Source organism: Aptenodytes patagonicus, chromosome 3, assembly GCF_965638725.1.
Source record: "Aptenodytes patagonicus chromosome 3, bAptPat1.pri.cur, whole genome shotgun sequence".
Lineage (NCBI taxonomy): Eukaryota > Metazoa > Chordata > Aves > Sphenisciformes > Spheniscidae > Aptenodytes > Aptenodytes patagonicus.
This window is the reverse complement of record NC_134951.1, coordinates 96,554,020-96,840,547: the sequence shown is the minus strand read 5'-3', so window position 1 is coordinate 96,840,547 and position 286,528 is coordinate 96,554,020. Positions and strand designations below refer to the sequence as shown.

Genomic DNA, 286,528 nt, shown 5'->3' with positions numbered 1-286,528 from the left:
TTTGTTTCTGCTTTTGAAAAGTCTAAAACTCCGCAGGTTTGATCAATGGTGAGGGACAGAGAGGAAATGAGCAGGAGACGAAAGGGCCGAGTTTCCCTAGAAGCTGTCATGGTAATTTATGGTCCTGGCTGATTAAAACTTTTAACTAGTCAAATATGAGCTAGGAAATAGCAAAAGCAAAGCGAGCCCTGGAGGAATGATCCCAATCAAAGAAGTCTTCTGGGAAGCACAACCTGGCATGAGCGGCTTCTTGCCTGGAAGCTCGGGAAGAGTCACTCTTGACTCCTGCTTATCCCTTGGCTTGCTGTGGACAGATCTTGCTCTGGAAGAGCCAAGTGCTGTGATATTTTTTTGGTCAGGTCTGCTTCAGCTGGCGACAGCGATCTCTCTGCTCAGGATATGTCGGCCAAGGTGGCTGGAGGGAGATGTGACCAGCCTCAGCAAGAGGAAGTTACGGGAAGAAGACAAGCACATGGCATCATTCAGGACTCTGCTTCTGGCCTGTCCTACAAAGTAAGCAGCAGCAATCTGTGTCAGTACCCCACTATGGAAAACTTAGCTGCTGCGGGAAATGGCACTGGTATTTTGGTGTGTCTGTGTTTGTGGGGAACAGCCACTCTCTGCCCTTTGAATCCGTGCTCAACAAAAGAGTCAGCAAGACCTGGAGGAACTGTACAGCTAGCGATATCTTTAATCCCTGACAAATGCCACAGCTTTTCTCTCTAGGACAAATGGTACTAGTGTCCTGGACCAATTCTAACCCACTCACCTCATTTAGCTGTTTTCACATTTTCTGGCTGGAAAATGTGCAGTGCTCCACTAGCTTCTGAACTATGTCTGACCCCTCTCTTTGATGAAAAATGTGTGACCGTAAGGAGCAATGGATGTTTGCAGAATGAGAAGACCACCAGTTGGACACCAGAAAGCTGTTTTCTGTGGGGGGAGCCTGAAGCCAACTGTCAATTTATTTTAGAGCAGAAATCCATGAGAGGAGAGAGTCAGTGGGGTCTCCTGGTCTGTTACCCACACCATTGACATTCACATGGTCCTGCCTTTCACCCCAAATGCTGTGTCACTCAGTGACAGTAACCCTGTGGTGAGAGGACATTATTGCAAAGCATTGGCCAGTGTGTTTGCACTTTGCACATCTCTCTAATATACCAGAGACCTCAGACAAAGCCTCTTTTTTGGCTGGAGGCTGCCTCCTATAAACTTCATGTCCTTTCACCCTTGCTGGGTTGGGAAACTCCCTTCTTCCCTCCTTCCTCTTTCAGCATCCCAGAAACCCTTCCCTGACTTTTTCCACGATGCTCTAAGGGAGAGGCAATCAGGTGAAAGCTGATTCCCCTTTGCCCACCTACGGGTTTTCCCAGCAGTTTCAGAGTCCCACCCGGAATTAGATGGGCAGGAGGTACCATAGTCAGAGCAAAGGCACAAGGGTCAGAGAGGTTGTCCCTCCTCCAGTCCTCAAAGCACCTCGGGGGGGAGCCTTGGGACATGCCAGCATTCAGCCACTGGCCTGGTGCAGGTCGCAGGGTTTCACTCAGCGCAATTTCTTCAAGCCAGAAAGTTTCTCTGGAGCTTAGTGTGGGTCCAAGGGACGGGGCACTGCTGTCCTCCTCTCACCGTACCAATTTATTTGGAGGATAAATGCATAGAGCAACTTGGGAGCCTTTGTGGATCTTGGTCATAAAACCAAAATGCCTCCTAGCTGTGCTGGTCCATCCGTGAGCAGTGAGAGGAGAGGCTGAATAGACACCCTGAAAGAAAAAGATGTTTTTTGTGGAGGCTGATAGTTGTTAGGGAAACCTGTTGCTGAGCAGTTGCTGTTCTCTGACTCTTGGCAGCTGCGCTACCTCCTCCTCCAAGCCCAGGAGTCGCAACTATCACTTTGCACCCATAGGCATAGCGGAGGAGGTCAGAGGGGAGCACTGCTCATGGCGGTGGCTATCTCCATGTAAGCTGGGTATACACTGAAACTACAGTCATCTTCCCAGTTTTAATAGGGGAGGTGCCTTGCTGCTGGCGGCATTTGTCAGGGGTTAAAAAAGTAAAACTATACCATTGCTTGCAGTCCTGTTCATATTCCAGCAGATTCTCTTTTCAGTTGGAAAAACAGTGGCCTCCCTCCCCAAATTATCCAACATTTGAGCCGACATTTGATCCAACGCAGTTAATACATAAATCCTAGCATGACTGGCAGCTACAGATGGGTGAACCAAGAAATTGCTTGACATATTTGCTTACACCAAGTATGAAACTGGTTATCTTGTACAGGAAGGATAACTCTAAATTATCAATAATCCATTGGATCTTGGCGGTACTTGAAACAAACCTGAAAAGATTTGCCAAAACACAGGGATAGCCATGTATATATACTTACAGATTTATACACATATGTATACAGTGTCACTGAAGGTGTTACCTGCGTGTTGCCTATTTTTCTCACAAGCCTAGACCCACATTAATTCACCCACGTGTGACCTCTTCGAGCATTCGCATCCCTGAGAGCTGTCCACAGCCACAAGCTGGTAGAGGGTTATTTCTCAAACGTACCTGTCAAGGTCACATTTCCCTCCCTGCCTTCCTACTTCCCTCCCTCCTCGACTGTGGGATTTCTCCTTCTCTCCCCCTTCCCAAGTACCTTGCTCATAGCCTTGGAGGGGCCAGCGCTGTTCTGTGCTGTAGAGGAACATTTTGGACCTGATTCTCATTTACACTACAACAGATTTTACAGCACTTTGGCAGTGGGAAGAAACCATGAGATGAATATAGATCACTCCAATTTAAAGCTCCTTTATATTATATAAGGGAACACCATGAAAATGGAAATTGGGTCCCCTATTTTTAAAGCCTGTCAGCAGGTGTCTATAAAACTAGGAAAGATACTTTTATTGCCTGGGCAATGGGAAATTACGTCCTTCCCCGGGGGAGGTGACAGTGTTCCTCTTGGTTCTGCTGTGGGCCGGGTAAGGAGCAAAGTGCCCCAAAAGAGACCTGAGTGGCAAATTGCAGGGCAAGACTGGATGCTACCTACCTGTCAGAGAATGGGGTCTGTGGGTAAGGCTATGTGACTGGGCTCAGTCCCGATGAGAATGGCAGGGGCAGTAGCTGTGATTTGCACTCAGTGTCCTCCGGCCGTTTCACATGGGCAAGGACAGGACAGGACAGAGGAACTTATCACATCTTGGCTTTTCTGATCGCCCCCATCGCCATTTCCTATCCCTGCTTACTGCCATGCAGCATGCGGTGCCAGCGGCCGCGGCTGCCCAGAAGTGAAGCATCTTCACCAAGCATCTCCCTCGCTGGCAGCGATCCGCAGGGGCTAGCGCACTGATGCTCTGCAGTGTGGTGGTGGTGCGCTGTGGAGTTGGCTCTGCTCAGCAGGACGGTCCCCCTCCACTTTGCCTTGCTGTCCTCTCCCTCTGAAACAGGATTTCTGCTGTCCCTGCTTGTTAAGTGGCCTTTGCTGACTGTCCTCTGTATCTTATCAACTCAAGCACTGAAGCAACCCCCCCCGGCTCCAGCTGCAGGAAAGCTGCACAGCAGCAGCAGTGAAGGCTATCCAACTGCCTCGTTGCTCCCTGCAGGAGCCTGAATGTCACCCACGAGTACTGATCCCCTCTTGGGGGAACGGAGATTTATTTTGTTCTTCGTGTCTCTGGTAGTGGGAACGCTGGGCTTGGAGACTGGTTTCCTGCAGCTCCTCAGTTTTAGGGCAAACTGCAGGGGAAGAGGTCTCCATCCATCTCCATCCAGCACTGCTCCCAGCAGCTGGTGTGGGTCCGTGTACATGGGGCTAACTCAGAGACTGGAGGGCAATTCCTGCAGCCCCATAAACAGAGAGAACTGAAAGAGGATGTGACAAGTGGACAGAGGTGCAGAGGATGGGAAACTGCTAACCTGAACAAAGCCAATAATCTGTTTCCTAAAGATGCGTGTGCCATCATGGGTGAGGAGCAGGGAGAGATAATTTAAACCATTCAATGACATTGCTGTGTCTTCACTTAAAGGAAGGAAAAAAGTGAGCTTTCTGGTACAGAGAGCTCCGTGAAACCCCTCCAGCATGCAGGAAGGTGGTGAAGCAAAGCAAAGAACAGCTGGAAATGTGATAGGAGATCAGCTATGTGGCAATGCTATGATATTGCTAGATGGCTTGCTTTTACCTGTAATACTGTACTCAGCCCTGGAGATCTGTTCAGAAAAGGTGTAGGAGAAGTAAAAGGAACTGGTAACCAGACAGAAAAGACTTGGAAAAGGAGTGGAAAATACTGGATCTCTTTATCAAACAGAAGAGATAAATAGCAAGGGACATGGTAGACAAGAGTAAAACAATAGATGGGTTAGAGAAGGTATACTGGATGCTCCAAATTACTTTCTTTCATGGAGGTGAGTCATTAAATTGAAAAACTGCATGTAAAAAGCTTGGAAATTGTTTTTGTCTAATACGTAGTTCCAGGTCTGTGGAACTCCTTGCTGTCAGAAATTAATGTGTCCAAAAACCAGAATGGGGCCAAAATAAAAAATTAGGCATGAATATGGATAATGGAATACCCTTAATTTTATTAGATGGACAATAAATCCCCATGCTTCATGGCAGAAGCCAGTTTCCTTGAGATGGGTGGTGGAGAAAGTTTCCCCAAAGGACACACACTTTTATAAATTTATGGTGCAGAGGTTTTTTCATTGTCCTCTGGAAGCCTCAGTAAGGACATGACCACAGCACCAGTTCAAGGTCCTGCTCATCCCCATGTTTCAAGTCAGAGATCCAAGTGTGAGAGTCTTCAGACCCCACTTGTTAACCCCACACTGTCCATTTGCCCCGTGGTGATGGATCAGGAGAATGGTGGCTTTTCCTTCCTTCCTTCCTCTGGATTTCCTCCTTCCCAGCTGGACGGGGGACTCTGCACACACCGGCTGTGCAAGCAGAAGAAGGTGTCTCCCAGTCATGATGATGAATAGCCATAGGTGCAATCACTTTGGCAACTCCAAGCTCATCCCTCTACCATTAACAAGGTAGTTACACGTCACCTAGGACATGACCGGTGGGCAGTGCAAAGCAGGATTTGGCCTGGGTAATGTAACATCTATTCCACAGGCTTTGAGCTTGTGTAGTCCTTGTGGGGGCTACTGTAGGGGAGTGTGGTGCCCTTTCTGTTATGCTGAGGCTGTCAAGAATCCACTCAAGCGATGTAGCCAAGTTTATTGGAAAATCAGTGCAGGAAATCAGCTCGCAGGTCGTCTTTAAAGGTGGATAAGCCTCATTCTCCTTCTCCCTCTTCCACTGTTGGAAATGGAAACTGGCAGCACTGGCGGCCAAGGAAAGGGTCCATTTCCCAGTCCTGCCGCTGACTCGCGAGCAAGCCTGTCCTCATGTCCTCCCCTCGGGCTCCCCGTCTGTGGAGCAGAGATATTTACTTACTGGTGAGTGCAGTTCCCCGAGCGAAAAAAGCTGTCAAGCCACGGTGCTCATGCCCCCGATTCTGGGCAAGCAGGCAGGTGGCAGCTGGCCAGCGAACTTGCAGAGACTGTTTGAAATGGCCCAGCCCAGTAGCCTGACTGGCTGCAGGCTGAAGTCCTCACAGGTCTTGGCTGGAGATTAGAGGAGCCAAACTGCTACGAAAGTCAGGACCAGTGTTTAGCGCAGTGCCTCCAAAACCTCCAGGACTTGTTCTGGGAATAGCTGCATGGGCAGACCTGCCGGGTGCCCTGCAAAGCCACAGATGGTGCAGCAGTTTGGGTTGGGGTCCACATCCATGGCCAGGGTCCGGCATCCCAGCCTTGAGCTGGGGAGGGACCTCCCCAGTCAAAGGCAGCAGCCACGGCTCTCCCCTCCTCCTGCAGAAGTGCAGCATTGCCATTCAGATGGAGTCACTCCTGAGGTCCCCCCCCAGCACTGAGGGAGCGAGTGGGGCTACCGGGGGGCTTACCTCATCTCAGGGGCCAAGGCGAGCAGCAAGTGGGCATGTAGTGCGCCGTGCCTGGCCTGACCAGGGTTATTGCAGAGCGGTGTGCGGTTATTATTCCATCACCTGTGCAGCTCCAGCTCGGTGGCTCATTAGCAGGTAGGATATATTAGTAACTGTCAAACAATTGGAGAGCTACCTTGTTGGGTGAATGGATGAAAACACATTAACTCCCACAAAAGGGGGAGAGGCGGTGATTAGCTGGTGAGATGACAATATGAAATGTCAGAGCCACAGACAGTAAGCACAACTGTTCATTATTATATTAACAGCTTTAATTTTCTGCCTTTAAACACCAGTTTCCTGTCAGTTCAATCAGATTGTGTGTGTGTGTTTAATTTAGATCAATATACTGCTGCGTCTGGAGTTTTCCTCACACATCCTCTGTGAGGCAAGAAGCAGACGAGCCAGCGGGAGCATCTTTTCTTATTGTCCTTGAGGTGAAAGGCAGTTTGTGAAGATGGTATTTAGGTGATGCATATCCTCAAGTTAGATGAGCGTAACCTGCAGTGATTTGTGAAATTCCTGCAGAGTGGGGTGGGGAAGAGGTGAAGGCACAGGAAGGTCTTGAAGAGGCAGCCAGAATAAACAGCACATTGCAATATTTTTAGTGAATTATCTTACAGACCGCAGAAAATAAGGGGAGGAAGAGAGGGAGGGAGAGAGAGTCTCATGCCAGGAATGGCTGAAGGCCTGATTCTGATTGTGGTGACACCACTCTAAGTCTGAAGTTGCTCAGACGGTGTTAATGCTGCCTTGATGCCTGTAAGTGAGATCAGGATTTGGGCTGGATGCTCAGTGCCAGAGAACAGCGCATCTAGGAATGGGATTTCCCTGGTTTCTCCTGCACAAGCAAGTAACAGCATATTGACCTGATAGGCAAGAGGAAGGGCAGCCCAAGAGAGCATGGGGCTTCCTGCACTGGATTTGCCCAATGTCAGTGGACTTTCACCTTGCCTGGAGCCAAGTGCCAGCATCTCTCTCATGTTCATCCTTCCCGCTCTGCAGACAAAAGGGTGCCCTTTCTGCTTACCGGGGCAGGAGGATATGCAGCTTTCACTGGTATTTGGACCTTGTTGAGTGCTCATGACAGGGTGACACTAAAACAGAGATTCCTGAGCACCTTTCCCCCTCTTTCAGCTTTGGCCCAGCATTTCTGTACCTAGTTGCTCTATACATGACTTAGAGTATTTTTCTCCTGCTGAAGTCAATGGGCTAATACAGTATGACTCAAGAAGCTTTATTTTTAGTAGGTAGTCATGGTTTTTTTGCTTTATTGTCCTTTATAGCTCTGATCACCGCAAGATCTTCCCTCATCCTGCTGATACTCCTGGATCATCAAGTTTTCTCTGTGAGCTCAAATATTTTACATTGGCTTCTCATCTCCATTGGTCCTGGCCCCTGGAAGCTCTGCTGCTCCATCCTCATCTCCTAGAGAGGGAGGAAGCTCTCTGCTGTGGGGTGACTCTGACCTCCAAGCCCTCCATTTCTGACGCAGTCTGCTGTCCTCGCCCTGGAGAGAGGGATGAACCTCTGATGAGGGGCTCCTTTCCCCTCCGTCCTGATCCTATTAGAATAGGCTTCGGGGCATAAGAAGAGATGGTGTCCTGCCAGCCACGTATCTCCAGGAAGACCAGTGTGAGAATAACCAAACAAGGGATCCCAGACCAGTGGAGGTGGAAGGGGGTGACCCACTAACCTTGCCAGGAAACATAAGCAACGCTGCTGCAGCACCATCCCTGGCACATAGCAAGTACCAAGGGGATGCCATTAAGTCTTTGCCTGCCATGGAGGTGTGCAGAAATGGCAGTGCTGGGGCTGGCACTCGCCCAGCAACTCCAGGCAAATGTGGCAAGGAGTGCAAACAGGAGCCCCAGCACTTGAGGCTGGGCGCCAGAACCTGGATGTTGGGTTTAAGATGAAAGCCTGGGGTCCCTAGAAATGTAATAGCCATCATGCATTATGGAGCACAGGAACTGTCATGTTAGATTAAACAAATGGTTCATCTACCTCAGAGCTAGACTCCCTGGCAGTGGTCAGCAGCACAAATTCAGCCTGCAGAAATGGCCAAAACAAAGTGCTGGGCCAGGATCCAGAGCCGGGCAGTGATCTGATTTTCAGTTGCTGGATATTTGGTTGATATTCTGATGTCATATGTCATCTAAAAAGCCCTTCCTTATTCACATCTCTAGGACCTACCGCTCCTCCTCCTCCATTTCCCTGAGATATCAGCAGTTATAAGGCAGTATCAGCACCTGAAGGCTGCATCAGAAAGAAGAGCCAAGTGGCTGGTAGCACTCTCTGCCCAGGGAGTAGTGTTTGGTGCCAGCTTTTGAGAACCTGACTCATGGTGGAGCTGAGTTTCCTTACTATCCAAGTTAGGGAAATTTAGATGCAGGGTTTAATCTCCCATCTCTTCTTCCTATAACACACACAATTGTAGGTAAAAAATCTCCCTGGATATCTAGGCATCCCTCCAGCCCTGCCTTGAAGCTCTGACTGGACAGTAATTCCTACAGCGAGCTGCCTTCCGCATTTCTTCGATTGTGGGTTCCTCCCTTCCCTTTTAAAGTTAACAAAGTACCTGAGCCTGCACATGTGTTAACTTCCCATCCGGAGCATAACCCTTTCCGCTTTCCAGGCTGGAACATAAACATTACAAACGAAATGTCCAATGGGTAAAGAATGAACAATCACTTTCTTAATTTTTTTTTAAAGGCACTTTAGGGCTTTTATCAGCAAAGCATCGTGTCCATTAAGAAACAAATTAAGTCATTCTGCAGGCAAGCTAAGTGCTGTTCCCATGCCAGAATTAATACTGCCTCCTTCCACCGGGGATGTTTAAGGGTCCCTCCCCCATGCCCTGGGATTACAGCTACTTTTAGTTCATAGAGGGAGGATTAATCAGTGGAGCTCCTTTGCAGAGCTCCTGAAATAGAAATCACAAATCAGGGAGACTGGAAGGAGCCTGGGAAGTGACAAATGTGAAACTATGTTGCACTTTGTTTGTCGTCTGTGCAAGGAGGATGACTGCGGTGACTTAGAGGTGCTCGCCTGACGCGGGGTGCAGCTAGCTCCTTCGGAAGGAGACCTGGAGTTTGGGGGGGTGGAAAGGCAGGGCAGGGAGGGCAGAGGGACAGCTGCGAGCTTCAGCACCTAAACAAGGAGTCGTGAGACTTGATAGGGCTGCGTGTAGGAGGAGATAGAGGCAATAGGTGAAACCACCACATTCTTCTCTGCCGTCAGGAGTGGAGATCCTAATGCTGGTGTGAGACCAGAAGCTGTAACTTCCACTTTCTTTTGGGGTTTTCTTGACACGGTGCCTCAAATCAAACTTTTCTAGATCCCTTTTCCTCACACCCATAGATGCTGATTGTCAGTCTGTCCCACTAAGCCTAAGACCAGAGTGTAAGGTGGTCTGCCTTGTTAGTATTACCTGCCTACACTTGGACCCATTTAACTTTGTCAGAAGGGTTTTGATATTTCATCCCCAGCCCACCCCCTGGTGATGTCGCAGCTGTCCAGATGTAATACAGGTGTGCAGAGAAGGAAGAATTAATGCAGTTAATTTTCATGTAAGCGGTACCATTGTAAGTCCCTTTATACCAGTTAAAGTGTGACTGTGGAGGAGGAGGGAATACTACTTTAATTACATTGGCTTTGAAGCTAATATAGTTAAGTCAGTATGAAAAATTATGCACAGACTATCCCTAAGGGTCTAAATTGAAACAATTCCTATTGAAAAAAAGTCTAATAGAGAAAACCATTGACAAAATGGTGTAAAAAAGGATAAATCTTCTCCCAGCTTCCCACTCAGTACATTTTGCCCAGCTAAAGCTGTTGTATGTGGCTATGCTGTGGGGCTGAAGGTCTCTGATAGCCTAGCTGAAGGGAAGACAGCTTGACAAAGCCTATCTTGGAACTTTATTTTGGTTCCCCTGAGGTATTACTTAGAGCAGGATGAGGTGATAGCCTGACCCCTAAAAGAAAAGGTGCACCACCGCTTCACAAAGATGCCTGAGATTGTTTACTGGGACTCGTGACACTGTCAAGAATGTCAAACAACTGCTGCTCATGATCTTTACCTGACCACGTCTGGGGCCCCAGCATTTGCCCCATCAGAGCACCGGAGGAATTTTGCATTAGCTGTTGGGTTTCCCCACAAACTTATGAACTTCTCTCAGAAAATCAGATGCAAAAAATATCCCAAAATTATTCTTAGTCCTTGTTTTTTTCAATGCAAAATAGAAAAAAAAAATGGTGGGAATTGCCCTCAGTTTCTAACAGTCTCAACTGCTTATATCACCAGATGCATTAATTTAACACCCTTGTCCAGGGCAAGAAGGTGTGTTCGAAACGCTTCCCTTCCCCCAGGGATGGTTTATGCACAGAACCAAAACACCCTCAGGTTCCTGTCGAAGGCCAGGCACAATTCCACCCTCGGTCTAAGTGTAGGAGAGAGCAGATGCTTTTCCTAGCTTTGGCTGTCAGGGGACTGCATATATCCTGATGTGCTCTGCCAGCTGCATGACCCGCACCCGTCCAGCTGAATGGGTCAGCATGGAAAGCTGCAGCAGTCCCTGCCTGGACTCCCATTGCCAGCGTCTCCCCAGCACCTCCCATTGCCTGGAAATTACAGTGGAGTCTAGCTAGCAAAATCTTCAGTTGTGCATGGGGAAAGATGGCCTCTTTCTCCTCCCCTGTACCTCAGCTATTTACAGCAGGTACTAAGTCACGGGCACATGTGATCCCAGATATAGAATCTCCTGTGCAAAACTCATGGCACAAAAACAGAAGCTTCATTATTTTCTTTGCCCTGTCTCTCTTTTAGGCAGCTGAGTTTTTTTAAACTGTGCACATTCAGGCTGGTACCTTCTGCACATCGCTCCAGGGAGACCCGAGTGTACCATGCCTCAGAGCCACCCTGCTTTTGTCCATATTTTCCTTGCTGCGAGGGATGTTCTTCTGCCAGAGGAGCTTCAGAAAATGCTTCCCCCAGTCTCCAAGGCAGTCAAATATGGGGACAGGAGGAGAGGGCTTTCTTTCCAGCCTGCACGTGAAGATATTAATCAGGGGGCTGGTCCCCTGCTGCTAGGGCCACATGACCGTCCTCTTACACTTCTTTTCAATCTGTTAGACAGCTGTCATCCAACTCAGACCCCAAATATCCATCTTACTTCTGAGGTATCATCCTTGAAACAGCCTGTCATGCTGCCTTGGGCACTAGGAAAAATGACCGCCCCCACATCGCAAGTCAGACACCAAACTCTCCCACCCTGGAAAGCCAGCATCAGTGTTTGACCTTTGAAGATTTGCTGCCTTTCTGCTTTGCAGCTGGGGACTTGGAGAACGGGGTGAGAAGGGAAAGGGGGGCAGAGGAGTGGTGCTGGAGCTCAGCTCAGCTGGCCGCTCTGTGGAGCTGCTTTTATTTAGGAGCCCCGAAGTATGGTTTCCGCTACGTCCTGCCCTCACTGGCAGAGGAACGTCCACCTGCCTTTGTAAATAGCTGGAGGAACAGTAAATATTTTTTTTTCTACTGTCTGAGAACAGGAAAAAATCTTGATTTGATGTTCACTTCTTAAAAGGGTGGTATTGGGGGAGGGCCCTCGTGGGAGTCAAACATGAAAAATACAAATTTCCATATGGGAATCTGAGCTCAAACATCAGATTGTACAGACAGGAGGAAAGACTGGTGGCTTATATGGCAAGGAAGAGAGTTAGAGGGGGGAAAGGAGGTGAATGCGGTGTCACAGCATGTCGTATAGTTAATGATTATGAGCAGACAGATCACCAAGATCCCTATGATCTCCACTTGATCATCTTAGGACGCCATGTGCAAAGAAGGAAATGACCACGCAGAGAGGAGAAAGCAGCACCTCTGAAACACACAGCCCCATCCAAGAGCACGGGCAGTGTATGTCCCAGTGGCTGGCACTGCCCGGAGATGAATAGCCATAGAGCATATTGCCGTCATACTGCAGAAGGACCGAGCTGGGGACTGTCCAGCTCTTTTCAGAGCACCCTCCAAACCTTATCACAGAACTACAGCATCTAAACCAGCCTGATCATTTTGAATATTGCATTGCAGGTGAGGCCTTCTGCATTGCATTGCATTTCTGGCTCTGCTTCCTGACGAGTTTATGTCACCTCCTCTTCCTCCTCCACTCCTTCCCTACGTACCCCTTTGCAGCGCTGTGGGGCGCTGCTGTGGGTGGAGAGCTTTTGGAAGCTCCTGGGCGTTGCAATTCCTACCTACCGGAGAAGAGAGGAAAATCCCAGCAGAGAAAGTTTTCTGAGGCCAAGGGAAACAGCGTCTCCTCGTCGGGTCCCCACACTCAGCAGTGATGCATACCTGGGAGTACAGGGTATGTTTATTACCCATTATTTGCACAATCTAGGAGATTTTTTTGTGCCACAGCAAAAAGTAGGGTCAGGCCCAAGAGCATGGGAGCTGTGATCTATGGATGCATGCCCCGCTGCTGGGATTAGAGGTGCCTTGTCCTCGGCAACTTTAAGCAGAGAGTTCAAAAGCAGAGTTCAAAAGCAGAGACATGTGAGACACTAAAGCAGCTACTCTCCAGAGCAACTGGCTTCAATTTGGCTGTCCCTGCAGGGAGTATAAGGAGTGTCCTATGCAAATGTGCCAGGACAAAGGACCTGGGTTGGCTTGACCCTTGATTAGAGTGGACTGGTGGTAATAAAAAGAGTATTTTAATTTTTATAATGCTATAAATATACATGATGCTATGCTATTTAAAAATGCATTGTAAGTTTTACAGAGTTTGAAGCAAAGGTTTCCAGGAAAAGACCCCTGTTGGTACCAGTGCTGACCCTCACGGTCCAGAGCGAGTGCAGCGTGGGTTGTGCTTGACAGCTTCCCGGGAGGGAAGGTTGTGCTTCGTAAGTAATATCAGTGGGTTTTAAGGGAGCATTTGTTTGAAGACCAGCTGCACTTTGAATTAAAGTTGGAAAGATGCAACACAGCAGCGGCAGGCTTGTGAAAGCAGTGTAGGCAAATACAGCTTTAAATGAGGTTCATAGCCCTGAGTCCTGACCTGCTGGTGGTGGTGGCCCCACTGGCGGTTTGAGTAGCCCGGGCACCCGGATCAGCCCCCCCAGTCTTACACAGCATTGGCTAAATAAAGGGACCTGATGGGCTCATTTTGATGCTATACTGCATGTTCCCATTTCAAGATAACCGATGACTATGTTAAATAATATGATCCCCTGGTACTAAACCTTATTGTACCTCACTAATGGTGTTTTACCATAATGAAAATTGGCCATTTATTCCTCTTCATTTTCTTTTGCTTTCTAGCCTCGCTCTAGTTTATGATGTTGCTTTGCCTCTGGCTGCTTAGTTTATGCAATTCTGTCTTAAGAAAGACTTTGTCAAAAATTCTGGAGGAATCCAATAGCCTGTAGCAACAAATTCTCCATTGCCTTTTTATCCAAAGAAGTCCAATAGACCAATGAAACATGATTTTCTGTGTTGCAAATTTGCTTGTTAGACCTTAACGCATCTCAATCCGTGGCGCTGTAATTATGTTTTAAATTTTCATTACAAAACTTGTTTATCAGAGTAAGATGTATTGATTTGTATTTCCTGGGATGAGTAACCCTAGTGTTTCTGAAAATGGTAGACTCGATGTTTGCTATCTTGCAGCTGTCTAATTTTATTGAGAGATTATGTATTTTCCTTCAAAATTTCTTTCTTAGGTGCCTTCAGAATTTTTTAACCTGGGCTATCAGAGACTGGTGATTTACAACTCTTTCATGTAACGTATTTATTCTAGCATCTTTTCTTCTGAGACATCAATTCCTAACAGTGTCTCATCTTTATGTGCAGGTTGTTAGCCTCACATATAATTAAGATTGTCCAGCATTTCCCATCATAAGATCTTATTTCTAGTTATGTAAGACCTTTTCTGGGCAGAGATTTTTCATGGTTACTCAGTCTTCCTTTTGGGGGTACATGATTTGTGACTGTTTCATCCAAGATGATGTAGCAGTTTTCAAGAATGAGGCCAGAAAAAAAATATGCCTTTGTCCATGTTAAAAAATAAAGGTGACCTTTTTCTTTACATGTTCAGTATCCTGCATGTTGTGGAAACAGGACTTGAAATTGAGCACTTACTTAGGTAGTCTCTGAGTTGGGAATGCACCATGTGCCTCTTCATGAACCTGCCCCAAATCTGGCCTCCAAAAACTGCAGTTTGCACATGCCTCTTGGAAATGACTTGGATTGTAGAAGCAATGTTCTCCCAAAAGTCCGTCTGTCCTGGGCATGTTTGACGCCCCAGGCTGTGCAGAATTTGCTGTACAAGGGCTGTAGCCATGTGGAACCAGCTTTCAGCAAATGCTCGGGGAGCAGATTTGCACAGGAGCCTGGTGAGAGTTGGAGCTTCACCTGGGAGCTGGTGAGAGCAAGAGAGGGAGGGAAACTGGGCTGGGATCTGGAGAAAGGTGAAATACTGAGACACTATGAGCAAAGAGACTGGGCCTGGAAAATAGTCTGGGTGAGGGAAGTGGGGTCAGGGAGTCAGGCTGAGACTGAGACTGTGGAGAGGGAGACTGTGTCTAGGTGATGGTGTGATCTCCCCCTCCTGGCCACCAGTGCGGCATTCATCTTGCATAGCTTCATGTGCCCTATTTCTATTTACAGTCGGTGGCACTCATAGGGGACAATTCATCTGACCTGTATTAAGTGTCTGTTTAGGATGAATCGTGCCCCAGGACTGCTGTCTTTTCTCTGCCTTGACTACAAAAGGCTCATCAGATGGTTAGCTCAGACAGACACCTCTGCATTTGATCAGATGGGGCCCGGGCTGACAGCCTGCAGGAGAGACGTCAGCTGCCGAATCCCCTGGGTGTTTTAAGTCTTCGGAGACTGATGAGAACTGGGGGTCTGCCTGTGTAGCAGAGCCCTGGGCCCAGGCTGGCATGCAAACCCTCTGCAGGGCATCTCTCCATGTCACACTCCAACCCCTGCAGCCCCTGGATACAGTGCTGACTCCTTTGTCCTTCCGCCCATCTCTTCCCCTGGGGTCGACTGGGGCTGGCTAGATGAGGGTCTTGTGGAAGGCCCTCAGTGGCTAAGGTAGGGTGGGTGGGGAGATAGTGGTGGGACCTTGCAGGGACCCCGGCAACCCTTGGGTGTGGGTCGAGGAAGATGTTGGGGAGCTGAGACGAATGGGACAAGGTGTCTTGGAGGCACTGGTGGGAAGGGGCAGCAAGACTCGGTGTTGAGTCTGAGGAGAGGATCTAGCATGCGACACCAGCAAGGGCAGGGAGCACGGCTGGGAGCACAGGGACCAAGGAAGGGGAGGGGGCCACAGGACATGAGGAACCCAACCGTGCAGGCAGCAGAGCAAAAGCCAAGGAGAAAGGAAATACTGAAGTGCTATTTATTAAGTTAGTGCTGCCTACCTTGTGCAGTGAATAAAACAGGGCCCTGCAGGGAAAACACTGTGTAGCCACGTAGTTAACGCATAAGGGAGCAAACTAATGGTTGCCTGAAGATTCCTGCCTTTTCCTAATTTTTCAGTGCTTGACTTTGTACTGTCATTTTAATAAGTTTTGTTATGTGTCAGATGTACATACTCTGCTATAATGTTTCTGCAATGAGTGATGTGCATCCTCATTTTCACCCTGTTGCATCTCACAATGTTTCTGTGTTTAATGCTTGGTCCAAAAAGCAACTTATCCCTCCAGCCCTTTGCTGCTGTTCTACCAGCAGGTATGAGCTTGAAGGAAAATCCAAACCTCCGACCTTCCTGCCTAGAGGAAGGAACATTGCCCATTGAATTGCACTGTCACTTAATGCCTTATCCCGGATGCAAATGCTCATGTGGTTTACAGAGCACACGCTAGAGCAATAAAACACAGGCAAGGAAATCAAAGGCATATTTCTGCTCTGTTTTTGTATTACCAGTTGTGTTTAATGCAGTGCACTTAAAATGCCTCTAGAATACATTAGAGTGTTTTTGATGGTAAATTTAACTGCCAAACTATTGCCTGCCTCACTGGGATCCCTTCTCATCTTCGTATCCATATACTCCTTGTCTCACTTCACCACTAATGGGAGAAGGGCGAAATGTGCCGCCAGCCTAGCGAGAGCAAAGCCTGAGGAGTTTGGAGTCATTCCTGGGTTGTTCAATATCACCCAGGAGACAAGGCTCTCGCCTGTGCAATGAACATCGCCAGGTTAACGCAGAAGGACTGACACTGACCTACTATTTTCTTCTTTTGGCAGGCCTTTCTGAATCACACGGCACAAAAGTCTGGGTTCGTCTGGTGATTTGAGAACTAGCTGCCCTGATACCAAGCAAGGCTGGCCAGAAATAGAGATAAGAAACTGTCAATATCTGCTCTTCCCTTCATGCACACAGGAAGCCTGTGATGAATGTTTTAGATTCATATAACTATGGCCCAGGGGCCACTATTTTAAGGGAAGCACCAAGGCTAGGGCTTAACCCCCAGTACAGCTTTTGCAGGAAATAAGCCTGCCCAAAAAATACCACAGACCAATAAAAATATTGCACAGCAATTCATTTAAAAAATCCCATGAAGGAAACATTGTTAAAAACAAGGAAAAATCCCCTTTGGGGGCTTGCAACACAAATGTTACTCTGTTAGCGCACAAAATTGAGAGAGTAAACCTGACTAAAAACTGAAGTGAAAGCCAGGTGTCTGTTTTCATTGTCCGTCAGAGAGAAATGCCAAGGAACAAGCAAACAGCAGAAAGTGAAAAGCAAATTGGATTCTGAAAAGCCTTGCAAGGATAAGCGTTTGAGGTATCCTCTATAAATCAGAGTACGCAATGTTTAGCATGCCAGCATCCAGTCAGGTTAATTAGACTGAAGTCCTGTGCCATCAGCTGTGTGAATAACCGAAAATTGCAACAGATGAACAAGTGGTACCCACAATGTCACAGGAGAAAAATACAAATGTGGATGCAATGGGACTGGTAGGATTTGCACCTTCACAGATGATAAAGATGACACCTGCATGCACCAGACAGTTGATTGCGGAGAACGAGTTTCTCACCTGCATAGCCCTCCCAGGAGACCCAGAAACCAACCTCTCCTGCCTAAACAAGCTTTCAGGCTGTGCTGGGCACTGTGCTATGTATCATTGGCAGGGGCATTAGGAATTGCAAAGAAAAACTGTTCTACCTGGTTTAAAACAGATCTGTGAGCAGCAGAGAGGGTCTGTCTGCGGTAATGCAGAGAGGCCGGCGTAATTCAGTGCCTCTCTAGGCACCAGAGAGAGCTGAGCTGTGGCAGGGCTGGATACCAGGTCTCAAGCATGGTGACTGTGCCGGGCTGTCTGGAGATCTGAGGTGGCAGGCTGGGTCTACCACAAGAGAAGGGCATGTTACATGAAAGTCACTTAACCTAAGGATCTTCAGGAGCAATTCTGTAATAGCTAGCGATGAGGAAAGAAATAAAATTTAAAGAAGAAAGTGTCTTCTTGCAGTAAACAGAGTTTTAATTATCAGGGAAGCGAGGCAGACAAAAGGACTGGATAGCTCAAGGAAATGGTCTGAACTGAGTCAAGCTCAGCAGTGATTAAAAGCTGCTACCACTTCATGGCAGTTCAGGGGATATTTGAGATAAGCCGATAGCTCTCAGACCACAGGCATCAACATCTTTGTAGCATCAACATCTTTGTAGCGCTACCTAATTGGCTCCCATGTTGGCAGTCTCAGCAGTGATGCCATGGTTTAAAGGGGTTGCGGGGAGTAAATCCACTGCTCTGGGTGGGGAACAACCTGGGGTGCTCTGGCAGAGCAGGGGATGGAAGCATAGGCAAGCTTGTCATGCCAGTGGTTTTATTTTTCTTGCTCTGAGGAGAAATAAAATCTCCCAGCAATTCCAGCCGTCAGCCCAGTCCTGCTCGGAGAACTGAGATCTTTCCAATAAAGAAAGCCAACAGCAAGGCAAGAATTTGTAGCCCTGCTCCTCTAATTGCAAGGCTCTTCCCCAGCCCCATTAATTTCCTGTGAAACTGAGAAGTTTAGTCAGCATTAAATCTGGGAGTGTTGCCTTCCGTTGGGGCTCTCTGTTATGTAGCAGACAGGCTTACATTTTTGCTGTGACAAATATTTTATTGACATTGATACAATATATACATTGCAAAAGAGCATTCAGGATAAAGTATTTCTCTATTTCAGTGGGGAGACATGTTTGCTATACAGGTAGCTGGAGTAAATCTGGCCTCACAATTAAAATCTGTTTAGAGTTTGTAGCAAAGTGACTGATGGATTAGGCTCAGTGTTCCATCAATCGCCCCTCCCCATGCCTCTCTGTAGAACAACATTGATGGCAGGTCATAAATAGCCATTTGTACAAAGTGCAGGAACTCTTTAAGTATCATTTTATAGCTAGTGTATGTATTCCAAGTGGCTGGCAAAATGCTAAGTGCTTGGGGTTTTTAAGTAGCAAGGGCAATAGACCGCGGGTGGCAAGCAATACCTTTCTATTTGTACCAAGGGTGTGCTGTCATATAGGGATGGGGCTATTCTTAATGTTCTGGTAAGTCCCCTATTTGCTGCACACAGAAAATTCAGGTCCTTTCCTAAATAGAGTGGGGCACTAAACAGGGTTTCCTGGCCACATTCCTGCCTGGTTAACTACAGTCCCGCTCTTTGAATCTCCCTAACACTTCTGATTAGCGCAGGTTTTCACTTTGCTTTTTGCCCTATACTCTTGCGTAATTTTAGTGGACACCACTAAACGGCCGCTTTGTTCTTCTCCACGTTATTCATCTCAAGGCCAGGGGAAAATTATGTGTTACATAAAGACAGGCGGGCTCTACCAATTGTGAATTATTTCAGTGGTGCTTACCACCGCTCTGGAAGGGGCCCATTGCTCATCAAACAATGTTAAAACTAAAAGCAGAATAGAAATGTAAAATATTAAGGTAAAAGCACTGCAGTAACAGTAGCCACATGCTATGGGCAGGAAGGGCTGGCAGAGGCATGGAGCAGAGTCCGGATGCAGCCCCTCATCTCACCAAGAAAAGGAGCGTCCCGAGCAGCCCTGAGCAGGGAGAGATGGCCTGGGTACCTCCCTTGCTGCAGCAGGACTGTTGTGTGTCCCCATGCCCTCCCCCCCCCAAAGTAGCCTGTTCCTAAAAGCAATCTTAGCCAAGAAGGTGCCTTTGCAGTGCCTCTATAGCGTAGTGAGCTCAAGCACACGACTACAGACTACTGCCCAGCCAGAGGTGGGTGCTAGCAGTGCATGTGTCTCCGTTGGTGGGACACAAGCTAGGCTCCCGAGCTGCGTATCTTCTGCCGTGAGGTACAGAGACTGTGGAGACTCTCCTCAGCTGCCAGAGAGAAGCCTGCAACAGAGGAGGTTGAGCCCCAAGGAAACCTCTCCTTTCAGGGCTCACCATGTAGAAGCAATGCTCACATTGCTAGGAAACGTCCCCGGTCTTCAGATTGATTCTCACCTAAGATGTAAAGGCAAGAGTAAACTTCCTGGTGATCAGAAACTGAATCACAAACTAAAGAGCTTTTTGAAAGCACCTATGAATGAAGAAGGCATATTGGGCTGCAGCTACCAGAAGCTCCTGTTGCCTCCTACTGTGGTGGTAAAGGAAGAAGGGCTTCAGAAGGAGACTGTGGTTCAGATCCCATGGCTTTACTGAGGCAATGATGCTCTGTTGAACAGTAACTCCCAGGTGCCTCCACGTGGCAACGTATGTGTTCAGCTCACAAGCTCAGTGCTTCCAGGCATGTTGTCCCTGGATTTGCCCCTAAAGCCAAGCGTGACCTCCACAACTTCCCCATGGGGGGAACCTCTGTGGTGTCCGAGGTGGGAAAAAACTCCAGGAAAGGTCAGCATCTTATCTTTTCTGTGATTTCTGGCTTAAAGTTTTCCACTGTTTTAAAAAGTAGCAGTGATAGTCCAACCACTTTAAGTTAAGGGACAGAGATTACTAAACACTAGTGTAAATTACAAAGAGGAGGACAAGTCCTTTTCCCACTCTGGAGTCCTGCCATTTATTAATTTTCTGTAATAGGGAGTAATATTTTCTTTGAGGCACAGAGAGCAGTTCTCCTCCCTGACCTGTTATGGCCTGACAACAGCAGCAAAGCTTAACTGAGGAATAAACAAGGAATTATTTATTTGTTCTTGGCTCAATTAATTCCTGGCTTGGAAACTCAGTGCAGAAATCAGGGTATTTTCACATGTGCATTGTAGTAAAATGGTGTTAGGCTGAGCCATGCCTGGCAGCGCCTCATGCCTGAGAATTAGGAGGGAATCATTATATTTGGAAATAGATAGAATCCCGTTATGGCACTGGAAAATACATTCCCCTCACAACAGGATGCAGTAGCCTCCAACAGCCAAAAGCCCAGGAAACCCGATGCCAGGAAAACCCATCTGCTTTCCTAGGATGCCAGTCCAAGGCATAATCATGGTTGCTGTTAAAAACATATCTGCAGAAAAACATGGAAACTGATTTTTAGGCCCTGTCACTTAATACTAGCCAAGCTCAACTTCTCAGGAGCACCCTGGAATCTGCCTCTGACAAATGCATCTCTTGAAGTATTAATATACCGGATCTTTTTTTTTTTTTTTAAAAAGGATTACTCTTTCTGTTGTTAGATGAACAATTCAAACACAGGCCTGGCTGAACACCTCCTCACACACTTCTTAACAGAGAAGGCTGTAGAGAGGACACACACGTGCATGCAAATGTCTGCTGGCAAATACCTGTCTTGCACGGAGGAGGGTGGGGAGCAGAGGGCTCCAGGGCTCCAGTGATGGGTTTCAGTGACAGGCACTCTTGCACCAACTATCTGCATTTACTGCTATTACTTGATGTGAGAAGGAAAATAATCAGCTTGCTGTGCAGACATATAATGTAGCTGGTTTCTCATCCTACCAGAGGCAGCTACATTCTAATAAAAGGAAGAAGTAAGAAAAAAGGAGGCAGGGCACGAAGGGACCGAGTATGTGGAAGGACATGTACAAGGCCAGATTGAGAGGTCTTCCAAGCAAAAACTCACATGTATAGGATGCTGCGCATTCATCTACTGCTTTGGTTAACAGACAGAAAGCAGTTAGTCAGATGCTAGTCACCTTTAATGCTGCTCCAAAACCATACAGCGAAGAAAAGGCTATGCGACACTGACCTGTGGGCTCCCAGCTATCATAGAGAGCTGAGTTAATGGGACCTGGTAGCCAAATGGTCTCAAACACAACAAAAGGCTTTGAAAGTTCCCTCGCTATGCATAACACACAAATATCCTAAAGAGCCACTTAGGTCCAGCTTTGCTAAACAACACATTAACAATGCTGGCAACTGTCTGCATAAGCCTTCTCACTTTCCATTGCTACTACTGAGGGAGCCAGAGCAGTCTTAGTAACAGTGGGAAATTTGGGCCAAAAAGGCCTTGGACTCTATTTGACATCAGGTATGTTGGTTCATTTTTTTCAGTTGATTGACACTAAAGGGACTGGAGCGAGGCTCATAATGGCATGTTGCTGCTGCTGCTGTTCATTTTGGGCTATTAGCATGAACAGAAACAGCCATGCCATGCTGATGCCACAAGATTTTGAGCCATCTGTAACATTTAAGCCTTTCTCTGTCCACTATGAAAAATAGCTCAGGGAAGACAGGTAGGGGAACAAATCCTTTGGCTCCTCTTAGCAGCTAGGAGAAGGTGATAAGGCTTGGAAGGAGGGATTGCAGATGTTCTTCTCTTCTGTAATGCTTCACTTCAACAAACACAGTGGGGCAGAAATCCAACTGAAAACCCCTATTACATCCGTAGTTGCTAGTAAAAAGGTAATCTTCCCAGCTTGCCAGTGCCCAAGAGCCAGAGCTCCAAGGGAGGAAGGACTCTTCATTCCATCTACTCAGGTGGAGGAGGAAATGACTCTGACTATTTCCATTTGTATGGATTCCCTACCCATAGTGCTCTGTGTGACAAGGCAATAAAACACTGTAACCTTGGATTTCAGATTTGTAAGATTAAAAATAATTTCTTTTGAACTGCAGAAGACATTCGTGTTTGGGGGCAACCGTTAATTAACTGCCCACTCACCGTGTCTCCCTGGATGCAGGTAAAGGGACAGCACTGCTTCTAACTTGGAGCATATTGTGTTTACTCATGATTTCATTGATCTGGGTCCTTGCTTTGCTAAGCACTTTTAGCTTTCATCCTGTAAGGATTTGCTGCAGAAGATATAAATCAAGCAATTCAGAGAGCCAACGTAGACTGAAAGCTTAACAATGACAGCTGTCACAGAAGACTTTGAGGCAAAAGATGGTGGTCAGGGCAGTATTAGAGCAATTTCTGCTGGTAAATCCTCCCTATATGGATGTTAATTGAGGTGAATAATTAGCTGGATTAAGAGAGTGAAGGCAGGTGATTTTGCGGGGATTAGAGGAAGACCTGCAAAGGAATACCTGAATTGATATGCCTAGCCATGAGTGGAGTTTGGTAGATGGGCGTCCAGAAGCTGTTCTCCATAGGACATCCTCATCAGTAAGTGAGAAAGGAATTTGATGGGTTGATTCTGTCATCAGGGATCTGGGGAAATTGGGGATCTAACTCTTTGCTGGCACTAGTATTCTGTATTTTCCTCAATATATGCATGTGTTCTTCCTCCAAGTAAGTTTTCTGTCCTTGCACAGCTAATGGCAAGGGCCAATACATTTAGCTTTATGATCACCAGGACTGCAGTGAGAACTGGCTTCTTTTGGAGGTGCAGATTCACCACGAGCAGCAGGAGGAGGGTCTGGTGCCAGGCAAGCGCTGGCCGACAGCAATGGTTCCCTCCTTTTAGTGAAAGGTCCCAGAAGGCGTGACATGAGGAGGTTTTGTCTGGCCTCCAGGGCTGAAATTCTGGCCAGTCTCTCAACACCTGATATTTCAGGTAGTCAGAAAACATTATTGAAAATGTAGGAAATCTTGCTTTTTATTACCCTGCTGTTTTCAGTAATGACTGTGCAGTAGCCCTGGACAGAGACATATGGTTTACAGTAGAACATCCATCTCCATAGATTTCTTTTCCATGGTTATTTATCATATTTGTCCTTCTTTAGCAGCACAACCATCCGTTATACACAATGTAAAGGAGAAGGTAATAAAGCACCAAGTGCTGTGCTCTTGTCTTGCCAGCATCAGGACTGCCAATGGGACCATCTGGCTCCAGGGCCCTGTTTATTGCAATGGACACAAAGGGACACCTCAGGGTGAAGGGTAAAATCCCTCATAATGGACAATTGTGGAACAGCAGGCCGAAGGCAGGATGGTGGCATTTCTGCCCCAAGCACTCCTGGCTCACACATATGATATTACTGAAGATGTTACAGATCTGTTTTCCCCTTCTGCCTCTCAAAGATTTCATCACAGCATCTCTTAAGGCTGATATCAATAACATTGCTGATAATTTATCATTCAGAGACTGCACATTGCCCTTAGAAATCTCAAGGCAAGGTGTCACAAAACCAGCACAGTTTTTCCATCTTCTACTACTCATCGAGCAGTTCTTCCACACCACTTGTTAAAAGGCCACACAGCCCTTCTGGTTCTCATCCAACAGTGTCCAATTCTTGCTTCACTGAGGAGCTCTCTACCATGCTTCCCATACTGGGCTGGTCAGCAGACAAGCTTCACCGCTCCCCAGCCCTGGCTCCATGGCTCCTCAAGGTTACAGGCAAACATCCCTGCTGCTCTCATAACTCTCTGTCTTCTCCAGGAAACTAACATTTCTGGGAACCTCCTTTTTATGGGGTAAGATGAGAGGAGAAGAAGGAGAGAAGGAGTATCTCAGTCTCTGCGTGGCAGAGAAAGGCCCATGGTATTTCTGCCTCTGCAGTGACACTTTTCAGGGCTAGAACACCAGAGCTGATCAAAACAAAAAAATTGTATCCCTTGTTTTAGTTTGTCCTTTATTTTTCCAGTGTTTTTCTGGGTTTCTTGAGAAACTACCTGTAGATATGCTGTGATCCTGGTGACCTCCTCATTTTGGTGCCATCAACATCTGTTGTTCTTATAGCTCTTCTGCTGTTCCTTCTTGTGTGTGTATACCTAGATCTTCCTATTCATCCTCCACGCATACCAGTCTTACTGCTTCTGTCACAGTTCTCTACACTGCAACCACTATACAGTTGTCCCTTCAACTCCACCAGGTGCCTGTCCTGTTAGTCATGTCCTGAGGCAGCTTCAGTCAGTGTTACACCACCTTCTTCTACTCCAGTCTGTGACCTCCAGGCTTTCTGCAGATACATCCCTGCTACTGACTGTCCCATTGCTCTGCTCTGCTCTGTTCAGCCCTGAATCTTTCCAAAGCAGAGACTGCCATCATGATGGTATTCTGGTGTCCAGTAGTAGTGGTCAAGAGGAGAGCTGGCTTTAGCCAGGATCCATATATACAGAAGTGAAAGGCATTAACCTCTCCTGGCCAGGTGCTGGCTCTCATTTCAGGCTTGATTGCTGCTCCATCACTGGGTGGACCCTCAGATTGCTTCCCAGAGAGAAACAGCCAACAGGCTTTCCCCTCCACTCCTAGCTGCAATCTGCTGTTTATTTGGAAGGACAGAAGGAACCAATAAACTGACGGTATGAGAAGAGGCAAAACCCTAAAACACTGTACAGCCTGTCTGAAACTAAAATTCCAGGTGGTTAAACTGGACTCTGGGAGAAACACTGGGGCGCAAGATGAAAAAAGCAAAATCTACTTCCAAGGAAGGCAGAAGACTACAGGAGACATTTAGATAATAGAGGAAAAAAAAACCAACCCTGGAAGCTGGAGAGAAAGGGAGAGAGACCACAACCTCTTTGATTCTGAAGATAACTTCTGAAGATAAGGCTTGCTTTTGCTGTGCACATAAGGCCACTTCCCAGCTTTCTTTCTAAGCATTCAGTTTTGTCCATTGGTGTTCCTCTGTGGACCATCAGTTGCAAGACCAAGGGGAACATCTGAGCATAGTCCTGGTCTTGGTAACGCAAGCATAAAAGGCGGAGTATCTCCACCAAATCTGGGAGAATTGCTCTGGCTTTATATCCATACAAGTAAGAGCAAAATCTTGCAGATGGAGTATAACAAATGATTCCAGATTAAATTGTAAGCCAGATGCTAAGCAGGAGGCAGGTGTGACATACATCTGAGCCGTGGCAGACAGCCAGTCTTTAGGGGGAGAGGGTTTATCTACCAACAAAACTAAGAGCCCAAGGGAAGAGAGAAGACCAGAGTTCATTTTAGAGAGCTAAGAGATTTCTGGGAACAGGGATGGGATGGGGTAAGCCCCAAAACAGAGTCTGAGAAAGAGGAGGAAGAGAAAAAAGTCCACCCAGGAAATCTGGGTGAGAGCATAGGGAGGGAAACTTTGAGGCTAGAAAATAATAGTTTTATGATATTTTATTTACCCCCAATCCACACCCCTCAAATCTATTGGAAAGCACTTTGTTGTGACATCTCTCTCGCAGTATCACAAGAATGCTCTTGCTCTTTGCCTTCCAAACTGGTCTGAGTCATACCCAGGTCTAGACTTGCACCAAGCTGAAGGACATGCAGCTGATAGAGTTTGATTTAGCTTGAGATGGAGATAAGGGAGGGAGAGATTCACCAGTGTACCTATTGCCCTGGTGATGGAGTGAGAGAAGTCCCGGAGACTTGGCTGCTAACAGACCTGTGCCCTTTTTTGTGTAGAGAAAACCTTGTTAGACAGCATTGGTGGGAGGAAACCACTCTTGATTAGAAAGTGGCTTTCCTTCAGGGTAGTAACATGAGTTGTTAGCTAGCTGGAATTTCTGTTTTCCTCTGCCTGAGAACCTCCTCTCCTCCATCCAATGCTGGTATGGGAGGAAGCTGTTTTGTCATTTAAAAGAAAGAAACAGATGGAATATGTGGCAGTGTTAAAAAGCTCCAGCTTGTTGCCACGGTAACTGAGGGGGATATATTTTTTAATTATTATTTTAAATTCTTCATTGTCTTCATTAAAGGTAACAATGATAGCAGAGAATAAACAAAGTGATGCCCTGCTGTGCAAATCAGTCCCTCAATAAATAAAATTAAAGGAGTGCTCTGCATTGCAAATGCTGATACAGTCACCAGAAGGGTGGAAGGACTGCAGGTTATCTGAGGATGATGAATTATGCATGCTGGCAAGTTAAGGACATGGCAGGGTCATTTGGTACCTCTGCCCTGTGTGGGTTAGGACGAGTCTGCTGGAGCACTGGACAAAGACCCAGCCCGCTTGCATCAGGGAATTGTCCACTCAGCCTTAGGGGTCAGGAGGGAATCCTCCCAAATGCTCATCATAAGGAGCATTGGCCAAGCAAGCAGCTGCAGTAGCTGTTTGCTCCTTGTGAGCCATTAAGCACTGGCACTCTGGGATGGAGGATGTCTGACATCCTGAACTGATTGCCTGAGGAGTTATGCCTAGTTAAAAGATGAGTGAGTGTCTTCCACCCAAGATGTCGAACACCCAAGATACCCAACAAACTTCACCAACTTACTACACCTCATGCATACTGGTATTACTCTGCCCAGCACTGAAATTCAGTTAGCCCTGCTGTGAACGATAGCAGTTGCTTTTCAGTTCATAGCTACACATCAGTTAAGAATATGAAGAGAAGAGGTACTCTTGGCCACCTGAAACTCTAGGATAAATCCAGGGTGGACTGTAACTCTTCTGGCTTGGAATTTGGCTCGGGCACAGAAGTAACAAGAGCACTGACACTAAACAGACTCAGCTGTGGTTTTTATGGGACATCTCATGTTAAAGAAAACATCTCAAGCTGCTTTGACCTTACTTGTTGACTCAGCCAGAATTAGGCAGGTGTAGTTAGGCATTGACAGAGTAAAGAGGTAGTTACAAGGGGAAAGTGCTTAGGTGGCTGAGTGAAGAACAGGCCACCTTTGGAAGGAAATGTTTTTCTCTTGATGAGCCCAAGGTCAATGAAGAGAATGTCTGAACACAGCTCTAATTTGATCGAGAGATTACATTTTATGATAACAAGTTCATACACAGCAAAATCCCTATTATTACTTCTTCTGTGTTTGTTATTGCTGATGGAACAGATTAAAAATACATCCAAGCCTGGGGAGATTCTCCCTGGGGATGAGAGTGGGTAGAGGTCCTCCAGCTTTCCTGCCTCTGCCCCCAGCCCTGGTCCTTTCCCAGAATTTCCGCATGCCTGAGCATCCAAGCGTGAGGGAGAGACAGCTCAGATGTGGGATCCAGGGCATAGGCAGCTGCTCCCTCTTCCCTCAGACAGCAGAAAAGAATGTGGTCTAAATTTAACACCACTTCTGCTTCCTGCATTTTCAGTGAAGTCTGAGTCTCCAGGGGCTGTGGAGTTGCCATCAGCAGGGACAGGACAGCAGCCCTAACTGTCCCCAGTCTGGGAGCCCTGGGTTTGCTGGGCAGCTCCAGGCACAAATTCCCTTAGTTAAATAAATGGACAAGGGAGTCCATGACCCTCTGTCTTTGGTGCATCCCCACTGGGAGGAGAGTGAGTAAACATCAGTAAATGATCATCTTTTCCCCTCTGCAGATATCTCTATATTGGCAGGACCAGGTCAATTATTAAGGCAGAAACAGTCTTTGGAAGATGAGAGCTATTTCTGAAATCATATAAGCAAGAATGAATCTCACAGTTTTTACTGGCTTTACCAGTAAGCGACCTGGCTCTTCCAAGACCAGGAATGAGACAGAGTTGTCCAAGGGTGCTCTCCAGTCCCTGTCTGGGTCCTACTTTATTTGCCCTTATAGGTGGCCAGTGCATGCTAAGCAGCCAGAAAGCAGCTCTAAGCAGCTCTCTTTTCTCCAGAGACAGAAATGAGGAGGTATCTGCCCGCTTGGTTTCTCATGACTCAAAATGCACCGGCCAGCCAGACCGTATCACTCTGGAAGTCTTCCTGACGCAAGGGGAATAGTATTACCCATTTTGATAGCTGTTCACATGTCATTTAATCCTGACTCTTTTAGTAGGTCTAAGTACAGTATTAAGCATAAGAGAAAGTAGGAAATATTATACAATAATCATTAGAGATAGAATTCGATAGGAGTATAGGTAGTAGTTTCGCACATATGAGTACCCATTACCAAGACAGCTTTTGTCAGCTCAGCATTAGGTAGGCTAAGTGGAAGTTAAATGTCCAGGAAATATTGGAGGTGTGAGACAAATGACTTGAGGCTTTCCATGGGCAGAAGGTCAGAAGAAATGGCCTCATTGCCAAGAAGCCAGTAGATATAATTTTTTACTTAAGTTATAACATAACTGAGGACATAGTTTAGATAAAGATAAGATGGTTTGATCGTAACTGTATTGCATTGTTCCTGATTTATTTGTGGTATCACATTGTAAGATTGCTAAATATATTTCTTTGTACATATTACAGGATATCCCAGTCTCATAGAGGAGGTTCCTTCAACCCTTTCCTGCTAATGTCTGTGGGGTCACACAGTGTAGCTCTTCTGAATGATGCAGTGTCAGTCCTCACACACAAATCTGCTGCTTCTGTCTTCTCCTTTAATCTAAAGGTCCCTTTGACTTCCACCTGATGCACACCAGTGCTGTGATTTTCTGAGAACTGGCTCAAGGAGGGGATTCAACTTGCATCTGGGAAAGGATGCTTGGGTACGTCTCTATTTTATCCTATCCAGCTCATCCCTATGGCAATAGCCCTGGTTACAGAGGAGGCATTTTCTCCACCTGCTGTACACATCTCACTCTTTTCTTCTAGCAAAAATGGTGGCAGGTCATGATCTGTTTACCTAGCCACTGGTAACAGACACAGCAAGGATCACTAGTCTCCCACGGCTGTTGTTGATAACTTACAGTGCCTGACAAAAAAACAATAGCGTTCTGTCAAATAAGCAGAAATGTACCTTGGGAAAATACCCTCTGTCTTCTTGATCTGGGTTTTGTGACCTGATGATCAAGTCACAGCTGCTGATGGGCCCATCACACAACTACTGATGTGCCCATTGCACGTGTTGTAATTTCTGCAAGGCGGCCCAGGTAGAGCTGTCAGGAGATGGTATCCCATCCTCCCAGCATTTTCAGGATTTCAGAAATATCCCCGCTTCACGGCGGGAAAAAACCCGAAAATGTTCAGTCTTTCACGTTTTTTGGTGAGAGACGACAGACTGGGAGCAGACCCTCAGAATAGCTCATGTGCAGGAGACTACAGCACTGATCAGGGATGAGTAAAACTGGGGTTCAGGTTTCCAAACTCAATTGGGGAGGACATGGTTTTGAAAGTTGGGCCCATCCCATTGAGCTCTGCCTCTTGTTGAGCATTCTGAGCATTGCATATATTCACTTGTACTGTCTCTCTCACATTTATCTTAGAAATCCCACCCAGGAACCAAAAAGACCGTTCCTGAGACTGGGATGTTCTTTTGGAGAGTTTCAGTTTCTCAGAATTAATAATTTGTTACAAAAAATTTTTGGAGGTGAAAAATTCCCACCCAGGCCTGTTTATAGCAATCACTAGTGAGTGCTATTCATCCCTCCAAAGCAAGGCTGACTTTGAACTTCAACACCACTTTAGGAATTTGACTTACTCCTGCAGGGAGGAGGAGATCACATCCTTTTCTTTCTATGAAGTTAGTTTTAATGTTTTTCTTGTGCATGCATGTTTTATATATATAAACCATGCATTATATCTATAAAAATATATATTTTTAATATATACTATATATATGTATAAACACACGGAGTCCACACCGAGCTTACCCTTCCCTGAGATCAGCATGTGGTGCCTCTGTTTCAGAATTCCCTTGGAGCAATGAAAAAAGCTCTAGGGACAGAGATAGATTAGTCTTTGTATGAATCTTTTTCCTGGTCCTCATTCCCAGGAAGGCCCATCCTGTGCCTCCATCTGCCCTGTGAGCTTGAAATTTTCCATGTGGACTCATTCCCCAGATCCTTCCAGCATGATACTTACAGGGAAGTGCAAATAAGTGAGCTGGGAGAAGAGAATGCATTTTTGATCTCTTTTTTCCCCTGACCAACTTCAATGAAGGAGCAGTTTTCGGAGGGTGGAGCATCTGACCTGTCTAATTTTATCTGTAAGGATGCAGATCTTTCTTTTCAAAGCCGTTTTCAAAGTGACTCTGATAACAGGACTGCCTACAGATAGGGCTGCAATGATTATTCAAAGCATTAATCAGGGAAAAAATTATGCCAGTTACTGATTAAGTAATTACTGCAATCAAATATTCACTCCTCTCTTTGGAACGATGGGCACGGCACTGGGAAAAGGCCAAAACAACAACAACAAAAACCCTCAAAACAAAAAATAGCTGCTTTAATCTTTTGTGAGCTGGGGGAGGGGTCCAACTGCAGGAGGCTGAAGGGGCTGAGGGAGGGCAGAGGGCTCCAGCTGGGGCCCCTCTCTCCCTGTTTTCACTCCGGTGCATCTTTGCTTGCTCCAGCTTGCGCTTTAATGAAATGCCAGGAAGGAACAGCCAGCGCTTCATTAAGGGAGAAGCGTTTGAAAGTGACCCCTGCTAATGCCAGTGAATTCGAGATTCAGTAATGCCACTCAGCTCCCTGCTTCTGCCCTCTGAAAACCGCAATGGATGGTGTGTCCCTGCAGCAGCGGAGGAAAATCCTGCACTTGCAGAGAGGAAACTTTCCAGGAAACTTCCTCCATCCAGATCCCCCGCTGTGCCTGGCAGAGGGCAATGCAGAGTCAAGCGGGAATACAGGAAGAGGGACAACTGGAGCCTTAGCGTCATGCTCAGAGGGTATTGCACATACCCCAGCATGTTTCAGAGGAGGTTTGAAAAGGGTAGGTGGAGACAATATGTAAAACAGGTGCAGGGAGATAAAATAACAGCAAACTGCATTATTCAGTCTAAAGGCAAATCTTGACTGAGCATCTATCTGGCTGTGGCAGATTTGTGTCTCCCAAGAACGGGGTGGAAGATCCTTTGTGGTTATCTTAAAACAGCCAGCACACGGTCTCAGTCTATTTGCACCACTTGCTTAGTAAGGTTAATATGTTTCAGGATCGAGTGGCCTGTAGTACTGCTGCTTCTTCAGAAGTGAAACTCGTATCAGTCCTCTGGCAATAGCACTTTCTATTAAACACCGGTTAATACTGAAATATTTTGTCTGTTCAGAAGCTTTCATAGCTGGCTGAATACCAGTCCAACTGCTGCTCTGCAGACAGTGTATCTATTCCGTATACATCACTGCAATGGTTTTCAGTCTGAGCTGAAAATTCCTGGGGGTCCACAGACTGCTCCTACAGGACTTGCAGATGATAACAAAGAAACATGAATGTGGTCAGTTGTCTTACATTTGTTCTACAGGAAATAAATAACACTTACACTGGAATTTTTTTAAGGAGCTCAAAAACTGAAAAAATGGTATCAGTCATTGGTGTGGACGTTTCATCTCATCTTCAAGGCTTTTTTCTAACTGTAGATGTTAGGCATCCTGACTGGAGACATCAGAGGAAGAAGATGGGTCAGAAAGGGTCCTCCATTGAAAGAAAATGTTACCATCCGAGAATTAGGTTTGTTTTCTTTGGTAACTACATTTTCATTGGCTTTCAGTGTTATGCCTCCTACAGCATCAACACAACCCTGGAAGGGTGACCTGAAGCTCCAGCTCTCCATGCTTCATCTCCACACTGCATTTTCGCAAGTTCCAGTGGTGGTGGGGGCATCCCGCATCTGCTGCTCCAGGCACAATTTGGAGACTTAGCGTCTGCACTTGTATCACTGGCAATGAATTGCACAAAGTGGAGTTGCTCAGATGCCACTGACAGTAGAACATGGTCTGCAAAACATTGTTACGGGTCTTATTGTACAAGCAAGGGAAAAAAAGTCTAAACTTGGCAGTAGGCACTAGAACAAGAAGATGAAATACAAACCAACTGCAAAGTCAGTACGAGATTTGCAGGTGTTTTGCACTGCAATAAATGACAACCCATGAGTGGTCAGTGCATGTCAGTCCGGGAAGATACAGCAAAATCTCAAAGTTGGACAACACACTTTGGATTTTTTTTTTTGCCATTAGTGGTGATGTAGGGGTCTTGACATTCTCTTTGGAGGTATTTGAATTTTAGAATGGCTTAAGTTTGTCTGTTAGCCAGGAGTTTAAAAAAAAAAAAGGAAAAAAAAAGAAATAGAAAAGCCTTAGATGTTAATCGCTATTTATTCAAAATGTAATAACTGCAGAGCCTGAAATTCATACCAGATTCAGAAATGAGATCACGCTTCATAATAATTGCTATTTCATACTGTTAGCTCCTTAATGTTTTTTATTTTAAAAATCACCAAGAATTCCTTTCTAGGGCCACTGACACCCACTCAGCCACCTACTCACTTACATCCCTCACACACAATTTGCTCTTAAATGTTACCGAACATTTAAAATCTCTTCCCTCTTGGTAATTTTCAAACATTAATTATTTCAAATGTTTTCATTTTTTTAGTATAAAAAGAAATTTTGCCTGACACTCACCAGTAAACTCTCCCTTTTCTGACATGTATGCAATGCATAGCACAGAACTGCAGAGGACACATCCAGGACATGGGTTTATTAGGGGCAGATCTGTAAAGCTGAGCTGAACATCAAACGGAGAGAAGTGATTATTCCCCTCTATTTGGCACTCATGAGGACATATCTGGTGCCCAGTGTCCAGTCTGGGATTTCTCAGTAAAAGAAAGAACTTGGCAAAGTGGAGGGAGTCCAGTGCAGGGCCACCAGGATGGCTGGGAGCTGCAGCACACGGTGCAGAGAGGCTGAGGGAACTCGGTTTGTTTAGTCTTCAGTAGGGAAGGCAAAGGGGAGATCTAATTGCTGTTTTCTGCTACCTAAAAGGGTTGACAGTGAAGATGCTCTTCCCAGAGGTGAAAAGGCATGAGGCAGTCATCACAAGTTGCAGCATGGGAAATTCCAGTTGGACATAAGGAAGAAATTTTTCACCATGATGGTGGTGGTCATGAGAGAGGTGCCCAGAGAGGTTGTGGGATCTCCATCCTTGAAGATATTCAAAACTCAGTGGCACAAGACCTTGAGTAACCCAACTCAGCTTTGAAGTTAGCCATCCTATGAGCAGGAAATGGAAGGTCACTTCCAACCTGGATTGTTCAGCAATTCTTTATTTTGCTCCTTTCTCCTCCCAAGATTGCCACCATGCAGTGTTGTACTCATGGTCACATAGAAACTGCTGAAGCAAAATGCCTTTCTGAAATGCCAGCCTGTCTTCCTCTTGGAATGCAGGACCTGAAACTGAGTTGTGGAAAAACACCTTAAGAACACCTTACAAAGCAGGTGCTTTCTCAATATGCGTGTTTGATTTTGCAGAAAATTGTAAAGGGTTATATAATCCAGAGAGCTTGTGAAGGCAATGTGGTAGAACAGCTCCTTTGTCCAAGCCTCTGGAAGCTAACACCATCCCTGATAAACATTTCAGGTCCCAGAGTGAGATTTTATCTGGATCCATCCTTTGCCATTGGGACTTCGTTTCACCCAAATACACTCGTGTAATCTCGGATACAGGGATGCAGCCTGTTGGTAACAGTTCTCCCCTCTCCCTCCGGTTGCTTGCAGTTAGCCCTAGATTACTAAGAAGAAAACTAGACCAAGCTTGCACTTAGAGAGGGAAGAGGGCTGTAGACACCCTGCAGGTGGCCCATTCCCTACTGTATATATGTCTCCTTTTGTGCACAGATATTACCTGCCCAGCATGAGCATGGCTTGTTATTTTTGGCTTATAACTGGAACTGATAATCAAACAAGGGGGAAAAAGGCTTAAAAACCAGAATGTTGAAATCCTCCCCTTTCTCCACACACACAGACCAAATACTCCCACCTGCATATATCCCAGGCTCTGGCTCCTGCATCCTCCAACATGCACACACAGCCTCTCTGCCTGTCCTTCTCTCTCTGGCCAGTCCAAGCCACTGGCAATCTGTCTGTCCCTTCCCACTGTCCTCAGTGCCCCTTTGACCCAGCCTGGTCACCAGTATTCATCATACTGGCACTGGTCTATGCTGGGAATTCCTGAGTGGAGCCTGGTACCTGAAAGTGCCTGGGGAAGAGGAGGGCAGAGAAATTGTCTGAGGGATGCAGAGTTTTTGCAGGAGAGCTATGCTCAGTGCACCCTCTCTCCACATAAAGAATACTTTCTTCTGCCCCTCACAATACTTGCTGATCCCCCAGAGAGAGGGGAAAATGGAGTGAGTTGCAAAAAGTGTGAATTGGTTTTATTTAATTTTAAACAGGGTATTACTGTATTACAAATCCATAATCTCTGCATGATCCTGCCCATGGAGTCAAGGGGAGTAAGAATAGGAACTATAGCCATAGCTACTGCTTAAGCAGAATATATCCTTCCAACAGGGCTCCACGGGGTTACGGATATGGCTGCCCACTGAAAGGACTCCCTCCTGTCTCGGGTGTAGCTGCACACTCGCCATCCCACTGGGGGAAGGGGGGAGATCTTTGCTTGTTGGAGCTACATTTTGCATCTGCCCTTTATGCACTGCTCCCTTCTGAAAGACACTGTAGAAACATTAGGGATTATTACAGAGGATGAAGCTGCATGACCGAGTATTAAATATTTATTCCCTTGTATTCTTCATTTGGATTATTTGAAAATCCTTTCCTTAATTGTCTTGTTCTGCTCCCAAAGTAGGGCTGTGCTGCTGGCTGCAGCTCCCACTCTTCATTGTTATTCTTTCTTACTTCTCCTGCAGAGCAAGGCCCTGGTCAGAACTGGGACAGATTGCACAGGGGACCCTGTAGATACAAATAAGAAGATGTGGTCCTTTTGCTGCTGCAAATTCACAGACTATAAAAACAAACAGATGGAGCATGGCAAAAGGGGTCACAATGTACAATCAAAGCGATCAGGGCTGTTGCTGGCAGCCACAGGGGCAGTATAATTATAGGCTCTTTTGCTTTTTTTTTCTAAAGATGCATTTCACTTGCCCACCATTTGGAGGGTTCATCTGTATTGCTCAGAGATGGAGAAAGACATGCAGGGGCACTTGGAGGGGCAACAGCGGAGAGAGGAGGTGGCAGGAGGAGGGAGCAATGGTCAGGATCAGGTAACCAACAACCTAAACAGAGCCAAGAGGGAGAAATAAGGCCATGTTCAAACTGCTGAGATTAGTAAGAAAGCCGAGGGGGTGGTGTTGCTGGCCCTGCAAAAGGCTGAGGCCTTCCTGCCAGGGTCAGTCCCTCTCATTCTGATGGACTGCAAGGTCCCAGAGCCTCCGTTTTGTGGTTCGAAGCACCTGTTGGCCAGAAGTGAGCACCAATGTGCAAGCTTTCTGTAGGGCAACTACCTGCATACACCTTTCTCCTTGACTCCTGACTCAAGACTACCATATGCAGTGAGGACAGACCCCAAGATGATGGGCTGCCTCTAACTGCCTTTGCATGTGCAGGAGCACCAGGGTCTACAAGCATGGTCCTGTGCATGGGCCAGCGTGGCCCCAGGGGGATGAAACAGAAGGGAGCATGAAAGCAGAGTGCTGGAGGAATAAACTGGAGATTAACTTGTGTGAAAGGGAATGCCTGAAGGGAGGAGGTGAAAGGATATGGGGATATATCACACTGGGGTAAATGGGAAGGCCCTGCTCCCTCACCCCAGCTGGGAAAGGCTGGGAAGGGCTGGTGGCAGGGGAAATGGAGGGGGCAGTGAGTGGGGAGCGTGGAAAGAGCTGAAGAGGCAGAGGCTTACTGTGGTAATAAAGAGGAAAATGACAGATGAAAAATAAAGCCCTAGAGAGGGATGAAACAAGTTCTTTAACTAATCAGCTTGTCCAGCTGAGCAGGAGGGTTAATCCAGCTATGACAGAGTGAAAAGACTAAACACATGGTGCAGGGCCAGCCTGGCTGGAGAAGCATCATCTAGTCCCTCTCCAGGGGTGGAGATGGTGGGGAAGGCAGGGCCGGGGCAGGGCTGTGAATGGCTCAAAGACTCAGAAGCTGGGGGTCTTCCCCAGCTCTGAGGAGTATGTGGCTGCACGGTCCCTATGTGGCTGTCACCCTCCCTGCCTGAGCAGCAGGCAATGCAGACCTTTCCTTCACAGCTGGGACAGGGCAGTCCTCTTCGGGGCTTGCTTGCAGCTAGCTTTCTGGCTTTGTTCTTGGGCAAAACAGAAGTGAAACCTCGTAAAATGTGCCTCAGGTATTACAGGGTAAATGCTGAATTTGCCCAAGGTATCTGGGCAGGGCAGCTGGCAGAGATCTTGACTCTCTGTAGTAGCTGAATGTAGTCCCAAGGGGGCTGCCTGTGTGCTAGTCTATCCCCCCAGCTGCTCCTACAGACATGGCATGTGCTCAGGTAACTCCAGCTGATCTCAGTTTGGGGTGGCTGCCCCTTTCAAGCTGCATTTCTGCCCCTAGGACATGTAACCAGGCAGACTGTGGAAAGGAGGGGTAGGTTAGAGCAGTTCACAGTGGATTTAATTATTATTGTTCTCACAAATGATAATGGGTTTGGTTATTACCTTTTACAGAGTTCTCCTTCAGTTGCCCAGAATGCCTTCAAGCCAAGTGGGTCCCATTCCCCCACCCAGTGGTGATACCACTACAGATAGACTGGGCCACACAGGGAACTGGCTACTTCTGCCAAGCAGGGCAAAAACCGCTGGTGAGGACACGGGAAGGAGCAATCTCCCAAGCCAGAAAGGAAAAGAGAAAGGGTGCTGCCTTCAGAGGGCCAGTTGCCAAAGAAGAAATATGACAGTCAGTCAGTCTACTATTTCTCTTGCTCTGCAAAAACTAGAAGGGAAAAAAGCCTCCAGCAGGGAATTGGGGCAGAAATGGTTATGGTTTTGTTGTGTTGTGGTTTTTTTTTTTCCTAAAACCTATTATCAGCTGTGCTAAGAAGGCAAAATTTACAACCCTAACTTAGGATATGGGACTACATCCAGGTCCCTAATTGTGCCTAACGCTGAAGGGTAAGATGTAGGAGACGTAATTACTTGTATTACAGTATTTTTTTGCGTTTGCTGCAGGAGATGTGTCTGAGACCGAGAAGGCCGAATTCTGCTTTCACCCACCCTGGAATATACCCATCAATCCCCAGCAAGACTACTGCCCATTTGCACCAGCACAACTATGAGCAGAAGTAGCCCTCCGGTACGCGGCACTATGGCTAGAGAGTGGTGGGCAGCATGATGCAGTGATGGAGAGGAAACGTGGTCTACAGCATCTTGAAGCAAAGTGCCGGATCTTAGTAACTAAAGGCTGCACCAACCTGTGTGCACAGGGGACAGGGCCCCGTGGGTGATGCAAGTCACTCACCAGTGGATTATGCACAATTTTCTAATAATGGAGCCAGCAGCTGTGCACTAGAAATGTTTTTGAGCACAATGGCATGCTTCTGTAGTTGCAGCCTGGGAGGCATGAAGCAGTGAATTAGGATGAGAGCCTCAGCAAGAAATTCACCCTCTGGGAGGAAGGCTGCAAGAGAGACAGCTCCTCTTATTGCTGTTATTACTGCTTCTCTGAAAGGTTATCAGACCTTCTCCATCGTGTTGTCCTGCCAGAGGGGATGGGTACCTGACTGCTGAGGAGTTCCTCGTACTCAGCTGGCACAGGTCTCATGGATTAGGTCATCCTCCCCAGTCCATTCCTGGCACTGTGCATGTAAAGGATGTGGGGAGGAAAAGTGGGGAATCACTGTGCTTTCACTATCCCCTGCAGGGGGATAATCCCTCGAGGACTACCTAAGCTTGCCATTTGGTGATCCCCAGGATTTCTATTCTCCACCTCAGGACCACAAACAGTGAAAAACTGGTCAGAGAATTACTCTGTTTTAGCCACTTCCTTCGCTGTCTGAGTTGTCAGAGCACATCTGCAAATCTGGGTCAATGCATTATCTGTCCTTCCTCCAAAAGTTCCACAGAGATATATAAGCAATGTCATCCTTTCCTTACAAAGGGAAGAACAAAGGGCACAGACTGTGTTTTTGTCTGATGTCAGTAAGTTGATGACAGGGCTAGGAAACAAATTTTGCAGTCCAAATACAACTTCACCATCCTCGTGATGTGGTCCTTGCACTTTAATTAGAGGTGGCAGACAGTGGGTAGGAGGAATGAGAGACACAGGGATTTAAAAGAAAAAGCTCCATGTCTTTGTGTTCGGTCTTCAAGATTTTTGTGGCAGTGAAGAACAATACTAAGGAAAAAATGCCTGGACGGCACCAGTGGGGCTGTGCAGTAGGTGGATCTCCGTCAGCTTCATAGGCTTGAAGCTCTGCACTTTTGGTTGAAAGTCCAGTTACTTTATATAAAAAGTTCCAGAAAGAGCTTGGGCAAACCTGTAGCCCTGTAATTAGATATTGCCATTGCTAGTAACAGGTCACAGGCTTTGTAATGAGTCTGCGAGACCTCGGGGCTGAGGTTTGTCAGGCCTGCTCTGCCTGAGCTTTTCTTGACCTGCCTTCAGATTTGTTTTACTTGGTTTAGCTGTAACAACAGCTTTGCTAACTGACCAGGTAGCTACAGCTAGTTTGTTTTGCCTTTGTTTATCTTTCTTTCCATGGTATAACCGTGTTTCTGACTCTAACATCATGACGTAGCACAGAGAAATTTAAGTCTGGTTTGACAACAGGCCTTGGGAAGCAGGGGCATGGGATGTGGTTTAGGGGAGTACAGGTATGGAATGACAAGAGATGGGGCACAGGCTGGCACTGGAAGCCGCATGGCTATAAAACAACTCAGCAACAGTCAGTTAAAGAAATGCAGCTGGACAGATGTCCAGGAGCTGGACAAAAACAGTTATTCTGGGCAACAAAGAGAACAAAGAACAAGCATCTAGCATATGTAAAATGCACCATACCTAATAAATTTGGATGTAACGTGGAGTTGCAGACTGATGAAGAAAGAGCAAAGTGTAAAAGCAGACATAGAAAGAAGACCCCAACAGGATCTTAGAGTGAGGAAGAAGAAACCATCAACATCAACATCATATTCTTCCCCCTGAAGGACTCCAGATGCTGATGACACACTGTGACAACCCCCATCCCCTCCCATCAGAGAGAAACCACCCACCATCAAAACCCAGAAAAGCAGTGGAAGGGTGAGCATAACAACAAGAAAAGGAGTGGCAACTGAGAAGTGTGTGCATAACCATTTCAAATGCAGTATTACTATTATTGAGGGGTTTTTTCTGTACAGAAGTACTCTTCCTTTTTCTGTTATAGTCAGATCTGGAGTGTTATTCTTGGATTACACTGTTAAGATTTCGATTATACTAACAACAAATTCTTGGCTTTATACATACATATATATATATATATATATATATGCGTGTTTCCTCTGTGCCCATAAACAAGAACTTGGGTATAATATTTGATTCCAACTTCCTGCAGATGGAAGATTATTCTGGAATTTAAATGTAGTCCTTTTGCTACAGACTAACTAATGCATTCAGCCCACAGGAAAATCCAAAGAGGTGTTACATCACTAAGAGAAGAAAACTGGAAACTGGAAAGCTTTTAAAAGGTAAACTTTATCTGCTCTTTTTTTTTTTTCTGAAGAGAATTGAATAGAAAGACTGTTTCAGAAAGTGACCCCTGCACTTTCTCTGAAAAGACATGGTTATATCTAGGTGAACAGGAGCAAAAGTCATCTGCATAAGAGCTTAAATGGAATAGTCCTCAGCCTCATGCAAATTGAAACATATGTCATTTAGCCGAGATAAATTCCCTAATACTCCTTAGTTATTTTGACACTTAAATCCTCTATCACATGCTACTGAGAGTCCTTCTGTCTGGTGCTGGGAGGAGTCCAAGTACATTTGAGCAAGATATGCCAGGCTCTGCAGGGGGGTTTCCAGGAAAGGCGTGACCTATAAAAAATTTACCCTGTTGCACTTCAGTGAGTGAGCGAGGGGGTATTTTTGAACAAACAAGGCATAACTACAAACACATCCAACCACCAGTGGTTCACTTAAGATTGTTCTTCCAAATTACCTAAGCAGCGGGACATCCTTACTGTCTTGTAGGAGGCCACTCCATAGCCCTAACAGCTTTCATGGCAAACCTGTGTGGTTTGTGAAGTCTGGTGGGATTTCAGCCCTGTGTAAGCTGGCTGCAGTGAAGGCAGGGACTTGGAGCTGGTGCATTTTTTTTTGCCAAACACCCTCTCTCCTCCTTGAGCTGACTGCCGAGGAGGCGGGGGGCTGGAGAGGTCGCTAGATCTGTTTGCTGTCCATCCTCTGCTCTGGTCCTCCTTGCTCTTTCCCTGGTACTGCCAGTGATGCCGGGATGCCACACAGGGGAGGCTGCAGCACTGCCTCTGCATGAGTGGGTGCCTGGGGATTGCTGTATGTGCTGGGCGCTTGCTCTGCTGCTCCCTGCTCCCTCCCAAAAGCAGTGAGCCAGATGGCTGAGCCTCTCCCGCCTTGTGCGCAGCCACCGGAGCATTCAAACCGTGCACCCTGTCACTGTAGCTGTGTATGGAAGCGGGGGAAAGGCAGGAAACATAAGGTTTGAGCTTATCAGAGAGACTCCTTGGGATAGCAGTTGAAACGGGCAACATTTGTGCACAGAATGAGCACGCACATGCTACACCGTATGCATTAACCATGAGGTGGGGAGCAGGGGGATCCCAGTTGCTACTAAATCTCAGCTCACTCAGCTGGAGAACTGTTCTGGCTTGTCCTTTTGAAGTGTGTGATGGAAAGCTGCGGTGCCTGGTGCCCAGCACAGACGGGCAGCAGTCAAGAGATCTGGGCTCTGCCCTTAGCCCTGCTGCTGACTTTCTGAGTGATTTTGCATATACCCGGACAAGAGCATCCATTAATCATCTGGCTGCTTCATTTTTTGGGGGCTGGCTATGTGGGACCCCGATGCTCACTGGGTATCCTTCCTTTGGTACTGGACAGCCTCCGGAGCAGAACCTGTACTTTTTAAAAGTAGCTTTTCTTCTTCTGCCACAACGTACCACTTGTCAGCCAACATGAGAAGGGAGCAACCACTTGTGAGCATGCAGTGCCTTCCTGGCAGCCCAAGTGTGTGTGTGTACGTGTGCCTGGGAAGTGCTGTCAGGAGGTAGCTTACACTTTTCAAAAAAGAAGTCAGTCGTGTGCTACCTCAGAAAGGTCTCCTTAAATCTCTAGGTAAATAGAGACTCTAATGTCTGTTATCTGACTTCACAGCCTTTCAGTTTCATTAAGTTAATAGCCTCCATCAAGGGGCCAGCCCGGATGCTTACAGTTGATTTAAAACCTGTGAATTCATCAATCTTAAATTGCACTTCGAGCAAAGTCAGCGTACCGCACCCTGGGGACACATGGAAACCCTAATGTTCAGTGCAATACTTCGATGCCAGCACAACAGGAACCAGATAACCAGGGTCCTTTGTGCAATCCTTATCTGGGCTTGTTCAGCTGAGAACTCCACCTCGCTGGTGGCCCATGTTTCCCTGGTGCACAGTGCGATGATTTGTCTTTGCAGGCAACATGTTAAGCAGACAGTCATGGGGGGCTGTTCTTGCAGACAGCTACTTAGGAATGCATGAGCAGAGGTGGACAGGTCTGGAAGATGGGTCATGGGGCAGCTAAGCATTTTCTGTGTCGACTTCTTAGTTTAGGCCTGTCCAAATTAGCTTTCACTCTTGCAAAGACAACGCTAGCTTCTCTTCTGTCACCACATAAATAAGGCAAAGGTATCTTTGCCTAGAGGATTCTGAGAGACAGTTCTTCTGCAGATAGCAGTGTGGCTCTTTGTCACTGGACTTCTGTGGAGGTGCAGTCGCTGGGCCCAGGGACAAGGGGCAAACAGGATCCTGGAGAAACCTTGGAAAGAGTATTATTCCTAATCTTGCTAGATATACCAACAACATAAAATGTGTGCCCTTTGGATAGGCTTAGGCACAGGTACTTTTAGATCTGGGCCAGCAGGTGAGGCCTCAGCCGGCTTGTGGTGACCCACAGACATGGACGTTGCGTTGCTAGTCCGGGCACTATGAAAAGGATTGGCAGTGGCAGTCCCTTTCTTAGTGCATGGGAGGACTGTTAGAAGAGAAGCAAAGCTTACATATGGATACATAGGGACAAACAACATTAATTCTACTTCATACCTTTAGTTATTTCAGTCCAAATCAAGAGGATATGCTTCTGCTGACAAGCTCTGTCCTAGTTTGACTGAGACTTACCATTTTTCACCCCTTCACTTCTGCGTATGTGCAAGTCCTTCTGACTAACTGGATCATTGAGACAGAGCTCACCTCTTGCCACTTAGCAAAGGCCCCTCCTGTTGACTCTGAGGCATTTCAGTACTCGTACAGGAAGCTTCTACTGCCACTATCTATACCAGTGGTATAAAGGTAGTCATCATCATGTCCAAATCTTTTAACATTTTGTGGAAATTCTCTACCTTCAGTCTAGACTCTCTGCGTGGATTCAGAGGTGCAGTCTTGGTTTCTGGGCGCACTGCAGAAACAGAGTCAAACTGAAGACAGAGCAGAAACTCTGGAGTAACTTCAGTCTTCGGTCCCTTGGGCTGTTGGTATTGCATCTTTCAACAGGAATAAAGAAACTAAAACTAAATCAGAAGAAGAGAGAGAGGGAGGGACGGAGAGAGAGGCAGCCAACTCCACATCTATCCACAGGCAAAGCTCCTTATGCGAGCTCCAGACAGTTTCTGAAAGTGTCCAGACAGAGGAGGAAGGAAGAATGATATGTGCCTGTGTTTTTATCCCAGCTCTTTCTAATTTGTAGTTTGTAATGATATCTTATTTTTTATTCTTGGATGCTTTTCCTCCTTGCTAAGTCCTTGCTGCTGCCTGCATCTCATACATAGCAAGGTCCTCATCACATCAAGAATTCATAATCATCCAAAAATATTCAATAGGAATATAAAATATTTACATGTGAAAGACTGTCAGACAGAATGAACCACTTGTGTTACTCTGTTGGAAATTGTTCACTTAGCGAGGGCATGAATTGTGCCAGGGCACAAGATTGTGTGATTCTGGATGAGCGCTGTGGGTATGGTGTGGACGAGACCCCAGGGTGGTCCTCGCAGCTCCTGTCCTTGGCTGCTCTGTGGTGCGTGAGGGTGGCTGGGAGCCAGGTGTCTCTCTTCCAGGACGGGGCAGGCTCCAGGTGTCTTTGCACAGCCGGCCAGCCCTTGTTCTGCTGAGCGCAAGGTAACGATATCAGACAGAAGGAGGCCAGGTGGCCAGGCTTGGTTCAGACATCTGACACAACCAGTATTTACATCCCAGAATCTCACCTTCTTTTAAGTGCCTTGCTGACTCTTTTTCAGCACAGGTGCACTTCCACTGTCCTCTGTTTCTTTGCTGAATCTGGCCCATGCCAGATGTACCACGTACCTTTCTCCTGCACAGTGAAATCCCCAGAGAGGCTCTCTCCAGTCTCAGACTCCTTTCTAAGCTCTGCTCATGCTCTGACTTTCTTGAACCAGCCTTTCTCCTGTTCAGGCTCCTAGAGACTGTCAGTTGCATTGTCTTGTAATGGTCGTCTTTTTCAATAAACGCAGCTGGATGCTGCATAGTTGCTACGGCGTGAGCTGGGACAAACTCAATGACTTTGGCAAGTGACCCGAGGGCACGTCCACACGGCACAGTGCACTGCTGTGCTGGAGCGCTGAGAGAGCCCAACAGCAGGGTGCTGCGTGGAAACATTGGCTTGGGTCATGGAAGTGGCATAGCAATGCCAGCAGACTGCTTCCAGCAGGACCAACTCCCTGGAGCCAGCAACACACTGTGCAGCTCCTGTGCCTTTGAAACCACAGCTAAGGTGTGACGTGCAAGCCTGGAAATTTCTGCATGAGCTGCACTGTGTGATGGAGATATGCTCTCTAGCGTAAGTGAGAGCAGAAGATGCCCTGTGTTTTTGAGCACACGGTCTGGGATCCATCCATGTGCACTATCACAGCAATGAAAAAGTCAGTTGTAATTCACTGGCTACTAAGCACACCTGGTTACTGTTTGACACTAGCCAGCTAAGGTTCTTTTATAAACCCAATGTATAGAACTAAATGGCAGGAACCCAAGTGCTAATCAAACTGGATCATGTCTGGGACAGTAGTCTTGGCCATTTTATATACTGATACAATGCTCCTTTGAAGCTGAAGAGTTTCAGGGTGCCTCTCTGGAGGAAGCTGTCTAGCCCAGGTCTGTTCTAGCACAAGAACTGGTAGCAAGAAGGGAGTCTGATAAGAAAGGGTGTCTGGTAATTGCTGCTGGCTGTTGAAATGATTTGTAAATACAGGATTTCAGAACAGAGATAAAATGCATCTCTGTAAACTGGTCATCCCTAGTAGTTTCTGCTCCCATTCCCATTCATGTACTAAATAGCAACAGCTGTCAGAGCTCTTCTCACGAGGCTAAGCAGGCTCCAGTTTTCATCTGTTTATTGATTTAACTTTGACACAAGGGAAGGACCTATCCTGGAAGAAATAGAATCATAGAATCATTTAGGTTGGAAAAGACCTCTGAGATCATCAAGTCCAACCGTCAACCCAACACCACCATGCCCACTAAACCATGTCCCTAAGCACCTCATCTACACGTCTTTTAAATACCTCCAGGGATGGGGACTCCACCACTTCCCTGGGCAGCCTGTTCCAATGTTTCACCACTCTTTCAGTAAAGAAATTTTTCCTTACATCCAATCTAAACCTCCCCTGCCTCAACTTGAGGCCATTTCCTCTCGTCCTATCGCTTGTTACTTGGGAGAAGAGACCGACACCCTCCTTGCTACAACCTCCTTTCAGGTAGTTGTAGAGCACGATAAGGTCTCCTCTGAGCCTCCTTTTCTCCAGGCTAAACAACCCCAGTTCCCTCAGCCGCTCCTCAGAAGACTTGTTCAGACCCTTCACCAGCTTCGTTGCCCTTCTCTGGACATGTTCCAACACCTCAATGTCCTTCTTGTAGTGAGGGGCCCAAAACTGAACACAGTATTCGAGGTGCGGCCTCACCAGGGCCGAGTACAGGGGCACGATCACTTCCCTACTCCTGCTGGCCACACTATTTCTGATACAGGCCAGGATGCCATTGGCCTTCTTGGCCGCCTGGGCACACTGCCGGCTCATGTTCAGCTGGCTGTTGACCAGCACCCCCAGGTCCTTTTCCGCCAGGCAGCTTTCCAGCCACTCTTCCCCAAGCCTGTAGCGCTGCATGGGGTTGTTGTGGCCGAAGTGCAGGACCCGGCACTTGGCCTTGTTGAATCTCATACGGTTGGCCTGGGCCCATCGATCCAGCCTGTCCAGGTCCCTCTGCAGAGCCTTCCTACCCTCGAGCAGATCAACGCTCCCGCCCAACTTGGTGTCGTCTGCAAACTTACTGAGGGTGCACTCGATCCCCTCATCCAGATCATTGATAAAGATATTGAAGAAGACCGGCCCCAAAACTGAGCCCTGGGGAACACCGCTCGTGACCGGCCGCCAACTGGATGGAACTCCATTCACCACAACTCTCTGGGCCCGGCCGTCCAGCCAGTTTTTGACCCAGCGCAGAGTCCACCTGTCTAAGCCGTGAGCCACCAGCTTCTCTAGGAGAATGCTGTGGGAGACGGTGTCAAAGGCCTTGCTGAAGTCCAGGTAGACCACATCCACAGCCTTTCCCTCATCCACTAGGCGGGTCACCTGGTCATAGAAGGAGATCAGGTTGGTCAAGCAGGACCTGCCTCTCACGAATCCGTGCTGGCTAGGCCTGATCCCCTGGTTGTCCCGCTCATGCCTTGTGAGCGCCCTCAAGATGAACTGCTCCATAATCTTCCCCAGCACCGAGGTCAGGCTGACAGGCCTGTAATTCCCCGGATCCTCCTTCCGGCCCTTCTTATAGATGGGCATCACACTGGCAAGCCTCCAGTCATCCGGGACCTCCCCCGTTAACCAGGACTGCTGATAAATGATGGAGAATGGCTTGGCGAGCTCCTCCGCCAGCTCCCTCAGCACCCTCGGGTGGATCCCATCCGGCCCCATAGACTTGTGAGCATCCAGGTGGCGTAGCAGGTCGTTGACTGCTTCCTCTTGGATTATGGGGGGTTTATCCTGCTCGCCATCCCTGTCTTCCAGCTCAGGGGGCTGAGTACCCTGAGGATAACTGGTCTGAAGACCATCACGTTACAATACTGGGGCAATAAATCCAGCACTCTGGCAATATGCAAGGCGAGAAGGGGCTAAGAGGAGATTGGAATGCCTGGAAATCTATGCAATGCATGATTTGATTAGGACTTCATGTTCCTTGTATGAAGTCTTTGAGCCCAGGGCTCCTCTGGTCTTACTGCATTGGTATGGGACCACCACCCTGTTATGCAGACAAAGATTCACTGGTAGTTGAGTTTTACTGAACCAGTCCCCAAAGAGGCTTTAAGGGATTGGGCTAGAAGGTAGAGAGGAATCTAGACTCATTTCACCCACTGGGAGCTTGGACAAGTCACTTAATCCCTCTGTGCATCACTTCTCTTCCTTTAAACAAAGGCAACGTTGCCATGATGAGTTCTCAGGGTGCTCTGCTGGTAAAAAGGTCGTGGTCATCCAAACAATACCAGTAGTGTATTAGCATTAGGGCAAGGAAAATAACTTTGACTGATCTGAAGTCTCCTTTCAGGAGGCATCTATGAGGAAAAACATTGGCCCACAGAAATTGCTATCTGACATTTTCTCAGTATCTTCCCTGCTGGTTCCAAACTGTCTTGTTGCCCCTTCCCTGATGAACTCTTGGAGCCTGGAAGATGCACATGCATATCTTCACGCACAGAGGGTTTTTTCTACAATGTCAGTATGGAAGAGACTGTAAGGATCAGAGCCGTGCAGCAAAATGGAAGAGACCTAGAGATTTGTATTTAAGAGCAGGATGGGGGGGAAATGCGGGAAAAAGATCACTCAGTAATATATTATAGAGAACAATCCTGTGTTGGCAGAGGGATGAACTAGGTGACCTAATAAAAACTGTTGTTACAGATTTTTTCACTTCTGTCACATAATAGAGGACTTAGTCTCCAGAGCTGTCAATCCAACACCTTTCACTGGCAGAAGTATTCACTCAAAAATAATCTTGCTGAAAGGAGGGAACCTCAGTTAACTGCTTGCCTGGGGCAGATAGAAGGCAGCCAGGAGGCTTGTTTGGCAAGTAATTATAAATGCACTTTTGCTGCCCAGGTGCAGGAAGCACAGCTTAAGCTTTTATTCATTAACATCATTAAAATTTCCATTTCAGCTGTCGCTCTGGCATTGACAGTGCTTGCAAAATTGTGACCAGGTCAAGTCAAAATTGGCAGTGAGCCTGACGCTGGGCACCATGAGTTCAATTGCTTAAAAGAGCCAAAAAAACACTGATAGAAATGTTAAATGATTCAGCTGTACCTCCATGCACTTTAGATGACAGGAAGGGTGGCCTTGAGGATAGAAAGAAACAGAGGAGAAGAAGGTTCAAGAACACAGGAAATGCCACGTCTGGTCTGGCCAATTATCCATTTGTTTGGTATTTTGTCTTTGATACTGGTGAGTACCAGAAGCTACAAAGGAAGGCTCACAGGGTCTCACGCTGGACAGTTAAGGATAACCATTGCTTGGGGAAATATCTTCCTTGGCACCCTCATTAGTGGTTGGCTTACATGCTATAGTGTGAAGCTTTTATATTCATCATTTGTATCTTAACTTCTCCTATTGTAAATCTGGAAAATTTCAATATCCACAGGTATCTACTTCTTATCTGAATCCTTCCACACACACCTTGCACCTCAGAGATGTCTTGTAGCAGAGATTTCCACAGGTGAATGAAGATGCCTGAGGAAAAGTATTCCCTTTGATGGAATACTTTCCCTATCGCTCAGTTTAATGAGATGTGCCTTTGGTGCTGAAGTGTGAAAGACAAGGTAAATAGGAACATTGAATTTGCTTTTCTACATAATTTATTCTAGCTATTTTGAATGCCTATTTTATTCATATGATTTCTAAAATAAATACACCTGCCATTTAATTTGCTTCCTACATGGAAGTCATGCTATGCCTTGAAACAACTGTGTTGACTATTTCTGGACCCCTTTGATTTCCGCTATAATTTTCTTTGAATACAGAACTGAACACAATGTTCTGGACATAATGCACTTACTTACTGATCTCATACCGGTTTTAGTAAGAAACTCCACCCTATTCCATATGCATGTCCCAACAAATGGAGAGCACTGTTTGACCGCAGAGGAGCACGGTGCTACGAGGATGTAGATTGCAGCCTAGGAGGACATAAAATCTTTCTCATTTTGAACCTGGGAACACATATGGATACTTCAAATGAAACCTTCCAAGGTGCATTTGTTTCCAGGAAACTTTACACTGTTCCATAGTTGATTCCTCACATCTTTCTCTAGGCTTGACAAAGAATATTTACCATTTGCAAATATTGCCAACTTACTGACTATTCGCCTTTACCACATTGTCCATTAATCTACAAACCAACACAGATCTTTCTAGGAGCTAGATGCACGCTGCTACTAATATTTTGCCGTGTTGGAAATGGCAAACTTGATGCTAAATTACGTATTTATTTTTTCAGACACTTAGCCAGCTTGTCTGCTTGCCGCGGCATGATGTTCTCATTAATAGAGTACCTGATTGCCTACCCTCTTGTTTGGGTCCTGTCGAGAATGTTTTCAAAATCCAAGTGAAAACAGGCAGACAATTTTCATTTGTCCCATATTTGCTGACACGCTCAAAGAGTGCTAATAGATTGAAGTGGTTTTGCAAATGCCCTTCCAGAGTCCCTGTTATATCTGCAACTTTCAGATATTTTGTCATTCCAGTCTTGTTTCCGTCGCAGGTAACCAACACTCCCTGCTCTGCTTTCCCAAACACCAATTTCAGAGGGCTGCTGCAACATCTGCCACCCCCTGATTCTCCTTAGAGCTGATATCAGCCAGGCTGTGTACTTTCTGTAGCAACTTTGCAACTTCGTTCTTAAATTCATTCAGACCGTCAGATGCACTGTGCGATTTCTGTCAAATCAGTTAACTATTCTGTGTTGCTGTTTCCCCTGCTCCCCTTTGTATAATAAGGTAAGAGTAGTCATCTCCCTCACAGTGGGTTGGAGAAACTTCATTCATTCATTTTTGTAAAATCCTTTGAGTCCTTCAGAAGAAAGTTGCTACCAAAGTGCAAAGTACTATTATTCAAGGACTTAAGCAGTGTTCCTAAATATATACTTTAGAAAATTTCAGTCCACCTTTAAAAATGTGACTGAATGCTTCTGTGATCAGCCCTGTTCTAATGTATTCATGTGATACTACACATAGGAAAGAATTGCCTCTGTTTGGATGGATGCTCTAGATTAATTGTTTTATCCTCTTTTTCCTGCAAACATCCCTTACATATTAATATGTAATAATGAGAGGATTATGACACCAGGCCAACTACAATCTCTGGTTTCAATTTTTTTTCATGTAATCTCCTTTTTTTTTTTTCTCACAATTCCACTTTTAATGCCTTTCCTTTCCTCTTTTGTTCTTTTCTGCTTGCTGAGTAGATTATGTTGTTTCCTCCCCCCAGCCCCGAATTTCCAATGAAGCTGAAACTAGGATATGATTTTTGCCTTTGCTTATGCCTACATTGTCACAGCAGCGTCCATGACAGTGTCCCAGCTCAGGGAACAGGGCTTACCCTGCCACTGCACACACTGGTTCTTGGAAGTTACTCTAGACCCAAACAACCTCCCTCACCCAGCATCTTCTCCTCACATTTTCCTTCTGTTCCTCTGCTCCTAACTGCACATTCCAATAATCCCTCCTTTGTATTTGCATTGCCAAACAGCTACCTTTTGACCCCAGAAGTAATTTCTTTTCTGTTGTCATCTCTACCTCTCTGATAATTGCTGTGGCAATTTTTTCTGAGACACCTTCTTGCTATGTGGTAGAGATACTGATGACCATCATGTCAGATCCCTGAAACCATATTGCTCATTAACCAGATGAATGGGTCTGTTGCCATTCTCTGAGCCTCAGACAGATGCCCAGTCAGGACAGATGATTTTCCATCCAGCTGCACCCATCTCTGGGGCTTCTCCCAGGAGCCATTTCTCAGCTGATGGCTCTTAAAACTGGAAAATCACAGGCTCGTTTGCCCTGAAGTCCACCCACTCTATCGGGGCTATTCCCCTAGCAAGACATCCGGCTATCAGTGCAATTTAAATATGTGTTTAACTGTGATTAACAAACTGTATCAGTACTGCTTCATCATACAGAGTTGCCCAAGAACAGACTGGATTGTGAGAAGCTTGTTCCACCCTCAGTGCTTACCCTGGCCCTTGCTCCACAATAGCTCAGCAAGTTCACCTTCCTCCAGTGCTCTGCAGCAGCTTCCCAGACCATGTGTTATTTCATGTTGCTTCCCCTTGCTTGAGAGGGGTGGATATATCCTCTACAGTTCTTACCTCAAGGGTTTATTGATGTCCTCAGATGCTCTGGGTAGGCAGGCTGGGGACATGGCTGCAGGGGGACCCTCTGCTCCCGAGGTGCCGCTGCCACGTGCTCTCCTGCTCGCACCCAGCCAAGCCACACAATCCTCAGGGACTGGCCAGCATTAGCTCAGCAGTTGCCTTTTATAGCTTTTTGTGGTAGCTCAGTAATTGATGTCATCATACAAGCTCCTTGAAGAGACATTTTCTGATCCCATTTATCCCACTTGCAAGTGGGATAGATGGGAGCAGGAAAAGCCAGGTGTCTGCGGCACCAAGAGGCAATTTGTAAACTGTGGGTATTTCGTCTGTTTACTTGAAAGCACAAAATTTGTCACTCGTGTGAGTAATTTACTGCTAATTATGAGCTTACAATCTGCAGATAGGAAAATCAGAGTCAATGTGCATTTTCAGAGGAAAAGGAAAATTACTCCAAGTACTATATAATTACGCACTTAGCTGGGACTTGCTCCTGAGCCTTTCTAGAACATTGCTTTTCAATTTGAGCAAGTTTACATACAATTGCATTACGTGGGAAGGGAGGGTAGCATATGCCAGAGAGAGCAAAAACCCAGAAGACTAATGGCAGAAAGAACAGGACGATAAAGCCCAAGGTGCTAAACAGTTAAAATTTCCTTCTCAAAATCCAAAAGAGCCATAACTCTTGGCCAAGACTGTGCAGCACTTACACATCACTGCTGTACATCCTGCAACCCTTTCACCTTTCACTGTTCTACCTTTTGCTATTCCAGCCCTGAACCCCTCACACACAGCTCTTCCCCTCTGGCCCATGCCATAGCCTGCTTCTTCCCGTCCTAAGCTCACGAATGCGCTCCGCTAAACTCAGCCCCATATGTCGTACCCAGTAAGCAAACACAAACAATGAAAAGAAAAACCTCACTTTCATTCCTGACTTAATGCAATGTTGGACTGGGGTCACCAGAGCTGCCAGGCCAGCGTGCTAAGTTCTTGCAGCGTACTATTGTGCGCCCAGCAGCTGTGAGCTGGGCTTTGCTAATGCAGTACACTACAGCCTCACTTTGTCTCTCCTTTGCAAGAAAGTGAAAACCCAAAATTCAGTGGATTAAATCACACAGTTACTGAGTTAATAGTCTAAGGGCAAAGAAATGGGAGCCGGAGAGGGAAGAGATGTTGTCAGCTGAGATTTGAAATGGGATGAAGAGTCAGTGAGGCAGGGAGCTACAGGAAGGAAAATGTTAAATACTTAATTGAATTTGCATAAGTGATTCCTTAATGATAAACTAGGGATAGGTGAAGCAGAGAAATTAGAGATGGAAAAGACTTACTAGGTCATCTAGCCCATAAAGCAGTTCAGATAAAATAACAGTGTTTCCTGCTCACCCATACCCCCGCTCTCATTCATTCTTGCTCCTTCTCCCTTTTGCATACACATATGAACTCCCTGGATTTCACTTGCCTCTCAAACCTACAGCAAATATTTTCAGAAGTTTTTATTATTTCTAATTTTTCTTTAAATGAAGAGAATATGGTGCAGAATTAATTGGCATCCTTGGAGACGGGTGTTCTTTGCTTGTTTCTACTACAGACAGAGCAGAGGCAACGTGTATTTGTGTTTCCTTTGCTGTCTGTCCCTTTTGCTGCAAAACAGTCTTCTCTAGATGTGGAGCGGAGACTGAACCGAGCCCTGAGGCTGCCTGCTGAGATCCCTAGCTTGGCAGGCACCTCAGTGCCAAACAGGACTTCTGTTTTTGCTACGCAGACATTTATCTACCTGGAAATGGGCTGGCACCCCAGACAAAAATCATTAGGCACAGGCCTCTAAGAGCTGTAAAATTACCAGGATTAAGGCTTCCTGCTGAGTCAGTCACAGGGATGGTTTCTGGGCGCCAGAGCTCTGCTATTACACAGGGATCAGCATCCCAAGACCTGCGCTCAGCTCTCGCCGGCAGCTCCAGCCGCTCGGAGAAATCTGGGTAACTTTTGCAGCTGGTTTTATCTGGGAGCCCGTGGGAAGGGCTATACCAGTTCTCCTGGGCATCTTTCATGAGCTGGAGTGTGTCTGGGAGGCTCTGGGGCTGTGGAGAACAGCACATATGTTTGGGCGCTTAGCAGAATATACAGGGATTTTTTTGTTTTGCCCATGACAATAATCAGCCCCTGGATAAAGAGTCATCTGTCAGGTTTCACCACAGAAATATGAATGACAGGCAGTTCTCCTTCCCACTCATCAGAAGGGTAGTTTGGATCAATGCCAGCTTCACTGGGGACAAGCTAACACAATAAACTAATTTTTCATGAATAATGGTCTGAAATTTTTAATGAATCTGCTTCATTCATGTTCGCTCCAGTTTTGCCCTCTACTTTGTACCCATGCAGGATGAGCGGGGTGAGCTGGCAGGTCTACCTGAGGAAGCAGAAATTTTAAACAATTATTGCAGGAGAATGAGGAGACGTTAAATGTAGATTCACAGCAAAAAGGAGGAGCCAGTCCGAGATCAGAAACCCACCTGGAGATGACCTCCCCATCCAAACCTGTTTCCGTTTTGTGCAGTGACTCCTAGCAAGAAACTGGCCACTCAAGGGGAACCATGGACCAGATTTATTCCAGTAACTTCAAACTATAAGTGCATTTGCGAAAAGAACAATCTGCCCATTAATGGCCTGAAAGAAAGGACAAATGAATCAAATGAATGACTGAATATGAATTATTCTCCCAGTCCTTCAAATCTCCAAATGCAGTGCAAGTCCTTTCTAACCCAATCTCCTCATCGAATCTTCTCCCCTTTAAAAAGCTGTTGTATTAGTTGCCTAAATTATTCATGTGCTGAAATAAACGTGTTGGTTATGGAGTTGTCCCATCTCCCTTTCCTTCTGTTGAAAATATTATTTAACTTAAAGGTGGCAGTTATATAATTTAATCCTTGCCTTCCATTATTAATGAATTTTAGCATGAAATATGTAGGCATTTTCCCTATTCTGCCTTATGGAGCACTGGCCATAATTATGTCAGATGGAATATTTTTCTCCTTTTTTTGAAGAAGTATTTATTAGAAGCTGTCCTCTGTGGTGCTGACAGAGGAAGTTTAAATGGAAGAGTAATTTCTGCCTCCTTATTTTTAGCCTTCTTGTAGGCCATTTTCAAAAATGGACCTTTCCAGTGCCTTACGGCCTATTGGCTTGAGTCCTACGGCGCTTTCTGGGGTGATGGATCTCTGCCCCTGCAAGCAATTCTGATAAAATCAACAGATACAATAGTGAAAGTGAGTTTGGCTAGACCCTTTCCTGAGTTTTCTCATGAATTGTCTCGCTTGGGAGACAGCTATAGTTCCTGTTTTATATATCTGGAAATGGAGTGTGGGGAAATCATATGCCCATTCACAACATGATTGCTGGCAACAGCACCTAGAATTTCTTATTACCAGCCCCATCTCTTCTCACGAGACCACCCTCCTTTTCACAGCTGCCAGCTCCCCCAGGACCCGGAGCTGCCCCCACTGGTTGTCCCTCCCACCCCTAGTTCCTGTGTGCCAGGAGCCCCGGAGCTGTCACCGTCTCTTCTCCTGCTTTCTGGTGTGATTATTCTCACTCCTGTTTGCACACACAGATGGAGCTCAAAGGATCCCTAATAGCATCCTTTACGTAATTAACATGCAATTAGCTTAATGAATATTTTAACCTCATTATGTAGTTACTCATCTTTATCTGTTGTGGGTAAGTCTAGTGCCCAGCTCTGGCCTGTTATAAAGACAAGCCAAATTAGTCTGGTTCTTCAATTATGTTCGAGGGGCCTGTTTATACGGCTCTTTCTCCTTCCCTTTATTCACCATGTCTATGATGGAAGGGCTGGGGTTTATGGAGGCAGAACACGTTTTTTTCTTCATCTTCCCCTGAAGAAAGGGAGATTTCCTTAGAGATGAGACAGAGGCAGGGGGTGGTGGTATTAAATTCTGCTCACTTGGTCGGGATGAACCCTGTTGCTCTATCCATGGGACAGGCTTTCAACAGAATCTTGGCAGCAACATCTCCCAGCTGTGGGTCTTTCCCATTTTCAGCCTGCTATATGGTGTGCTACACACTTCATAGTGTGGCAAATGCCCTTCTCCATCATGTTCTTCACGGTCAGGATTTGTACCTCAGCAGAAGCAATATCTATTCCGTGCAGGCATGGGATAGTTGTCCCACAAGCCACTGACCAGCATGTGGAAAACCCTCCTGAGAAAAGTGTCTGAGGCTGGCAAGCAAACCACAGTCCTTTGGGCCCAGATGAGGGAGGAGATGGACTCTTGCCCCACAGTACTGTAGCAGGAGGGGAATAAGGAAGGGTGTCTGCTTTCCCTCAAGCGATCTTGTTGGCAGATTTTACCCTCTTCAGCCAGGCAGGTATCTCAGGAAAGCTTGGCAGGAGCCTGCTTTGATGTGAAGTTCCCATCACTTCCTTCTCCAGGCAATTAGTTTGTAAATGCAGCTAGGGGTGGGGAGAAGCAAGCGTGGGAGGGGGAAGAAAGTTTGCTTGAGTCAAGAGTGACTTCTTGAGCTGACTGCAAAGCAATATGAAAGAGAGACTTGTTCGGTCTTACTAGACGGACAGAGTGGTGACCTAATAGATCACAACTTGGCTCTCTAATTGGGACAAGCATGTGAGGGAAGATCTCACTCCCACCATCCTCTGGGAAGAAAACAAAACACATCTCTGTGTTGATGTGTTTACTGCTGGCATCTCAGCAGCCCCCTTCACTGACTCTTCCTTCTTGTTATGAGCTGGGGAAGGCAGTCATGCTTCCTACCCCATGCCTGGGGAAGAAGGCTGGTAAGAGCCATTCAGTCTCAATGGAAATCCTCACAGAAAGAGAGGAATGGGCTTCAGAGATCTTAACAAAAAGAAAATATCTCTGGTAAAATGCCATTGGAAAGTTAAGAAAGCAGTGAGCACTATTTCCTTCAGGCTATGCTTTTTGTTGTTTTGAGTCAGCAAGGTTAACCAGAGAAATAGAGCAGAAAGTTGAGATTATTGGGAATGGCTACAGTTGGGTTTTCAAAGCCTTCCCACATACTTCAAAGGAAAACAACAAACTTTATTTACACAATGCATACTCCTGCCTTCTTAACCCAGAACTGGCTGTGCAGAGAAGGAGATGAGTTAAATACTAAGGGGGTGTTAGCAAAGAACAAGTGCAGAAATAATGAGGGTTGTCTTAATAATAGGAAAGCTATGCTGCCACATGTCCTTCTTGAGGCTGCATTTTTCTGACAGGGTCCACCTCCCTGCCAGGCCAGGCCCAGAGCTCTCAGTCAGCTATTTCCAGCTCTGACTTAGCATGTCGTGTTCAAATTCTGCTGAGGTATCACCCGGCTCCTACCCTTACAGAGGAGCAGCCATGTTCAATGAGGTAATGAGCTGAGAAGATTTGTGGGTGTGCATATTGCAGCAGGGTCAGCCCATACAGTCCATGTAAAGAGCACTAAGTCTGCATTATTTGTCTTAATCTGGCACTTTTACAGAAGCAGCTGTAACTGGGGCTGAATACTTTATCGACAGGACAAACACAGCTAGAACAGCCATCCATCCCAAAGTCAAGTGGACAGACTCATATCGGTCAGTGCTGTGACTGCTGAAGCCTAAGGATCAGAATTAACATTCATTTGTCCTCATCCTTTGGTTTGACTGAAGCAGCCTTGTGCTGCAGGGTAGGTTGGTAGTTCAGTCCCCATGTCATCCTGTAGCTACCATGAATAGCTCCCGCTGCTTCCCCAGCGCTAGGGAGGGCCCTGTCCCCCCACTCAAGACGAAAGAAAAGTATCTTTCCAGATACAGAGGAGGTAACTGAGAAGATCCACGTGTTGCAGAAGTAAAAGACCATCTCTGGTTATCATTGATTTCTACACGGGGCTTCCTAAAAATTTTCTGCTAATGTGGTGTAACTGAGCCAAATTCTCAGCCAGGGTAAACTGAAGTCAAGCCATTGACACCAGTGGACTTGAACCACTTTAACCCCAGGCAAATGTTTTTGCCTTGCGACACAAGGCAAGACACCCTACTACAGTCAGGAAAAGGACTCAGCACGTTGCTGCTGCTGGAGACAGGGCTATATCCAGCTGGCAATATTTGTGCATGTGCCAGAGAGAGCAAAAGCCTCCTCTCCTCTAGGTCAAGAGGGTAAAGGCTTTCACTTTGGATGTGAAGATCCCACCGTGTAAACTTTCTCACGATCCTTGGGTGTGACTTCAGAGCCAGCTAGGTACTGGAACCCTTTGTGTGTGTAGCACAAATGTGAATCCAACCCAACAAACTAGCTGTTCCTTTTTAAAGGATTTTGAGTTGTCTCTGTAGAAAGTTCACGGGGATTCCACATTCACAGCCCCGCTTCGCATCAGCTGGCAGGCTCAGAAGAGCCCAAGGGCTGGTGTCCTCACTGTTGGCCCTGGCTGGGGAATACTGGCCGAGACTCGTGTGGGAAGCTGTTCTTCTCCTACCCCCTTGTTAGAGAGATAACTTTATTCACCAGGGCTGTCAATCCAACATCTTTCAGCAGCAGGAATTCTGTTTACAATAAAACAATAGACCCAAAGTTGATAATCAGATGCAAATTATGTACCAGTATGCAGAAGACAAAGATAAGATTTGCATAAAATGTTTGTATGACAGCAGTTAAGTATCCCTAATTTTTTCCCAGAAGATATTAAAGCACAGAGAGCAATAATTCCTCACGCAGCTCATCTCCCCTCCTCTAGCACAGCCCTCAGCCTGCAGTCCTGTATTTGAGGGCAGACCAGTTCACCAGAGAGGTGCCCCTTCCCCTCCCACGTGCCAGGGGGAGCAGCCTGCTGCAGGGACGGTCAGGTCAGGCTTGGTGGCAGAGTGAGCATTGGTTGTTTCTTTCCTCAGGAATCTCTTTTCCAGGAGGGGAAGCCATTAGCTAAAACGGTAAAACAGATTTGCTGCTGCTCTTCTGTATTATCATAGAATCATAGAATCATAGAATAGTTTGGGTTGGAAGGGACCTTTAAAGGTCATCTAGTCCAACCCCCCTGCCATGGGCAGGGACATCTTCAACTAAATCAAGTTGCTCAGAGCCCCATCCAGCCTGACCTTGAATGTTTCCAGGGATGGGGCATCCACCACCTCTCTGGGCAACCTGTGCCAGTGTTTCACCACCCTCAGCGTAAAAAATTTCTTCCTTATATCTAGTCTAAATCTACCCCCTTTAGGTTAAAGCCATTCCCCCTTGTCCTGTCACAACAGGCCCTGCTAAAACGTTTGCTGCCATCTTTTTTATAAGCCCCCTTTAAGTACCGATAGGCTGCAATAAGGTCTCCCTGAAGCCTTCTCTTCTCTAGGCTGAATGATCCCAACTCTCTCAGCCTTTCTTCATAGGAGAGGTGTTCCACCCCCCTGATCATTTTCATGGCCCTCTTCTGGACCCGCTCCAACAGGTCCGTGCCTTTCTGATGCTGAGGGCTCCAGAGCTGGATGCAGTACTCCAGGTGGGGTCTCACCAGAGCGGAGTAGAGGGGTGGAATCACCTCCCTCCACCTGCTGGCCACGCTTCTTTTGATACAGCCCAGGATACGATTGGCCTTCTGGGCTGTGAGCGCACATTGCTGGCTTATGTCCAGCTTTTCATCCACCAGTACCCCCAAGTCCTTCTCGGCAGGGCTGGTCTCAATCCCTTCATCCCCCAGCCTGTATTGATACCGGGGGTAGCCCCGACCCAGGTGCAGGACCTTGCCCTTGGCCTTGTTGAACCTCATGAGGTTCACACGGGTCCACTTCTCAAGCTTGTCCAAGTCCCTCTGGATGGCATCCCATCCCTCTGGCGTGTCCACCGCACCACTCAGCTTGGTGTCGTCTGCAAACTGGCTGAGGGTGCACTCAATCCCACTGCCTATGTCACTGATGAAGATATTAAACAGTACCGGTCCCAATACGGACCCCTGCGGGACACCATTTGTCACTGATCTCCATCTGGACATTGAGCCATTGACCACTACCCTCTGGATGCGACCATCTAACCAATTCCTCACCCACCGGACAGTCCACCCATCAAATCCCTACCTCTCCAGTTTAGAGAGAAGGATGTCGTGGGGGAGTGTGTCAAAGGCCTTACAGAGGTCCAGATAGATGACATCTGTAGCCTTTCCCATGTCCACTGATGTAGTCACTCCATCATCGAAGGCCACTAGGTTAGTCAGGCAGGACTTGCCCTTGGTGAAGCCATGCTGGCTGTGTCGAATCACCTCCCTGTCCTCCATGTGCCTTAGCATAGCTTCCAGGAGGATCTGTTCCATGATCTTCCCAGGCACAGAGGTGAGACTGACCGGCCTGTAGTTCCCCGGCTCTTCCTTTTTTCCCTTTTGAAAAATGGGGGTTATGTTTCCCCTTTTCCAGTCAGTGGGAACTTCACCGGACTGCCACGACTTCTCAACTACGATGGATAGTGGCTTAGCAACTTCATCTGCCCGTTCCTTCAGGACCCGCAGATGGATCTCCTCAGGTCCCATGGACTTGTGCACCTTCAGGTGCCTTAGATGGTCTCGAACCTGATGTTCTCCCACAGTGGGCAGCTCTTCATTCTCCCAGTCCCTGCCTTTGCCTTCTGTGGCTTGGGCAGTGAGGCTCGAGCACTTGCCTGTGAAGACCGAGGCAAAAAAGTCATTGAGTACCTCCGCCTTCTCTGTATCCCGGGTAACCAGGTCTTCCGTTTCCTTCCAGAGAGGGCCCACATTTTCCCTTGTCTTCCTTTTATCCCCAACATGCCTATAGAATCTTTTCTTGTTGCCCTTGATGTCCCTGGCCAGATTTAATTCTAGCAGGGCTTTAGCTTTTCTAACCTGATCCCTGGCTGCTCGGAGAACTTCTCTGTATTCCTCCCAGGCTACCTGTCCTTGCTTCCGCCCTCTGTAGGCTTCCTTTTTGTGTTTGAGTTTGTCCAGGAGCTCCTTGTTCATCCATGCAGGCCTCCTGGCATTTTTGCCTGACTTCCTCTTTGTTGGGATGCATCGCTCCTGAGCTTGAAGGAGGTGATCCTTGAATATTACCCAGCTGTCTTGGGCCCCTCTTCCCTCCAGGGCTTTGTCCCATGGCACTGTACCAAGCAGATCCCTGAAGAGGCCAAAGTCTGCTCTCCTGAAGTCCAGGGTAGTGAGCTTGCTGTGCGCCCTCCTTGGTGCCTTAAGGATCTTGAACTCCACCATTTCATGGTCACTGCAGCCCAGGCTGCCCTTGAGCTTCACATTCCCCACCAGCCCCTCCTTGTTGATGAGAACAAGGTCCAGCATAGCACCTCTCCTCGTTGGCTCCTCTACCACTTAGAGGAGGAAGTTATCATCGATGCACTCCAGGAACCTCCTGGATTGCTTATGCCCTGCCGTGTTGTCCCTCCAACAGATGTCGGGGTGGTTGAAGTCCCTCATGAGGACCAGGGCTTGTGAGCATGAGGCTGCTCCTGTCTGTCTGTAGAGGGCCTCATCTGCTCGGTCTTCCTGGTCAGGTGGTCTGTAGCAGACCCCCACCGTAATGTCACCTGTCCCTGCCTTCCCTTTAATACTGACCCACAAGCTCTCGGTTGGTTCCTCATCCATCCCCAGGCAGAGCTCCATGCACTCCAGCTGGTCATTGACATAGAGGGCGACACCCCTCCTCATCTCCCCTGCCTGTCCTTCCTAAAGAGCCTGTATCCCTCCATCCCAACACTCCAATCATAGGAGCCATCCCACCACGTCTCCGTGATGCCAATAAGGTCGTATGTAGCCCTGCAGGCGTGCGCACGTCTCTAACTCCTCTTGTTTATTCCCCATGCTATGTGCGTTTGCATAGAGGCATTGAAGTTGGGCCCCCGATGAAGCTGTCTTACTGGCTGGAGTCCCTTTGTGCAGCTCTTCAGGCGCTCTCCTGCTGACCTGTGATCCTTCTCCAGGCTCTGGGCATCTATTGCTGGCCCTGGCATCAAACTGGTAGGAGTGGGATGGATTGAGGTTCCCCTCCCCCCGTATCTCTAGTTTAAAGCCCTCTTCACCAGCTTGGCAAGCCTATGACTGAAGATGCTCTTCCCCTCCTCTGACAGATGGACCCCGTCAGCCCCCAGTAGACCAGGTTTCTCAAAGCGAGTCCCATGGTCTAAGTAGCTGAACCCCTGGCTGTTGCACCAGTCCTGTAACCATTTGTTGACTCACCAGATTCGACTGGCCCTTTCAAACCCCTTCCCTTTGACCGGCAGGATTGATGAGAAAACTACCTGTGCTCTCGAGTCCCTTACCGCCGCTCCCAGGGCTCTGTAGTCCTTCTTGATAGTCCTCAGACTGCTCCTGGCTGTGTCACTGGTGCCCACGTGAAACAGCAGCAGCGGATAATAGTCAGTCGCCTACTGCTATCACCCATCGCCTTTTCTTAGTGGCGCTGGTTGTTATACGGGGGGCAGATCGGGCTGCATTACTCAGCTCCAGCGCTTCTCCTGGTGTGACAGGACTTTCCTCTTCGGCCTGCAGAGCGGTGAAGCGGTTCTGAAAGGGCACCTCAGACTTTGGGGGAAGTCTCCTCCTCCTGCGGGTCCTTGCCTTTGCAACCGTCCATTCTTCTGCATTATTGGCCCCCCGGCTCCCTTCTGCATATGCCGGTGGGCGAGTTATTGGTTGTTTGGCCGTGGGCTGCGGGTCCGCTGCAGACTGCGCTAAGAACCAGCTATCTAGCTCCTTCTCTGCCTCCCTGATGTTATGCAGCCTTCTCACCGCCTCCTGCAGCTCAGCCACCTGCTGCAGGAGGTCCTCCACCTGGGCACACCTTTTGCAGGCAGGTCTGCCGCCTGTCCCTGCCCCAGGAGAGAGGTCTGGGCACTTTCTGCAGCCTGAGGTCTGCACTGCAGCCTCTCCCTTCAGCGAGAGCAGAGCTTGTTCAACAACTGCTCTCTGTGGAGCTTAAAATAGTCTTCTGAGGGTAGGAAACTGCTCACCAGCTTCAAACCAACAGCTAAGTCTTGTGTAAAAAGAGCAATCCAGGGTGCCATTGCTGGCATAGTTTCTCTTTTGCAAGCAGCCGGCAGTTTGTTGTGCGGTGGGATACACTGGATATGTGTTTTGGCCAGTCTCCAGTTCAAAATGCGGTCCTTCTCCTTCCACTGTCTGTTGGGGTTGGGGCCAGTGTTGGTCAGAGGCTGAGATGTCTCCCAGAGCCGGTGGGGACTATTCACCAGTGCTAATGGGTAACCTAGAGGTTTAAGTGGGTTTGCCGAATCTTGACACTTTGCAACATGGCTGCTGCACATCCTTGGGTTTGCAGGTGGAGCCTGCAGGTCTTCCTAAGGAGTGCAAGCAACGTGGCTTCAATGTGAGTGGCCTCGATGGCTGCTTCTCCTCAGCTTGGCGTTAGCTCAGGACTTTTTGTGCAACACTCAGAGGATGCTAAAGGCACCCTTGCTTGGAGACTGTAGGGAACCCTCCTGCATGATGCTGTCCAGCCACGCTGTGCTCATTGGGGCTGGCCGCAGCTCAGACACTGGGAAAGATACAGTGAGAAGGGAAAGGGTGCTCGTAGGCTGTAGGGGCTGCGTAACTCATTTCAAACCCTGAAGCAGTGTGACACAAATGAAAGGGAAAAACTGGGGTTCTCCAGAGACGCCTGTACAACACACACGAGTCTGACTCATCTCTGGCTGCCCAGAGGCCCTGCTGTCAGATGGAAAAGAGCTGAGCTGTGGCAGTTACAGCAGCGGCTGCAACAGCAGCAGTGCCCTGTTCTCGTAATTCACTGCCATCTGCTTCTCCCAGCCAGAATCTATAGCTATTTTTCCCCCGCAGATGGTTAAAAACGTGCCCTGATTTTTGTCGTCCATGCAGTATTTTATTTTTGATAGTTCTGGACCGATCTCGGCTGCAGTTCACCAAGAGAATTGCAGAGTAGTCCCACCTTTCTCCAACTCCAGCTCCATGTATTAGCTATTTTCTTCCAACAGTCACTGATATGTGTGGATGTGGCCCCTCTCTGCCCCTGTCCCCCCTTTTTCTTTATCTCTCTCTCTCTTCCCCCCACTGGATGTGTGTATTTATGTGAACCAGGGCAAGAAACAAAAAAGCTGATGCTTGGAACGGATTAGTTTGCATTACACAGCCGACAGACTTTCTTGGAGAAGGCTAGATACTCGGAATTCAGCACTTCCCCTTCATCAGTGACTGATTGTCTCTGTGTCTTGGGGCGATTAGAATTCTGCATTTTGAGTCACTCCTGTCAAGTCCAAAAGTAACAAAAATGCACCTGTGACATGAAATCAAGCCTAAGAAAACTTATCCTTTCCTTCCTTGGCTTCATAAATGTGCCTTTTTCATCTGCATGGCTGGCTACTTTATTTAAGACATACAGGGACTGTGGCCTTTTTCATCTCAAAGCACTTGATAAAGTACTTTAAAAAAGGTAAATACAGTGTTTGCCCAGGCTGGACAAATGAACACATTAAATCCTGCACTCATGTGCCCAAGACTACAAACCTCCAATTAACTGCTACTGTCTTCCAACAACTCTGCTGACAATGTTTTTGTGTTCTTTCTGCCATACAAAATATTTTTAGATTGGTATTAACCTCTCTGTGCTTATGTGGGTGGATGCATGTGTGTGTGTATTATTACCCTTAGTATTAACAGTTGCAAAATGTACCTGCTTGATTCACTTTATAAACAGCAGAAATTACTGAACACCAATGAGCTCCGTGCTGAACACAGGACAGGCTGTGTACCTACGAAGAATGAGGAATCCCAGCTACGAGGAATTTGTAATCTTGCATTCATGTTATTGCTTTTAAAATGTAAGAATAAGGTTACAATCTATTTTTCTTTCAAAGGCCCATTTCGGTTCCTCTACAATTTTGTCTTGTAAAATGTGTTTGGCTTGAAAAAGACCAGGGTGACTCTGAAAGCAAGGGAGAGTATTTGTGAAATGTCTGAGGGAGAGCTTATCAAATGATATTGGAGCAGTAGTTTATTAAAGATTTAACCCCTTTGACATTTTCCTTTTTGTTTACTGTTTGTTCACATCCCTCTAGCTCACAAATATACTGTTTATTGTCCTTCAGATTTTCCGTATCATTAATTCTGGCTGGAGGCTCCAGCAACAGCTGTATTTGAAGAAACTAGATTATTATTGAGAGAAATTATTAATGATTTTGCTGATGCCCTCTACCTTTCTTATTGATTTCACTGGAAATCATCAGCTTGATCATATACCCATGGAGCTCAAATGGGGAGGGGGCATATGTGTGAATGTCACGATCCGCTGAAGTTAAGTGTGTGCACTAAGGGCACAGGAGAAGTCCTCTCCTGCTTGGGGTGAGTAAGCCACCCCCGTTCTCAACACCCCCTTTCCAGCCTGGCACAGTGAGAATGCACCATGTGTACTGTCTACAGTTTACAGGGCAGAAGATTTTGTTTTATACAAGATAACCCAATTATCTGCATCCTTTAATTTAAGTGGGAGGCTACATTTGCAGCTATAAGATAATGATTCCAGACTCAGCTTTGCAGATGCGAGTTTCTCTGCCTCATTACAGGCAGGGCTGGTTTCAAGCACGGGCAAAGCTGTCGGCTGCCAAAGGTGGGAGCCTGCCAGGGGCAACCAGCAGCCCGGTTTGCCTGGGCTGGAAGAGATGGGGATGGCCGTAGCTGCAGCAGGCACAAGCCGACTGTCCAGCCTTTCTCCCTGAGCTGTGCGGTATCAAGGGGGCAGAAAAGGAGAAACACATCCTGGGAGGGACCCACTCTGCTGCTGCCACGCAGCTGAATTTTGCCTGCCCAAGGGTGAAGAGAAAATCCTTGGGCGGCAAAATTAAATTTTGCCTACCCTGCTGATAAGCCTTGAGCAAAGTCTGATTATGGAGGTATCTTCACCTCCTTCCATTTTGACTACAAAGAGAGACTTATTGAAAGGTTGATTTTGATCCCTGTTAAGAAAAAATAAAGAAGGAGAAAGACAATAAAGTTCCTCTTGCTTCAAGATTTTAGATTTAAATCTCACTGACAATACAATATTTTCTGAAAGTGTTAAGTTACTTGAGGAGGAATATTTTGAATCTAAAATAATTTACATTACCTCCATTTCAATATGTTTGCAGCATCTGCCACTTTTTTTGTGACCCTCTCTGAGTCCAACATAAACACATTATCCTGCAAAGTCTTAAATAAAGGTAGGTTAGACACTGCTTCTGCAAGAGGCAATTTACTAAATCAGGGATGATAAATGTAGAACTGTGGTCTGAAAATGAAATGTGATTCTCCACCAAGACAAGCAAGGGGAAAAAAAAAGTGCTAATATGAGAAATTTCTATTGGTAATTTCTTGATCGGCCAATGCTCATTTTCCAGAGGGACAGGCATCTCTTGGTTCCTGTAAAATATTCTTTCTCAGGCATCTTCCATCAAAATGTTTGCTGTTTTCAGGGGCTCAGAGGTACTTTTTCCAGACATGGTGAATGAAGAAGAGTATTTAACACAAGGCACCTCACATGGGATGTTTGGAGCAGGGATGAGCTCACCCCCTGTCAGCTGAGGTGGTCAAACTCCATGTTATCCCCAAGACCAGGTATGCCCAGGGCAGCTGGACCGGCTCCTCAAGCAGAGGGAGGCGCATTTCACCCTCTTCCTCCCCCACCTTCCTCTCAGCCCCTCCAACCACTCCGGCTCCCTGCAAGGGCAGGACCGTAAGGGAAGTCCGGCATCTGGTGGGGTGTGAAGCAAGTGAGGGGGTGCCAAAAGGTGGGATGGAGCAAGATAAGGGCTGACTGGGCAGAAAGAAGGGTCAGAGCTGCCGGGGCCCTGGGGACCCTGCCTAGCTTCCCTGTGCTGGGGCCTCCCCCTGCACTGCCCATGGCCCAGGACCCCATTTCAGCCCAGCCCGCGGCCATCAGTCCCTGCCCCAGCGACGCTGCAGCAGTGCCGGCTTACATCCTGGCTTTCGCCAAGTTTCAGTTGTCCACTTGCCCCCACCATCTGTCCAGCAGTCCTTGCTTCTCTTCCCGTGCTTCAAACTGCCCCAGTGTCCCTCTTTCATCCCTCCCCCAGGCCATTTCCCACCCCCTCCTTTCTCTGCCCGCCCCCATTAATTCCTGACTCAGTCCTGCCCTGGCTTCCCACCGGCTTCTCCCTCTCTCCTGGATCTTGCTGGTTCCCCCAGTCCTTCCTGAAGCTAGGTGGAGATGTGGCTCCTGTCTCCCTCAGTCCTGATGCCAGAGACTGGGAAAAATCAGAGGGGGAAAATCAGAGGCATTTATTCCTCAGTGCCAGCATCATATGCCATGAAACCTTCCAGCAAGACAGATATTGTGGTTTACCTGCAAATCTGAGGGCTACTGAACAGCTGTAAATCTGATCCCAAATGAGTATTGTTCCTTAAGAATACCGGCTTGTGCATCCTGATGGAAAATGTCACTGCTCTGTGTGAAATATAAATGAATGGTTTATTACTTGCTTCTCAGAAATCAGGACTGGAGGTTGTTCCTCACAATGCGCTCTGATTAGAACAGGTCAGACCAGCAGCGTTTCCTTCTGTCTCCGTAATCTATGATTGATTTGGTCCATATAAAAATTACGCTATTTTCCACTAATTTTCCTGCTTGACTTTGCTAATAGGGAAGTCTGCTGCTGTTACTTAAAATCCTCATCTGGTTATCCTGGGGAAGTTTGGATGCAGGGGTTGGCTTAGCAAGGAGAATCACTTCACCGTTCACCAGAGCGCAGCCACCTGGGAAGCTGCACGGAGAAACTTCTTTGAAAACCAACAGGGTGAGTGTGCAATGCTCGAGACATGAGGGGATGTGCATGAAAATACTGCAGCACCTGGTGAGCCCCTAGAGGGAGGTTGCAATAGAGGGCATTTTGTTTTCAAGCTTTAAAAAAGTGCCATCTATACAATAGGTAAACTAAGCCCTATCTTGACTCCAGTGGCCCTGTATTTGGCTTTACCTCAGGTTGACACTCTATGTTACACTCCTCCCCCTCTGTGAGGTACTGAGCAATGGTGTGTGGTAGAGCTGGTTGCTCCCAACATCTTCACGGCTCAGTGTGAGGGCACCCGTCAGGCACACGTGCCCAGCACGTCACTCTGGAAGCGGTAATAGCCACGGCCATCAGAGGCTCTGGCTCTAGTATCAGGCTAGCATGATTAGCCCTTTCTCTCTTTCTTCTGAGGACTAGATGTAACTGAGAAATCAAACTTCAACCTCTGCCAGCCTATAAAGGGTGGAGGAGGTGGAGGTTCCCAGCAGGTTGTTTGATCTGTCGTTTCTTTTCTGGTCTTAAAGAGAGGGAGAGGAGAAACGTCTTTGCTCCACATTCCTGCTAACTTTCTTGGCATGATGAGCTAGCCAGCTAATAAGCAAGTAATTATACATCGAAATACACAGTTCAGTTGCAATGCTGTCTGTCTGCAGCCGCACTGAGAAATGAGGGAAGAAAATACTCTGTTCCAGCTCTGCTCATGTCTCTGCCTCACTGTCTGAATTTGGGTGAGTCACACCTCGACTTTGTGTTTCATGCCCCCCGCCTCACACAGGGGAGCACTCCTTCATACTCACTTTTGATCAGGGGTGCAATTCATGACTGAGACGGCTATGCCAGCAAAACCCATCTGTGTGAGTGCGGATTCATTTGTTGCTTTGCTTGGGAGCAGTGGGGAGATGGGTGATCCTGGCAGGAACAGCTCTGCTGGTAAACCGTGCCTCTCCACCAGCAGTGCTTCAGAGCTGCACAGCACTCGCACACCTGTATCATGTCCCCAGATAGCCGCAGCCCCAGCTTTTCTAAAGTGATTAGAGCAGCTCACATGAAAAACAAGTTAGTAAATGTGGTTGGTGTTTCTATAATTTCCTCCCAATAGGGTTTTTCTGTTAATTTCTTGTATGTACCATCTCATGTTACTTGGTTTTACAGTAATGGCTCTTCTAACTCTGGTTTGCCAGAGAATTGTGTTATAAATAGTCATGGTAAATTGAAACGCAGTCTTTCACCATAGGTTTTCTAAAATGGGTCAAGTTATAGAGGAAAGACAAGGATATCACTGTGCCTTAAGGATGTGAGGATATTTAAGCACAGAGGCAACACGGAATTGTGGTTCAGACCCACCCCAAAGGTAAGGAGGGAGCAGCAACCCTTGCGGGGGGGGGTGTTGTGTTTTAAAGCATCCTTTCAGCAGGCACAGTTCCAAACGTTTTCTCTTCTTTGCACATTTCTTTTGCAACTTCTGGATTTGTGCAAAGAATTGCTTAAGATATTTTGACTTGAACTGGTGGATTGTTAAAAATGTAGCTGTACTGTGTCACTGGACAGGAGGGGAAAGGATATGTGTGTGTGTGTACATACAGGTTCATGCAAAGACAAAAATCACTGGATTCTTGAGTCAAGAGTGCTCCAGCAGTGGTCAACACCACCTGAAAATGACGAGGCAACAGTAACTTGTAAGGGTACCTCATAGACTGTATGTGGCATCCAACAAGGAAACTATTTCTGCACAAGTTAACCGTAGAGGCTTCATTCTCAGATTCACTTAGAGGAGCTGAGCCTTATGGGCTAGTTTTGCAGCATGGGCTAAATTTAGGTCACGAGAAGACAGTGGCTTTTGGATTAAGTCAGAGGGGCCAACTACCCTTGTTTTTTTGCATTCCACATTTCTCTTGACACTTGGACTTCAGGCATCCAAGTTTCCTTAAAGTCATACAGGGTCAAAACACTGAGCTGAAATAGTGTATGTACAAGCAGTATCTGTGCAGAGACTGCTGGAGAATGTAAACGAGGGCTGAGAGACCCAGACTCTCTGAGCTCAGAGAGTCCTCCCTCACGGGGGTAAGACTTGCAGCACTCTATCCCTTCAGCCCTCACCATCTTACAGATCCAAAGCAGGGAAATTCAGTGGCACTGAGACATGCGTTGCCGAGTGAGGCAGCTCCTCGCCTTCTCTCCTTAAGCCTGGAAACCCTCTGATGTATTCACCTGCCACCCTGGGCTATAGGTACAAGCAGAGCAAGGTGTGACAGTGAAACAGGCCATAAAAGTTATTTTGAATTAAAACCTGAGTGTCCGCGTCCAGCCTTGAGTACCTCTGGAGGAGATAGGTGCACTGGGGCCACTACATTTCCAACAAGAGCTCTGGCCCCAGGATTTCCCAAACCCAGGGAGAAGCTGTGCTTATTTATAATTCTCCTGGAAGGAATCTGGGCAGAGGGAAGATGGGTCAGGCCAGGAGAGTGAATTTGTGGTAGTGAAGGGAAATAGCGATCAGTTGGAGAGCTGCCAAAAAGAGAGCAGGAGGAAGCCTCCACTGGGAACAGGGCTGACTCAGATATGTCCAGCCAAAACAGCAGGCGATGCCCAGGTGAGCTGGGGCCTGCATGCCTATTCTCCTGCGTTGAATGAAGCCCATACCAGTAAAGGTCTGACTGCCCAAGCTGTTTGGACGGTGGCAGTGCACATAAGCTACTGACAGCTTTGGATTTCAATTTTTTTTTGTTGTCATGTTGCAGTGAGAGGCTGGTGGAGAGCTGCACCACTGACGGACAACGTATGGTTCCCCAGAAAGCAATGGGGCTGCTTCAGGCATTGAATTGCATGCTCTTGTCTGCAGTCTGTCTGGCACTGTTGAATCTTTCTGTAACCATCTCTCCCAGTTCTTGTGGTCCGGGATCAGTAGTGAGGGGAGATTCTCGTGGAAAAATAGTTTTCTCTGCAGCCTCCTTTTTACATCCAAAACACAGATGCTTACCTTCCTGAAGTGAGGGTGGCTCTGTCTGGGGACAAACAGGGACTGAGGAACTTCTTGTGTGTAATTTTAAGTCAATGTATTGATGATAGATCAGCTTCCCCAAAAAGAGTGTGGCCACTGGGCAACTGAAGTGAGGAGGTACCAGCTGGGGTGTTTTCTCACCAACTAGTGGTCTCAGGGCATGTGAGTCCACAGTCTTACCTGAGCACTCCCACAAAAGTGACTCTGCAGGATGGCCTCCTCATCGTGTCAGACTATGGGAGACATAATGTGCTGTCTGTGGCCAAAGGCTGTCTCCACCAAGGTCTAAACAGCAAGGTCCCATCTGAGAGTTGTCCTATGTAGATTTTACTTTGACTCATATCAATCAATCATCCCCATGCTGTGAGTTGTGTTTAAAACCTCTGAAGGGAAATTCAGGTAGCACAGTCTCCTGGGAGTGCTGACAACTGGTTCAAACACAACCCTCTGGTTGAAGGCATCTGCTTCAAGAGTAGCTCCTTTACCCTCCTTACCCTCCCCAGCACCACCACCTCCACCGCAGGGCAGAGATCATACATTTCAGGTCATCTGCCTGGCCCTGACAAGATCCGCAATCGATGCACCCTTTGCTGGCAGTGGCAGAGAGCATAAACAGGGGAGGATCATGCCCAAACCCTTTGTATCTGCTCTTTGTGAAAAAGCATCCCTCTCCACTGCACTCTGGGAGACGTGTGCTAGGAGAGGGGGGGCTGAGGCAATGAAAGGAAGTGGAAAAAAGGGAGAACAAGTTCCTTTGACCAGCACCAGCTTGACATTTTTTCAACTCACTTTTCACACATGAAAGGGAGAGTAGAAACAAGAAGAAAGCATGAATGCAGGAGAAGGAGACAGAGAGGAAAAAAAGATCAAAGAAAGGGTGAAACAGGAAAAAGGTGCTCCCAGTGATGCTGAGATACTTGTCTGCACCCCTATACCAGCCCCAATCTGTCCTAAAGCACAAGAGCAAAAAACCAGCAGGATCTCTGGCAAGCTAGAGATATAGGCTAAAAAGCATAGGGATTGGTAGAAAATGTCGAGTTAAAAGCCTGTGAGTTTAGTGCACAAGAAGTGGTATGGGGGGGGTGTGTGTGTGTGTCAGCATTTGAGCTGAGGAAAGAAGAGTGGCCACACATTGAGATCACAGGGGCAAGGGATTACAATGGCTTTCACATAAGCCTTAACCAGGAAACAGAAGTTTGTCAAAGTATAATTGGGTAAAGGCAGGAATAGCAAAATCCAATACAATAGCAACCAGCTGCCAGAAATCCCAGCAAGGCCCTGGGACTGGCTGCATCAGGGAAGTGCAGGGAGGAAGGGTGGTAAAGCTCAGGCAGGATGAATACCTTGGGTGAGGAATAGAGATGGACTCCCTCTTCATCACTCCTTTCAGTACCAAACACTTTCTGTGATGAGGAGAGCTAATCAAAAAAGCAGAGAATACACAAGAGGCTCAGAGGTACTACTAGGGCTGTAAAATGCATCTGGGAAGAAAGCGAACACAGCATTGGTGTATTCCCTGGAGTGGAGATGAGGAGAACTGAGGACAGCGAAGCAGAGCCCTTGGGATTTATAGCCCTATCTTGGCATTCTTCATACTGGAAGCCGGAGATACCCAGGAGGATCTGGGGCAGGACCAGCACCAGCCTAGTGTTAAGGATGGTGGGAAGCACTGTTCCAGGCTAGGGGGATTTTTTTCCCCAAAGAGATGCTGATTCCAGCACCTCAGAATGACAAACTAGCATTTTTTAATATTTTCTTTTTACAGTTTTCCTATGAAGACCAATTAAACAGAAAGAAAACAGACAGTGGACAGTTTGACTGCATCCTGTCATTGTAGCTTAGCCCTGCTTTCCCATCTTCCAGTAGTTCGTGCTTTGCAGAGTACTTGGTGCTGTTGCCCATAGTTTGTTTATAGCAGTCCGATGGGGCTCCCCCTCCCCACACACACTGGCTTTCCCCTGCCTTTCCCAGTTCCCCCTCTTTGGCTCTCTTGCTGCCCTATCTTGCTGCCTCAGGTCGGACCCTTGCCCCTGTGCTGCGCTGTTGCAGAGCCTGCCCCAGCTCAGCCTGGCACAGCAGCATCACAGGAGCAACCCTGTGTGCTCAGCTCCTCGATGCAGACCTGTGCTGCAGTTAGAATTCCCTTGTTTTCCCATCTCCCTGCTAACATCTCTGCTGCAGCACTAGAGAGTCCTCTGGCTTTCCCCTTCTCAACTCTCACCTCTCTTGCAGCATTTGGAGTCACCCTGGCTTTGCCCATTGCCTTTAAGGTGCCCTGTTGTGTTCCTTTTCCCTTCTTACTTTCTATTTCTGCTCCCTTTTAGTAAGCCGTAGCAAGGGAAATGCTGCAGCAAAGCTTCCAGCTGGGCTGTACTCACTTCCATATGTGTGTAGGGAGGGAGTGGAGAAAGAGATCAAACTTCAGGGATCCTGGAGACATTCTTGGACGTGGTGCTGAGAAGAAAATAAGCAGGAAAGAGGTGACAGAAATGTCAGGTCACAAGCTCAAGAGATCACTGGGGCCCACAGATAGCTGCATCATCCCAGAAAAGAAATAGATGACAGACTGCACGAGACTATAGCATGAAAACATTGACACAAAGAGAATGAATGTTCTTGCAGCTGGACCTTGGCCTCACACAGTTCTTCAATCGTTTCTTGCCTGGTGACATTGTGCTATATACAATTTGCTCTCTTTGAACACCACATCTGTCCCAGAGACTGTCTTCCTCTTAAGGTAGCTGTGAAATATAGGTGATGTAGAATGTATAAATATTTCAAAGAGATGGGACTCATTTGACAAGTAGGGTCTTGAGAAGGGACCGGAGACGCTGACTCCCAGCCAGAAAGACGGGACAAATATGTTCTGCGGAAATAGCCTGGGGGGAGGAAAGACATCCCTCATCTTTGCTTTTTGACAAGTAGAATCACTACAGGGTATGGTTTCCTTATGACAAGTAGATTGCTTAGCAAGTGTGTGTGGGAGTGCTGGCTTGCTGTTGCCCATTGGGAACACCATAGTTATGAATGTTATGATTTATTAGGCCTCAACCAATAATTATTAATTATCTTATTTAGCAAATGCGGTTATGTACTTGGGTTTTGGCAATATTTTTTTCCCCTCAGAATATCCATGGACAGATGATAGCTCTTTCTAATTATTTATTATCCAATTATTTTTCCCTTTAATTCAATGGACTGCTCACAAACAGTCTCACTTTATGGTTTTTTACTGTTCCCTAACTGGATGAGGTTTAACCACGACAATGAGTTCAAAGGTACTTTTGGCACAAATACTTTTATTTGCTAAGAGAAAGGTGGGTTATTTCACATACTTTGGCCATTTACTTTGAAATCCATTTTCCATGAGCATTTGTGCCAGTGAAACTTGAGTATGTGCATTGAATGTTAACACAAAAAGGGGTGTGAAGCACGCATTTTTGGGATTTTTTTTTTATACTCATTATCCAAATATGTAACTCATACTTGTTCAAACTCTGAGGCACTATTCCACAATCTAATGAGAATCTCTAAAGAAAAAAAAAATAATGGAAAGGCTACAAAATGCCCCATAAATATCCTTCTCTCAAAATTATGAGTAGAAAAAACCAAGACTCGTGTCTCCATGGTTTTTTTATCACCATGAAGTTTCCTGGATGCGCAAACATCTCTTCGTCTCGTTTCCTTGTGTTGCTTTCAGCCTGCTTCATGCAGATGCGGACAATTTTACTTTGTCTCATCATCGTCAGCTCCTGCTTCTCCCCATGCCCTGGCAAAGGGGCTGCTCCGCCTGTCCTCCTAGTGCTGGCTGCCTCCTTCTACCTATATGCCCTTTATTAATGTTGCCACCACCCACTGCAGGAAGGATTAAATCCTTCTCAGAGAAGGGTTTATTGTATTAAAAAATAAACTTGCTCACATCAGGTGCTTTCATAAGTGCCCCACTCCATGCCGTCCTCTTTGGAAAGGACATCTCAGAGTGCAAAGCCCGCAGTTTCTTGGCAAATGTTCCCTTAGCTCGGTTGGGGGGGGGGGGGGGGGGGGAGAAAAAAAGAAAGAAAAAGAAAAAAATACAAAGGGAAAAAAACCCGGAAACCAAACAAAGCAGTTTTATACTGGCGACATCCTGACAAGTGAGGGAATAGGGTCCAGCGGGAAATCTGCCTGCCTCGCCTCCTGCACGCAGGGATGCCGGTCACCGGGGTGAAGCTGCCCTGTCCTTACGCCGCTCTCCTCCTGGTGCACGCTATTGCTTTTCTCTCCCGCTGAGCACCATTTACAATAGGAATAACTGCTTACTAATTAGCGGCTGTATCTATTAATTGCTTGTTTGTTAGAACATGACTGAGCAGCCAGCCGCTCTCTAGGCCACATCTCTCAATAATTTTCTGCTTTTTTTTTTTTTAAATTACATTTTTATCCAGGGAGTGACTTATTCGCACGGCGACTCGTTGCCTGCTGGGGTACGTCTTTCAATCCGCTTTCCCTTCGGGTATAGCACCTCTCGCTAGCTACCGTGGCGAGCGGACATGGACGCAGAGCCGCGGGGCAGGGCCGGGAGCTCTCGGGGGCAGTGCGCAGCAGAGGACCACCACGAGCGGCGTGGGGCCGCCAAGCCCACGCGTGGCCGAGGCGGGAGGTGCACGCAGGGACCAGCCCCGGGGAAGAGGCGGAGGGGACGCGGTGTCGCTAAGGGACGGGGCGCATCAGCCCGCCACCGGGGCCAGCGCCGGGAGAGCGGCGTGCCGGAGCCCGCCTGCTCCCGGGGAGCAGTACGCCCCGCTAAGAGGGGTTTCCACGGCGCTGGCTCCGCTTTACGATCTGGGCTCATTGCCACGATCCCGGGCCAGGCACGCGTGGGCTCGTCGGCTCCGGAGCCCCGCTGGGCGAGCGGGTCTGGGCTCCCCCGAAGCAGCGTTTTATCCCCCTAGCAAAGCAGCTGGAGATAGGGATGGCAAAGCAAGGCTCCGCACCGGCGTTCCCGGGGCGCTGGCGCAGCCCCCCGGTGCCGGTGATGATGCCCCGGGGCGGTCGCGCAGCATCTCCTTCCTCCTCCCGGCCGGAGGTCTCGCCCCGGGCTCTGCGCGGGGGGAACCGCACAGCTTCCCCCGCTCCGGCTTTTATGTATCCGCATCAGCACAGCCCAGGGCCAGCAGTCCCACGGGTACCGCCGACCCCCGCAGCCACGCACCGGGCTGGGGGCCCGCACAGCACCCCCGCCCCACCGGGGCCCCCCGCCCCGCCGCTCCCGAGCAGCATGCACACGGCAGCCCCGCCAACCCGCAACCTACCGGGCGGGCCCCAAAAAACTTTGCTGGCACCAGCCAGCACCGGCACAGGAGACACCCCCCCCTCGGCAACCTGCGCTGCCCCTCACCGCGGCTCCCTGCCCACGCAAGCCAGGAGGCGGCCCCCCACCCCCCAGCCCCCGCCGTCTCTGGGCTTTTCGCATCTCAGGTCCCAGCCGGGAGAAGCCGACCTTGCCGCGAGTGTCCTGAGGATGGAGGGACCCCGGGCTGACGGCTGATCTCTCCGCCCGAAGCAAGCCCCTTTTTTCTCCCCAGCCCTGTGGTGTTGTCTCTAATGGGGCCGGGGCGAGGGGAGGCTCGCAGAATTGGGCAGGGGCAGGGCTCTTCCGAGCACGGCCGCTTTAATTGGCTCCTCTTTTTTTTTTTTTTTTTTAACCGAAGGGGAATGAAATGGTGAAGAGGGGAGGGGAAAAACCTGGAAAGCCAAAGAGGAAGAAAATACGGCGCGCCCGGCAGAACCGCCAGGCAGGGAGGGGTGAGGCGGCACCGGGCCAGCCCGGCCGGCGGGGCGCGGTGCGGTGCCCCCGGACGCCCCGTCGGGGGTCGGCGGAGCGGAGCACCCCGGGGCCGGCTGGGGAGCGGTGACGCTCCCGGCAACTTTTGCAAGAGATTCTGGCGCTTCAGAAAAAAAGCGGTGGGGCAGGGAGCTGCCAAGCGGTTTCCAGCCGGCGTTTGGCAAGAGTAACCCAACTTTCTCCAGCTTCTTGTCCCTCCTCATCGGCTCCCTTCCAGCTGCAGCCCCTGTTAGTTCCCACCAGGAGCTCCGGCAGCCGTCGAGGGAGAGCGACACAGACCTCTCTACAGCTGCGTATCATCTGCGAGGCGGGCGGAGCAGGCAAGCAGCGGAGGCGAAGCACCCGCCCGAGCCCGGCACACAACATCAGGGAAAGTTTTTGAAGGGAGAAGGACCTGGCAGGCTGGGGAGGAGGCGAGGAGAGCCGGGCTGAGCCGCAGGCGGAGTGAGGGTGCGTGGTCTGTCTGCTCCTCGGTTGCTTCTCCCTTCAGGCTGGCTGGGGCGATGCAGTGCAGCTGGGGGAGCTCTTAGGAGCCGCTTTAAAAAAAAAAAAAAAAAAATCCTTCCTGGATTTGATTAATTACAACAATCCCCTCCCCAGAAGATCTGGAAAAGAGAAGAGAGCATCACCTATCCCTCCCTCCGCCTTTCAGCAGCTGGCTCCCACCCTACCCCCCCCTTTTTCTCCACCTCCTTCTCCTTCCCCCCGTTCGCTCCCGGGGCTGCGGCCAGAGTCTCGTCGGGAGGAGGGAGGGCGAGGACTCTCCCAAGTTGGCCCCAGTTGGCAGCACTTCGGGTAGCGCTCGGCGGCTCCCGCCGAACAAAGAAACCCCCTTTCCCGCAGGGGCTGGGGGCAGCGCTGGTCTGGCCCGAGCCCTGCCCCTGCCCGGCGCCGGCCCGGTGCCCCCGGGCTGGCCTTTCCCCGTACCCCGAGCGCGGGCGCGGCTGCCCCTTTTCCTGGAGATCCTCGAGCAACCTGGCGAGGGGAAGCGGGAAGCGGCGCTCCGCTTTCCTGCCCTCCCTGCCTCCTTCCCTCGCTCTCTCCCTCCTTCCCCCCCCCCTTTTTTTTTCTTTTTCTTTTTAAATTTTATCCCCAGGCGGCCCCGGTGTGTGGGGGGGTCTCTTCCTCCGCCCCAGGGGCGCCGGTGCCCGGCGCGGAGCGGGGCGTATGGGGCGGCGTTTCGGGAGGCTTTCGCCTGCTCCTCGCTCCCCCGCCGGATGCTGCCTGGGCTGTTTTGGCTGCTTTTCTTCGCCGGCGATGAAGGCTCTGCCTTGAAGATGGAGATGATCTGGTTTTTATTCCTGTCTCTGGTGCCGGTGTACAGCAGGGGACAAGGGGTTTACGGTAAGAGACGTTGTCGCGGTCGCTGTTTCGGGGGGAGGGGGGGGGGAGGCGAGGGCGCAGACGGCGGCGATGGGATCAAAGTTAAAAAGCACCTGCAGGAGAAAGTAAATGATGCCGGCGAAGCTCGTCGCAGCCTGAGCGGAGAGATTTATGCAGCAATAGGGCTTCCGAGCGCCTGTAGCTACTTCATAATTCCTCGCCGTAACCCCTGGCCGCCTCCGATTTACGAGTCCGCCGAGACGGCACGCAGGGACCGCTGGCGAGGCTGCCGCCGTGCTGGCCGCGCTTGGAGCCGGGAGGAGCGAGAGCTGCCGCGGGGAGCGACCCCCGGCCCCGGCCCTGCCCCCCCGCTCCCCCACCCGCCTCGCGTGGGGACGCCGCGCTGATGCCGGCGTGCGAACCGCGGCGGCGCGGCTCTGGGAGCACCTCCGAGTTGCAGTTTCTTTGGGGCAGGGGGAGGACGGAGGATCCCCCTCCCCGCGCTGCCCTTGCGGGTCTGCTGCCTTGCAGGAGCACCGGCACGGGGAGGCAAAGAGGAGGGCGGCGGCCGCCGCTGCCTCGCCGGGGCTCCGTGCCGCGGTGCCTCCCTCGCTGCCGGGGGCAGCCCGCTCCCCGCCGCCGGCGTGCGGGGCGGTGCTGCCCGGGCTCTGCCCGGCGCGGCGGGGCCGGCTCCCCGCCCTGCCGCGGCTCCCCCCGCACAACCCACGGCGAGCCCCGCCGGGCTCCCTCCCCTCCCGGGGCGGCGAGGGGGTGAGGTGCTTTTGCACCCTAATGGACTTTGCTGCCGATTTTCTTCTTAAGACCGAGGGGATGGGTGGGGGGTGGTCTGTGGCAGAGCTGGTGTCGAGCTGCTTGATTTTTTTTCTCTTCCATTATTATTATTTTTTGTTATTATTTTTGCAGTTACGGTGCTTACTTCCCCTCCTTGTTTGCAGGCAAGGCGGCAAATGGCAAGCTCGGGTGTCCTCCTGAGAGTTCTGGCTCCCGCTGCCCTTCAGCTTCCGAGGGCAGAGAGGAGGGCAGGGGGCAAGAGGCTCGGGATGGCACCCAGCGCCCCCGCTGAGCACAAGCCCTGGGTTGAGAGAACAGCCGGGATTTACTTTAGCTAGCTGCGCAGCCCCCCTTTCCCTCTCCCAGCCCTCTCTTAATTCTTGCTTTACAAGATCTGCATTTCCAATATACTGGGAAAAAATAAATAAAAGCAACCCACAAGACTTGCCTCTCATAACAAGCCAGCTTTATCTTGGCTTACGACTCAGTTGTGCGTTGCTGTAAAGTCCTTCTGGAAGGCATGCCTCTGCCTCTAACAAGCCAAACTCTCTGAGCTCTGAAGAGAGACCCCAGTGAGAGAATCCAGCCCCCCCGCTCCCCCTTTTTTTAACAGCACGCAGCCAGTCTCTTGTGTGAGCTCTGGCAAAGATCAGTTCAGTCTCGCTGACTATGGGTAAGTCTTTGTAGGTCACTTTTTAATGATCTGTTTCTTTAATGGAAACAATTCCGCCTTTCTCCTTGAGGGCTGGGATGTTAATTTGAGTTTGGGTCCGTTTTGTAAAATAGCCATTTTAAATAGAGGGTGTTTAGCTTCCTTTCTTTTTTCTTTCTTCTTCCCAGTATATGTGTTTTCTCCCACTCTGCATGTCCAGAGGAAAACTGCAGGACCCTCTGAAGGCTAGAAAGATGAGGAGTAGGATGAGTTTGTGGTGCAGAAACCTGGTCAGGGCAGGTTATTTAATCCTTTCAAACAAGTAATCTGCTTCTAGCTGAACTTTATTTATTTTGTTTTAGTGTGCTTGCTGCTGAGTAGCTGTCACTTGCCGTAGAATGGCCTTTCTGCTCAGGATCGTAGCAAGAGGGACAGAGCTTAAAACTGGTTTTGTTTAAATGTGCCTTAGAAGCTTGCCTGTTGTATTTTTTCATCCACTTCAGTGAAATTGCATTTGATAGAGTTGCTGCTAAATTAGATCTTCAGAATAACTTACTGGTGTTTTTGTCTTTTTCTCTCAGAGAGAGATTGGAGAAGCTGTGTACAAAAGAAAGCACAGATATAGACATGCAGTAAGATGAAGGCATCCTTTTAAGCCAAAATGGTACACTACTTCTATCTATTCTCTTACTTAACTACACAAAGGAGAAATCCAGTCTCTTCCCTCCTCTCCCCTCCCCTGCCTCTTCAAACTATCTGTTGAGACCGTCAGGAGCCTTAATACGCAGCTGTCTCTGAGTGCAGCCCAGAGCAGTGTCTCGTGGAATCAGCACGCTGCAAACTTCTACGGTGACTAATAGTTTTCATATTGTCTTTCTCAATCCTGCCTTCAGTCCACTACCCTGCGCTGATTTCATGCCTTGTGCAGCCAGCACTGTTTGTTTGGATGCGAGATTGTTGTTATTGATGGCTCAAGCAGAGCTGGATTGACACTGGTATATTTGCAAGGATAGATAAAGCAGGATTAGAAACTAGTCCTACTGCCCCCCTCCACTTCGGCTTGTCCTAAATGTTAGTCTCTCGCCTTAGCTTTAATCTGTACTTGAGCGTTCTGTGTTGTGAATGTCGGTCTCGTGTGGCACTTAATGTAGAAATTATGGGAACTCAAGTGTCATGTTTCAGATCTGTTTTTCTGTTTTTAATATTTATTTATGGAGTTGGGGAGAGGCATCCTTATGGGTCTATAAATATATTTTACTTTAGTAAATCTGCTGAGATTAAATCAGATTAAATGAGATAAAGTATCCATGTGATGTACCCTTTAAATAATACACCCACATGGATGCGAACAAAAGACCTCTGTCTAGGAGAGCGGAGTTGTTGGAGAGGTTTATTGAGATGAATGGTATAAATAAAATGTGTGTAAGGGGGTTTCTGGGAAAGCAGCATTTGCAATGGAGGTACAATCTAATTAGGAGTCAAGGTGCTTTTAGCCTGCTACCTGAAGAGGCTTGTTATATAAATTGGCATTTGTTGTAATGACTGAAGTGTGTCTGAAACCCTCTTCTCATTAGTTGATCCCATCCTTTCAGCCTTGTTTGTTGCAATAAGACAAGGCTGGCCTGATATGGAAGGCAGTTCAGCAGACTGCCAAGAGGCAACTTTTATTAGCCTTTTGTGGTACCCCATTTCCCAAACTGCATGTGCCTTTCAGTCCTGGTGCATTAATGCTGCTGGTCAAGATGGGGAGCAAGCTGTAATAGATCTCTAGTAAATGTCAGAATTTGGGGGAGGGAGGAAGAGATAAGGAGAAAGGGGACTTGCCCTTCCAGGCTTGGAGTTACAAACACTTAAAGACTGTAAATTAGACTGATAGGGGAGAACAGGGAGTGTTTCCAAAGGGAGGAGTATGCTTCTTGCTTCCTAGTCAGCCTTGCAGACTTTGGGACTTGCGTAGCTCTGGTTCAGAGCGTGCACAGGGCTGCTGCTCCGCTTACTCCATGTGCAGTATATAATTAACACTTCTTCCGAGTTGTCTTGCAACTAGCACAGTCCAGCTGATCATCAGCAGCAGCCTTTCAGGCTGAATAAAATAGTGGTATGTTTTGTCCCCCGCCTCTCATAATTCATCTGCAGAAAAGGCGTTTCAGGAATGGTCATCGCAGTGTGTGATGAGGGGCTACAGCAAGGTGATGGAAAGGGAATAAAAGGAAGGGTTAGGCTGGGCAGCAGGGAAAGCTGCCTGGCACCGTGATCAGAGGGGCTGGATGGGCTGCAGTACTTCAGGCGCTTGAAACTGGTGGGGGGTGAAGCACTTGCGGTAGAAGTAGTCCTGCCCTAGCCTTTGAGGTGGGGAAGAAATGACCCAGCAAAGCTCTTTCTTTAAAGAGACACCATCACACTGAATCACCCATGAGATGCCACTATGGGCAGCCAAAAAGTCTAGTGGAAGAATGTTTTCTTGCATCTGTGATGGAGGAGTATCATGGTAAAACACATCCTGGGCTTAGTCCATAAACATCTGTGCTTTTTTATTTAATGTACACATGACATGATTTGTTTCCTGTTCCTTTTACCTGTAAAGTAAAAGCCTCTTTTCCTAGAGTTTTCAGTGCAGGATGCCTCACACCCTCTTGCAGCCTGTTGTGCGCGCCTGTCTTTTGCTGCCAGTTTCTGGGGGCACAGACACACTCTAATATTAACCTTGAGCCTGGTGACCTGCGTCGGTCCCTCTCCCCTGCCTCTGCCTATAGCTGTTTTGCCAGCAGGAACAGGAGTCCAGACGAGGAGCTCTTCAGCTATCTTGCTGTTATCCCAGTGCACCCTGTGCCCTTCAGAAATGGGTGAGCAGATCGCTGGCTAAAGTGGCAGTGGAGCTGGCTCCTGTGAGCCATTTCTTGGCTGATTCTGTTTGGAAAATGCAAGGTATGAGCACCATGGTCCTCCAAACTACATATATATATTTTTATATGTGTGTGTGTGTATATACACACATGTACACAGATCCTTTGTGCTCAGCCATTTCTCCTCGTTGTCCAGCTCTTAAATCTATGGTGGCTTGGGCTGTAGCCTTTTGGTTCCAGGAATGAGTTTTGTAACTGGAGGGCTATAGAAATAGTCTCACCTAAGGACCGGGTTGGTCCAAGATTTGCATAGTTCTTTAGCAGCTCTTTAAGGTCAAGGCATTAAATCTGTCCAGCCCTGTGCTTCAGTGTGCCGTGCTGTTCTCCAGCTGTAGTGTGTCAGATTCACCCTCCTGTGACACCAGAGCCTCTGTTTTTAGGTCAGGTCAGTAGCTTCACACACCAGATAAGCCCTCAATTGGCTTTAATATGCAGAACTAGAAAACTGACATTATCCTCTTGACAGGTTGTTTGCAACTTGCTGGTACAAGTCAAAATATTTCACTATAGGTGTCATCAGAAACCACCATCCTATGCTAATTTTTGTGGGAACATGAAGACAGATGTTGAATAATTTGACATGAGCAGCATAGCTTTTAAAATTATCACCGTGTCAGGTTTGCACTGGATTTTTTTGAAATATATATATGTATTTCAGATGAGCTTAAGAGATAGGGGAGGGAGATATAGTAAGTGGCTCTCAATAAGTGGAAGATGCAGCAGAAGATGGCCTTGGAGGTTCAGTAGTCAAGACAGCAATTCAGCAGTGGCAGTAAGGGATGCTGTGCTGCTGAGGCTGCTGTTCTTATTTTTAAGTAACAAGACAAAGTGACTTCCATGCTGGAAACTCAGAGATCTTGTGACACTTCCTATCAACCAGAAGCCCTACTGTTTTGCCTGTGTTTTGACTAGAGTTGCTGCTATTCTGCTTTCTTGAACAGTGCAGTTTCAGGCTTCCAATCCCTCCCTCCACACATACTGTGCTCTCTTGGTTCATTAAGCATAGTCTACGCTTAAGAGCCTTGCCTGTGTGGCTACGGCTTCTCATGAGGAGGGCAGAGTTGAGGGGTGGGGAAAAATTGCATTCTGCCCAAGGCCAGTGGGCTGGCAAAAGCAATAGAGATACGAATTTCTATTAGTGAAAGACTGCTTGGGGTGGAGGGTGTTTCTTAACTCCGTTTGTGGAAATGTCCTGATCCCCACCTGCAAAAGGTTTCTTTAGCCAGCATAAGGTAGGTCCACAGTCAACTGGTTTGCCTGTGTAGCTCTGGAGAGACGGTTCACTGGTGAAGTTCTCATCAGGGTAGGTGAGATGTTGGTATTTTATGTGCAGAGGGGTTGCTGTGTTGTGTCCTCAGAGGGGGCTGCATTTTGCTGTGGGGAAGATGAGCGTTCAGCTTGTGATGGGCTCCTTCCAGGCAAGAGACAGTGGAAAATGTTGGTTTGTGCTCAGAGATGCTGGAGGTACCTGCATCTGGTAGTACAGTGCGGGTTTCTTTAGGCTATACCTGGTAGCCAGGTAGACTGAAACTATTAAGAAAACTTTGAGACCATTTCTGCTCTCAAGCAGTCAAGGTGAACGCATCAAGTGCCCATGTCCCAGCCACCTTTTGCCAGTCATCAGCTGCTGGTGTTGCACAGGTTTAAATTCAGAAGGGGAAAACGTGCCAATGTCCCCCCCCAGGCTTGTGGAGGAAGGGGGAGGGTTATAGCACTGGCACTGCACAGCCGAATGCAGAACTGGCAGGGCCTCCAGGATCCACCAGAGTGATGTGCTGTGAAAAAGTGGGAGAGGAGAGTGCATGTGTTTTATGTCTCTGTGCCCATGTTTAACTGGTGAGATCTCTACTCTGTTAGGATCCAAAGTACTTGCTTTGAAAAGAAAAAAGCTTTCATCTGCCCTTTATTTGGGGGAAGGGATTGAAGGAACAACAGAGGTTTGCTTTTTATAGCCAAGCACTTGCTCAGTTTTTAAAAGAAGAAATTAAATGTGTGATAACCCATGGAGCTGATGATCAAAAGCACTGCATCAAAGAGCCAGGAAAGGGAGATCCCGGGCATCAGCTGATCTTGGCTCAACAAAAGTTAAGTCAGAGAAGGGCTGTTACCAACAGGTTAGCTGGGACAGGACTTGTTGGGAGGCAGAGCGTTTTCAAGCCCTGTGTCAGGTGTTTCTTGGACAGAAGGCTTTGACTCCCTGCTTGTTTTCCTGACTTCTGCCCAGGTGCAACAGGCCGGCTGCAGGCGACTCCTGCTTTCCCTCCCGCCCAAGGGAAATGGGAACGAAGCTGGCCCTCCTTCACCGTCCTGCCTGCGGGCTCCTCTCCAGCTGTGGCTGGGGAGCACATCTGGGCGGGGGGGGGGGGGCACATCTGGGCGGGGGGGCCGTGCCGCTCCGCCGCTGCCCGGCAGAGGGAGGCGTTGCACCGCCCCTTCCCCCGGGGGGGTGCCCGGGGGTGCGCCCCTTTCCCCGGCGGCGGGGGGCGCGGTGTGTGTCTGCCGGGACTCGCTCAGGGCAAACCCCGTGGAAACCGAAACGCCGCTTTGGGCGGCGCTTTTCCGCCCGTCTCCCGGCGGAACGGGGGCGCGGCGCTGCCGGACACGCGTGGGGCGGGTCGGCGGCGCGTCCCCGGGGTGGCGGGCTGGCCGGCCTCGGCTCGGCAGCGTCGGCTGAGCGCCGAGTAACGCCCGGAGGCAGCTCCTCCTCTCCGTTGCCGCCTTGGTGGACTTGGAGGAACCCCCGCCTGTCCATCTTCCCCGCGTCTTCCCGAGGGTGGGAGCGAGGCCGAAGTCGGCGGGAGTGGGCGCCCGGGATTGAGCTGCTGCTGCTGCCAGGTTTTTGGTGCTGGCTGCATGCTGCTTTGCATCTCTCTCTGGTTTGTTTTAGGCTCCGAAGCTCTGTCACATTGTACCCAAGCAGTTCGTGATCCTTTTTTTTAATTCACCCCACCCCCGCCTTGGTAATACTCTCGTGGAATGGGAAAGTGCTATTTATTCTTTCCTTCCAGGAGCATCTTGTTATCCGTTTCCCATAAAAGATCATACAATAAAGTGAGTGCAGGCCTCTTAAATCCTTAATTAGCTTTTCAACCATAGTCTCCATTTCTTTCTCCTTCACATATCTGTGTGGTTGTGGTTTTTTGGGATTATTGTTTTTGTTCGTTTGGGGGTTTGTTTGTTTGGTTTTGGTTCTCAGAAAGAGAAGGTAGGATTAAAGGAGTTAAAGGAATCTGAACAGATATGAGGGAAAAGGGATCCTCATGCATGGCCTTGCTCTGGCAGGAGGTGAAAAGAAGACAGCAAGGTGGCGGCTGGCTATCAGGGCCTCTAAAGTGTTCGGGTGAGGGCATTAGTGCTGCGATATATCTCCTTGGCTCCGTGAGGCAGCAGAGCTGAGGGTGCCACAGCAGAGGTACTTTGATTGATGGTAGTGCTTTGGAAAACATGACTTCGGGGCCCTAGCTTAGTGCAACATTGTCTTCTGAGCGTTGTGGCTGCCTACAGGGAGCTCTTTGCACCAGTGCATTGGCCGTGCTGAATCCCAGGTCAGCTTCTGACCTGGGCTATATAAAGGTATTAGTAATACCTTTAGTTTTAATGCCCAAATACTCTGGTCCATGGTTGGCGAAGGGAGATGCCTGAAGTTAACCAGGGAACTAGAGAGAGAGACAGCTGAATATAAATGCTTAGTTCTTTTAAATTTTCTACTTGTTCTTCTAGACTAGGCAATATGGTTACTCCAGTGTGTGCTTGTGTGACTGTATTCTCAAAATCTACAGAGAGCTTTATGGTCTAGTAACGTTTAAACTCTTCTGAGAAGGATGCTCCCTTTGTATGCTTCTGTGAAGCACTCTGTGTTCTTAGTATCGTGCTGGTAATGAACAGCAGCGTAGACGCAGCTATGTATTTCAGTGGTTGCAAATAAGGCAGGACAGCCCGTTGGGGACAGCCGTGGTGCTGGAGTGGCCTGGTGATTTGGAGTCACCAGCACTGCTCTGTGAGCCGGTAACAGCTCTGTGCTGGGCTGCAGACGTCCAGGGAGAGGGTGCAGCAAGGCGGCGAGCAAGAATCTCAAGCAGCTTTTGTCAATCTGGCCAGCCTCTTGCTTTCTTGTTGCTCCTTTCACTCGTGCTGCAAATCGCTCGTGGACGTGGTGTTGGCTGTTGTCCCTTTGCTTTAGCTTTCGTAGGGGAGATATCACTGATGTAACTAAAAATCCATCCGGCTGTGACGTGCTGGCTTGTGGTTTCTCTCCGCTGTGAGCTGTAGTGTACGACAAATGGTGTGCAGATACTTTTGCTGGGTTCGTGTAGATGTAAATGATGGCAGGGTGAGGATAGCAATTGACAAAGGTGCCGTAAGAACAGCAGTTTCTAAAGACAAATTAGCAAATGTCACCTAAAGAAGAACTGACATAATGTTGAAAGCTAAAGTCAAGCTGTGAGAAAGGCTTTAGGATGTCTGCAGGTGGACGTTTAATACAAGAGTAGCTGCTTGCTGTTGCTGCTCCTGTTTCAGAAGGAAATGGTCCTTCACTAATTGGCATAAAGTGTTTTAAAATAAATGTGGATGGGAATCTTGTGCATCTCTTGTTTTTCCTTTTTATTTCATCACAAAGGCACACAAAGATGGGATTTAGACAGATGTTTGAGAAATGTGGCAAAATGGCTTTTGCTCACAAATGCCATTTCACCTTCTGGTGCTTGTTGCATGCCTTGCACGGTGGAAAAAGGCATTTGTAGAATTAGAGTGAAGAATGACTGTCTCTCGCTAAGTTAAATAAATGGATTATTCTGACTCAGATCATCCCTCAAAATAGTGAAAGTGTGAGAAATTGAGGCTGGCAAAAGTAACCTGAGCAGCAAGAGCCAGCTGGAGATGGGAGACTAAACTTGCCTGCCAGTCAAGTGAATCCAGCTGGGGTGTTAAGAAAACTTAACTGGTGTGGGGTTTTTCTACTGTAGTTGTTAGACCCTGAAAATCCCTCTCAGAGTGCACAAGTAGGATTTCTTGTGGGTTTATGTGTTTCCCATGACTGTAACACCTATGAACTTCCACCTTTACAATGCTTCTGTTGCCTACAGTCATTCCGTTCTGCATGTGGGGAAATGAGATGGAGATTAAGTGATTTGCCCATGGCAGAATGGAGAATCGAACATCAGCAAAGTTTTAACCATACTTTTCTCTCTGGTAAAGTGCAGCTGGTATTAAGTGCAATCCCTGTGGCTGGTAGATCCAAGGTAAATACATCCTCGATAAGAAGGAATAAGCCATTGAAAACAGGTTCTGATCCAGTTTTCTCAGAATCAAGGATTCTGGATGCCAGAGCAGAGCACAGCTTTTGAAGAAGCAAAAGGAAAGTCTGAATATTCCAACATGTTTGTTATTCTAAGTATGTGCTAAGCCATATTCTTATTTTTCTTACAACTATGAAGATAGGAAGAAGAAATCTCTAGTGTTTGTTTCCCAAATGCTAACGAAGGCCGAAAGGAATTAATGTCAGTGATTTTTGGTTGGTTGATTTTTTTTTTTTTTTGGAAAGAGATTTTTAAAGCAATTAAAATTCACAAGTATGTGTTTGAGAAGGAGTTTGTCTTGATCAGTCATCATATAATTGCTGAATAAGAAGACCCCCTTATCTCTGGAAATTGGAACTCAGAAGTGGGCAGTGGTGTTAGCTGCGTGTTGGGCAGATCCCCATTTTAAGGTGTAGTGAAAGATGGCACCTTGCTATTCCCTGTACCTCTACAAATAAGGAATACTTGGGAACTGGATAAGAATACAGGAGCTTTCCAGTGCTATGAGACAGTTGGATTAGGGGAATGTTTTTGCAAACAAATTGACTTAAAGTGCACGTACACTATGCCTATGCAAAAGTAGAACTGTAACTTGTGGGTGCGCTCTTGAGCTAGCTTTAAATTAGCTGTTTTGGTTATTGATCACAGTACAGCTGTAACAGCGTGGAACTCAGCCTGGCCTGTGCTCCAACCATTTATGCAACGTCCTGAGTGGGCTTTGCGGTGTGTGCTGAGTCCCCTGCACCTGGGATCACCTGGCAGTGACATACTGCACTTGGCTCCGTGATAAGTAAGTTGTGGGGCACCTACACCAGGTTCATGTTTCCTTTTGGATTGCAGTGCAAACAAGTATACTCAACTCCTGGCTGTGCAACCAGGTAGTGATCCTACAAACCCAACTACCTGGTTTATTGTGGGGTGCAGTTTGAAGCTTGACAGCTGCAGCAGCTTAGCTACCGCAATCCAGTAGCTGCTAACTCCAGCAGTACAAATGCTGGGGTTGTTCTTGCTCTGTGGTATCTTGCAAGCAATGCAGGAATGCAAGCTGGCTTAACGCAGCTTGCTGATGTGAGAGAGAGCCTCTAGACAACAGGTCTAGAATTAATCTTTAATTTTGAAAAGCTATTCCTGAATAACTCCTTGCATAGTCAAGCCCTGCATTTAGCTGTGATTAAGTTTCTAAATTGTTTTTCAAAATGGGATAGTCAAGCTCCTGAACCACGTAGCTGCATCTGAAGATGTTACCCATAGAAACTAAGCTTCAGCTTTGGTTAAAATAGCACAGTATTAGTTTGTTTTCTGGCTGGTCAAATGATAAGCAGCTCAAGACTTTCATCCTTATTCCAGCAGAAAAATGCAATCGACAGTAGAGAATGACTGTTTACTATGATGTGCATGATTAATACCATAAATCTTTCATGTTGGGATGTTGGGTGAAAGGCATGAATATCACCACAGCAAATTGAAAGGAGCAGTTTGTTACATATTCATGGTTGGTAATCAGGCTTGAAACTCTATGTAAAAGGAGAAATTAGGCAAAGTGAACGGTAGTTGTCGAAACTAGAAATGACTGGCATTTGCTAAGCCTTGGCAAAGATGCCATGCTGATTTTTGCAGATCACAATGAGCATATGTACCTACTTGTGGCTGATGGTTATTCCAAGTGGCCAGCAGTAGTGTGTGTGCTATTTGACAAACAGTTCTGCTTCTCAGATTATTATGGAGACATTTCAAAGTATGTTTGCAGCATATGGCTTGCTTAAGGAGATTGGTTTAGATAAGAGACATTCGGTAGAACACAGTAGATCAGCTGCTTATCACTCAGCTTCAGATGGGTCAGCAGGGCATTTTGTACAGACACTTAAAAGAGCAGTAAATAAAATTGAGGAGTGAACGCTGCATCACGGCGTCGCAAACTTTCTTTCCTTGAGTCGTGGTCAGCATGCTGGAAAGCTCCACCAGAATTAATTCTTAATAAACAGTTTTTAATTTAAGAATTGCATTTGATTGTCTCAAAGCAAGACTAGAGGAAGTAGTAAGCGAGGACGGTGGGGGAAGGAAACCACCGTATGAGCTTTTTGCTTGCTAGGCCTAAGTAAAAGCTTCGCAGAAGGAGGAAGCAGGGGAAGGTGCTAAAAAGTACTAGGATCTGTGATATGCTTGGTGAGGTAGACAGGGAAATGAGAAAATGTGTCTAGCTATTGCTAGATTTAAAAAAAGAAGAGAGAGAAAAGAAATGGATGCTGTTGATGGTGTGTAAATTCTAGGAGTGAGAATATTTCTCCCTTTCATTGGCCTCATGATAATACCCGTGACATTGTTGCTGTTGAAAATGAGGGATTGGAAGAGCAAGTGAGAACTGCTGTCCCTGCCAGGCGGAACCCTTGCCTGAACAGGGTTATACGTCTCCCAGAGGGCCATAGCTGTAATTCCGGGGTCACGTAAAAGGGGGCTAGTCTTAGCACCCCCGTTGCAAGAAACAGGAGGATTTAATGTAGCTTTTGCATATGTACTCCTATACACTTTTTTTAAGGTCCTGGATGCTCTGTGAGCGTTGCCGTTGCCTGTGGGGAAACGGCTGTGGGTAACACTGGGGCTGGAGCCCAAACCCTAGGGTGGCGTAGGGTGGGTGATAGCTTGTAATTAAGTGGCTCATTTGCTGAACTGACTCTTCTGATTTTTCCTGTATTTTATTTCTCCCTTTTTGTCGTATCCAGTTAAAGTCATTGCAATTATTTTTCGAGGCATATTTGGCTGATTGGAATTTTGTTGATATAAGGGCTTACTTCTTGCATGTGCTTTGTTACACCTGCTCCCCTTGCTGACGCAGGCGACTTCTTACTCATTAGCCCAGAAGGAAGCGATGCAGCTACGAGGGCGTGAGTAGGCAGTCATGCCTGTGATCCACCAGCAAAAGCTGGTGGCCGGACTCTGACTCCAGCCTCTGCTACTGTCTGGGCTGGAAGGAATGGTTGTGTTTCTTCAGATCCTCTGCAAAAACAGAAGTTAGAAGCAGGGTGGGGGGAAATCTTAGAGGATTCGCTTTCCTGGCTACAACTTTTGGCTCGGCTTGTGCTACTCATGTAGATAGCATTTGAATTCTAAGGCAAGGGAGTTAAATCCAGATGAGCTGTTGCTCTGGTGAAAATGTTGGCCTGAAATGCTGCATGTAATGGCTTGGATCCTGTTGCTGTCAGTCTTTCTTTATGACTTTTTTTTTTTAAAGACTTCAGTGTAAGCCAAATACATTTTTAAAAAAAAAAAAAAAAGCCCTAAAACAAACCATGAAAACAAGGCCAGGTCTGTTAGTTTCTCCTGGACTACTTCTTGTGAGTGGAAGGTGGTGCCATTTGTCAGCCTTGGACAGGTGTTTTGAAGATGAAGCTCGTGATTTCAGGGAGGCGTTTCCGTCTGGATGTGAAGGGAGGGCATAGATAGGCAACTTCCCTTTTTGTGGTATCCTGTCTTAGTAGTTTACAGGTTTTCATGGACATCTGTTGTTTGTTTGTTTTTCCCCCCCATCACCATTAAATTTTGACTCGAGACTTCTTTAGTTTTGTGGCCGTTTCCATGTCGATGCATTGGTGAGCATCTTTTCATTGATGGCTGGTTGCTGTGGTCACTGAGCTGCTGCCACTCTCTCAGGCAGCCCCTGAGCTGCCTTCGGCAAGCTGCTGTTGGAGAACCCGACGGCAGATCTGTCATCAAAGCACAGAAAATCCTCGAGTGTGAACCTGCTTCATAAAGCAATAGGATGCTTGCTTTGTACAACCGGAGTGTAGTGCCTCTGGACTCGGGCTAGCTAGGTAACATGCTACCACAGAGGCCAAGCTCTGTAGTCAGGGCTTTCTGGATCTATTCCCTGAGATGGTGGCTTCTGCAGGGGGATTCCTCATTTCTCTGGGCTTAAAAAGTGTCTGGGTGCTTTGGTTTTAAACCCCACTACTCTGGAGGACTTAGATTATGATTCTGACTATTTCAGAATGGGATAATTCTTATACTTGAACTATATCTCAACTCTCATCAAGTCATGCCTCTGCTTTTATGGGTCAGTCTGGAATAATGGGAAGACCAACCTTCCCTACCCCAAAAGTTTTTGACTGTTTTTTCTGGTATGTGATACTAGTTGAGTATCCACTCCTAGCGATGGCAGGCCTGTTGCTCTCGTGACTTGCTGTCTCAAAGTGAATTGGAGGTAGCTGGCAAGAGTTGTTCGGTGTTTTCTTTTCCCATCCTTTGCTTTCCTGCAGGATTGTTGTATTGGGATAAGAGGAATTTTTCTTTTCTGCTCCTTAATTGCATTACACTGGTTGAAATCTTTTCTCCATGCCTTTGTCACCTACATTTGTTCCCTAACTTTTCTGGTGGCCTTAAAAAGTACAGCTAGAAGGAAGGGTCATAAATAGATCAGGATCTCACTTGGCTTTAGAGATAAGGGCCTGGTGGTGGGGAGTCTTTGTTCCATTGTCCCCACTGTCTTCCCCTCTGCCTTCTCTTTTTCCTCGGTTCCTGTTGTTTCACCTTCAGAATCCTTACTGAATTCACTTTGCTTAAAATAATATTTGTTTGAACAATAAAAGCTGTATTAAAGGGACACATTATCACTTAGTTTAAATACACATATTGGCTTTCCGAGAGAGGGCTTTGCAAAGAAAGTCTAACTGTATGCTTTTGCACATAAAATGAGTATGCAAACAAAATCATGCAAGAGGTCTGCAACTGAAGAAAGCCCTTTTCCCCTGCTTCCCCGCATGCAAATATCCAAATACAACGGCAGTTCCTACCACTGAAGCGGCAGCAAGGGAAAACCAAATGGCATTGAAATGCTGCCAGTGATACCTTTATAATGAGTTATAGCACCGAAGGCAAACAGCAGCTGGAAGCTTGGTTTGATCTTTTTGTATGAATAAGATTAAGTAGCAGGCATGGTGCTGGTGAGGGGTATTTTCCTGACCCTCTTCCACAAAGCTTTTGAACACTTCTGGAGAAGAGTGGTGTATCTTCAGCACCTGCTGAAGGAATGGTGACCGGAGAGCTCGGCACAGCAGACTGCTTTACCTGTGTCCCTTTCCCTTACTGGGGTATCGGTCTACCTTGTGATGTTCGTGTGTGTGGCTTGATCAGCTGTGCTTGTAACTGGTCTCCATTTGGGAGGGTTGATATTTGCAGCTTGACTCTTTATTTTAATCTGAATGATTGACTTTTAATGAGTTAGATACAGGCTGGTAGCACATGGCAGCTGAGTGAGGGGAGGGGAGCTGCCCTTGCAACCAAGGGACGTTCCCTGAGGTAGCACCTTGCATGACAACTCTGTCCTTCTCCACCTCCTGGGTTTATGGCTAGTTTGTGGTGGCTCATGTACTCCAGGGCTGGTTCTCTGTGTGGGAGGCATAAGGGTCTGAGAAGCGCTGTAGGTTCTCACCCTGCCTCTGCTGCTTCAGCCTTTATTTTCCAAATGCCTTGTACGCTGTGGAAGCTGTGTGCGTGCATAGAGGCCTCCAAAGTTGCTGTGAATCTAGGCTCTTTCTGTCAAATGTAGCCAGATTATATTTGTTACTCCTGGAGAAATATCTGAGAAGGACCCAGGCATAATGCGTTTCGATTGCCCTGCTAACTGCTCCAGAGCAGATGGACTCTTCCACTGTGTCCATCTCTCTCCTTTCCTTCCTGTTAATATTTCTGTAATTATTCATACACATTTGACATTAAATGTGTCATCTCACTGGGGTGAGAACCTAGCCTGGTGGTCATCAGGGAGCTGGGAGTTTGGGTTCAAGGGTCAGCTCCTGGGTGTCTTGGGGACTCTGGGTGAGACCAGATGTAAACTGAGGCAGGGCTGCAGTCTTCCAGGGCTGCTTCTGTAGTCCCACTAACAAACTCTGCTCTTGCATTTACTCTGCTGGTGTGAACTGTCATCACTGCTTCCATTTTAGAGCAAGAACAAGAGAGCAAACTTACTTTCAGCTGTTTTGCTTTTCCTGTCAGGTAGCTTTTCAGATTTGGGAATTTTCTCCCTCGCTCTGCTTTCCTTCCTATTTAGAGACATCTTGCCAGCCTCACCCTCTTTTTTGGCCAACTAAGTGTGTAGATTTACACTCATTAATTCAGTCCATGATATTCTTAACACAGGCATTATTGATGTTTTTGCCTTTGTATTTATTAGCTCTTTCTTGGGCAGATACATTCCCAGATTACTTGTCCATCTTCTCATCACCCTCCAGGAAGAAGTGCTGGCTCTAGGTTTGTCAGTGCTTGAGTGCCTCTGGGGTTGGTGTGTCTCCTGGAGCACTGCCCTTCCTGGTGGGGGGTCAGCTGGGCCAGGGTACCTGTCAGCCCAGTGCTGACACTGAAATGAAGCCAAAACTCAACTTGTCCGTGTTCCAGGACAGAACAACCTCTGGACACTAAACTTCCCAGGGTGGAGAGAGGAAGCTGTCTCCTCGTGATACTTACGTGCTCATCATGTGCATTGCCGCTGGATCAGTGTTTTGTTGTTTCTCAGGTAACTCATGAGTAATAAGTGTAAAACTGCAGTACTTCTGCAGCTTCTGGGGATGGCTAGGTTGAACAGAGTTAAGTGCAGTCCTTTTTTACTGAAGAAAAGAATTTCATGAAGCCTTCATCTACTTAAATTGTAGTGACTTTTCTTTCCTTCCTTCTGGTTTCTCAGGAGTGTGACTCTTCCCCTTTTGTAGCTGCTCTATTCATCCTCTCCAGTATTTGGTGGCTGTCCCCCAGGAGCATGCATGCCCACAGACGGCAGCAGCGAGGTGCCTTAGGTGAGCAGTACGGTTGTAAGCACTACAGCAAAGGCATCATTCATCCATTTGGGGAAAACTGCTTTTGTCTCTCTGATAATCTGCTAGATTCCCCTGGAATCCCTGCCTGGGGAAAGCTGTGACATTTTGCATTGTTTTGGGAGTTCTGTGGCCACCTTCCCAGAAGCTCTTTCTGGGTTTTATGGCCCTCAAGGGGAGAAACAGTACAGTAACTTCATAATGGTGAAAATCAACACTGTAAACGGAGGGGAGAGGGAAATCCATGTTTGTATTTAAAGGCAAAAGAAACCCTACGGTTCTGTTTCCTTGGGACTGAGCTTGCATCTAATCTGTGGCATCTTTCCATTCCTCGTACCTGTTTCTGGGAGACAGTAAGGCCCACAGATTTAAACCTGCACCAAAGTAATTGTAATTGAGGATTTAATCTGAATCTCAGTAAAATTCCTACTGCCTGGACTGCAGTCTGGTTTAGAGGCCCTAAACCATAAAAACCCTCGTTCATCTCTGTCAACATCTGCAATAATGGAACAAATCTTAAAAAAAAAAAAACAAAAAAAACAAAAAAAAAAAAAAAACAAAGGAAAAAACCAACCCAAAACAAATAAAACCCCAAACAAACAAAAGAAAAATACATTATTAATAAGTCTAATGTCTATGACAGTCCTCCTTGGTGGTTTTGGTATTTTACCTTGCTTCTACATCTCCAAATTGAGATCTGTTAGCTTAAGTCAAGGGGGATGGTTGTGGTGTGTATTTTTAAGGTGGTATGGCGTCTCTTCCCCACTGGAGGAGGCAAGGGCACAAAGCAAACCCTCTTGTCTGGGTGGTGCTAATCTAGCATGTTCTTGCCTTAGTTACTTCATGGAATAATTGAGGTTGGAAGGGACCTCTGGAAGTCATCTGGTCCAGGCCTCTGCTCAAAGCAGGGCTAGCTTGATGTTAGAGCCAACTTTGAAGTTAAGGCAGGTTGTTAAGGACCTCATCCAGTTGAATTTTGAGCATCTCCAAGGATGGAAGGTCCACAAGCTCTCTGGACCCCTCTACTGGTGTTTGACTACCTTCACGGTGAAATAATTTTTGTCTGTGTGGCCAATGGGAATTTCCTGTGTTGCATCTGGTAGCTTTTGCCCTTCTTTTCACCATGCACCACCGAGGAGAGTCTGACTCTGTGTCCATCTTCCCTCTCCCCTGCTCCCTCCTAATTAGGTAATAGCAATAAGTTCTCCCTTGTCTCTTTTTTTTCTTTAAGGCTTGGGGGAAAACAAACAACCAAAACAATAAACAAAACCACCTAAACTTTTCTCAGCCTTTCTTCATGCACAGTATGTTCCAGCTGCCTGACCCTTTTGGTGGTCCCCCACAGGACTTGATTCAGTATGTAAATGTTGCTTTCTGAAGAAAATGTCTTTCTTGGTTTCTTCCAATGAGATGGTCCTTGCTACAAGGTGTTTATGGAAAGGATTGCTTTATGGTCTATCCTTCTCTTCAAAGTTCTTTGATTAAACACTGCTGTAAATAGCACACTCCTGGCATAGCCTGCCACAGACAAGCAGGGAAACTGAAGATGCACTGGTAGACATTTGTACATTTTTTTCCATTATGTGTGGCATAATCTCTGGTAACAATTACACTTAATATTCTTTTGTGAGCATAACATAAAGATTAAACGAACGTGGGTTAGAGATAGTGGAAAAGGGTAATAAACCCATTGACCACATGCCACAGGGAGTAAAATCTGTGTGTGATACGTATATGTATACACATGTGTATGTGTGTGCATATGTAATACATATGTATTACATGCATACGAATGCATTTTGCAGGATCTCTCTTGGGATACCCGGTCAGTTTGCTTGATTAGAAAGCAGGGAGATGCCCTGTGCTGTGCACCGTGTCAAGAGAAGATGGTCGTGTTCCTGGTGTGTAGTAGTAAATGACTGGGTAGGAAGAAAGATGTGCAGGTTGTCAGGGAAGCTTTGTAAAGGGGATGTCAGGTCCCACTCATCCTGTTTAGTTCGAAGCTACTTGCGGTGTGCTAATGTGACAGGGGGACCGCATCTCACGTTGAATGCCCTGGGGTTTCTTTATACTTGGAGTTCTCCATAGGTGCCCGGTTGATGGCTTTGCTTCACAGTGTGACGTGCTGGAGCAGGAAGCTGAAGATTGAGTTTTGCTTTCTCTTTTCATTTGACACAATTGTAGGTGGCATGGAGAGTGGGATGCTGGGGTAGGAAGTAGAAGGAATTATTTTACTCCCTCTGAATTATATCTGGGCAACGTGCCCTATCTGAACAGTTGGTTTGGTAGCTTTTTCTTTTAATGGGCTTAGTAGCTGTGTTCTTTTTTTCTCTCTCCCCCTTTTGTAGGGCCATTTCTAGATTAAAATGAAATAGGCTTTAAACTAGCAAGAAGGGATTGGGAAGTTGGGAAGGTCCATGTGTTCAGCTGCCAGAAACACAGCACTGAATTGCTGTGAAAGGCATCAACTTTGCTCGTTCCCTTGCTGGTGAAGTCTTTCAAAGAACGGGGATGACTTCTAGTGTCTGTCTCACCCTCTGTGCATCTGAAATCTAGCCCAGTTGTAGTTTCACATCTCCATTGCTACCAGTATCAAATGAAAGGACTGAGCTGCCTTTTTTTTAATTCCCAATGTTGAAACCTCGCTGCTGACCTCTTGGGTTTTCTGAGAGGGAGCGTGCAGCCAGTCTGCACTCCTGCTTTGCAGATTTTTTTGTATTGTTTGCATATGGCTTTTTTTGAGGGGGGGTGTATGTGAAAATCTCGCTGTTGCTTCCAAGCCATCTCCTCTGAGGGAGTGGCAGTGCTGCAGTTTCACTAGGAAATGCATGTAAACATTTTTCAAAAGGCATTACATCTTCCTGCACGTACTTTATTATATTCCCACAAATCTGACTAGATTTAATAGATAGGTAACCAGGGAGCAAGGATGGGGGAAGCGTGCTAGAGTGGGAAGGAGGGAAAACGGAGTGAAATAAACACAAACCTGCTGTAATTCAAAACAAGGCAAAATCAGATTGTGTGCTTTGGCTAATTTTCTTATTCAGGTATTGATCCAATGGCTGCTCCAGAGTCTATTAGCAGTCAGCCAGTGAAAATATTTCCCATCGGGGGCTCTGACCTGAGACGGGGGTGAATCTATAGCAATTTGTTCAAACAGAGGAAAGCTTTTTCCCCTGATTTGTATTCCAATTTGCACAGTGTACAGAGGGGGGGCCCCATCGTGGGGGTTTGCGGAGGGTGGTGCTTCTCAAGTGGGAATCAAGCTTGAGCCAGGTAACTGGCTGAAAAAAAAGCCTGATTAAACTCTGAGCTGGGCACCCTTCATCTGTCTCTCTGGGTTATCTGGGCACTGCAGCAGGCTCGTGTATCCAAGGGGAGCGAGGCAGCCCTTTGCATCCCCTTGGCAGGGAGGAGGCACAGACCTGCCATGTCAAAGCTGCCCTAGGGAGGAGAGGAGGTCCCTTTCCTAGGAGGACTTGTGCCATTAGGGCATATGCATTTGCACATGTATACTCCCCTATATCCTATTGAATTTTCATGCTGAGGTATAAGGTACCACCCTGGCAGCAGTCCTGGAGTCTGATGTCCTCTTTACTGCAGTTGAGTCCACTTATATCTGCCTGCCCTGAGGGGCAAGGCTTGCAGGAGAGGGTTGAACCACTTCCCTCCCCGCAGCCTTTTAAAAAGCTGGGGAGAGAGGGCAAAGGTGGTCTCTGTCTCCTGCCTACACCTTCCCTCCATGTGCTGCCAGTACTGGCTGAGGAACAGGTTTCCTTTGAGAATGGCTGGCTGGCGCTCTCCACCGGTGGGCTTCAGCGTGGACCAACTGGGCTCGCAACTGATTTGGCCCTGATTGTTCCTGCTGGAAGGGGCCAGTGTGGGTGCTGTTTCTTGAATTAAGAGCCTGCTACAGGAGATGCTGGATCCCAGTGCTTTCTTGGGGTCTGCCAGAAGTCGCCTGGTAACAACAAGCTTCCACCCAAAGCTGTGCTGAGGCTGCTGTAAGGATGTGGAGCTCCCCTTCTCACTCCTCCCAGTTGGCTGCCTGTTAAATTATTGCTTCAGGAGTAATCCAGATGAGGAAACAGTCTCAGCATCCCTTAAATCCAGTTCCTACAGCTATCAAGAACCACCAGAAGTCTGAATAATAGTGAAAAAACTGACAAGGTTAGCAAGGCTCATGGTTTCCAGTGTCTGTTGGGTCACCAGCAGGTCTGATGCCAACTGCTTCCTGCTGGTCCCCATGCCAGCCTTGAGACCTCCAGGTTTGGGGTTTAGCCTGTCTATCTTGGTAATGAGGCAGTTGTAAAGTCATGGTTGGAGAGATGGGGGGGTGATTTGGAAAGCCTTTGTTTATGCATACGAGCATGCACTCTGCCTCTGAGAAGACCAGAAAAGTCAGCGTTGTGTCTTGAAATAAATCATCTTGAAATACGTAAAAACTGGAGAAGACCTCTAAACTTCAGCTGACCAAGCTCCTGACCCTTAAGTCTGTATTGGGCTTCCACATTAACCAGTGACACCATGCTGCCTGTTTTCCATTACTTGCCCAAATATGGGAGTCTAAGGTGGAAAAACCCTTTTAGTAAAGAGGGGAGGAGAGGAAAACCTTCCATTGTATAAAAGCAAAGGGTAAGTGTAGGGGGGAATAATAGGATGGGTTTATTCTCCTTATGCTGTTTTTAGCTTTTAAAATTGGCTGGAATTCTCCTCAGGCTTGTTACACTTGCTTTAATTTAGTGATGGTCACAGAAACATTTATAGGGATGGAGGGGGTAGGAAGGCAGAAATAAATAAGCATCTTAAATCTTAAATCTGTGCAATTTTTAAACCACAAGTTTATTTTTGACTTGGCCATAACTTTCAGGGAACTAGCCTTGGTCCCGGGGAGAGCAGTAACTCCAGCTTTGAGAAAGAGTGGGGAAAGTCTGAGACTTTTAAAGCAGTCAAGCAGAGGTCCCTGCAGACGATGGCATGAGGGGAGCGTGTATGAGGATGATGACAGCAGCGTTTTGTAATATTTAGGAGAGTATTTAGCAGTATCGGGGCTGTGGGGTGTGCTGTTGCTGCTTTTATAGTGAGCAGAGGGCTTGTTAGGGTGCTGGAGGGAGGGCTGGCGGAGGGCAGGCTCCTCTGCCCAGCTGGCAAGGGTGCCAGCTGCTGCAAGAGGGCTGCCAGCCACATTCCCAAGAGAAGGAGAGCCCTGTTCCTCCAGCTTATAGCATGGCTTCTGGACAACAGGCAGAGCAAGTGCTGTTCCAGGCTTCCTGGCAAAGCAGGCTAGCAGGGGACAATTAAAATCCAAGGTGCCACTTGCTTGACATGCACCAGTGATTGGCTCCATCAGGTGCAGGATTTTAAGCCTTTCAGGCCAGCTGATTGGTCCAATCCCTGCCCTAAGTGTGACAAGTTCCCAGGGCTTTAGCAGAAAGAAGAATGAATCATGAAACAGAGTTGTCAAGCTGCGGGTCCTTGGCGTTGCTTTGGATATGTTGCCCTTTCATTTCACTGTCTCCCTCTTCCTGAGCTGTGGCACAGGCCGTAGGAGGGAGCTGAACTGTTTCTGTTGTCTTTAACGTTTTGCCTGTCCTCTGCAGTGTTGGTTCCTGCAGCAAAGGAAGCCAGCTACTGTGCTGGGGAGATGGAGCTAAGCTGGTATTGAGTTGTGTGCTTGCTCCCGTGGGGGATGCTGTGCACAGCACCAAGCAGCAACCTGGGGTAAGACCACACAGGAAGGTTGTCAGGGGCTGCTTTGCCTTGGTTGTAGGGAGGAAATGCTGTGAGTGACTCTTCCCCCGCTCAGGGAAGCAGGGATAGGGAGGGATGTGTAGTATTCACAAGTTATCGTAAGGACTGAGGCAAGCTGTTTCCTCCAATTGACGTTTAAAGTTTTGTAGCATATATTGTGGAGTATGGCTTGGAAATGGCTACTGGGGAAAGTATATGAGGTATTTATAGAAACCTAGTGTGTCCCTGGGATGCACAGCAGAGTCTGTGACAGGACCCCAGAATAACAGCCTCTTGGTGTCCCTGCTGTTGTGCAAGACTGATTCATCATGTTTCTCCTAGAAAGCATTATCAGGCTCTGTCTGGTTCAGGTCTATGGAAAACAGCACCTGCTTCCATCCCTCATCTCTGTAACATGTATTCTTGTGTTCTTTGTAATGTCTTGTACAGTGTATTTTATTTTACGAGGTAATACCACTGGCAGGGTTGGTTCCCCTGAAATGCTAGAGGAAGCCTTCCTTGCAGGCTTCACTCGCATCTGCCTATTTATGTGCTTCCCTGCCGATGTTGCTGGGGGCTTGGTGTGAGGGGGGCACTGTTTGACTCAGTCTCTTCCAGCTCTGAATCTCATGCTGCACAAGCCTCTCTGCACAGGTGGGCTCCAGGGGCTGCATCTTCCCCTCATCTGGGGTTGATGCCACGACACCAGAGGGATCAGCTCCCTCCACTGGCCCTCGCTGCTGACCCTGGCAGCTCTCCTTGGCATGAGCAGCGGTTTACATTTCAGGCTTTGGACCACAGCTTCCCATCAAATGTAGTGGTAAATTGGAGTCAGTGCAGGGATGGTCTGTATTGTGGTCATCTGCGCAGTGGACTGTGCCTGAAACATGGGCTTCCCACAAGCCAGGAAAGGGCAGTGATGGGAACTTTTCCATTCTCTCCCTGTGAGTTAAGGGCAAGTTTGTGTGAGAAGCAGAGGGGACCGAGGGGAGAGATGTGCTTTAGCCCGGACGGCCACAGTGGATTCAATGCTGTCTCTCTGGCCACTGCATGTTGCAAAGAACTGAAGCTTTTGGGCTCCCAGCTCAGGTGCTTCCTGCTTCTTCACCAGCCTTGTATCTGCAGAAGAGGCATGATTCAATTCTGGAAGAGATCGGCTGGGTGGGAGGAAGAAAAAGTTTGAGAAATGCAATCCAAGAAAACCCAAGACAATTCTCATGCTACAAGATGAAACTTGCTCCTTATACCACATCCATTCCTGTTTTAAAACTCACTTCTGTTCTCTGTATCTAACTGCTCTTTGGTCTTTGAACAAAATACCATCCCCCAAGTGAGCAGAGACTTGCTTTTCCCCAGGCAGGTCTCATGCTGCTCCCTGATGTTTTCTCTCTGAGAGTAATCTTAATTCTCTCCAAATAACTGGAGCAGGTTATTCCTTTTTTTCTACCCTTCTTGAGAACAAATCCCCTTATTTTCCTGCCTCATTTGGGTTTGGCAGCCAGCAGTATTAGGCAGAAGGTGTTGGAGGAAGGAAAGCAGCATGTGTGTCTCCAGCCAGATGAACCTGGAGTTTCTTCTTGTCATGGTGCCCTGGGAAAGCCATTTACAGACCTGGCTGGTTCTGGTGGCCTCCCGAGGCAAGTCCTTCCCAGAGCACTCCCACACCCGTGAGAGTGCTAACAGCTTAGGATGGGGCTGCATCTGGGCTGAAAGTCCCCGCTGCTTCCCACCCTCCTCATCCCCTAACACACCAGCTGTCCCTTACAGCTACTGAAAAGCTGCCTTCCCTGGGTCTCTAACTCATGCCTTTTACGTGGAAACCGGTGTAGCAGTGTCTGTCCAGCAGCACTATTGCCACTGGTGCATGTGCAAGTGCACTCTGAGCCCTTTACCATTAGCTGTTGGCTTTGGGTTTTTTTTTTACCCTGTCTTTCCTCAGCGGCATGAAGTAGAGCTGTGAGCATCCTATGGAGTGCTGCAGGGCAAGAGCACAGGATACTGCAGGAAATCCCTGGTTTGGGAACGGGTGGGAGCATCTCCCAGCGCTTTGGTAGCGTCAATGGGAGGTGAATGGTGAAATGCTGTATTGCTCACTGTGCTGGTGTGAATATCCAGCGTTGCACTAGTCTTTTGGCTTGCCTGGTTACCTAGAGATTTAAAACAAACAAACAAAAAACAAAAACAAACAAAAAACCCACCATGGGTTTATGTTCTGTTCTGGGCTTTTTTTTTTTTTTTTAATGACTGCAGAAGGATTTTAATGTCTGATGTGAGATCATATTTAATGTTCCTTCTTCTCCTGCCCTACTCAAGTGGTGTTTGGTACTGCAACACACCATTAAACTGCTGCTGGGCTCTGCCCCCACATGGATGCGTTTCTGTGGTGAGTGGACTGATTTGGGTGATACAGACCATGAAACAGCCTACATGTGTTTGGTTTTATGAGGAAGGAGGGGAACGCAAAGGGAGAAGTGGTAAATGCTAATGTGCAAGGATTGACCTCCACTTTGAGGAATCTGGCTCAAGTGATGAATAGGAGACTATTGCCAGTCGTGTTTAGTAGCCTGAAACCTGTTGAAGTTACGTGGGAGACCTTGTGCCTTCCCTGTTGAAGGATCCAGCCTACTGTAACGTGCATTATTGGGATAATGGGAGGGCAGTGCTGGCAGTTGCTGTGGGGCATGGCCTCCCCAGCTGGTTTTCATGGCTGGTCTGGCCACATGTCTAGCTGACGAGGTTTGCGCTGCTGCTGCAGCAGCAGTGTCCTGCATCTCCAGCTGCCCCTTCCCCAGTTTCCTTCTTCCCTGCACCTGGGTGTTTCAGACCGTGCAAAACTGCAGCCCTTCCTGGCAGGCAGCACAGTCTGCAGAGCTGTGGGGGTGTGAGACAGGGTTCCAGGAGGCTGAGGGCCTCCATGTGTTGGGGCAGTTGGGAATTGAAAGACCTGCAGCTGAGGAGGCAACTGGCAAGGGTGCGCTCGCAGCTTCCTGTGGGGACAAGGCTTTTGCACTCTCTGCATCTCAAAGGGGTGCTGATGTTACTCCAGGAGCGCTGGCTTCTGCCTCAAGGCACTACTTTACAGCATAAATGCCACCGCTGCCAAGGAGGTGACTAGCAGAAACTATTTTAATAAACACAAAGGCTTCCTGTCTCCATCTCCTACTGCCTGCCCACCACTTCTCTCCCTTGTGTAATTCCTTAGGGGCTGTATCTCTCCAGCAGCAAATCAGGTTGTTCATGAGTGGAGTAAAACCTTCCATCTCGTAGCACCTCTTTTTCTAGGCTCTCGGGGTGTTGTGTGGCATTAGCTGTCGTAGTGAGCGGTTACCATAGGGTGGGGATGCACCAGGCAGCCTGTGCTAACATGTGCTGGATACCACACAGAAAACAGGCCCTGAGGGTCGTGGTGTTTTCTGTACTGTGATTCCCTTTGTGGGAGGCTGGTAGACGTGACTGGGCTGTTGGACTGGAAATTGCAAGGATGAGCACCAAAGAGGCTGTTCCTCACCATATGGTGCTGAAGATTGCTACAGCTATGGGAGCAAATGAGTACAGTGAGCTCCTGGACTGAACTGCTGACTCCCTGAGCATCCTGGTCATGGTCCTTAATCTCTCTGTGCCTGGTTCCCTTACCCGTGCAGCTGCTGACCAGCCTGCCGGGAGGGCATGAGCATCTGTCCCTTTGCAAATGAGAGGCCTGTGTAAGGCTGGGAGGAAGAACCTCCCTTCAGTCTAACCACTTGCCCTCCACAGAGGAGGGATAATGTGTCTGTTTCCCTCTTCTCCCACCTCCCTTTCTTCAGGTATGGTGCAGGCTCCAGCAGGGTGACACAGCACCTCTTTCTGCTGTCTGTCTTTGGAGAGATGAGCAGCAGGCCATCGGCAGGGCCCGCTCCCAGAAGTTGCCTCTGCTCCTCATCCTATGGCCACCATCACTATGGTGAAGAGCCAACAAAATGACGCAGTTTGTGGCCAGCGTGCCTGCTAAACAATGTAATTTCTGTGCAGCAGGAACAATGCATCACCCAGGTCCGCAGGGTCCACTGGTATTGAGTTACTGTTAATGGAGAAGGGATGCTGAATTGGATGCAGTAACATTCCCTGAGTGCTCCTGAGGGAGGAGGAGAGCAGAGGCTGTGTCCTGTGAGGGGAACAGGGATTGCATGCCAAAATCTTGCTTGAACACTCTTAATTCATCTTTAGGACTCTGGGGCAGCCTTTAGGTCTGGAGCAGGCATTGCTGTGGGATGGCACTGCAAGGTGAGCCCTGCTGAGCTCCCAGACTGTTGCTCAGCGTGGCTCCAGTTTCTCCTCCCCACTGCTATTGGGGGGAAGGTGGTGCCTCACGTGCTCTTCCAGTGAGGTGAGGCTTCCCGTGCCACAGAAAACATTAAATGTTTTGGGAGAAAAGGTGTAGATGCTTGTCCTCACATGTCAGGTCTTTGTCCTTCCCTCTCCATCAAACTCCCCCAGCTGCCAGGCACCTGCTGGGTCCGGCAGCAGCCTCTTGCCCTCGACTTCTGCTCAGAGGCTCAGCGAGGAGAGCACAAAGGGAAGCAAAGCTGAGGAGTCTTCCCATTTCCCAGGGGTGCTTAGATCAAGGTTCCAAGACCCAGTAGTGAAATATATGTGTCCGTGACCTTTCTTTGCTCCTGTCAGGCACTTCACAGTCCTTAACATGACACCGACTAAGTTGCAAAGCCGTGTCTCAGCAGGTGACAGCTGCTCCTGCTGTCTCTCTCACTCTTTCTGTCTGGTAACAGGATCTCCTTAAACACATCATTGCATTTGCACTGTGACAGGCAAAGCTTGCAGAGTAAAGTCAAACAGCTTGATACGAAGGTTAGGCTCAACTCTTAGATGGGAATTGTAGCTCTGTGTACACATCATCCCCTTTGCATTTTGCCCAGGAGCAATGGAGTAGCAATAAAAATATCCCTTAGGTAGAAATTCTCATGACATTAGTCCCTAGCCTGGCTGCAAATCATAGAATTATAGAATTGTTTGGGTTGGAAGTGACCTCTAAAGGTCATCTAGTCCAACCCCCCCTACTGTGGGCAGGGGCCTCTTCAACTAAATCAGGTTGCTCAGAGCCCCGTCCAGCCTGACCTTGAATGTTTCCAGGGATAGGGCATCCACCACCTCTCTGGGCAACCTGTGCCAGTGTTTCACCACCCTCAGCGTAAAAAATTTCTTCCTTATATCTAGTCTAAATCTACCCCCTTTAGGTTAAAGCCATTCCCCCTTGTCCTGTCACAACAGGCCCTGCTAAAACGTTTGCCGCCATCTTTTTTATAAGCCTCCTTTAAGTACCGATAGGCTGCAATAAGGTCTCCCTGAAGCCTTCTCTTCTCTAGGCTGAATGATCCCAACTCTCTCAGCCTTTCTTCATAGGAGAGGTGTTCCACCCCCCTGATCATTTTCATGGCCCTCTTCTGGACCCGCTCCAACAGGTCTGTGCCTTTCTGATGCTGAAGGCTCCAGAGCTGGACGCAGTACTCCAGGTGGGGTCTCACCAGAGCGGAGTAGAGGGGTGGAATCACCTCCCTCGACCTGCTGGCCACGCTTCTTTTGATACAGCCCAGGATACGACTGGCCTTCTGGGCTGCGAGCGCACATTGCTGGCTCATGTCCAGCTTTTCATCCACCAGTACCCCCAAGTCCTTCTCGGCAGGGCTGCTCTCAATCTCTTCATCCTCCAGCCTGTATTGATACCGGGGGTAGCCCCGACCCAGGTGCAGGACCTTGCCCTTGGCCTTGTTGAACCTCATGAGGTTCACACGGGTCCACTTCTCAAGCTTGTCCAAGTCCCTCTGGATGGCATCCCATCCCTCTGGCGTGTCCACCGCACCACTCAGCTTGGTGTCGTCTGCAAACTTGCTGAGGGTGCACTCGATCCCACTATGTCATTGATGAAGATATTAAACAGTACTGGTCCCAGTACAAACCCCTGCGGGACACCATTTGTCATTGATCTCCATCTGGACATTGAGCCGTTGACCACTACCCTCTGGATGCGACCATGCAACCAATTCCTCACCCACCGGACAGTCCACCCATCAAATCCGTATCTCTCCAATGTAGAGAGAAGGGTGTTGTGGGGGACCATATCAAAGGCCTTACAGAAGTCCAGATAGACAACATCCGTAGCTCTTGTCCTGATCTGCGATGTTTCTGGCCCAAGGTAATTTAGCAGAAGCTTGTGATTGCATTGAGCTCCAGCCACCTCTGAGCTTTGTTCAGTGAGGCAGTGTTTGTGGAATCTCAAAGACTTCATTATCTTGTGGTTTGCTGGATTTTTATCTAAAGTTATGTAGGTTGGAAATCTTGCAGGCCCAGACACCTGAGATCACAAAATCAATTCTGCCGTTTATTAAATAGGTGTAATTCCCATCGACTGCAGTGAAAGTTACAATTTTGCAGCAGAATGTGGAATTGGATCCATATGTATTAGAGACAGAAACCCATCATTGGCTTCCTCCAGACCTTTTTCCAAGGTCAGTGCAAGACAGTTTCCAAGGGTTTGTGACCAGCACTTCACTCAGTCTACAGCGGACTGGAGATGCCAATGTCTCCCATTAAGAACTGAAGTGTGACAGAGGGTGGAGAGCAAAGCCTACTGCCAATGGTTTCCTTTTTGTTTTGGTACATGGTTTTTAAGTGTTTTAGCTTGTGACTTTTTTCTTTCTGTGAAGGCTACCTGTCAAAGCTCTCAAAGTTAGGGCTGGTGATGACTGCCATGGGGCAAGCCCCATCCCCAGGGGAAAAGGAGAAGCGGGCTTTGCTCTTCAAGGTCTTCTGTGCGCTTGAGCCTGCTCCTGCCACATCTACAACAGGAATAGTCAAGGCTCAGACCTTGTCAGAGCTGAGTTTTGCCTCTGTTTCTGGGTAGGCTGGAGCAGAAGAGCACCAACCTTGTCTTTACTTGTTTGCAGGTGCTTGTGAGGTTGGAGGTAGAAAAGGGCCAGTCTGGCATTGCTGGCAGCTTTTTACGAGCGGTGTTTTACTCATGACCTGTCCCACATATGGACTTCATGTGAGCTGCGGGCAGCTGTGTAGTCTTTCAGACCTGAGTGAGAGTCTGGCTGTCCTTTAAAACAGAGCAGATTTGGCTTTGCTGCTTCTCACAGCTTGTAAAATACCAGGGAATCTTCAAAGTAACAGCATGCCAGAGCTAATGAGATCGAAGGCTTTACAGCTTTGATAATGAAGGCTTTTCTGGTCTCTTCTCACTGTGACACTGGGTCTGCTAAGAGCAGTACCGGCATGTGCTTTGGGGATGCAGGGTTTGACCAAGCCCTTTGCAACCAAGATCTTCTGCCGAGGTAGAAGCCCAGGACAGTGCCGCTGTCCTGCTGCATGGACCCAGAGCTGTGCAGCCAACAGCTGGCCAGAGAAAACCCACTGTTCTTCCATGGGTGCTTTGTGAAAAGTCTTGAGGCGAAAGATATGGAATATTCTGAAAAGTGGTTGGCTGCAGTTGGTTGTTAGTCTATACTTACTTTATTGAAGATTTGCTGGGGGATTTTAAAAATTGTGAAGTTCAAGGACTGAAAATCTGGATATTCCCAAATTTGAGGTCACCTGAGTGATGTGAGACAGTCTGGTCTCTCTGGCATGGTGCTGCAATGTAATTGACAGCTGTGTGGGTGTAAATCCAGCGCATCTTTCTTTACCTCAAAGCTGCTTCTTGAAGAGCAATGTTAGCGTGAAATGAGATCAAATGCATGCCTGTACCACTCTGGAAAGGAATGGAAAAACTAAGTTGCTGATTGTTTGTGGTCATTAAAGACCAGAATCGCTTTTTTCCCCCCATGAGTTCTGGCCAAATTCCAACTTAGGTAATTATATTCTGCTTCCCTAATTCCCTGTGAAGCTTCAAATCAGTTTAGATTGCTTTTCCCTTTCTAGCCTGAGCAATTAGATAATGTTCCTGAGCCCTGTTAACCAGCTATGTCCCACCTCAGAGGAAGCTGTGTTTTATTGCTCGTAGAAGCAGCCCCCTTCCCCCACCTGTGTACTTATAAAGTCTTTTTGATATGACAGATGATAGTGAAATGTGAGGTAATGTGAATTCTCACAGCTGGGGTGTCTGGCATCTCCACTCTGCTAAGGGCAAGCTGCAGAAGGTGCTGAATTCTCTACTCGTTCTGCAGCATGTGCCAGCTGCCCCAGATGGTTTTGATGAAAGTAACATGCTCTACAGCAGTGCAGATGAGAAGGGGTGTCACTTGTGTTTCAGCGGTGGAAATGGCACTTGGAGTAACAGGCTGCAGAGGAGGCGAGATAAAGGCTGTGTTGAAGGGGAGTGCAGCGGGCATGACATGGGGAATTATGAACTGCAATGTGGGGAGGGGGAGGTGTTTGAGGCAGTTCTTTCTAATGGCTCCACACTGCATAGAAACTCCAGTTTTCCACGTTGCACTTCCTAGCAGAGCAGCTGGTGATGCTAATCCCTTGCCCTTATGGGTCATGTATAGCAAGGGTTAGCAGAGCGTTCTCCAATGAAGCACACCCCCTCCAACTTCTCCCCTGTAAAACTGAAGATGGTGACGGGACGTTTGGCTTGATCCTTTGCACCAGGCAGAGAGAGGAGAAGGGATGTTACACTGCTGCATAGTGCCATACACGTTTTGGATTCCTTTTGAGTCTCAAGTGAGTCAGTGTAGAGGGGAAGTGGTTTCTCAGGATTTGAAAGTGAGTATTGAGTGGAGCCTCTTATGTGAAGAAGGGTGTTTGTTCTCATGCTCCCACCCCATCCCATGGACTCCTCGAGTGGCTGTTGTCTTTCTTGTGGTGGTGTAGTCTGCTTCCCATCATCACTTGAAGCCCTCTAAAGAGAGAAGATGCGTGTCTTCCTTGCTGTGGTGGTGCATCAGGCCCAACCAAGATTGTTGATAATCACACCTATTACTGTAATATGTGATGTGATCGCAGATCCCCTTGCTGTGTGCCTTCAAGTGATAAACAAAAAGATGACAAGTCTGCTACAAGACAGGTGCTTTGGTTGCTGTTTTTCCACCCTGTCTTAAACTCTCTGTCTGTGGGGACAACTTGGGCTGAATGCCCGAACAAGTTCCTTGATGCAAACATGAAAGCAGCTATGGAGATGCTTCTCTGGGGACATTTTAAAGCTTGATCAGGCTCATCGCTGTGGAGCAGGCTGTAGGGAAGGCTTGCAGATGACCTGGTGAGTACCATGGGACTCTTCTGTCTCTAATATGTGTGCTTCCTTGAGCTCTTTCCGTAGCTCCTCTGTTTCTGGGTAGGCTGGAGCAGAAGAGTACCAACCTTGTCTTTACTTGTTTGTAGGTGCTTGCGAGGTTGGAGGTGGAAAAGGGCCACTCTGGCATTGCTCGCAGCTTTTTACGAGCGGTGTTTTGCTGTTGGTCTGCTTGCCTGTGGAAAGTGTTGGCATATCTGTATGCACATATGCAGGGAAAAAACAGTATCACTTCTATCGCTTTGGTGTTAACCAAAGAGAATTGGTACCAGAAGAAACCATGTGGGCAAATGCAGTAAATAAGAGTGAAGCCTAATTAACGGTTGCACGAAAAATCTGCATGGCTTGGACATCCTGTTGATTTTGGAGTCTGCCAGGGAGCTGCTGTTGCAACCTGTGTGTGTAAAAGCAGGATAGCCCATGCCTCTACCACCTGGTACAAGGGTATGTGTGGTGGGAACTCAGTCACATGAAGCACCTGGAGGGTTGTTCTGTTTAATGCATGTACGGGGGTATTGGAAGGGGGCTACTCTGTCTGCATCTGCTGTCCTGGGAAGAAAGCTGGTACTCAAGCAGCTAAAGCGATTGCCGGAAATTTTCCTTCGCTGGTGGTAAATGTTCTCCAAGAAACTCTCCAAAGGCTTCTCCATTTCTGTTGCACATGGAAGTTGCTGCACTGCAAAACACTTCAGCAACCACATTTCTCATACTGAAGAAATATAAAACTGTTGGTATGTATTTTTACAGAGCCACTGAGCTAGTGGCTCTTGATGTGTAGGACTGGTAGCTGCCTGTGCTCTGGGGGACTTGAATCCTGCACGGCCAAAGGAGTGGTATTTCTCTACTCCTCCAGGCTACTGACTGGAGACCAGGGACCTGGGGTGTATGGGAGTGGGGCCCTGTGGGTGGGTTTCCAGCTTTTTTTCGGCTCCCTTCTAGGTGCCTGTGGGGTCTCTGAGCATACCTGCATCTGTTTGCTCTCTGCCCATCCAATTCCCCAGGCAGCAGTTGCTGTGTAAAGGCTTGTGGGGCTCAGAGCTGTGCTGCTTCAGCCATGTTTGGTATTCCTGACTGCAGTGCGAGTCTCTCTGGTGTGCTCAAGAGTTCTGGTTACCCAAAATCAGCTTTAGGTTTAATGCGTGATTATCACCAGGAGCAAGAAAATGCTTGGCACTGTCTTGGAGGCTGATGGTATTGGGCTTAATTAATGGAGAGCAGGCTGTTCCCACGTGCATCCGGCCCTGCCTCCTCATCCTTCCTATCAGTATTAGCTTAGGTTTGTTTTTAATTATTTTTTATTAAGTGTTGCACAGAACAGTAAAACCCACATCAGATTACTGAGGATATTAATCTTTTGCACTTCTCTAGCACATTTCATCCGATGACAGAGATTTGTTTTACAAACATTAATTATGAAGCTTCATAACCCCCCTGTGAGGAAGGTGATAACCACAATAATACTTAGCACTTATATGGTGTTTTGCATCTTCAAAAAGCTGTATAAACAATAAGGTTTAAAGTACCCTGCATGACACGGTAGTGCAATTATTCAAATGACACATGGGGAGAAAAAGGGGAGAATGTGCTTGTCCAAGGTCACACATCAAGTCAATTACTGACTAGTGCTCATTGGAGATTATTCTCAGGTTCTGGGTTTCTCTCCCACTCTCTGTCTTCCTTGGTGTCATAGTTGAGCAGTAATATATGAGAGCGGTAAAGGGTGAAGGCCATGAACTGAAGACCATTAGGTCCATGTAACTGAGCAAAAATGCAGGATGCCATATCTCCTGGGTGGAGTTGGGGTAGTTTAGCTGAAAAACTTTGTGGTTAACAGGGTCATGAAGAGCTATTTGCCGCCAGTGCTCGATGGTGGCTGGTGGTTTGGAACGTTGCTGCTGCATGTGAAATCCTTTGGTGTTTAATGAGTAGCTCCCCAGCTACTTCAGTTGGCTCCCTGCCCCCCTCCTTGGCAGGCAGCAACAGGGAAAGTACATGGCTGATAACCAAACTTTTTATTCCCCGCCTGTTTTAGGACATAATCAAACAGGAAGAGAAGTTTGAAGGTGTGGTGACTGTAATATGTGACAGAGTGGCTCATTTTGGGGTGTTCAGCAGTACACGTGCTTGTTGGCCTGTGGAAGGAGGAGCAGCCCTAGTTGCACCCATTGCTGGAGCAAGGCATGGCTTCTTTTTACCCCAGCCAATTTCATAAGCTTGTCCAGGTCAACTGTGTCCCTCCAGATGAGGATTAGCAGAAGTGATATGCAAGACTCAAATGGTTCTTGGTTGCTTCCCCAATGTAATTTATAACAGAAGCATTCTTTTGTCACATAGGGCTTTGAAATGCCCCAAGATAGACATGCTGCCCATCTCAGTGAAACAAACTGGTGGTGCCTCCGTAATTGACGTTTTGTGGGACAAACACTGGGAAATAGTTCCACTGTCCCTGTCAGCCATCAGCCTGGTGGGCTACTGGGGACCTATGCACCTCTGTGGCATAACCAGACCTGGAGTCTTTCCCCTTCGTGGAAAATTGGAGCAGGCTGAAACTGGGGGCAAAACTAACTTTTAGAAGGTAAACCAATTCCTTGCCTGATGGGCAGCGCAAGTGACTTCCTCATCTAGGGGATGGGATGGCAGTTCAAGTTTGCACACTATGGAGGTTCAAGTAAGCGCTTGTTTTCAGAAACTCTGCCTCTTTCCCTCTTCAAACACTTTCTTCTTTTAAATGGGAAGCCCACTGTCTAGTTTTGTGTTAATTTGTCCCAGGGTGTTCTGCAGCAGACTGGGTTGGTTGAGGTCTTTAAGAAAGGACGCTGGTTTGAGACTTTGCTCTCCTTGGGAGCTTGCTTTCCTCCTGTCCCCTTCAGAGACCAAGGGACTGTTTTGTTCTCCGTGGAATGGGCTGCTCTGTGTCATTCCACAAACAGCCGAAGGCCCAGGAATGTTTTAAATAAAATGAAATTTCTTACTAATATCAAGAGAACATCAAATGGAGCTGAGGATAAGTGATTTTAAAATATGCTGAGGTCTTAGCCTGCCCTTGGCCTTGCCTAAGTAGGCCAAAGCCTTTTCTCTTGCAGAAGAGAGTTTGAGAACAAAAGTCTTTTAAAGAGCTTTCCTTTTCAGACATGCTTCGGCTTTGAGGCTGGTGCCTGTCAGCATTTCAGTCTCTCAGAGCTTTATTTCCTTAGTGTCAGAGATCATCTTGCTTCCTTTGCAAGGCTGTCAGCTAGACCCTGGCTGCTTTGATACGGCTGCGTTAGTCCCCAAATCCCCTGTTGAACAAGCTGCTCAACAATGTTTGCACAAATGCATGATCTCGGGTAGAGAATTAATCTCTGTCCCTACCCCCTGTGCAGTCAGCCAGCTGAGAAATTATTTTAAACACCGTCCCACGTGCATTAGCACTTCCCCAATTTCCTCTGCAAGTCTCTGGTGTTTCAGATGATCTTTTGACTCCGCACAGATGTGGAATAATAAATTCATAACCTTGCTTTGTGGAACTTTTGCTCCCAAGTTCATTGCCATCAGTCTCTCACCAGGGAGCGGCCAAGCCAGCATCAGCCTGCCTTGCTTCTCCTTGCCTGTGTTTTCAGTTGTAATCGGGTATTTTTGAAAAACTCTTTACTAGTCCATTTTCCTTTTTTCCCTCTTCTTTTTTTCCCTTCCCCCAAACAGATTAATTGTTTGAGATGCTGCAGCTGTTTGTCAGAATGAACTCCATCAACGTAGCCAAGATGTGGCAATGTCAGAGCTCAGTCTCGTTTTGCAGGGGTTGGGGGATGCTCCTGAGACCAACACCTGGCACTTGTGGTTGAAGAGAGCTCTTTGTAGTAGTGGCCCAAGGCCCATCCCGTTTGCAGGAACAGCCGTGCAGTACTGTGTTAGCTAATCACTCATACATCCCAAGAGTGGCCCTATCTTACTGAGAATAGCTGCAGGTGGAAGGGATACCACAGAAGGCCAAAGCTGGTAACTCAACTCGGTGCTGAAGAGGCTGGAAACAGGCTTGTGTTTTATTGCCTCTGAAAACTCTTGGAGATGCAACTTGTCCACTGGGCATTTACTCCCCCATCACCTCCTAAGTCTCCTGAGCAACAATAAGCAGAATACTGGGCTGAGGAGTACCTGCCCAGGAGAGGCAATGTGGCCAGATGTGTTGCACAGCTGGTGAGGAGTAAATGGATAATCTATTGAAGGGAAACAATGCAAACTGTTTGTTATTGGTGTCAATAATATTTCACTGCATGAGCAGCATGTGGCAGATGCGAGTGACAGAAAATGCTCCCTGTGTGCAGAGCCTTATAGAGGGAAGGAGGGGTTCCCCATGTTCTGCCAAAGCAACTGACAGGGGGTACCCCGAGTCTAAGAGGGTTGTGAAAGACCCTCTTCTAGCATTTGCGTGCAAGGGGAGATAAAGTAGCAGTTCCTGCCTCCGAATTTCCCAACCTTAAAATCAGTCATAAAAGTATAATAGGTTGACTCTGGTATGTGCACCACTGCCCTCTCCTGTGTGCATGGGGGGATGCTGGTTGTGAACAAGGCTGTGTTGCACACCTCCGTCACTTCTGGGCAGAAGGACCAGTGCTCTGCCGTCTCCCATGATCCTGAAGTCCTTGGGTGCCATTGCACATGGGGAAACTCTTTGCCATGATACTCTGCCTGGCAGGTTCAGAGCGGTGACTTCAGTGTTTTGTGGAAATGCAACTAGCTGCTCTGCTGTTAAGGATGTACTCAACTTTGCACATAAACTGGGAATTTGATCTCTGTAATGTGTGAAAAACTCTCTACAGATTTACAGTACTTGGGTCCTCACTGGAAGAATGAATTTGCAGAGAAATTGCAAGTCAATCTATTAATTGGCTTGAATTAAGATTAATTTTTTTTTTAAGTGTCCTCAGTAAGGAATTTAATGTTTGTCAGTCTCTGTCTTTGTCTGGAATTAACTTAATAATGCAATAGCACAGGCTCTTCAAATGTGGCATGTAATTAAAATTCATTGAAATCTTATGTCTAGGCTAAATTTGAAGAAAATAGGTTGTAATTAAACTAAGTTATTAACAATTACTATATCTAATTATTGTGACTACATGGTTCTGCTCTGGGTCAGGTGGGAGATCATTATCCCAAACTCAAACCAATCCAGGATTTAAAATGAGAGCTAATTAAGAGACAAAGTATGCACAGTTAAAACAGCCCAAATAATACCAACTATTTGCAGTTGTGATGCCATACACCAGCAACATTATGACTAAGATGCATTACTGCCATTGTCTCCAGCTGAGATGAGACTGACGTTTAAAGATAACGTGTTTTTTCCCCTCTTATTCTCAACCCTTGGTATAATGAGCAGAAGAGAAATAAATGTGTGTTCCCTTACCCTGCTACATCTGGAATTTTTTTTTTCAGTATGATCTCAAATTAATTTCCTGGATTAGTTATTCTTGCCCCAGGGAATAACTACATGATTTCTGTGCTGTTTGTAACTCTTCAGTTAGCTATGTGTACTTTCTCCTTTTGGCTCTGTTTTCACCTGGTTGCAGGTCTTGCAATGACGTATCAAAAGGCTTTTGCATCCGCATCTGCGCTGTGTTACGTGGGTGCTGGTCACCAGTGGCGGCACCTCTTACAGGAAAGGGTTTTTCTTCTACCCTCTGCCCCTCCTTCCCTTCCCCTCTGTCTTTATTAGGAGAAGAGCAGAAGGGAGAGAAAACAAAGAGCTGACAGAGATGAATATGCTCTATGAATCAAAGCCTCTGGAAACGCTTCTATGGGTTAGTTACCTTCCTAGCGAGAGTAGGAGACTTGTACAAAATTTCCCTTGAACTGTTCTTTCCCGTCCCTAGAAAAATGCCAGAGAACTTGGACGAGAGCATTTTAAATGGCATCTATCTAGCACTCCTTTGTTGCCTATTTTGCTACAGCTAATTAAAAGAGAAAAGCCTTTTAATATTTAAGCACCATTAACTCGGCTGAATTATTAAATGTCAATTTGAATTATGTGCATAAAAGGATCAATAAACAAAGAGAATAAAACAATGGAGGTGGCTGGGGTTAGAGAGATGTCAGCTCCTCTTACCGGAACCAGAGGGAATTGCTCGCTTGTTTGCCAGGTTGTGGTTATTAATTATTGGTACTCGAGAGGGAAGGAACTGGGGACTTTCTAGGACTCTGCACACCAAAGGCACTGCAGGGATGTAAAGGATGCTGTCAAGATAAAACATTACTTGGCTTGATTTCCAGGGGTGTCACGTAGCCCCTATTGCCTCAGCTTTGCTGACAATTTGCTGGCATTTCCTTTCGGTGCGCGCTCTCTTCCTTTGGGGTGGAGTAGAGCTGTCATATTTGCTTTTCCCTCTCTAGGTCGTTTTGCTTGCTGGCAGTAGTTTTCAGGCTCGAGTTCCTTGTGCTGGCAAAAAGCGATAGGGGAGAAAATCCAGAGGAAAACAGTTTTTCTTGAGTAAACCCTTCTGTGTTGCACAAGAAGTTTTCTTCCTCCGCTCCCTGTGAATGTGAATTTCTAGTGCTGTATTAGGCAGCGTTGGAGGCTAAAGTTTGGCCTTTGCATTATAAGGTGCTAGACTGGAATTAGGTACAGATTGATCCCTGGCTGTGCTTCAGGCTTCCCGCCTGACAATGGACAAACCATTTCATGTCTTTCTCTTCCCCAGCTGGCAGCATGCAATAGCAGCATTTCCCCACCTAACAACACTGCTTGGGGGATAAAAGCATCAGTGTTTTGTGAGGGCCTGTATGGGAACCCATTTGAGGACAAAGGCTTCTTTCCACCGAGGGGCTGTATCACCAGCAGCATCCCTGTATCATCATCAGCACTCCTCTCTCTAATCCTGCTCTTGCTGGGGGCAGATAAGCACCTAGCAGAGGGGTGCCAAGTCTCTGCTTGGGTCCTCTCTCTCCCCTGGGTCCTTGGCATTTCTGCCAGGGTTGCCAGTGAGTGGTTGTGCTGGGGTTTGTGCCGTGGTTGTCTGTCCCCCACCAAGTGGCTTGGGGCTGAGTGCTGATCTCTTGCAGCCACCGTGCTATCATCCCCTGGGAAGTGACTTTGCTGCAGGGGACCTGGGGTGCCTGTGGGATGGGTAGTGCTGTGCATAGAGCTTCAGACAGAGACGAGTCCCTGCTGCCTGCTGCTTTTCAGTAGCAAAATTGGATTTTTAGATACTTGAATTAAGGGTAGCATTTGTATTTCCAGCTTTTTCTAACTATGGCAAGAATAAAACAGGCTTTCAGTGAAATTTTATTTCAGTCTCTTTCTTGTGGCTCTTATCACCCTCTGGCCTCTGCAGTGATTTCCCTCCCACCCACCCACTCCCGTATCACAACTGAAATAGCCTTTTGCTTTCTGTGGAGGCTGGGTATAGCAGCAGGTAAACATGGCCGTTTGTTGAATCTTTCCTCTCCTGCGTGGAGGGAATGTTTGCACTGCCATCATGGCGTGATTGCCCTCGCATCCCCAGCTCCCTCTGAGACAGTTAGATGGGGCCCTGGAAGCAGCGGAGCTGTGACAGGTGAGAATTTAGCATAGATTCAGTGCCTGAGTGTTTACCCAGCTTCTCAGATAGGCTTTGTGGTCTGCACTGAGCTCTGTGCCTCTGCAGGAGCTTGTCTGACAATGGTGGAGCTGCTTCGGTCACATGGACAGGGATGTCTGAAGGAGAGCTGGGGCACTGGCTAGTCAAAGCCCCAAGTGCCTTGCTTTGCTAACCCCACAGCTGTGCACCCACCCTCTGGGGTTAGCAGCCCTGAGTGTACAATGTCCCCTTTGGCTCTCCATGTAGAGAGAAGTCCTCTCCTCCAACAGTTCTTCTCTGCCAACCCTCCTCCTGCGTACCAGACCCCGGTTTCCACCTCGGCATTGAAGAATTTGGGCCTCAAGGTTTAGCATTTTGAACAGCACCAGCTGGAGTTTCATGGAAATACTCCTATTCTTACCCAGCTTCTGTTAGTGTACTCTGATTGCTTGCTCGTTTGGTTTTTGTTATTTTTCTTGTCTATTGTTTTTAGCATACTTGGAGCTTGAATCTGTCTCTCTTCCTGTGTTTTCAGGGGTGGGTTTTAGTACATATGTGTGACCTTGGTGGAGTCCTCACCAGCAAAGTCTGGAGCATCCTGCCAGCCAGGGAACCCAGTTTGAAACCACTCCCTTTGCCTTTCCTTATTTGTCACGATTCAGGAGCCACAGCTGTTGCCTGATGTTTTTTTCCCCTTTTTGATATGAAAAGGAGCCTGTAGTTATTCATTGATTATAGTTCATGCACCTTTGCTGCTAATCTAGTCAACAGATGATTAGCAAATTGACATTTTTTTCTCCCTTTTGAAGGGATGAAGTGTCTGTGTTGTGCTCTCCTTTCATCTCCTGTGTTAAATGGTCCAGCAATGAAACAAGAGCTGAGTTTCAAAGTACGCTGGTTTATAGATCTGTGCGCATGGTCCTCTTTGTTGAAGAGTCACTGTTGTACCAAAGTGCCTTAAAGTATAAAAAGGGAAAAGAAGTGGAACAAGCAGTACCAACAGTGACTTTGGGAATGAGCTGAACTTGAATTCAGGGAAAAGAGGAGAGGGGCAAAACCCTTGGGACCATTTGAGCAAAGCCCATTTGCTTGCAAAGGCTATTAGCAGCAGATCCTGGGGACGTTGCCTGTTGGGCTTTGCTACCTGTGCTGACAAGCTGCAGCATGCCTGTGAAAGGCAGTTTTCCTGGCTGAGTGGGGACGTGCAGCTTCAGTGGCTGCTGCATGCTGTGACGGAGGAGCGAGAAGGGAGAGCAGAAGCACGAAATGCATGAAGAGCAGCTGACTCTCCTCTGTCCGAGGCAAGCTTGGCTCTCCTGCAAACCCGCTGCTCGGAGGCTCCTGGTGATGGGCACGCTGGAAGCTGAGAGCACGAGGGCTTACAAAGGCCAGAGGGTCAGCAGGTTTTATGGATGCCTGTAACTGTTCTTTCTCCTTCAGAGGGTGGTGGGTGCATGGAGCAGCTGGAGGTTGACTCAGGGGACTGGAGACCTGGTGGGGGAGGCAAGGAATCAAACCTGCCAAGGAGCCCAGTGCTGGCCTGTCCTCTGGGGACTGTTCCTGCAGCACATGGGCAGGATAAGCGAGTGTCTGTTCTGCCCTTGTCCAGTTGAGTTCCTCTCTTTGCAGCACTCTTTTTCTCTGACTGGACCGTTTCGGTTTTGGGTGTTTTACCAGCTGACAAACAAGTCAGTCTGTCAGTGGTCTCCAGAATAGAGGATGCCTGATTTCTCCCCCAAGCTGCTTGCCTCAGTTGTGTTTTCCCCTAAAACGGTTAGAAGCTTTAAGTAGCAACCAGGCAAGAAATGGGTTTTTAAGTGCAATGCTTTGAGCACTCAGCTTGGCAGGATCACCTCACCTGAGTGTGGCTTTTGTGGCTCATTGGGTTTTGCAGCAAGATTTAGAGATGGGGCTCAGGCTGTGAAGCTGGCACACGGGGAAGTGGGTTGGGAAAGATGATAAAGCCTCTTTTGTGGCCATTACGAGACAAACATACTTTTTTCACATCCTAACCAAAGCTGGAAGCTTCCAGGACAGTATCACTGAGGTGCTGGCTCTGACTGCCACCATATCTGGAGCCCGTAAAGATTTGAAGACAACCTACTTTGTATTGCTGGCATTGAGTCATCTATACAAATTCCACTCAGGCATATGAGTTTATGCCACTGTAATGTTGTGTGTGTAACATCTGTCACTTGATTCCTATCGAACAAAGTTGCTGATCAATTTTGCTCTGCTGCTTGATACTCTGCAGTTAGGAGGACCTATGTAAGAAAATTTTGGGAACACCTAGGAAAACTAGTGAGCCGCTGCAGGCAGTGGAGTTGAGGATTGGGGGTGATCTGGTGACTCTGATACTTTAGTAAAGCACACAATACCTCTTTAGTTTTAAATTGAATGAAGGTCTCGGGAGCAGATGTTGCAGTCACTGGGGGGGTGTACCTGCTATTCATGACATCTCACATGATTTTGTTGCTGGCATTTTTCTAAAAGAAACAAAACTATAGAGGTGCTTCAAGGAAGTGACATTGATTAAGCAAAAAATTATTTTAAGACTGTGCAAATCATCTGGCTGAGCTTTGCAAAAGGAAACTCTGTTTCTGGAGATGCAATCAGCCAGAGATGTAAAGACATAGTCTTGGTCTCTTCCAAGTCAAAAAAAATCCCATGCTATTTTAAGTAGCCAAGTTTCATGCTCTGTGATTACTTTCCACAACTTTGTCATTTCTCTGTGCACTTCCCATTGAAAATTATATTCTTCTCTTCTTGCTCAGGAGTGCTATGGAGTATTGTGTAGGGTTAGAGATGGTTGCTTTGCATGTCTTGGAAGTGGCTGTGGTTTTTTTGTGGGTGGATTGATGTTTGTGTTTTAATCATGATCAGTGTATAAATACCAAAGGAGTCAGAGACATTTTGCTGCTGAAATATGACATGTTTCCTGCTGCAAATTTAGGCCAGGAGCACAGTAAGCAAAATTTTTTTTTTTTTGAGTGTACGTGGTTTGGGCTGCAGTGAGAACACTGATGCATGGGAGCCAAAGAGCCTCAGTGGAGATCTGTCTTGCTTGGGGTTGTAACCCTTAGCGTCAGCATGCAGGGAGTTCTTCCTGGTGTCTTTTGCTTTAAGACAGGCTGGTGGTAGCACAGAGCTGCCCAAGCAGCACACGGTGTTGGAAGAGTCAACAGGAGGAGCCTGAGCAAGAGAGAAGTCCAAGAAGTGGGAGGAGACCAGGGACCATAAATGCACTTTGCTCCTCAGCTATCCCTGGGGGCTTCTGCATCGCCTCCCTCTCTGCTATGGGACTAGTCTGGCCTTGTGTTAAAAGCTGGAGCCTAATCAGGCTACGCTGTCCTGGGCACGTTCAGCTGGGGAAGTTCCCTGCAGGGGCTGTGCACCCTTTTGCCGTTGTGCGTTGTGCTGGGCAAAGAGGCTGGGAGGGGCTGAGGTGTGGAGGAGGAGGCTCCCAAGCAAGCAGCCGGGGAGCGTGTTCAGAAAGTGGCGGTGACAGGGGTTCCCCTGGGTAGGCTGCACAAAGACATCCAGTGCCTGGGCTCAATTACACCCACCCACTGCCATCTCCTCTCCCTCTGCTATTGTGCTGGTCTTAACTGCTGATAAGTACGGGCGGTCTTTCTTCAGCCATTAATATGCTATTGATCCACAGCCCTGCTGACAGTGTTAATGGACACTGATCGTGTATTATTATTTCCATAATCGTCCTCAAGCTGGAGTGAATTTTCCTTTTCAAATGGCCCATCGATATCATGCCCTGCATTGAGGGCTGGAGCTGGCCTGGTTAATTTGTTTTGCCGAAAGTTTCAACAAAGCCTGTGTCTTCATCCACAGTGGAGCAATCAATGAGACCAGCTGAATAGTGATGGAACACACAGCAAGGCAGCTGCCATCCCCTCCCAGAGCAGGCATGAGCGAGGTGTTTTGTTTGACCATCAGGATGCTGCCCCTGCAGACCCTTCCCATACTACTAGACCTTCCTCGCTCCTGCTGAGCGTTGCTAGCACGCCTCTTCCCTTTACTTGTGTGCTGGCTTCTCTTTGTGCTCTGCTAAGGGGATATGACCCCTTCCTCAAAGGTCTTCATGTCTGTATGCCCCTGTTCTTCAAGCAGAGTTGTGCATTGCATGAACAAACGGGATAAAATGCTAACTAAAGCAGTGACTTCAAGGCCTGAGATGCTCCCTGGGTGCTTTGCCGTGCAGGGTCTGTAACTAACGGTGCCTCAGGGCAATTCCACCCATGGACAGGCAGTTACTGAGAGTGGCTGTGCAGCAAGGAATGCCACATGTAGATTTCCTTAATGAAATGCTTATTCAACCCCACGTGCTCCATAAACACCATGTATTTTTCCCCTTTCTGGGAACTCCATGATGCATCCCTTACGTGCCACTTGCTCAGGACAGGAAGGGTGAGGGAAGGAGACAGGCAGGTTCTTGAGGGGTTTAAGCAGCAGATTAGCAGCTGATGCCCCCCTCCCTCTTGCTCCCATGTAACCGAGCAAGGTGAGTCCAAGGAGCCTGTGAACAGGGATGGGGAAGGACCCTGGCTTCTTTGCCTAGCTTATGTGCAGAAGAGGCTGAATTATCATTACACCAGATGTACGGGAGGGCATCACTTGCCTTGCAAAGCAGGGTGGTAGATTAAGCCTGAGGAAGAGGGAAAGCTCCAGGTGCAGTTTCCCTCTCTCCCCACTCTGCAGGAGGGTGGTAGCGGAGGTGGGTGGATTCAGTGTCCCTGCGTGTGTAGCTGCAGGTATTGGGCCAGCAGCTTTGGATATGAATGTTCTTCATCCTTGAGGCTGTCTGCAGGACATGTGCAGGTGGCAAAGGTGGTGGGGGGGCAGAGTCTAACAGTGATGGCTGGTGTTAGCCTGCTGAGAAGGCAGCAGTAAAGTGCAGTTGATGCTGTGCTGCAAAAGGGGTGAGCAGCCTGTCCTTTGCGGTTGCTGACTGTGACTGAGGGAGTGCCAATGCAGTATCTGTCACTCACCACCCTCTCTGTGAAGGAGCTCTCATCGTTGCCATTGTAGCAATGGGATCTCGGGCTCAAAAAGATGAATGGCTAGACCTGTGAACCAAATACAGATTACTCAGCCCTCTCCAAAAGAGCATTTCTCTCTCCTTTTCTGCATTTTAATGATGTAGCAACCTCTAAGCACCAAGAGTCTCATAAACTTTCCAGATAATGGTAAAAATAACATTGTACAGTATGCTGCACTGGGAATAAAGTTATTTTATCCACTCTAATTTCCTTTTGTTTTAATGTGTAAATATATCAAGTGAAGGCGTAGTAGGAAATCTCGGTGCAGAGGCCAAATGCACTGCAAGCCAGCCCTTTCCTAAGGAAGGGCCTAATTGCTGCAGGTTCGGAGCCTGAATTTTTCCTTTGTAAAGCATCTGGCACTCAATATTTGGCTGGCCCAGTTTCTCTGTATTGGGAGCCTTCCCTAAGTTGATCTGTCACCTGGAGCGGAAGGGAAGTGATGATGCATCTGTCCCTCAAAATGCTGGGAAAAAGGGTAGGGAGCAACCTGTCCCCTCTTCCCCCGCAGAGGTCATCAGAGGTCTTCCTTGGACCTCTGCTTTGGGGTTTGCCAGCCTGAGGAGAGGGATTCTGCTCCAGCAGGAGTTAGCGTGGCAGGTTGTATCTGTGCAAGGGTTGTTCTTCGTGGAGCACTGCTGAGAACTGCTGAGATTACTGCTTCATCTCCAGCACCTGGCCTCATGCTCTGGCTTTTCTTTTCCCTCCTAAGGGCCTTCTGTGAAACTGTTTACTCTGACAGGCATGGTCCTGCCATCCTATTGTGCTAGCAACGCGCAAACTGTCTGCATGCTGAAATCCTCCTGGAGACCTGGGATGATGTCAAACAATAATGTATTCTTTCTGTTCAAGCACATTAAAAGTGCAATTAATCCTCACAGTGTCTCTGCCCATCTGTAATATGGCATGAGGTGACTTTCCCGGCCTTTGTGTGCTGTGGCAGGCTGAGCCTGGAACTGAGAGCTTCCCGAGTCTCACCCTGTGATTTAATGTAATCCCTGTGATTTAATGTAATCCGGTAAGAGCTGGGTTGGTTCGTTGCTCAGCCCCCACCACGTCACTAATGTCAAGTTGTAACCAAAGGCAGAGTTATGGCATAGATTCCTATGCCATCTATCCACATGTTTTCTCTCCAAGATAACCCCAGGCTTTCTGAGCTCCCTTTTGAGAGATCTGTGTTCATATGGGGTTTAAGACAGGCAAAAATGGTTGTTGTTCTGCCAGGGACCTGGTGCTGTGATTGCAAGAGATGTTACAGCTTAAACAGTGGGGATTCACTTAAAGGGATGTCCCTTTCCGATGAATATAGCTGAAAGGTATTAGTGATGGTAACACAAGCAAGTTAAGACACCTGTGAGCAAAGCTGGATGTGCACACCCTTGCTTGTAAGCTTTATTACAGCCCAGTGGACCCAGGGAGAATTTGAGAGAAGAGGAGAAAATTACGACACAGGACTTATCCCTAGGGCTGTTGTTTTGCTGTAGACTAATGCCATATAATGCTTTGTAGTGCCAAATAAGAATTAGTTTAAATTATATTTCTGTCAAACTCTGAGAGACACCAACAAATTACCACAAGGTATTTTGGCACCAGAATAGTTGCACAAAACCCCTCTAATCCTGTATCACTGTATCTAATGATTTTGCTGTGGAAATTCCCCATGTAGAAATGCCTTTAGGCAGGTGGCAGGAAAGGGTTACAGAAGACAGGTTAAATTATGGAAGTGGGATGGCCAAAGTGAAAAGAGTGTAGGTTGAAAGGCTTACATTGTATACCATGTGGGGTACAGCAGAGCAACTTAAGGAAACATTTAACTGGGAGCTAGAGCTGCCGATAAGTATTCTGATTCTCCATGGGGTGGCTGGAAGTTAGTTTTTGCAGCAAGGTCATGTTTGCAAAGGGGGAACAGAGCCACTAGCCAGCAAAAGCAGCCTAGAGACTGTGAATAGAGGTTACGAGAGCTTTGCTGCTGCAGGGTGCCAGGACCCCACTGAAATGCAGGCAGCACAGGTCGGGGATGGGGAGGAGTATGCTACAGGATGGGAAGGGACAGGGTCTCTTTTTTAATCATAGAGCAGGGATTTTTCAGCATCACAGCCTGGGTCTCGGCACTGTGAGCTATGCTCTGCAGTGCACGTGGGGTAAAAGGCTTGATGGCAGGTCTGCAGAGGACTGATCCGAGGGCTGAAACAGCACAAGAGACTGTCATTTGGATTAAGGTGTATTGGCAAAGGTTATATAGGCTTCTGAATTACTCCTCTGCCACTGTTCGCTTGACAGACGTTCATGATGTCTTTTCCTGATAAGTCACTATTTTACTTAATGTATTTACATATCTGTATGTATACCCATACATGTATGTGTATAGAAACACACAGAGGTATGTAAGCACATATATAGGTTTCTGCTTTCTCCTGGGTTGAACAAGACTCTTCTGCCATCCAGGCAGGGGAAGGTCACTCATCTGCTCAGTCATATCAGTGAAGCTTTCACAGTCGGTTTCAGCATCCCGTGATGCTCGAGCGATGGCAGGCACGTTCCTGGGAACCCTGCAGAGGGGGAAGACAGGAGAGGCTGAGGGATTCATCCGTGTTTGTGCCATCATATTATTCAAATACACATGTTGCTTCTGTTAGTCAACAGTTTGGACAGTAATAATGATTTTAACAAAGTGTCACCACACTGGAAAGAGATGCAAAAAGGAGGAGTAGCTTGCTGCATGTGCAGTGCTGCTGCCTGGGTGCTGGGTGGCCGTGGCAGGCTGTGGAGCCCCAGCAGCAAGAGCAGCCTGCTGCCCACTTGCCCTGCATCCACTCTTGTGTCACTGCTGCTTGGTCAGTGCATTGTGGTGACACCAGTTTGTATAGGCTGACCTCAAAGGCAGATCTCCTCCACTGCCCGAGCCCAGCCTGCCCTAGGTCTGTGCTGCTGGTGGATTAAACCAGCATAAATCTGAGCACTTCCCTCGCCCAGGTGATTGGGTTTAGAGCATTTTGGTTATGCTGAAAGAATGGGGGAAAAAAAAAATTAGTCTTTGAAGCTCAACTAACCTTGAGGAAAAAGTGGGTGCTCAGTTCAGCTTTAACAGGTTGTGCAAAATCTGTGCTTGTTTCAGAAGGCTCACTAAGGCTCGTTGCTTTAAACCCTTTGATCATCTCCTCAGTGGTTTGTTCGTTTGCATTGTATTTCACGAATAGGAGCTAGAGCTGTGACTCCAGAGTCACCTGGAAGCATTGTAGCAAGACGGGGAAGTATCCCAGGGGGACGCTCACTCAGGCACCGATTCTTAGACACGTTTGTGGGTTTCTCTGTTCCTTGAAGTGCGACTGGAGTTTTCCCCTCAAACGAGCACAGGTGTCCCGTTGGGCTGCGCAGTCACCTTCAATACATCTCAGCCACTTCAGTGATCACACAAACGCTTTTGGAGTAGGAACCCAAGGTCTGTTTGCACAAGACTCTGGAGCTGAGGCTTTTCTCTTTAAAAAAAAAAAACAAACCTGTTCTCCTAGAGCTTGTCTCTCCCTGCTGTTATTCAGGGCTACAGTGGGACATAGTTGCCATTTGGGGGACGTGAAGCTTTTAAACTTTGTTCTGGGAACTTCCTTTCCACCTATTTTTCCACAGCGCTGGTCTTCACTTGTTTTCCTGGCCAGACTGGCAGTAACTGGGCTCCACTTGGAGCCCTAGCTGGAGAGATCCTAGAGGTTATGGGTCTCCTGATCCTGCAGAGGCTGTTCTGTCTGGCTCAGGGCAGAGATAGGTTACTGCGTAATTTGGGAAAGACTTGTTTCTCCTGCAGCACGTGCTATGCCTGTTCTAGGGACGTGTGCTAAGAGCTGTACAGAGCTTCAAGGCCCTTTCTAACTCTGCTCGGTAGTTATCCCATTCCCCTGCAAGGTAAATCATAATAATCAGGCCTGTTTTAGACAAGCATAGAGCAGATGTGATTTGACCAGGTCCCTGCTTTAACCACTTGCATGTGCTCCCCTTGGAGAGATGAGAGCAGGGAATTCTTCATCCTCAGCCCATGCAGGAGGGTCCCCTCAAAAAGCTCCGTATTCTGCTTTTCAGTGCCTAGAGCTGCTCATCCCAACAGGACCAAAGGTTTTAAAATGGCAGTTGATACCAGCTGCCCAGGAGAATGGGGAAAATCACTCAATTTTATATCTCCTGAGACCTTTGTGTTTCATACCCAGCACTGTCTGGCTCTTTCCCTCTGTGGCTTAAGAGGTGGCTCTTCCACCCTGCCATGGGAGCAGCCACCCTGGGCAGTGGGCATAAAGGGCTGGGGTGCTGCTTGTTTCCCTCTTTACCTCTTCTTTCCTCTCCGCAGCTCCTGCTCAGGCCCAAATCATCCATGCTGGGCAGGCGTGCGTGGTGAAGGAAGACAACATCAGTGAACGCGTTTACACAATTCGGGAAGGGGACACGCTGGTCCTGCAGTGTCTGGTCACAGGACACCCCCGGCCACAGGTAAGCTTTCAGTCTTGCCTGTCACCCATGTTCCCCATGGCACTTCTTTGTAGTCTCCACGTAAAGGAGAATTGTGGGCAGCGGGGTGCCCAGCTTTCTCCTACATGTTGGAGTCAGGTAGGGATGCCCCATAGCACAAGCACTAGCTTGTTAAGCTATGAAGTATCTAGCCTTCCTTTCATGGAAAACAGTCCACAAAGCTTTGCAGGAGCCTAGACAGACCTTCTAGTGGTCTTCAGTATGTGAAGTCCCCGAAAAAACGGAAAGCCCAAACTGAGTCCATTATACAAACCACAGTCAAGTCTTTAACCCTCTTACTACAAAGCAGGAACAGCCTGAACAGGCTAGAGAAGGCTTCCCACATGTGCTGGCCATAGGAGTTGGTCCATCATGGTCCCTCAGTCTCTCAGCTTCTCTGGATGTACAAACAAGGGGAACCTGCTTGGGGGAGTTTGGGAAGTTGTTTGTAGCGCACTTCACTGAGCCCCGCGCAGAGCACGCTGGTCATTGCTTTATGGCCACCGACCAGAGGCAGATTCAGACTTGCAGAGCTGGATATATCCATGCTGTGGTCAAAGTCACGGTTCAGTGGAGAGATACAGAGCTGAGCTTGGCTAACTGCTGCAGTCCTTCCCCAGGGTCCCTAGAGGGTTGTATAGCCTCAAGCCCCATGCAGCCACCTCCCCACCCTTCAGATACTCAAGCAGGCTGGTTCAATGTTAGCGTGGATATGTCTATAGAGATACTGGACCAGAGCATGGGTCTGCCCGCTCTGGGACAGTGTGGTAGGAGTGGCAGCTGGTGTGTGCTAGGAGGCTGGATGTGCCAGAATACACTCAAGGGAGCCAAGTACGATACTTGTGCCTTCTTGGCCCCCTTCCCCAATCCTGCCAAAGATGTTAGTGCTGAGAAGCCATACGTCTGCATACACCAATCAACGCCTCTGTGCACTTGCTTGTGAGGAGCTACTTGGCTAAGAGACGATGGCAAAGGAGAGGGAGAGAGACTCAGCCAGAAGGATTTGAAACGGTTTATCCATCAAAGCATATCCTAGAAACAATAAAAAGGAAATGATCTGAACCAGACCAGCAAAAATGACCAGCCTAGGCTTGTGACAGTGATGGGCAGATGACAGCTGTGTAGGTCAGAAATGAGGAAGGTGGTAGGGCTGGCCCTGCCTAAGGATGTTGAATGTGTGGGAAAGTGCTGGCAGGTTGTGGGGATTTGAGCCTGAATAGCCAGAGAGATTGTTGGAGCAGAGCCTGATGCAGACAGCATGCTAGTGGGCAACATCGTGGCTTGTCATTGCCTGGACATGCACAGGGGACACCAGAGTGTGGAACCAGGCATGACCAGGGAGGCTGGGACCCGCGCACATAAAACGTGGCATGTGTCCTATCTCTGCCCTCCCTCCTCATGGATAGATTTCTTCCCCAGCTAAGCTCTTATCCTAACCTTCATTTAATCTTTTCTTTTCCCTTCTATCAGCCAGTCATTAAAGCATGAATATGTGGCCAAAATGAGATTGAAATTGAAAAGATTAAAGAGCTGCCTGAAGTGTCCTTGCAAACAGGAGACTCTGAGAGTCTTGGGGCCCTCAGACGATTTCATAATAAGCCTACAAAGGCTAAATAAATCCATGGTCATTAGCTCCAAAAATCTGCTCAGCCTAGTGCTCTGGGAGTGGGATGTAGACACCCCTGCATCTTTCTAGAGCATCAGTGTCGATCAGGTGGTGGCGGTGAGCTTTAAGCAAAGTCTGGGGGAGGAGTCAAGGTATCTGGTCCATCTCGTCTGTGGCCAATGTTGAATGAAAGTCTGTCTCCTTTCTGTTGGTTGATCTTGCTAGATCTCAGTCCCAGAGTCTAGATGGGCACGAGTGTAGGAGACCACCAGTCAGCAACCTTTAGAACGGAGGTTGCAGATATAGGAAACCAATGGGCTGAGAAAAGCCATCTCTGTCTCTCATTTTATGGACTGCAGAAAACAAGGGGGAAGCTTGTACCACCACTGCTAGGGCTGTACCTCATTCTAGACATAAGAATACCATTCAGTCTTTAGGAGTGCTGTCCTCTTGCCACCATTCACCATGAAATATGAAGCTCCGTTGCCCCACAAGCCAGGATCTTAAGACATGTAACGTAAGGACAAAAAATGCAAGATAGCTTGAAATCTGAAGGGATTTTTTCTTTTCCTTTTCTGTATCTTTAAAATCAAAGTAAAAGCTTGTGTACTGCCAAAGGATGACTTATAAAAATAACATATACAGGGGTTCCCTGTGGGAAAGGGGCAAGAGCTAGATAGCAACTGCATTTTCTCACTCTTACTTGGAAAAGCAAACAGCAGAAATAGCCTTGCTGTCCGGAGAAAGATGAAAGAGTGTTGACTGCAGTAAAAGCTCTGTAGCTGTGAGCTGATGTCTGCTGTAGCTTTGTGGCCTACCAGCCACATGGGGTCCCAAGGCTTAATGCTGAAAGTCCTGTGCTATGCAGGTAGTGGTATAAAACTAACCAAGTTCCTGGGTTTGCAGAATCGGAGCAGGAGTGGTAAATATGCACTGTCTGTCTGGGTGAACTGAGGGGTGAACTTTGGTAAGGTCTGGTGTGCTGGGCCCATTTTTGAAAATGGCTAGGGAGGAGGGGGAAGAGGAGCAAAGGCAGTGCTGCTGTCCCCTCGGATCTCTAGTTTGTGTCACTGATTGCTTGTATTTCTCTTGTTCTTCTTGTGCAGGTGAGATGGACCAAAACTGCTGGCAGCGCGTCGGACAAATTCCAAGAGACGTCAGTGCTTAACGAGACCCTTCGGATTGAGAAGATACAAAGGCTGCAGGGGGGCCGCTATTACTGTAAAGCAGAAAATGGGGTTGGGGTCCCTGCCATCAAGTCCATTCGAGTAGATGTGCAGTGTAAGTCGTTTAGCGGCAACCCAGACCTTCCCACAGTTCTACTGCATGTCTCTGCCTTGCTGCGGGGCCGGCAGGGAGCTGCATTGCCCTAGCACCACACACACCTGATTCAGGAGCAAAGGGACTGGTGTGCTGTCCCCAGGGTCCCTTTCCCCTAGGAGATTAGGTCCATCCACAAAAAAGATAGCTCTGCCTGCCCATGTGAGTCATTCTTGTCTAGGTGCCGTGATGTCTGTCACTTCCAGAGGTCCCTACCACTTGTCTGGGATGTAGCATTGTAGATGGCTTCTGCTTTCTTTGACTTCATTTTGAAGCTGGCAATGCTTGAAGCAAACCAATGCTTCTTGAAATTGGTAGTGCCTCAGATGCTTGGGGCATTCCTGAAACCAGTGCCCTGCTCCCAGCATTGCTACTTCTGCAGCATGGTGGAAACAGAGCAAAAGACTCTGGGATGCACCTGAGGAGGCTGAGCTGTGAAGGGGTGAACACGAAGGAATCTGTGAGGACCCCTTGGTTTCAGTGACTCAGCGTTTCTCTGGCTGGTTGCAATGTCCATCCTTCTTGTGTCCTGGAGATGCTGTTAGCGGTTCTCCGCCTTGGGCCCCAAATTTTGAAGGTTTCTCATGCTGGCTTAATGTTGTTTATTCTTGGGCTGCTGTGGCCGAAAGGGAGGGAAAATAAACTTATCCCATAACCCCCATATGGGAGGAATCGAAGATTTAAGGTCTAGGCAACTTTTGCAGAGATTTGTTCTCTTGGGGAAGATTACCATTCTGCTTATTGTCCTTGGCTATCCACTATTCCAGTTTTCTCCAACCCGACTAACACCCTCTCCTCACTTATATCTTCTGAGAAGGCCTAGCCAGCTAGAGGTTGATGCTAAAAAGATGTAAAGTGTGATAAAGCAGCTGGAACTCTCCCCAAACTTGTCACCATCTGTTCCCACGCTCCTAGCAAGACAGTCTTCTGTGCTGAGGTGCACTGTGGTTATCTGTCAGTGGAGCAACCTCCAGGCTTCGAAACCCCAGTACCTGCCTAGAGTCTGGGCAGAGCTCTCTTGACAGCAACTGCTGCCTGACTGCTTCCTCTTAGTCCTGCTGTCCAGCCCTACAATGATGTGACCCTCACAAAGTATGCCATAGACTTGAACATCCTTAGGCTTTGGTAGGTTCATGATCCGCAGTTGTATTATGGCTTGGGGCAGCTCCCGTCTCTGTTCCTTCCTTGCCCTACCCTGTACTGGAGTAGTGTAGTGTGAGCACCATCCTACAGGCTGGGAAAATAGATTGCTTCAGCAGCAGCCACTTTGGATAGGCTGAGCGTTTCTTCATGGGCATTACATAGCTTTGTTTGGAGGAGTTCTGACGCCCACCTAGATCTGCTTGGCTTCTCTGCTCATTTCTTCTCCTACATGTGGTGGAGGCATATGATAACTCTCCATTGCAAAGGGGACTTGCTTGTCTCAAGCCTCAGTATGATACCTTGCCAGGGCCTGTGTCTCTAAGAACAGGACTGTGGCGTGAATCTCTTTATGCCCTGAGGGCGCTCCCTTTACTTCTGGGGTGCAGGCTGGAGCTAGAGTGATGTAGTGTCCCGTGGTCCCTCGTGCAGCTCTGACCTGTAGAACTGTGGGGCTAATGGGGTGGCCAAGGGCTTTCTCATACTAACATCTACTCTGCAGATGGACTTGGTAATGCACCTCTGTTCTGCTCACTTGTTTTTTGGGGAGGAGAGACTATTTTCTGCTAGTATTTGCAGTAGGTACAAGGGAACACATAGGAAAAGCCACAGTTTTTGTTGAACGCTTACCCAGGCAACCTGCAGCTGAATGAACCAGAATTTGAAAACAAACCCCTTCTTTCCCTGCATCCCAATTTGTAGTTGGAGGTAAGTAATCACCCTCATGTGAACCTTGGTGTCCTTGACAGCTAGTGCTAGTCCTCACTCATACTTTTAGTATTAGACAGCAAGGTTGTGCAGAGAGCATCACTGGTGCCAAGAGGATATTAAACTGGAAACACTAACCTGTGTAGCGAGTTATTCCTTTGCCCCAAGTGGGCATCAAGTGAGGCTTTAAAGTATTGGTTAGATACTGGCAGAGGGGCAGCTGCTGTTTGGAGTATTTCCATGTGGGAGAAAGGGAAAGTAAAGAAAAAGAAAGAATGGATGTTTACAAGCTTATATTGCACATGAAACATCCCATGTGATCATCTCCATGGGCAGCCTTGGGCCAAATTTATTATTTGTGCAGCTCACTGACATCAGTGGCGTTACTCATACATCAAGGACATAGGTATCGTCGTAGGTCTTATTTTAGCTTTTCTCAGGAGAGCTAGACTTAGAGCTGACTGCTACGAAAGAAGGCTGAAAGATTTGAGGGAGGAAAGGTTTAGCAACCAAAAGGAAGATGATGTTTTCTGTGTGGGGAGTAGCTGGGAACCAGGAGACCTGAATGGTGAGTATCTTCTTTGATCAGTAAGGGAAGTGTTTTGCCTGCATCCTGCTGAGAAATGTAGCCTCAGAAGGATCGTAGCTACAGAGTTACTCATGTAAAGTGTGAACAAATAAAGGAGGGTTAAGGACAAAGAAGGGGGAAAGAGGAGAGGCTGTGCCAAAGGTCCTAGTCCAAGAGAATTTGGTGTAAAATTCGGTCATCCTATGGCTATGTGGAGACAGCACTGTATGAAGAGGAGCCTTTTTCTCTCCACCTTTGTATGTTTTTCTTCAGCCTTGGGTTTTGTGGTTTTTTTCTGTGCCTTGTCATTGTTCTGCTAATGGCTGTACTCATATCTCTGAGCTGTGGTGTGGTCAAGCTGACAAATCTCAGGTCCCATTACAATTGCTGTCTACCAAGCATACAGCTCATTAAAATATGCAAATCCACAAGTTGACACTTGTGATTCAGCAGAGAATATGCGTTATTTGGATGACACGTTAGCAGAAGCTCATCCCTGCTTCCCCCTTCCTTTCTGGGAGTCAGATTTCCAAACTTACAAATCTCTAAAATAAAATATCGTGAAAATTAGGTGGCATAGGAGAGCAGGAGGTGATGAGCTCGTGTCCTCTTCCTCTCTGCTAAAGTGCACACAGAAGACAGTGCTGGTAGTACAAGGGGATACTGGGTGCACGTGCCTCAGTTTCCTCGCAGTTGAAGGTGGGGTCATAAGGCTGCTGAAAAGGTAGAATTGCTTCAGCTGAGCTCAACAGATGCCTTATAAGACATGCTTAAGGGCATGGGGACAGATTTCAGTTTTAGAGGGTCAATTGGTCCCATCTTGTCAAATGGGATCTTTACATTTAATCCCAATCAGTCTCAAAGTGGTTCTGGGAGGAGAACACCTCTGTGGTTTTCCCCATGCTTCCTTGATGTTCAAACATTGGTGTCTGGTGCAAAAGTCCAAGAAAATGATCCCTTTTTTAGCAGGAGGGCAGCCCCTGGGGAGCAGCGTGCCCTGGGTGGATAGAGAAAGTATGCTCCCTGCAGGGCTATTGCTGGCGTCCTTGCAAGTAAAGTAACTGATAACCATGGCTCCAATCGTGACAGCTGCGTGTCTGGTGCAGGTATGGTGAGGGAATTGGAAGGACCATATTCTGTAAAGGGAGAAAACAGAAAAGAATCTGATTAGTTTAGGGGTGAGTGATAGGGTGTGGTGGGTTGACCCTGGCTGGACGTCAGGTGCCCACCAAAGCCCCTCCTCAGCTGGACAGGGGAGAGAAAATATAGCGAAAGGCTCGTGGGTCGAGATAAGGACAGGGAGATTGCTCAGCAATTACTGTCATGGGCAAAACAAACTCAGCTTGAGGAAATTAGTTTAATTTATTACCAATCAAATCAGAGTAGGGTAATGAGAAAAAACCTAAATCTTAAAACACCTTCCCCCCACCCCTTCCTTCTTCCCAGGCTCAACTTTACTCCTGAATTCTCTACCTCTTCCCCTCAGCAGTGCAGGGGGATGGGGAATGGGGGTTGCGGTCAGTTCATCACATGTTGTCTCTGCCGCTCCTTCCTCCTCAGCAGGGACATCTCACACTCTTCCCCTGCTCCAGTGTGGGGTCCCTCCCATGGGAGACAGTCCTCCATGAACTTCTCCAACGTGAGTCCTTCCCACGGGCTACAGTACTCCACAAGCTGCTCCAGCAGGGGTCCTTTCCACAGGGTGCAGTTCTTCAGGAACAGACTGCTCCAGAGCGGGTCACAAGTCCTGCCAGCAAACCTGCTCCAGTGTGGGCTCCCTCTCTCCACAAGTCCACAGGTCCTGCCAGGAGCCTGCTCCAGTGCAGGCTTCCCATGGGGTCACAGCCTCCTTCGGGCATCCACCTGCTCTGGTGTGGGGTCCTCCACGGGCTTCAGGTGAATATCTGCTCCACTGTTAACCTCCATGGGCTGCAGAGGCACAGCCTGCCTCACCATGGTCTTCACCACGGGCTGCAGTGCCTGGAGCACCTCCTCCCCCTCCTTCTTCACTGACCTTGGTGTCTGCAGAGTTGTTTCTCTCACATCTCGCTCCTCTCTCCGCTGCTGTTTGCTGTTGCGCAGTAATGTTTTCCCCTTCTTAAATATGTTATCACAGAGCTGCTACCACCATCACTAATTGGCTCAGTCTTGGAGCCAGCTGGCATTGGCTCTATTGAACATAGGGGAAGCTTCTAGCAGTTTCTCACAGAAGTCCCTCCTGTAGCCCCCCTGCTACCAAAACCTTGCCACGCAAACCCAATACATAGGGATGCAGTGAGTAGAAGTTGCTGAAGAGGGAGAGTCAGTACAGACCTTGAACAGAAGAAAATACACACAGGATATTTTAATAGGAAGAGAGAGAAATTGTACATACCTTTCACAGTGTTTTCCATCTTGTGTTCCCATGGCACCCCATGAGACTTGCTCCTGTCTAGGAGATGACTCTCCATCTCAGCTCCTTGATCTTGTCCTGACTTCTACTCTCGCCCCTTGACTTGAAGGTTTGTCATGTCCTTTGTGTGGGCATCTCACAGCCGTGGGCTTAGCCCCATGATTTCAGGAGGGATTTGGGAAGTGGAAAGTGGTAGCAGAAGAAATGATGATGGAGCAGAGTTTCCTGGGATCCTTCTGACCTCTCACTGAAGTAGAGAGCAGTGATTTGGGGTGTGGGGTGTCACTGGGGAAGGTGAAGCAGCCCACTGGTCTGAGGTGTGTGGCAGGCAGGCAGTTTGCTCGAGGACCACATGGGATCTGCAAACCAGAGGGTGCTTTCTATTCTCTGAAGGTTGTGTGGTGAGCGGGAGAATTTTGGCTTCTCCTGTCTGTTCCCTTTTAGATATTGCTTGTGTTACCTGCCCTCAGATCAGCTCTTATTTCAGCAGTTGTCATCAGCCAAATGTGTGGGAGCTTCCCCTCACCTCTATGGTGCCTGGAGCATCATCTGCTCTGCAGGCTGTACGTGCAAACCAAGCTTCACTAACAACTGCTGCGGCCCTCCTTACTTTCCTTCCAGATCTAGATGAACCTGTTCTCACCGTTCACCAGACCATCAGCGATGTACGTGGCAGCTTCTACCAGGAGAAGACTGTCTTCCTCCGCTGCACTGTCAACTCCAACCCACCAGCTCGCTTCATCTGGAAACGGGGAGCTGAGACACTTTCCCACAGTCAGGACAATGGCGTGGACATCTATGAACCCCTCTACACACAGGTGAAAAAACCCAAACCTCCACCAGCTTGTGTTGAGCATCTTGCTGATGCAGGGCACTCTGTAGTGGATGGCATTTCTTTCCCTGTGTGGATTACGATGCTGGGGAGAGGGTGGTGGCCACTGCAAGGAGCACTGTCTCCAAAAGGGCTGGTAGAGCCTACTTCTGTATGCAGGTTCCCAGGGGATAAGAGCAGCAGAGCAGCAGGAGGGAGCATGACAGCCTAGAAGTCCCTTCCCCTTTTTGGCACTGTCCCTGAGGGCAGGTCACAGCTCCCCCAATGAGGTTATGTGGCTGTTGGATGGCTGAGACTAATATCCAAGCAAACAATCCCAAGATTTGGTCTCCTCTATCTCCCATTACTAATTTTTTTTTTTCTTAATTGAGTGCCCAAGCTCTATAAATCAGGGGAATTGCTTCCTGTTTAGCAGTGTGAGTGAATGGCAGGAATTGCTGTGGGATCCACGAGGCAAATGATGAAGAGCTTTTCCCAATGGCCATAAGTAACAGAGGCAGCCCAACTGCCTGGGCACTTTCTGACTGTCGTGCTGTGACAGGATATCCACATCCTTTCTGTTTCTCCTGCTTGACTATGCTGGACTTGCCCCTCTGAACGTCACTTTCTTCACAGTAATTAGCCCGCCAATGCAGTGGGAGACGGAGGGGAATTTTTCTTTTCCCAAGGCACTTTGGGCATGTTATCCTAAGCTGAGCTCTGGCTCTGAATGTCCTTCAGATATTAACCAGGCCACTCAGCAGCACAAGGCAGTGATGGGTGGGAAGGGAGGGCTGAAAGGGCCACTCCCCAGAGCACCCATTTCATCCCACGCACCTCCTCGCATTCCCAAAGCTGGGCCCTGAGCACATTCTGGCCGATTTCTGAGCGATGCTCCAGGCAACCTTTCAGTTAATGTAGTCGTGTTCATATTTTATTGAAACACACCATCTCTGCAGGTCATGGAAATGGGCAGCCAAATGGAAACATTCAGGATGAGGAGAGAGAAGAGAGCTGCAGGTTAGCGGCAGATATGCAGAAACGCTGTAGGTCAGCGCTGCTGTTGGGCCCTGAAGAAAGCTTTGTCTAGTCCAGTGCTATGTGGCATCCAACCAGGATATCCCTGGCCTTAGAGGAAGCCACCATGGGCTCTTCCAGCTTCCACTAAGCTCAGTGTAATTAACAGGAGACATTGCTTAATGAGAGGATGCCTTAGGACTTGAAATATTTTCATCAGCTAAATCAGGCATCTGGCAGAATTTCACTGTGTTGCAGCATTAATGTGTCAGTGACTCAGCATTCTGCAGCTCCTGTCAAGCAGTGTTCCCACCATGAAGGGTCATTCCCAGCTCTCAGAGGGGGTGTTAGGACTGCTGTGCTCACACAGGCATGCCCTTACGGTCCTCTCCTTAGCACCAGCATAAACCTGTGAGTTTGGGTTGGTAAGAGTCAAAGTTAACAAAAACACACCTCTGCAACACTATTGGGAGGGGAAAATGTTGCTGGAGCTCAAATACACTATGTTTAACAAAGCACCCTTCGCAGGGGTTTGTAATACTGTCTTAGACATGAACTGGTATCGGTGTCGGGTTTGGGTAGGCGTTTACATCAAAAAGAAGGTGAAGACTTTACTGTTTAAGCTTTTTAAAACTTATTTACGCTGAAGGTTTATACACATTTACCCAACATTTACTAATCAATAAACAGGATACATATGACACTGTAAGTAAGTAGTTGACATGCACATTGGTAAATGCCATCATTTGTGTGGCATAGCAACAAATCTCAGGGGACAGGACTTTCATAGGGTTATTGGTCTCCAAGGTATTTATATTTCTAATTTGCTCAGTTCAGATCCTTGTTCTCTGCATATTAGCATGCCTGAGCTCATCGTCCAGTCCCTTGAGGTTGTCCTCAAGAGGACTTGTCGTGCTGTCACCTTTCTCACATTTGCAGGCAATTATGGAATGGTTTCTCCAAAAGAGATTTAGACAAACACAAGGACAACAGCAGCGACAAGCTGTCATGGGAAGACATATGAGTTGCAGGGTGTATAAACCACAGGATGCATCTCGGAGCTTTCCACATTCCATAAATAAAAATCTACAGAATGCATCTATTGTTAATTTAACAACTTGTTTCTGTTTCTATAACAAGCCAGTAACTAATGGAGTGCCAGGGAGTGATTTTGCTTGTTACCATAGTATGAGAAAAGGCTATCAAAGTCCGTGCAGTCACTCTGGATTTACACCAGCATAAATGAGATTAGAATCTGGAGAAGAAAGATCAGAAAGTTTTGGGAGGTTCTTTGAGTATTGCTCTAAATTATCTTTTTTCCCCTGTACTGCAAATTTTTACAGCGTAACTGTTGAACTTGTCATATTTAGGCCAGAGTTAGTGCCTGAATCTGCTTTGCTTTACTTTGGGTTTGCAATGTTGAGACCCCAGTGACATCCCTTGGGTTCCTATCAACATCTTGGTGTGAGATCTCAGGGTCTGTTCTGGGACGTTTAAGGTTTTTCAAGTTCCGCAAGATGATTCTGATGGCAGTTGATGAGAAATTATGCCTAGACCTGTTCGGCAGTGCTTTCAGGTTAAATGTCAGTCGGTTGCTGGGTGTTTTGAGAAATCCTGGAGGTGGAGTTACCACTGCAAACATTTTGTGTCTCCTTTATATATAGCTAGGGGGGCTTGGAGTCTGCACAGTTCCCTGAGGTTTTGATGGGAGCTGCTGGTAATCTGTAAACTTCGGGACAGGTTATGGACTTGCAATGATGAGCTGTGCCTTGTACACCTGTGTCTTTCCCCGCCTTTTTTCCCAACTCCCAGGGTGAAACCAAAGTCCTGAAGCTGAAGAACCTGCGGCCCCAGGATTATGCCAGCTACACGTGCCAGGTGTCCGTCCGCAATGTCTGCAGCATCCCTGACAAATCCATCACCTTCCAGCTCACAAACACCACAGGTAAGAGGGGACGCAGAGGGTCCCTGTGGCCCTCTGACCCCTCACTGCTCCACAGCCATTACCCCTCCAGGAGGGTAATACAGCACCCTGTCCAGGGCCAGCAGCACCTCACGTTCATGCACATGTCTGCTAGGATTACAAATCCTTCACGCAGAAGTTTTGTGGCTAGGGACGCTCTAATTTCTTGTAGCTCTGTGTATAGCCGGTGCCTTGGCCAGGCCTGCCGTGAGATCATTAAAAAAGACTACGTGTAGGTGTTGAGGCATTATGTATTTTTTAATCCAGACACTGTTTTATTTATTTATAATTCTAAGTGACTTTAAAAATAGATTCGATACTGTCTAGAGCAGGGCAGATGCTGCAGGAGTTATTACAAATAATTCATTCGTGTGTGACTCTGGCCTGGTTTGCCAGGCTGCGCTTTCAGCACCTCCCAGCTAACAGGCTCTGCTGGTGCTGATGGTTGTGGAAAGCAAGTATCTCCGGTGCCTTCCCAATAAATAAATTTTACGCTGATATTCATACTGGCAGTGCTTGAGTGCGCCTCCGGTTGGAAACAGAATCAGTTTGGTGCCTCTTGCTTGACCTGCAATAACTGACTGATAACTGAGTATCATGTACCAAATACTTGCAAGGACCTGATTGCAACTTGTCCATTAAAAAACCCCTAAAAACCACACCCACAAAAAACCCCACCCACAAAGCCCCGACATGTGATGAATAGTTTCAAATAATAAGTAGATGTCAGGAATTCCAGCCCTGGCATATTCCATGATCAGAAAGAAGGGCATTGTAGTTGTTTGAATTATTCACCTCTCTAATGTAACACAAAGCAGTTTGCATCCCTTGTGTCATCTTTGTGCAGTGGTAACAGAACTCTTTTGATGTTGTCAACTGTTGATGGGATATTGTTGATACTGTATAAATTATGTTTATTGATCTGACTTGAGCCCAAGGTGCTGAACAATAGTTGCATCATTTTATGTAGAAAGAAGAAAAATAACGAACTTAAGAGAGTGAACTGTAGCTAATGTCAGAAAAAAATATTCTGTATGTAGTAAGATCTTGGAACATGTCTCGAGCAACTCACACTACTGCCTGAATTTCTCAGGATGAGACTGTAGCAAATGCTGGAATATTCCCTTTAAAAACTTATCTTGTGCTCATGATGAAGAAAGGGATCTCATACAGCTCTTCTTCCCTGTTGTGTCTTTACCTTTGAAGAGTTAGAAAATCAAATTTCTCTTCATGTCCACTCCCCCCTGCCAGCCCAAGCGCAGGGAAACCATCCTTCATTTCAGTCCAGCCCCTTTACTGAGTGAATGGGGAAGATGTATTTTCAGATTGTAGCTGGATCAGAAGCCAGTGAGATGGCTGAATTTACACCAGCTTCTTAGGTACTTACCTAAGCTCTGAACCTGGACCACATAGCACATACATCTAGTTCTTTTTTCCTGTTGTTTAGTTATAGTTGCATATTTATAAATAGTTACAGTGGAGCCTGACACTACAAGATCAAAGTGGCCATGGAAAATGTGTTCCTAGCAAATGGTATTAAAAACTGGCGGTGAAAATGAAGCTGGCATTGTGGTGTGAGCAGGGTTTGTGTTAACACAAGTATATTTAACATGAAATATTATCTGGTTTACTTGCCCTATAGGTAGTATTGTGCATAGATGAGAAAATATTTAAAGAAAAATCTTTAATTCTCTCCTTTTTTGCATAGGTCTTTTCTTTCACTCTTGTGCTCATGCTTTAGCAGCCTCCGCAGCCTTGTCTGGGCCCAGAATCCTGAGCAGCTTTGCTCAGGATGCCTTTGCCTTTGCAACTAAGGAGGGCCCAAAGGGCGCCGAGATGCATGGAAATAGATCTCTTAAATATTTATAGACTTAAGTACTACAGACGTAGAGGGGAATTGGTGGGTCAGGGCATGTCAGGCCAAGGGAATCTTCTCTTCCCAGTTCATTTGTTGTTCCTCAGCTGGCTCACTTTGGCTCCTCTGGCAGTGGCCTTTGGGCAGATCATAGTCTCCGGCAAGGAGATGTCCTTCTGCTGAGCTCTGTGTCAGCAGCTTAGCTCTTGCAGCAGGGGATGGGTTCTTGGTCTGCAACCTTAATGGGAAGGAGGTTTCCCCTGCTCCTCCTCTGTCCTGCTGCTGTTGTGTGGCTCTAGAGCAGTAGGTTGGGTCCGCAGAGCCACAGGACCAGCTCAGCACCATGCTGTTGTCACCTGCTCCATTAGGGTCAGGCCGATGTTTTCCCCTTCCTTGATTTCTGCAAAATTAAGCAGCCCAGCTGGTTAATTCTCCTGCAGTTTTACTGCAGCAAATTGGACTTCAAAGGGAATTGAAAGCGACTCTTTGTTTTTAATGGTCCCCTTGCTGCTCCGCAGACTCCGCCAGCAGGTTTTCTGAGCCAAGAACAAAAGGAATTGCCATAGGTTACAAATAAATGAGATTCATCTCCTGCATAACAATGTCTGTAGACTGTTAACCTCTGCTGACAGGAGTGGGACTGGGAGCCCGCACAGGTTGCCACAGCCAGGGCTCTGCTTTGGGGCACATCATGGAAGCTTGCTGCCTGGAGCTGTGTGGGTGGCAGCTTTGCAGTTTCCCTGCCTCCCTCTTGCATGCACATACAGCCTACCCTGAGGCAGTGCTTGCACCGGCATATCCCTTATTTTTTCCATGTTGCCTTGCCCAGAACATGTCACTGCTGGGCAAGATGAGTGTTGTTCAGATATGTGCACATCAAACACCACAAGATCCCTAACTCTTAACCAGAGCCTGCAGGACTTCTGGTTTGTGCTCCCCAACTCTGACATCTTCCCTCTGAACATAGGCTGGTCTCAGCCTTTCTCTGGCTCTGACAGGGATGGGTAGAGATTCCCAGGCAAGATGCTGCATCTGTCAGCTTGTCTGTGTCCTGTGAACCTGAGACCAGTTCAACGTCAGAGGGCAGGAACAGCTATTTGGCATCAGCTACGCTTATCTGACAGCCTATTAGTGACAAGAATGTGTCCTGCCAGACCATGGTGAGCTGAGCTATTGTGTTCCTGGGCTTCACTGAGTCTCATGACACCACCTGGAGCTTGGAAAGGATGTACAAGTCCTTCCTTTGCCGATTAGTGCGCATTAACCCTTGCACACTATTTCCAGGACTCCAGCAAAGAGACCTGTCAAAGGCTCTGAGTGCAGGCTGTGGCCTCCCAAAATTCAAGGACTCCAGCCACTGGCCTCAAAAAGACCAGTGCAGGTGGCAGAGGAACCACCTTCTTCCTTAGGCACAGCTGGCCACCTCTGGCATGCGCTGTGGCCAAGAGGAGGACATTTGATTCAGTGCACCAAAGCAATATCCCAGCATGGCAGTGGTTGCGCTGCTAAATTATGGCGCCGGTGCTGAGGAGAGAGCAGTCCTTCTCGCCTTGTTTGTATGGGCTGTAATTCAGAGATCCGACACAAATCCAGCACAGCTCATTAACACAGGGTCCAGGGAGAGAAGAGACGGAAATAATGATGCTGTTAAATCAGGCTTCATGAATATGGAACAATGTCTTATTTTGCATTATTATAGCTGTTACTTAAAACATACTCCCTGCCTTTGTGCTGGGGACTGCTACTTTCTCAGCTCTGTCTGGATGGAGCCAGTGATGGTGCTGACAAGGGCTTTTAAAAGGCTTTTCATGGGATGAAATAGAGAATACGAAGGGAAGTGTTTTGGATCAGTTCCTGGAGGGGGATGTAGTGAGAAGGGTGCAGAAATAAAATAAACCAAAACAGGTACTAGGGTATTCAAAGGAGAGGTTGTCTAGACATTTTGAATCAGTCCCAGTTCAGTTGTGTATGAAGGACAATCCCTGTGACCTGGTCTGTAGCCCCCAGGTCTATAGAGAAGTGTATTTGACACCTGTGGAGGTGAAGGAGGTTAAGAGCGGGTGTAGAGCTGCTGTTCGTGGTCTGTTATGGTGCAGACAGGTCCTGGTCCTCTGTGTCAGGCTCTGAGCTGCAAGGGCCAGCTGCCTGGCAAAAGCTTTGACTCTCAAAGACATCTAGTTGGGTGCGAGAGATGGAGAGGCATATCATGGGATAACTGAGGTCCTTTTTTAACGGTAGACCTTCCCTAAAACTCCTTCTTGGGATGGCAACTCTGTATGGGAGGAGTGGTTTAATCCCAACTGTCCTCAAACACAAACAGCTGTTGGGTTCAAGCAGGCTCCTCTAAGCCTGTCCTTTCTCCTTCGCCTCTCCATCAGGGTGGAGCTCTGGTGGTCAGGCAGAAGGAGCAGACTGTGACTGGTCACGCAGCTGGTGCTCTGCCTGACCTTCCCTTGAGATTGTGAGAACCGTCCAGCAAACACTGACATCCCAGTGAGCTTCCCAGAACGCTTTGGATCGGGTCCTGAGCTGCTAAGCTCAATCCATGGTTGCAACTTCCCATGCCATATGACAATGCATCTCTTGTTTTCCTGCCTTTTTTCTGTCTTTCTGTCTGTCTTTCTGTCTGTCTTTCTCAGGGCTCAGTCCAGTGTGGTGTTTCTGTTCAAGGCATAAGCAGACTAACTGTGATTCATACAATAGTATTGCAGCAAAGGAGATACAGGTGCTCTAGTAGGAGCTACCAGTTGAGCCTTTTCTCCAGTGATGCTTCTGCAGGGCATCTCTAGAGTCAGGGGAGTTACAGGGAGAACAGAAGGCACTGTGGTGTCTGCAGGGGGGTGGGCTGGGGGCAGTGCAGGTAAGCAACGCAGAGCCACAGCAGCTTTCCATTGCATTTCTGCCTTGCTGCAGTTGTTTGCATCAGGAGTCAAGAAACCTCTAGCCTTGGGTTTTCCACTGCTGAATTTTGCCTGGTTGCCACTCCTACCTGTGCAAGGGGGGTTCATCAGGCTTTTCTTCTGACCTGAGTCCTAAGCCTAGAGAACCTGCACTAAACGCTGCTAAAATATCATACCTAGCTTGTACCCCAATCCTAAGTGCTAGCGGTGGAGTGTTTTAGGTATGTTTTCTAACCATAACAGAGCAGGGTGCTCTAACTCAAAGGCATGGTAATGATAATGCTTTAGGTTCACAAACACCTTGTATTTTAATGAATTCATGGATGCCTCCAGCTCTCCCTACTCAAACCAGCTATCTTCAAGAACAAATCCTAGAAAGTATGAAGCTGTGCACAGGCAAGCGGGTGGGTCTTTTACAAGCTCCGAAGTGTCCCTCTTTGTACTCTTCCAGCCCCACCTGCTCTGAAGCTGTCTGTCAATGAGACACTGGTGGTCAACCCTGGTGACAACATCACTATGCAGTGCTCTCTGATGGGCGGTGACCCACAACCAGAGGTGGTTTGGTCTCACTCTCCTGGCCCAATGCCTCCCAACAGCCTTGTGCACGGAGGCAACCTCACTATCTGGAGGATCCGCGTGGAGGACTCGGGCTACTACAATTGCACGGCCATCAACAATGTGGGGAACCCAGCAAAGAAGACAGTGAACCTGCTGGTGCGATGTAAGTTGCTCTTCTCAGAGCATGGGTTTTCAGGGTGGAGGGGTGTCCTGGTTTCATCTGGGATGGAGTTAATTTTCTTCCTAGTAACTGGTACAGTGCTGTGTTTTGGATTTAGTGTGAGAATAATGTTGATAACACACCAATGCTTTAGTTGTTGCTAAGCAGTGCTTACACTAGTCAAGGACTTGTCAGCTTCCCATGCCCTGCCAGCGAGAAGCTGGGAGGGGGCACAGCCAGGACAGCTGACCCCAACTGGCCAAAGGGGTATTCCGTACCATGTGACGTCATGCTCAGTATATAAACGGGGAGAGTTGGCCGGGGGGCAGTGACTGCCACTCGTGAACTGGCTGGGCATTGGTCGGTGGGTGGTGAGCAATTGCATTGTGCATCGCTTGCTTTGTATATTCTTTTATCATTATTGTTATTACTATTTTCCCTTCCTTTTCTGTCCTATTAAACTGTCTTTATCTCAGCCCATGAGTTTTACTGTATTCCCACCCCTCCCGCCAATTCTCTCCCCCATCCCACTGGTGGGGGGGAGTGAGTGAACGGCTGTGTGGTGTTTAGCTGCCTGCCGGGTCAAACCACAACAAGGGGCTAGATTTGCATTTCTCGTGGCTGTTCTTGTACAGCTGAGGGTGAATGTGATACTTAGCAGAGATTAGTATTCTGGAGAAGCCACTGTGCAAGCTGCTTTTCTCCCAGACCAGCAGCTGTGCTAGCACTGCTTGCAGCCTCATCCTGGGCTGTAGCACTGTCCTGAGCTAGAGAATGATCCCAGACTGCCACATGTGAGGCCCTGGGGATCTATTGTGGGAACATAACTGGGGGAGGTCTTGAGGCAGGTGTTGCATGGAGATGTTGCCTTCCTGAGGAGCAAAGAACTGTTGTTCTGTCCCATGCAAGACACTTTGCTGTCCCTAACCAGTTTTGCACTTGTGTTCATCCCAGCCATGAAGAATGCCACGTTCCAAATCACCCCTGATGTGATCAAAGAGAGTGAGACCATCCAGTTAGGGCAGGACTTGAAGCTCTCGTGCCACGTGGATGCTGTCCCCCAGGAGAAGGTTGTCTATTCCTGGTATAAGAATGGGAAACCAGCCAGGTTCTCAGACCGGTTGCTCATCACCAGGAATGACCCCGAGCTCCCACCTGTGACCTGCAGCTTGGAGATTATTGACCTGAGGTTCAGTGACTACGGCACCTACCTGTGTGTGGCTACCTTCCAGGGAGCACCCATTCCTGACCTCAGTGTGGAGGTGAACATCTCCTCGGAGACAGGTGAGCCTCTCTGTGGCAGCTGGGGACCCCAGGAGAGTGGTTGGCATCAGTAGCTGCTCCCCACCCCCATCCCTCTGGCTTTTTTGAAGGACCTCACATGAGTGTCTTGAATCCTAGTGGGAAAAAGTATCACATCCTCAGGCAAGCATTTGGCTGAGACTGGAGATGGGTAATAGTTACAGATCCTCTGCCAGATGTGTTGTGCACCAAGCAGATCTTCCTTTATGTTTTCTCCCAGTGAAAAGTCCAAAGTGTAGTCCAGTCAAAGCTACAGAGACAGGTTTAGAGTGTGATTGTTCAAAGAAGCCTCCAAATTGTGAAGGAAGAAAGAGGGGGTGGTATTTCACCAAATTTCAAAAGTCCCTTTGCTTAGAAGGGAGTAAAACAGCAAGAAAGGTGCTCTTTCCTGTCTTTGGCATTGCTTATGAGGAATGTCCCTTTTTTCAGAGCTGTGGCCAGGAGATTGGTATCATCTGTTATAGCAAATTGTGTGAAGAACTTTAATGTTTACTGGATTGCAATTGCAATCTGTCTTGGGCACTCTCTGTAGGAGTCCAAGTGTTATAAATGCCTCCCCCCTTTAAAATCAGGGTCAAAGCTTCACCCCATGGCTTGGTGATGACAGGACTAATCCGTAAGTGTGTTTGTCAGTCACCTTGGGGACTGAAATGCAGGGTCTCAAGGCTGCCTTTTTGCTTCTGGGGAAGTGGTGGGTCCAGCTCTGCTCTCCATTACATCCCTGTCATCTTGCTGCCTTTCCAGGACGTTGGGGTACAGCACAAAGCAGCATTGGGCTAGTAACCTGGTGAGGACTCCCGAGGAGGCCAGCTGCCCACAGATGTTGTCCTGAACCTTCATGGAAAGTTTCTTCTCAGTCCCTGGTTGGGCTGGATCCATTGGTCAGGCAATCCCAGTCTTGATTCTGGACATTGCTCGCTTCAGCCCCCCAGCAGAAGGTGCTGTGACTGCTTTTGATGCTTTGGGAAGCCCCTGTCTCCCAGCAGAAACGCTGGGGCCAGCCTGCTCCCAATGGGACTGTGCCCAGTGCTCATTAGCAGCCTGGAGTCTGAGCCCTGACCCTGCCATGGACCTACTAAACACCGAAGGGTGGTGCTTCCCTTCTGCTGGCAGCCCTGGCAAGCAGGGCGCTCTCTGTGCCAGCAGACACCATCCCCGTTGTACCAGCAGGGAATAACACCTGGGGAACCCTGCAATCCTGGTGCAAAGCCAGCTCTCCCAAGCTTGTGTGGCTGCTGCCGCCAGGAGCAATTCTTTTTGCCCAAGATCACTAGATGGCAGAGTACATTTGTGTTTAAGACTGCAAGGGTAGGAGGCGGCGCAGGGCTGGGAGACCCTGGATGATCCCACCAAAAGGCTGGGCAGTGTCTGTTGGTGCAGGTGTTGGTCCAGGTGCCAGCCGACCACTGCCTCAAAGGAGGTGTCTGCGGTGGCAGGTTGCCCCGTGCTCTGGCCTGGCTGGTGGAAGGTGAGCCCCACGTGCTTATGTGGATGCTGCTGACAGGGAAGGACAGGAGGGCAGCCTGGGGCATTTTGATGCCTCTCTTTGGCATCCTGGGCCAGCAGGACCACTTTGTGATCCAGGGAATGATAGCAGCCATCCCCGCTGGAGCAGCCCTTCATGCAGCAGCTGAGGCTGTCCAGCGTGTGGCATCCCCATGAATAGACATGAGCCGCCTCCAACATGTGGTTCCTGCATAAAAACCCAGCGGGTGTTCCCCAGACCGCAGGATCAGAGCAGGATGGTGGCAGTGGTAGCTCCATGTTTCCCTGCTGAGCGAATCCTGAGCTCGCCAAGGTGGCTGCTTCCACTGAGCAGCTCTGAGGAGATAGCTTTAATTAAAAAAAAAAAATCTTCAAATGCAATTTACAGCTTTACCCCATGGAGAAAATTGCCTCTCACCAGGTGAGCAGCTGCTGGCAGTGCTGCGCGCTGAGAGTGCTGTGGTCCCTTCACGCTGTGCGGGACAGGGTGTGATGAGATTCCCCAGCCCCCAGGAGACCTGCAAACTGAAAATGTGTCCTCCCTGTTGCATAGGGAGGTCACTGCAGAGGGAGATTGGGCTGGAGCCATCCTAAATTTGCTCTTAAAGCAGCTGTGGGCTGTAACGTGTGCAATTACTGTAGTACGCTTCTTTGCTGGAGTTGAATTGAGCTAACATTGGTCACACTAGCTTGTTACAGCCTCTGTAGTTCTAAACTTTGATTTAAATGGAAACCAAGTATGTGGCCCTTGCAGTTACAGAAGTGTCAATCCAAGTGTCGCCACTGTCAGCAGGAAGGGCTGAAAGAGGAGGTTTCAGAAAATAATTACTGCCCTATTTAACTCAGTTGAACTGTTAACTCTGAAGCCTAATACAAATAAAATGTCAATATTACATGGGGTTTAGCACAAACACCCCCTTCCTTCATTCTTGTTGGAGTTGGGGACGTGAACAACAAACCTCTTCCCACCGACACCTCTGCACCCTTTAGCTGCAGTCATTGGGTTTCTTTTGAACTTTGTTTATCAGCAAAGTCTTGTTTGTCAGTTGATAGCTGGATATTTCTTGAGCATTACTCTGCCTCCAGCTCTAGCCCCGGCTTGGCAGCAGTTCTGCTGGGCAAGCTGTTCCCAGCCTGGCCTGGAAGGGATGCCAGAAGTGATCTTTGCTGGGACCCATCTCTTGCTCATGTGAGCCAGAGATAACTACTGCACTGTGAATCTCAGTATAAAGTAAGCAAAGGCAGTTAACAGAGCTGGCTCCTTGCTGTGCTTTAGGAGCAAACAGGGATCCTGGATGTCTGATAAGGCTGGAGATGTGATCTACAAGCACTAATCCTGTAAGTCTTAGTTTTGGTCTGACTTGTATAAGGGAACTAGATATCTTGTCAGATACGACTTCTATTTCTTGGCTAAAAGACTGCAGTTCCATTTGGGACATTCACTGACCAGAAGTGGAGAAATGGATCAAAGAGGCTTTTGCCTTTGGGTTCCTCTGTGCTAGCCCTGCTGCTGGAGAGCATTTTGCAACCAGAGGGGTGGGAGCTGGGAGAAGGTCCTAATACAGCTGGTTACCCCCAATGCTGTTGGCATTGGGATACATTGTTGGATCTTCCTTGATGCGCTGCAGTTCCAGACCCTGCAGGATGACTTACACAGGCAGTGTGTTCCTACAGGCGTTGCATTGTGTCAAGTGGAAACCTTTGGAGTTCAGGGCTGTTGGTGTGACTCGAACACAAGCATCTCAAGAATATTCCTGCTTGTTGGAAACTTGCTGTAAAATTATTCCCTTCTTGTCTCCCTTTTAGTGCCACCAACCATCAGTGTTCCTAAGGGTCAGTCCACAATCACCGTCCGGGAGGGCTCCCGGGCTGAGCTGCAGTGCGAGGTTCGAGGGAAGCCCAAGCCACCCATCATCTGGTCCCGGGTAGATAAGGAAACCCCCATGCCTTCAGGGACGACGACAATGGAGACATATGATGGGAAGCTGCGCCTGGAGAGTGTGAGCCGAGAAATGAGTGGGACCTATAAGTGTCAGACAGCCAGGTACAATGGCTTTAACATCAGGCCCCGGGAAGCCCTGGTGCAGCTCAATGTGCAGTGTGAGTATAACCATACAGTACTGGAGCCGCCTGTCTGAATGCCTGTGTACACAAAAGCCTGTGGGCTATGCAGCATTGACACACTCAGTGCTGCTTTCAGGCAGAGTTGACCTTTCTTACTGGGCTGAGCAGACACATGTCTTTTGTCTGGGGACCTTTGAACAGTTTATTGGTCTGACTATACAAGGCTAAGGGCAGGATACCGTAAGGCCAGTGTGTTGCAAGTGGAAGGGAGAGGTGTTGTATGTGTTTGTATACAATGCTTTCCATTTCCCTATCAGTGGATGAGTGCAGAACAGCAGCTTTACCAGGTGTGTGTTTGTGTGCATTACATATGTGTAAAATACCTTCAGGGTATGTTAGTAAGTTTGTAAAGTCAAGCACTCAAAAGGTAGCAAATGAATGTTAATTAGACCATTTCCACCCCACAACCCTTTCTTCAACTTAGTTACCCCAGCTGTCATTTCTGGACATGCCTGAACCATTTTGCCTGAAAAGCAGTGCTAGGCAGACCCTAATAGGGACTGCATACTCCCAAATGTTTTCCGTGCAATAAAGCTGTGACTAACAGAAAACTGATTCTTAGCATGTGGTGTATTGAGTGATTTCAGCAATGGGTGGTGCTCCCAGCCCCACTTGAAGGTGGTATCTGTGCACAGAAGTGAACATAGAGTGAGGGATGCTGGTGGTGTCTGCGTTGGGTGACTGTCCCCATCCTTTCCCTGCAGTGGTTTCTCCCTCCGGAGAAGTGAGTGCCTGCTCAGCTCCCATGCTGTTGAGGTGTGTTTTGACATATGGGGGTCTTTGCTCTCTCCTTCAAGACTTTGAATCAGACAGCAGGAAGGCAGCTGGGTAAAATGCCTTGGTCTGGAAGGAGCTGTGATTGTAGGAGTAGCCCTCCCTGCAGACCTTGTCCCAACGGGATGGTGCAATTGTTGAACTCTTGCAGAATCCTCTGAGCAGCGCGGATCTGCCAGGTGTGGGATGGGTAGGGAGCAGGTTAATTTGCACCTGGGCACGCTGCCTCTGGTCTGTGACTGATGAGCCTCCACGCACAGCATAGCAGTACTCATTAGACATGCTGCCACACTCCTCCCAGGCTCGCTTTCTGGGAAGAAGACAAGTGAGATCGGAGCGGATAACCTGGCTGAAGCCAACCAGATACGCTGCTCACAGATTTGAGCTGCTGGGAGCACAGCAGTAACGGAGGTGTGCGAAATCCTGCAGGCACTTTGAGTATTTGAAGATTCCCATTTAAAAATTATCTCTGTCCATTCAGGAGTGTGGCAGGAATTAAATTACAGGATGGAGGACAGGGAAATGTGTGCAGATTTTCATGCAGGTAGGTATGTGTGGAGAAGCTTCCCTTAAGCAGGGTGGAAATGTGTGTCTTGGTTTAAGCTGTTTTGGAAGGCAGGCTGGGTCAGGTGTATGGGGCATGGCAGAACATGGCAGGGAGGGTGACTCTTGGTCACCTCAAGAACTGATGGGAGATGCAGCAAAATCTCACTCTGGAGCAAAGAACCATCAGACCTGCTGGTGTCCCCAGTTTGGTGTTGATGTCTGAAAGCTGTGTGGTCCTCACTGACCCTCATTACCCCTGCAGAGGGAGCAGCAGTTCCGAGCCTGGGATGAATTTGGGCTTACTGGGTGGTCTGGAGGGGGGATCACAGCCCTGAATCTTGGGCTGGAGGGGGAGGACATGACTCCCCACACAAGAAAGTTGGTAGGTACAAGCCAGAAGCTGTTCTGGGGCAGAGCCTTTGATGAGACCCCCAAAAAGGCAAAGATGTGATGAACTTCTGTGTAAAGAGCAACTCAACATACTCTTCCTATAGCTCTTCCCAAGGCCAAGCAATGCTTTATTGTGATCTCGCCCAAATAATGGTGGCAAGGTCCATGAGGCAGCCCACCCAAATGGCCCTCTTCCCTTCTCCATCAGTTCTGTGTACCCTTAGTTGGAGCTGGGTGCATACTGAGTGTTTGTACACCTGAGCTGTCTCCTCCTTCCTGGAAACTGCGGAAGGACCTTACGGTGGCACTGCCTGTTCTGTGCCTGAGCAGGCAGCTTTGGTTTCGGGGCTGTCAATTTGCTCCTTCCATCAGCATGAAAAACAAACTGCGAACCAAGAAAGCAGGGCAAGAATTGCCCTCATCCCCTTTATAGCCTCCCTCCTTTCCCCCCGTGCAAAAAAAACCCCAGCAAACAAAGCAGTCCCTGTTTATCCCTCTCCTCCTTGTTCATGCAGCTGGAAGGAGGTGGGTGCCACGGCGGGGGCCGCTGTGGTTAATTGAAACGTTGCTCTCCATTGTGGGTAGCTCATTAGTCCGGTGGCTTGCTCTGGAATTCTCATCTTGTGGGAAATGGGGATCGTGTGGCTCCTGCAGCCTCCGTGATGAGCGCTTCCCCTGCCTCCCCCAGCCTGCGCATCCCACTGGAGAGCTGCTTAGGTGGGGTGTGCATCCACCCAGGCGTGCGCGCAAGCGCGCGCGTGTGTGTGTGCATGCAGGCGTGCCTGTTTATGTGTCAGTGTGAGCTCCTTTTGAACCGGCTCACTCAAGGGAAGAGTGAATTCTGGGTGATAATGTGGTTGTTCCTCTGATTTGCTCCAAAGCTAAAGTTGCAAAATCAATACAGCAGATCTGATTAGATGTCAGAACCTGTTTCTGTGTTTCTCTTTTCTTTTTCTCCCCTCACCCTCATACATATAGTGCTGTATTGTAACAAACTAGCCCAGAAATAGGCTTTGCCAACTGCACTGCAGTAGTGGAAAGAGAGTAAGAAGACAAAAAGAACAAGTCAGCTGTCAAAAAAAAAAAAAGTGTTTAGGCTTTTTATTATTTTTTGTATTTTGCAAGCAGAAAAAATTGCTCTGCTTTTATCTTATGAGCTGTAATTGTCTATCATCAGCTCTCTGACAGGCTGGATGGTCTGTTCCCTGGACTTCTTGGTCTGCACTGTAGAGCTTTGGAAGATTAACAAGTTCATGGAAGTCCTTGCAGCCTTATAGCTCTGTGGTTAGGATGAAGAAATGTTGTATACTGGTTAGAGCGAGAGATTGGGCTCGTCAGAACTCCTGGGAATCTGGCTACCACTTGGAGTGGCAGTGTCTTGTCATCTTTTCCCATACCTTCAAAAAAGGAATAAAACTGACCCATCTCTTCAAGGATTTGTGGGACATAATAAACATAGCACTTTGAAATCTTGAAATAAAAATAGTAATGGAAGGGCAGAATGCTGTTGTTAATAATATCAATGATGCTGTTGTCCAGGCTTTTTTCAGAAAATCCCAGCAGAAAAATGAATCCTCTGCACAGGTGGGTTTAAAATCAGGGCTGGGTCATCCTGCGTAGGTGAGATAGTGTAAGGCTGTAAAACACACACTGGGCTTGAAAATGTGCAGCACTCTGGGTTTTGGAATACAAAGTGTCATTTGAGTCAATATGTATGAAAGGAGGGAGGAAAGAAAGTGTGTATGTGTGGATCAGTGAAAAGGACGCTACCTAGATACAAATTTAGCAAGTACATAATAACAAATTGCAAAAAAATATATTAGCCATGTATCCTAAAAGCCTGGTCAAAATAGCATTTCCATGAATTACAAAGATTAGCAGTGACTCTAAACTCTAGCTGTTGCTAGAACTGGCCTTTGAGATGACTGTCTTATCACGGTGAATATCACATTTGCTCTGTTAGAGCCTCATATAACGGTGTGGTGTAAATTGCAATCCTAGTACATTATCCTGCTTGAATGATATTGTGTCAGCTCTGATGCTTTGTCAGTCCTGAACAGCATGTTGTAAACTACTGGACAGCTGAGTCAAAGTCCAGCTCAACCCTGCACTCCTCATCACACCTGATCCTTGATACTTCTGCTCCAGTATTTTCCCACAGATAGGTTTATCCTCCCTTACAGCACTCACTACTTGCTGTCTCAGGCCTTTGCTCGATCACCTGAATGGGTTCTCCCTCTTTGGATAACCACCAAAGCCTGGTAGCAGAGCACCCGTCTCCTCTGTTGAGAGATGTTGTCCTGGTTTCAGCAGGGATAGAGTTAATTTCCTTCCTAGTAGCTGGTACAGTGCTGTGTTTTGGATTTAGGGTGAGAACAATGTTGATAACACACCGATGTTTTAGTTGTTGCTAGGTAGTGCTTACACTAGTCAAGGACTTTTCAGCTTCCCATGCTCTACCGACTGAGAAGGCTGGAGGTGCACAAGAAGCTGGGAGGGGGCACAGCCAGGACAGCTGACCGAGAACTGGCCAAAGGGATATTCCATACCATGTGACGTCATGCTCAGTATATAAAGCTGGGGGAAGAAGAAGGAAGGGGGGGACGTTTGGAGTGATGGCGTTTGTCTTCCCAAGTAACCGTTACGCGTGATGGAGCCCTGCTTTCCTGGAGATGGCTGAACACCTGCCTGCCCATGGGAAGTAGTGAATGAATTCCTTGTTTTGCTTTGCTTGCGTGTGTGGCTTTTGCTTTACCTATTAAACTGCCTTTATCTCAACCCATGAGTTTTCTCACTTTTACCCTTCCGATTCTCTCCCCCATCCCACCAGGGGGGAGTGAGCGAGCGGCTGCGTGGTGCTTAGTTGCCGGCTGAGGTTAAACCACGACAGATGTTAAATAATTCACCAAATTCTGATGATTGGATAAGCAGACTTTTGCTGGTGCCATTTTTTTCTTTGGAAGAGCTCTTGGTGTCTCTAAGTGGCCAGAGAAAGAAGGGAAGAAGGAAGAGGAGATATTTACATAGGGTTGACCTTGTTTCGGATAGTCAAGTCTGAAAGATGATCCTGTTTCTCATCTTCGGGTCACACAGCAGATGAGATCTTGGCAGGAAGAAAGACTAGAAAAGGAATTAACCCAAGTGTCTCCTTCCCTGGAATAACATGGCCTCCAAATTTGGCCCCTTCTGAATCCAAAATAATAGTCCACAATCGTCTGGGATTGATCTCCAAAGGATTACACTTATTGCCCTTAGGTAGAATTTTGCCACGTTAAGCAGCAGGTGGATTATTGGGCTTTATCTTCAAAGCATAGTGAACATTAGGTGTAATCAGGAAAGTAGACCGACATTCTCTTTGGAGGGGCGGTTATCGTGGTTAACAGGACTTCAGGAGCCATTGCATAGTCCTAGACACAGGCATTGCCACAGGGCTGGTGACCAGCAGGTCTGGCTCTACCCTGACCTGGAAGGCAGCCAGAATATGTCCTGCTGGGGCATCTGTTGCCCTTGTCACTTAAACTAATGTTCAGGTGGGCACAGATATGTTTTCCTATTCAAGCTCACACGCTGGCAAATGTTATTCCTGGTCACACGCTGTTGACTCATTCCTCTTTAAAATCCCACTGAACCCATTGGCAATGCTGTACATCAGGCGGGCAATAGTCAGCATCAATTTCCCCTGTTATCTATGTAGCAAAGCAGGGAGGAGAGGAGGGGGTGATACTGTAAATAAGTAAGAAGCATTGCTGGATCCACGCAACTGGAAATGGAAGTGCATTAAACTGTTTCGATCAACTGTTGAAGCCATAGCTCAATGTCAGTGCTCTTTGCTGGTGCCCTGCCTCCTCTGAAACATAAGCTTGGATATTAACTGCTCCATTAAAAGTGCTCTTGAGACATGCTCCTGGCATGGAGATGTTTCTGCAGAGTGGATAGGACTGGGCTTTTGGCTCCTGAGAGCTCCCTGCAGCTCTCCCTGCCTATGTGAAGGGAGTCTAAGAGAAATGAGACTGTGGCCAGAGCTGACCCATATCTGTGACTGAGCTGGCTTATCTGTCTTGCTGCTTGGCCATGTGAGCTGGAGTATGGAGCCATCTGCTAAGAATTTTAGGCTTGGCTGGTTTAATTTCTGAGTGTATTTATTAATAGTGACTGTTTAAAATTTTCTTATTATTTTCATCAGTGAAGTCCATCCTGACACCCTCCTCCAAGCTGAGGAGCACAGTTCAGGAGCTAACTTGGGAGCAGTGGTTGGGGCTGTTCTGCCCTTCCATTCATGCTTCAGTATTGCTGTTCTACATGGCACAGGTCCTGTTCCCAAGAGAGGGAAACCTCGGGGTCTCCTACAAACCAGAGCTCTGGGATGTTCTGGTTTGTTTTAGACCATCAGAGGCTTAAGAATGAACCGAAGTTCTGGGGAAGGTGTGTCTGTATTCAAAGCCATGGGAAAACTGTGCCTCTGCAAGTTCAGTGTTTGCAAACCCGGAGGCCTTCGTTAGTGAAAAGAAAATAATTTCTAGTCTTGGACATGACCTCGAACCACCAGTCTGAACAAAGCATGACCTGGTTGTTAGGTCCCACTTTGATGGAAATCCTCCCTGTTTATCCCCTAATTTGTTGTACAGAGGTTTGTGTGACTAAGCTGAAAGTATACATGTTATTTCTGTGTTTCTATCAATACACAGAACCCACCTGCTCCCCCTGTTAAGGGCAGAGTGTTTTGTTCCTGATTGTCAACACACTTTCCGCTTGCACTATTGTGTCTGGGATTAAGTTGCTTAGAGCTTATGTTTGTGCACGTAGCCCTGTCCTCGGTGATACGGCATTAGGATTGCTCATTCTGCTTCCCAGTGCCTGGGCTGCTAACAACTAATTAAAGAGTTGTCAGTCTAAGGACAGGCTGAAGGAGGAATCAGTTTTACTCCGTCATGGCTGTAAACCCAAATGGCCACGCTTCAGAGCACAGTAACAACCACAGAGGCTTAGCTGGCCTCAGATTTGTTTTAACAATTACCAGCTATTGGTCCTGAGGCCTGGCAGATGGAGCTGTGACAGCACTTACATCGGTTTCGGATTGGGTCTTAAGATGGGGTTGTACCAAATGTAGCTGAAAAGAGGATGGCTCCTGTTTGTCTAGGACTTGTGGGCCCTACCCTCCTGCCAACCTCGTGGCATTGAGGGGCAGGTAGTCTGACAGGCTAAGGATGCTTAGCTAAAACCTCCTTCTTTGTGACCATCTTTATGTTTGCAGAGCAAAGCCCCAGGACTCCCAGCGCTGCTTTTTTGTAGCGTTTGGTGTATGCAGGTTTGGAGGAAAACGTCTTTCACAGGGTAAAGCGGTTGTATGAATTTTGGCTGGCCGGAATTTTTCCCCTCAGTGTGTAGCAGTTAGGACTTGCTCTGCATGATCCTGGTCTCTTCTCTGCTTCCTGCCTTGTGGGGAAGGTTCCCATGTGCTGCCACTCACCGAGATTTTCTTGGGAAGTCTCCCTTGCGCCCCGAGAGCTTTTCCGGTTTACCTCTTTGATTGAAATTGGTCTGACAGAGCATGTCTGCATGCTGTGGTGGCCAGGAGATATAGGAGACTTTAGACATGAGTAAAGGCCCAGATGGCGGGGAGAATTCACCGGAGCAGTGGAGGCTGGGGAACAGATTTTTGCAAAGCTGGCATGTTCAGTCTGTGGCACCACACGTCAGATGCAAAGTACCGGGAGGCCTCCTCGCTGTGCCCTGGGTAAATGACCGTGAAAGAAGAGAGGATGATAACCAGATACGTGCATCAGGAAGGTGGGAGCCCTCCTTAAAGAGGGGACCTGGGTCTGCTGCATGAGATTGCAGCCTGCGTGCACTGCCGTTCAGCCTTTGTGCAGCTCATTGCTCATCTCTAAACACCTCTGCGGTTGTAATGATAGGCTGAGTAAAAGCTTGTATGAGAGCTCCTCGCCTAGAGAGATGAATTTGTTTGTTCAGAAGAGAACTGGTTTAAATCAGCTAATCCATTTCTCAGATATTGTTGGGAGAAACAAATACACTTTCCATAAGCTGCCATTATCCTGTTTTTTGGCCAGACTCTCCAGGAAAAGCAACTTAATTTTATCGAGAGAGAGAGAGACATCCAAGCTATGCAGTTTTGTCAGGAAAGGAGAGGCGAGATGTACAGACACAGTGGATGGCAGACAGTCTTGGTCATCTCTCTGTGGACAGTTGCTCACTTACCGTGGCCCTTTCAGGGCTGAACACCACATCTCGTACTGTCCTAATACAGACACTCCTTTTAAGGTTTTTCTGCCATGGCAGCTATTTTTCCTGTAGGACCTAGCTATACATCACTTGTTGTGATAAAAAACAACTCCAGAATCCTCCCAAACACTTTGTGCTGGGCATCCTGCAAGGCTGTGCGTGTTTGGGTCTCACCCAAACATGTCCTTGTCTTTAAGCCACAGGAGCATACTGCTGCTGAAGTACTGTCAGACACTTTCCCAGTGCTTCCCATCTTGCTGTTCTGAAGAAACGGCTTTTTTTTTTTTTTGAGCCCTGTTGCTGTTGTCTGGGTTTAGGCCGTAGGTGACACCACCTGTATCAAAGATCTCCAAACTGCGATACAGCTGGTGGTACCCAGACTGCATCGAGGCAGCCTGGCTGGAGGGAGAGGTTGTCCTGGCTCTGCTTCTACTTGCATGGGGATGTAACGCAGGTTCCTCTGTAACATACACTGTGAGTACTTCTGCCGCGTGCTTACCTCCAGTCAGCAGATCTGAGATGGTGGGCTTGGCACGGCAGCTGTTGCCAAGCTTTCTCTCTTGGTCTGCGCAGCACCAGCACATGTCCAGGGGACGTGGGAACTGGGCCAAGGCAGAGAAAGAGCCATAGATCCTGGAGCGTGGGGTGGCGGGATATTCTTTGCCAGAGGTGATGGACGGGACCGGAATCTGAGTTTATGAGGAATGCATTAGGGAGAGGAGAAGATGGTACCTGCTTGTATGGGTTGGAGGTAGTGGATATATTTGAAAGGGAAAAGCCAGTGGAAAAGACTGGGGATAGGAGAGCTAAGAGGATGGGAAGGTTTGTATATATGTTCTAGCAAAATAGAGAGCTGCTCCTGACACCTGAGCAAAGTAGATTTGGGAAGGCATGCGCTATATGTGGTTAACGCTGGCATCAGGAGACATGAGGCAAGGGAGGTGGTAGATGGGGGGAGTTAGAAAACTGCTGTCAGCTCTCATATTTTAAGGCTGGGATCACAGGACAGGAAAGGAGGGAATGCCCTGTCTCTAGCAAATTCTGCCTCTCAGTGACCAGGACATGAGCATGTTGAGTGCCCAGCTGTGGGGAGAGAGATGCCACGGACCAGAACTCACTAGGGCAACCAGGAAGACACTAAGCAGGCAAAAAAAGCAATTCATTTTCTTATGATAACTCTCAGCCTCTGCACAAGAGCCTGAGGCACAGAGAAGTGAAAACAGCTGTCCACTCCTGCAGGGGAGCATAGGACATCAGACCTGACACAGGACCTCTGTCAGGGGAGCAGAGGCTCTTTTCCCCCAGCCTCTTTCCCAGAGAGAGCTGTGTGGTGCTATGGCATTGTGCCTGTGCCTTTGCTTTTCTCCCATGATTTTTGGGCCATAAACCATGTCAAGCAGCACCTATGAGGGTGCAGGAGCAGGCTCCCATGCTATTCCTCACCTACTCCACTACAGCAGAGCTATTTTCTCCTGCCCCACTGGAGGACTGTGGCAGGCACGTGGAACAAAACACGCAGAATAGCAATGCCACTTTTGAGGAGGGGGCTTATGCAGGGAAGACCCTGAGACACTCCTGATATGAACAGAAGCCCTAATAGGAAACCAAGTATCCTGGGAGGGGTTCTGAATTTTAATTAGCTATGACCATCCTGACCCCAAGCTCTGAAACAGCAGGTCTTCCCGCTGCCAGTTCCGTACTGGGAGGCTGAGGGTTCAGTTTTTAGGAAGAGCATAGGGGCCTTTTGGAGCTTTCTGCGGGGAAGCAACTGTTCAGTTACTAATTTGTGCTTTTCCACTTGGGCCAGTCTCTGAGAAAGAAACTGTTTTTTCTCTGAAGCCAGGAAACAGTGTTTTCTCAATGAGCAGAGATCACATTTCCAACATGCACCCCTCTCGCTCTGTTTCACTTCATATAGTTCCTGATTTCCATTCCCCTTTGCCTCTCTATTGCAAACACAAATAAGCATGTGTGTGCACACGCTCCTACCTTATCTCAGCTTTTGCTTCTGATTCAAATTTAATTGGCCTCCAGGACTTGAGGTAAAACAGTCGGTTTTCTTTTATGAACCCAGTGATGAACCTGCAAACCCCTCATTGGTCCCAAGAATTGACAGACGTGCTTAAATTTCCTAGTTGCTTGCAGACCTGTTGCATTTTGTATGGTTTTGGAGTCCTTGTTTCTAGGGTCATGTGTGATTGCGGGAAACCATGGAAATTTTTCATTACTGTTGACTGGGAGGAAGCTGACTTCTGAGACTGTTTGCTTGTTTGCCAAGCTGCAAGGTGATGAATGGGATGTAGAAAAGACTGAAAATGACTCAATTTCTGTGGTGAAGAAGAATCTGGGATAAATCCCTGCTGGCTAAAGAAAGAATGGCAACCGAAGGCCATTCCAGCCAACCCTTTGTAGGCTCTTGATCTGTTGTGACCTGCTCTCGCATCTGATGAAACGAGAGCAGTAAATCTCATCCGTTGCAAACATGCTACAGCTCTGGGCCCAACTCAGAAAAGCATTTGATGGGAGGAATTGGTTGGAGTGCCAAAACTAACAGGGGTTCCCAACAGTGGCTGTGATTGAAGTCAAGAGAACAATAAATAATAGTGGCATTTGCAAGGAACAGGGATTTTCCTTACTAAGTGCTGATTGCAAAGAGATATTTTGCTGTCCTAATCATAAGCTAGAATGCAGTAGCTAATAACAACTTAATGCAATATAGATGGGCTTAATAGTGCTAGGTCTGCTGGGATTTTCTGAGCAGTTCATAGCTTATGCATAATACAGGCCCTTTAGCCAACATCCTGATATGCTGTAAAATGGTGAACTGGGGCTTGAGGGAAAGGCAGCAGCCTTCCATCTAAGGTGGTTTGCTGGAAAGAGCGTAATGGGTCTAAAGGGATGAGAAGATGGTGGCAGTTGGCTGGGTCAGAGGAAAACAGAGCAACACTCAAAATGGGTTTTTGTGGTTTGGGAATTTTTCTCGTCCCCTTGGGCTGCTTGTAATGAGGCCTTGCAAAAGTCCAAGCTTATGCATGGAAATGGGCAAGCTTTCATTCTGATTAGCTTTCTAGGAACCAACTCACATGTATAAATGAAAAGATGCAAATGAAACTACCTACAGGTTTTAAAGAGAGGAGGAAAGACGGTTGGGTTTTGTGTGTTTGGTGGAGGTTTTTTTGTTGTTAAAACCACTTGGAGCAGCTTATGTGCTCCAATCTGCCTACCCAAAATGCTGGGACTCCAGCTTCCTGATCATTATGAGAAAGCAAAAGCTCTTTGAATCTCTTTCTAACCATTTTGTGCTGTTTGACTAGACAGGAGAGTTAGTTGTATGCCAAGCATAGTCTCTCTCACTAGTGGAGCTGAGGAACAAGGTGAGTTTACCATTGTGGATCTAAACTTGGATTATTTGTATGTTTTCAGTGCAGCATCTACTCACAGATTGAAGTGGCAAAGAATTCAATATGTGCCTCAGTAAGTTGTTCCAGTTTTTTTACTCTCATGGTTCAGTTGTCATGACTTAATCTAAGCCTGTCTCATTTCAGTTTCCAACTACAAGCTCTGTTTATGCCTTTGTTTTCTCACATAAAGAGCTATTTGTTATCAGCAGTCTCTTCCTTGTGTAGTCTCAGACACCAGAACAAGTAATCTCTTAGCGTTGTTTCAGTATGCAATCCTGAAAGAGTATCTTTAGCCATTCAACGCAAGGCATGTTTTCCAGCCCTTGATTCATTTTTATAGCCCTTTTCTCGTTTTTTTTTTTTTTTCAACAACATTCTGGCAGCGTGGTCACCCATATTAAACAGATTTTCAAAAATGATCTCACCGACGCAGAGGTGATGCCCATCTCACAATACGTTTAGTAAGCTTTGGCTTAATCATCCAAGGATTTGGACGTCTTTGGACTACAGAATTAAGCTGAAAGCCGATGTTCACTGGGTGACATCGACTCAGGCTCCTCTTGGAGTCATTGTCTCTTTCCTAACAAGAGTGACGCATTCTTTCCTCAACAGTTTTCTTTCCAGACCTTTACGTTATCCAAGATAAATTGAATGCAGTTACCATAAGACCATTCCATCAAGCAAACCAAGTTGTCCTGTGTGAGGTATCTCTCTAGTATGTTATTTACTGCTGCATATTTTGTGTCCTCTACAGATGTTGGTATCTTATCCTGACATAGGCACTTAAGGATGGTGATTGTCAGTTATCGCACATTAAAGTGCTGCCTTTGTGTGGGAGGGAAGGAAGCAAAGCACAAGCCACATCCTAGAGCTGTGCCAAAGTCTGCACCCAGTCACCCCAGCTGCAAATGGATGTAAGGTCATTCAGACACCAAAGGTGGTTATGTGTGATGTTGGCTACGCAGCCTGAACGGGGGACTTTATAATTGATATGCTTTAGCTATGCCAACCTGCTGGCTGGATCTTTGACCTTGATGAAGATGTGAAATAGCATCAGTTTAAGAGGTTCTTATGGGATCTCACTAGAGAGGTCTTCCTAGAGAAGGTCTTCCCTCTCACTAGAGAGATTTCAGTGGTGCATGCACCCATTTAAAATTTCTTTTTGAACTCTTTCAGTTAATATGTTTTTAATCTGCTTAATGTGGGCTGCATTTGAATAGTATTACATCTTCAATTAGTCTGTCGTGTGGAAGCAAGCCAGGATCTTTCAATGCCTGAGGATGTTATGACAAGACAGTTACTTTTCTTGTTTCTTTCTCAAACACTACCCAGTTTGTCTGCCAAGGACCCATAAAACTGTATTAATCATCATTCACTTTTTAACTTGTAAAGTTGCATCCCACATTCATCTTCCATGAGTTTTTTTTCTGGAATCAGTGAGGAATAAAAAGGTTTATTGCTGTTTGTTCTGAGGTCTTCTCTGCTTACATTGACCCAGTTGGTTCATGTTTGTACTCCTATAGGCAATACATGCATGGAGGGTACAGAATTTTATCTCCTCTGTGTTTGCAGGATGCTATCACAAACTTCGCCTCAAAGGCCTGGCTAGATGAAGTTTTCCCCCATCTTTTCCTACTTCCTGTGGCATTTTTGAGGGTTTTATGATCTGTTGTTAGTCTGTTATTCTGCCATTTTTGCACTGATGAATTCAGATCAGGGTACACAGATCCAGCTAGAGTCTTACAAACAGGACATAGAGAAGCCTGTCTTTCCATCATCTCTGGCTTTTATCACAGATTTAGCCACAGATATTCCCAGATTTAAGTCCACGCAGGTTCTTTCCAGAGCTGTACACAGAATTATACCCTCTCTCTGCCCACTAGAGTGGGATGGGTCAGCAAACATTGCTGAAACTTGTTTAAAATGTCCTTTTCACCTGGGGTATCTGATTCTGGGAGGTGTTATTATCTATCACGGAGAGGCTGGAAGGAGCAGGATGCCACATTACAGCGTGTACTGCCGCAACCCCTCGGGCTGATAATTGCTGATGGACAGACTCAGGCCAGGATCCACTTTCAGATCTTGATGCAATGGGTGAGAATGAGGAAGGTAATGGCCTTACTTTTTGTGTCCCAGAAGAGTCGGGAATGTGAACAACGGAAACTTTATGGAACCAGCTTCAGGCATTTATCTGTTGGATCAAAATCCAGGCATCAGGAGAAGAAATGGAGTGTGTACTTCCCACTTATTCTGCATATTGCCTTTGCTGCAGCCTAAGTCCTTCTCAGTGAATGTGAAAAAATGTCTGTGTGAGATAGGCATGTGCACACATTACAGGGATGCTGCTCCTCCAAATGGTTCCTGTAGTGCTGGCCCGGTTTGAGGTCAGCCACAGAAGCAGCCTGGAAAATCGAATGTCAGAGCAGATTTATCCAGTGAGCGGGACTGTTAATAAATTTCCCTCTCCTGGTCCAAGTCCAGAGATGGGACAGAGCTGATAGCCAGATGGGGAGGTCGAGGGAGCAGACTGCTGTCCTTGAATGATTGCCAGTTCTGCCATTGGCCTCCTTCCTGTGCCCTCTGCTGCAGAGGAGACCCTGAGCCCTGGAGAGTGGTTTCTGGGAGCCCACAACACCTGAGGCTGTCAGAAGTGACTGTGCTCTTCCTAATGCAGGGAAAGACGAGGGCTGCGTCTGCTTCAGCAGCAAGGCTGGTGAGCTGCTGCTTCTCTGGAAACGTGGTGGCAATGTAGAGAGAAGACATGAGGTTTCCAGTGGGGGAGCGAGTCCTCCATAGCTCAAGTCCATGCCCTTCTCTGAGACGGGTGGTATCATCCAGGCCTGAAGAAATGGGACTGCCAAATCCTCTGCTGTCTCCATAGGTGGTTAGCAGTTTGGGGAATAAGGTGTAGGGAGATGATTCTCTGTAACCAGCAATCCACTGAAGATACATTCATGAAAAGCTATGACAGTTACTGATATGACAAATAAAGCATTTTTTTTCATAATTAATTAATAGAGGAGGAGTTGGACACAGGCACTTATGAAATTCACACGTTTTAAATGCATGCAGGTAATGGTGTGAAGGATGGAGGGGGAAGACAGGACTTTCAGATGGCAGAAATGATGGCTATTTGGCAGCTGCCTTTTTGGAGCCGGTCACTATTCTGAAAGACCTCAGCCATTTCATCTCATGGACCGCCTGAACCTATCCTAATTTTTCTATCCTTCACCCATGATTGATTTGATCTACCTTGATTCGTCTGAAGATGATGATGACAATGATGAAGAGGTAACCATCCAGAGAGTGACAGCAAAAATGCTTACAGTAAAAAATGTTCTTGCCTCTCCTTTTTCTATGCTATATATACTGATCCTGTGTTTTTAAATTGTATGCATTTCTTAAGTTCCTGTATGCACCCCCCACCCCCCTTGTTACTTAATTCTTATGGGAGAAATTGCTTCGATATCTGTTGACCTCAGCTGCTTCATCTACGAGACTGAACATTTGCCATAAATCTTTTAGTTTGAGCATCCTTTCAGCCTCTTTCTGAATGGTTACATTTTCATTGTCGTCATCTTCCTCAGAAGAATGAAGATCAATCAAGGGTGAAGGATGGAAAAATGGGGTAATGATGACAGTTAGCGGAGCAAGATATTAAACGATTGGCAGCAGAACTCCGAGGCAGCAGATAGAGAAGTGATGGAGAACTGGGTGTTGCTCTATGCGGAGTTCTTCCTCCTTGGTCCAAATTCCCTACTAGGCCTGAAGGAGAGGCTTCTGGTTTGTATGGGGAAGCTTGTCCTCTTTCCACTCTGTAGATAAGTGGAGAACCACTGTATTAACTCTTCCTGGTCTAGCTTTGCCCCATGCATCCCTTTTGCTTACTAGTACAAAGAACTCAAAGTAAACGTATTAAGAAGTGCTGGTTGATATTTGATTATCTTAATTATCTTGGATTACCCTCCTTCCCCTACCAGGCTCTTTCTGGCTTGGATCTCTCCCCTTTCCAGCTCTGATCCCACCACCCCATCATTAAAGCAGGTCTGATTTTTTAATCAACGTATCTGCTTTTGGCTATGCTGTGTCTTGCTTTGCCTGCCTGTTTGGAAAGCAGCTGTGGAGGGATCATCTAGTGCTCCCAATTTAGCTTTCAAACTGAAAACAGAAGGTGAGGTAATGCTGTAGCCCAGCTGTGAGCAAAAGGCTCTGACCACCTGTGGCCCTGACAATCATTGCATTTCTAAAGTAGGGACTCTTCTCCATTTTGGCAGGATTGCAGTTCTCGGAGGCACTTTCTCCTGCAGCCTCCCTGCTCTTAGCTTTCCGTTCTGTTATTAAAAGGGTCTAAACATATGGAGGCGATTGAATTGCTCAGGCAGCTGGTGATGGAATAGGAGCCTGTTGCTATTGGATTGCTGCTTGGAGTCAGCAGTCACCTCTGCCTGGTAGCTCCTCTGGTTGTAGGTGAGATCCTCCATAGGAAACTAGGGGCAACTCAGTCAACTCCTTGTAGGTGGCAGCTGCATACTCTGGACATGAGCCCTAGCAGTGGCACTAATCGGATGCTGTCTGGAGTCCAAAGATTTATCACTATATTTGCTATGGGGAACGTGCAGGCTGGTGTCTGTTTTCTTTCCCGGGGTAGCCTTGTTGTGGCACGCAGCAGCTCAAACACGGGAGGTGTCTCCTGTCCAAGAGCAGGACATGCTGCCCAAGTTTCAGATGCGTGTTATGACTCAGCTTACTGATGAACTCATTAAACAAGGCACTGAGAGTTCACGGAGAGGTTCATGTAGAGGGGTGGTACTGGCCACTTCTGTGCAGGTGTTGCACAAGCGTTTACTTTGGTCTGCATTCATCCCACCTAGCAGAGATGTGAGGGCTGGGATCACCCTAGGCTCCCTGTGCAGGCACAGGATGGAGGGAGGTAATGCCAGCTAGGGATTCCTACCATCCGAATCGTCCTCTGGAGATGTCCCTCTCACTCCATGGCTTTGGAGGGAAGTGGCGTTCCTAACTTGGGTGCCTCAATGAAGAGCCTGAAGTTAGATGGGATAAATTTGGGCTTTAAAGTCCTGTTCCAGCTAGCTCCAGGTTTGCTGTCAAACCTGGGGAGATGATCAGTCCTTTCTCAGTTGTTCCAAATCCTTCTCAGGAATGTGGAGGGCCTATCCTCGGACAATGAACACCACAGATTGGCTGTTTTCTCTCTATTTTCCCTTCTTTACACTGTGGATGGAAGCATAGGGAATGCATTCTGCTGTGATGGGCCAAGCAGCTCTGTTTCTCCTCGCAAGGTTGAAAATGGTACCTGTTGATTTCTGCCCCATTATAGGCCCCTGTGCTATACTTGTCTCTGCCAGGCACGTGAGGAGGGTCAGAGCTGTAGATTCAGGTTTCGCTTTTATTTTCTCCTTTCCCAAACTTTTTGCATGTGATTCCTCTGGTATTTAAAACTCTAGGACAGTGTTTCTGCCCAGAGAAAACAAAATCTAAATAGGAACTAAAGCTGTGCTTCTGCCACCTGAAGAACAGAGGAAGGAGAGAAAGGGGAATTGTAAGGATACATATACATGCACACATGCACATATAAAACGTCAACATCGTCTTGTCAAGGACTTTGGGAGAGGAGAAAAGGACTAAGAATTCTCTCCTAGTATTTGTTGAGGTTGGGGGCTACTGGGGATAGGACAGAGTTGATTACTAGGACACAAAAACACCTATGGGGAGGACCTGCAGTAGGCTTAAACTGCAGCAAGGGAATTGGGTTAGGTGGTAAGAAAAACTGGTGATAAACTCTGAAATAAGAGGAAAGATGTGGATTCTCTGTTTTGGAAGAAGAATCTCATTTGGTTCTTTTTTGTGGGTTGATTTTTTTTTTCTTTTCCTTAGTTTGCACTGGCAATGAGTTGCTTTATTCCCAGAACTACCCAGCTGAGTAGCTCACCTATGAATTATTGAGTAGTAAGATTACTGGTTCCTCTGCCAAAAGTTAATGCACATAGGATGCTTTTGGGGAAAGAGTATCATTGGCTGACTGTTAGTGAATGTTTGTATCTAAACTATTTATACGCTATTGGGAGCGGCATGTCACTGCCAGCCCAATTTGTTAAACAGAAGCATGTAATAACAGATGCATGGGTATGAGCTGACATCTTGTTATCTTCTAGAAGACAGAGGCAGAACCTGAGTGGAGAGTTGGTGGTCTGACAATGTTACACAGGGGAGGGGTCCCCTCTCGTGGGTATGTGGGTGGGCAGGAGAATCCCAGATTCACCCGAGCTGTCATCCTGCTTCACCATGCTATAACTAGCAAAATTGGCTGTGAGTTAGAGACAAAATTTTCATGTTAGTTTGTGGCAAAAAAAAAATCTAGATTTGGGTTATGCCATTGGTCTGGCAGTAATTGAAGGTATTAGCTCTGAAATGCCCACTCTCTCACCCTCTTTATTTCTCTTGTGCATAACTTTGCTAATTGGGTGGTATGTGGGTGGGGGGAGGATTATCAGCATGCATTTCACTTACAAATATGTATGTGTCTTCTGCACATACACTATCTTTTCCCACTTATCTTTTTCAATTAGGGTAGCATCCTGTTTTGAAACCAGGCACTTGAAGGTAAGTGAGGCATGGGAATGAGGTGGCTTTACACTGCAGGAGAATACTTGTCTTTGTAGTGTATCGTTAGCACAAATTAATTGGGCGGTGAGTCTGAGTGGAGTTCCAGCATGTCTGGGACAGATCTTTTTTGAGGAGGCGTATCTGTGAGGCAGAAGGTCTGGAAATTCCCACCCAGGATGGACTTTCTTCAAAGCACTCTGTAAAGTGAGCTAGGGGTCTCATGTATATTAATCAGCACAGCTCATCATGCAGAAGAGGAAATCCTTTAGTAAATCCCTCTTTATTAAAACAAGGTGAAGACTGGTTGAGCTAATTGGCTTGGAAAGTTCAGAGAAGAGGAAAGCAGAAAAGCTGGTAGTGAATACATTTCATTTGCTCTTCTTTTAAAAGCAGTCAGCTAGCACAGAACTAAGCCTTCTTGCTCTGAGCCCTGCTTCTCTGGTCCCTGCACCCACTTGTCTAGCAGAAAATGTACTCAAACAAATTTGTTTTGTTTGAAATAACAATACTTGCAACTTGGCTTTCAAGCACTTTGCAAAAAATACACGTTTTATCTCTTTATATGTGGGGAGACTGAAGTGCAAAGGCAAAAGGCATAGAAGATGAAAGAAAGATTCTGGCTTCTAGCTGAAATAGGTTGAGCAAGCCTTCCTCCATCTCCCCTCTTCTAACTACTCAATTATATCATCTGTCAGAAACAAGCAGATGAGACTGGGCTTGTAAATGTTAGCTGGATATTTGTCTCCACATGGAAAACTGCTGGTGCCTAATGTGCATTCTTAGGGTGTGGAGTGCGTGTGCTGTTGCAGGGAGCAGAATTGCTCAGCTGTGATTTCCCAGCCTTGTGACAATAAAAGAGCTTCCCGCTTGCTCAGGTAGAGAGCTCTGGTCTCTCCTAGAGCTAAAACCATGGAGTTTTCTACCTGCTGTAAAAGCAGGGGTGCAATATCTTTGATGCTTGTGACATCTTTATTACCAGGGGCTGGATAAGGAAGGCACCCTTTGCTGGGATCACTTTGGTTGTCTAGAGAAGATTAGGGAAGACTGCATCTAGCATGACTGCAGAAGGGTACCTATCAGAATTTAAATGGATGCTGGATGGGGTCATATAGGTCTCATAAGGCCCTAATAGCAGCCTGTGCTGATTTGCTTTCCAGAGGGAGAAATTACTGCCTGGTGTCATTAGCCACTTTGGATAACGAAACACAGCTAATAATAATTGTAACTAACCACAAAGTGCAGTCTTTCATACCAGGTTATCTGTGTGTTCTTTGCAATATTAATCCAGCAAGTGAGCGGTCAATTAGCTCTCACACGTGGGATAAGGTGAGGACTACAAGCAGGAGTCCCACTGGCACTGTGATTGCATGGCTAAGCTTGGAGGGAGTCATTCAGCAGAGTGGGATGAGAGCTGCTGAAAATAAAGCTGCTTTCTAATCTAGCAAGGCTTGCTATTTTCATCACTTGTGTTACATGTTGCACTTTCTAGATTTAAATAAAAATGTAAATGATGACTGACTCTGGAGGGTAGAATAGAGGGTGTTTTTCACCAGGGAGGAAGCCTGGGCTAAGGACTGAAGTATGGGTCAGGATACAGGACTCCTGCGCTGCTTCTGTCTGATGCTGCTGGTTTGTGTGACCTCGGGCAGGCCGTCTTTCTGCTTGTGCCTTTCTTTTTCTGCCTGGACATTGCTGCGCCATGGTGCTCTTTGCAGCAGAGGAAATGTTGCGGGAAGTAAATCCCTGTAGAAAAATGAGAGTGCAGCAGCCCATGGCAGCTGCATAGACCAGCGGTACAATGCGGGCAGCTGACCACCTACAGAGATGGCTGTTGTCAGCCACTGGTCAGGGTGGCTACAGGGGGGAAAGAGCCGCCTGTGAGTCAGAAAGCAGGTTATGAGCGAGCTCCTCAGCTCTGACAGCCCTTTCAAAATGAGCCAGCATTTGGGAATTGACCAGGATATGCTATTCACAGTCCTCGAGCTACGGTGGGAAAGCAGACTTTGCATGTGTCTTTCATAGTAGTGTTGCACTGTGGTGTCTAGGATTTCTGACCTTCTCAGTTCTTGCCTGAGCTCTTAATGCAAGGTCTGTTCACTCAGTGTTCCCCTGTTCTACAGATGCTGGTTTGTGTTTAAGCTTGTCACTGATTTCTGTGCCTCAGTCCACTCCAATATGAGCCTTTCTTTGCCTTTCTTCCATATCAGATTGAGCAGCCTTATGACAACATCCCCATTTTTTAAAGTGAAAAAAAAATATTTTTCACTGAAAATTTTTTTCTGTATTTACTGCACAAGTGAAAAACTTGCCATAGTGCATCACTGCCATCCTGGGATGCTCTGACTTCATCGTTGGTGAAAGAAGCATCTCTGCCTTCTGCAGGCATTTGAATTTGATGGGAACCTGCAGCAATCAGACAGCATTGCAGGAATCGCTGAGTACCCCTTCTTGAGCTGTGCCCAAGCAGGACAGCACAGTAACAGTGCAAGGAGACTGTGGTCTCTTCTGCAAGCTCTTTGGCTCTTGTAAGGAAGTACAATCCTCCCTTCCTCAAGGCTAAAATAAAAACAGACTTAAAACAAATACTTACAGACTTGACCACAGCTCAACAGCCAGTGCATTTCTCACTCATCTAGCAGGATAAGCACTTCAGTCCTGGTTGTTTCCAGTGAAACCAAGAAAATAAGAGGTTATTGGGGCACAAAGCAACACCCCTTGACGTTTCTCTGTTGTGCTTCCCTTGCTCTTGCCCTTCATCATCGTGAACACCGTGCTAGCTTAGCAACCCTTCAGTGCAGAGCATCTGCTCTGGCTCACAGCAAGGGGGCTGCCTACAGCCCGGCTTTGCTTTAGGGTGCCTGGCACACTGGCGTAGGTTGCCTTGTTTGGCTGATTTGATTTGCTCCTAATGAGCAGGTGAGTGATTATGTTTTCTCCTGTTGCATAATAATTCTGCTGCAAAGGCAGGCTGCCCTGCCTTGTGTTTCACAGCAGCTGCATCTTAACAAGGTTGCTGGAGGAGCCTCACTCCTTCAGCGTTGCCTAGAGCGGTAATGTGCTGCCCTTTTCACCCCTTTCGTCACTCGTCCTGCCAGCTAGCTCTTCTAGAGTAAGCTGTGTGCTGAGACAAAACAGTAATCGTCTATATTTGTTTGCTGTGTTTCTTACCAGGGGATCCTGAAGCCCTGTATATGCAAAGAGGTTTTTTACCTCCTTCTTGAAGCGTAGCAACCTCCTGCCTGCAACGTGGCTGCTGCTTAAAAGAGCACTTCAGCTGCATGCACTTGAGTTCAGGGGAGATACAGAGAGGCATTTGAGGAGCCTCTGGACAAGGACCCGCCTTTGGAACTGGGCTAAAAACTGGGGTTGATACCCAAGCTCCCCAAAGAGCACCATGGCAGCTTAGAGACCCCGAATAGCCAGATAGTGCTCCCTTATAGCCAGCAGGGATGCTGCTTCCTTGTGGGTATTAGAGGCACCTGGAAAATCATTATCATTTCCTGCAGCTCCCTAAAGTTGTCTGCGCAGGAGTCATGTTGGAGGTCTCTGCTCCGAGACAGTCACCATCTCGAGTGTACCGGAGCTGTTCAGCTCCCAGTTCTGGGCAGTAGAAGCCACCGGCTCACTTAAACAAGCTTTCTTTTGCGTTTAAACCAGGGAAGAGAGAAGGCTGTGTTATCTGCTAGGATTTGCAGTCTGAATCCCTGCCTTGGTGGCGGTCTCCCTTTTGTGTATAACCTACTTGAACAAGTGTGGGCTCCCCAGAAGGTGTTGAAGACCAGAGCTGACGTCTGGCTCTGTAATTGCTGTTGACCTTTCTTTGATTGCATATTCATTGGCAGCCTTCAGCAAGAGCTGCCCCTTGCCATAGTACTGCATGCATCCTTTGCAGTGATAGGACGACCTGCTTCAGCGCTCTCTCCAGAAAACCTAGGGGCTCCAGGACTACCTGCAGATTTAATGCTTGTTGGATGTTTCCTAGTACCAGAGACAGAAGGAGAAAATGTAATCAATTTTTCCTGTATAGGCACTTTCAGATATTCCCTTCACAAGGAGATAACATAGGCCCAGAGCCTGTCCCAGTGTGAATCAAGTAAATCCCATTTCCCAGCTGAAGAAGATTAAGTATCTTCTACATCCTTGGCTGCCCTGCTGTTCATGTGACCTAAGGAAGCATCTGGATTGTCCTGGCCTTGCTCCTCTGTGACCCTTTTCCAGCCCCAGATGCTCCCTCAGTGAGGCTCAGGCGGGCATTTTCCTCGCAGAGTGTGTCCTTGCAGGGGGCACTTTGTCCTCTTTCAGACCTTTTCTCTTCCTCTGTTCCAGCTCCGTACACAGGTGCTGCTTGATGCAGTGAGGGAAGCTGCTCTCCCACCCCTCTCTCTCCTCCTCATGAGATAGATTGCTTTGAATACATCTGGAGCTGCTGTGCCATTTTTTTTTTTTAAAGTCTTCCTTTCTCTTTTCTCTCCCCTTTTTCTCTTATTTTTTTTCCCTACATCACCAGCTGGCCTTGATTATAATGTGAGACCCCACCGGCTTCAATTAAGGAGCAGATGTGACCCAAGAAATGGGATAGCAGCTAGGGATGGAGATGACACATTCGTGGCACTAGGTCTAATCAAACAACTTCTCACATTATTCTCACTGTGAGGTGGGAGACGTGTGAACCAAAGACAAGTCAGCGCTTGGGGCACCCGCAGACACATCACTGGCAAAGCCATCTGTAATGAGCTGACCATGCCACTCAGCACGGCAGCATGAGCTCAGTCAAGGGCTGCTTTTAATCCACTTAAGTCCAGCAAAGGGCCCAGAGGCTGAGAGTTGAGAACAGGTACCTAGAAAGCAATCAGCCACTGTCAAACAAGGGCTGCCCAGTGGAGGGGATGCTTGTACGCTGCATACCCACAGATGCATCCGTGTCCCTGGGAGAGGGGATGCTATGCATGCAGACCATTGGGGTGGCTGTGGTGAAGATGGAGATGTCGCTAGTGTTACAGAGCTGTAGGTGGGTCTTGCTGGGGTCAGGCTACGGGAGGGGAGAGACTGGTGCGCTGGAACCCTCCAGGCACGGCTGTGTTCAGGACAGCAGGGATGCTGTGTGACCTGTGGCTCCTGGTGGAGCTGTGTCTGTGGTGCTGCAGATGCTGTGTCTTGCAGGTTTTGGGGCCTGGCTGTGCTTGGCAGCTCTGCAGACCTTTAGAGGAGGCAGGTGCTTTGTAGATCTGTAGTGCATAGAAGTTGTCTGTGGAAGAGCAGGTGCTTTGAACCTGGAGGAGGTGAGTTGTGATTGTGCTGGAGCTGCTATAAATCTGTTCTCCCTCATTTACATTTGGGCTAACAGCTGTTTTGTGTTCAGGAAGCCTTTCTCATTTTAGAGGGAGAGCTTCTGGTTATTCCCATGCTGTAGTGTTTTAATTAAGAGTTCATTGCAAGTGAAACACGTCCGTTAGATGGCTGTGGAGATTGAAGTCCTCTGCCATTGCATTAAATAAGGGGTAACCCAAGCAATACCAGTCCGGACTTTCTTCTTGCTCTGCCTCAACCATGCCCAAACTGTGAGGTTCCTGTAAATCTTTACAAGTGCTAAAGAACAAGATTTGGTAGCCTCCCTTTGCTAAGAGGTGGCCACACATCACCATTCTCACGCTACTGGCAGAGAAGCTGATATGGAGAGAAATGACTCGCCTGCCAACGTCGGGGAATTGTTGCCAGAGATAAAAATAGGACCCAGAGTCCCTGTAGCCAGTCCCTGATGTGTTGTATTGATGTATTTGGGAGAGGCCCTCTAACAGCCCTTCAGGTCTGTGCTCTGTGGGGACAGCCAGTGCGTATCCCTCCATCTGAACATGGTGTCCCTGACAACCCTGTCGGACGTTGACCAGAACATGGATGTAACTTGCTTGGGAGCTTACCTGCCTGCTCAGGGAGTGCAGTTTATGCTGAGTATGAGGACTATGGGTATTCTCATTAGGATCTGAGGACTGAATCCAAGCTGTGGCGCTCAGCTGCTGGAGTTGCACTTCTCACATGAAAGAGCAGGACTTGGTAGCTCCTCCAAGCAGCGTCTCACTGTGGGATAAGTACTTTCTAAAGGCCACCCCTACGTAATAAATGGGAGGGAGGTGGGAGCTGGTCCCAGCCCAGTCAGAAGGGGATGTCAGACAACTATTGTTGCTTTTGGTTTGATGAAGCCTGGTTCCCACTAGAAAATAAATATCCTCTTGGAAATCATAGGTGCCTGTCTCCTCAGAGGTACCGCCGGGGTGACTGTGCTGAGCGAGATGGCTGTTCCCTGACAGTGTCCCTGTCTGTCACTCTGTTTGGTCTCCAGTCCCCCCCGTGGTGGAGCCAGCCTTCCAGGACGTGCGCCAGGGCATGGGGCGCAGCGTCACCCTGCGCTGCACCATGCTGAAGGGCAGCCCCATGAAGGTGGCCACCTCCGTCTGGCGCTTCAACGGCACCCTTCTGGCACAGCCCCTGGCAGAGCAGCAGGACTACTCAGAGCTGAAGGTGGACAGCGTCAGCCGGGAGACCAGCGGTAGCTACGAGTGCAGCATTTCCAACGACGTGGGGGTCTCCACCTGCCTCTTCCAGGTGTCTGGTAAGTCACAGAGTGCACATCAGAGCAAGCTGTTGGATGGGGTCATGGAGATGGGAAGCTTGCTCCCCATAAACTGGTGCCAGTACAGGCAACCTCTACTACCTCCTCTGCGCGGCGCTGTGTTTAGAAGGGATGACTTTCCATAAGCCAACAGGGAGATCTGCCTCCATCATTCAGGCAGTCTTTCAAGCCTGGGATGGACCTGGGGCAGTTAGTGGCAGCCACTGGTACATTTTAGCAGTGTTTGGCCACTTGCCTGTGGCCTGTGGCCACAGGACTTAAACTCGAGGCTGCCATCGGCTTTCAAGCTTGGACAACCTGTATTGTAGATAAGTACTGATCAGGGGGGAGTGAAAGGCTCTCTGCATCTCCCCAGCAGGCTCTGAAACCATCTGATTTACTCTTTAAAAACAAACAAACAAACAAAAACTGTATTATGTATTCCGATACCTTCCCTGTGTCCCCTGGCTGTCTTTGTGTCACGATGCTTGCTAGGACAAATGTGAGCTGGGAATGGATACTAGTACTCAGTGGATTTGCTGCTCACAGTTTTCTGTGAATCCAGCAGGCACCATAACGGGACTCCTCTCCAGCACCTGCAACTGCAAAGAGGGATGGCAGAATTATAGCATCTAAAACCACACATCTGACCTAGCCTCTCCAGCTGATCATTAAATCTGCTTTTCCCATGACCCCAGCATTGACTTGGGCACCAGTTTCTAGACAAGCTTTCCAATGAAGTTGCCTTAATAAGCAGTAAATTCAGTCAAAATACTGGGTTTTCAGTCCAGGGCCAATTTATAGTACTTTTCAAGTCAGGGCTGAACAAATGAGAATAAATAATATCCAAAGAGGCCTGATTTTGAAGCAGAACTTTCCCAGGGTCTGGAAAAGCTCAGGTATGCTGTAACTCTGAGATGCTCTCAGAAATGGGGAAGCCCAAACCACTTTTACTGTTTGAGCCCCTTTTCAGGACTTTGCTCTCACCCCTTGAGATCTCCTAGAATTTGTCTGGCAGTGGATTTTGCTTGAGAGCTTTGGCCCTCTCTACCCTTTCTTCGTATGCTTGCAACTCTCATGTCACTAACTAAGTGATGGCAAACCATATCCTGCTATGAGCCACAGCAAACTGTGTCCCTAGCAAGCTTGGGAATGCTCCCAGGATCTGAATTTCTTGCTGGAAGTAGTAACAAAGACATAATGCCACCTGGTGTACTGTGCTGTGCCCCACAAGATCAGATCCCCTCAGCAGAAAGCAGTGTTCATCCCTAGAGAGCACTCATCAGGAAAGCAACAAGCATTTATTTTCCTGCATCCCTTCTCTGTTTCCAAGGCACTGATATCCGATGGTGGCTTTTCAGCTCCAGACATTTCTGCCTGTGTCCTGGACAGCTACAAATCAATTAGGCCTTCTGAGCCTGTAGAGCAACCTGAAAAATAATCCAGTGGCTAGACTGCTGCGCTTGGGCTCAGGACCACTGGAGTTTTAATTCCCATCAGCCACAGCCTTCCCGAGTGAGTGGGCGTATGGCATAGTCTCTTTTTGTTTCTGTTTCTTCTCTGTGAAAGAAGGACCATAAACCTTCCTATCTGACAGGGAGGCAGTGACTCTTTTGTGACTGTGAGGTGTTCAGATGTACTGGAAACAAAGTGCATAAACCTGCCCAGGATGGGATTAGTTTCTTCTATGGATGGGAGATCAGCTTTCTGAGATGTTTTGGAAGGGTAGCAAGACATCCAACCCGCTCCCCTTGAGCAAGTTATCAGGGCAGCCCATACTGGTCACCACCTGCACTCCCACTAGCCACAAACACCGAAAAGCCCTGAAAGATGGAGTGAATAACCTTCATCTCTTCCCATCAGCTGTAAGCAAAAGACAAAACTTTCCAGCAATGGTAAAAGTTTCCAGAAAGCAAGTTCCAAAAGTATCTTGATGTGCTGGATTTCTATTAGAAGGCTTTTTTTTAGCTTCCGTTTCCATCTTGGAGTCAATTAATAAGGAATTAATATCATGCAAGATTATGATTATCTTCAGTTCTGATTTTATTTCGGAATCCATTATGAAGTTTGACTTCCACAGTCAATACAAGTTGAATAAGGAGCAATTAGTCTCTGAGGTGGTTCTGAACTTCTTGCTTGTGCAAAAATTCAAGTCAATAAAAATAATAAGAAAAAAAGGACTTTGAAATAAACATCAATATTATCCATCTGAGTTCATAAAAAATAAACATTGAATCCTTTTGAGCCTAATTATAACCACACAGAATGGCAGGGCCTATGATTCAAGTGGAAAGGTGCAGCAGACAGTCTGGGGAGGTGGTGTTTATGTCTGTTCTGCTCTCCAGCATCCCTTGCTGCCCAGGCATCTTTCTGGTCTGTGCAGGTCCAGATTGGACCTGAACCCAGAAAGGAGAGTTTTGGTTCAGGTCCAGCTCCTGCCTGGCCCAGGACAGGACCTGCCAAAAATTGAGGTGCACACAGTGAAATGAAGGTAACTTCAAACAGGGCAAAACCCATTGTGGGTAAGACCTTGAGTTGCTTCTGGGCCCTGTGCATTAGTCCACCAGCTGCTGGGCTGCGTGGCAGTAGCCACAATCCTGTTTAGTAGTGGTTCAGGACAGCAGCAGCTGGGGAAATGATGGGAAATCCCTCCTTCTCCGAACCATCCAGTTTCTCTCTGGTAGATCATTTCTCCTGTGTTTCCCTTCCTCCTGCTGCCCTCTGTTTTTAAGGGGAGACGTGGGTTTAGAAAAGACATCTCCGCCCCTGCAAAAGCTCCCGCTGTTTTTCCCCAGGCTGAGGTCAGCATCCCCTTTGCTGCCAAGTTGACTGTCATGTTACAAAGAGGCTGGAGCACTGTGTTGCCAAGGCAGGGGAGATGCAGAACGAGCAAGGTCTCCTTTTTAATGCCATGGTCCCTGTGTGATAAATAACACTTTTCCTATGACCTACTGGCCAAATGATCTTTCCTCAGGGTTTGTTAGCAGGAGACTCTGTAAAGCAGCAGATGAAACAGGAGAAATGCCAGTTTAAAGCTGTTACCTCAATCTAAACTACAAAGCAAGAGAGAAAAGATTAGAGCTGGTTCCAGCTAGAGAACTGAAGTTGTTCCCACCTTCTCTGGTGTCAGTCATGCCCCACTGGTGTTGCAGGGCTGCTAACCCTCCCAGTAGTTTAAGTTGTGAAAGCAGTAGTGATTCACAGAAAATGATGGCATGTCAGTGCAACACCAGCTACAATAGTAAAGGTGTCCATCATGTCAAAGGCAAGTGGATGAGCTAGGCGAGCGGAGCTGTTCCACTCTCACCACATCTCTTTGTAATTTATGTTCCTCTTGATCACACTCTTTTACTTTCCTCCCTCTTTTTTTCTTCCCCCCCCTCCCCCTCCCCTCCCCTCCCCTCCAGCAAAAGCTTACAGCCCAGAGTTTTACTATGACACTCCCAACCCCACCTTGAGCCAGAAGCAATCCAAGAATTACTCTTACGTCTTGCAGTGGACACAGAAGGAGCCTGATGCTGTGGATCCCATCCTCAAGTACCGCCTGGAAGTCCGGCAGGTAAGGTCTGCTCTTCTGGAGCCTCAGCACGTGCCCTTGAAAAGAGGACCTCTCAGGAGGCAGTTACATCAATGTCTCCTTGCCGATTAAGAGCTGAAGGTGATGAAATTGCCAGACCCTGATGGTCTTGCACCTTCCCCACCGAATGGAAGAGACAGGCCAAGTGCACAGCTCGGCGTTCATTTTTACATCTGGTTTTGGGTACGATCGAGGGCTTTCAAAGCCCTACTGCCTCCCATTGGACTGTTCATGCTCAGTGTTTTGAATGGGGTTTTAACGTGAACAAAACCCCACAGTCATTAGTGGGTATTGTAGATTTTATAGGCCAAAGACTCAAGCGAGTGGAATTCCAACCTCCTTGCTCATATGAAATAAAGGGAATAAGCTGAAGAGCTCTCTAGGCAGAAACTGCAGGAAAAAGTCATCGGCTGTTTGTGTTGCAGAAGGGCTTTCATACTGTTACAGTAATGAAGCTATTTGGACTATATAAACTCTGCAGGGGAAGAGAAGTGGGTTTCAAGGTTTCTGAGTCTGAAGAGAAATGATACTGGGGGGGGGGGGGGGGGGGGGGAGGGGAGGAAGAACTGAGGGAAATCTGGAGAGATCACTGTTTGGAGAAGGTTAGGGAAAAGAGTCTGATGTTTTTAAAGAGCACATTTACCTAGCAGGATTGCCAGGTACTTTCATCCACGCTCAGCAAAGTGCCTGCGTTCAACATTTTTTAAAAATGGGGACACTTAAAATTGGTGGTTCTTGCCATTCAGTGGTAGCTTGGAAGCAAATGCATTTTGCAAGGAAAAGTTTGTTTACTGTAGATAGAAGACAAAATAATTAAAAAGATCCAAGTGTCTCTTTCCTCTAGTTCTGCACAGTAGGCTCCAGTTTTATGTCTCAGTTTGATTGTGAGCTCTCTGGGGTGGGACAGCCTTTGTTTGTTGCTCAAACCGCACAGCGCACATTGTCAGTGCTTAATAATAATACAGGACACAGGGGAGCCTCTAATAATGAAGGCAGTTTGTCATAGTACCCCTTCCCTCTTAGCCGAGTTTTGCTATTATCAGCACTGCAACTCAATGAACTAATTTGTGATTTTTATCCTTCTCCAGTGATGTTGGTTTTTTTCCTTTTGCACAGTGCCTGAAAGTAATCTTGGATCTGTTCCTCATTCAGCTCCTACTGAAAGGGATCAAGAAAAGGGAAAAATCACATTTCTGCTTTAAGTTATGACATGAAGGAAGCTGAGTGCCTGTGCAAATTTACACACACACACACACAGTTTTGTTCATACTCCATCGGTTACTGCTGTTAATGTGTCTTTTGCAGCATCACTAGCACCACTACGTAGTTGTGACTATTGAGTGGTATGTTTTAGAGGAGTGTTATACTGTGGCCCTGCTGTAGCCTAGTCTCATGTATGGGCAGGCTCTTAGAAACGGCTACAGGTGCCATCGTAGTGGCCTGGGTCTGCATAAGGGAGGGCAGGGTGAGGAGGAAGCAGGGGAGATTTGTTCCCACTTCTGTCAAGCACAAGCAGGAAACACTCTGGAAAAGGCTTTCATGGTATTGTCTCCTCCTGGCCCTCCTCTGACATAGACACTTGCATTTCATGGTGAGGTCTCCACTTCATGTGCCATACTGAGATCTCACTGAGCATTTTTCATTTCCTTGTCCCAGAGGATCACATCCCCTCTTGTCTCCAACTTGCCGCTTCCCAGTGCTGCCTCTATGCTCCTGTCTTACCTTTCTGGCGTTTGCCCTGCGATGTCTCACTTGGGCTCCAAGCAGCCTTGTGACACCTCCTGACCTTTCACTCCTTCCCTTGTGCCGTCACCCTCTTCCACGTCCCGCAGGCTTTGCTGCTTTGTCACACATTCTTCTCTGTGCTGGGGTGCCTGGGCTAAGCTTCATGTCCTGCTGTTCCATCGTTGGACCACAGAACATGGTGACATTACTGAATATAACTGTGAAAAGCTCAAAAGCTTAAAAGTGTTGCTGACTGGAGAGCTCTTAAGAAAGGGGATTTGTCTGCCTGAATGAGGAGCCGCTGTTTGCCTGTGCGCCCTCCTCACTGGATACACTGGCTTCCAGGCACTAGCTGTGGTGGCACAAAAAACCTCCTAGAGAGCTAGGATTGAAGTGGAATATTCTCCTCAGATAAAATGGGCCTTACACGTGGCCAGTCATGACTGATTTATTGCCAGCATCAAGCTGACAAAAGCTTACCCAGCCAGCCAGCCCACCTCCTCCTCCAGCCCTGGGAGCTCCTCAGCCTCAGTGGTCAGTGGCAGGTGCTCTTCAGCATCTTAAGGATGAACTGGACAGCAGCAGCAGCGTGCAGTCTCAGGGTGGTGAGGGGCTGTCTGGGAGATGTTAACTCTTGCTGAGCTGGAATCCAAAGGGCAGCCAGTTTGGATGCCCACTGGTTGTAAAATGCTTTGCTGGTTTTCATTTTGCTCTCCCCAGTTTGTATGAAGAGCTCTTGGCATATGTAATATGAAGATCCCTAAGTAGCAGGATGCATTGCAAGGCACCTGGGAACCCTTGAATTAAATTTGCTTGCTTCAGCTGCTGAAAATGGGGCTGGGTGAGAGTAAAAGTGCTGCTTATTAATTGGCTGGTGCTGTGGCTCCTCTAACTCTTCCTGTTCAACAGCTTCCGAGGGCTGGTTGGGCATTCCTGGGGGGGAGCCTGGTTGTGAGCAGTCTGGGGGGAATTTGGTTTCCTAAGCGATGCGTGGGGGCTCCCAGCAAGACAGGCAGGTGCATTTCCACAGGAGCTGATTGTTCCCAGCACTGCAGACCAGGCTGAGTGGCACAGCAGACGTACCAGTTCCAGTAGAATAAGAATTAACCTTTGATTAAAACCAAATAAACAGCCTGACAGCTTGGAGCCACTGACTCAGGCAAAGCGCATATGATAGCAACATGGAGCAAGCTTCTTGTAAAGCCTCTGTTGTATGTCTTGGCAAATAGGCTGTTATTTCCCAGAGTGCATCGGTCAGGTGGGCTTAGGCAGTAGCATTGTGTTGAGTGGCAACTCGGAGGGGAAAACATCCCCACTGAGGAACGGCAGGGGCCTCGCAGACCTCTGTCCTGACGGCTTGGGAGGTTTTTCCTTTCTTGCTCCAGGGCAACTGATCCAAATGTCGACCACCTTACTTCACCTTAGCCAGTGAACTTCATGAGTTCACAGCCTTGGGTGGTTTGGTTGTGGGCAGATGCCATAAGGCTTTTGGGCTATTTGTTTGGTCAGCTTTTTTTTCTTCAATGTATTCTTGTAGCATAGAAAGGCACTGAGGCACTGTACTCCAACTGAAAATGTTTTTCATTGCTTGGGGATTCAAAGCAGCCTCCCCAAGCTAGATCTTTGCTTAAAAAATAAAAAGCCTTTTAAGTTGCTTGTTTCTCTCTGTGTATTTTATCCCCTCCCAGAGCTCTGCTCTAACATTAAAGAGAAATGAAAAGCCATCTAATATTGCAAGCAGGTTGCATCCTGGAGGAAAGATCTGAGTTGGGCTGGTGGTTACGGTTACAGGGGATAGTGGCAGAATTACTGTGCACTTAATGAGCTGGAACCCATCTGTGACCTGAGGCTGCAAGAGAAAGAGGAAGGAGAAGGTATTGGTGCAGGAGGGAAGTTTAATCTTCATTGTGCCCCTCAAGGAGACCTGAGGCTGCCATCTCCTCCATACCTTCTGATACGCAGGCTCAGGCCAGAACGGGGCCAAGCTTAACACATTCCTGCCTTTCCCCTCCTTGGAGCAGGCTCAGCTCTACCTGCCAGACAGACCCCTGAAATTTGCACCAGGCCAAGCCCTGGACCAATTTGCTAAATTAGCTCACTGGGTTGTCACTTCAGATTAATTCCTGTCAGGGAGACTGTCTTTAATGAGACTGACCCTGTGCGATGTCTGAGTAATTGTACGGTCTCTCTTTGTTTGTACTTTCATCCCCTCCATGTTGGATAAACAACCCCTGCTGTCTACAAAACTCATCTGCGCTCCGTAGCTGGCTGCCACTTGCCTCATCAGCCAGCCAGAGCAGCATTAATGAGAGCTGCGGCAGTGGGGAGCTGGGCTCACCGTGTGGGGAGGTGACAGAGAACAGAGCTGTTTGGACAGACGTAGGACAGGGGTGTTAGCAGGAATTTAATGATTGTGATTAGAGCGGAAGGTTAACTCCACTGATGGCTATCGCAACGCAGCGGGGGAGGTTTTATGCCGAGGCCCATGGGCTGTGGATCTGTATCGCTTCATTTCTGCTTCTGAGTTGTTCTTCTGCTCTCCTCTGAGCCCACTTTGGCAGCATCTGTCAACTGCTGTCTGTCCTTGGCTTCATTAGCGCATGGAGCCAGACGCCCCTCCAAGGGCGCACAGACCAGGGCGGGGATGTGCAGGGGTGGTTAATACTCGAAAGGGAGGATGAGCAAGCAGTGCACCAGCCCATAGTCTTTTACATAAATGTTTAGTTGAGAACGCTGTTAACTCACACCACTATGCTTCCCCCATTCATGCACCACCATGGTTTGATGAACCCACGTGCGTGGCTCCTGGCACATGAGGAACCAGCCTAGTGAAGTTGGATGGATCTTCCAATGCTTGTGAGCAACCCTGTAATAAAATAAACAGCTAGTTTGTGCAGCCAGGGTAGAACAAACTTCCAGAGCAAGCTAATCCACCCAGCCCTGTATTCATCAGGAGTGAGAATATCCATGCCAAAAGCTTGTCTCCTCCCATCTTCAGCAGTAGCCGGTGTCTGGAGAAGAGTATAAAATCAAGACAGACACACACAGTATTGCTTTCTCTGCTTCTAGATATTATAAGCTCACTTGTTTATTGGGCCCCAGGTTAGGAAAGGCTATGAAGGCAGAAAGGCGGTGTACTCAAGGGAGCGGTGGTGGTGTACTCGAGCAGGTGGTGGCCCTTCCAGCAGCCCAGCCCTGTGCTCTGGGAGGTGATCGAAATCCTTTTTCTTCTGCAGACACAACCATGGCTTCAGGAGAAGCTTCTTGGGAAACTGAGCAGCCGGTGCCTCGGGGGCTGCACCTTGGGGCCAGGGGGGACACACACCAAGGGCTAGGAAAGAAGGCAGCTCTGTGCAAGGCAGGCAGGGGTGACCGAACTCACTTCACAAACCAAGGGTCTAATATTTTGCTGCCTGTGGGGGATTACATGCTGTCTGGGCAACGCTGCCATCACCAAGGTAACTGCCTCACGCGGGGCTGCCGACAGGCCTCTGTCAATAGCCCTCGTCCTGAGGCTCACCCCCAGTGCCCTCATCCTGTGCGTCCCCCCACTAGTGCTGCGGTGGGGTTTTCAGCTGGGGGATGCTGTAGGAGCTGAGGAGGTGATACGGTGAGGTTTTTTGACAGCTTAGCTAAAAAAGTAGTCAGGGCTGTCCTCTTAACTCCTTTTCATACTAGAAGATGAAAAGCTTAAAGGATGGAGTCGTGACTTGTAAAGTGGGGATGGCCCCGTTCTGCTCTGGATAAAATGTGACCTGTGGTGCACTTGCCTGGTGTTACCTGGAAAAAGGGAAAGGACTTGTGGTGCCACATCCACTGAGAAATCCTCTTGCTGAGAAGCTGCTTAACTAGACATCCCAGTTTGATCTCCGGTGTGGGATGTAGACAGGGCACATGGAAAAGGGATGTGTGAGTCCCTTTTCCTTTCCTCCTCCCTGCTAGAGCATTGCAGTCCCAGCTGGCTGCAGCGAGGAAGGGAGTGTGGCTTCCCGTGAAGCAGCAGATGGTAGCCCTGGCTGCATGCAAGATGCTGCATGGATCAAAACACTTGTGGGGTGTGACAAATGGCACATCCCTTTACTGTTCATCATTTCACTTGATACAGGTTGTACTGGTCCTGTCTCACCAGCATTAGGACTGGGGACTGCAGTGACTTTGCCTCACCATGTTTGCCCAGGACTGAATCTCAAAGGAGACCTTCCGTTGTAGGATGGCTTATAAGTCACGCCTGCCGGAAAGCTTCTTTAGTCCCGTCTTCTTTTTTGCCTACCTTGGCTGCCAGTTTGATGTCTGATCACAGGCTGCTGTCGTATGGGACAACGTCAAATCAACGCAATTCCACCTACCTGCTGAGCCATCCTCTGTAGCAGGAAAAGGTGTTTTTTCAGCTCTAACTCTCCCATCTCCCCCACTGATGCTCTTTTGTTCAGGCAGTGAGAATAGGCAGATTACATTTGTGCTCTCAAGTCAATTGCCTTCAGTTGTGCTAGTGGTGTACGTGATGCTGTGCAGAACTCATCCCTGAGGGAGGTGGAAAAGGATGTAGAAAGAAGCCAGCGTGTCAACAGGAGGTCTGCTTGGCGGATGGTTCAAACAGCCATCGTGATGCAAAGCCAGGGAAAGCAAGAGAAGGGAGAGGTGACGCTGCCTTTTTAGGCTGCAAGAGGAGGAGAGGTTTGGGACATGCAGTGGGATTGAGTGGCAGCCACGTGCTGGTGGAAGGAGAGCTGGCTGATCAATAACATTTGATGGACAAGCTATGCTTGAAGCTTAATGAGATTTCTGTGTGGGACCTGGGGGTAAAGCAGCAACTTTGCCATGGGCATTTGGGAGTGGAGAGGGCAGGATCCTGCCTCAGCTGTGCTCTCTGCTGCCTGAAAATGGGACACAATGTCTGTCACTGCAGCTGACAGCACATTGAGCCATCTCTCTTATCATCCCTAGCAATCTGTCACAGGGGATGATGTGTCGATGACACCTGTTGCTAGAACAAGGTCCTCTCTACCTGTGCTGTAAGGGAAGACTCCAGGACAGCTGGATGTTTGGTGGGTGTGGGAAACAAAGAGCTTTTTCCACATTTCGTGTATGTATTCTTTACTGGCTAAGTCGGCAACAGCAGAGCTTCAACCTAATGGAAAGTAAGAGTTTCCTCCTGGCCATTGCTCACTGCAGGCAGAAGTGTCTGCCCGGCCATGGTTGTTGTTAGCCCTGTCAGACAGAGGATCAGAGTGATTCCTACAAGGCTGGCCAAGGAATCTCGATACAGGCCTGACCGGCACCGATGGGTCAGGTGAGTTCAGTGGAAATGGCTGGGAGCTGTGTGATGAGGTTTCCCCCTTAGGTCTGCCTAACATCTTCCAATGCTGCTATTGAGACTTCCCTTTGCCCACGAGAGCTTAGCAAACGATGCCTAACTAATGAATTAGTCTGACTAATGCTGTCTTTTTGCATTCACAAATTGCTCTTCAGTATGATTCATGGTTTTCCTGAGCTGATTATCCCTGGTCCACAGATCGTTTGCAACCAGTTAGTTGGGAAAATTGGTAATATGAGCAGTGGCAGGTTAGTTATGCCTCATGGTACCATTTCTCTTCTCTGATTATCCAAAGTAAGTAAGGTAACCTGCCCAAAACAGGGTAGCTGAAGGTTTCTCAAGGTGGCTTGCCGTTCATAAGGTGCCTTGCAGCAGAGATTTTGTCTTCACATTCACTTTTCATAGGCACTCCTCCTAATGCAATTCAAGTACTTGACTGTGCAAGAGAGAAAGCAGGATATTGTTTAGCTTTCCTAGTATAAGGGAATAATTACAAACAGTTTTCCCACTCTTAGCTCTGTTTGGAATAGTTACAGTGCCTGAGAAGAACAGTACAGATAATCTCGCTGGAAAGGCTCATATGATCTTAACACACATCTAGTAGGAAAATCTCATCTATCTCTAGCTCCTAACACCACTGTTCAGTGCTCATTCAGGGTAAGGAGAACATGAGAGAAGAGATAATCATATTCCCCCAACCAATATACCCCTCATATCAGCCTTGCAGGTTTGAGATGTTGTTTTCACACCATTGTGCTTGTTCGTATCCAGCAGGCTGTTGGCTTGCATTTTACAAAGCTGAGCACAAGATGAAAAATGCTTGCCAGGTATCAAAGATAAAAGTGAGTCCTTTGCGTGCATCTCTTATCCACACACCTTCGGTGGCTTCAAGGGGTACACGCTAGTTATTGAATCTTTCTGAGAGTCCCTATCGATAGGCTGTGATGCAGCTTCCTCCCATTTACTCTGCTCATCTGTTGTTTTCAGTAGTCAGCCCATGTTCTTCCTACTGCTTCAGTGTTTTCTTTGTGCACCTTCTTCCCTTTCCCTGTTCCCCCTCCTATTTTCTACCTCTTCTTTCTTTTGTTTCTGTTTCCTTTTTTGGTTTTGTTTCTGGTTTTGGGTTTTTTTCCTGGCTCTCGCTTCCTAGAACGTGTTGGAGATAAGAGGAGAGAGTGTGTGAAGGGGAAGGGGTTTGGAAGGGCGATGTAGTCTCTCCTGTAGCTAGTGACAAACAGGCAGGAGTAGGCACTAGATAGATGTTTTGACTGTGTTTCATAAAGAAATGAAACTTATGCAGTCATGCTGCCAGTGCAGGCAGCATGGAGTAACGTGAAGGGCTTTAAGGCTCTCCCTGCATATGCTGTGCTGCCTGCCCCTTCTTTACTAGAGACAGGACTGCAAGTGCAGTCGAGTTAGAGGTGGCCATAGGCTCTGGAATGATACTTACCTATATACTTTCATTACATGTACCAGACTGGGAAGCCCAGAGTCTCACACAAAGGCTGTTTCTGCTCCAGTAAGTAATAGCCCCATCCTTTATTAATTGTTGTTTTTAAGGGTAAAGGTGCCCTAACAGTGGGCTCTGCCAGCGCCTGTAGAGAACCCCCCCAAAAAAAAGAGGCCTGGGAGATGGCAACTCCTGTTGGTGGAGCATGTCTCCCTTGGCAAGTCACAACCATATTATAGACAAAATGTCTCAGAACTCAATCTAGCAGCAGCTGAGCAAACCTGGGCTATGCAGAGCCTGCTTGATTTTTCTTCTTGGAGCCAGAAGTGCTGACAGCATGGTACATAAACATGTATGTGGGTCTGGCTGCAGGCAGTCATGTCCAGTGCAAAGAAATAGGTGGAAGAGGAGACTGTACTCACTGAGATTAGGGATGGGTATAAAGTTGGATCCAGTAAGGCACTGAGCAGTGCCAATTTTCAGATGTGAGCCTCGAGACAGGAACCGTTGCTCTGGCTGTGAAGCAACATGAGGGATATTGTCCCTTATTCAGCTTATGCCCATGCTGCAGACAGAGGGGTGATTTCAGGCTCTGGAGTGCATAGTCAAGAACACGTAGGATCTTGCAGCAGCAGTATAGAGCTTCCAGTCTGAACAGAAGGACCATATGTGCTTCAGGATCGAAGATATGTCTGTGAGACAGTAGGAGAGAGATAACAAGCATAGCTAGACATACACATAACCTGTCTAGCTCAGTACCAACCACAGTGACACCAACACAGGCTCCTTGCACAGATTGGGGAGTGCATGGCTCTCCCTCCCTTCCCACCCATCACCAAATTCAGGTGCTAGTTTACCCTTTTCTTCTCCAGCTCCTGGGCTCTCCCTCCTCAGGACGTGCAGCTGTGTGATGCCCCAGTAAGCCCATGGCTCATGAAGTTGCCAGTCATGCTGTGCCTCAGTTAAGGCTTTTACTTGACTGTCTCCCTGACAGAGTGAAGATTAGGTCTATTCTTCTTCGACCGGGGAACATATGCTAATAAAATACATATTGCTTTCTGATCAGCCCCTAATGAAAGACATTACTGAAGAGTGTGGAACAAGCACTTACAGTAATTCATGACAGCACCAATTTGGCTTCTCTGGGAAGCTGTAAACTGCTGCTCTCGGCACCTAATGAGGATGGGCAGCTGATTGCATGTGTGAGAGGAAGAGAGAGAGACTGTCTCCTGGCTTAGGTGGCTCCAGCTGTCCTCGGTAGCTACTGAAGGTCGCAGCTGCTTCTCTCTTTGGAGCCGGGGATGTCTCAAGCCCAGAAAGAGAGCCTCCTGTTAAGGACAATTTAGGAGAAAAAGCTTCCAGGACTCCTCATTTAGACTGAATAATGGATTTGCTTTGGTCATCCATGCTTGCTTAACCCCTGGATCTGAACCTGTGTGCTTGACTGATGAACAACATGGGCATGAATTTCAGTTCACTGGTGTGCTTGTCTGGCAAATGCCAACTTTATGTTTGCAATGTGATTACTTGCTCTGGAAACGCTTAATGAGTAATGGCCATCAAGCAAGGAAAATTAAATAAATCCAAGTTTAAACTTACCCTAGCCCTTTAATTGATGCTGTTAATGCTTGACATCATTTCCATTCAAGGTGGTGATGAAGCACTAACCCAGGAAAATTTTTTAATCCAATCTGACAGGCACAGGAAGTTTGGTGAGAGATTATAGAGAAACATCACAGTGACTGTCTTCATATCCAAACCAAATTTCTCCACTACCCAAGACTTACCCAAATGGCTTTTCCAGACAGCAGCTACCCTGCTGAGGGGGCAGGCATCTTCCCCATGGCTGATACCAGCCAGTCAGATCAGCATCCCCTATTAGGATTGTGCTGGTGAAATTTTGTGCAGCTGACACCAGGTTGGGAGGCAACGCCACCTCAGTGAAGGATCAGGATATCGTAAGGAAGATCTGAAAGATGGAAAACTACTTGAGTCATTCAGGTGGGATGAAATGCAGCAGTAAAAATGCAAGGTCATGCATGTGGAGAGTGCTATCAGAGGAATCTGCTACAGGATGGGAGCTCATCAGTGGAAAATGACTGAAGTGGAGGAATGATGTGGGTGAGTGAGTTGACTTCAAGGAGCTGCTGATAAAATGCAGGTGTGACAAAGGGCAAGTGCACTCCCAGGTGAAGCCTGAGGTACTTCCAGGCAAGGTGGAGAAGTGCTACTCCATCCTATATGTAGGGCTAGGATACCCACCTCCAGCAAGTGGGATCATGCAGAAAAGGATTAGGGATCAGGGAAAGTGAGAGTCTGTATTACAAGAGGAGGCACAGAGTGCTCAGCTTGTTTAGCCTAGCAAAGCAAAGGCTGAAAGGGGGTGTGATTGCTGTCTATAAAAACATCAGGGGGTCAAGCAGCAGGGAGGGAAAAGAGCCATTTAAGCTAAAGGACAATACTGGCACAAGATCAACTGGGTGCAAGCTGCTTGTGAATAGATTCAGGCTGAAAATGAGAACATTAGGGCGGTCAGGCTCTGGAACAGCCGTCCAGTGGGAGGAGCAGGCCAAACGGGAATGGCTTTTAAGATGGGATGTGGTACATTCATAAAATGAATAAGCAGAGGTAACCCCTGTGGTGACAGGGGACTGGACTCTTGTCAGCCAGTAGTGTACTTCCCTGCTGTGTCCCTGAACGTGGCCATGCTTTTCCCTTCTCTGAACTCCTGCAGGATAGGAGGGGGCTGCCAGTGCAGAGGGGTTTCATCCCTCTGCCAAAATGAAGAGAGCAAGAATCAAATCTGTGGTGTTCAGTTGCAATGTCAAATTCAAACTGTCTTCCTCTGCTCTGTCCTGTGGTGCCAAGGTGACATCAGGGACCAAAATCTCAATCCATTGCTGTGTGTCAGAAGTGGGAGAGAACAGTCAGATTTATGGCATGTTTTTCCATCATTGTGGAAAATATTGGGACCTCATGTTCAGGAGAGGTTCCTAAAATTCCCTGTCCTCCCTCCTGCCCTTGTTTCTGAGCATTTTTCATTCCTCTTTTCCCAAGGAATTTGCAATGATCTTATTTCTACCCGTGGAACTCATCTCCTGGGCTCTCATTCTCCAGCAATGGAGAATGGGTCTGGCCCTTGGATAATTTGCTCTCAACCTTTGACACTGGAAACTCTGACACACATAAATCCTGTCATCATCTTTTCCTTTCTTTTTTTTTTTTAAGAAATCCATAGCATCTAAACTCTTTGAAGTTACCTCTCTGCAAGGCATCCTGTAGCTTTGGAGGTACAGTTGGGGCAGAAATTGAGGGCAAGGCATGTCTGCTGAGGTAGCAGGGTATTTTGCATTGCAGAGTCCCATGTTCATCCCAGGAGTTGCCACTAGCGCCATAACAAAGCTCATCCCCTTTCAGTCCCTAGGATGAAGAGCTTGGGAATGTCTTTCCTGGCTGTCACCAGTTTAAGACCACAGACGCTGCCAGTCCCATCATGTTGAGGGTGATGGTGTGATTGTTTCTGGTCTTTGTGAATGACACTCCCTTTGGAAGGGAGCAGCTGTGTCTTAGCTGGATTTTGTTGGGATGAGTTCATGGCAGTCGCAGCCACAGGGGAAATCTGATATGAGATGGTGCCTGCGGCCCCCTAGGACCGAGCTATATAATGTGTCCAAGGCTGTTGGCAAACAGGCTGAACTGGTAAAAATGGGAGGCTCTTTCACATCCTCAGTGGTATTGCCTGTTAGAGGAAAAGCGCCCTTCTGCTGCTGTCACCTTCTTCAAGGCTCCTGGACCATGCTAAACCGGGATGTCTATGCCTGGTGAGAAACTGGGCAGCTTGGCTGAGACTGTCTGTTCTCCTGGGTATGGGAGACACGGATGCCCTTGCACCTACTGCTGCCCTGGTGCCGAGCTTCGAAGACCACCTTAATTCCTGGTTGCTTGAAGAGCGCAGCCCACCAGCTGCATGGGCAGTTGAAGATTATTTTGTCCACATTATTGCCCTGTGCTTTTGTCAAACCTATTGAGATACCTGTGCTTCCTGCACCACCAGGCTCCCCATGGCTCCTGGTCCCATGCACATCTGCTCTCCAGAGTGTCCTGACTCTCACAGATGAGAGAGGAGGGCTGGCGTGGGGGGTACTCAGCCTAACGCCCCGCCTGCATGTGTGCCAGAGACAGCATCTGTCTGTTGTGCTCCTCTGCGGAGCTGTACGGGGAACAAGGAAGAGCCTGTTGGAGGGAGGGAGCCTGCATGCGAGGCTGCTGTGCCACACCAGCCTGCCTTTTTCTGCCATCTCCTCTGCCTTCGGAGAGGCCAGCCTGGCTGGGGATGGGAGCTGGGAGTTTTCCCAGCACCCCACGTCTGCAGTTAGCTGGCGAGGACAGAGTGGGAGCGCAGGCAGCCATCCCCGTCTCATTTGTGCTGCAGGAAGGAGCAGCCGGGGGAATTTGAATGAGGTTGAGAAAAAAGGGAGAGGCAGTGAGTGCGTGTGGAAAGGATTTGGAGGGGAGATACTGGAAAGCAGAGCTAGCACTCATGCCCTGAACTGAGAAGTTGCTGAAGAAGTGGGACAAGTAAGGACAGAGTGGCAGGAGTGAATAGCAATGCTGGGAAGCTGGATGCCCACAGAGCAGTTTCTTTGCTCTGATCAGCTTGTTGAGGAATCTGCATGATTTTAATCTACATTTTTCTAGCTGGTGTTTGCAACAATTCCCTGGGGCTTGGTGATGAAACAGGTTTTCTTTCTAATTTCTCCCTCAAACAAGTATGCAGCTGCTTAATGTGCAGCTGGTTGTGAGACCACATGCGTGGCTATGCAGGTCACATCAAGTCCCAGCGCAGGTAGGTTATCGTGGTCTTGTGACTCCATGGTGCGGTTTGTTGAGCAGGACTGCAACATTAACTATTGACAGATGTGTTTATTAATATCATTTGGCTTTATTATGTCTGTTAGCTGATATGTACCTGGCTTAAACATCATTCAGTCTGAAAACAACATCCTTTTTTCCTTTAATAGCCTACATAAACAGAAAACGTAGATGTGGTGGTATCATACTTTGGATCCCTCTGCTGTGACAGCATCCCAGCTGGGATGGAAGCAGGGGGCAGGGGTAGTGCAGCATCCTGTTTTTCTCTCTGAGGCTCTTGGTGTGTGTTCCTGGACCATGAGCTGGCTCAGCTGGTCACAGCGGGACAAGCACTCTCTAAGCATCGTGAACCAGCTCAAATAATAAGATGCGGGACTGGGCAGACAATACCTACCAACAGAATGTGATGGTGAGGAATGAGAAAGGGTAGACCTAGTTTGCAGGTCCTGGAGGCTTGATGGCTAAGTACATATGAGCATGTGAGTGTGCTCTCCCTTGGTTGCTAATACTGCTTACAAGTGACGGGGAAAGGGGCAGGTTGCACACTGTGCATATGAATAAATATGTCCCATGCAGGGCTGATTTTGCCCTTTGTAAGGTGTTTTTAGTGAACCTATTGTGCAAGAACGTTCTCCCCTCTGCAGCCTGTGTGATATTCAGACAGCTGGTAGAAACTGTGTGTGTGTTTGTTTTTTCCCTTCCCATCCCCTCCCTCTCATTATTGGAAATGAAAGGAGGTGAAGGCAGAGATGAGGCTGTGCATTGCGCTGTGCTCTTGTTCTGGCCCCACTGGCAGCATCCCGAGCCTGGTGATGAATGAGCTTGTTGCGTGAGATCCTCCACTGAGGCTTCAGCATCTCTAATAAGGTGGCCAGTGTTTCACTGTCATCTGCGCCTGCCTCTGCTTTATTAACTGCACCGCAGCAATATTAAGCTGGAGCACTGGGCCAGTGTGATCAGGAGGAGGAAGGAGGCTGAGGAGGGGGTGGAGGGAAGAAGTTACCAGGGTAGCATGGGAGAAGAGCACGCACAGAGCAGGAGAACGAGGGCAGCAGCGGGTGATTGAAGCGGAGGATTAAAAATTGAGTTCCTGCGGGACTGATGCATGCAGCTCTGCACAGACCTGCTGCTGGCAATCAGGGAGGCAAAGGATGTTTAGAGAGGGGGAGGCAGAACCAGACCTTGGCCTTAATGTCTCTGTCTGCTGGACCTGTGCTGGTGACTGCAAGTTGGCACCTGCTCTGTGTGCACAGAGCAAGCGGCTGTCTGGAGCTGTCCCCTTTTTCTCCCTTGCACTAATTTCATGCCCTTTAAACTGTGCTGGCAGCACACCTGGCCCTTTCTCCTGATGGCTGCAGCTAGCCCAGGGGAGATGTTTGGCCCATGCTGCTTTTCACCCAGAAGAGCCAGTCTTTCCAAAGACATCCTCGGCCAGTTCTGTCGGGATGCCGGAACTGTAGTAAGGATGTGCAGAGGGCAGCCTTGCTGACAGCCAGTCACTGTGTCTGTCCAAGTTGCAGTTTGGATAGAGACAGGACACAGGCTGAGAGAGGAGTTGGGTCCAAAGTATGTGATGGAGGGAAAAGACCCTCACAAAACTTTTCCCCGATGCTCCAAGAGGAGGTATGTGCCGGGCCCCGGCTGTGCCTTTCCCGTTACCTAGTGATCCTGGTCTCTGCTGAGAAGCAGGGACAGTCGCAACCTATGGGGGGCATATGTGCCTTTATTAATTTTTGTTTCACAGCCAAACCTGGGTGGAAGACAGGTATTTATTTGGTTAAACCCACGTGCCCCTGAGGATAGACTCAACTGGGGGATCTAGATCTTTGCAGTCTAGACTGGAGGCTGATTTCTCAGTTTGTCCTGGATTAGATGATGTGGGAGAGTAAGTGATTTGACATTGCTCCCAGAGGCTTTAGATACCCAAATTCCACCTAACTCCCAGCTGAGGTGGAATTTGCACTGTCTGAATCTCACCCTCAGGCTTCTCTCCGACGCTCCATTTTGTTTCTCTTCTAAAGGTTATGTCTAGACAAGGGAAATGGCTCCTGACCTCCTCCTATTTGCTGGCTGCCTTCCCAGCACCCCGGCTCATGGCAGCCTGCAGAGAGGAACTGCCACCAGCCCACCCAGTCAGGCTCCGCTCCCCAAAAAGCCCCATGCTGTACTGCTCCAGCCTCCTGCTTCTGGCTTGTGACCCCTCCTCTCCTCCCAGATAACTGGGGGTCTGGTGCTAATGATCCCAGGTGAGATCGCTGCCACTGGGAGCCAGCTCTGCTCTTGCTTGGCAGAGTGGTGGTCCGGAGGGCTGGCAGATGGGAGGGCTGAGCGGTAGGCATGCCAGTTGGATCATGTCCTGGTTTTGGCTGGGATAGAGTTAATTTTCTTCCTAGTAGCTGGTACAGTGCTGTGTTCTGGATTTAGGATGAGAATAATGTTGATAACACACCGATGCTTTAGTTGTTGCTAAGTAGTGCTTACACTGGTCAAGGACTTTTCAGCTTCCCATGCCCTGCCAGCGAGAAGCTGGGAGGGGGCACAGCCAGGACAGCTGACCCAAACTGGCCAAAGGGACATTCCATACCATGTGACGTCATGCTCAGTATATAAACGGGGGGGAGTTGGCCGGGGGGCAGCGACCACTGCTCAGGAACTGTCTGGGCATCGGTCGGTGGGTGGTGAGCAATTGCATTGTGCATCACTTATTTTGTATATTCTTTTATCATCATCATTATTACTATTTTCCTTTCCTTTTCTGTCCTATTAAACTGTCTTTACCTCAACCCACGAATTTTACTCTTTTTTTTTCCCCTCAATTCTCTCCCCCATCCCACTGGTGGGGGGGAGTGAGTGAACGGCTGTGTGGTGTTTAGCTGCCTGCCGGGTTAAACCACAACAGATCAGCACCCAGCTTGCGTGCGTGCAGATGGGGCGTTGTTGATACGAATGGATCCTGGCAGCATCACAGTGCCAAGTTCATGCTTGGTTCCCAGAGGCACAACCCTGGTCCTGCCCGCTGGGACTGCTCCCAGGTGCCTTGTGGGAAGGCACTGAGCTGGGCGAAGGCACCGGAGCAGTTCCCAGCCCTCTGACCCATTTTGCCTGGGGGAGGAGGAGAAAGAAGAGGGTGCAGAAAGCAGTTCCTCAAGCAACTTGCACCCTGATCTGCTTAGGTACAAAGGTCTCTTTTAGGTACAATCTGTAAGGCAGGTACAAAGTTGTTGTTCACTGTGAGAACTACGTGCAGCCACGGATTCCCAGGAGCCAGTCCCTGCCCCGACACAGTACCATGGCAGGATCTGGTCCAGCCCTTCCCATTCACTTGGGAACACCGTCCAAACTGTGGGCAGATCAACTCAGGTGAGGAGGTGGGTCCTGGCCATGTTGGAAATGAACAGGGCTCCAGCACGACAAGCTCTCTAGTGACAGCCATTGCTTCTGAGTTTGAGCTTACGGTTATATACATTAGGGCTGGAGGCAGGCAGAGGAGGGATTGCATGTGCCTGTTTTTACCAAGCACCACATCTGCATTGCTCCTCTGCCCTGCCTTGCTGACGGCCTTCGCTCCTGCCGTGCCCTCGCTCCATCTTCTTGCCCCACACTCTCCACACTGACAGATTTGCTGTAAACCTTCCTCCCTGCATCCCTGTACCAGTCATCCAGTAGCTTCGGAGTTAATGACAAGCACTGAGCCTGCCTATCAGGAGAATTGCCTTTGCGATGAAACCTGTCAGCCTAGAGAATATATCAAAGGCAGGGGGAGGCTTAGTGTCTGGGACAGTGAACACTGGGCCATGGAAAGCCCTGCCAAAGGTCTTTTTACCAGGACTATCATCCCCAATAACATATCAAGACCAAATCTTGCCACAAGGATCCAGGCACTGCACAGCAACAGGCAAGAAACTGTATCTTCACAATGCAATCCTTGTTCTTGTCCTTCCCCCGCCAAGCAAGCATGACTGTGGCAGGGAAGTTTCACTGACACGTAATTCATCATTTTTAGTGGTGGTGATTTTGACAGCGATATTTTTCCCATTGTTTTCTTGAAAATTCCCTGCTGCCTTAGCAGACTGAACAATGTTCAGGCTGGTATGGTTCAGCTACCGTGGTTCAGCTCTTTCCTCAGTGGGCACCAGAGAAAGGGGGAGCCTATGGGTGACACTGACTTGAACTAGACCCCTTGCTCTGGTCTGTGGAGGCAGCGTGGGCTAGGATTCAAGGGTGGATCATGTGGAAGGGTGCTGAGGAAGCATGGCAGTAGACAGGTCCTAGTGAGGCACCAAATGAAATGCCACAGGGCCCAGGCAGCAAATGAATGAATTCTGCAGCAGTGATTGTGAACTGAAGGGTATCTTGGCAAAATGCCACACTGTGTATGTACAGGACCTTGGTGCACTAATGGAGGTGAGCTGGGTTCATTCCTCCCCTCTTGGAGACATCGGTTCCAACACAGAGTTGCTCCAGGACCCGTAGTTCAAGTTGTCCCCCCAGCCAGGAGGACCCCCAAGGCTTCCCTCAGGGAGAGCTCAGGCTCCTGATCACTGTTCTGTACCAGGGGTGGGAATTTTCAAACCAGTTCTGCATGAAGATCTCATTGATAAACCAGGTGTACTTGTCTGTATAGGAAGAGGAGGAATAGGGTGTTAGATGGTGGATAGGATCCCTCAGGTTTCCAGTTTCAGGATTTTCATAACACTGTGGGTTCTTTTTCTATGCAGCTGGCTCAGAGAAACACCATCCAAACCTTCATTCCTGTGCAGAAAATGGAGAAAGGCCTGTTGCTGGAGCACATCTTGCCCAATCTGAAAGTGCCTCAGAGCTATGAAGTTCGCCTGACGCCCATCACCAGCTTTGGGGCTGGAGATATGGCTGCCCGCATCATCCGGTACATGGAACGTAGGTGTCTCCTCCTCGGTCCTGGCTACGAGAGCAGGTCCGAGCCTCAGGCCTAGGGACATGGGCATGCATAGACGTTGTCTCCTGTGGCCCTTGCGTGGATCTCTCTGCTCTATGGAGTTTTGATGGCACAGTGCTATCACGTTTGGCCGTATTTTGGCTGTTGCCATCAATGCAGAGCAATAGGTAGAGACCTCTGAGGGCAAATCTCCACTCATCCTTCACTCAGCAGCTCTGACTTGCACTCTTTACTCTCTGGGCAGCAGAGCCCCAAAACCCCAGTCCCCAGTCAAGCCATGCTGCAGCCTCCTGTGGCACAATGGCGTACTTCAGAGGACAGCCTCTGGACACTGCGTACTAGCCACATGCCCATAAAATTAAGAGGACTTCAGGGGGCTTCAGTTCTTTCCAGAGCTGAATGCACAGTTCCTTTCCTGACTAGTCGCTAGTAAACCTGTTGCTCTGTCTAATACCCTGAATCCCAGATCATCCCATTGATACACATTGACCATGCTTCTCTCCCCAGCATCCCAACAGCTCATAACGCTCCCTGTTCCCACAACCCTATGATTTCTTTACTCCCCTCAGGAGATTGGATGCTGTATTTCAGCAGAAAGTACAGATCCGCCTCTTCCTACATTTGTATGATTTCACACAACCCTCTTGTCCTGTGGAGTGACAATGTGTCTGGTGTCCCCAGCATACCTGTTGTCTCAAACTTCCACAGTGTCTCAAACTGTTTTGATGTCCCCCTTAGATACCAAGCTTTGGTATCTAAGTGGGTGCTATCCCAGTGGGTGCTCCAGAAAGAAACTGCTTGTGTTGCCAGAAGGGTTCTCCTGTGCAATCCTGGGATCACCCCTTAGGCGGAGTTTTCTTAAGGTCTGTTGCTGCTTGGATCAGAGAGTCAGCATCTTGTTCCATCACCAAGGCAGACACCGAGTACTGCTGTTTCACAGGGATGCTGCTAGGAGATTTGTGCATCTATGACCTTTCTTGATGTGTTTGTTTTATTTTCACACTTTGATTGTGATTTGCAATTTGAGGGAGTACTAGCTGTTCTGACTTGTTTTTCTGTTTCCTCTTCCAGCAATCAACTATCCCAACCCAACAGGTAAGCAACAAGACCTTTGTAATTATGTTTTGAATGTAATGCATGTTAGTCAAGTGCTCCAGCAGATCAGGAAAGCCAAACAGCTGGAATACACAGCTGGCTTTGCCAAATCTTTTTGCCCAAAAGAGGATGAAATTGCGTACACTAATGCTTCCAGTAAGTAATGCCATTTGTTGTACCTTGAGTTATTGCCGGAAGATATACACCAGAGATATGCCTCCCACTCACACCTGGTATCTCTCTGACTGGATAGGCTGTGATCTTGAACCCACCCTCCCCCTAACACTAGCAGTCTGCATCCAGTAAGCAGGTTATTAAATGTTCCCCAAAATATCTGTGTTTGAGGAACGTATATCCCCCATCCTCTTCTGACCAGGAAAGATACCACTTGACATCTCTGCAGGCTGGTATGGAGCATTCTCCAGGTCAGATCTGGTTATTCTTGCAAACTCCTTGAGCATAGCCCCTTTCTTCTTTCCCTCCACTGTCATCACTGTTTACTTGCTTATTTACCTTCTGGTCATTCCTGTCAAGATGCAGGCCCATCTTTATTAAGCACCCAGAGTTCCCATCGATGTTGAGAGCAGAATACACAACGTCTCAGAACAATGGTCTTTCTTTAACAAGAACGTGATGGTGCCCATCGAGCATAAAAGAGGATCTCTAGCGTGCTGTAAGTAGTGGTGGAGTGATCTTCAGGGATGAAACAAAGTCCCTTTGCTTCGATTGTTGGGTATAAGCCCAGGCAAAGCTCTTGGGCAGAGATGGGCAGACTACTTGGTGGTGGTCCATGAGGAGCAGGTGTTTCCATGTAGCTGTTTCTTTCTCGCTGTTTCCAGCTGCTGAGTCAGCATTCAGTCTTTTTATCTATTACTCTGTGTAATATCTATTATTCAGTCTTTTTATCTATTACTCTGTGTATGTGTAGGCAAGTGCTACTGCTGCACTGCAGGGTAGCAAGTGGGAAGGAGAAGCCAGGATTAGGCAACGGCAGCCAGGAATCAGCTTATCTTGTTAAGGCAGCCACAAGGCATTCACTCTTGCAAGTTCACAGTCTGAGGATGGTTTGATGAACCATACTCTGCCTGAGAGCAGGAGCTTCTTATAGAGTCAGAGGGATTTTGTAGTTCTAATTCCTGATTCCCTTTGCTTTGCTTTTCCCCACTTTCTGATCCTCTTTAAATATCCTCCATGGAAGACTCACTGGGAAACACTGAGCGTATTGCCAGGGACCCACTCCAGAATGTGTCCCTCGGTGCTCGCTCAAGGAGGCAAGCATCCCAGCCTGCAGGAGGAAGTGACAAAATCTGGCTTTTTGCCACTTGCTTTTACACTACATAAATCACTGGTAAAGCCAGAGCAACTTCGGTCCTAATTGTATCAATCTCTTTGGGCCTTTGTAAACTGAGCCTTCAGACTGCTCGCCTGGGGTTGCTTTGGCAGCTTGACTGAGACCAGAACAACTGCATGAAATTTGCCTATGGTGGAGGATAACTCAGCCACGCTTGTATTTTCATGCAGTAAACCCAACACTTAGGGTTCCTCCTTGACACAAGTTACCCAGCCTCTGCTGAATGTTGGGACCTCTGGGCCAGTCATCAGGGTCTTGCCCGTGAGTTCACGCCTTGAGATTGACTGCCTGAAGTTGCACCCAGCACACTTGCTTTCAGAGATGCCCCTTCCTTTCAGACCTGCTGCCAGTGACATACGAGCCCAAAGGCTCTTAGCTCTGTCTCTGGGCCACAGCTCAGTTCCCAGACTCTCATCCCAGTAACATGGAAATCCCTGCTACTGCCTCTTATTTTCCCACTTCCCCTGCTACCACCACCCTCAGGGAAAAGGATTGGGACAGGATTGTAAAGGTATCCTCACGCTAAGCTGCCCAGCCAAATTCTGGGAGCAAACATTGAGAGCTCTCAAATGAAAGGCAAAGATTAGATGATTAATACCTCTGGCAGCCTGATCCAAGGGCATGCACAATGGTGATTAATTTACAAACTCTGAGAGTCACTTAATACAATTATTTCTTCATGCATTTTCTCTCTCAGCCTAATAAGATGTTAATGATATTGGGGCAGGCATGCATGTGGCATGGTTACAGAACCAGGTAATGGGGTTACAAAGCAAAAGCAAAGTAAAAGCCGAGGAAGCGAACAAAAGACATTGAGGATTTTGAATATTTAGAGGTTAGCAGTAAGACTGACCGTAACTCTTAAAAATCAGTTAATCTGGTTCTAAAACCCAGAATTTATCTTTAAAAAACTGTCTTAGAATTATCTTAATTATAAAGTATTACCTTAAAGATCTCTTAGAATAACTGATCATTTTAATGTCATGACTAAATTCCAGTGCTGGGGGATCTGCTCTGTCTTTCTTACCTCTCCCCTGCAATTTCATTTGGATATAGGCTTCACTTTCTAACCCAAACCCTGCAGTGCTGCCCCGCAAGCTATTCGAGCTCATCAGCGGTGGATGGTTTGGTTTCCCTGGTTCTAGCAGATGTAGCCTTGCAGCCTTGGTGGTGAGGGCATTAAGAAGCATATGGGATTGCTGGGGGTTTTTCCTCTTGGCCAGTGTGTCTTGCCCTTCCAGAGCAGCAACACTATTTCTCATATATCTGCAGTCTGGCCGTGTGTGGTGCTAAAATGTTTTGGGATCATGGACAAGCACGGTGGGTGGTGATCAATACCAGATCCTGGTTGTGGTAGATTACCCTGGCTCATTGCTTACTGTCTAGTGCTTGTGTGTCCTGTCTCTGATAACGCCTCATAGTCCAGAGGGATCTGAGCTTGTTGCCCCGGTATGAACATGTGGGAATGAGATGTGAGCCTGGTGTTTACAGTTGGATTCCTCAAATCAGTGCCCATTCCTCAGGAAAGTGTGTAACGCAAAAGTTAAAAAAGGTGACTGCCACCAATTCCTTGTATCGTGATGGCAAATAGGATTGTCTGGACAGTATTATCCCCTTGTCGCAGGTGGAGATATTAAAGCAGATGGCAATCCAGTATGACCCAAACAGTTACAGTATTGTGAAGCTTGCTTCCATTAGTGGTTATAAATGCTTTAGAAACTTACCATGGAAAAGGCTGTTAAATGCTGTTTCTTAGATCCCAACGTACTTTGAGGTCGCAATACAGTTTTCATTGTCTTCATCTTCTAGATAGGGAAACTGATCTCCAGAGAGAAGGTGATAGCCTGTGGGTCACGCAGCAGGTCTGCAACAGAGCTGAGGCTCGGAGCATGGTCCCTTATGCTCCAAGCCAGTTTCAGTCATCAGACCACAGCTAAATGACGAAGGCAATTTTATTCAAGTGCATTCCATCTGCTATTCATCCGTAGTCTGCAGCTAGAACAGGATTATTATTTTTTGCATTCATCTGGCAGCCAGCATTTCAGGACCAGGGATGGCTTCCCCCTAAGGACTTGAGATGAAAACCTCCGTTATGTTTCTCAAGAAGGCAAAACAACAAGAAATGCTATTAGCCACGGCAGAGGGTCCCTCCCCTGGAAGTGCAGGGAGGTGTCTGTAACTGGGAGCAAACATCTCTGCACTTTGAGCTGCTGCCACTGCAAAGCCTGCCAAGGAAATCTGTTTGGTGATGGCAGCGCTAACTCCAGCCTTTGAGGAACCAGCTCCCCTGCCACCTCCACCTTGCCTCTAACAATCCAGAGAACAACTTCTGTGTTCAATATTTAAATCCACTGTTTAATTTTTAAACAGGAAGCTTCCTTTGCACCGCAGTGCTGAGCCAGGATCCCTGGCAGACGGTGTGAGTCTGCAAGAAGGTTTGCTTCACATAGCCGAGGTCAACAGTTAGATCACTGCTGTGGCCTCTGATACACAGCAGGTCATTTAAAGGTTTTCTTTTCAGCTGGATCTGCCAGGTTTCTCCTGGTGAGCCTTGCTGATAACCATCCAGAGATGACGTGCTGGCAGTGTCCCAAACCACGCAGAACATATCCTACTTATTCTGGGCACCTCCACTTCTAGCTCAGAGAAATGCCAGAGCTTTGCCTTCCTGTGGCTTGTTTTAAACCAAAGGACCAGGAGTCAGAGTACTTGGGTTCTGTTTCCAGCTTTGGCAACAGCCTACTGTGACCTTGAATGTGTCTCTCTATACTTTTGTGCATCTGTTTTCCCACATGTAATGCTGGAGATATATAGAAAGAGGCATTGCTACCTCATAGAGATGTTAAAAAGCCTTGTTCATTAGCTGTTGCAAAGTGCCTTGAGATCCCAAGCTAAGCAGAGGCAATGTGCTGTAGTTATAAACTCCTGCACAGCAAATGGTGTTGCACGTAAGCCTGATCATGTTGTGGTATCTGTGGTGCATAGGACCCTTCTCCATTTTATGCTCTCTGCTAGAAGTATTGCCTTCTGGACGTAGCTGCATCTGAGTGAGAGGAGAGGATGGAGTCAGGGCCCTGTTTTGGCATTAAAAGAGCTCTCTCCAAGCTTTTGAGTCTTCTTCTCTGAGCAGTCTCATCCCATGGGTGTTGGGCTTCTTACAAATGAGGCACAGTAGTCCATCAGCTGGCACAACCAGGCCTTGGCGCTAAGCTGGGAATACTGTCTTCAGTCCTCCTGTCTTGCACAGCTCTCTCTGATCTCCACCTGAGCTTGGGCTTTCTCCTTAATCTGCCTCTCCTTTGGTTTCTATGCCTTGTCCTTTGTGGGTTTGCTCCCTCTCAATCAGTTTCCTGGCTGGCCTCTGTGTTACGACTTTCAGCTCTGCTTTATATATATATTTATTTATTTATGTATTTATTTATTTATTTTTTTATATATATCTCTCAGGAATATCCACCTGATATTCCCTGTTAAGGGAATTTTGTGCTGAAGAAAGATGTCACCTTTCTCCTCTGAAGGTCCACGTGCGCAACAGGGTCAGAGGCGCAAACCGTCCCGGTCCCTCTGATTGCAAAAGGATAGTCACAGTGGATCCCGCTGTGTAGGGTAATGCCATTGTAAGAGAAAACTTGTGTCTTCTAACTGCAGCTGGCTGCCTGGGAGCTGGAGCCACGCAAATGTTTGTCTTTGGTCCGATGGAGAGAAGCTGGGGCGTTAGACCAACCCAGCAATATCAGTAAGCTTGTGGGCTCCAGCCGCCACTCTGAGGACCAGTGCAGCAGGTGTCTGGTGCAGCCATGAACTCCCTCCTCTCAGCCACGAGGGCTGGGGAAGGACCCTTAAAAGCTGCTTTCTCACCCTTTTCCCCATCTCCTTGCACTGAGGATGAAAGGGGCCCCCCTGCCCACACAATTGTCCTGCCTCAGACCCCGCAGACATCTGCCCCGTCGTCCACTCCCTGCTTCTCCCTCCTTCTTCAGCTCCAGCTGCCATGTGGCCCCCTGTGCTCGGCACTTCGAAGCAGTGGCTAATTTGGATTAGGATGCTAATTAGAAATGAGCGGATTGAACAGAAAGCACTTAGCCAGGGTTAATCAGCAGTTAAGTGGCCAGCCCAGCCAAGCTCCCGATGGCTGTGCTCAGCTCGCAGGAGCGATGTTTCCCACTGAGCTTAGAGAAAACCCAGCTGCCCTGGTCCACGAACTAAGCCTGTGGCTTGCAGCACAGTGCCCAACCTGTGGTGGCGAAGACCTTTTTGCGGGCCACAGCAGCAGGCTGCCTCCTCTTTTCTTACTGCTTTGGTGGGATGCTGGAGGAAGACAGGCAAGGGGGAAAAACAGCGTGGAGACCCCATTTTCCTACCATAGGGGTCTGCAGGCTTTTGACGTCTGTTTGGATGACTGTCGTTTTCATTTCCAAATGGGAGGGGATGGGGAGGACCTTAGCTGCAGGGTAGGAACTTGGAGGTGCAGCATCTCAGAGTCAAGATGCTGTTCATTTCATGGGTAGTCTCTCCTCTCTGGTACAATATGGCAGATTTTGGTGTGCATGGTAGGTGTGAAGCTCCTACCATCACAACGTACCATGTCTGGAGATTTTGTCCCTGGCATTGCAGAAAGCTTCCCTTGCCCATCCCATCCTTGGCATGCAGCCCATAGGTTGCTGATCCTGCTCTGCCCTACATGTCCTGCCAGAGTCGCCCATTCTAGGACAAAGAGCCTCCTGCCCAGGAACCAGAGCAAACCACCACCATACAGGAATGCAGGAGCCTAAGTAGGCATTTGGGCTTCTCTTCATCTGGGCATGATAACAGGAACAGTGCGGGGGGTAAATGCCAAAAAGTTGACTCTTGCACCAGCATGCCATGGATGAGGTTTCTAGCACATCCCACGGCCTTAGCAAGAGCCTTGTTTTCCTTTCTGTATGTGTTCTTTCATGGCTTTAAGTACTTTACCTTTCAGTTTCATAGCACACCTTGCAGAAAGGAAGGAGGCAGAAAGTAGAGAGATCTGTGCTTACTGTGTCTGTGCCACTCGCAAGCTCTGAGATCCCACTCTCAGCCCATTCTCCAGCTCCGGTTTCTGCCCAGGGACCTTTCAGAACACAAAGCAATTTCCATATCAGGTCTTGGACCTGTTTTCTCTTTCTCTTCTGCCTGTTTCCTCCTTCCCTCTCCTACTGTGTCAGCAGTGCAAAGCTGGTTCTTGGCCTTTGTTTTTGTGGCTCAGGAACTACCTTTTTACCACAAAGGTTACCATCTTCAGCCAGGTCAAGTCCAATTCATTCCAATCTCTGCAAATCCATATTGGGTTATGTCTATGCACAAGATTTTTCACCTGTCTTACAATACTGCTGTAGGGTGTGACTGTCTTATGGTGGCAATAAAACCAAGCCCTAATGCACATGTGGTTGATCCTACATAAAAATCTTTTACTACATGACTTATTTTGTTAGGGGAACCAGCATAAGCTGCAATATCAAATGTGCCTTTTAACTGGTATAAATTGGATGTACTCTAGCTAAATGACACATTTTGTGGCACTGAGCTGACCTCTTCTCCACAGCTGATTTTCTTCATGTGTGCCATAGTTTAGTCTAATATATAGCCTAAAGGGGGGTCATCTACTGGTGCTTTTTCCTCTCTCCTGGGGAAATTATTCTACCATCAAGTTGTTCTGGTTTAAAAGCCCTTGCGTCCTGTTTGCCTTCAACACTCTTTTTACCCTCCTCTACATTTGCCCCTCAGACCTCCCGGCAGAATCTCTCTTTCTCTTTAGCCCTAATAGCCTTCTTCCATTTTGTCAGACTGTCACATCCATCAACCTGGATTAACCCTTCCATAATCTTACTAATCACGGATATATTCCTTTTCAGCCTCTTTCTGAGGTCTCAGGGGCTGCCCATCTGTCCCCAGCTTGATGCAGAGCCGCAGTGGTGGTGCAGCAGTGCTGTGCAACTTGCTGCAAGCACCCAGGCAGTCTTGGGAAGGAGGTTTGAAAAGCCGCAGCTGACCAGCCCCTTCCCTTCCCCGCAGATAACACCTGCCGCTTTGAGGACGAGAAGATCTGTGGCTTCATGCAAGACAAGATGGACAACTTCGACTGGACCCGGCAGAACGCCCTGACCCAGAACCCCAAGCGCACCGTCAACACAGGGCCCCCTACGGACATCAGCGGTACGCCGGAGGGTAGGCACACATCTGGGTTTCTTTTGGCTTGTCAGGAGTCCTATGGCTCTGAGAGCTGGTGCAGTGCTGATCTGCTTTCCACACAACACGCTTCTCCTCCACACGGGGTGGAGGGAGCAGGCAGTAAATTTGCATGTTACTGATTGGCATTAAACACACAATTAAAACGCCCACGACTTTGTTTAATGGAATAGTGTGAGCATTAGTTCTTGTTACCAGCTAATTGCCTGCTGCCTAATGCCCTTGTCCCACTTGATGCTTGTTTTGAAGTCAAAAAAGGATAAACAAGTAGGAGAACATCTCTAACACCTAGAAATGGCCCCACTGGTTTTAGCTAGCTGTTTACTCAAAGAAGGTCTCGGGGAGGCAAACAGATCTCCTTAGTACCAAGCAGGAGCATGAGAGACCAGGTGGGAGCTGCCTGCAGGGTGGCAGCAAGTGCCTCACCTCTAGCTGGAGGAGACTGGTGGTGTGTATTGCTCATGCTAGCCGTGCATGGAGTACATGCTCCCATTTTAGCTGGATATTACTTTCCCCTTTCTCTAATGAGGAAAGTAAATTTGTATGCAAGCACAAATCTTTGAACTCAGAAAAAATGGGAAACATCCAATGGCCAGCTAAGGAAATGGCTTTTCCCATTAGTGTTCAGTACACCAGCCTGATCGAGCATTGAAAATGATGCCAACAAATTAAATAGCTAATCTATTCCTCCCTGGGTTGTTAACAACTACTTTGGTATTGTTCTCTTTAGATAACAATATTGTTTAGGCCAGATATACCGAATCCTCTCTCCCTCTGCTTGAGGCAGAGAAATTAGTCTAGAATGGTTTCTCCCTCCTCCTTCTGGTTTTCTCCTTGCACAGTGCAGTCAGCTCTGGAGCTCCTTGGGCCGCAGGAGAAAGGCTCATTTTGCACCCAGACAGATGTGTGTGTGCATGTTCAGGGACTCATCTGCTGCATGTGCTCACAGCGGGTCTGCTGATGCCCGTCTCTCCTGCTCTCCCCTAAATACTGCAGAGGCAGGGGAGGCACTGGGGACATCCTGCAAGTGTCTCTGGCCGGGATCACAGTGGGTGCAGAGCGGATGGGTAGAGCAAGGCCATGTCTCTCAGAGGAGGAGTGGTCTCCCAGCCTCCGGCATCCCATCGCTTGCAGGGAGGGAGACCCAGTGCACACTGCCTTTCCCCACCTTTCTCTCTCGTTCTGTAGGTTATTACATGTTCATCGAGGCATCCCGGCCCCGGGTTACGGGAGACAAAGCCCGGCTCATCAGCCCCCTCTACAACATTACTGCCAAGTATTACTGTGTCTCCTTCTACTACCACATGTACGGGAAGCACATTGGTGAGTACCCTCCGGGGAAGGGTAACCCCAGCCTAGTGCGGGCTGTCGGGGACGACCTCCAGCCTCTGCTCCCCCAGCCGTTCATGAGTCTGCGGCCAGCAATTCATGAGTCCTACTCCAGTGCTCAAAGCGTCAGGGTGGGCTGTTGCTTTCAGATACTTGTCCCTTACCCACACCCCAGCAGTGTCAGGGTTGTGAGGCTGTTGCAGCCCATCCTTGGGGCAGTATCTTGCAGTCAGCCATCACCCCTTCCCCTCTGGCTCGCTCCTTCTCTAGCATAAGGCTCCCTACCCTCCACAAAAAGGAGCTTTGTACCCGTGTGCACACATTTCCCCTGCTCACGGCCACAGCCACCTTGGTCCAGGCAGCGGGACGCCAGGTGAACAGTCTGTCTGTTGGAGAGAAGACGGAGATGGAGGGGCTTTGTGGAATCAGAGGGCTCTTTAGTGGCTGCAGCTATTTTGGGGTGGGCAGGATGTGTGTTGCCTCAGCCGTGCCGAGGGGCTGTCTGCTCTGCCTGACTCCCCCCTCTCTAACTGTAAGCCTACGAGTGCAGCGAGCACCCCAGAAGCGCCTGGCACGCTAATGAGTTTCCATATCCAGTCAAGGAGCAATTGCTAATTCGTCACCTCTTGATTATAATTTCATTAATTTGAATAATAGATGCACTCTTCCCGCAGCACGCTGGGTTATTAATCACCTGCTGGACTGGAGCCTGACTGAAAAATCAGAGCCCAGGCAGGAATGTGTCCGCCCTTCAATAAACGGGGTTAATTAACAGCTCTCTGCCTTGGCACCGTTGATGTCATTGGGAGGGAACATGCTCCTGAGTCCAGCCATCACGTCTCTGTGTGCGTGTGGCACAGCAGAGAGGTTAAGCTGCAAAATCTGGGATCTCCTTTTCTCAGTGGGGGCGAGGCTGAAACCCTGACCCTGTGGGTGCTGGGGAGGTAAGGGCTCGGCTGCAGTTCACTGAGCAGGTCTCCATCTCTGTCTTTGCTCTGAGGGCTCGTATTTGCTGTCTGCACTCGGAGCCCAGCTAGGTCAGAGGTGTTTGCACGCACCTGTATTCCCCCTGCAGACAGGCTGCTCCGTGCTGTCTTCACGCCGGCGGCGGCAGGTTGCTCAGGCAGAGCACTGTCAGTGTTAGTTCACACCAGGTTTTCCTGGACCTGCTGGTCTTGCTTAGCTGGCAGAGTCCAGTTGTTAATGCTGGCTGGCAAACTCCCTTGTTCCCTGCAGTTGTCTGTTGTGGTCAGTCAGCCTTGCTGCCTAATTCCTGCACGTCTTCTCCCGGAGGCTTTGAAAGGGATCTCTTTCTTTGTGATTGCAATGAAGGGTCGCCCAGACCGGTGGGAGGCTGGCAAGGAAAGATGTGGAGGGAGGAGGCCTCTCTTGCTTTGTTGCCTTTAGGAATACAGCTGTGTGTCATATTTCCGAGTTTATTTCACAGGGAAAGTAAAAGTCCCTCAGCTTTTGCTTGCTTTTGGAAGAGAGCTCTGTTTTACAGCTCTCATGTGGTGGTCTGTCTGGAGATGGGGTGGACTGGACATGCCAGGGAATCAATTCATTACAGGTTTTTGGCTTTTAGCATTTTAACTCTTTATTCATTTGCTCCACCCACAAATTGCCCAGAGCAAAAGATATAGTGACTCCCAAGACCTAAGAAAGACGCTGAGTGCCATTTTCTATTCCTTGGTTTCAGGCGCCTTTTATATCTGTTGATTTTTCCCTTCATACTCGATGTTGCTGCCCCTGCCTGCTCCCCATTTTGCCCTTGTTGCATAACGGGGCTGATAAATTTGTGCAAGGTGGATAGACTCTTTAATGCCATATGATGATTTCCAGGGTGGGTGCTGCTGAGCTGAGAGCGAATAAATTATTTTAAAATTAGACTGACTAGATAGAGTCAGAGAATGAGAGAGAAAGAAATGAGAAAAAGTTCGTTTTCTCTTGTCCTGTGGAATAAGTGGCTTGGTCTAGCGAACCCACAATATATCTGTCTGCAAATTGAAATTCAGTACCTTGTACCTGCTCTCTACTCTGGAGTTTCTTTCATGGCCAGTCATGGTATTCTGTAATCATTTTGGCTTCTCTTCTGCATATCGGGGCACCAGGGTGAAAATGAGACCTCTCCAGGAAAAATCAGATTGCCTAGTAATCCTAAAATTGTCTGGTTTTCATCATTCCTGCTATGCTACTTACTAACTCTTACACTACTTGGTCTTCTTCCTTACTGCCACGCTGGCAGCACTCTGGCATAGCTGTCCTCATCCCTGCACAGGCACGAACGAACCCGTGTTTGGGACACACTCTGTTTCACCAGCAGGTCTAATGGCTTGATCTACATTTCTAATGCACGTTGGTTACTCCCTGGCTGGTTTTGCTTGTGCGGAGGTTGTGAGACCCTGCCAGAAAGCTTTATCTCGTTTGGATGGTGCCAGGTTCGATGCCCTTGGTGGCTGAAGTCCTCTCAGAGTCCCCTGGGGAAGTGGCAGCCTGCCTGAGGGCAAAGCAAGTTTCTTCAGCTCCTCTTCTTTAGCCCTGGGTTGGAGGAGAGTGACCCCTCTCAGATACAGGGCTCCTCACTAGGACTTCTCCTGTCAAATGAGGAGACAGACCCTGGCCTCCTACCTGTATCACATATGCGACAATATGAAGGTAGAGATGGGGTGGCTACAACCCTGGGCCATGTCTTGCTTCCCTTGATGCCATCCCTGGTGCCTGCAGACACGGCCCCAACCCCTGGCTCACCTAGTGCCAGCCCAGTCCCACCAAGCCAGATGCCAGCCCTGCTGAGCCAGCCGTAGCACTTAGCAAGAGCGTATCAGATTGCTCCTGCTGGCAGGCAGTGCCAGCAAGAGGACATCTCCCAGCCCATGCCTCTCCTAGCAGCTCCAGCTCCATCATGGAGCAAACCGAAGCTCTGTCACTATGAAAAGAAGCTGTATAAAATTCCGACATTTATTTATTTTTTTAATAACCCTTTTATTACCTTTTTCCTCCCTCTACAGAACTTGAAAGCTGGTTTACTCTCACAATTTGACTGTAAAATATCCATAGCCATCCAGGCAAATCTTCCCTGGGAGAGTTACCAGACACTACTCGTTTATAATAGATATGACAAAAGAGAGAAACAGAATACAAATGGAGCGTTTGTAGCCATAGTATAAAATATTCAGTGACTAGCAGAGCAGGGTGATGTTGAATATCTCTCAGCTGACGAGAGAGCAGGGTGAAGGGGAGCTCCCTGGAGGCAATTCCCATTCTTCTGGAGTTATTTGGTCATCGGTTTTCCCTCCTCTGGCCCACTCCGGAGTGAGCATTTGCATTGCCCTACGATCCTGCCAGCCCAAACACAAAAATCAGGGGGAGGGGAAGGAAAGAAATCCTGTTTCCACCAGGCATTCAAGAACAAGGGTGTCTTGCTTGCGGCAGGCGCAGATAGATCAAACAAGGAATTGCTTGCTTTGTTCCGGAGAGGAAGCTAGCCACGGCAGGCAGCGACCAGTCACCAAGTTCAAAGAGCCTCTTTGTCGAGTTCGCTTGGTGAGTCAGCATCACAGCTGGGAGCAGATCCTCAAGTCCTTGCTTCAGCCATCAGACTCCTCTTCCTCCCTTCCCAGGGGCTGCCTGGGAGGGGGATGCTTTGAGGGGACAGCGTCCCCGATGTCTGCTCCCACCGCAGTCCCCTGCCACCTCTCTCTCACGTCTCCTAGCTTAGCGGTAGCCAGGTTATGATCTGCACGGCCTCCTGCCCGCTGCTGGATGCTCTCGCAGACCCTGCAGCAAGAGATGCCTTCACGGTCAGACCGCAGGAGGAAGGTTGCTCAGAGGGACGAGGAAATTTCAACCACAGTGGATTTAGCTTTTTGTGTGGCCATTGTGGTCCTCATGGTACACAGTGATTGCTAATGCTATAGCTCCCTATCTCGTGAGCCAGTGACTGTGCTCACGGGGAAAACACTTGGGTCAAAGAGTTTACTTGCTCCCAGGGGTACCTACATCAAAGCGGTGATGTAGGATGTACCCAAGCAGCATTTTTTTAGCCTCCTCCTGATTTGTGAGCTCACTGGTAGACCCTTTTCAAACTATGTTTGCTGTGTTTTTAATAGCAGTAGTCACTGCACACAGGCTTATGACGAGATATGGCCCTCAGAGCGGGGAGGAGGCAAAGGCCCCTGGGTCTCCCCTGGGGAGAAGGCAAGTTCTGGGCTTCAAGAGCTGGGCTTGACTGAATGCAATGTCTGAAGACCCTGCTCTTGGCTTGCAATTTTTGTACTTTGAGCCTCCTTTCTGCACTAGCAGTGTCATGGTCTTGCCTTGGCCACTTCCTCTCCCAGAAATCAGGGAACAGGCTTATTTTCTGGCATGTATCCAGCATCTATGAAACTCATGGAGAGTTAAAGGTGCTGACACAGACCTTATCTGACCACCCCAGCTAAGTCTTGCCTATGTATAATCAGGATGGGAAGCTTCCAATGAAATTGTAAACTACTCATTGCTCTCTACAGCTTCTTGAGGAGGGGAAGTGGAGAGGGAGTTGCTGATCTCTTCTCCCTGGTATCCGGCGACAGGACTCGTGGGAATGGTTCAAAGCTGCATCAGGGGAGGATCAGATTAGATATTAGGAAACATTTATTTACTGAGAGGGTGGTCAGACACTGGAACAGGCTTCCTAGAGAGGTGGTCGAAGTGGTCAGGCAGTTGGACTAGGTTATGGTTGTAGGTCCCTTCCAACTGAACTATTCTATTCTATTCTATTCTATTCTATTCTATTTCTATTTCTATTCTACTCTATTCTATTCTATTCTAAGATACTGTGAGGAACAGTGCTTGGGATTGATAAAGAGGGATTTTGGTTCTGAGTCACTAGAAACAATGAGACCTGATCAGGTCACTTGCCACAGCATCCAAGTTCAAGAAAGCCATGAGCTGTTTCCTAGAGGTAATTGGGTTGTAGGCAGGTTACTTACACTGGTGGTGTCACCACTGACGCCCTCCTGCTGAGTAGGAAACACAGATCTGGAAGGCCTGCCAAGCTGAATTGCTTCTTTACTTCTTCAACTCCGATAATGCAACCAGTGCAAAGGTGTGTCTGAGAGGTCGTGGTGGATGATCACACAGAGGAGACAGTGTTAGCATGGATGCCATGTGGCTGCATCTTGTTTCTGACAAGTGACAGTAGTCAGAGCTGTCAGGTCACACAGATTGATAGGTACCAGCTATGTCAATGTAAAAGCAATTTGAACCATGAAGACATCCTTTTTGTAAGGTTCAACATCGTAGCTCCCTCGTTCCTACCCAAACCTTGTTTATGAACGCAGCACCCTGCTACGGCACACAGTTATACAGGTGGCACCCTAGAGGTAGCTGCATTCTGTTGGATATATAAAGTTTGCCTTATATACAAATGCATCGTTCATGAAATCCATGCCATTATTGCCAGTGCAATAACTCTACATGGTAGAGATTGCATCACTGGATTGGTTGAGGGGAGGCTGATTTTGCTAATGAGTATGATTCACTTCCCTCTAGGATCTTGAAAACAAGTTGCAGTTAGAGTTAAGTGAACAGTTTGTAAGGAAAAAATGTATTCAATTTTTTTAATACTCTTTCCACTTATTCAGATGGGTTCTTGGCTTTACTCATTCCTCCATCAATAGATGTATTTGACTAATGTTTTGTGCAGATATCCAGCAGCTTCCTGTGGGCTATGGTATGGACCCTTTGGATAGACTGTGGTCTCTTCTGGTAGTATCTGCTTGTTTTCTTGGGAAGTTAGTCAAATACCATGATCAGGAGCAAGGATTATAAATACCTGGCAAGATAACCACGTATTTGTAAAGTGTCATTCAAGCTCTGTAGGTTCAATACAGTGGCTCTCAACCAAAGACCGTTGAAGTCATTGTTTTTCTAAAGACTTCAGTGAACTTTGGATTAGAGCCATAGATTTAAAGATTATTAAGACCAGGTGGGACCAATACATCATCTAATCAAACTTCCTGCATAACGAAGGGCAGAGAACTCCCTTCAGTTACTCTTGCTGGAGCCCAGTAGACACTATGTGTCTACACCTTCATTGGATGTTTACTTACAAAGAGCACCAACAGCATGCTTGACACGGCTTTCAGATGTGGGACTGAATCATCCCTAAGCCAAAGAGCTTGGCATGTAAAGCTGAAGAAGACATGGAGAGGAGGGAAAGGTATTCAGATGTGGATTGGCTATATGTCATTTTTATTCCATGAATAACATGTCTTCATGTTGATGCAGGCATTCTGCTTAGTACCTTGAATCTGGGTGCACTGATCCCCACCTTTCCTTGCCCCTCGCTAAAAGCGTATCACTGAATCAAGTTCCCAGTGCAGATAGCCGCTGAAATGTTGCCTTCTTCAAAAGTCCTCTTCTTCTGTCTTACCAGTCATGATCTGACCACATTCCTACTGCAGAATTTGTTGGGAAGGTTGTCAGGGGCACAGATTGCTGACACCAATTAATTTGCTGATGCCCTGAATCCCCACAGATCATCTTTGCTCCTGCTCACCTGATTTGAGTCACTGTTACTTATCTGGTGGGAAGCTGCTATGATCCCCCCTCCCTTCCTCCAGGCTCTCAGCAAAGCATCTTTCTGTTCAGACTTGGCTCACAGCAGCAGCCTTGCGCAAAGTTGAGTAGGTGTAACGATATACTGCAACCTGATCGTCTCCTGAGACATCAGGTGTTGCATCAATTATTTAGACCCTGAAATTGCTAGATACAAAACTTAACAGACACTGAAGAGGAAATGGGAGCTCTCAGTGCATATCCAGCTACTTCTTTAGCACTCCCAGGTCACTCTTCTGTTCTCTCCATGTACCATTAACTGTTTCACCAGTATCATAATTGTACAGCAAGTGGAGACTGAAGTTGGTCATTCCAGGTGCGCATCTGGAGACCCCCCTGGGTGCTCTGACAGGATAAAGGGTGGGGGGACAGAGTGCACAACTATCTTGCACTACTTGTGCAACCATCCCAATCTGTTCTTGAACTTCAAAAGACATGATTTTGTAACATGTATTGAAATGCTTCCCACAAAATCAAAAAATGCTCAACAAGTGTCAGTCACCACCAGTACTTCCAGGAGTGACTGCCGCTCCCAAAGAGAGCTCCACAGGGATGACAGGCACCCCAGCGCTTGAATTGAAGGAGTTTGCAGATCCAGGTTGGGACTCTCACTGTCTCAGCCAGTCCCCTGGAAGTTTTCTGGTGAAAGTACAACCGGGCATGAAATGGGAAAGGAGTCTCTTGCTATAATGCATCCTGCCTCAAAGCTGGATGAGGAACTGCCTGCTCTATCAACCTTCCCGCAGCAAACCACTTCCCAGGCTTGGAACATTCACCTCTCGCGTCTCCTTGGGTCAGGCAGAGGAGGAGGCCAGAGAACAGATTTTGAGTGGTGTCTTCAGTTCAACAGGAAGAATATGTGATCTCAGCTGCTCATTCCTGCTGTCTTGCTGGCTTCAGCATTGCACTAAAACAGCCCATCTGCTCCAAGCCCTGCAGCTGTGCAGCTGCCCTGTGCCTGGCTCCTGGGACTGAGAGACCACAGACTGGGTGATGATGGAGAAATAGGTTGTTAATAGGGGTAGAGAAGAGACAGGCAAAGTCTTCCTCAGCATAAGTACATCTGCTTCTGCAGGGTTTTTGTCAGGAACCCTCCCACACATACCACTTGTATTTTGGGGGCTCTGGGAGGCTCCCTCCTCTCTTGCTGAGGTATTTGCAAAGCCTGCCCACAGAAGGGAGGCAGGCAGACTCCCCCTGTCTGGCCGTGTGCTCTTTTAAACCCAGCAGCGTCTATGAAGCAGGCTTCTGTTTCAGCTCGTCTGAGAGAGCTGAGCACAGTGTATGCTCTCAGTCTGAGAGCTGAGCATATGAATTGCGCAAAGGACCCAGCTGTCTCTGGTGGCAAAGATGCAAGGGTCCGTTATCAAAGCTGGGAGAAGAGGGAGCATTTGCTTGGAGTCATCTGGGCATGTCATGAAACAGAGGGTGAACAAGGAGCAAGCAGACCTCACAGCAACTCTGGTTCATTCCGCTTCTTGAGTCTGCAAAATTGGTGGGAAAGGTTGCTTACACATGGTCTCCTTCTTGCTACATTCCTTGTACTCCCGTTTTCCCCCAGGCTGGCCTCTCCTCCCTAAGGAAGTCCCCTCTTCTGGGGACCACGAGGTACAGCAACAGTAAGAAGGAAGGAGCTGCCTGGCTGCCTTCAGACTGCTTGATTCCAGAAAACATTGGAGGGGAAGAAAGATGGGCTGCTGCACCTCACTTTCCTGAGGCACAGAGCAAGTGTAATGATGCTGTCCGTGGGCTGGCTAGCACTGCTGCCTATGGAGGTTCTTCTTCACAGCTGCTTCACCAGAGTAGGTCTCAAGCCCTGCCTTGGACTTGGTCTTTGTAACAAGAAATCATGGTCTGGCATCTACCCTCTGTAGGTCCTTAGGACCATAATCCAGACAGTCCATTCTGGGGTTTGAGATTAATCTAGATGCTCTAACCTACAGCGCTCAACTTTAGGAGAGCGGTGAGTGATGCAGACTGCCAGGTGAGAAGAGAGAGGTTGGTGTGTCTGACAAAGACCAACACTGGCTGTCTTCCTACTCGGGACAAACAGAAGTCTGACCCCACCAAATCACCCTCTGGGCCTCCGTTGGAGCCCTGTCTGGACATACCAAGCCCCTGTGCAGATGGTTTTGCTGGCCCCTGAAGCTGGGGCCAGCACCCCCTTCCCCATCACATGCCCCATAAAGGATAATTCGCATGCCTTCTGTCCCCCTGCCCCACACGCCCACCAGAAATGGTGCAGAAATAGTCCCACAATTGCTCATTAAATTAAAGGCAAGATGGTGCCGTGTTGGGAGGATTAGGGCCACAATAAAGGCAGCAGGGCTGGGCTGTTTTGCTGCCCACAGAAGCTGCCCGCCTTGCACTGGGGGACTCAGGGCTTTGCGGGTGCATTCCCACCAGCACGGCATGTCCTGCTTGCCAGGAGCTGCACAGAGAAACGAAGGCAGCGGCATCCATTTCAGTGCTGAGCACACGGGGCTCCCTCTGCCCTGCCTGGGGCTGAGTCAGAGGCAGTGCTGGGCTCATACACAGCCATGGCCCTGATGAGTGACGGACTCTGAACTTACCCCTGAATCACCCTTTCCCCTTGCTCTGCTGAAATCATGTTTCCTTCTGCTACTACAGCCAGCTTTCCCGGACCAGACACTTTGTACCTTTAGTACATCTTCCCTCCCAACAGAATTTCACTGATGAGGTTTTTTTTTTTCTGTTAAACAGACAAAAACAAGGATTTGATCCAACTGTCTAGTTTATCTATTCAAGCTCAGCAAGGAATGCAACACTGCTGTCTGGCAAGGGTCTGTTTCTGCCTGCTCTGCAGTTACATGGATCGTATTGTTGCAGGCTTGCTTGGCGAGCTCCCAAAAGGCAAGGACGAACTTTCTGGCTACATAGGTAGAAGCAGTGGCTATGGAAAGGTCGTAACTCCTTTCTTAGGGCTGGATGGATAGAAGAGGAGCTGCACAACTGCATTTAGACCAGGATATAGCTCATCCTGCTCCATGACTTCAGGCAGGCTACATCCTCTGTGTGTTTTTGTACGGGGGATCCTTGCTAGGAGCAAAAGGGCAAGCCCCAGATAAGGGGTGTGGTACAGGTTGTTCTCAATCTCTTGAGATGGAATTCTGCTCAAAATGTCCAGAACTTCTTTCCACAGCTACATCCTCTCCTTAGATGGGGAGGTTTCTAAGGGTGCACATCCTTAGCTTTTACAAGGATGTCTGGATAAAAACAAGCTGTTGAGGCAGGTCTGGAGTATAAAACAACAGGAGACATTTCGGACAAATATATGTTCTTTCTTGTAATGCAGATTCCTCCCTTTTGGGGCTGGTGGTATTTCCTGAAGAGTGAGAAATCCCATGAGAAAGAAACTGTGTAGAGAGGTGTATGGACAGATAGATGTTGTAAATTATCACACATACTGGTTATGGAGAGAGTCACGCAAGGAGCTGAAGCGTTAGCTTGAATTATCATGGCTCAGAGGACACAGAGCAAATGGGAGCTTGTCTGCATCCAAACAGTGCCTTCTCACAGCATGCTGCATATACTAGCATGGAGGGGGCCATAGCAAGGCAGAATGAACCCCAGGGGGGATCTCCATCTCATGATGGAGCATCACCGTGCAGGAACAGGGCTTGGCAGCACGTTCAGGGCTGCTAGGGGGCAAAGAGACCAGCAAGGCAGCTCTAGCACCATCTTGCTCAGTAAGCAAGCAGGGGACACACACCAAGGTCCTTCCCATCATTGACCCTGAGATTACTGGGTGCTTCCCAGTCTCGTTGATGTGGGTCAGTGACTGCCTCTCTGGGAAAGCGTTTGTGTCCCCTGAACTGAGGCTGGGAAGAACAAGCTCTGGAGAGGCTGTCTGGTCCCCGCAGGCTGAGTGCACGTTCTCCCCAACGGGCTTGGTGAGGGAGGGGGATGTGTGCTGGAGCGCAGGTGTTTGGAGACTTGCTCAGCTCACGATGCCATTTGTTTTCTGCTTTGCTGGGCTGTAAACAAGCACACGTCCATCTGAGAGAGTGGTAGGCACCATCCTGCCTGCTTGCCTCCCTCTGCCTACAGAGGGCAGGAGGTCTACAGGAGGTGTAGGGAAACTGAGGACATGGTCACTATTAGGCTGAGTGTCTGGACTGAAGGCAAGCGGGACCATGGCTCGGGAGGTGATAGGCAGAGTGAACCTGCTCCTAGTCTGATCCTGTGGTCAGATCTGCTGTGAATTGTCATGATGACTCCTGCGCTGGTCATGGGCAGGTGCCGTGCAGCACAGCAGCGCAGTGAGCTGTCACATGGGAGCAGAGCTGCTGCCCATGGCGGCATTCAGGGGCTGTGAAAACACAGCTGGGCTTGGGGTTGAGAGTCAGACATCCCATCTGTCCTGTAGGGAAGGACATAGACAGTCCACATTGTCCCCTGGAAAATGTTTAAGTACAGGAAAGGGATTTGATTAAGCAAGATGGTATAATGAATCGGATGTGAAGTTGGCAAAAAGCCCGAGGACTCACGATTCCTGTCTTTTAAATGCCGGACTCTGTACCCTCCCTCTACTCTGTTCTGGCTGCATATCGGATGGGCCTTTGTTCTTCTGAGATAGCATAAATTTAACGTTACGGAGCGTGGAGATTTTTTTCTCCCTTTTTTGAATTCCTTAAACGACATCCTGTTGTCCACGCATAGAAAGCCCGTTGCTGGTCTCAAACATCTCTGAGGGAATTTTCCATGAAAAGGGGTGGCAGGATTTTGTTCCATACACACAGCATCAAAGATGGAAGTCTTGTATCATTCATCTTTCTATGCCAACACTTTCTCTAATTAGACCGTGGATCAAATGAGCAAAGGAGCTCAAGCATAGCTCCATTGCAAGTCTGCTCCTACCATATCACCATCTGCTGTCTGTGTACACAGACAGGTGGGGATATGCTGGAGAGAAGGAGCTGTAGCTGTAGTTTGCCTGCCTTCCTCCTGTTAGCACTCGCATTCCTCATCACGAGGCAGACGTGTCCATACCGTTGCATTTACCCCACTGCCTGCATGCCCCAGGTCCCCCCACCCAGGATGTCCCCACCAGGAGTCCAGTCACATGTCCACTTTGGCTCTTTACAGTGCAGTGTTGTTGCTTCCCTGCTGGTCCATTCCCTCAATCCCAAAATTCATATGCATGCCAGACAGGTCAGATAGTGATGGATCATAGATCAATCTGTGCAATTGACTTTGCCATGTCAGGGGATATTGCTTCAAGCCCATCCTCATTTGCTGGTGGTTTAGGAGGTCAGGGGTGGATATGTGTTTGTTTCTTTGATTTTTTAAATCCACAATAAAATCCAAAGAAAATTCCCTGTAGCCAGATATAAGTAATTTTCACAGGTTTACTGTAGGGGAAACATTGCCAATCAAAACGTACCATATTGCTGTTTATATCCCCAGAAAGTCTCAGCCACAGCAGGGAACTGGAGGCTTTGATTCCCCTGATCCCTTTCACTATAGCCTCCCCACCATAATGAAGCAGAGTGTCCCACAGCAATAAGCCAGCCTGCAGCACAGCACTGAACATGCTCAGTGCCTCTCTAAAGCTGATGGGGATGCCTCGTGAGTAGAGGTGGGATAGTGGTGCTTTCCAAACTGACCAAGACTCCATTTTCTCGCTATTGATGAGCTTTCTGAACCCTCCCGCTTTGAAGTTACTGAAGAGGTGGCTGCAGGAAGGGGTCGGTGTAGTGACCCTGTGACTGGACACAGGCCACCCTGCACGCCAAGCTGAGATCAGTTAAAAGACATGTAGAGATAAAGTGCTCTGTAATCAGGAGCGGAAAGGAGCCGAGAGGCTTTAATTGTCTTACTCCGCATATGTTAATGTATGAAGCATCATTAGAGACTGTGAAAGAGTAAATACGTCCTACCATGGCATGAAGACAACTTACATTCCTAGAAATTATGAGTCAGTACAAGCTGATATTATTTCTCCATCTCTGTCTGCGCTACGATTATTTTTCCACCCTCTGCTTTCTAGCTCTCAGAGCAGTAACTTTCCCCCACAGCACTGTAACTGAGAACACCAGCCTGACACTCACTGCTATTCATTAACAGCCATTTAAATGAGAGAGGGAGAGAGGCCTGTGTTTGTTGTGGGGATTATGAACAGTAATAGATTCTTTCTGGGGACTGTTGTGCACTCCTGGGATTTGCCTGCACTAAGCTTTGGGCTTTTAGTTTGTGATCAGTGGTGGTAACACTAAACCACACTTAAGGAAGTGCTCAGAGCCCCTGTTAGAAAGGCAAGAGCTCTTTTCTCTCTGGCCTGGTTTTAGCCCTCATTTTGGGTCTGCAATTGACTCTGCCAGGCTATACAAGGTCTGAGTCCTTTCCACACCGTGTATCTCTTTCCATCCACTGGACATCTCTTGCCATGAATCAGTTTCTTCTTCTTATCTCAATCTGTCTTGCCTGCAGTTGAAATGCCATGGGAATTTCCACAGGGGCTTTCAGCCCTGGATTCCCAGTTGGGTGCCAAACCTAAACTGAGGCTGCAGCCAGGATTTCTCATGGATAGCTGATCTCCTGAGATCGCCCCGTGCTGGAGCAGGGATCCTGCAGGAGCACAGCAGGGAGTCGCAGTGAGACCAGGCTGCACACGAGCCTGCGGCCAGCCCGGCTCTGGCTGTGGATCCCGACAGCCTTCCCTACCCATCCCACGGAGCTCTGCTGCACTTGGCACAGCACCCCGTCTCTCAGCGTGCAGCATCGTCCTCCCTTTGCTTCCTAGCCGCTCCAGCTGCCTGCCTTCCATCTGAGCCGCATAAACTGAGCTGTGCCTCAGCCTTTCCCCACCCCATCACTCCATATTAACCCCCCCAGCTGCCCCACAGAGAGCTCTTGAGGAAACCTCTACCTTCTCTGCCATCCCGCCCATGGACTGTGCCTGTCGCCCTGCGCTTACAGACCCTGCCTCCCTCCCAGTGTTGCCTGCGCCGGCTCTTCTGGATCTACACTGCTATTCAATGAATGCGACAGTCAAGTCCCCATCCCCTGGAAACTGAGAGAAGACCTTTTCTTGTTGTGAGAAGGTAACATTTAAAGGCATCCCTTGGGCTACTCTATCTGGCAGCCCAGCTGGTGCTCTTTTGTGTGAGTGCCACTCCTTTGAAATGCCAGCTCTGGTCTTAAAGGCAGCCAGCAGAAGGTACCGCTCGCTCTCCCTGTAATTGATTCCTCATCACTCGTCACTGACCTTTATTCTACCTTTTGATCGGGAAGAAGGAATAATACAGATTACAAGACAAATGCGAAGATTGCCTTGTATGGGGAGAGGTAACAACAGGATTGCTGGTGTCCTGGGATTTCCCTTGTGTTTGTCTGTCTCTGGTCAGCTGGAGAGATTTAGCAGCAGATAGATGGCCTGTCTTTGTGTGTGCCTCGCCAGCAGGTAGCCTTAGGAAATGCCAGACACATCTGATGGGGGAGATGGGGAAGGGGTGACAATGACAGAAATAGGTAACAGAACTAGCCAGCTGGATTTGGACTCTGACACAGGAAACGAGGCACGATTGTAGTATAAAACCAGGCAAAAGGGGTGGCTGCAACAGCTGGCGCTGGAGGACATCCCAGATGGGCCTTTCACATCTCCACTGATGGAGGCATGGGGGTTGGAGAGCAGATCCCACTTTGGTTCTTCTTCAGTTTGTGACCACTGGAAAGGCAGAAGAGCTCAGGCACTTCTGTTCCCTAGTGTCTTCTTGCTCAGGTCTCGTAAAATGTTTGCTATGTTTCTGAGTTCCCCTCTAAGTGAGTGAGTGTTACTGTCCTTCTTGATTATCATCATCATCATATCATGTCAGCAGATAAAAGTAGGTAAAAGCAGTTTGCAAAGGATCACGTGGCAAGTCAGTTCACAGCTGTGAATGGGCTCCTCACACCCCACACATGTGTGGACCGTGCATTAGCCACCTCCTGCAAAGTGGGATTTGGATATATAGTCTGTGCTCTAGGAGGGGCACCTTACAAGCATCAGGTGGCTGGTTTGGTCTGAACTTGTGTGACATGCTGAAAGCTACACAGGGAGTGAAGATAGTTAATAAGGCACGAGATGAGTATTGCTAGATTGCGTGGAGGTGGGTGTGGGCGGGTGTGAATTCACCAGAGGTCAGGAGCTACGGATGTCAATATCTACATAGGCTCCACCTCCCTTTTTAGCCTGACACTTAATCTATGGATTTTCATGACTGTAAGTGGGATCCTGGAACAACGTTTGATTTTAGAGCAGTGGGCTGAACCCAAAGCTTTCACTTGGAAAACACAAAGCCCTGCAGCACTTGTTCATCACGCAGTTGGCTTTTGGGGCCAGACTGAAAAAGGGAGACAAGCTCTGAGCAATTGGAAAGATGACTTGGAGCTTTCTGTAGTCCAGGACTACAGTGTTTTATGGCTCTGCCTGGAGCTCAGGTGTGAAGGTTCATTTCCAAGTGCCTCCATCACAGGCTACATGCCCTTAAACTTGACTGGCAGCCTGTGGCAGACTGACACGTGGTAGAAGGGAACAAAATAGAAGACCTGGACAATCTTTAACATCTACAACACTGTGGACCCTGTTCATATGGGTTAGGGGCTTCATCCCTGTTTAGTTTGAGGTCCTGGAGTCTCTACCGTGCCTCCCAGAAGCACATTCCCAGTGACAGCATTACTGGGAAAGGGAGGTGTTGTGGTTCTTTCCCAGCCTCAGGGAGGCTCTGTAACTTAGCAGGGATTGCAGGTAGGGCTGTGAGATCTGACTCCCCTTCACAACTCTGACTGATTTGTAAGACAGTGATGGGCATGCTGTTCGTCTGTTTTGACCTTCAGTTTTCCATGTGTAGACAGAGGTGGTGAAACACTGCATGTTGTGGGCTGATAAGGGAGCTTCCTTTACAATTGCAAACCATTCGAAGAATGTCTGCTCGTATTCAGTATTGTTCCATTAGGGAATTCGGGGGCCAAAAGGTTGAAACTTTTTTCCTGGTGCTGCAAGGACATGGAGCTGTCAGCCAGGATATGCTCAGGCTTGGTTTGGGTTTAGGCCAGGCATTCACAGCCAGTGCTTTGGGGGCACTAATTTGCATTCCAGATGCTTCTCTGGGTCTCTTTCTATCTCACCTTCACTTTTTTCCTAGGGCATCAAAGTTCATTTGCTGCCTGATTTGTCCCAGTGCTGGCTACTCAGCCAGGCTCTTGCGCGGCAGATCCTAGCTGCAAGTCCCCAGATGAGGGTAGAATAGACAGTTGTTTTTAATCTTTGCTTGCTAGCAGCTTCATATTAATTCTTCATTCACTCTTAATCCTGCATCTCACCGGCTCTGGCATCTGTAATTCGCTACTCTGAACACACTCCTGTTGACATTGATCTATGGGGTTATGTAGTTCCTGCGTGGGCCATCAGTTTGGCCAAGGGCCTCCGTGAGGACTAGGTATCCTTGTTAGAGACACTGTCCATCATAGGAAGCTCCTGAGGGCAGGGAGGACACCAAGAAACCTGCGGCTCAAAGCTGGTTTTGCCAGAGGCTCCCACAGTGACTTCTCTCATCCTTGGCACCGTGTTTCCAAGAGGGAGTTCCCACTCTCTTACCTCTGTTTCCAGGAGGGAGATCCCACTCTCTTACCTCTGTCTCCCCAGGTTGTGTAGTGCCAGCTGGTCTCAAGAGAAAGAGAAACAAGTTATTTCACTCCTTATGTTGGGTTGTGGTGTGCATCCCAAACTGGGTACCACCGGGGAAGGGAATTGGATACGCTCTCCCTGTCCCGTCAGGCCTTCATCTAGTTTTCTCAGCTAGCCTTAGTGCTAACACTTCTGAATATTTCCAGGCTATAACATGCCCCTCTTTCCTCAGTTCACTAAATTATACACATATTTCATTCTTTTAACCTTTTCTTGTAAGTCAGCCACTCAGCATCTAAACATTTCATCATCTTTATTATGCATCTCTGAACTCCCTGTGATGTATCTCTCGCTTTCTGACAGCCAAGCGCTTGACGGGGGTACTTCCAGGTCCCTGTCCTTCACACAGTGCCCCCAAGGCTGATGTGCCAAGAATGAAGAATTTCAGGGGATCATGTAGGAGGGAGGTTGTATTGGAAAGTCTCTTTCCCTGTCTCTTACCCTGATGTCTCGCTGCTGCCTCTCAGAAGGGCGTACCTGGGTGGGAATGCAGCATCCCAAGCGCAGACAGACTATGGACATATAAGTAAAGGTTATTATTGCCTCTCTGCTCTCAGGTGTAATATGTCTGTGTATGGAGACCAGAAACACTGATGAGCAACAGCGTGACTAGAGTTGTGATTGATTTTTTGGTTCCCCAGCTGAATTGAAAAAAAAAAAAAGAGAAAGAGTGTTTCAGGTCAACCCTGAGTGAATGTTTAAAAATGTTTTTTCACTGAAACAAAAAAGGAAAAAAAAAGGGGATTACCAAAAAGATGCTGCAGGAAGACAGACTGAGCTGATTTCATTTGTGGGTGGAGGGTAGGGGGCTGTGACACTGTTTTCGAAGTGAGAACTGGAAATGCTTTGAGATTTGTTGGCCTTGGTTTAGGTTTAATGGCAGAGGAAACCTTTTGGGAATTGCTTTGTTTGAAAGAGCTTGAAGTTGGTGTTGATTCACAGGGTCTTTGTGTCCCTCTGAAAATGTGGGGCTGGGATGGTACAGGCAGTGTGGTACAGGCAGTGCCGCCCAGTGCTAGCAAAGAACGGCTGCTCACTCCAAGGCTGCTTCCAGGGCAAGTGGCGACTGAGGACACAGGTTGCACCTATTCCTGCAGCTGATGGCCAGGGCCAGGGCAGGGAGAGGGCTGTAAGCTGCACAGCATACATCAGGTGTTAGTGGTGAACAGGGAGAGGCAAACATGTGTCCTGGGCTCCCCAGTTCAAGTGGGATGTAGAGAAACTAATGTGGGTCCAATGGAGGGGCATCAGGATGGTCAAGGGCCAGGAGCAGAAGTCCTGGGGAAGAGAGGTTAAGGGAACTGGACTTGCTCAGTCTGGCAAAGAGGAGGCTGCTATCAGCCCTTGGCCCCCACCTGTTTGAAGGGCAATTTCAAAGATAAAGGAGCCAAAATCTTATCAGTAGTATTAGACAATATAATAGGGAACAGCGGCCACAACTGGTAGCACTGGAGGTCCATATTGGACATTAGGAAAAGTTGATTTCCTCAGGGGATTTCAAGACTTGGCCAGGCAAAGCCGTGCTGCCCTCATGTAGAGCTGGAGACAGCTTCAAGCAGGAGATTGGATGGGCTGGCAAGGGCCTCTGGAGGTCCCTTGCAGCTAGCATTTCTGCCACCCCCTTCTTGTGCCACCCCCAGTCATACTATAGACTGCTTCTTCCTCGTCCTGTCCTCTGTCTTCATCTGGGTCTGTGTCCTCCCTTGGATAGCCCGGATGGATGAAACATTGCCAGTGGCACTTGCCCATCAGCCCAGGAGAAAGCTGCCTTCCTCCAGAGGTTACCGCTGGGGCTCTGCAGGCTGTCCCTGGGCCGGCTGGGGCATACATCTGTGGCTCGAGGCTGAGCCCCAGAGATATGCCGGGGGCCAGCCCAGCAGGCAAGGTTGCCTGCCTGCCCCGGCACGCCAGCGCCCGGCTTCTCTCTTACAGGCTCCTTGAACCTGCTAGTTCGTGTGCGGAACAAACGAGCCATCGACACCCAGGTCTGGTCACTCAGTGGGAACCGGGGAAACCTGTGGCAGCAAGCACACGTGCCCATCAACCCACCCGGGCCCTTCCAGGTAAGTCAGGTCCACAGCCAAGGAGCCACCTGCCACCTGTCCTGTCCATGTGCCATGGGCTGTGGGAGACTTCCCAGCAGTCATCTGCCTCCATGGCACAGGGGCTGCTCGGGCACAGGGAGGGCAGCTTGTGAATATGAACTGGGCACGCTGTATCTGCTCATCGAGTTGCTTATGCGTACCCAGGAAGTGGGCTGCTTTGTTCCTGGACATTTTATTGCTGATGTTTTTGCCCAACATGCTACTTTGCTGTTGTAGGGTTGTTTGTGAGAGCTGGGTCTGTGCAGGCTGGTAAGTTGTGGCACTGTGGCGAAATGCCCAGCGTGCTTTTGGGTACTTTAAAATAATGAATAAGAATTTAGTTACTCTTGCAAGCACTGTTCAGTATTGGTTGGTTTGTTAGTGCAGCACACTTAATAAAGCAGAGCTCTACTTGCTCATTTATTACTCTACAGACGCTCAGCACACAGGGGCTGGTCCCGTAAGCAGTGGGGTCCGGCTCGCCAGATCCTATGAGTACTGGAGAAACGGGAAGGAATCATTCACTTGGGGACCTGATAAGATCTGGTCTGTGCCCTGCTCACCTCTGCAGAGCCCCGCAGTGCGGGAAGAGTCCTCCACAACTGCAGCCTCACGCTGGGCTCTGTCCCATGCTCTGCTTGCAGATCATCTTTGAAGGTGTCCGGGGCACGAGCTACGAGGGGGACATTGCTATTGATGACGTCACTCTGAAAAAGGGGGACTGTCCAAGGAAGCCAATTGGACCGAATAAGGGTGAGAGTGTGCATGCCTCAGAGGAAAACGAGTCAGTGGGAATGCATACATGAATGCATATGCTAGGGATGCACAGCTAATTTCAGAACACATTGACGTGTTGGTGGGACTCAACAAGATGGTTGACTCCATCAGCAGAAGCCAGACTCTTGAACTTGTTCTTTACAGTTGTGAGTTAGCAAGAGCTCAGAGGAACAACCAGATCCTGCAGGGACTGTGCTGCCAGACACCAGCATGCTGAAGTCTGCACCAGTATGTTGGGTTGGGGGTGTCATCCCCAAGCAGCTAAAGCTTCTGCAGTATCTCATTTCCTGGAAACTCTAGGTATGGGAGCTTTGGAAAGGGAAAGACCTTCTGCAGGCTCTAATGGCCTCTGCAGCATTAAGCCAGGCCTTCTCCAGGAAAAAAATCTGCCTTTTGGGGCCTGGAGCCATGGAGGGCCCTCTGAGCAGAGAGGCACAGCCAGGCAGGGTATTGCACATGCAGGATGGGAGCAAGCTACCCAGGCTGTATGTCACCTCCCTCCCAATCCTGACAGTGAGTGCTTGAGCTAAATCCCACCAGCCCCTTTCCAGTCCATCTACATGATCCTGGTGCCAGCATTGCAGAAATGGAGACAGTCCCACTCTCACTGAGGTGCACCGTAGGTTGAAGCTGTAGCAAGATGCATAAACAGTACATAGGCATTAGTCCTTGGTTGGGAATCACTGGTGTGCCTCGTGCCTTAGTCCTGCCTGTGCCCCCGATGGCATGCCTCAGGTGGGCAGGAGGGCAGGTGTTCAGAGCATGCAAACCAAAGCCAGACAGACACTTGTGAGCAAGGTTCAATTTGTCTTATTTATTTTTGAAGGAAAAAAAACTTGTTGAGGAAGAGTCACTTTCAGCAATTTTCTTAACTCCAAAGGTGAAGGGGGAAACAAAACAACAAAAAAGTCAGAACACCCTAAAAATTTCAAAATTTCAGGTGCAGTTAAAGGTCTGTTTCAGCCTAGGATGGCCAAGCTGTAACCAGAACACAAGCAGAACCTTTTGTTTGACTCAAGTTGAATCTTCAGGGGAAGAAAGGAGGGTTGGATTGCAAAAGTAATTAATATTCAACCTTTTCTCCTGAGTTGGAAAAGAAATAATTTTGGGAAGCCTTAAGAATGTCCAGGGAAGGCTAGAAAGATCTTCCAATAGATCTGGGAGGTGCTTCGTGGTTCCGGGTGGGAGGAGAGGCTAAGACACTGATGTGCGCTGGCTTGTTTGATGAGGTCTGAATCTGTCCCATCACTAATTCTTTTTCTCTCTTCTCGGCTGGCAGCGGTTGCTCTTCCAGGAAGCGGTGTCCCGGCCCTGCACAGCCCTTGTCTTTGTGGCCCATTGACTTTCTTCCTTTGCCTGCTGCTCAGATGATGGCAAGTGAGCGCTCCTGCCTTCGGACCGAGACATTCCTGCTCCTTTCCTACTTAGCCACCTCTGCTCCTCTTCCTCCCCTCCTCACTGACACACCAAAGTGTCCATATGTTACCAAAGACTGACAGGCATGACCACGCAAAGGGATCTGGTTCAGAACTGGAGCACTCCTTGAGAAAGTCATAATGTCTAGAACAAAATTAAAAAATAAAGACAAAAATTTTTTAAAAGCACGTGCACGAGAGAGTGAGAGAGAGAGAGGAAGGAAGGAAAGAAACAGAAACACACAGAAAAGAAGGAATGAAAGACAAAAAATAGGAATGAAGAAACATGAAGAGCAAATGAACGAGGAAAAAACCACCCCCATGTTTCCTTGGGAATGTCGGACAGGGCTTCCTCAGGGAAGTGGGAACTTGTTTTAAACAAACAAACAAAAATATATTAAAGCACAAATTTCTACTGGAACAGTTACCTTCTTTACTGCAGAGCCCACAGCTTAGTGGATGACATACCGCAGTAGTCCCCTTGTCTCCCCATGCTTTCCCGCTGGCTGGGGCTGCCCCGCTCCAGCTGCAGCTCCCTGCCATAATGCCGGCCTCGACCGTGGGGCAGCAGCCGCCCCACATGCCGATGGCTGGAGCATCTTGCCTCGCACCGCATGTGCTTCAGTGTCTCCATCCATCTGCATCTTCCAGGCTGTCATGTATTTAATTGCCCCCTGTGTGGTTTGCTTTGGCCTTTCCCCACCGCTCTGTGCTTCTCATCCTCTGGCCTGAAGAAGATGGAGCAGGAATGGACCCATCACATGGACCACGCTGAGTGGTGGAGAAGTCCCGGCTGGATCCGGCTGCAGCGCTGGCCTCTGAGCGCCTCTTTCTCTCTCTCAGCACTCTTGCTGGGTGGAGAAACTATGAGAGCAGGTCTGAGCTGCAGACAGAAAGGTGTCTCTGTGGGGCTGAGGGATGGGGCAGGGTGGGATGGGATGGGAAGGGGGGAGCAGTTGCACATTGGCTTCCCCCTGTGAATGCTGGGATGACAGTCGCCTCAGCCCTAAGCCCAGTATTGCTTCTCTGCCTCTTTCGTTACCTATTTATTTTGGTCTTTTATTCCATTGCTTAACTTCCCCCACCTCAAGCTTTTTGGATTATGGGAAGAGTCAGGCATTTAAACGTTCAGCCAGACAGCGGGTCCTGTGCCCATGACCCAGCCCCTGGGCCAGCAGTTCAGGCTGCCCTCTCACCCTCTGAGGCCTTTTAGCATGCACAGTGCGTTAGCTGCAGAGTGGGCGAAGTGTGGCAACAGCATCGCTGCGCAGGGGAGAGGTGGCTGAATTTTGTCAGCTTGTGCAGTCTCACAGGCACTCAGCTTCCACTGCCAAAGTAGTGGGCAGAGAAGCTGAAAGGTGGAACAGGCAGGAAAGTGCTCCAAGAAGGATGGAGGCAGGAAGCTTGACCCGAAAGAAGGGCTGTGCTGAACTGTGACCCCGTTTGCCACTGAGGAACAGGGGAACAAGGATGGGGGGAATTCACGCTTTTCTTGCTGGCATCATGAAAGGGTAAAGCTGGTGTCTCCGTCTGCTGCAGACCTGCAGCAGGTCTGGCCTGACCTCCTCAGGGTGGAGGCACGTGCTGCTCCAGATGAACCCCCAGGAGAAGGGTCTGCCCTGCACCGGCCAAGTGGGAGCTGTGATAGCCTTGTTGCAACTGGAAGCAGCTCTGGGCGTGACTTACCTCCCTGCACAGGGCTGAGTTAGCCCCACAGGACTGTGAACTGGGATTTACTAGCCCACGCTCTGGCAGTTCAGTTAAGTGGGACTGTTCCCCCTAAGGGACACCCCATCCAAACTCCATATCCAGGGTACCACAGATGTACGATGGGCTAGCTCTCTCACCAGAGCCCCCAGTACCCATGGCTCCTTACCCATTTCTGATGAATATATCAGCTTCTCTGAGACAACTGTGTTTGTCTAAAATCACCTGAATGTATTAGCTGCCTCCTGCATTGCTCAGCTTCCAGCAACAGCTGGTGCCTCATTTCCTCCACTGGTGGAGGGGGAAACCTCTTATTTAACTCCCAAGAAATCCAGTTTGAAGTCTTGAAACCCATCACTCTCTAGCTCCTGGAAGGACATTCATCTACACTAATGCTCCCCAGCCACCATCGGAGAGAGAAAGGACATCAGATCTGAGGGACAAGGGGACCGCCATCACAGGAGGCCTTGCAAGACAGTGAGAGGGGATGTGGTACGGGTCTCCCTTGCTCCTGTTGCTTTTCTCCACTTCCAAGAATGAGGACCATGCCTTTCTGTCTCCGTTCTTCCCTCCAAAGCCCAGACCTCGATCACACTGCGTATTTGACCGGGAGACCTGTGGCTGTCTCCCAGGGCCAGGCAGTGTTGTGGGATGCTGCGGGTGCCAACAGCGATTCTGCTTCTTGCTGTCTGTTGCCATTTTCATGGGCAGCCAGTGCCACCATCATCTTTTAGCTGAGTTCTTTCAGTCCTATGCTTTTCCTTTCCTCCATGCTTGTTGGAGGCCAGAAGTTATCACCCCACTCCTGGTAAGAGTCCACTTTCACTCTTGGGAGAGAGACAGTGCTTTCCAGGGGCCCTTGGGTGCTTCATGATGGCTCCTGATCTGTCAGCAGCAAAACATTTCTGTTACATTGCTGGTTCCAGGGGGCTTCTGCTGGGCAGAAGGTGGAAACCGGAGTGTTTCCCCATCGGTAAGAGATAGCCCAGGGCAACCATCTCACCTTCTGGGCTCTGAGGCAGAGACTCTTGTGGCCTTGCTTCTGCTGGCTGCTTAGCCAGGGTTGCACAAGCATGTTTTGCTGATGTTTAGTGGGCAACAGAGGTGCTGTGGGGCTGGGGAGGTGCAACCTGAAGGTTCAGGATCACGGGCAAAGCGTTGTCTGTGAAGCAAATGTCAGCAAAGGGGCACCACATTTTTAGAAAGGGACACCTGCAGGGAGGGTGTCCATGCCCTGCTGCCAGCTCCTGCAAGGAAGGATGTAAGTGCCTCACCAAGCCGACCCATGGCGCAGGGGGCAAGAAGCCCGTTGGTGGCAGTGGGTCCAGGGCAGAGCAAGCAGATCGCCCCAGCCAGAGGTGAAGCCTCCTCCTGCTGTCAGGTGTGGGCCCATCCGCTTCAGTAAAAGTCTCAGGGAGCCCCTTCGCACTTAGAGCTCTGCTCCTTTATCTCTGGCCAGAAAGCAGCTGGTGGTGAGTTTGGGGGAAAGTCATTAACCCAAGTGCCTCAGCTTGTCAGAAGTACCGAGGACGAAAGGAAGGACCTCATTTCCCTGGCAGATGCACTGAGAGAGCGTAGCAGAGGAAAGAGGCACTTTAGCAGCAAGGATGAGAAGCTGTGCAATGATGGGGTGAGGGGGGGAGAGGCAGTGTCCCTCCTCTCTGAGGGCAGTGGTATTTGTGGTTTACTACCCCATGCTTGAGGGGGCAATTCTCCTTGCGGTGGTAATGCATCCCAGGTGAGACATAAAGCCATGCTCCTTACCCCTTGCAATTAAAGATCCCGTCACACTTTTCACAGTGTTCTGGCTAAATTACACTCCTTAAACTTAATTACAGACTGTCTTCTTAAATATCTGTTGCAGTCCAAACATTATGTTTCTCTTCCTGATGTTTTATGTTGCTCTGTGCCTATCGAGTAGCTGCTTTATTCCACTCCAGAAGTGGCTGCATTTCAGTGATGGAGGAGATTATTCCTGTACATAGTATGAAAGTCCCTGCAGAAGAAAAGTGCAATATAAATTTAAGAGACTGCTTTTATTTACAAGGAGACCTCTGCTTGGTAGTTGTAGAAATACATTAGGAAGAATGCTGTGTGGGTGTTAGCCGATATATACTCAATTTGTTTTTTTTTTTTCAGGGTATAAAACAGAAAATATGTGAGTGTGCAGGCTCCTGGGTATAAGTTGTAGATATTAGAAGCAGTGAATGCTACTGTGTAGTTACAAGTGGGGCTTACAAAGAAACTTTCATTTGAAACCTCTTTTTGTAGTTGTTCATTGTATTCTGAAAAATACACTTTTTTATTATAATTTTCCACAGTTCAGTGCAAGTCCCAATAACAGGTCATCAACAGGACTTTAATCCATGGCTTTTAACAATATGAACATCAATTCCTACCGCTTGCTCTGAAAAGCAACTCCTGGCTGGTAATAGTAATAGACTATTTTCCTTCCACATAGATCAGCCACTGGAAAGCAATGAAGCTAATATGTTTCATTTGATGTGGAGTTAAGTAATTTGGAACGCCTGAGCGCAACTCTTCCCAGCCATATGGGAGTGAAAAAACATTTCATCTATATGAAAAACTTTGTGTAGTGCACAAACGGTTCGGAAACTCCTAAAGTGAAGTGTTGTGATTGGCATGCATGCAGAGCTGCCCCAGCAGAGCTGCGCGGCATGCTGCCTGAAGAGCAGCTGTAGCAGCAGCGCTATGGAGTCCTTCTTCTGGGAAGTAGCTTTCTTCTGGAAGAAAATAGGGTGGCAATCAGCGAAAAAGTAGAGGGGGGGGTCAGATGTTTAGGCTGATAAATTTCTTGCGAAAATAATTTATGGATTTATGAATGAGTGTAGTAAACATGATACAAATTGTATTTTATTCCCTATTGCTATTCAAAGTATGGAAATTTAATTTCTTTCTATACGAAATCCTGTGGGTGCACTACTGCAGAACGACACAAGAATGCTTTAGTACCAAAGGGAGAGCAGGGTTTGGATTCCTCCTCCTCAGCCCTCCCCTATCACTCCGTGCCAGGAAAAGCACCCTGCTTTTGGGTTGGTGGCCTGCGTTTCTCAGCATAGGAGGGACAGTCACTGGCAGCAGCAAGCAGCGCTGGTGGGAGAAGCATCCCTCCATCGCACCATCGCTGCCCTGAGCCCTGTCTCTAGTGTGAAGCGGTCTCTGTGCAAGGCACTGGCAGGAGCAAGCCCGGCTCCCCCCTAGCTCTCAGCGAGGCTGAGGCAGGGAGTTTTACCTGTGGGAACAGCCAGGGGGTCTTTCACGCTGCCCTGAGGGACCCCAGGTAGTGACAGACAAAGGAACCAGGGCATTTTCCCTCCTAGATGGGGTATCACCTCACCACACTTGAAGAGACAAACTTGCCTTAAAGCGGAGAGCTCAAGGAGTTGCTGCTTCAGGGTGTTGCTGTTTCAGTCCCCTTCGTCTGCCAGCGCCATGCAGATATCCATCTTTCCCTGGAAATGCTGCAGCACCCCTTTGCCTCCTGGGTGCCTTTGGGTGGCCTAGCAACAGCATGGGGGGACACATCACCGTGGACTCTCTGCTTTAAGCTGGGTGTGGTGGGACATAGTACTGCAGCGCCAAGCGATGCCCAGCTCTTGTACCCAAGGAGCAGAACCCTGCTTGTTAGTGAGGACAAGAAGTTGCATTGTGAGTATCTCCTGTGCAAAACAGAGGCCTTCTCATACTCCTGGCTTTGGCAGAGACCAGTTTGGGTCCCTCGCTCTTTCTCTATTAAACTGCCCTGCCGTGTCTCTTCCAGGCTGCCCTCAATGCGGGTGCACCCCTGTTCACAGAGGCAACAAGCGTACAGCAGCAGGACCCTGTACAGGCTGCAGGAGAAGCTAGGTGTTGCCACCATTTGCATCTGCTTGGCCCCACTGATAATTGCTCATCCCGCTCAGCCTGGGAAGGCATTTAATGCAGACAAAAGGCATTTGCAGAAAAACAAGTTCTGGAGAGCTCTGGGAATTGCATTTTAACAGGACCCAATTTACACTCTGTGGTAATAACTGGCAGCTGGTGGTTTCCAGCAGGGAGCTGAATAGCCCTGGTACAGTTGGCATCCCAAATGATAGCTGTGGTATATATGTGTTTTTCAGTACTCCCCTTGGGAGTAACACACATGCCAGTTGGGCTCACCGTCTGCCACCACCTAGCCCACCACGGGGATTTGGGGGTCTTCTGATGGCTACTTACAGCCTGGTATGGTCACATCAAACCAGAGACAGCCACTTGTGCCCTGGAGGCCTTAAACATTCCAAGGAGTACTGCAGGACAGCCCAGGGCCACTTTCACCCAACCTGCCTTTCCAGAGAGGGAGAGGTCGCAGCTTGCAGGGACCTGTAGTCTCCAGGACACCTCTTGCCCATGGAAGAGCAGTGCCATCCTGCTCCGTTTTGGCTGAGGTGTGTGCTTGACATCTAGACCCTGGGTTGGGTATAAGGTGCATGCTCAGTTGCTTTGCCATCAAGCATCCTTCCGCAAAAGGAGAGTGAGCTCCAGAGACCGACAGCAGGTTAGCAGGGCTCACCATGTCCCTATGCTGTGTGGCTGCAGGGGATGGGGGGGCTTGGTCCCACTGATAACTGCCTCTGGCACTTGTTACACTCTGCATCACCTAGATCTGGTCTGGCACCTTCTCCATCTTGCTCCCCCCAGCCCTGGCACAGCCTGAGGGGCTGGTGGGGCTGCCTGGGCAGTGGAGCAGGAAGAGAGGAGCGCTTCAGGGCATGTGTTGGCTCCATCAGGGACCTAGTGTGGGCCACATCCTGGCTTCGTCAGAGGCAAAAGAGGACTTACAACAGCCCCATGGGTGGCTGAGAGGATGGAACAGAGCTTGTTTGTGTTCTTCTTGAAAAGGAGAGGGGAAAGACGAGCTCGATGCTGCATTGCCCTTCGTTTCACTGGTGGCAGGCAGCGGGCTTTGACCTGCAGCTGCTCAGATGCTAGGCGATGGAGACTAAAGAAAAGCCCTTAGACCAGATTTCCCAGCCAGACCTGTAGTAGTAAAATGTGCCGATCCAGCTCCAGGTCCTCAGCACATCTGTGCATGAAGAAGCCGAACAACCCACTGTGCCCGCATGGGTGATCCCTTGGGGAAGCTGCAAAGGGAGGTAGAGCTCGGGTCCCAGCTCACAAGCACTGCCTTTCCCTCTGCTGCCTTTCATGGTGAGGGTTTTCCAGCATGGGGCAGAGAACAAGGGAAGGAGAGAGATGCCATCCTTGCTGGCAGCTGTTGCAAAGGTAGAGCTTCGTGAGTAGGGGTTTTTGTGGAGAGCTGTGAAGGTCTGTGGTAAATCCAGGTTTTGCATGGATTTGGTATGGCCTATAAACCATTTGCTCCTGTGAAAGGAGGCAAAATTTGTGCCTCCATTAACTGTTGTCCTAAAGGGGAATTTGGCTATGAATGCTTGGCTTACAGTAGGATTTTTTATCCCCAGGGTGACCTAAACTCAGCATAATACAGGGGTAGCTGGACAGCCCTCACGCAGCACCGGTACCCCCCGCAGTGCCGGTGTCCAAAGCTCACAGCGCTGGATGTGCTTTATATTGTAACGGCCAGGTCCTTGCCTGAAGCATTGAGCCAAGTGAAGGGTACCTGGCTGCTCTACCACCCTGCATATGCATATGTCCTGTCTACCGGCCAAGTCTGTAGGAAGAGTAAAGAGACACTGCTGCTGCTGCTAGCCAACGGAGGTCTACTTTGGCTGAGGGAGCTGGGCTCTGGTCCTGCCATTTAGGCAGCGAAGTGGCTTTCAGTTGGGTAAAACCCAGCTGTTATAATGGAGAGTTACTCCTAGATGTTCAAAACTTGCATAACTATGGTGTGCCTCAGATAATCAGCAAAGGCAGGCCCTGGGTAGGAGCTGGAACATGCCAGATGTCAGCAGTCCTGCTCAGCCACTGTGGGTGGGGAGTGACTCCTTTGCTATCAGCATTACAGCTGCTCAGGGCACAGGCTGAGCCCAAACCAGCTAAGAGAGAGTGCAGCCCCACTTCCCTGTCTGCATCGCAGCCTCTGCGGGCAGGCACTAACTGGTTTTCTTTTGGTGTCTGTGATATAAAATGCGGTGCTGAGAGGAAGCTGTCTCCAGGTGTTGCTTGCGCTGTGTAGGTCCAGCGCTGGTAAGATGTTTATCTTAGCAGCTTGTAAAGGGATCAGAGCTGAAAACTGAGGTGTGGGTGTGTTGCAGCTGCCAGCAATGCAGCAGGGAGGAGACAGGACTTGAAAGCCCCCTTTGGAGGCAGCAGCATCTCCATCCAGTCCCCACCTTTCCCTTCTCCCACTGTCCACACTCTAACCCTGAGCACCCTCCAAGGTGGGGGCATTTGCTGTATCTTGTCTCACTGGGCCTTGTTCTCGAGAACCGGCTATGGGTATCGATAAACAGAGCAACAGGCAGGAGAGGCCATAGCAGCATGGTCAGCTCAGACAGCACCTAAATTGTGGTGAGAGGAGAAAATTGATTTCATTCTGTCTTTGAAATGCCACAAGCATTAACTGGGGGTAGTATTTAGGTCTTTTGTATAGGCGGCAGCATGTACTGCACAGAGGTTGAGCAGCGAAGGACTCGTGAGCACTGGAGGTTTCCCTGGGAAAATTCAGATGCTGATGGAGGAAGGTATTTACACACTGGGAACAAAGGAGCTTTCCTGTGCGTTTATTTGGTTGTTTCCTGGAGGCCCTGGTATGTAACATCCTGGGACAAGAAGACTCTCTCAGAGTTTGCTGGAGGTGGCCTTTTCCTCTCATCAAACCTTGATGTTTGTCCTTCTCTGCTGCCCACCCCCAGCTTCTCAGTGCATTGATGTAACTGGTGGCATTAATGCCGGGTAAAGTGGCTTAGTGTCAGTGCTTTCAAATAGGTGAGCTTGGTCTGTTTTCCCAGTTCTTGGGATCTTCTAGATTTACCATCTCACCCCAGGGGGCTCCACAGCATGCATTCATCTCTCAGGACATTCCCAAAAAGCTGTGGATGCTACAGATATGTGGCTCTTCTTTGTGGTTTTGGTCACAGCCCTTGCCTGACAGCATGGAGACAATCTCTAATCTCTAGATGGGATGGAAAATTTGGTGTCAGCATGGTTTTGCTTGTGTCTTTTCTCCCAGCCAGAACCATCCTGCCTGTATCGCAATGCACATAGCCGAGGAAAGGGGCTGTCACCACATATATGACTGTCTCACAGGGAAACAACTGTGGCACCTCCTGCCTTTGGCCAGAAGTGAGCATCAGACAGTGTTTCCCACACTCTTCCTCACTCCATCTCCCTGCTCTGTACTTATCCTCACCAAGTGTTTCATTTCCAGCCTGGAGAGATCAGCAGCAGACTTCATCTGTGGATCCCATAGAAGGGGATCATACCAAAATCCCGTCCTCAGCTTGTGAGGGGCAGGGAGAACCAGCTCAGGCCCAACGGTGAGCCACTTCAGTGGGATCCAGTGCCAGTGGGACTACGTCACCCTCATGCTTCCAGGTCACCAATGCCAGTAGAAAGTATACGTTGACCTGACAGAAGCATTTAGGAACACCCCCCCAAAAGGAGCTACACACAGACTTTGTGTATTTGGGGATACTATGGAGGATGGGGGGGTCATCTGGTGTCTCTTGTTTCTTTTCCCATCGGTATCCTGGGTGGAGACCCTGGGACAGAGCCCCATTCTCCACCCACCTCCCTCATCGCCACCACGTCTTGTCCCGTCCCTGCTCCACATCTCATAGGGTGCCGTCACCATCATCGAGCGGAGCTGGGACCCTCTCGCCACCACGATACCAAGCCGTCCACAATGTTAAAAGCACAAAACACAAAGGGACTGAACTGAACCTTTTAAACAGGGTGAGATGTTTTATAAGCGTTGCCTCATCCACTCCCCCCCCAACCCTGACGCACCCGCCGTGTAACCTATAGACGCTCAGCGTGGATTGTTTCATTCAAATAAAGCTGCAGTACTCGAGTGGGTGAGCCTGCGTGTCCCTCTGTGCTGGGTCTGGATGACAAGGTGCAGCCTGCAACTGTGCTCACAGTGGTTGGGGCGGGGAGGAGCTTGTACTGCTGCCTAACACTGAGGTACGTGCCAGTGTTTGACCCTTGGATCTTCCCAAAATGTCTGGTTAGGTCCCTGGGGAAGGCTTCTCCTTTTTGCTCAAACCCCACCACGGGGCCTGGGCATAGGACATGGCATGGGCAGGTTTGGGGCACTTAGTGCTGGGGGAGCCTCGTGAAGGGAGCATGGGGTGAGCGGCGCAGAGCCCTCCCCTGATGTGCCCTTACCCAGCACTGCTGCTGCCTTTCCCAAAGCTCTCCTTCCTGCCCCAGGCCTGCAGCTATTGAGGCTGTTGGCTCCTGCTGCCGCTAGGCAAAGCTGGTCCTCTTCTGTCCCTTGCTCTTGACCTCTCCCACAAGGAGAGGAGATGGGGCAGCAGCTCCAAAACTAGTAGGTGTGAAACAAGCCAGCAGCCATGGGCTGTCAGCGTGGCGCCAGGTCCCCTTGTCCTGGTACTCCCCTCCACCTCAGGGTCTCCAGCATGGGTCCAGCTACTCCACAGACCCATCAGGGAATGGGCAGTGCCAGCCATGGCCCATGGGATGCCTAAGATGTTCTTGGGTGAAGGTGTCTTCTCTGCGCTGCAAGATCTGTAGGGCTGCTCAGCTAGACCCTAAATAAAAATTGCCTCATCCCAGCACTGTTGTTAGAGCAACACTTAGGGGAACTGGATGTGAGCGCCAAACATAATTTCATTTTACATGCCACAAGCTGCAACTGTCGGCTGAAGCGCCACAGATGTTAAAACATTAAAACAACACCCAGGTACCTGCCCTGACTGTGGGCCAGTGGATCACATAAGCTACAGCCATACCCTTCACTTTGGCTGGTGTTAATGACGCCGAGTCAGTGGCATCTTGAGCTGCCTGGAGAAAGTTTGGGATAGGGCTCAAAGCAATGCAAAAGGGTCCTCCAAGGCAACCCAGCATTTCTGCCTCCTAGGCTTCCCTTGCAGCGAGCGGTTGTGAAACCCACTGGCAAAGCGGATGGCTGGTTCCTTCAGAGGAAAGTAATCATGACTAGTAAATGCTTCCTTTATTCTGTCTCATAATGAAAAATAGCTGCTCCAGATGGGAGTCTGGAGCTTCAGTTCTTAAAGATGGAAAGTACTATTAAACAAATACATATATCTCTCTCTCTCTGTGCAACATACATGTATATTATATATATATGCATATATATGCATGCACATAGCGTTCATCTCTGTCACTCCTGCACAAGTTCAGCTCACCCTTGTCATGCACGTGTTGAGACACAGAGTCCAACTCTGCCATGACTTCTCCTCAGGGCGCCCCTCCTTTAGCACACGCACCAGAACAGCTCTGAGGCTGGGCAGGGGCTGGGCAGGAAAGCAGGCTGGGGTCTGCAGGAACCTGGCTTCATTTCTTGCACAGTCTGGGAGGTAAATGAGGCAGGGGGGGCAGCCAGAGAAGGAACATGTAAGGTTGTTAAATATCACCCAGGGAGCTGGAGTCTGCTCCAGCCACTGATCTTTTGTCCTGTCACTTTGGTTTTTTGTCATTAATTGTTGATTCCACCTGTTCTAGATGTCCCAACACTAGGGTCTGCTTTGCATAAGCACTCACATCTTTCAGTGTGTTGTGGGCTATAAAATGATACATACTCTAAAAGCATGGGCTCTGGCTTTCTCAAACAGGACACCGCCACTGAGAATTACCTCTGATGATAACCCAGATTTTACTCTTTAGTTTGTGCCTATGCCTTACACCCCGTCTGCAGTCATTCTCACAACCTACACACTAATATATTCCTGGACTTCATGTTGCAATTTTTCCCTGAGGGAGAAGAGGATGTGCCAGCAGATTAGAAACTTAGACTGAGGTCCAGGCTGTTCCTGCAAGGTGCTCTGTACTATTGATTGTACAGCTGCTATGGCTTAGTCCTTCCTGCACGCACTGCAGACAGCAATATCACCTCCAAAGGTAGAAGCAATGCTAATTTTGTTAAAGCTTGGTCACTGGGAATGTCCACCAAAAAGGCCACAAGGGAGCGAGACTTTTTTTTCTTTGGCTCGGTGATTTGATGCTGTGCAATAAATAAAGCCTGGAGCCAGACAGTGAGTGATGAAGATCGAAAAGAGTATTGACTGCATGATCAAGTGAGTACAGCCCTTCACATGAAACCTGCAGAAACACTAGTTGTACAGTCATTAAGAAGAGGATCATAATGCAGATATACACAGGGATGGTTCACTGCACTTGTGCAGGCTCCAGGCTGACTGAGCGTGGGAGCGCTGGCTTTGCACCATCACACACAACTTTTTGGCAGGCTCATGATCCTGTGCAGGGCTGCCCTGGTACCTGATGCTTAGCAGAGGCTATTTCCTGCTGTGCCAACATGTGAAGCCAACTCTCATAGAGTATCTCCCCCTCCCCGGGCAGGCAGCAGAGGAGAGGTGCTGCTCCTCCCAGATGGGGACCCAGCAGCATTTTGCAGGAAGGGGTGAGGCACACAGTTGGGTAAAGATGTGGCTGAGAAGGTGCTCCAGGCACTGGGGAGGGTGGAAAGCCGCAGAGAGTCAAGCTGGGATGGCAGGGACCAGGTTTGTGTGAACAGCCCTGCTTGGCAGGGGGGAGGATAGGAACCACTTGTGTGGTTCCCTGCCAGGTATCTGGGGGGGGATACGGGGGTCAGGGGTGGAGGGAGGAGATGCAGCGCTGATCTGTGCAAGGTTGTGCCTCAGTGAAGGCAGGTGCAGGGTGCCAGCAAGGCGGTAGGTGTATGAAAGCAGGGAAGGAAAGGCTGTGTGCACATAGGTGCACTGGGTGCTCTACACGCATGCATGGAATTGTGTGTACGTGTGACGGCTATGTGAGTGGCAGATTATTTCAGCACATTCTTTGGATCCCTTTTCCCCCATTCCTCTCTCCCCTCAAGTTCCCAAGCAGTCCTGTCTGACCATGAATCTGTGGCAGTTTCCCAGAGAGGAACAGAATACTTATTATAAGCCAAAACTGCAGAAAATGAAACAATCTGGATTTTAAATATTCTGACCCTGTTATTTTAACAAGACCAGAGAAAAAAAATAAATGGTGCTGACTGGAGAGGAAGATTTATGGCTTGTATGACAAGGCCAGGATTTATAAGCAGAACAAAGTGACCTAAAAAGCAGAGAAGATTTAGAGATACAGGCTGTAGCTACAGCCCACCACAGCAGCATCCCGCCAGCCCATGTGAGCCCCAGAGCAGAGCGGGGTCATGAGTCTGGCTGGGAAAGCCTTGCCATCAGCTAGGTGTGCAGCGGAAGGGGAAGACGTGTTGGATTAGATTACGCTTGGGTATCTGGTGATGGAGGGGGCACCTCCCTCCAGCTGCCTTTCTCCACACGTGCTGCCATGCTCTTCCATCGTGTGGTCCCTTATACCCGCCACACATCCATCCCCATGAGGGCTCTGACTGTCCCTGACTCCCTCCCCCAGCCCTTTTCTATCAGCAATAGTCCTGTGCCGATGCCAGCTACAGATCTGCTCCTGGCTTTTTGCTCCCATGGGATCTGCGACACTCCTCCCTCCATAGCCTGCCACCAGCACTGTCCCACCTTGCATGGGGGCAGCCACCTTGACTCCCTTCAGCCTCTCACGGCTGCATCTTGATCCTCTTTGCTGCCCTGGGAACTCTTGATGGGAAGAGGCAGATGGTGCATTCTGGTCCCCTGGGCTCACTGCCCTGTCCCCTGCTGCACCAAGGGCTCGGGATGCTGGAGCCCTCCATACTAGCTCCGCTACCTCATCTAGTGTAAGGCGAAATTGCTGCCTGCTCCCGTACCTCAGGTTTGGCACAGAGCTGGCACTCCCCCCTGCCATAGAGAGGGAATGGGGATTAATTAGCTAATGACTTCACATCGCCTTGAGCCGAGACAGGCTAGCCCAGCGCCTGGTACCTCACAGCTGGTGGGTATGGGAGGATGCCAGGGCAGTCTAAAGGTTTTGGCAGCTGGAGCCCAGAGCTGCCCCATCCATCTCTGCTCCCCGTGGGAGCGCGCTGCCAGAGAGGGCCATCGCACCCTGGGGTGACAGAGATGGATCAGCCTTCACCTGCTCGCCAGGCCAGTGTGTGTGTGCATGGCGTGGGAGCCCACTGGGGCACTTGCCGACATTTCCCAGGGAGCAGAGTGCTGCATCTCACATGGCTGCCAGTTACATTTATGTTACGGCTGCAGCTCGCCAGAGGGGCAGCAGGCTGGGGAGGGAGCCCTTTGTGAAGGCAGCAGTTATGAAGGTCCTGGCTGCTCTGGCCAGCCCAGAGGTGCCCCCAGTGCACCCACGGCAGACCCCTAAGAAAAGCCCTCAGGCGGACACTGCCGTGCAGCCTCTTCTGGGACAGAGCAAGCCACAGATGGGCAAGGGGACGCAGAGGTGATGGGGGTGTATGGGATAGTACTGTGCCTAAGTGCAGCTGTAGGACTGTTGTACAGATGGTACTGGATCTGGCCTGGAGGAAACCGCACAATCTTTCTCTTCTCCTGGGTTTCTCTGCAGCAAACCACGGGGCTGCCAGCACCCCTGATGGGAGGGGAGCCTACAGCCCCCCAGAGCACCTCTTTTCCTTCCTCAGTGGCAGCCCCTTCCCCCACAACTCTTTTCCTCGTGGTCTGGCTATGCACTTCTGCAGCCCTGTGATCACGTCCATCACAACAGCCCAGCCATAAGTCCAGAGAGAGCAGGGCCTTTCCACATCCCATGTGAGCCCCTGGGCGCAAGGGAAGAGCAATGCAGCACAGATCACTCCATGCAAAAGCCACACTGACGTGCCTCTGGAGGCTTTCCTTGGGAGCGGACGAGGCAGGAGGGCTAGGGCTGCTCCTGCAGGGTGCAGGGCTGCAAGTCGTCTGGCAGGAGACCACAAAACAGATCAAGGTATCACCTCCTGCCTGCACAAGCATCAGCAAATGCTCCGCACCGCTGAGGAGGAGGGGTTCCCACCCCATGCCTGATTGCTGAGCTGCAGCCCTTGGCCAGGGTCCTGCCCTGTGTCAGCCTGGGTGTCAGCTCACCTGCCCAAAACACCGGGGCCAGTTTTTATGTTCTCATGGGCTGCCCTGGCTTCTCTCAGCTTCGTCTGCCTCTGAAAAGAGCTAGACTGTGGAGGCAAATCACTGGGGTGTCCTTTTTCAGATAGGTTTACCCTCACAAGACTCAGCCTCTTCTAACCCAGTGTCCTGAACGGGTTTTGCAGCAAGCCTGAGCCCTGCACCCTGCTGTCAGTACTTGAGCTGTGCCTAAAGCTCGCTATATGTCTTCCGTGCAGCTCCAGCTGTGCCTGATGCTCCGAGCGAGAGCCAAAACCAAAGCCAGAGCCAAGCCAGAGCCAGGCAGTTGTCTTGAGCCCGACAGTGGCTCTCCCTGAGGAAAGTGCAGTCGCCAGGCACACTGGCTGCACAGCTCTGAGTGACTGTTTACTTCTCCTTGGCCCAGATATTTCAGAGAGACCCCAGCATCTAACCAGAAAGGGCTGAAGGCTCATAAGGAGATGCAGGAGGCTCAGACAGCTGCAAGTGGGCAAGGATCTGCCTGTTGTACCCTCCAGATGTTCAGGCATCACATCTACAGCATAGCACAGAGATACCAGAGCTGACCACAAACCGCAGGGCTTGGGCGCTGCAGCAGACTAGACAACAGAGAAGCCAGCAGCACCGCGTGGTCTGCCCAAGGCCAAGGGCTGCAGCTCACCTGGCTTTGCACAGACTCACTCCCAGCTACCTCAAACAGCTCCATCTTCCACTGCAGGCAGTGCCATGGATTGGCTTCCCCCCTCACCAAAAACTGCCTCCTGCTTTTGGCAGTGAAAACATTGCCATGCCCAATCCTGGCCATTCCATGCCCCAAACATGGGCTCCTCCTGGTATTTCAGTACCTCACTCCAGCCCCGTCCCTGCCTCTCGCTCTTGCCCTGCACCCCTTGCCAATGCTGTTGCACCCCCATTCCCCATTCCTTGCTCTTGATCAGGAGCAACTTGGAATTCATGCCTGGGACTTCAGGAAATCAGGGAGCCTGAAATCATTTGGTCCCTTCTGAGAAAACTGACAGCACTGCCATAAAAATGAAAAATTCTTAAAATAATGCAATGTGGAGAAGCCGTGTGCCTCTGATGCCCACCGCCTCTCCCTCCCAGCATTCCTGGCTGCATGCACCCGCCTCATCAGCCTTCCCCATGACTGTCTCCATGATTTATGGTCTTAATAACTGAGCCTGAATCCTGCTGCCCACCGCCCCCCAGGGCTCATAACCAGCCGCCATTCAAACTCGTCGCATGGCATGTTCTGGTGCAGTCCAGAGCGTTTCTTCAGAACAACCCCGTCCCTTGCTCCTCTCCTTGGGAGGAGACACCTTTCCTGGACGAGACCTCTGGACTAGCCTTCCCCTTCCCTTTTCATAGGACACCTTCTGTTACCTTTTGATGGAAGTCACCATCAGCCTCCTGCAGCAGCAGGGGTAAGGGGTGCTTCCTCACATGTTCCTCCTCTGCAGCACATATTGGCAAAACACCAGCTCCCCCCACATGCATAAATACCTCCCCAGGCATGTTCCCGCCAGAGGAGAAGGTACAGAAGAAGGCAGGTGGTCCCTTACAGGTTGTTGTTGAACGCGTGTCAACCCAAGGACCTGGGCACGGAGAAGGACGCAAGAGCAGGGAGGTTCTGGAGGTGACCATGCAGGGTCTGAAAGCAGGGGGCAGGCCCCCTGCCACATGAGGGTCTGTTCCCAGCCGCCAAGCACCTCAGGGCCATGTGTCCCAGGTCTCTTTTTCTATTGCCCCGCGGGCTCCAGGGCACTGGTAAAGCCTTGCTGACTCCCAGTGTCTGGCAAACTAAATGCCTCCTCTCCTGCTTGCACTCCAGAGCACATCGCTCAGAAGCAGCTAAAAGGAGGTGAAAGACTGCAATTAGTCTCCAAAGAGTCTGCTTGTGGTTTTGAGAGCTGCTCCAAGGTCTCCTGGCTCCTTGGAGGTAAGGCTAACCTCTTGGACTAATTGACAGCAAGGGCAAGGCGCAAGACAGTTCCCCCATCTCTGATCCAAGCTGCACTCCCGCCTGCCCCTGAAACACCACACTTCAGCCGTGCAACAGCAGCTCAGCAGCTGGCGTCCCTCCTGCCCTCCCTTCTGCAGATTAATGACTCTCTAATTGTTCTTTATCTAGCGCTGACAAAGGTGGGGTCCTTTGCTCCTCACAGGGGAGAGAGAGCAGAGGAATGGCACAGGGCCATCCCCAGAGAAGCGGGAGCTAAAGAGCCATCTGACTACAAGCATTTTCTTTGCTTGTAATACCTGGTAATAGGTATTGCCCTGGAGGCTGGCCTAGGAGGATAGGACACAGAGAGGGGTGAGGATACGTGGGGTGGGATTTAAGCTGCAAGAGTCTCTGATTTTGAGCAAGTATCCTTTTCACAAAACCCGTGTAGCCACCCAGATGAGCGTGGGTGCTTTGCTGAGCAGCAGAAACAAAAAAGCCCCAGCCACAGCATGGGGAGGTGATGGGTCCAGCCAGGAATCAACCCCTGAGGTAAGAGGTAGATGCATGTCAGTCTGTGGTGCAGACCATGGGCACCCACACAAGCGGGGAACGTGTTGGGGGGAGTCTGCCTGTCCCCCATGAAGAAAACAGCAGGTACAAAGGGGAAAAAAAAAACCCCAAACCTCTCCCCAGTGCTGGCCATGGGGGGTGAAACAGGAGCACTGCCCCTACAAAAGGATGCCCTGTGTTCCCCAAACACTGAGTCATGGTGGGGGTCTCCTGTCCTCCTTAGCATCCCCCCCCGCCTCAGAGGGCTGGGTTCTCCCCCAGACCACCCCATGCATCATTCCCCAAGGGCTGCTGCGGGTCCTGGGCTCCCCAGGGGAGCGAGCCTTGGCTGCAGCGCAGGAGGCAGCCAGCCAGCTCGAAACGGTTAACAGCTCTCCTCAGCCACCACATCATGATGGATGAGCCCTACCCCATGGAAATGTCACCGTCTGAACAGAGCATGAGCTCATTCCCCTCCGCCTCCTATCTCAGCATGAAGCCAGCCAGGATGAACAGCCCCTGTCCTCGCCAAGCGGGCAGTCTGGCCTGGCCTCCCACCTTTTGATGATGATGTCCAGGCATGAGAGGCAAAAGGAGCCATGAGTTTTCAGGGTGTAACCCCACTCACCCAAGGCCTGCTAATTAATAGAAGAGGGGCTCCTGTCCTCTGCCAAGGAGAGGAGGAAATGTAACTGGATGAGGGATGGTCTGGTCAAGCATCCAACCTCGTTATCTAATTTGAAAAATGGGCAAATGAGGTAAGTATGGTGAGATATCAATTCATAGCAACATGCTCCATGAATGCCATAGCAATAACTCTCAGCGCTGCCACGCAGCTCCCCCAGCCCCTCCTCAGCTGCAGAAGGCAATTTCAGGCTGTACATGTTTGAGAGATGGAGTTGGCCAGTGTAGGCAGGGACAAGGCCACCTTCTGCCCCTGGGACAGACCCAGCCCCACTGGACAAACATCTTCAGGAACTCGGCTCTGATGGTCCGGGTTTCTCGTGTTTCTGTTCAATCAGGTCCAGTGGGGGCAGCAGGTGGGGAAAGAGGGAGTCCTGTTGGTGGAAAGGGTCGGGAGGCAAGAGAGAGACTTCACTAACACTGCCAAAGACTTCCTCAACGGCTTTGGCCAAGCCACTTAACTGTGTCCTGTCCAATTAGGGATAGAGCCCTTTCCCACTGCAACGCAAATATTTTTAGCTTTTGCTCTGCACTGTGGATAGCTGCCTTTTAGGAAGTTGTCTACTACATTGGTAGTGCCCCGGTAAGTTCCTAGTAGGCTTCTTAAAGATGTAAATAGAGGTAAGTTTCCCAAGCACCCTATGGAGGAGCTCAAATTTCCATTTATATCTGTATACCTTGTATGTATTGCACACACTACAGCATATAGTCTGCATTGTGACCCATAGCTGTGTGGACCTGTGCCATAACCCTTTAATCGTTGGTCTGCTAGCATAAGAGCCAACGTGGACATCAGTTATAACCAGATGGATGTGGCAGGCCACAAATGTTCTCCACTCTCTCAGGTCAGACCAATGACCCTTGTCTGGCTCACAAATTGCCCACTGCAAGTGGGCAAGAAGCCAGTCTGTGTGCCCGGGAGTGAGGGGAGAGAGCTGGGGTCCACCCATGTAAATCTGTTTCTCAAAGCAGGTCCGCAGCTGGGGCACCTCCGAATGGCGCTGGGACCCACGCCACAGGAGCCAGAGCACCTGGGAATGTGCTGCCCAGCACAAGGCTGAGCCTACTCGGGTCTACCCTCAAGGTGCCTGGGTGTCTGTCTTCGCCGCATCACAGTCACATCAGGAAGGTGTGACAGGTACCCCCTCCACACCCCTTGCGATGCCAGAGGCTTTTACTGGCAGCTGCTGCAGCTTTTTCCCTCCCAACCAATGTCTTGGGAAATTGATGCTGCCGGAGAAGAACAGTCACAGATCTATTCACAGCTCAGCCACTTACCCTTCGTTTCACCACGTGTAAAGTGGGTGATCATTATAATCCCCTCCCTCCCTGGGGACATAAAGAGTCAATGAATAAGTCATAAAAAGGAGTGCTTTGAGATCCTTGGGTAGAAAGTATTCCAGGGCTGTTATTGTTATTGGTAATGGCACATACTTATTCCACTTATTGACACTTCAAGCTACATTAAAGTCACTCCCTAGATGCAGGAGACTTCACACAAGATATATGACTTTCTTGTTCCAAAAACCACAGGCACCTGCCAGTTGTATTGAAGCAAATATTACCATCTTCCTTTCTCCAGGCTCCTTCACAGACACTGTCTTGTGTCCCCATTTTTCAGCAGCACCTCAGCTTCATCCTGCCCCTCCAAAGGGTCCTAACCTCATTTCCATAGCCAAATCTGAAATCCTTTACCCCTTCCCTATCCTCCCAGTTTTCTCCACTGCATCCAATCCTCCATTACACCCTCTTTATCCAGACAGCGTTCCCGCAGCCTTTGCACTCTGCATGTGTCTTCTGCCTTCTCTGCTTGCTTCCTTTAACATATATTCCTACACCCTTACCCCACCTCCCCGTCCCTTCTTCTTCTGCAGAGAACGTGGAAATCTCTGAGTTATTTCATGACTTATTTTCCCCACTCCCTTTGTCCCACCACCCCACTGGGTACAATGGGGGGGAATTATTTTCCCAGGACAATAAGTAGGTAGGAATGTCTCTCAGGACCTGTTAGCACAGGAGTAAAGTTACCTTGGAGCTGTAATAGAAGACCATCGTCTGGACCGTTAACTTCAAATAACTGCCAGAAGGAGGTGGAAGATGCAGGACGTGGGAAGATAGCATGACTGGTGCCTGGAGGCAGTCTAGGATGCTCAGGGAAGGTGCTGCAAGCAGATACACTGTACGCTGATTATGCTTTGCTGCTCTGGCATCATGCCCCTTCCCTCCAGAGGAACAGATAAAGGAGGATGTGATTCAAAAGGGCTGTCCTGTTGCACAGCAAACTCACTGAGACGGCAAGTCCCGAAGGGTCCGCGTTGGTCTGATCCCACTGAAGGATCCACTGTGAGAAAGCAGATGGATGTACTCTTCCATTGCCCACTCTTCTCCTCCTCCAATGCAGTCTGTCCTGGTGATCTCATCTCCTCAGACATCCTCCTTCCCAGGCCTCAGACCTGTCAACCCACAAGACAGGCCTGTGCACTTTTGCTGACCAGCTGTGCACTCGTATGGCCACTGTAATGTCTTTTCCTGGCTGTCTTACTGCCATGTGAACTTCAACACAGCCTTAGCAAACTGCTTAGTATGGACTACCAGCCTTCCTACTCACAGCCTCTTGTCACCCAGAGACATGTCCATTTCCCTACCCCACACAGGCACGTGGCGCATGGGTGTAGCTGTGGCCCCGGCCCCTCCGTCCTCCTCATCATCCAGGTCCCAGTTCCCCCAGCCTTGTCCCCCCCTCCTGAGGAAAGGACTACAGTTCTCCAGATGGCCAGCACGAGCTCTCCCCATTGGGTTCCTGCAACCCCATTGCCACCAGGAAATGTCTTCTTCTCCCTGACAGGTCTCCTGTGGGCCATGCTCTGACTTCTGTGCAGGCACACGTCAGCAAACTCACACAGATCTCCATCTTACTAGCAGGGCTTTCCTGGGGTACAGGGTGGGGAGAGACATCTCTGTCTATAATTTAGATATTTAATCTGGGATGGCCACCAAGGTGCTCTGTCTTGATGGAGAAAGAGAGGAATCTTGGGCAGGGGGTTGGCCTCACCTCTCTTAAACACCTATTTGGGAGGGAATGAACCCCCTTTTCCTCCACTGCAGGAGTGCAAGGAGCTGGTCTAGCTTCTGGATGGCTGCTGCAAGGGGGAAGGAGCCCACACTCGGCACCCAGCAGGGGCCTGAGTCTGCTCCACAGCCCACTAAACCTCGTGCAAATACAGCCTGCAGAGTAATTCCCCCCCAGGAGAATTAAACTACCAAAGGAAAGAGGCTGGGAACTGGTTCCCTTGACACGTCCTTATGAGGATGAGCACGATGGTTACCAGGTTATGCTCAAATGTCTCTTCAAGCTCTTTAGACACTGGCTGATGTCTGCTATCTGAAATTTTAAACCTCTAAACACTGATTAAAAACTACCCACTGACAGAGAAAATATTTGTTAGTTTACTCCAAGTTTATTAGATGTTAGACCTAATTAAAAGTTCCAATGCGTGGTAAATGCTTCTTTAATTACAGTGAGACAGGAACATTAGAATTGTGGTTTTGTAGAGAAAGTACATCTAATTAGCCTGGTATATTTAGGGCATTATTTCTATCTATTTGAAATGCATTGCACTACATGTTGCTTATTCCAGTCAGAGCTTTACAGAAATGTGTTCCAATAAAAAAACCAGTTTTTAAAATTTCCTCCTACAATTTTTTTTTAATGTTTAATTTATTCTTAATGAAAGAAACTAGACTGAGAGTCCCCGGAGGATGCATTCCCTTGTTTATGCACAGAACAGATAACAGGCACTGCATGGATCAGTACTGGGATCTTTGTTAGGAGCAATTGGGGAGCTACAAATCCATCATTTAGTCCTCCATCCCGGCATGTGCGTCACCAAGAGTGAAGGCAAGTTTTTAGGATGTGGACACTTATTCTGTGACACTGAGATGATCTTACTCAATTCATCCAGCTAAACACAGTTCTACACTGTTGTATTGCCAGAGGCACTGCCATTCTCCCATCCTTCCCAAATGCCTTTTCTGATTTTCAGAGTATCCAAGCTCAAAATCCTTCGCTGGCTCCACAAAGCTAATAGACCACCTAATCTCAGCTTCATGAGAGCCGAGCTTTGCTTCAAGCTCTTTGCATAGAAACAAACTTCACTCCCGTGGCACCCCTGCCCCACAGCAAGCCTTGGAGAGCAGCGGTGTAGAGTTGGCTGGTGTAGTCCTTGAGCTGTGAATCCATATTTTGTGGACAGTGGGATTACTCTAACTCCAAGCTGCCATTTTGGGAGGGTTATAAAGTGTATGAAGGGGAGAACATGTTGGGGGGACTGTTTCAACCACGTAGGGAACACTTTGTGAATTTGTGGTCTGCAATAACTGTAGGCTTTGCTCTTGCAAGTGGGGGGTGGTGAAGTCTAGTGTGCTTCAATAACCTGTGTCAGGACATAGCTGCCTTTGCATCATTTGTAGGTTTTCCCAGCCTGGTAAAAACTTTCTGAATAATTCTGGGGCTTTTTTGTTTTGGAATTAGCTTTGAAATAGCCATTGCTACCACTAAAAATAAAAACAACAACAATAAAAAAACCCAAAACAAAACCAACCAACCTACAATGTTTATTGAAGAAACAATTACACTAAAGTGAGGATAAAAAAGGCAAAAAACCCCCAAATCTCTGCAGGCTGCTGTTGTGGTTTAACCCTAGCCAGCAACTAAGCACCACACAGCCGCCTGCTCACTCCCCACCCCGTGGGATGGGGGAGAGAATTGGAAGAGTAAAAGTGAGAAAACTCGTGGGTTGAGATAAAGACAGTTTCATAGGTAAAGCAAAAGCCGCGCACGCAAGCAAAGCAAAACAAGGAATTCATTCACCACTTCCCATTGGCAGGCAGCTGTTCAGCCATCTCCAGGAAAGCAGGGCTCCATCACGCGTAACGATTACTTGGGAAGACAAACGCCATCACTCTGAACGTCCCCCCCCCTTCCTTCTTCTTCCCCCAGCTTTATATGCTGAGCATGACGTCATATGGTGTGGAATATCCCTTTGGTCAGTTGAGGTCAGCTGTCCCGGCTGTGCCCCCTCCCAACTTCTCGTGTACCCCCAGCCTCCTCACTGGTGGGGTGGTGTGAGAAGCAGAAAAGGCCTTGACTGTGTGTAAGCACTGCTCAGCAGTAACGAAAACATCCCTGTGTTATCAACACTGTTTCCAGCACAAATCCAAAACACAGCCCCATACTAGCTACTGTGAAGAAAATTAACTCTACCCCAGCCAAAACCAACCCAGCTGCTAAACTCCATGTTGACAATCTGAAAGTGTTAATTTAAAGGGAAAGAGAGTGCAAGCATCCATGTGGCCTGTGAATAGGCTTTGCTCACTGCTCTGCATTAGGCATTCTGAGCCAGTTGCTCCAAACCAAGTAACCAGAAACCACAAAGCTCACGTAAACCAAACCAGGACCCACTAGCGGTCCAAGGAGGGATACTACTCATTGCCCTCGCCTTGCACGTACGAAAGCAGTGTGCCGAGCTGCCCCTGCCCCTAGCTGCCCAGGGAAGGGCAGTGATAACCCATGGAGAGCTGGGGTCTTGCTGAGGCATTGCTTTGGGCGCTGTCTCTTGCATGAGCACTGTTGCACATAATGGCACTAAAGCAGCTGCTGGAGCATGAGCATGGTGTCCCAGCAGCAAGTAATTCTGAGACTTAAAAAATCAGGCAGCGTAAGCCTAAAATGGTGAATCATAGCTTTCAAGTGTCCCTACTTACCTCCATGAGAGCCAGAAGGTTCGCACCAAAGGCCAGGAGAAAGAAGAGGGAAAGGGCTGGTGCATGGAGAGATCATCCCTGGAGAGCCAGTGATTTATCATCTCAAGGACTGTAATGCAGCTGGAGTGCCCGGTCAAGTCTCATGTGTTAAGATTCCTGTGAATGACCTGCTCTCCTCCACTGGGCTCGCATGCCACACGGTGACAATGCAAAGCCACTGCAGCCCTGACCCCATGATGCAGGCAGTCAAGGAGTGAAAGCCACCTCCTCAGGGGGCTGCAACAGGGCACAGAGGGCAGACAGAATGGGACAGACCTCACCACACCATGTGCTCACTGCATGTGTCCCAACCTAGCCCCATGGTCCCCCGCCTCTCGTGACGTGCCACGTGGGGTACAGCCCTGCCGCTATCAGAGGGGAGACATGAGCAGGCATCCAGAGGGCTGACAACAGCTGAGCAGCCAAGTGCTCACCTCCCTGGGGCACCTCCATCGAGTGGGCACTGTGAGGCCGGCAGGCTGCAACCGCTGCCTGGGGATTGTAGTGCTGTGAACCCGAGAACGTTAAACAGGCCAGTGGAGCTGTGATCCATGGTCAACACTTTTACAGTAGGGACACGAATGAATAGCAATAAACTGGTGTGGTGTGTTCACCAAAATCAGTTCTTTGAGGGAGGGCACGGGGGGACAGAACAAAAACACTTCTGCTTGCTGGGCATGTAATCCTGCAGCTGGGGGAAATCACAGAAACAGCAGTTGGAAACCACTGGCACTTGTGCACATGCATGTGCGTGTGTGCTTGCAAGGGGCAGGAGGTCCCAAAACAAAGCCCCACACCCCTCAGTGTGTTCAGCAGTCTCCATCAGTCAGAGGAACTGAACTAGCCATGAGCCATGAGGTCCCATGTGGCTTATGCTGCCACTTCCCACGCAGCACTGAGGAGAAGGAAGGTCTTTCTCAGGGCAGTCCCAGGCTCACATCTAATCAAATTCATGGGGACTTTGCCCAGAAAACCTATCAGATCAGAGTTTCACCTCTGTTTTTTTAGGCGGCCACCTAAGCTGCTGAGAAATCTTCCCAAAGAGCATCCTGTGCAGAGATCCCAGAGCAACTGTCATTTATAGCCAAATAAAACTTTGAAAGTTCTTTTATTCCTTTTCATTTTTCTCTTGTTGTTTGATTTCCTTGTGCTTTGAGTATGAACACATAGCGTGGGTTTTCCATGAAGAGACCTATACACAATAACTTTGTAGATCCCACTCTGGTATCTTATGGACCATCATCTTAGGGGCTGTCAAAGGTCTCTCAGGGTAATGCTGCACTCCATCAACTTCCTCAGCAATTGTCAGTCAATCCCAGATGCTTGTCAACTGCTCCTGGGATCCTTCCTCAAATTTATTTTCCCTATTCAACAGTCCTGCTGCATGCAGAATGGAGGCAGCAGGATCAATGTCTAGAGCACCTGCAAATGCTGGTATAGACCCTCTAGTTGGGCCATGTAGCACTGCTGGTCCTTCCATGACTATCCGTGGCAGTGGTATGTGGATCACCTGGTTTGCTCTTCACACTCCTGCTAACTCATCCTCCGGGAATGGTCCTTCACAGAGGAGAAGAGTGGTGGCACGCTGCTCCAGCTGCCTACCTACACTTGAAGGGAGGTGCTTAAAACTGTGGGATGAAGAATGGATGAGCCCTCAATTCATGGCAATTAGACATAGCTAGAAAGGGTATAGTCCAGCCCCACATTGGGCTGTGCTTGTCTGCAGGAACACCGGGGTTAGGGACATAGCTCATGGGTCTATTCTTGCCAGAAGGGTTGAGGAGCCCATAGCCCATAGCATACCCAGAATAGAGCAACCTGGGAGGGAAACCAGCTGGGCTAGCAGGTTACATGAGTGAAAGTCCTTCTGGCTGCAACATCAGCCAGAGCAAAACTGACAAGAGCTCTCAGTCTCCTGATTGCCATGTGTAGGCTGATCAGCAAATGGGGTCTGGCAGGAAGAGCCCTCGTGGGGATACCATCACACCGATGCCCAGATGTGTTGTGAAGATTGTTTTTGCAGCTTTCTCTGGAGCATCTGATATCAGCCACTGTCAAGGTTGAGATAAGGGCCTAAAGGGACATTCATCTTGTCTGGTGCAGCATCTCCTGTGTTTACAATGGCTGCCTTTTCTCCCTTCCCTCACGCCTTTTGTTTACTGCTTGGCTTCACTGCTCATGTGTTTTTCCAGGCAGCAATTGTCTCTGTCTGTATATCTGAGCAAGGCTGGGAACACAGTGGGCATTACTGTCATATAAATGCCGGTCACCTGCTCTATGCACCTCCTTCAGATGGAACGCTGCCCCCTCCCACCACTGCCCCCCCGCCCCGGGCTCACAAGCCCCACAGCTCCCTGCAGATCTGTGCAAACCTTCCTATATCCCCACTGCTCACCTATCCCCTACATCTGTAAACACCTACAGCTCCTTTTTACCCACAATCCACATCATCTTCATCCCAGAGTTAATTCCCTGACAACACAGCTCCCTCCCCAGGCCCATGCTGCCTCCCCTTGCATGCCATAGCCTGTGGCATCGCATTCCCCACTCAGCACAGTCCTTTTTATTTCCCCTTTCCTCCCCCAACCATTTGTACTGACTCAGGCTTTACTTACCTCTGCAATTTAAAAAAAAAAAAAACAAACCTCTTCTGGGCTAAGTGTGGGGTTCAGAATTCTCCAATTTAATGCAAAAATATCATTGGCTGGGAAATTTGCTCAGGATGATGCCATGGTCTGGAGAGATACCTAGGCTCTGTGAGCTGATTTCCCATCTCTGCTGCCCTTCAGGTGAGAGTGCTCAGTCTTCTTGGCACAGTTTCTTTTCCCATATCAGACATACACCCCCCCTCCTTCACCTGGCAGCAGCTCATTGTCAAAGAGTTATCATTTATTTTAAAGACAAGGCTCTAAATGGATAACGGCCAGCTTTGACAGTGGGCTCAGTACTTGAATGCACTATAAAACATTCAGCAGACTCAATAGCTGCCTTTCTGCTCAGCTGCATCACAGCCTCAGGGCCTCCCGCAGCTCAGGCATGCTCTGCCTTAACCCGTCTCTCCCAGATCTCCGGAGGTCAGGATGGCTGAGCAGGGAGCATGTCAACCCAGAGCAGAGAGCTCTCAGAGTGATGCTGGGCCTGGGATGTGCAGTGTGACCTCCCTCGTCACCTCCGCCCAGAGACCAGGGGCTGAGGGACCTCAGAAAAGCCCTTCCTCCTGCTTCAGTTGCTTCTGCCTGGGAGGCCACTTGGCCAGCCCAATGCCTCCATCTTACAACACAGGAGTGAAGGCATTTTGTGTCTAGCTTCTTGATACTGAGTGGTACCGTAAATCATAGGTCCCACCATCTGCACAAGTGAGATGCTGAGGGCTGTGCATCTCACATTCACAGCCTGCTCTGTCCATACAACTCCCGCTCATCTCCCCATGCCTCCATCCAGTGAATTGACTGCAAGCTGCAGAAAGCAGAAGGAGGAGGAGAGCTGACCAGGACTAAAATCCAGCTGTCAGAGGAAATGTAAGGTGAAAGCAATGGGATCAGAAGGTAGGGGGTCAGGAGGTCGTGAGAGGACTCAGAAGCTTTCCTGGAGTTCTGCTACTTGGCTGAGCATTTGCAGGTCCTCATCAGCCAGCCTGCAATATCTAAAGAGGTGGGAAGTTTTCTCCTGGCTAGAGATGTCCAGGCTCACAGAAGAGACACCTACACGATCCAGGCAGCACCCACCCAAGAAACCTAGGCATGGGGAAGGAAGAAGAAAGTACATGTAATGCCTCACCTGCTCAGTTTGCAGCCACCCTCCTCTTTGAAGACGTTCCAGCTAAGGCAAAAACCTGCACGGAGCCCACCGGGCTGTCGTTTTTCCAACATGGAAATGGCAGCAGCTTGCCAGCAACCTGCAGGCAGGTTAACAGTGTTTGAGTCATGGCAATAATGGGGGTCCCGGCCAAGATAAGAGTGCTGGCCCATGACATGCAAGCCCACAGCAGGAATCAGCAGAGCTTCTGCTGTAACTTTGCAAGACAGAGAAGGTGGCGGGAGGCCTGGGTAGCATCACACGAGGTGATGGCACAGCTCTTCCACCCGTACGGGTGCACAAAACCATTCCTTTGCAAAGCTGTCAGTACAGACCAGCCCTCAGGACTTACAGCCATTTCTTCCCCACCCATTTTTGTGGTTCAGCTCTATCCTGTTCCTGGGCTGCTGGTGAATGAGGAGAGCCACGAGACCCACTCGTACAGCACAGGGACCTGCACGGTACAGGCACAGGGCTGTAAGTAACCCACTCATACAGGGGGAAAGAGAAAAAGGGTTAAACATGTCCAGATGGCTGGGCAAAACAGGCTTTTCCACTGGCTTGGGAGAAAACTTCTCCCCCCCATGCTATAAGAGTGAACAATGTATAACATCTAAAAAAACCTGGCAGTTTACTGATCATGATAGGGGCTAAAATTTATAATCTGCTGCATAGCTTAACAGTGTCTATTAAATCTGCAGACAAAGCATTTGCTGAGATTGTGGAAAATCTACAAAATCACCTACCCTCAGAGTCACTGAAGATGATACAGCATTTCTGTTTTTATAAAGAGAAGCTGAAAGAAAATGAACATTTCTGAAAACGTGGCTGGAATAGAGAAATGGCCAGAGCTTTGCCAGGGTGCAGGGAATATAAATGATGCATGAAGGAACCGAATACTCTGTGTTCAGGGAAATAAAACAACCCCCAACCAGTGATTATAGAGTGAGGCTGATTTGACCCCAAACCTGCTCAAGAAATTAGAATATCACCGGAAACAAGTACTGAAGATGCCAGGGATTTGTGACAGCATCGTATGATCTGCGCAACTCATTAACCAGGAGTCTTGCAAAAAGCATAGCGTGGACAACTGTCAAAAGCCAAGTGCTTTTGTTGCAAGAAATGATGCCGCTATGAAGGTGTTGTCAGTTCTTGTAGGAACGGCTGGGGACTGTGTCCAGGTAAGTGCTGAAAGCATCAGGTGATAGAGCAATTGGCTCTGACTGCAGATCCCTGAGCTCCGTTTTCAAGTTTCAACCCAGGCAAATGAAGGCTCGTAATGGCAACAGACTGACTGTAGAGAAGGGAAATACTCCTGGCTTCTTGCTGCTTTAATCCCAAGCCTGAAAGTACTGTTGGGAGAAAACAGGTTGTTTCTGGTGCTGGCTGCAGGCAGCAGCAGTTAAGTGCAATGAAGAAGAATCAGGCAGTCAAGCCATCCTCTTGTGCACTGCTGAGGGGGTGCCATGAGAAATGCTGAGGAAGCTGGAGTGGGTACTGCTAGGATGGGTGAGATAATGTCTGCACACTAATGACTGCCTTTGTCTTTCTTTCTTTGAAAACAACAGTTAAGTGTATGTCAAGGTTGCCTAATGCACAGTGCCAGAGCACATCGCTCTGTAACGCTCCAACATATCTGTGCATGCATATCTGTGGAAAGATCTTGGCCAGGAGTTTTGTGTGGGCCAGAGACTGACACATGAATGGAGAAAATGTCCTGTCAGAGTCTGGTTAACCCCCAAAGACCCCAGACAGGCTGCCCTGCACCCTGTGCATGGCCCAGGTCCGTACCAGCCCATCTGGCCATCTCCAGGACACGTGTGTCCCTTGCAGCTGCTGGGTGGTAGGCAGCTGCCTATGCTTCAGCTAGTTCAGCACAGCGTGGGCAGTGTGGGGATGAGGACCTCCAGGGAGAGGGATTTCTTAGCAGGCTGCAAGTGACAAAGGGACAGGTCCCCTCTCTCAGCAGGTGACACTGATAGTATCAAGGAGAGGACAAGTTCAGTAGGATGTTTTATAGCAGGGTCACTGTGGAAAAGAACCTCACAGCAACACCAGGGTACACAAGCAAGACTCATGACCTTGCTACAAGTGACCGCAACAAAACGGAGTAGAAAATTGCTCCTGTAGCTATACTGGGAGAAGGAGACTCTCTTCCACACACTGGTGCCATGCCTCTAAGATTTTATTGCGAGAGATACTGTACATCGCCTCTCTGAGTGCTTTAGCCTACTGCACATTTTCAGCAGCTTGCGGCCCTTTCTCTGTCTCAGCATCCTCCTGCCCTCGGCACCCCGCAAGGACAGCGCTGCTGTAAACACAGCTCGGGCTGCAAACAGGGTAGGCGGTGATCGTCCCTGCTAGCAGAGGAGCTACGGGGCTGTAGATGAGTCAAACAGAGATCGCTTAGCATGCATGTCTTCTGCCCCCGGTCTGCTACAGAGAGCAACAGACACGTGAGGTAGTGTTATTATCACAGAAAAGCACCCTGTCTGCCCAGGCCAGGGCAGAACTGGACTCTCCCTTGGGGAGCTCCATTTTAGTACCTCCAGGGCTAGCCCTGCTCTGAGGAAGGACCGTCTGATGTGAGATAGGACACAGAAGGCTTGCTGGCCTGGGAAGAAGATCTTACAGAGAAACCCAAGAGCGGGAAGAGCCTGTACCAGTCCAGCACATTACCTTCCTCAAGTCAAGCCTAGCTATGGTGGCTGGGGAGGGATGTATGCAAGGAGAAAAGCCCCAGGGCTGCAGAAAAATTGCTCTGTCCGTCCTTTTCCTGGGACAGCTGTGGAGGTGAAGGATCTCCCTCCACAGCCAGCCTGGCCTCCACACTCCGGAGCAGTGACAGGGTGCATTGGGAGACCAGAAGTGCTAGACTAGGACAAGAGACCCTTTCTCCTGGTCTCAGAGGCCAAGGGCTGTTCTCTGGTGAGGAAAGCAAGCAGCATGGCGTGATGCTGACAACCGTGCAGCTAAATGCTCTTCTCCTCCTGAAGCAGGATGGCATCACCTGTGCACCCTGCTGGCAACAGTCCCGGGGCCATGCTGTTCCTTGAACTGAGCACAGAAGTGTTTTAACCCTGTGAGCCCTGCCAATTAAAAATGCAGAAGAGATAATACCTGAGAGACGTTTGGACTTAAGAAGCTAAAAGTCAAAAGAGAGAAGGCAAGCAGTGCCTGGAGCTGACGTTGCTTTTGGAGTTCAACCAGCTTTGGGAGTTTCATTCAATTAAAGATGTTTTTATTTAATAAAATGCATTTGCACTCAGGCTGCATAGAGAAACAGACATATGGCAGAGAGGGAGAGCAGCTGGTCCCCAGCAATGGCCTCCCTTGTGCCACCATCAAGGCACTGCTACAGCACCTTCCACCTCAAGGGACACCCACAGGTAATGGGGTCCCTTAGTGCTGCAGTGCAGCTGCCTCTGGGGTGGAACCATGAGGCAGCACTTGCAGAAATTGGGCAAGGAATGAAGAATATAAGCCCCAATGGGAAGCTTGGTGCACAAAGCAGTGTCACAAACTTTGTGGTATGGTCACAAAAGCAGGGCTAAAAATTGTCAAGGCATCACTGAAGCCTGCATTTCAGGATTTAGCTACAAGATTTCTCATCCTGCAGCAAAGCTTCCCTTCATGTCAGACCACGTCAGTGATGCAGAAAGCCACTGCTTTTTGCTTTAGCACTTCTCATGTGCCTTGCAGGCTTCCCATGGGGACATTGACCAGGTAAGATCCTGTTTATTTTAGGAGATCTGGTGAAATCTTGACTATAGGGAGACCGTTTGGAGACTTCAAATGGTTTAAAAGACCTAGTTAGGCCCCCAAAGCTAATGAATGGAGCAGGCAGAAGTGGGTCCCACACCTATTGCATTAGTCTGAGATACATAGTCTCTGTAAACTGCTGGGAAGCCCAATGCTTGCCACACAGTGAGGAGGTGTCTTGATGAGCTAGGACTGGCAACAGACTTCCACATAAATTCAGAGCTGTGATTCAGCTGGCTTCCTCAGAGGCGAGGGAAGCAGGCTGGGAGAGCCTGTGCTCCAGCATCCTCTGTGCCCGCTGTAGGAAAACCAGCTGTGGATCAGATGTTCTCTTGGCTTTCTTGCCACACCAAGCAGCCAGGCACAGCTACTGCACAGTGGGATCCCTCAAATGAATAGGGCCATTGAGGAGCTTTTTGGAGATGCTTTGAAGCTCTCTTTGCTTCTGGTAGAAGCTGGAAGCTCCTAAGTCTAAATGGGGATCAGAAACTCACTGGTTGGGTCTGTTCTGGAAAACACCACTTTGGTTCCTGCAGCCAAGATATTCTTCCATGAAACCTTAAAAGGGAGCGAGGAGAAGAGATGGGTGACAGCTTTCATCTTTGTGATTCGTTTCTGTAACCAGGGCCAAAATCTGCCCCCTCCTGCCCACCGTTTAGATGTCTGCTGTGCAAATGCCTCCATGTGAAATAATCACCCCAGACTCCTCTTTCTTACAGTAGAAGAGCCATTTTAAGGACAAGAGAAATTTCATCTCTTCCAGATGAAGAGAGCAGATGAAGTACCCTCTGACAATGCTTATCAGCGCAATGACTTGCACATTCTGTTATTGAGACCTTAGCCCTTGGCGTTGTTGTTATGTATTTCTTTTTTTCTTATTTTTTTCTTGATGCTAAGTGGGGCCTCAGACAATCCTGACAGGCCCAAGACATACTGTTCCTTCAGAGGGAAGGAACCCAAACAAAGACCTATGTGCAGAAAAAAGAAGTTTGGGAACCAGGTGCAAGTTTTGAAGGAGGCTGCAGGAGTTGGTTTGGGGTCCCCAGCAGGGGATATCCTTGTGTTCCTTCTGGACCCCAAACTTTTGTTCTAAGTGGCTTACCTGAAGGGAGCTCAGCTGATGGAAAATTCTGCAGGAAACTCACACCATTGGGAACATGGTGCAGCTGGCTCTGATATTGTGGAATAATGCGACGAGTAATGAAGTTTCCTTTTTTGTTGCTGCTTGGGCTTTGTGATCAAGAACCATACCCTTATTTAGCAAATATATCTCAGGTGATTAATAAGCCAGCACACAGTTATCCGGAGGGACATGTAGCTAACAGTCAGTGCATGTGACTAAAGAAGCACAAGCTGAGAGTTTTCAACTCATTTGACCCATAGCAAGAAGGGAAGCAGACAAAAAGATATCTGTGGTCCCCAATGACCCAAAGACAGACCTGCCATCTGGCAAGGGGGGCTGCTAATAGGTACAGGAATCATTTGGGAAACTGTAATGTTGAGCATCCAAATCCTACATGAAACTTAGTTAAATCTCTGCATTGTCAGGTTCTGGGCTGGTCTCTTCAATCTAAGAGGGGTTTTGCAGCTGAGCTCTTTTTGTAGACTCGCACTCTCTGGTAAGAGGTAGGCAGTTGGGATTGTCGTATATCCACTCCAGCAGGAAAGGCTTTCCAACTCTGGCCATAGACCATAAAGAGGTCAGTACACACCAGGCATTTATTAACTTGCTGTAACATCGGCCTCTGGCTTCTGAGCTCCACCAACACCATTTTTTATGTTTTTTCAATATGGTGTGAAATTTGCTGGCGTTGCTTATGCACCCTTCATTCCACGGGCTATCTCAAGGCAATATCTACTCCTTGCTCTGGTCTGAAGGCTTTTGAAACCTTAATGTAACACCAGAAAGAATATTTATTTCTAATTCCCTTGTCTGCTGTGGTATTCACTCCCCATTGTTCCCTGTTGCCCTTGAAAAACGATTCAGGCCCATTGTGGACTCCCAATCCCTGAGCAGACTTTCTGAGTTCTCTTTCAGTGTGCCTATTTAAAACTAAAAGCAAAACAAACACACAAAAGTCCACAAAAGCTCTGTGTGTACCTTGCTACCTAGAAAGCAATTCAACCCATTATATTTTCTCCAGTAGTTTTAACGTGCAGCGTCTCAGGGGTTAGTGCAATGAACGTTAGTCATAAGCTAATCGGAAACAGAGGTGCTTAAATAATTCATAGGCTGCCTTTCTTCCTGAAGAACCTCAATACACAGCCCTGTCATACCATCAGTGCAGTGCTACCAAAAGGCAGCTCACTTCACAGAGGGTATCAGTCAACTCGGAGACAAGAGAGGCAATTTCTGTGAAAAGTCATACTCGAGGAGATGTGGAGCAACCCGGGGTATTCCTGCTTACAGAAGCACATGTTTCTCCCAGAGGAGCGAAAGGAGGCCTCTGCTGTACCTCTGCTCTCCCAAGCACTTAAGTAGCTTTCTGAAATGCAAAACCAGAGCAATAACCGTAAGGACCAAGCTTAGGACCATCCCCAGGCAGGGATTCCCTACACCTTGGGAACTGGGAAGAGAAAAAGGGGCTTGCTCGCAGAGGCACGATCCAGGTCTGTGCATGTATGGAATTGCTCTGGAAGCACGGCCGTAGAGCAGTGCCAGCCAGGGAGTCTCCCCTCCCTGGAGAGGAAGGAGGGGAAGTCTCCCTTCCCCTCCCTCTGCTGCCCGGTGCAAGGCTGGAGCTAGACCCCCAGCCATTGCCGGACAGAGCTGCAGGTAAGTGCTCTCGACACAGATGTGCCCGTGAGCTTTTCCATGCCAGCCTAGCCTAATGACCCTGAATCACTGCATCCCCATTGCCTAATAAAGGTTGCTCTGTTCTGAGAAGGCTGGCTTGCATGACTGCAAAATATCTGCTTGCTGCCAAGAGAATAAAGTGTCTGACAGGGCAGGGACTCTTCTGAGCTTATGGGAAGAGTAGCTGTAAGAAAAAGCAATGCTAAAATTAGAGGCTAAGTCCAAAGGGAGTGGGACTGCCTGTGACTTGTAAGGAGGGAAAGTCTAATGCTAATGGGTGATCCTGGGACTGTGTAAAGGGAGGGAGCCCAGTGCAACCTCTGGAAGTGGCATCTAATAAGGAGAGGCCAGGGAGAAGGCAGCGTAGCACCAGAAAGGTGACAAGGACACAAACGATGCGCAGTGGAGGGGAAGGAAGAGACAAGAGCACAGCTCACACCAGGGAACACTGCCTTGAATCTGGTGTGCAACCACAGTGACAGGGATATGAAAGAGGCAGCTGAGCGGGCAGCAAACAGCGTCCATTTGTTCCGAGTTGATGGGCAGTGTCTGACAAGTGCAAGGTTTGGGACGAGGGAGCTGGGATGTAGACAGAAAAGGACAAGGAGAGTCTCCCAGCAGAAGAGCGGGGCATGCTCTTGGCTGTCAGGACTGAAGAAGGTCACAAATTCTTCCAAAGAACAGCCAGGATGGTTAAGGGGCTTGAACTGTAAGATGGTGTTGCTGGATTTACTGACAGCTCTGGGAAGGAAAGAGAAGTGCATAGACTCCCGTTAGCTATATTTACACAAGCTCATGTCTCTGACTCGGGGTACATCAGCCAACCAGCATCCCACAGATGACAAACATTTGCCACCTCCCTCTAATCCCCTGCTACCAAAATGGGTGCAAATAGAAACATGCCTACAGCAAAGATGTATTTGTTCAGCAGGCTGAAAAAAAAAGCTGGGAAAGCCCCCCAGACCTAACAGCTAGAAAAGAAACTCCTTACGCCATGGATCACAAGATTGTATTACTACACATGCTGGTTTGCCTAGCTACACGTGTCATCAAGCTTTGTTAAGTTATTGTCACCATTAGCAGGATAATTTCTTGTGGCAAGGAGTTCCACAGCTTAGCACATGCTGTGGGCATCAGCACAGCTTGATTTGCAGTATTGCTTTGCCTAAAGGAGCTGAACTTGCTTGCTCTTATTTGCACAGTGAATTCTCTTTGCTCTCAACATGCTGAGAATAAGGGGAGGTGTGAGACATCCATTAGCCCACAAACCTTGTTGGGCATCACAGTTCAATCCCCTCAGACCTGCTTGCTTTCCAGCACTTGCAGAGCACTGCCAGCAAGGGGTTTCTGCAGGCCTGCAGATTCACCTCTCGTTACCTAAGGGTTCTATGTGCAGCTAGATAAAAACCTCCACGACAAATATGGCATTCCCAGCTAATTGCACCAGAAAGCCAGTTATTTCCCCTAAAAAGCACCTTTCAGGTTTTAGGTTCCAGTGGACTCCTCTATAAAATACTGCTTTTTCATCAAGCACCTGAGTCATCCAGCACCCAGGGACAGGCTGAGTGCAGTCCCTGAGCTTCTCCTGCAAAGGGACTCTATTGGAATCATTCCCAGTGCTAGCACACGGGCGGAGGGTGCCTGGGGAGTGAGGGCAACCCCATCCCTACAGGCTCACGGTGGGGTCTGAGGCTTCACAGACACCTACACAGCCCATCGTCCTCAGGAGGAGGAGGATGGGCTGGGAGGCTGGTCTAGAGCACTCAGGGATTATCATCTGCAGCGTCTGGATGCCACTTCAAATGTGGCACCACCTGGGGACACTGCTCATCCCTGCTTGCTGAGCCCACCAACAAACTGAGCCTGTGCCTTCTCATTACAGCACCCTCTTGGGAGTCCAGCTTCCTCTCCGCCTAATGTCAAAGCCAGATTCGTATTTCAATATCCACACGACCTATAATGGACCTTGGTAAAATCAATCAATATGCTTTCCCTCATTTCCCCACGTCCATCTGCTTAATGGAGGAAATAGCTGCTGCCCAAGACCTTGAAATTCAATGGGTCTTTTTTCCCCCACGCAAATGCACTTCACTGTGAGTTAAAAAAAAAAAAAAGTAAAAGCAGAGCCTCACAATGATGGTCTTTTTCTTTCTGTTTTTCAAAGGGAGAATGGAGTGGTCTAAGTGGCTGGTAAAGCATGAATAGGGATCTTCATTGGGTAAATCCAGCAGGACCGCACAAGGATTTTCCCTGCAGCCGTCAAGCCATCAACCTGCAATTCCTCAGATTTCAGGATCCCAGAAAAGTACTGGGAGGTCAGCAGTTCAGAGGGGTTCACCATTTACCTCAGCTGTTGTCACCTATCTGAGAAGGGTGAGCAGGGAGAGGTTCTTCCCCTTCTTTTTCTATAGTGTGGGAGAAATGTGCTTATAGGGATGGAGAAGATAGGTTCATAGCCCTGTCACATTCCTGTTTCTTATCCTCTGCAACTTAATTGCTAGGACCATGATAGAGATCCCTTTCTTCCTTTGTAGAGACACAGCTTGGTGCCAAACCACTGGCAAGAGTGAAGATATAAGAACAAACCACAGGCCACGGACATTAGTCATTGTACTGTGCTTTGCTGGAAAAGTCTTACGGGGGGATCTGCAATGGGATGGGATGGGATGGGATGGGATGGGATGGGATGGGATGGGACAGGACAGGACAGGACAGGACGGGACAGGACAGGACAGGACAGGACAGGACAGGATAGGATAGGAGCAAAGCTGTCAGATCAGGTGAAGTAATAGAGCTAAGTTCCCAAACACTTGGAAAATTCAAGGGAAATCCCTGGAGGGCAAATGTTTAGCCAACATGCTGGGCCACTCAAGACCTCAGTAGCAAGTAATATAGTAGACAATACAAAAACAGCAGCCAGGAATTAATAAAACAGTAGAAGGAAAAGGCTGAAATGCAGTTAAAACACTGGCTGATCAGCTGGGCCAAGAGGAACCATGTCAGGAGAAGGTGATGCTGCAGGAGTAAACAGATGATGGGACCATCAGCGTCAGCTAGGCTAGTTGCCTGTTGAGGCTACGCGTACATCCACTGCAGCAGGATTGTGCAGACACTGTACACTGCAGCCAGTGGCCCCAGAGTCTCTTATTCACACAGCACCTGTATCTTCGTGCCTTTTCATCTCCACCCACAGGGTGACCTCTCTTACCGTCCCCTTTCTAGGCCAAGAAATGCTTTATTTATCCTGGGCCATTTGATGCGTCTATCCACATAAATTCAGCTTCCCTTTATTCTCTTGCACTTCTCCAGATTCCCATTAGCACAGGTTTGAAGCAGAACATCAGCTCTTATAGGTTTTTACCAGGTTGCTTACTGCAGCACCTCTCTGAAGTCAGAGAAACTGCAGCCCTGGTGTCAAATTCCATTTTAACTACACAATCAGTTATCAGCCCATTACCATAATAAGGAGATTAAAAGCACTGAGAAATGCACAGTTTACTCGTGGCTGGGGACTTTGCCGCTGTCTTCCCGAGTCCCGCCGGTTCCACTTTGCTCTGCCTGTCACTTTCCTCCAGGATTGCTGGGAAGGGAGGCAGTGGGTGGAATTGATGGGCAGCACTATCTACCAGCAGAGGCTGGGGCAGGTGATTCCTCACGTCCAGAGCCTCTCAAAGGAACTGAATCAGGCCAGATCACCTTCCTTGGGCCCTTCAACATCTCCTTTCTTCTTTGAGGGTGTAACTTGAAACATTTCTCCACTGGCAAGGTTGGTTTTAAAGGTCTGTTCCCCCTGCACCCATTCTTCTGGGACCAGCCTGGGAATCATTTCAACCATCCTAGCTGTAATCCTAGCTGGATCCAACCCCATTTCTGCCTCCCATCTGCAGAGGGCAGAAGATAGGGTTTCAACAGCATATACTAATTCCCATGTATTTCTATTTTAAAGAGGCTCAAGGGATATTTCTGAAGTAACAGATGTGCTCCAACACAGCAGGGGGAAGGCAGGCAGGGACCAGGATGCTGATGGATGCCTCCTGCGAGCATTTCTCCGGAGTCTGCAAGTCAGACTTGCCTCCGGACTGCAGTAGCTGAGTGCAAGTGCAGACCAGAGCATTGGTTGCAATTGCGAGTCACCTGCCACCAAAAGCAAATGTCTCACCGAGAGGAAAGCAGTACCTGCACAGACTCCAAATTTATTCATGTGGCATCACCAGGAAACCTTCAACCATTACATTGAAATCCAAGCATTTTACAAAAGCAATTATCTACCTACCAGGTTGCTGCTATTTTATGTAAGATCAGTAGAAGTTGGATTTAATTCCTCTCCCCAGACTCTCTGGTTTTATTTTCTGATCAGCTGTTGTCTTTTATTCCTACTTCCCAGACCTATTGCCAATGACTTCAGCTTCTCACTCCGGGAGGCAGGGAGCCCTCACTTCAGGGCTGGGAGGCTGCGTCAGGGCAGGAAGGATGGACAATTTTCCCTGTTTGACCTGTAGTAAAGCTGCTCAGCTCCCTATCCAGGCCATTGACACAAGCAAGCCAGGTGAACAGGCAGCAAAGGCTCTGTGAGCCTCTGCCCCTTGGGTGTCTGAGCTTGGGAATAGATGCTAGGTAGGGGAGGGTTAGGGAAGGAGAAGGCATTTACCAAGCAAACACCCACATGGCTGTAACTATAGCAATGGGAACAGCACTGGCAGCATAGAAGGACATAGCCTCCCAATATTTACCTTGCGTATTGTATTTTCTGTGGCCTGCAGACCCAGAATACATTTGCTGCTACAGCATGAGAAAGGACACCATCGTCTCAGGATCCAGATCCTGAGCCAGGATGGGAAACTCCCATTAAATTGCATGGACAAAAGGAAGCATTTTATACAGGTTATTCACTAAAAGTCTTGTAACACTGCTATACTGCAGGGGAAGCACAAAACTCTAACTGTAGGTGATCATTAAGTACCCCTCCCCAGCTTTACAGCATTTTGCTTCACTTCTTGCCCTACCACCTCCTGTCCTGTCCTGTCCTGTTCAACCAGCCGCTGTGCTCCAAGCTGGGGTCAGCTGCATTTCAAGAGGTAGAATAGCAATCCATAAAAACACACACATACACGATCACCTGTGCTGACCCAGAAACTTCTAGCTTTACTTGCTAGCAGAGTTTGAACCTGTAAGCACTAGTCCTACAATGCATTTCCATCAATCCCAGAGGTAATAGTAGTAGGAGACTCTTACACTAATGTAAGAAGTGGTCCAGGAACTGGACACGACCCAGGAGGGGTTGCACTGGAAAGCAAAGCTGCACTCAGCAAGGCAGTTGAGATGCAAGCAGCTTGCAGTGTCACCCTGAGCAAGGGGCTTCACCAGCCTGGACTACATTTTCCTTACACACACACACGCACATCAAGTTTTGACTCTAAACTTTCCCCCAGCAATGCTTGTCTTTCACTACCGGTGTCAATGCAGGGTTTCTTCCCCAAAATGTCCTGCAATGGTTTGGGGCTTGAAGCATGCCTATGAGAATGCAAATAACATTCGAAGGTAATGTGATAATCACCCTAGTGAGAAGAGTCACTGGGCAAAAGACGCTTGCAGGACCAAGCACTGGCTCTGCTTGAGCTGTTTATGGCTGTGCACGTAATTGAGATGAGACAGCAACAAGTCAGAGGGAGGGGAAAATCTTTCCGGGGTCCCTGAAGAACATGGCATCTGCTGCATGTCTCCGTCCGTCTGGATTAACCACTGCCTGGTCCCAGCAAAGGCTCAGAGCTGGAGTAGGGTGGGGGTGTGGGGGGGTGTTCCCCAGGGATGTTTGCCTGCTGCACCTCTCTAGTTAAGATATCAGAAGTGAGATTTGTCACTTAACCATCTGGAATAGGCAATCACAGGAGGCTGCTGCTCCTCAGTCTGTCACACTCTTAAACTGTGCTAATGTCATTCAGATGTTTCACAGAGCAGCCCTGACAAGCAGGCATGAAATTAAGATGTTTGTGGAGCCGGCCAAGTGGGAAACGACAACAGGGGAGCAGGGAAAGGCAGGAGAGGGGGACACATTCAGAGGCAGGAGGCTACGCTGGGGACTATTTGCTTCCTCTCTCTCCCATGGATGTGCTACAGCTTGGACCAGCTCTGACAGGAGGGCTCATGCAGTAGCATCTCCATACCAGGGAAAGCCAGGGAGCACCTCCACTGCTTGCCCCTTGCTGCTCTCATTTTGTCCAGCCTCAAGACTGGACCCACGACAACCCCTCATGTCCTCACTGAACTGGGATTTCTATCCAGGGGATTTCATTCCCAGGGAAGCAAACACATCCTGTAGGACAGTCCTATTTGGAAACAGGCTGAGGGAAGGTGGGGTGGCCAGAGGCAGAGGGCACCTTTGAACCCCACAATGCCACAGCCCTGTGGGGTTTCTCTGCAGGCAGAGGACCGGGCACCCTGTGCTGCCTTGGTCCGGGCAGTGCTGCAAGGTGCTGGGGCAGCTGGTTCTCATTTCATACTGCAAGGCAGTTTTATCAGCAGGGAGTTGACACAGGGCTTTAAAACACTTTCTAATTAAAGAGCAGGCCAGCCTGGAGAGCAATTAGGTTTGATGCATCCCGTGTTTGAGAAAGTCTGTGTTGCAAGCTCTGGAAAACATCCTGAGCTCCAGCAATTAAATTTTCTCCTTCCCATTCCTCCCTGGCCTCCTCATTTGCAGAAATGTCCTTGGAGCACAGATCTTACCCGGTGTGCCCACTGCCCCGAGCGCAAGGGTGCAGCCAGCACTGGGGTGGAATGCACCCAGAGCAGGTGAGGTGCAAATATACTGTGTGTAGCGGGGAAAAAGCACGGTGCGCTTTAGACTGGAAGGAGACAATTGTCTGTAAGGCAACTAACCACGGCTGACAAGGCTAATCCAGCCCCTCTCCCATTCCCCCATCCTCAGGGGAAGCAAGAATTGTGTTCCACTCTGCCCCCTGGGCCAGCCCTTTGCAGAGCTGATGAGCTGTTAAGATGGGATCCATGGCCAGCAGGGAAGACATTCCGGTATGGCACTGCCTGCAAGCCAGGATCAATGCCTCACTCTCCTGTAGGCTCACAGCTTGCCTTTGAGCCAACCCATGAAGCTGTCCGTGCCTCAGTTTCCCCTGCTGCAAGATAGCAGTGAAATAGCCATAGTGAGGATATTTCTCTTTGTCTATTCAGAATGTCAGCAGAATTCATCAAAGCTGTCTTTTTTTCTTTTGCTCTGCAACCACAACAAAAAATCACTTTCTTCAAAATAATCTATGAAAATATTTCACTATTTCAGATGTGTCATTTTTGTTGAGCTTTCTCTCTTTTTACCCATGTGGAAAAAGGGGAAGAAAAGAAAGTACATATTTGTTATACATATTTGTTATTTTCTTCCATCTACAAAACATAATGTTTGACAGAAACAACAATCTGCTACCCAAAAAAAAGCGTATAGAAAAGGGTCATTTTCTCTTTCCAAAGAAAACAAGCCAACCATTTCCAATTAGAAGTTCCTGAGAGTAGCGGCTGCGATGCTGAGCTCACCCCACTGCTGGTCGGCTCCTTCCCCTGCTCTGCAAACAGCTGCCCGCTTTCCTTCATCAGGGAGGGGGAGGCAGGAGATGCAGAAGGGCTGAGGAGTCCAAAAGCAGGGAGAGACAGAGAGAGAGAGAGAAGGAAAGAAGGCAGGAAGGAAGAAAGGAAGGAAGAGAAAGGAAAAGGAAGGAAAATTTTAAAAAAAAGGAAAAGAAAAAAAAAGAAATTAAAGGGAAAAAAAGGAAAATAAAGAGCGGGTGAAGGAGACTAAGTGCTGTTCTCACTGCTGTCAGAAATTAAAATAAAAATCTTCCAGGTTAAAAATCTGGCTGATGCTGCCCAAGCCAGAGGACGGAGAAGGCTGCAGAGGGGAGAACTCGGGGGAGAAGAATGACTGGGGAGGAGGCACGAAGAGCAGGGTGAAAGGGAGGGAAGAGGGGTGGGAGAAGTGGGCAGCCGCAGGGCCCCAGGGAAGGGGCTTGCAGTGCTCCTGCTCCTTGCTCCTGGTAAGCACCAGGTCTTTTTTCTCATCCTCTGACGTACAGGGCATCCTTCCTCCATCACCACCCCCATCTCCCTCACCCACGCTCCCTTCTCTCTCCTATCCCTTTCTCTTTTTCTTCCTTCCAGATACTTTCACCGTATTTCCATCCTGTTTCGCCCACACCTTCCTTCACTCCCTCCTTGTCTTCTCGCTCCTGTCCTCTCCTGCTGCCGCAGCCTCCTTCTCCCCCCCATCCCTCTCACTTTGTCTCCCCTCCAGCTCCCTGAGGAGCTCTCTAATGACTTAAATGAAACGCCAGCCTTCTTTATCTTCAATAGCCCTCCTTGCTGGATCCCCAAGAGGACCCAGACATGCACAGCAATTAGGAAACCAGTGCCTGGGGCTGCTGCATTTGCAATGTCAGCATGGAGATCCTCTCTGCCCTCTCCAAGAAGTGGAGGAGGTCTCCATAAAGTTGGGAGAACTGCCAGCACAGGAACAGAGGCTGCAGAGTCTCAGGAAGACTTTTGCAAGCCAGCCAGGTCCCTTCCCCTCTTTTCCTGCTCTCCACCCTCCTTCTGGCCACCAGCACGTCTCAGCCCACCAGCAGCATGGTGCTTTTCATGTTCCTCACAGCACCTACAGCCCTTCAGAGTTCAGCCTCGAAGACGACCCCAGGGCTGGAAACATACAACAGCCCCAGCGTGTCCCAGGCAGGGCAGGGTCTGGCTGGGGAACCATCTCTGGGCCCACCAAACCCATTTTCAAACTTCACACAAAATGAGACTCAGCATTGGCAGGCAACAAGGAGGGTCACAGCCCCTACTGCGGTATATCTGCTCAAAGCCCCTCCTCATTTGCAGACCCAGCAAACTCATCACAGCATCTCTTCCCAGCTCCCATTGAGCTGACCTCCCAGCGTGGGAGGCACACCACTGGCAAGTGACCAACGCTAGGATCTGAGGTCTCTGGTCCCACGTGGGATGGAAGGGGTGGGTAGGACAAAGCTTTTTTTCGGCCCTTAGAGATAGCAGGATGGCTTGAATAGACCTGTTCTTTCCAGACATGCACAAGGCTACTCCCCAAAGCCCCTGGTTCCCTTACACCTCCCCCTCCCAACCAAGCTATCATAACCACCAGTGTGCCAATGAGGCTGAGGGTGCCTCAGCATCACTTCTGAATTTCCAGGGGACTCAGCTCCAGTGTGACCCTTTCAGCTGCTGCTCTCCCCAAAATGTTGGCTCTTCATGCCCTCATTCCTCTTGCTACAGCATCCTAGACAAAGGCAGACAAAGCCAATGCCTCTCTTGTGCGCTGATGAAAAGCCTCTTTTGAAAAGCCTCTTGGGAAATGCTTCCCATTATAGTTAATTCTGTTGTTCTTTAATACTAGGTGCCCCTCTCCTCTGCTTTGTCTTGGATAGCCTCTATTTGTGGGAAAACAAGATCTCAGAATGGGCTTCATTTCACTGTTGTTTTTTTAATCTGAGCAAGTCACCCTGGGGTCTCTGCTTAGTCAGTGAAGAAAACAGATTCTTCCATGACGTAATTTGTCTCATGCTAAAGTCAATGTCTAAAATAAGTCAGATGAATCAGGTCCTAAAAGCACCTTGTCCTCTCCCCTAGGGTGAAGGGGAGCAAGGGGCTCATTCGGGCAGAGACAGGCAGACTGGAGATGTCTGAGGCAGGCGGTGAGTCCCCGCTAAGTCCTCTGAGGACCTGCCCCAGGGACTGTCCTCCACCCACCCTGCCCCTGGGAGACTGTGGATGCTTCTTGGCGGGGACAGATCTGCAAGGAAGGGGCCAGAGTGAGACAGGGCTGCACGTGAGCACAAGTAGCAGAGATCACAAGGGGATAGTCCAAAATCTCAGGAGGAGAAAATGAGCCACTTACGCCCCCAAACCTCGGGCTCCCAGCAGCCAGCAGCCCCTCTCCTTGGTCTCAGAGCCTGTGTGGGGCTGGGGAAGGCAGCCTTGTTTTTACTCTAGCAACAAAAGGAGAAAGGTTTTCACAAGGTGCCATCTGGTTCTTTTTCTTTTTTTTTTCTGCCATTGGTGGGTCATTTCTGATGGATTTAAGACTTGTAAGCCCTCTCTAAAACTGGTTTTTATCTCACACACGCCCTGGTGTATGGAGGCAGCAGGCTCACTGCATGCCGGCACTCCCCTGGCAGCCCCGGGATGAGCAATTAAGTAGCCGCATGCCAGATCAGGATTAACCGCTCTCCTGTTTGTCTTAAGACCGTTCTAATTGCTCCTCCCTACGCCTCCCTCCTGTCTCCCCCCCATCCCAGCTCTCCCACCCCCTTGCTTTTCTTGGCCCAGCCAAGCTCCCGGGCACCCGACGAGGAGCCGAGAAGCACAGGTGCAACCCCAGCACCTTCCTTCCAAAAACCACCCTGCGTGATGGGGGTGCCTCTGCTGACAGGTGTCACTCACAGATCCCCAGCTCAGCAAAGCGAGGGATTCCGAGGCTGGCTCTGGCACGTAGGCACTCAGGTATTCACCAGGAGAAAGGTAAAATAAAAGTGGAGAGGAGGAAAACCAGCCAGCACTGGCTTCAGCTGGAGGAGGGCAGAGAGGGGGAATGAAATCCTAATTTCAGAAGCTCATTGTAGGGTAATTATCAAACAGTAACAGTAGGCTGGGATGCTTGCTAATTAGACCACATTCTTTATGACTAGTTATTCTAAGATGTCATTTGACAGACTGGGGGGGGAGGGGTGTGCACATAAAGTTGTTTTTAATTACATTTGGTATGCTAATTTCTGATATAAAATAAATATTTACCAGGAGCAATATTTCTTCATTTCACGCTGGCTGCACCGTGGCATTTAGCGAGGGTTACAAACAGGCTGCTATCGCCCGGCCCTCCCTGCCGGCACGTCTTCCCCTCTCTCCTCCCCTCAGCCTGAGAGGGAGAGAGGGACGGATCCAGCTGTGACTCGGAGGGGAAAGCTGCAGGGAAGGAAGCCACAGCATCTTTGCCTTTGCCCGGTGGCAACACGTTCTTTCCCTGCCCTTTGGGAGGAGGGGGCCCAGGAGAAGCCCTTGGCCAGCAGCTGGCTGCCGCTTCGGGGCTGGGAGCCTGCCCCAGTGCTCCAAGGAGGAGATGGGAGATATCGCTCCCCTGCCAGACAGCCCGGCTCTTGTGCGGCGAGTGTGCCTCTCCAGCAGCCTTGGAGCTACAGACCTTTATTTGTACAGCCTCTTCAACCTTTAGAGCTTTCGCGTTTGTTTTTTTTTCTTCTTTTATGTACGAATTAACTAACATTTCAAGAATGGAAGCTGCTGCAAACTGAAAGCCCCAAATATTTCATCATGTTTTTGACAATCTGGGAACTTTTCTTTCCCTACAAATGTATACTCCTGTGCATATATTTTTTTCCCGTTCACTGAAGTCAGCTCTTATTGCTACACACTCTGGGTTTCAATAAATTGGAGCTTTCTAGTGGAAAACCCCATTGCTATGGCACTTTCTCGATCAAATTTTAGCTCAAACTGCTCAGCTTATTGCAAAGCATACTCCTCTCTTCTGACCTGGTACAAAGTAATAGCTTACTGCTTGACCTGACCTAGGCTGTCCACCAAGAGCTAACACAGTCAAGAGACACTTGCAGATCCACTTCCTGATGTTTCTGGTGATATATCATGGAAGAAGTCGGAGTCTCCTGGGTTCAGACACTTGGATCACCTGAGGATGTGCATTACCTCCATCCAACCCTCCAGATGGATTATTCCCATCACTTAGATCACTTTGATCTCTTTGATAAGTAACGGACTTCCATGGGATAGAGGGAGCTCATATTACCACTGTGCCACACGAAGAAGCATGTCAGATGCTTTGAATTGCCCAGCAGCTGGAGAACCACCCCATTATAACCAAACCACCCTGTTCTTTTTTTTGCATATGTGAGCCACCTCTCAGAAAACTCCTACCCTTTTGCAGTGTCGATAGTTGAAATTAAACCCTTCAATAACTTACCATCTCAAGACACTAAGGGGAAAGACAGAGAGTGTTGGGGGTTGAGAAAACTGTCTAGGGGAGATCAGAAACAGAGGGAGGGAGCCCATCTGAGGAGCAGAGCTCTGGGGATGATTTTGCCTCGCATTGTGTGCACAAACATATAATCCACCCTGTTGATGTAAACTACCATTTGGCAGATAATGCACTGATTAGCAGTTCAGTGAGTTTTTACACCCGAGCTGAAATTTCTCAAAAGTGCTTAATAGCTATACGCTACTTAATATTTAACACATGCTTTTCCTTCCCTAGTTGCATTTGGGCTGATAGCACAAGCAGACTGCTCTCAGTCCAACACCGGGGTGTGGGGTGGACAAGGAGCAGGAGCGACGGGGGCCAGCAGCATGGCAACCGGTGTGTTAGCTGACATTGTGCTGCCTTGCACCTTGGCACGCAGAGCAGAGCCAGGGCTCGGTGGAGTTCCTTTTTTTAACACTGCATTCCCTCCAGGAGGGCCATTTGTCTCTTCTCTCCATGCTCCTGCTCCTTTCTAGGAGGGAATTACGGGACAGGATGCTGTGATGAAGATGACCGATTTAGCCCTGCCTGGTCCATTCCTGGGTACCAGGGCATGGTTGTTCCTCAGCATCCTTCCAGTCCTATCACCAAGGACCCCAAGACAAGTACCCCCATGCCTTGTCTCCTCAGAGGAACCAGAGAGAAGGTTTCCAGACTGAGGGACCACAATGACGGTTAGTCTTTTCCCTCTGCTCACATTGACTCCCATTGCTCTAATCCCCCTAGTTTTGCCTCAGCTTCTCTGGCTCCGGCTCATTCACAGCCTTCAGCAGGGAACAAAGCCCTTCTCAAACCCTTTTCTAAGTTCTGTTCATGACAGCATTTGAATGCCACAGGTATTAATGAATTGTTCATCAGCACTTTCCCTGTTGAATCGGGTGGTTTTATCTTCATACCTGATAAACTGAGGGACAGAAACAAAGCCAAATTCATTCAAAATTATCATTAATTTGGGATGCTAGATTTGCAAAGATCTTAAAGTCTGATTTTTCACAGTTTACACAGGATTTTATCTGTTTGAAGCATGAGTCCATCTGGTTATAATGGACAGCACAGATCAGGCTCATTACTCAGAAAAGGAGGAACAAGTTGCTCCCAATGAACATCTTACCTTATGCAACCTTTCCCCTGACAGCAAGGAGCTCAGTGACAGAAGAAGAAAGCAAGCCGGTCCCTTGGGGTGGGCAGCATGAGATCATCCTTCTGCTTTTTGCATTCCCCTGATTTATTCCTTCCCCACATTCGCCATGCACAGCAGCCAGGGCAGCTCTCAGAGAGGGAGCCGCCTCCTGCCTTACCTCACCCACCCGCATTCCCAGGGGAGACTCCTCTTGAGCACAGTGAGGTGGGGAGAGACCCTTTAGCAGTAGTGCGGTAGGATGTTCTGTGGACTGAAAACTTTACCACGATACAACAGAGTAACAGCTGCACCAAAAAAATGACCCTGTAGATGTTGGAAGTGCTGTCAAACTGGACTGCAGGAGCCATGGGAAGGCAGAGCAAGCTCAGCATACACAAGCACTTCAGAGGACAGAGTGGTCCAGCTTCAACTGGTCTCTACAGAAAATAGATGGGCCGGGGAGTTTTCAAAGATGCATGGCTTTTCACCGGGGCAGCTCTAGTTAGGCTGAGTGGTATTTTACAAACATCGATTCCCATCTCCAACATATAAGCTTGCACTTTCCAACCACCCATCTGTCAGAATTTTGTTCAGTGTGGTCAAAGCAGCAGTGTTTGTTTTTTCCCTAATCTTCTCCTCAGAAATGAATGACCCACTTTAGATGAAACATTAAAACAGCCTGAGGCATATTTCCAGCTTTGAAAATCCCAGCTTGCACAGTTAACATATGGATCAACTTTGGAGCAGGCACAGAGGAATCGAGGTTTTGAAACTAGTGGCTCTAGTGTAGCAGTGAGTCTGGATTTAAGGAAAAGATGGCAGAGTCAGGCTAGCGGTCAAGCTATGGGATTTCTAGCTTCTCTTTTTGTTTTGAGTACCATAGATCTGCCATTGCGCTGCTGTTGGAAAGCCCAGAGATGACACAAGACCTGTACTGCACCATAAGGCTTCGCTGGCAGAGCATGGAGATCCCCAAACACTATTCTCTTACTCCCTCCCTCTCCCAAGGCCAAAGCAGGCTCCAGCTCTCTCATGCTTCAGTTCCAGACTAATTTTTATTTCTTACCTCTGAAGAAGACTTCAACATGTAGGAGAGACCTTATGATACAGATTCCCATGCTCATCCCTATCTTCAAATTTCATCCCCTTACTCCTTATAGTAACTCTTTAATCTGACTCAGACAACAAGACTTTATCAGAAAGCACCTGCTTTCTCTTTCACCAGGCTCCCCAGCAGAACTACGAGGCACCAGAAAGCCTCTAACACATCAGCCCTGGCTCTACCAGTCTTAACACTTTGAGCACTGACCTACTGATTTCTGGACATCCAACAGCCCTGGCTGCCAGTCAGAAAAACATCTGGGACAGAAGTCCCTGTCTCATGTCTGCCGATGATGCTATCCCCTCAGCAGATGGCTTGTCCCTCATCCCTTGCTGTCCTCATGTGAGGGCAGCACAGCCCTGGGTCAGCAGCAGGGGACTGGGGTGCAAGGTGGACTGCCCAGCTTTCTGGGCTTGCCAGGATGAAGTATCAGCAAGCAGGACACAGGCAAGGTGAGGTATCAGCTCAACAGGGTGAAGGTCTTTCCTTGAACTGATAGATTCAGACTCCCTGTTTTTATAAATTTCTACAAAACAGTGTATGCTGGGAAGGGGGGTCTTTTCCATTTTTTAACTTTCTTCTCCATGCTGAAATCACTGGTGATGCTGGACACAGACAGGAGATAAGTGGAACTGGGTAGAAAAGGGGAGAAGTCACAGAGACAGCCCTAGAGAGGAGAAGGACAGATGTTATAAGGGGTGGCAGTATTTGTTTCCACCTCCCACAAGAGGCAAAGAAATAAGCAGGAGCCTTGCCAGTAGAGTGAGATGGATGTGACTGGGAACCTTTTGGCTGCAGAGATGATGTAGGCCCAAAGGGACATTCATTTGCGATCACACCAGAGCCAAATCACCTGGTCACCCTAAGGGTCTGCACCAACCTGTTTGTGGTTGGTGGGTAGTGAGTATGTGCTGGGACCAACCAGACCAAGCCAGACCAATGACTTGGTGCTGAACTGGCCGACTGTGTGCCAACTTCAGGGAGGGAAATCTGAGTCGTGCCACCTGCTTCATGGGTTGGGAGGAGGAAAGAGATCTAATCCTGCAGACAGCTTTCGTCATGCTCCAGGAATGATCTCCCTTGGTTTGGAGGTTCTCCATCCCCCACCTTCTTCTTCCACTTCAATCTCTGCCAAGTCTCACTCCATTTGAATTAATTTTAAAGGCACTCTTTAAAGCTTCTCACAAAGGGTTTCATAACGTGTTCCAGCAGGAGCCATTAAAAAAAAAAATCCCATCCTTTATTATCCCAGCTGGCGAATGCTCTGTTTCAGTGCTCTATAAAACGGTTGTGTATCATGCCCAGAGGGTCTTTGCTGCACATTAAAGCCCAGGGTGGGTGAAATGTCAGCTACAGTTCAGCCAAGATGGGATCCCTTAGGCTTTGAAATGCAGTCTGTGGCTCCCTTAATGTCACCCTGCCCTCCTAATGGGTATAAAAAGGACACAGGGGGCACCAAATGAGAAATTAACATCAGAGGCTGTGTTCATTCTTCCTCAGCCTAGAATGTCATTGCTCCTAAAGCATTACAAACTGGCAGACAAGCCAGATACAGGGGCCAGCTCTGTTAGTAGAAGCCTGGAAAGCACATGGAGAGGACACGTATCATTGCCCTGTGTCTGCTAGAGGCTCATTTCTTAGGAAATCTCATAGAATTTTACAGGTACCAGCTGGTTAAACCAAAAGGTTGATGGCTGGGATCAACCCCCCTGCAACTCTCCTATTCATAGACCTCAGCTATTCTTCTTCCCAAGCAGGATTGTTCCCAAAACACCCCGTGGAGAACATGAAGCACATTGAAGGGAGGTAACTTCTCTGTACAATCAAGAGGCAGGGAAGAAAAGCCAGGACTGACGAGAGCTGAGCTCCTGTCCTCAGCACTAGACTGTGACCAAGTCAGAGCCCAAGAGCTCACTCCCTTGAGTCTGGCTGTGACATTGTCCTGTCTGAAGCTTTGCCCAATGCATTGCCTTGGACGCGTGCCTGGCTAATGGATGGAACCCACTGTCCTCTGATGACAGGAGACAGACATGAGGAATGAACCTCACATGGCTAATCCTCTACCTTTCAAGTGAACAAAAAGCTCTGTCAACAGCCCTCAAACAAAAGGAAAAAATAAAAGGATGGTTTATATTTAGCTGATGGTGTGGAACCTGCAGGCTGCATGCTAATTAGCTGGGAAAAGTAACAAGCTCAACTTGAAGCATGGGGAAGAAGAGAGGGTCTAAAACCAAAGATTTTATCCTAACTGTTGAGACTGCAGAAAATTATTTCTGCCGGGTTGTTTGTTTGTTTCCTTGTTTTTATGGGGAAAAAAAATCATAAGGGACTTCAATGGATGATGACAGTCTAGTAAATACCCAGTCTCCAGAGAGTTGTTCCATTTAACAGTCACTGTTCCTGTTTGGGATTGCCGTTGGATACCTCGTTGTGTGGAGAGCAGCAGGGCCATGAATGGGTGCTGCTGACTGTGATGGCATAGGCACATAGCTTCTTAACCCCTTCATTTAGATCAGGGCTATGTGTCACCTCCAGGTAGGAGGAAATCAAGGTTAGCATCTGGCATCAACCATAGCAGAAAAGTCACAGTCAGTGCTATGATATTGATGGGTACCATTTCCCATGTTGTTTCCAGAGATTCCTAAGGCAGTAAATAATGGGTAAGGATGAGTCTCTGCTTTCACTTGGTTTTTACTTCAGGGCCTTTTTTCTACCTACAGAAAGAAAAGTGGTCCTGCCTGAAATGCTGTGGCATTGTGGCAAGCTTTCCAAGTAGCTATCTCACCTTAGGGAGCTCTGCACCTGAGCAGAAGACCCACGTCCCAGGAAAAGCAGAGCAGGGCTCCTCCTGGAGTCAGTGGAAGCAGGAAAGAAAATGCCTTTCTATTCCCTCAGTGCCAGGGAAGGTTATGGAGCAGATTATCTTGAGTGTCATCATGCAGCACATACAGGACAACCAGGTGATCGGGCCCAGTCAGCACAGGTTTATGAAAGGCAGGTTCTGCTTGACTAACCTGATCTCCTATGACCAGGTGACCCACCTAGTGGATGAGGGAAAGGCTGCGGTTGTTGTCAACCTAGACTTTAGTAAAGCCTCTGACACCGTTTCCCACAGCATTCCCCTGGAGAAACTGGCTGCTCATGGCTTGGATGGGCATACTCTTCACTGGGTAAAAAACTGGCTGGATGGCTGGGCCCAAAGAGTTGTAGTGAATGGAGTTAAATCCAGTTGGCAGCCAGTCACAAGTGGTGTTCCCCAGGGCTCAGTTTTGGGGCCAGTTCTCTTTTTAATATCTTTATCAATGGTCTGGACAAGGGGATTGAGTAAGTTTGCAGATGACACCAAGTTGGGTGGGGGTGTTGATCTGCTCGAGGGTAGGAAGGCTCTGCAGAGGGACCTGGACGGGCTGGATCGATGGGCCGAGGCCAGCTGTATGAGATTCAACAAGGCCAAGTGCCGGGTCCTGCACTTCGGCCACAACAACCCCATGCAGCTGCCCGGCAGAAAAGGACCTGGGGGTGCTGGTCGACAGCCGGCTGAACATGAGCCGGCAGTGTGCCCAGGCGGCCAAGGCGGCCAATGGCATCCTGGCCTGTATCAGAAATAGTGTGGCCAGCAGGAGTAGGGAAGTGATCGTGCCCCTGTACTCGGCCCTGGTGAGGCCGCACCTCGAATACTGTGTTCAGTTTTGGGCCCCTCACTACAAGAAGGACGTCGAGGTGCTGGAGCGTGTCCAGAGAAGGGCAACGAGGCTGGTGAGGGGTCTGGAGGACAAGTCTTATGAGGAGCAGCTGAGGGAACTGGGGTTGTTTAGCCTGGAGAAAAGGAGGCTGAGGGGAGACCTCATCGCTCTCTACAACTACCTGAAAGGAGGTTGTAGCGAGGTGGGTGTCGGTCTCTTCTCCCAAGTTACAAGCAATAGGACGAGAGGAAATGGCCTCAAGTTGCTCCAGGGGAGGTTTAGATTGGATATTAGGAAAAATTTCTTCATTGAAAGGGTTGTCAAGCATTGGAACAGGCTGCCCAGGGAAGTGGTGGAGTCCCCATCCCTGGAGGTATTTAAAAGACGTGTAGATGTGGTGCTTAGGGACATGGTTTAGTGGTGGACTTGGCAGTGCTAGGTTAACAGTTGGACCTGATGATCTTAAAGGTCTTTTCCAACCTAAATGATTCTATGATTCTATGATTCCCCTGCCCAAAGGCCTTTCCATTCTACTCAACTCAAATATTAACCCAAATATGCCTGGTCTGGTCTGCTCAAGTCAAGGTAGGTCTCTGGTTTGGTCTGGCTGAGGCTGGTCTGATGGGGTCTGTATGAATCTGGTCTGTTTTGGCCCTAGCTTAGACTTTTCTGATTTCATGGAGTTTGGTTTAGTTTGATTTGCTTCAGCATCCCCCAGCAACTCATGACCAAAGTTTTTTGCCAGCTTGGCAGGTTCCTCCACATGAAACCCCAATGAACACAAAATGAGAAAGAAGTTATTTCTGAGCAGGCTCAAAACCATAAGAAAAAAACCAAAAACCCTTAGGATAAATTCAGATCATTGCAACCAGCCAAGCTAACAATGGGCTCAGCAGCAGCCTTGGAAAACTCAACACTGATCTGTTTGGAATGACAGTAAGATCAGCTGCTGCTTTAATCAACCGATTGAACACAGTAGAGGGGCTCTTCCAATTTGCTTTAGGCTGACAGCTTCCAGAGCATTTTCTCCAGGGCACTGTGAAACCTAACGCCTCTCTTCCCTGCCTGGAGGGGGGAGATGGACATCCCCTGAGGGTGCCAGCATGGGGCTGCCCACAGCTCAGAGGGAGAATCACCTTGTCCCAAGGGCAGGGGTGAGACCATGGAGGACATCACAAAGTTTTGAAAACCCCAGTCTGGATTGACCATATACTGGACCCCATCAGAGTGTAGCAGGGAAGAAGAAACCCACCTAGGGCAGACCACACCACCATGTATCTGTGATCCACCACACACTCAAGTCTCACATCTCCCAACCGCACTTAGCAGGATCCTGCCTTATCTCAGCTCTCCACTGTCTGGTGCTTTCCTCTGCACCCTTCTCTCACCTGCCATGGAGGCAGGAAGGAGTCTCTCCTCTGGACATCACTGAGGAAATAAATGATACTATAATAATGATAATAAAAATAAACCCTTATTCCCCCTCCAGCTGCCAAACAGATGATGTAGTGTGTGGGTGCTCACATGCACCAGCTTAAGGCCTCAGATAGCTCTAAAGTTTGCAGAGCTACCTTTTGCACTGTGTGAATGTGGGCCGCATCATATACACAGACGCTTAGGAGCTCCTCGGATTGCAGTGACCTTGCTGTCTGTAAGACAAGAGTCCCAGCTCAATTTGAGATGTTCTGGCACTTCATACACCGGACCAAGGCAAAGGGAATTGCAGTCTAATGAGATGCCAGTCCCAACTGGGATGCTGCTCAAGGAGGGAGCAGACAAAGGAAGCTCTGACTACTGTCAGAGAAGGCAGAGAAATGAATAGGAAGAACAGCAAAGCAAAGTGACAGAGACCTGTTGCCTCCCCAGATAACAAGGGGGCAAGGAATGGAAATGAGGAATGGAAGGCACAGGGATAATGCAATAAAGGTTAAGGTAGACAGGGTGCTGCCTTAAACAGATAGAACAGTTAAAACCAGGTGAGCAGATGGTGTGCTCTAGAAATCTCTACAACTGCTGAAACGAGAGGCACTGTGGTGCAGGAGAGGCTGCTGGGAACCCTGGGTCATGGGCTAGAAAAGAAGAGCCACTGCGGGTGGGAAACTGCAGCCCTGTCACTGAGCACACAGCTTATCTGGGTTACACTCCTGTTGGGGCTGATCATTTGCCCAGGAATGCAATCTCTGCCAGACGCTCTGCCACAGCTCAGGGGATCTCCACAGCAGACAGTGGTGAGTAAAGGGGCCAGAGGAGAGTGGCCAGTGAAGCCACCATGCGAGTGCGCTGAATCCAGAGGCATCCTGCAAGCCTCCTGCAGCAGAGCAGGGGCTGGGGGCAGGGGCATTGCTCAGGAGCTGGGGTAACTGTCAGGGCAGAGTGGGACTGCTGCGGAGATCACACCATCTGCACAAAGAACAGAGGTTTGGACAGAGAGATGTGGGTGAGGCAAGGGGACAACACAATTGGGATGAGGGTTGCACTCACTGAGCACAGGATCCACTCCCTGCTTCCAGCTCTGGCTCCCACACTCCCAAAGTCCCCTGCCCCCAGGATTCTGGGCCGGCAGGGTCCAGAGGGGCATTTTACACAGCAGACCTTGTCTGCAACAGTGACTGACCTTGGGGAGCTGCATCTGGCCCATGACTCTCCCCCCAACCTTTCTCCTTCCCTCCATACCAGCTCCTCCAGACCGCACTTGCTGCCTGGCTCCTTTCCTGCACAAATCATTTTCTGGAGCAAACACAATTTATGGGGATGGTGAGGGGGGGGATGCAAAAGGGAAGGCTATTACTGTTCTCTCTGGGTAAAGTGGGCCTCATTACGAGCTCTCTCCATGGCTGGTCAATACTGCTTCCCTGGAGGCTGAGGGACATTTCATTATTCTTCACATTACCTTGTTCTTCTCCACGTTTCAGGGGGTATTTATTGAATGCTTTGCATAAGCAGCTTTGGAGCAAAACAGCACACAGAAAGCATGGACAGAAAAAACTCTTGACTAACCTGGAGCAAGCAAGTGGGGTCTCCCAGCATCATCCCCCCGTCCGGCAGCCACCACCTCCTGCTGTGGGTGGTACCACCATCCTTCTCCCATGCTGCTGGAGGAACTGGATTCCTCCTCCCGCACTTCCCCAGCACTGCATATGGAGACAGATGTGGCAGTGAGGATGAGGGAGCAGAGTCTGTTTCTGGCTTCAGTCCCAAGCCACAGAAAAAGTCTTTTGTCTATGCTATAGACAGCACACCACAAGCCCCGAGATGGGGCTGAACACAAACTCATAAAGCAACTTCTGTTCAAATTACATTAAAATGTGTTAAACTGCTGCTCACCATGATTATTTTCCAATTACGTTTCAGTTTAGCTCAATTACTTTCCCATTGCCGCTCAGTGAATCTTCTCCATTTTTTCCCTTTAAACGGCTGCTCCATGTTTTTCCCCCCCTGAGGCCAGCTCTGCTGTCTGACCCTCTGACAGGGCAGAAGAGGCCAGGTCCTAAGCAGCCCACGGGTCTTCAGCTAGGCACTTGATCCTGGAGGGGCCAGAGTACTGCACAGGCCACCTTTCTGGGGAGGGAGCTTCCCTTATTCACCCTTACTTAGGCCCTGGGAGCTTCCCCCTTTCCCCATTCCCGATGCCGGGTCCCTCCTTTCCCTCGCATTGGATCCAAGGCCCTTGGTGCAGCACTGCCACCCGTCCGGAAGGCTCCCGAGCCCAGGGGGCTCGGAGCAGCCCTTCCCCTTGCAAGGCAACAACAGAGCTCAATGGATATTAATCCCTCTTTCCTTTTGTTTAATAACCCTCACCGCTCTCTCTCCCTGCCTTTGCACAGGCCTGGGAGACATAGGGATCTCTCTTTGTTTTGGATGCATCCCTATTTAGGAGGTTAATTACAAAAACTGTAATTCTATGGCCCTCCTAATGTTAAATGGAACAAAGGTTAATTGATGTGATTACGGCTCATGAGCTGAATTGCAGTCCTTAGTGGGATGGATGATTTCAGGCATATGGGCTGCAATTATTTCTCCCTCTTGGCTCATCAGGGTTTTGCTAAACCCATAGTAGGGACCTAATGATACTTAATGGCACGAAGATAAAGCGGTTAATAGTTACGTAACTCTCTAAAATCTAGTGTTCTTAAAGCTGAGCTGACTGCCATAGGGTGGTTTTTGAGCAATGGACATGAAAGCGCAATAATGGTCATATCGGGTAAGACCAGAGACCCGTCTCACTCAACAGCCTGTCTCCAGCCAGCAGCAGATGAGGGCAGGGCAAACATGCTGCGGAATTTCCCCAGATTACTCTCCCAGCCACCTCTAGCTTAGAGACGTCCTGGGTCACACATGGCATTCCTGTGTTTAATACTTCACGATGGATTTTTCCTTCACAGAGTTGTCCGGTTGCATTTGGGATGCTCCAGATGCCTGCTGCCCAGGCGTTTCACTGCTCAGCAATGCCCCCGCCGTGGAGCCACCTCCTCTGGTCTCTTCTGAAACTGCTGCCTGCCAGTTCCCTCTAACCCCCCCAGTCCTGATGTGGGGACAGAACAATTGTTCCCTGTTCTCCTTCTCCACGGTACTCATGATTTCATAGCTCCTCACCTGTCTCTTCCAGGCAGGGGGGTCCTAGCCCAGTGCATCATTTTTCACACTCAAGCCATTCCCCACCTTTGGTCACCCTTGCTGCTGCCCTGCTCTGAGCCTTTTTTAGCTCTACTATATAAAACGCATTTGAGCTGAAGAAGCCAGAGCTGTATACCCTACTCAGCACGTGGGCAATGGCATAATGATGTTCTCTGCTTTGCTTTATTTTCCTTCCTACAACAGGGATAGCAGGAGCTTCCTCCACCTCCGAACCATCTCATTGAACTGCCACGCAACAGGCTCAAAGGGATCACATCGGGTTTGCAGCAGATATATGACCCGCTGTGGTGTGAGACATGGATGAAGAGCTTCAAGAAACATAACAGACCCTCCTAGCACTCAGATATAAAAAGAAACTCCTGCACTCAGGACTTCCAAATCAATTAATATTGTCCTCACAAACAGCTCATTCATTGCTGTCAGTTCTCCATAAGAGCTGTAAAACAGCTTGAATGAGAGCAAAATATGCCTGACTGGTGCTGAGTTATGCCCGGATATAATTCTTACAATGTACATAAAGCACAGTTATAGAAAAACCGATAGATTTTCCTTGGCCCTTTCCTCTTTACTTTAAAATCCTCTCTGGGCAGAGAATAAGCACAGGGACTCTGAGCCTCAAAGGAACCCGTATGCGAGAAGTAAGAAAAGCTAAGAAACTGTACTTTCTCTCACAGTGGGCACATTTCAGCATTACAGTTGCAGTCACTGATCCTTCTATTATAAGAACACAAGTAGTCATTCTGGATATACAAATACTGAAATTCCACACAGTATTTCCACAGGTTGCTGGAAAGACCATTTCCTCCAGCCATGCAGTAGGATTTCAGATGTGTTCTTTGAATTTCAATGGTGACCATGCAGATGAACAAAATAATGCACATTTTTGATGGCACATTTGGCTAGAATGGCATTAAATTTACAAGAATAAATTCAATTAGTAGAACCATTCATTCCCCAGCATTTAACTTATTTACACTGAATAAACACATCAGACAAGCCCCTCTCTAGAGATTATGCACAAATGCTTGGCAATGGGAATGTACTCCTTGGTGCATGTGAGTATAATGGAAGCAAATGAATAATTTTTTGCAAAATAACAATTATTTTGCATTTATATCAACTGTTACATTCAAGGATCTCAAAGCACTTAACAGGTGAAGAGTGATACAATGCTGTCTTTTTTTAATCTGGAGCACTTGCTTATATGGACTTATACCTACAGCATCACAGTATTTTACTGGCTGCAGCACACAGGCCCTGAACACAGAACTCCAGCCAACCTGTGGGCACCCTCCCTCTGCCCAAGCAAAGGCACTCTGCGACCACGGATGCCACAGGAAGAGCAAGCAGACCTGAGGACACACGCTGGCTCTTTGCTAGGGCAGAGCTTTGTGCAGGGAAACTGCTCGGATGATGCTGGGGAAGGAGCCAGGCTATCGGAGGAAGAGCGATAATGCCCAGAAGATCCTGCCAATCTGCTCCAGCAGAAGCTGTCTCCCAAATCCAGACAGCGTTTTAACCTCAAAGGGCTTTGGCACAGAGAGGCAGGGACTCCAATCCAGTCTTATTTTCCATTCTTGTACGCAGACCTTTTTTCCACACTGCTAACTGACCAAGAGGTGAGATAGCCTCACACTCAGCCCCTGCTATGTCAACAAAGCAATGTGGTTTTGTTGGGGCAATACACTCATTCTCACCTGTTTCCTAACGGCCTGAAAGAGCCAGGAGCTTGCCAGCCTCTGCTGTCACCTTTAGATTTCTTTTAGGTCCCTTCTCCTCATGCTCACACACCTTCCTCTCTCCTCGCTCCTGGTGAGAGTTGCTCTCCTCCAGAGCAGCAGAAACCCCAGCAGATGCTCATGCTTTTCATATCAGGGCTGAAGGGAGGGAGGGGCAATGCGGCTGGGGCTCTGCGAGTCGCCGTCTTCGTTAGGGAATGTAAATGGGACTGCTTGAAGTCATTTCACAAATGGCTGTCACAGCGCGGCTGATTGATATATAGCAAGGGGGTCACTCTGAACTTGGCAGCGGAGAAGAGCTGCATAATACAGACCGGCTCTTCCCTCCCTGCTCTCCACCACCGCTCCTTTTGTTTTCAGCATCACAGGCCTCCGCTTTGCCTCCAACTAATGGCTCCTTTGGTAAGTCCCTTCAATAGGCTGCTTGAAAGGCACAGCTCCTCTGCAGAGGGAGAATGAGATTAAACGGGAGGGAGAGACAGGAGCCAGGATGAGGAAGGCAGGTGGAGATCAGCAATGAGATGGGAAGGAGAGATGGAAGGATGAGAAAGCAGGGTGCAGAAGACAGTGAGGGAGAGATAGAAGGAGGGAAGGAAGGATCATTTTCAAGTTGTTAACAGCATGGTCCTGAGCATACCTTCCTAAGCATGCCCACAGACACCGGGGACTTTGACCATGAGCAGAGAGGGAAGCAGAGAAGGGGGGCAGGTGAACAAGCTGTAGTCCCAGTGGCCAGACAAAGGGTGCCTCCCAAAGAGATGCTGTTCGCATTCCTGCAAGCAAGATGCTGATCACTTGGTGCTCTGGTCTCCCAAATGAGGACTGCCTTTCCTTCTCCCCCCACCATAAAACTGGTCCTGTTACTAGCCCCCCACCCCCCAGCAATAAGGGTGCCTAGGGGACCCCGCTCCTTTGGGTGCCAGCAGTGTTTGGAGGGAGGACAGCCAAGGCAGAGCAAATCCCTGGCCTTTTCTGTTCTCTGTCTGCAGGTTCATTTGCTCAATCAAGCCTTGGCCACAGCTCAGCAGAGATGCCCAGGGTCACTTTATCTTGCCTGTTTGTTTGGGCAGCCAGTCAAGCAGCTAGTAGCAGAAACAATGGGATTTTCTCTTTTGTGTGTGCCCGCAAAATTAAATGTGATTTGAACTGGCTGCTGGATCTGCACCAAGTGAGCCCCCCCAGGGCACATGCTGTCAGGCAGTTGAGGAGGGGCAGCCCTTCCCAGCACAGTGAGAACTTTCCCCGCCAGAGCGGCACAGGCAGCGCAGCCAGGAGATCGCCCCCGCTCCTTCAGATCACTTGCTGCTAGAAGGCTGCCCAGGCTGCCTGCCACAGAAGAGGCTGGTGGCCTCCATCCCGCTTCCTCCTCCACCCGCAGCGAGAGCAAGAGGCACGGGATGCCCACCTCTGTGTGCTCAGGGATGCACCTCCGGCACACGCACACCCACGTGCTCCCCATCCTCGCAGGGAACTTGGGTGTCCCCCACAAAACTCACTAGACTCAGGCCCCTCTCATGACTTGGGCTTTGGGCCAGCTCCAGGACCATGAGGGTCTCCTTCCTCCAGCTCCAGGAGGAACGCTCGGCATTGTTCAAACGCAAGGTTCGCCTTGCAACGAGGCCGGCAGTGGCTTCCAGGAGTCTGAGGTGCCCTCCTCTTGGCCAGCTGCCCTGGGAAATCCAGTCCCTGGCTGTCTCAGCAGCTGACCAATGCCTTGCTACGCTGCGCCCTAAAGTCTGCAGCAAAGGAGAGGTACTAAATATGGATCTGCTCTGCAGACATGACTCACACTCCGGCAGGGTCATCCTGCTCTCTGTATGTGCTCAGGACTTGCTTTTCTTAGCCCACTGTTTTCCCCTGCTGCTGTCCTTCCTATCCACCCACTGTCCTGCCAGGGCTGCCTAATATGACCATGAAGATAATGAAATCTGTTCCAGCTGTTAAAAGCACTACTTGTACACAAATTTCCTGTTCAAAACACCTCCAGCAGGTGCCACAACTTGCCGCTCCTGCCCTTTCCCAGCCACGCTTAGTCCAGCAGGCATTCGCTCCTTACCCCCCTCCCACCTTCTCTGCTGGCTCCAGTTGAGGTGCAGAACCCCAAGACTAACGCCTGCAGTGCCAGGCTCCCCATGTGCAGGTGAGGAGTGCAGGCAGGAGGCCCCCCCCCAGGGCTCCCAGCCAAGGGCTGTTCCCCTAATTTTGTAGCTGGAGTAGCTCAGGGTCAAGCAATGGTCCAGAAAGGCTGCATCAGTTTCTGCTGAAGATGCTTGCTCTGTAACCCCAGCCTCGTGGCAGCCCCACGTCCGTGAGGTTGCTCTGTGGAGCAGTTGGCTGAGATCAATCTCCTCCTCCAGCCTCCTGTGCCGGCTGCTGGCAGAGGGGCCTGAGGATACTTCAGTCTCTGGGAGTGCTGACAAAAAAATCAAAGATTGACCAAGTCGCCAGGCTTGGCAGGGAAAGGAGCGTGCTTTGCCAGTTCCATCGCCCGGAGAAGCAGTCCCTCCTCCCCCAGGCCTGGGAGAAGGAAGGTGTTGATGGAGGAACCCACGGCTGAGACCTTCCTCGCCCGCCTCCCCACCTCACAGCACAGTGCCATGATGGCCATGAGGCTAAGAAAAAAGGCCAGGGCTTTTTCACAAGCACATGTCACACTTCCAGGGCAGGAAGGCTGCAAGCCTCTTAGGAAGGGGTTCAGAGATGTCCTATGGCAAAGCCCCCCAGGCCACCCTCTGTGAGGGGCCCTGAGCGTGGAGAGTTTGGGCTCCGAGGACCCTTCCGTCTTCCCACGGGCATCTACGGGAGAAGTTTTGTTGGAGGGAGCAGCACCTCACAGAGGGAGAGGGGCAGCGAGAGAAGTGGTTAGGGGGAAAAATCAAAGTGGTGTGTATGCTAATGGGAGGCTGAGGTGAGGGAAGGCAGCACCCCAGATAGGCAGGAGGGTCCCCTTCCTCCCGCCCCCTCAGGGGTTCATTACAGGCTGGTATTTGCAAAGCGGCACAGCCATCCGATCAGGTGTCACTCCCCGCCACCCCGCTTATCGACAAATCCCTTCCCACGGGAGCTCAGTTAATTTGCTTCCTGTCTATTGATCCCTATGGCAAGTCACCATTAGCGGCAGCTCCGCCTGCCTCCTCCTCCTCCTCACTCTGTTCCGCGCTGGGGAGGAAGGGGAGCCGCAGGCTCATTACTGGAGAGAGGCACTTACAGGTGACTGGAGATGAAAGGTGCCGAATTGCTCTCTGGGCCCACTCCCCATCAGAGAGAGACCCTTCTTATTTATAAGGCTGGCAGCGTCCCCCTGATTAGCGAATGCTTTCAGGCTCCTTCTCCCCTGCACTCAGCATATTGATTAGCCTTTGTTCGCTGCTTTATGAACCCGTTCGTTAATGGGCTGGGAGCTTGTAAACGCGCATTGGATTTCCTTTTAAATCTGCCTGAACGAAGGAACCGCTGAGTGTTTACTAGGGGGAGAGTTACAGCCCTGCTGCCACCGCTAGCAAACTCCACTGACAGCTGAGAATGGGGTCACCCCTTCCCCACATCACACCCCCATCCCGCTCCACCTTGGCTCCTCTTGGCCAGGGCACGCTTTGCTGAGGGAGAAGAGGGGACGGACCGAGGAGGTTCGGGTGGCTCCTGTTCTTTGTGCCTTACCCCACACCATGGTCCCTCCCAGGCTGTGCCCCAGCCGGGGCTGCGGAAGGGACCGGGGCACACCACGGCTTTCTCCCTGGGCACAGGTGACACCCTTCTGCTCTCCCTGGCTGGTCTTGCTCTGTTGACTCTGCCCGTTGGTGTCAGCTCTGTGGTGTCACCCGTGGGATGTTCATCCACCTCTCGCTGACATTTTCCCATGGCTCTGTGAGGTACCGGCAGCATCCCCACACTCTGCCCCATCCCTGATACTGGGAGGCAGGAGAAAGCACCAGTCCCCAGGGAGATAGATGGGGAGCGCTCCTGGACAAGTTATTATGGCAGGCAATCTTCTAAGCAGCTGACAGAAGCAAAGCAGATACTACATGTGTTTAAGGGAGGGCCCCTTCCAGTGCCACACACCACGCTCCCCAGGGCACGGCATGAGAAGTTTTGGGCGTAATGCCAGAGCCTTGCCACAAGCCATGGCAGATCAGACCCTTGCAGTTGATCCTTTTGCTGTCACTTATAAAAAATACGTTTATCTCCCCTCCCTCCATGTCACTCCCATTATTTTGAATACTAACTGGATTCAGTGAAATGGCAGATGGCTGGCATTCCCCCCAGGAGAAAAAGAGGCTGAGTTGCCTGATATGTATTGCACGTTCAGTCCTATTTGCTCAGCTGTAGATTTGCCTGTCCCAGACTTTACTAGGCCATCCATCCTCTTACTATCAGACACAGCCAGGACGCCATCGCTTACTCCTAAAACTTTGATAAAGCTGACTCCGAGCATTACGGCCCAAGGTGCTCCTTCCATTGGTTAAACCCTCCG

At 48.6% G+C, this 286,528-nt stretch overlaps 1 protein-coding gene across 1 annotated transcript; it reads left to right on the top strand.

The window, feature by feature from the left end:
• The first annotated feature begins 76,027 nt into the window (after positions 1-76,027).
• MDGA1 (MAM domain containing glycosylphosphatidylinositol anchor 1) lies at positions 76,028-223,985 on the top strand. The gene is made up of 17 exons (XM_076335550.1): positions 76,028-76,251; positions 124,544-124,683; positions 127,414-127,588; positions 133,057-133,253; positions 136,076-136,208; positions 141,433-141,702; positions 142,654-142,983; positions 146,293-146,586; positions 170,920-171,189; positions 174,597-174,748; positions 192,846-193,023; positions 194,114-194,137; positions 201,522-201,674; positions 202,884-203,018; positions 221,245-221,375; positions 222,041-222,149; positions 223,453-223,985. The coding sequence occupies exons 1-17, from the start codon at positions 76,125-76,127 to the stop codon at positions 223,542-223,544; spliced, it is 2,910 nt and encodes a 969-aa protein (XP_076191665.1). The 5' UTR covers positions 76,028-76,124; the 3' UTR covers positions 223,545-223,985.
• The last annotated feature ends 62,543 nt before the right edge of the window (positions 223,986-286,528 follow it).

What these genes read in the sequence shown, in the direction of transcription:
- MDGA1 (XM_076335550.1), top strand. Translation starts at nt 76,125, where the DNA reads ATGCTGCCTGGGCTGTTTTGGCTGCTTTTCTTCGCCGGCGATGAAGGC. An exon ending in ACCGCCTGGAAGTCCGGCAG is followed by an intron (nt 174,749 to 192,845) that starts GTAAGGTCTGCT and finishes TTTTCTATGCAG; the next exon opens with CTGGCTCAGAGAAACACCAT. An exon ending in GCCAATTGGACCGAATAAGG is followed by an intron (nt 222,150 to 223,452) that starts GTGAGAGTGTGC and finishes CTCGGCTGGCAG; the next exon opens with CGGTTGCTCTTCCAGGAAGC.